Source organism: Capra hircus, chromosome 5, assembly GCF_001704415.2.
Source record: "Capra hircus breed San Clemente chromosome 5, ASM170441v1, whole genome shotgun sequence".
NCBI lineage: Eukaryota > Metazoa > Chordata > Mammalia > Artiodactyla > Bovidae > Capra > Capra hircus.
In genome coordinates, this window is record NC_030812.1 from 82,448,682 (window position 1) to 82,737,039 (window position 288,358).

General features: G+C 40.8%; 1 protein-coding gene across 1 annotated transcript; it reads right to left on the reverse strand.

Moving 5' to 3' along the window:
• Positions 10,364-144,622, reverse strand: RASSF8 (Ras association domain family member 8). The gene is made up of 6 exons (XM_018048384.1): positions 144,535-144,622; positions 101,873-101,969; positions 33,002-33,206; positions 18,088-18,977; positions 15,062-15,206; positions 10,364-14,448 (listed from the first exon to the last, which is right to left on the reverse strand). The coding sequence occupies exons 3-6, from the start codon at positions 33,102-33,104 to the stop codon at positions 14,327-14,329; spliced, it is 1,260 nt and encodes a 419-aa protein (XP_017903873.1). The 5' UTR covers positions 33,105-33,206; positions 101,873-101,969; positions 144,535-144,622; the 3' UTR covers positions 10,364-14,326.

Consider the following 288,358-nt stretch of genomic DNA (forward strand, 5'->3'; position numbering starts at 1 on the left):
AGAGAAGCCCGAATGATGTATAGGAGATAGATATCACATAATCAGACAAACCACTATCTAATTATAACTTCTGTGATTGGAAGTAAAGGATGCTATTAGCATATAAACCTAATTGATGGGGTGAGAAGAAAGGAAGTATGTTAGGTAGACTTCTTTATCTACAGCCAGGAAGGCAGGTATGAGGATTGGAGACTTGGAGACAGAGGGCCCTCTTCCTGCAGGGTCACTCTTTAAGCACAATGGACAGCCTGATATCCAAGGACACCCTGCAGTGAGAATTTGGGAATGGTAAAGTTTAGCCAGAGGAGGGTCTGTCCAACCACACTGAGTGGGGAGACGGGGTCCTCATCCTAGGTGTTAGGAGTTAATGACTGTTAACCTGTGAGAAACTGTTTCCAATAAAGTCTATCAGGAAAAAAAAAAAAGCAACTCTGGTGGCAATAGTGCGTGCTAAGTCACTTCAGTCTTGTCCAACTCTCTGTGACCCCATGGACTGTAGCCCACCAGGCTCCTCTGTCCATGGGATTCTCCAGGCAAGAATACTGGAGTGGGTTGCCATTTCCTTCCTCAGGGGATCTTCCTGACCCAAGGATCGTACCTGTTATTTCTTAGGTCTCCTGTATTTGCAGGCAGGTTCTTTACTATTAGCGCCACCTGGGAAGCCCCTGGTGGCATAGAGGGCAAATGAAATGAAACGGAATGAATTTCTTCGCAACACTAAAAGTTAAATAAACATCAGATTTGTTCTTTTTCATAATTATACGCTATATCGGTCAGTTTTTGGTATTTTCCTTCCCCTCCGCTGGATAGCACAAGGAGCCCTGGAGCTATGTAGTTGAAGGGAAGAGGTGAGGGGCCTGGTCCTTAGGCCGCACTGGGGGAGGGGCCCTGCAAGGCAGCGGACTGAACCCGCAGCTCTGCTCTCCCCACCTCCACGTGAGCCGCACGAGCCTCCTGCTTCAGCCATGCTCAGTCTGGCGCATCCCCTGCTCTGTGGAAGCCTATGTGGATGTCCCTAGAGCCCACAGCCCTCACGTCCTCTCCATCTTGGCTGATCCTGTTTTCCTCCAGGTGTTGGTTATTCCTCCCTATTCAACCCTCACTGCTCAGGCCCAATCCAGTCTATTGCCCTTTGTTATCCTGCTAGCTTTATTTATTTATTTTTTTAATGATTAAAAAATGCTTTATAAGGGATGCAGTAACTTGGAGTCCAAATCATGTTTTTTTTTTTTTCATGTATGAAATACTTCATTATTTTGAAGGTATTTTTAAAACTATTTCTTAATCTTTTCCAAATACTTGTCAGCATATCATGTATCTTAAAATGTCAAGCACCTCAGTTTTTTAATTTTTAATTTTTAAAAAAATTTTTAATTTTTAAGTGGAGGAAAATTGCATGCAAAACCAACCAATGTGTTGGTTTCTGTCATACAACGTAAATCAGTCATCACAGAGCACCAGGCGGAGCTCCCTGTGTTACTTAGCAACTTCCCAGTGGCTGTTTTACATGTGAGTTTACACATGATAGCAGCCAGTGCTACTCTCCATTCATCCCCCACCTCCCCTCGCTGTGTCCACAAGTGCATTCTCCACATCTGCATCTCCAGTCCTTCCTTGCACATAGGTTCAGCAGTGACACTTTTCTAGAGTCCATAGATATGCGTTAATATACAACATTTTTGTCTTTCTGACAAAACTTCTTTGTCTTACACCACTCTGTAATACAGGTTCTAGGTTCATCCGCCTCACTACAGCTGACTCAAATTCATTCTTGCTTATGGCTGAGTAATATTCCATTGTGTATATGTACCACGTCTTCTTTATCCATTCATCTGTCAATGGACATCTAGTTTGGCCTGTTAGCTTTAAATCATCAAGATTATTTGTAGGGCAGTTTACTCCCATCTCAAAATTCACTTCACCTACCCTAATTCAGAAGGTGATGAGATGAGAAGGCGAGAAGGTGATGGCACCCCACTCCAGTACTCTTGCCTGGAAAATCCCATGGGCAGAGGAGCCTGGTAGGCTGCAGTCCATGGGGTCGCTAAGAGTCGGACACGACTGAGCGACTTCACTTTCACTTTTCACTTGCATGCATTGGAGAAGGAAATGGCAACCCACTCCAGTGTTCTTGCCTGGAAAATCCCAGGGACGGGGGAGCCTGGTGGGCTGGCGTCTATGGGGTCGCACAGAGTTGGACAAGACTGAAGCGACTTAGCAGCAGCAGCACCCTAGTTCACCTGCATACAAAAAGCAATTTGCCAGCTTAAGAGGTAAGAAGGGCTCAGATATTTGGATACTTGGTGATATTTTCATCCCTTCTGAACATGCATTTTTGCCTGGAGAATCCTATGGACAGAGGAGCCTGGTGGGCTACAGTCCAGGGGGTTGCAAAGAGACTAACTGAGCATGGAGGCCAGAAGAGTAGAGAAAGAGGACATTGTTGTATTCTTTACAAAATCTGGAGTTGCTACAGACAAAAGACACTAAAAGCTAAAAGGCATTGGTTAAATTTATCCTCATAGTTGGGACTGACATATATGCACCATTGATACTATGTATAAAACAGATAACTAATGAGAACAGACTGTACGCTCCGAACTCTACTCAGCGCTCTGGGTGACCTAGATGGTAAGGAAATCCAAAAAAAAAAGAAAAGAGGATATATGTGGACGTATAACTGGTTCACTTTGCTGTACAGTAGAAACTAGCACAGCATTGGAAAGCAACTATACTCCAATAAAATTAATTTTAAAAATTTGTCCTCCTATCATCTTGTTACCCAGGTGCGTTCTAGCATCTGCCCTTAGACGATGACTTTTCTCTTGATGTTTTCAGCTTCTGATTCCTCCTCGTCTCTCTTTCAAGACTCTTGGGTCCATCAGCTTCATAAATGCAGATGGCTCCTCAACTCCTGCCCTTGGCCCTCTCCTGGGTGAATTCCAGGACTCCTCCAAGCTGAGCATACATGTGAATATCATGTTATTGGCATTAACATACAAATTCTAACTCACAAAGTCTGGAGTGTGGTTAGACTACATTTCTAGACAGTTCCTGGCTGTCCCCGAGACGGCTGGTCCTCTGACCATATTGAATAGCAAATATGTATACTTCTCCCTAAGAAGACTTACCTCTTCTTTCATTAAAAATATATTTGTACTTTTTTTTTTATGAGGGGGTGTTTTTTTGCATTTTCAACTGTTGTCTTGGTGTGGATAGTTTCTGTAAGTCCATCTTCAGCTTCGTTTCCTGCTCAAGCTTCAGACCTGCATATTCAAATGCTGACTGGATGTTGCTGTTCAGTCACTCAGTTGTGTCTGACTCTTTGTGACCCCATAAACTGCAGCATGCCAGGCTTCCCTGACCTTCACCATCTCCTGGAGTTTGCTCAAACTCATGTCCGTTGACTTGATGATGCCATCCAATCATCTCATCTTTTGTTGCCCCCTTCTCCCGCCCTCAGTCTTTCCCAGCATCAGGGTCTTTTTCAAAGAGTTGGCTCTTATCAGGTGGCCAAAGTATTGGAGCTTCAGCTTCAGCATCAGTCCTTCCAATGAATATTCAGGACTGATCTCCTTTAGGATTGACTGGTTTGATCTCCTTGCTATTCAAGGGACTCTCAAGAGTCTTCTCCAACACCACAGTTCAAAAGCATCAATTCTTCATCACTCAGCCTTCTTTATGGTCCAACTCTTACATCTCTACATGACTACTGGAAAAATCATAGCTTTGACTATACGGACATTTGCTGGCAAAGTAATGTCCCTGCTTTTTAATACGCTGTCTAGGTTTGTCATAGCTTTTCTTTCGAGGAGCAAGCATCTTTTAATTTCATGGCTGCAGTCACTGTCCACAGTGATTTGGATCCCAAGAACATAGTCTGTCACTGTTCCCAATTTTTCCCTATCTATTTGCCTTGATATGTCATGTCTGGATATGTCAATGCAGATTCTACCAGCATCTCAACAGGAAAAGTGCAAATCTAGACTCACTGTCCTCTCAGTAGCTCCTTGGCCAGTGGATCCCACCCCCATGACAGATATCTCAAAGTGGTAGAATTCCAGAATGATGTCCATCAGCATACAAGTGCCCTGAATGGACCTGAAGGGCATGCCAATGTTTGCTGATTTGGAAGAATCAAGGATATAATTTTGAGGCAAGAAAAAATGAAAAGCAGTGAAAATCTGGTTCAGAAGCATTCTCTCTTCACTCGTTTACATCATAAAGTAAGAAATAGTCAAGGAAAGAAGAGACTTATGGTTAGATATGAACTGGTATCTAGCAAACAGGTTTTTAAGAGTTTGCCTAAACGTCCTTTTGGTTGCTTGACCTGAAGTTTCATGAGTGTTTGCTTAAGGAGGACTGTGGAAAGTGTTGATCCACTGTTTTCTTTAAATCCTATACATTTATTTGATGCCAGAGTTCTTGGCAAGAGAACTATGGTCAAATAGCAATACTGATTCCAATGGTTTACTGGAGACTCATACTGGAGAGTTTGTACACAGTGGTATTCAGTAAGAAGAAAGGGTTTTATTTGGCTGATATTATCTGTATTGTAATCTAAATATACACTCTGATGGTTAATTTTATGGGTCAACCTGATCTTAAGCCAAAGGCCAGGTCCTGAAATTTTTGCTGTGCCACCATTTGGACAGTCTCTCCATAACTGTGTTTGCTCTGCAGAGTCTACAGATTTTTCATTTACGTCCAGCTGGGGTTTTTATCATGGGCTTTATTAGACATAATACATTTTCATTCCAATCCCAGAGAAAGGCAATGCCAAAGTATGTTCAAACTACTGCACAACTGCACTCACCTCATACACTACCAAAGTAATGCTCAAAATTTTCCAAGCAAGACTTCAACAGTATGTGAACCATGACCTTCCAGATGTTCAAGCTGGATTTAGAAAAGGCAGAGGAACCAGAGATTAAATTGCCAACATCTGTTGGATCATTGAAAAAGCAAGAGAGTTCCAGAAAAACATCTACTTCTGCTTTACTGTCTATGCCAAAGCCTTTTACTGTGTTGATCACAACAAACTGTGGAAAACTCTTAAAGAGATGGGAATACAGGACCACCTTACCTACCTCCTGAGAAATCTGTATGCAGGTCAAGAAGCAACAGTTAGAACTGGGCATGGAACAAGACTGGTCCCAAATAGGAAAAGGAGTACGTCAAGGCTATATATTGTCACCCTGCTTATTTAACTTATATGCAGAGTACATCATGTGAAATGCTGGGTGGATGAAGTACAAGCTGGAGTCAAGATTGCTGGGAGAAATCTCAATAACCTCAGATATGCAGATGACACCACCCTTATGGCAGAAAAGTGAAGAAGAAATAAAGAGCCTCTTGATGAAAGTGAAAGAGGAAAGTGAAAAAGCTGGCTTAAAACTCAACATTCAGAAGACTGAATGAAGAAGAGAAGACTTGAGAGTCCTTTGGACTGCAAGGAGATCAAACGAGTCAATCCTAAAGGAAATCAGTCCTGAGTATTCACTGGAAAGACTGATGCTGATGCTGAAACTCCAGTAGTTTGGCCATCTAATGTGAAGAACTGACTCATTGGAAAAGACCCTGATGCTGGGAAAGATTGAAGGCAGGAGGAGAAGGGGACGACAGAGGATCAGATGGTTGGATGGCATCACTGACTCGATGGACATGGGTTTGAGCAAGCTCCAGGAGTTGGTGAAGGTCAGGGAAGCCTGGCGTGCTGCAGTCCATGAAGTTGCGAAGAGTCGGACATGACTGAGTGACTGAACTGACATATGGAATCTAGAAAGATGGTACTGAAGAACCTATTTTAAGGCAGCAATGGAGATGCAGACATAAAGAAGAGACGTATGTACATGGAGGGTGTGGAGGGGGAGGAAGGAGAGGGTGGGGAGGTGGAAGGAGAGGGTGGGGAGGTGGAAGGAGAGGGTGGGACAAATGGAGACAGTGGCATGGAAACATGTATACTACCATATGTAAAATAGATAGCCAGCGGGAATTTGCTGTATGACTCAGGGAAGTAAAACTGGTGCTCTGTGACAACCTAGAGGGGTGGGATGGGGTGGGAAGTGGAAAGGAGGTTCAGGAGGGAGGGAACATATGTCTATGTAATATGTCTATATTAACTATGGTTAATTCACAATAAACTGTGGAAAATTCTAAAAGATGGAAATACCAGACCACCTGACCTGGCTCTTGAGAAACCTATATGCAGGTCAGGAAGCAACAGTTAGAACTGGACATGGAACAACAGACTGGTTCCAAATAGGGAAAGGACTATGTCAAGGCTGTATACTGTCACTCTGCTTATTTAATTTATATGCAGAGTATATCATGAGAAATGCTGGGCTGGAAGAAGCACAAGCTGGAATCAAGATTGCTGGGAGAAATATCAATCACCTTAGATATACAGATGACACCACCCTTATGGCAGAAAGTGAAGAGGAATTGAAAAGCCTCTTGATGAAAGTGAAAGTGGAGAGTGAAAAAGTTAGCTTAAAGCTCAACATTCAGAAAACGAAGATCATGGCATTTGGTCCCATCACTTCATGGGAAATAGATGGGGAAACAGTGGAAACAGTGTCAGACTTTATGTTGGGGGGCTCCAAAATCACTGCAGATGGTGACTGCAGCCATGAAATTAAAAGACCCTTACTCCTTGGAAGAAAAGTTATGACCAACCTAGATAGCATATTCAAAAGCAGAGACAGTACTTAGCCAACAAAGGTCCATCCAGTCAAGGCTATGGTTTTTCCAGTGGTCATGTATGGATGTGAGAGTTGTACTGTGAAGAAAGCTGAGTGCCGAAGAATCAATGTTTTTGAACTGTGGTGTTCGAGAAGACTCTTGAGAGTCCCTTGGACTGCAAGGAGATCCAACCAGTCCATTCTGAAGGAGATCAGCCCTGGGATTTCTTTGGAAGGAATGATGTTAAAGCTGAAACTCCAGTACTTTGGTCACCTCATGCGAAGAGTTGACTCATTGGAAAAGACTCTGATGCTGGGAGGGATTGGGGGCAGGAGGAGAAGGGGACGAAAGAGAATGAGATTGCTGGATGGCATCACGGACTCAATGGACGTGAGTCTGAGTGAACTCTGGGAGTTGGTAATGGACAGGGAGGCCTGGCGTGCTGCGATTCATGGTGTCGCAGAGTCGGACACGACTGCGCGACTGAACTGAACTGAATTCATGTTGATGTATGGCAGAAACAAACGCAATATTGTAAAACAATTAGCCTTCAAAAAAGAAAAAAACATGACTGATGCAAGCCTACTAGTTCTTCCAGAGCCTGTGCTCTCTCTTTGATGGAGCTTGTTCCTGCCTTCTGCTCACCTCTGATGTGCTCCAGCAGCACTCTGCCCTCCAATAAAGTAACCTTGTTATGAATTTGACTGAAGTCCACATATTCCTTCTGGGATTTATTACTTTCAGAGTGTTTAGGGATGATAAGTATTCTGATAAATTAAGATTCTGCACATGCTTCCCCAGATTCAATTCCACACACATACAAATCAGGAAAGACTTGGCTAGCAGCAGCAAATGTAAAAAAACCCAAAACCAGGATTTTAGCCAACTTTCAGCTCTATGATTCAATAATGAGACAAAGTTCACCAAAACGTAAGCACCCACCAAGTTGAGTTTTAGGCTGCGTAACAATGAATCAAGTTCCTCCATGTTGACCTGGTCAGATCACAGATGGAGTTTTGTGCTCAGTCCTCTTTGCCACATTCAAGTGTGGAGACTGGAAAATATACTATTTAAACTTTGGGAAAGAGAACACTTGAGGGCCTAAGAGATGCCTTTAAATATGTGTGTGTGCTCAGTTGCTCAGTCATGTCTGACTCTTTGCAAACCTATGACCTGCAGCCGGCCAGGCTCCTCTGTCCATAGGACAAGGATACTGGAGTGGGTCGACATTTCTTTCTCTGGGGATCTTCCTGACCTGGGAATCAGACCCACATCTCCTGTAGGTGATGGTGAGTTGGCAGGTGGATTCTCTACCACTCCTGCAAAGCCCTCAAATATCTGAAGAGCCGTCACATTGGTGAAAGATTGTTTCTTCTATCTGGGTCTTAGGGAAAGTTGGAAACGGCAAGGAAATCTATTTCGGCTCAATAAAAAGGAGACCTTTTTAACCTGTTGAGGTGGCCCGGGTGGGTCTAGTCCTTGGGGTTCTGATGCAAGCTGTTTGGTGGAGATAGTGTGGAAGCAGTCGGGCAGTGCTGTGACTGCCCCTCTGGGCGGAGTGGGGCATTCCTGGTATATACTACTCACCCCTGCTCTGCCCAGCCTCCTGTGTGCTGTTCGTGGCTGTACAGCATGTAGCTCATTGTGTTCTTTGCTTAAAGTGTCTATGATTTACTTTATTATTTAAAAGCAGCATTTATTACTAAGAATTCCAAGGAAAACAACAGAAAGGGTAAGATGAGAGATTTCTTCAAGAAAATTGGAAATATCAAAGGAACATTTCATCTAAAGACGGGCACAATAAAAAACAGAGATGGGTAAAGACCTAATATAAGAGATCAAGAAGAGATGGCAAGAATACACAGAAGAACTAGTACAAAAAAGATCTTAATGATGGATAACCATGGTGGTGTAGTCTCTCACTCAGAGCCAGACGTTTGGGAGTGTGAAGTCAAGTGGGCATTAGGAAGCATTCCTGTCAATAAAGCTAGTGGAGGTGATGGAATTCCAGCAGAGCTATTTCAAACCCTAAAAAATGATGATATTAAAGTGTTGCACTCAATATGTCAGCAAATTTGGAAAACACGGGATTGAAAAGGTCAGTCCTCATCCCAATTCCCAGGAAGGGTAGTACTTAAGAATGCTTGAAACACCAGACGATTGCACTTGTCTCCCATGTAAGGTTAGACTACTGCTACTGCTGCTGCTAAGTCGCTTCAGTCGTGTCCGACTCTGTACGACCCCACAGACGGCAGCCCACCAGGCTCCCTTGTCCCTGGGATTCTCCAGGCAAGAACACTGGAGTGGGGTGCCATTTCCTTCTCCAATGCATGAAAGTGAAGTCGCTCAGTCATGTCCGATTCTTAGCGACCCCATGGACTGCAACCTACCAGACTCCTCTGCCCATGGGATTTTCCAGGCAAGAGTACTGGAGTGGGGTCCCATTGCCTTCTCCGTAAGGTTAGACTAGAGATATCTTATAGTAAGGTTATATTCAAAATCCTCCAAGCTAGGCTTCAGTATTATGTGAATCAAGAACTTCCAGGTGTTCAAGCTGGATTTAGAAAAGGCAGAGGAACCAGAGATCAAATTGCCAACATCCACTGGATCATAAAGCAAAAGAATTCCAGAAAAACATCTACCTCTGTTTCATTGACTATGCTAAAGCCTTTGACTGTGTGGATCAAAACAAACTGTGGAAAACTCTTAAAGAAGTGGGAATACCAGACCATCTTGTCTCCTGAGAAACTTGTATGTAGGTCAAGAAGCAACAATTAGAACCCTGTGTGGAACAACTGACTGGTTCAGGATTGAGAAAGGAGTATGATAAGGCTGTTTACTGCCAGTCAACCTCTATATTTAACCTATACGCAGAGCACGTTATGCAAAATGCTGAGCTGGATGAACTACAAGCTGGAATCAAGATTGCCAGGAGAAATATCAACAACCTCAGATATGTGGATGATGCCACTCTAATGGCAGAAAGCAAAGAGGAACTAGAGAGCCTCTTGATGAGGGTGAAGGAGAGTGAAAAGCCAGCTTAAAACTCAATATTAAAAGAATTAAGATCATGGCATCTGGTCCCATCACTTCAGGGCAAATAGAAGGGGGAAAAGGTGGAAGCAGTGACATGACTGAGCAGGACGCATGGGTAGCCTAAGGTCCCCCATGCCGAGCAGTGCAGTAACAGAAAAAGGCGGTTAAAATGTAGAAGCTGGTTATTGTACAACTGATTATGCAGCTTTATCATGGGATTCAGGAAAGTACCTCGGTATCTGGAAGGACTAAATTCAACAGCCCTGTGAACTACTTATGAGTTACGTAAAGTTCCGGGATGGTGGAACACACCTCCCATTGTGCCTGGCAGGCCAGGCGGGAAGTCCTGAATTGTTCTTTCTCTTCCTTTCACTGGTGGTTTTAAAGAGATTTGGGAATACAGAGCTACAGTAATAAATTTTTCTTTTACTTTTGAAATAAAAGTGAGGCATATTAGTTTAATTCAGTTTCACTTAGATGAAGCAGCTATCTTGGCAGCAACAGGTAATGCCTTACCTATAATAATTAACATTACTTTTAAAAAATGTAACTCTGTGTCACTGCTAGGCAGACCTTTTCTCTTGGGCATTTTTTAAAAGGAAATAAAATTATATTTTAAAATATTAAAGAAACAAGCCAGCAATTGTAATGCCCCGGTGAATCCTGAAAATTTATTTGGGAGAATATCAGATACTGATCCTTTGTTTTACAGCTCATGATAACAATCAGAAAATATACATTTTGAAATGACAGTCAAAAGAAAAGAAATAATTACATATTATACAGATTACAGGTATTTTACTTGTACATAAGCAAAGCAGTACTAAAAGCATACTTATGGGTTCATAGTAGGTGAACATGGCAATTTTCTGTGTAAAGCTGCAGCAACTCAAATCCTCTTCGGGTCAATAAAGAAAGACAGATTGAGAAATACATTTAGGGCTTATCACTGTGTCTGGCTGTAAACCTATTTTTTTTAACCTTTCCCCTCCCCCCATATATATATGTATATACTTTATTGCCTTTATATTTCTGCTGGTTTAATATAATTAGTATACTAAATAGTTATCTGCATTTATTTGGTTTCTAAAAATATATAAAATGCATTGGAATAGAGCTCCTGCAGCTTTCAAGCAGTCACTGTCCTGGCATCGAAAGCTTATTCTGGAAATGTAAAGCAGCAATACTGAATAAATAGTGATTGTTTTGTCTTCTCCATACAGCTGATGGCCTTCAACCCAAACTGAAAAACACTGTAGCAAATAGCATAAACATGCAACTTAAAAAAAAAACAACTGACATAATATAAAAGTAAGACTTAATGAGCTAAATTTTAATACAATATGGACTAATAAAGACAACTTTAGGTAGAAGAGGGATGTGAACACAGCACTGTTATTTACATATAAATTAAGGCCCAATTTTTCAAAGGCAATGTACACAGGGAACCATCCATCTGCTCATGCCCTTTGCACACCTGAAGTCAAGAGTTTTTTTTTCCTTTTCCATGTTATTTCTTCAATCTGTTATTATAGTTCTAACTTGGAAAGGTGTTCACAGAAGTGGATTTAAATGAAGTTTCTTTTCTTGAAAGGCCACTTTGCTCTTATTCACAAAGAAAATATTCTTTTAGTGCAGGTACAAAATGTATTTATGTTCTGGAAGTGAGTGCTTTTTTGTTCTGCTTAAAGATTGTTAATATTCACATTTCACACCATAAGTTCTATGTTTTTACGGTCTTAGTCTTGTTTTAGCTCTCATCTACAGTTAATTTGAGACTAGCTCAGTGATGGCTGAGGGAATTAATTAATTGGGTAACTCCTATTAACACCAACTGAAATCTCACATATAAATTCCCCATGCATCAGGAAAAAAAAAAAAAAAAGCTAACCAAAATATTTCATCAGAAAAAAAAAGGACTGAGGCAACCCACTACAGATCATTCTCTGAGGATGACAAACACTCCAAAGGGTCAAATATACTAATACTATTTCAAATTATCCCTTGGTAAGGAAAAAAAAATCTTCTAATGTATTTAATACCTGTAGAAAATCACAATAAAACAACTTTCAGTGTAATAATTAAAAAAAACTTATAATCTAATTTAGTATTCAGAAACTGAATATTCCCCCAGATGCAAAATTTTCTATTTAGTATTTTTACATACCAGTGCCCACTTCCTCTCTCTGAAATATATCCAAAGATGTGGTACTGAATCTAACTCATTATATTTACAATAGATAAAAATGATCAGAAATAGACTAAGATATTTTTAAGATGTTCTAGGGAGATGAGTTTTCTTTCCTCCATTGTAAAAAAAGACTTAGAAAAGATTTCTTAGAGATGTACTTCCAGAAGTTATATAACTGATTAAAAAGTACAGTTGCTTGTTGTATTAATCAAATTCACATTTATATAATCTTCTTATCTAGGAAATAGTATTTCTATCTGTAATTAGGTCTGTGAAGATTATTTGGCAGCTTGAAAATTCAGATGAACTGTCAGGATCCCGCCAGCCTTTTGTTAAAGTTATTAGGTTAATGCTGATAATAATTGACAACAATTGAGTTGGATCCTGACTTTGTGTTTTTCATGGTATGCCCAGGCATCTTTGCAATGAAAAACTGCAAAGTCTAATATGTCTTCAGTTTAACATTTTGATTTAAATAGAATGTAATCAACTTATAAAAATTGTTTTTCTTTGTGAATAAGATCTCAATTCTCTGAACAACAATAACAAAATGACCCAGTATAGAATGGAACCTTTTAAAAATAAGGCATATATCAGGCATACATAAACCATTATTATCAGAAAATCTACAAATTATTTTGATTTTTTAATTCTAATTTTTAAATATATATAGATATGAAATAACTATTACAAACTGAGAGCAAATGTGTATAGGTTGTGGTTATTAGGTAAGAATCATTGATTTATCAAGTTTTTTTGCAAAACAGTATAATGGCAAGGTCAACTTGGTAATTCTAAGAACCCAAAGAAAATATCTTTAGTTGAGGTCTGCCATTTAGCTGGACTAGAAAAGGCAACTATGCATTATTACTTTCAGTTCAGAAGCTTCTATATATTGTCATAGCCATTCTTAAAAATTTTCACTGGAAACCTAAATATAGCAGCATTCTTAGCATTCATTAAACCAAAAAAAGTCAAATATGTTTAAAACATCCAAAGTTGCCCTCATGCATAGCGTATAACTTACATCTTTTTATTGTTACCATGGCATTAATATACTAACCCACTGTTATTCTGTTGCATGTCAATAATACAGACAATATGTTTTCCTCAGAATTAAAAACTATTTTTAATTTTAGAATAAAGTCTAAATTATATTGTACCAAATTCTGATCAGAGGGAATGTAAAAATGGCTAGGTGTCTGACCACATCCATCCAGATAATCTGGTGCATCTCAGTTAGGTCAGAGGTGTTGACTCATTTTTGGTTTTATAAATAAGAAAATATATGCACAAAGGGAGCTTCATGTCCTGTAAAAGTCGAACTGAAAATTAATGAAAACAAACATTGAATTTAACTTTATTTCCTTAGTAAAAAGTACCTAACTCCAATCTACTTTCTGTCTAAATGACTGGAGAAATTGCAACCGTTTATAATGTACACAGTAAATTATGTGCAAGCAATAACTTATCCAGGGTGCTTTCAGCAATAGACCATACATACAAAGTGGGTTATTTTAAAAATTATATCACTTAAAGCAACCTTCCTGAAAATATCCTCAGATTTCTCTAATTTGTCTATTATGGCAACTCTGAGGATCCATGAGACTAAAACAAAAGGCAGGGAAGAAACAAAACACATCATGTTGTGGGAAACCCCATGCCTGTTTGGATAGATATTCAGCAAGTATATTTTTATTCAACAGTGTCTGAAGCACTGCAAACATTTTAAACATATATATAAAATTTACTTCATGAAAATATTTCCATTTTTGTATGTGGTCATTCCTATGCTGGAAATACTGTAAAGGAAAGATTAAGCTTCAGATTAAAAAGAAAACCTGAATTCTCTCACCTAATTAAGCAGTGGCTAGGATGGGTTCACAATGGCAGAGCGTCCTATGACGCTCGTGGAGCTGTAAATCAGCAATGCGTGGAGTCTGGCGACATGCACACGAAGTCATTATCACACGGTATGTAATGTAATTCAGTCACAGGATAAGTATTAATAAAAAATATTAAAACATCAACATTCACTCATTAATTGATTACATGGAATAAATAAACTAAGTCAGTCACATATTTCTCTTCACTCTTAAGTCACGGTTTTATTTACGTATGCACACTGTATAATACTTTCCTAATGCTCTCAAAATGCTACAAATAAAAATGAAGGCTTGGCATTACAGCTGCTGGACAAAAACGTCAACACTGTGGATGTGTGAAGACACAGTTTCTTTGTTCTTTAGCATCAGTGCACAGGGTATGGCTCCAAGTGGTATGCAACTTAGGACAGAAAAAAGATGCGGTGGCTTGTGAAACAGATCCTCCGTTCACCATTGGCACAAAATCAAAGAAGGAATCTTCACCGTCCTTGGTACCTTTACTGGATCTCTACCCTGAAGACAGGTAATGTTATACATAGATGCCTTCAGGATTAAAACCAGATGAGATAGGATTCTGTAGAATACGCAGGTTACTGGGGAGCTGCCGAGAGGAGCCAGGCCGCTTCAGAGACCCGGACTGGAATGATGCCTCTAAACAAGAAACAGAGAACGTCATTTGATGTTTGCACCAGTGACCTGGATATGAGAAATCAGAACTTTCCCTGTTCTCAAGAACCAAGTGATACAGAGTAATGACTGCACCCCCATAGGTTCTGGGTGAGAGGACAGGCTGAGTCTGCTTGACACTCTCAGTTGATTAAATAGTTTCCAGTCATCTGAGGAGTTCATGATCTTTTGAAATAGGTGAGCACTGTGCCTCTCTTTCTGGGTTGTTCATATCATGAGCATAGGCAGATTTAGAACTGTCTTTTAAATACCAGCACAAATTAATAATGAAGACTTTTAGGAGAGGAAGAAGGGGCCTTAGGAACAAAGAGAAGTTACCACTCAATTTAATAGACCATGACTCATACATATTTCAGGACAAGTTTGCAAGGAAACAGTTTAGAATGAGTGATAGGATATTTACCCATCTAAGTAAATAAATAATGTAAACATTATTGATTCTTCCCAGAAAAAATTTATTTAAGTGACCCAAGAATCAGTTTTGAGTAGTAGGAGAATGTTGCAACCAAATGTAAGCAGTTTATTCAAAGTTAACAGTGAAAATCAAGGTTTTAAAAAGCGGTTTCTCAAAGCTTACCCCTTTCTGTGTCTGCATGCAAGGCCTCCACTCCAATGGGCTCTGCTGGCAGGACGGTGACTTTCGTCCCTGTCTGCTGGATAAACTGCTGGAGGTTGACTTGCCGCAGCTCTTTGGTCAACTGCTCCAATTCTTGTTCTCTGTCCTAGACGGAAGTTAAATTTTTTCTAAAATTTGAGGATTTCATTATTGGCCAGCTACAGACATCCTGGTCACTGTCCACCTGCTACAGGGTTAAAGGTGGGATGCTCACTTTCACAAGAGTGCTTGTAACAAACCCGGTTTATACTGACATACTGGGCTGAGGAGGTCAAGCTCACTCTGTGGCATGGGCCAAAAAATAAACAAATAAAAGACTACAGCTTCTTCAGTTTGTGCTTTTAAATGTCATGCCTTCCTCTGCTAGGAGTACACTATGTACCTGATGAAATAAATCTATGTCTACAGACTTTCATGAATAAAATACTGGATTCCATCTATCCCAGTGTTTACAGCAATCTTGGTAAGCTCTTCATAACTATACTTCCCCATATCTACTTCATAATAAGTGTTAGTCAACCAGTTGTATCCGACTCTTTGTGACCCCATGGTTTGTAGCCTATCAGGCTCCCCTGTCCATGGAATTCTCCAGGCAAGAATACTGGAATGGGCTGCCATTTCCTTCTCCAGGGGATCTTCCTGACCCAGGGACTGAGCCCAGGTATTGCCTGCACTGCAGGCAGACTCCTTACCAACTGAGCCACCAGGGAAGCCCACTACTTCACAATATGCAGCAAAATTAACAGTCATTTGGTTCATGAGATTCGGGCTCCTTGTTTTTTTTTTTAAACTATTTTTAAGTTTTCATGAAATGCTTTACTGAGATTTATGTTAGAGCACGAGGAAGGCAAGATTTCCACTATGGGGTTTTTAAATCCTTGACAAGCAGGTCTGTGAACTGAAGAGCTCTAAAGTAAGGAGACCAAGTTTGGATGGCCAGAAAGCTCCAAAAGCAAGGAGAGACATTCTGTTATTCAGATGGACTTTCTTCTCTTTTTCTCTTAGGGCACTGTAAGGAAAAGCAGGAGGGCCTTATCTAAGCTGGGTGAGTCTGAAGGATCTGGTAAGGATAGGGAAGAGAAAAGAGAAAGGAGTGGTTGTTTTTTGCTACTTTGAGTGTAGGGGGTACTTGGAGATATCTGAGTAATTTGATTCTCAGATACTTTTCACAGGAAGTGGAGTTTACTAATAACAATTTTCATAAATTAGTATGTAATATCAAGGCAATATCATTACCAAATGTACCCTTAAGTGTCTAAATAAAGGGTTGACAGAGGATGAGAAGGTTGTATGGCATCACCAACTCAATGGATGTGAGTTTGAGCAAACTCCGGGAGATGGTGAAGGACAGGGAAGCCTGGCACGCTACAGCCCATGGGGTTGCGAAAGAGTCGAACACGACTGAGCGACCGAACAGAACAGTACAATACTGACCAGTCATAGGTTAACAACCTTCTATTACTGAGAAATTCCTGATTTTCCAAATTTTTGTGGTAGTTCTGCCTCTTACCGTAAAGAGTGGCAGAGACAGGAAATCCTATCAGTTCTGAAACCTCAGCTTTCTCTGCTTGTGGAACTGTCCCTCCTTTAAAGCATCTCTTCTCAAACTCCAATGTGCACAGGTGCTATTTGGAGATGCTGTTACTACACACAGTCTGAATTTCTAACCATTGTGCCCTGAAGCCTCATGGTTCACTCTCTGATCCATGATTACAGAGCTTCTAAACCAGCACTGCCCAATACAGGAGCCCCTGAACAGATGTGCTACTAGAGCACTTGAAAAGAGGCCAAATATGACTAAAACAGAAATTTAACTTTATTTAATATTTTTAAACAGCTTTATTGAGTATTATTTAACTTCAGTTTAAACGTAAGTAGCCAGGGACTTCCCTGGCGCTGCAGCGGTTAAGTGTGGTTTCTGTTCCTGGTATGCCTCCTGACTGAAACACTAAAAATAAACAAATAACTAACTAAAACAGAAGCAATACTGTAACAAACTCAAAAAGGACTTTAAAAATGGTCCACATACCCCCCCCCCCCAATCTTTTAAAAAATGTTAAGTAAACATTTGATAATCAGTTGTGTCTCCTTCTCATTTCGGCTGTTAGATACCTCTTTGCAACTCCCATAACATTTACTACCACATTGTCTTTCCAAGAATAGGCATCCAAGAAATATAAGCTGAGTGATCATGGTCTGAGTGTGAAATAAAAATGTTCCTGTATGTGGTTTAGAGATGGGAAAAAGTCAGGGAGGAACCTGCCCCTCTGGAGAGGAGAGAAGATGTGGTTAGCAACAAAGGAGAGGCGATTAGACACACAGACAGCTAGCCACACAGCCTTTGTGAACCACTTCTCGGTGATCAGCTTTGGTTACCCTACCGTTAAAAGGAGGAGGTCAGATTCACGACCTCATCATTAGTGTCCACACCTGCTCGGAGGTTCTCATCTCTTGTCTCCAATTACCTAGTGCTGCTGCTGCTGCTGCTGCTAAGTTGCTTCAGTCATGTCCGACTCTGTGCGACCCCATAGACAGCAGCCCATCAGGCTCCCCCCGTCCCTGGGATTCTCCAGGCAAGAACACTGGAGTGGGTTGCCATTTCCTTCTCCAACGCATGAAAGTGAAAAGTGAAAGTGAAGTCGCTCAGTCTCGACCCCATGGACTGCAGCCCACCAGGCTCCTCCATCCATGGGATTTTCCAGGCAAGAGTACTGGAGTGGGGTGCCATTGCCTTCTCCTCCTAGTGCTGCTATTACCCCAGTTAAGAAAGCTGCTTTCATGGAAAAGGACCTGTGGCTCCAGCTCTCATCTTTGGTTTAGTCTCCTATTTAGCATTGTCATAAGTCACAGAAATTCTAAGGAACTTATAAACCAAGGTAGGTTTCTAACTCTAAATGTAAGGGAAAATGAATAATCATTAAAGAAGATGCCGAAAGATATTCTTTTAAACAGATTAAAAAAAATTCTTTTTATAAAAAGGTTCTTACCTGTAATCGTTTGGTGGCTTGGCCAAGAGATCTTTCCACAGCTTTAATACCATTTTCCAGCCTTAGACTCTGCTGGCCTTGAATGTCAATTTCCCCTCTGACCTTACCGATCTTGCCTTTAACCTCTTCTTCATTTACTTGTGCCTCTTGGACTTCCCGTTGCAATTTTTCTGCTTCAAGACCACTTTCCATAGTCTGAATCTGAGCCAAATAGTCCTTTAACTTGCTTTCACATTCTGTTATTTTCTGTCTTATTTCTTGAAGTTGATCTTTCAGCTGTTTTTCATTTTCCTGTTCAATCTGTAATTCATTTTCCCAAAACTCTTCCTCTTCAATTTCTACATCATTTCTTTTGATCTTTTGCTCCAGGCGGACAATCTCCTCTTCAAGGTTAGAATTATATTTTTGCTCCCAAAATCGTATTTCTATTTCATTTGATTCTAGCTCTTTCTCAATGGATTGGAGCTTCTCGGTCTGCAAACGGATCAGCTTCTTCAATTCATCTGCTGTTGTTTTGCAGTTATTCAGCACCTTTTGCTTAAATTCAGTTTCTTTACCTTTTCCAAAAATGTCCATTAATCCTTTGGCACCTCCTGTAAATGTTAATGATTTCCTTTTAGGTTCTCTCCTTTTGATTGTTTTGTCAATCTGAGGCCTCAGTTTAGCTAAGGGGGGCAAACTCTGCCTGTACAAAGTTCTTTCAGGAATTCGAGCCACACTATCCGACGTGGGTCGCTCACTGAGAGATGGCCCTGTGCGACGTAAGATCAGCTGTACATCACTAGCATACTGCCCCCACTTGTTTAAAGATATGATAGGATTTTCATGAGGTGCTAAGTGCCTTTCAGTATCTCTCCATTTTTCTATAAGCGTGTACCTTCCAGTTCGACCTAGATAAAAAAGACAAAAATAAATTTTCAAGATGGGATATGTAATAGCTAAAATAATGCCTCCAAACAGAGGACCTACTGGATAATTGGGTCTTCTCAATAAGCATCACATTCCAGTCTATGATGCCTTTAAAACTTCACTCGAAGATACTGAACTCCTTAAGATATGTAACACATAAAATAAGGGATGTGAATTGCATATACCCTTCAGACTTGCTCTAGAAAATCATCTTTATACTTTAAACCGCAATGAGAATCTTAACCTATCTTCCCGTCTGACTGCCCAGACCTTGTCTGGGGCAAGACCTCCTGCTGAAACTAAGGAGGTCACTAGAGAGTCCTGCTGGAAGCCAGGACCTGGTTCCAGGAACCAGGAAGAACTTCAGAACTCGAGCAAATGTCTACTTGGTGAATCCCGCTGATTTCCCTGCACATCAGGACTTGGGAAGCTTGGGGCCCCTGTTTCTCCTCCTGAAGGGAGACATGGAGCCAATGGAGGGCCTGCTACCCAGCTAACAGGCACAGGACAGGCCTTTCCTCTGCCCTCACCTTCCTGTATACCTGTGGCAGATAAAAAAAATCACCGCAATGAAAACAACCCTTCAAAACAACTTCATATGAAAAGCGGGACCTGAAGAGAAATCCTGTTCACTTTTGATAAATAGTAACTTCAAAGAGTCTTTAAAAAAAATGAACAGGGCAAAAAGTATACCATTAAAGAACAAAAATAGAATAAAATTATATTTATATTAAAATATACTGAATATAACAGTGATTATGGAAGATAAAGATTCAGAAGACTTTATGTCACTAGTTTGAATACACTTCCTAAATATTTCCATTTAAGATGTGTGGGTCAGATGGATATTAATTTGTGAACAATGTCTATTAGACATCTGAAACTAATGTTATGTATCAATGAAAGTGAAAGTCGCACAGTCGTGTCTGACTCTTTACGACCCCATGAACTGTAGCTTGCCAGGCTCCTCTGTCCATGGAATTCTCCAGGCCAGACTACTGGAGTGGGTAGCCATTCCCTTCTCCAGGGGTATCTTCCCAACCCAGGGTACAAACCCAGGTCTCCCCAAGCCACCAGGGAAGCCCCTATATATCAAGGATATCTCAATTTTAAAAAGTATCCATTAATAGTTAATATTATTACCAAAAAACCTCCCCCTGCCATCTAGCAATTATAATACTGGCATATACAGCTACAGATTTATTTTCTCTGTCTTCTTTTTTAATTTCATGAACTTCTGGACCAGTAGCAGTATTTCCTCAACTACTGGTCCAATAAATGGAAATCTGGATATGTATATATGAACACTCACATATGCAATTCAAAAGCTGAAAAGTGACACTGCTCTAAGTATATGTGTATGATCTTTAAGGAAACCCGAATTTTGGATGCAGCTGAAAACTTGGAAGATTTGAAAACAGACAGACTGGAGTTTTAATTTTGGGTAAATTACTGAATGGATGAGCAGCATTTCTTCACTTCTACAATGGGGAGGGCAGTAGCACCTCACAGGTTCTGACAGTCAGTGTGTTAGTCACTCAGTTGTGTCCAACTCTTTGCGACCCCATGGACTGTAGCCCGCCAGGTTCCTCTATCCATGGGGTTTTTCAGGCAAGAATACCAGAGCAGGTTGCATTTCCTACTCCAGGGGACCTTCGCAACCCAGGGATCGAACCCACGTCTCTTGTGCCTCCTGCATTGGCAGGCGGATTCTTTATCACTAGCACCATTAGTTGTTACTATTATCGAAATACCTGGGCAAACAAGGAGACTGAAATGTCTTTGCAACCTGGATTTGGCTTTCTGGAATAAAAATGTTCTTAAGATTTTCAGGTTAAAAATGACTGTAATTACCCGCAGAAAAACCACATGACCAATCTTCAAGGTTAAACCCGTTCCACATGTACACTCTGCTTCAAAGATCACAGCACTTTGTGTTTCTGGCTCTGGTGTCTGCCAGCGACTTTAAGGATCTCTCTCTTGCCACCTGGACCCCATGTCCTCACCAGTTTATATGAAGGGTTAGACAAGACCAGTAGAATGTTCTCTAATCCTACCAGGCCATGAAGTGTCTTTACAAAGAAAACTGAATAATTATACTGTATGAACAAAATAAAAATTCTTAAGGCCTGTAACTGAGTCATAATTATATATAAAGCTGATTCTTCCAATGCTTAATGGTACTGCTACTCCATGAGAATGCCTTGGTAGATTATTTAATATTGCTTTTACTGCCAGCTTTTCCTTTCTATTAAATAATGCATATTTAGTGCAATTAGGCAAAAAACACACACAAACATCCAGCAACATAAAAAAGCTTTTTAAGAGGTAAATGAATTAATACTTTGATTTTATTATAGAAATTGGGTTTTAGATAGTTTATGTAAGAGTTAAATGCCATAATCATTGTTTTTAAAACCTATACTTGGCAAGGTCTTACAGAATCTGAATACTTCATTTAGACAGATTCCAATTCTTCCTGCAGAACTCCTTTTAGTGCAGTTTATTAAATGGATACATTTAGTTTTACCTTGTATACTATCTCAATGTAGCCTAAGACAAATAAAAAGGAATATCTATCTATCTGTGGCATTTGTAGTTTAAAGCTTTTGGCTACCTGGGTCTGAATGCTATAATCTGTAATGATAAATACTGGCTACACTTTAGAAGAGTTGAAGCAATTGAGTATAATCCCAAGAATCATTAACTTCATATAATGAGGAAAATCACAAAGAGATTTTAGTGCATTAGGGGAATCTCACTGTATGAGTGACATCATTAAAAGGAGGTAACAGATGACTTTCACCTAATTTAAAGCGGAATACAAGACTATGAAGTAATATGAAGTTTTAGAAATATATACCCAAATATAAACTCAAATATTCAAATATGAGTCATCCAGAAGCATTATGCCCTTATTTCAACAATTTAAAAAGAGTGGCAACTATTGTTTTAGAAACAATTTTAAGAAATTTCTTAGAGACAAAAAGTAAAATCATCATTTAAAAGTGTCACATCTTGTTATTTATTCAACAAATATACACTGAACATACATTCATCAGAAATAGTGTCAGGCCATGAGAATATATTCAATTAAACACCCTGATTATAAATGCTCTGCAGAAATTTTAGTTTTAACTGACATTTGATTTTTTTCTCCAGTATCAAATTCTCCTTACTCCAAAGATGAATAATGTATGTTCTTGAAAAGAACATGACAGAGACCTAGTACTGATTTCTTATGAATTTAATGCTAATATATCCTATTTCTGGACATATTATTCAGTTAACATTGGACTTATTCTACATCTGTAGTGAAAAATCTATGCTGTCTGACTCAGTTTTTCTGACAATACTTTGCCCCTTGAGTTATAAACATTTTGAAATTAGTTAGTGAACCTAATTAATTCATTCCGTAACGGCTTAGAATTCTTACAATAAACATTGCTCTGTAACAGAACTTACACTGTATCATATATATAAACACACACACACAGACACAGATACACAGACACACACACACAGACAGACACACACAGACACACACACACAGACACAGACACACACACAGATACACACACACACAGACACACACAGAGACACACACAGACACACACAGACACAGAAACACACACACACATAGACAGACACACACACAGACACAGACACACACACACACTCTCTCTCTCTCTCTCTTTTCCCTGGTGGCTCAGGTGGTACAGGATCTGCCTGCAATGTAGGAAACCTGGGTTCAATCCTTGGGTTGGGAAGATCCTCTGGAGAAGGGAATGGCACTCCCATGGGATTTCCCAGGCAAGAAAACTGGAGTGGGTTGCTTCTCAGAAGGATCTTCCTGACCCAGGAATCTAACCTGAGTCTCCTGCACTGGAAGGCAGATTATATACATATCTATACATGTTTTATATATATATATATATATATATATATATATAAATTGCCTGGTGATATGCAAGTATTCTGCAAATTTGCCAGTCATTTTAGTTACAGGTCCTGCACGCGCTATTAAGATGACTTCCCACAGAGTACTCTTATGATGACAGTGACACAGTGCAGCCTGTCAGCTAGCTGTGTACTCAGCACATTCTTAAAGTATTCACAGTATGTTTTCCCAGTGTGTTGATGAGACTATCACACAATCACAGAATTACAGCATATTAACTTAGGACTTACTTAGGGTTTTATTACAAATTTACTACCATTAAAAGCAATGAACATTTATTGATTTCATAATGATTAACACTGAGTATGTCCCCTATATGCTAGGCTTTGTGCTGGTTATTTTACATAAATAGTATTAACCAAAATAACAGCTAACACATCAATATAAACCACTAAGTTTTGGGGGATTGTTTATTAATGCAGCATAATCTTACCCATCCTGACTGATGCATGTTGAGAATTACATGTGTTCACATTTGTTAATATCTTTTAGGGATGTGGAAAATATAGAAGATACTTAGAATTATGGCTGATACACTATACTATTGCTATAAATATAAAAACTGTAAAAGATGATCTTGGTTATAAAAAAGTCATACATTTTACTACTAAAGATTTTTAGTGAACACTTCAATGTAATTCAGTCGGTAACTATATTTTCTAACAGTTGTCCACTGGGATTATAGAGGATATAAATAATGCAGTATAACAGTAGTTAACAGTGGGGTTCTTGAACCAGGCTTCTGATTTGAATCCCAGGATGCTCCTTACCAGCTACAGGAGCTTGGGCAAGTCATTTAGCATCTCTGTGCCTTGCTCCATCACCTCCAAAACAGGGGTCATAACAGGGCTCTTCTCATAAGACTGTTCTGAGGATTAAATGATGTGGAAAATTTAATTCCCAATTCAGTAGTGAAAAGTGAGATTTTAACTATGAAGCTTTATGGAGAGTGAAATCTTTTTTTTTTAAAGCTCATCTGTAGGAACATAGAAAGCACTGCTTATAATGTTTACTTGTAGGAAGCAAGGTCATAAGCGATTCTTTTACCTTGCCTGTGTTTTGCTAAACTTCAAAACAGTCTACAATAGATAGTGCCACTTTGTAAGCAGATACAAAATTAACCAATTCATAATTTTCTAAAATTGATCATCTGCATATGAAATTAAGACTTAAATGTGATGATACATTCTTTTCTCTATCTTCTAAAGTATCATATAATCTTACAGATGAATAGGACATTAGGTGGTCACCAAGTTCAGTCTGTACTGTACAATTCAGCCTGCACCAATTTCAACCAAGTTCACAGAAACTTTAAAAAATTCATTCATTTATTCACAAGTGTGTGTGAGTGTCTGCTACATGCTAGACACGGTTTTAAGCTATGGCAATAAGGAATGAGCAAACAGTGGCAGGCAATACTCAGCACATGGATGAATGAATGTAGGTCTACTGCCCGTTATCCAACAGCTTTAAGGTCAGATATGCTAAAAATTAAGAATTTTTTGGATGACAGAAAGGTAGCAGAGTGCTATCCTGCAAGTCCACAGTCAAACATATTGAAAATTCTTAAGTAAAATATATCAATTTCATGCCAAATTGAATAAATATAGATTAAAAACAGCCTCAGCTTCATATCAAATCAGATCAGTTTTTACTCCCAAATGAGTTCAAGGTATACAGGTATGGCTAACAAACTATGATTAAACTTTAGGGTTTCAGAATTTTTTAGGTTTCAAAAATGTGGATAATGGACTGTGGCCTATAGGTAATGTATCGGGGTACAATAGGGAAAAATAGAGTATGGCAGATGGGGAGTATGCGCATGTGTGTGGATACGTATGTGCAGGTATGCATGGATGGACAATCAGGGAGGGGCTCTGGGATAAGACAGCATTAAAGAGACCTACTTAAAAGCTTTTGCACAGCAAATGAAACAGAAACAAAATGAAAAGCAACCCACAGATTGGGAGAATATATTTGCACATGATGTGACCAAGAAGGGATTAATTTCCAAAATTTACAAACAGCTCATGATGCTTAACAGCATCAAAACAAACTACCCAGTCAACAAGTGGGCAGAAGATCTAAACAGACATTTCTCCAATGAACATGTACAACAGGTACATGAAAGATGTTTCATATGGCTAATGATTAGAGAAATGCAAATCAAAACTACAAGGAGATATCATTTCACACCAGTCAGAATAACTATCATCAAAAAATCCACAAACAATAAATGATGGAGAGGGTATTGAAAGAAGGAAACCCTCCCACCCTGTTGGTGGGTATGTAAATTGGTACTGACACTATGGAGAACAGTATGGAGGTTCCTTAAAAAACCCAACATAGAGCTACCATATGACCTTGCAATCCCACTCCTGGGCATATATCTGGAGAAAAACATGATCTAAAAGGATACATGCACCCCAGTGTTCACTGCAGCACTGTTTACATTAGCCAAGACAAGGAAGCAACCTAAATGTCCACTGACAGAGGAATGGATAAGGAAATGTCGTACGTATATATAATGGAATATTACTCAGCCATTAAAATGAAATAATGCCACTTGCAGCAACATGGATATACTAGGGATTGTCATACTGAAAGAAGAAAGTCAGAGAAGGAGAAATATCCTATGACAACCCTTATATGTGGAATTTAAAAAGAAATTGTACACAATGTTATATTTAAAATGAATAACCAATAAGAACCTACTTACTGTATAGCATAGGGAACTCTGCTCAATGTTATGTGGCAGCCTGGATGGGAGGGGAGCTTGGGGGAGAATGGATACATGCATATGTTTGGCTGACTCCCTTTGCTGTTCACCTGAAACTACCACAACATTGTTAATCAGCTGTGAAAGTGAAAGTCGCTCAGTTGTGTCCGACTCTTTGCAATCCCATTGACTATACAGTCCATGGAATTCTCCAGGCCAGAATACTGGAGTGGGTAGCCTTTTCCTCTTCTAGGGGATCTTTCCAACCCAGGGATTGAACTGGAGTCTCCTGCATTGCAGGCGGATTCTTTACCAACTGAGCTATATTCCAATACAAACTAAAAAGTTAAAAGAAAAAGACCCAGTGCTAGCCAAAAATAAATAAGTAAGTAAAACTATTAAAAAATATTTTTAAAAAGATGACATTTAAGCAGTGAGCCAAGGAAGTGAATTTGGAAGATATCTGGGTGCACAGTATTCTCAGCAGAGAGAAGAACAGATACAAAGACTAAGGCAGAAATGTCTCACCAGTGTTTAAGAGGAAAGCAATCAACAGTGAGTGAGATTGTGGGTAAAGCAGGGATTCATCTAGGGTGCTGAAGACGAGTGCATAGACTTTAAAATTTTCTGAGTGAGTCTGGTTACTATTAAGGGATTTTGAGCAGAACACTGATGATAATGTGCATTTTCTAAGTATTACTTTAAAATCTGTTGAGAATAGGCTGGAGGGGATCAGAATGATACAGGGAAATGGGCTGGAAGGCCACCGCAAAAATCTCAGTGAGTCATGATGGAGGCTTATATCAAGCATTAGTGGCTATGGGGAGGGCAACACGATTCTGAATATACAGTGAAGGTAGTATGGGCAGCACTTGTTGATGGATTAGCTGTACGGTACTAGGGCAGGAAAATAATCAAAGATAATTCAAAGATTTTAGATCTAAGCAATTAACAGCAAGTGTTGCTGCTGCTGCTGCTAAGTCGCTTCAGTCGTGCCCGACTCTGTGTGACCCCATAGACGGCAGCCCACCAGGCTCCCCCGTCCCTGGGATTCTCCAGGCAAGAACACTGGAGTGGGTTGCCATTTCCTTCTCCAATGCATGAAAGTGAAAAGTGAAAGTGAAGTCGCTCAGCCGTGTCCGACTCTTAGCGACTCCCTGGACTGCAGCCTACCAGGCTCCTCCATCCATGGGATTTTCCAGGCAAGAGTACTGGAGTGGGGTGCTAGTGCCTTCTCCAAAAGCAAGTGTTACTTCGTCTGCAATTCTGGGCTCAGCCCCTTGTCTCTGAGGTGCAGGTGGGGTCATTTTGACCTCAGCAATATGTGAACTGAGAACTACCATTTGTTCAAGCTGGTTTTAGAAAAGGCAGAGGAACAAGAGATCAAATTGCCAACATTTGCTGGATCATCGAAAAAGCAAGAGAGTTCCAGAAAAACATCTAATTCTGCTTTATTGACTATGCCAAAGCCTTTGACTGTGTGGATCACAACAAACTGTGGAAAGTTCTGAAAGAGATGGGAATACCAGACCACCTGACCTGCCTCTTGAGAAACCTGTATGCAGGTCAGGAAGCAACAGTTAGAACTGGACATGGAACAACAGACTGGTTCCAAATAGGAAAAGGAGAACATCAAGGCTATATATTGTCACCCTGCTTATTTAACTTTTATGCAGAGTATATCATGAAAAATGTTGGGCTGGAAGAAGCACAAGCTGGAATCAAGATTGCCAGGAGAAATATCAATAACCTCAGATATGCAGATGATACCACCCTTATGGCAGAAAGTGAAGAAGAACTAAAGCGCCTCTTGATAAAAGTGAAAGAGGAGAGTGAAAAAGTTGGCTTAAAGCTCAACATTCAGAAAACTAAGATTACGGCATCTGGTCCCATCACTTCATGGCAAATAGATGGGGAAACAGTGGAAACAGTGTCAGACTTTATTTTGGGGGTCTCCAAAATCACTGCAGATGGTGACTGCAGCCATGAAATTAAAAGACGCTTACTTCTTGGAAGGAAAGTTATGACCAACCTAGATAGCATATTAAAAAGCAGAGACATTACTTTGTCAAAAAAGGTCCATCTAGTCAAGACTATGGTTTTTCCAGCAGTCATGTATGGATGTGAGAGTTGGACTATAAAGAAAGCTGAGTGCAGAAGAATTGATGCTTTTGAACTGTAGTGTTGGATAAGACTCTTGTGAGTCCCTTGGACTGCAAGGAGATCCAAACAGTCCATTCTAAAGGAGATCAGTCCTGGGTGTTCAATGGAAGGACTGATGTTGAAGCTGAAACTCCAGTACTTTGGCCACCTGATGCGAAAAGCTGACTCATTTGAAAAGACCCTGATGTTGGGAAAGAGGAGGAGGCGAAGGGGACGACAGAGGATGAGATGGATGGCGTCACTGACTCAATGGACATGGGTTTGGGTAGGCTCTGGGAGTTGGTGATGGACAGGGGGTCGCAGAGTCGGACACAAATGAGCGACTGAACTGAATTGAGGAGGCCCTTGGGCTCCTCTGGCCCCACCACAGTGAAGGCAGGACCTGCAAGGCGGGGAAAGAAGTGGAGGTCGTGAGGCAGGTCTGTGAGACCTTGCCCAGGGTTCTGCAGAGAGCCCCTTGCTGGCTTTTGGGGCTAGGCCTGCAGTCTGAGGTGGGAGGGGATGCAGGAGGGCCTGCTTGCTGATGCACATTTTATCTTTACTTCTTCCTGTTTTTCTTTCTTCCCCTTGCTCCTCCTTTAGCTCATCCTTTAATATTATAATTAAATTTTTTTATTTGAAAAAAAAAAAAAAAGGCAAGCATCCTCATTTGTGGAGATGAGAAGGAAGAAATCTGAGGATGGGCAATAGATGGGACACAAAGCTAGGGTTTTGATATTTTTAGTCTAGATAGCAATTAGTCACATTACTACAATAGCTAGCAGCCACGAGCCACATTTAAACTTTAATTAAACATTCAATTCCTCAGTTACACTAGCCACACTTCAAGGAGATAATAGCTACATGTGGCTCAAGGCTACCGCACTGGACCTGCAGGCACAGAACATCACCATCCTTGCAGAAAGGTCTATGGGGCACCACTGTTCTAGAAACTGTTTTATCAAGCAGCTGCTTCAGGAAAAGCAATGGTATAAGAAAAACAAGCAGGACCTCCACACTTTGAAGGAACTTTCAGAGAAGAGAAAGAAATATTAGCAAATAGTAAAACTAGAGTTCAGTATAAAATGTGTTTGTGTGAGAACTGATTCTGTTCGGGCAATCTCTAAGAAACGTGACTTCTTAGAACAGTCCATGCCACCTTGGGCCCCAAGCTCCAATCAATTTGTTTCTATTAAAAGTGCTAGCTCTGGCCCGTAAGAGCTTCCCTTGTGGCTCAGCTGGTAAAGAATCTGCCTGCAATGCGCGAGACCTGGGTTCAATCCCTGGGTTGGGAAGATCCCCTGGAGAAGGGAAAGGCTACCCACTCCAGTATTCTGGCCTGGAGAATCCCATGGACTGTATAGGCCACGGGGTCGCAAAGAGTCAGACATGGCTGAGCGACTTTCACTTTCACTGGCCCCAAATGAAAAAGATATGAGGACAAGAAGTGGGAACAGAGAAAAATTCTGAATCTTCAGTACTTTCACTGGCACCAGGCAACAAAGCAATATGAATCAGAAACCCTTTCCCTTAGTCTCATTGATTTCTTCCTCTTCTCTTCCTCTCTAATCTTTTGTAAGCTGTACTTTAAGTTCTAAGCTACTTGAGGGCAGAAGTATCTTCTTTTCATATTTTTTGTTTGTGATTTTACCAAGGCAAATGTATTTTCTCCACTATAACTTGAGACAGATGAGTTGTCAAAGGTTTTCTGTTTCATGTATAGTTTTGAGAAGCAGTTCAAACTGCATTTCTGGGATAGTATATGGGAAAACCAAGGTTGAATATTTATGATTGGGAATGTTTCAGAAAGCCCAGGGTGTACAGTGACCAACACAGTGCAACCCTGCTGGGCAGTTTAATCACTTCATACCAATTAAGTGTGTCGTTGTGGTTTCACTTTTAGTTACTGTCTTTTAATTTTAGAAAGTGTTCGATTTCTACCACCCAAATATAACCTGTCAAGTAGTCAAATATCAGAGCAGAAAGGATTTTCAGCTATACTAGAAGATAACACGTAAAATCTTTTATCAAGGGACTTCTCTGGTGGTCCAGTGGTTGGGAGTTTGCCTTCCAATGCAGGGGCCATGGGTTCGACCCTTGGTTGGGGAACTAGAAGGCCACGTGCTGCAGGGCAACTAAGCCCATGCATTCCAACTATTGAAGCCTCGCGCTTGGAGCCTGTGTGCTGCAAAGAAAGATCCTGCCTGCAGCAACCAAGACCCAATACAGCCAAATAAATATTAAAAAAAAACTTTTATCAAATTATGGTTTGTCTTAAGCTCTTTTCTAACTTAATTTGATTGATCACTATTAACAACATTGCATCAGAAACTGTTAGCTGTTATATATATTTGCAGATTTCCATTGTGTACATGTTTTTATATCCTGATGGTTTCCTGAAAGCAATTTTAGCTATCCAGAAAAACTCAATAATCCCTAATCATATGTATAGTGCCCCTGCCACTGCTAAGTCACGTCAGTCGTGTCCAGCTCTGTGCGACCCAGGCTCCCCACCAGGCTCCCCTGTCCCTGGGATTCTCCAGGCAAGAACACCGGAGTGGGTTGCCATGTCCTTCTCCAATGCATGAAAGTAAAAAGTGAAAGTGAAGTCACTCAGTCGTGTCCGATCCTCAGAGACCCCATGGACTGCAGCCCACCAGGCTCCTCCATCCATGGGATTTTCCAGGCAAGAGTACTGGAGTGGGGTGCCATTGCCTTCTCCAATAGTGCCCCTATATGAGGCAAATAAGTGGACTTAAACCCAAGAGGCTATTCTGTAGGTTGCTTCATTATAAATTTTTTAGAAACATCTGCAGTTTTGCTCAGTCCATATGCTGCTATTACTGTAATTAAACTTTTACTATGTGAAGCCACAGAAATTTCTCCAGGTGTTTGTTAGAGCAGAAATTTCCCTAAATAATAAGTCCTCTATTATTTTTTATGGTAGAAATAAGGTCAAAATACAGTAACATCTTCATCTAATGTTTAGACTTGGAGTATCAATAACTCTCATGACAAGGGAGATAAATATCTAAGTGTGTATCAGAAGCATACTGAACACGAGGTTGAGAAAATCTCATGGGACAACAGAAGCGGGGATCAACAGTTGAATCATCTCTCAGGTGAATTCTAAATTCAATGAAGTATTTATGAATCAGAAAAAGAGTTGCTTAGCCAGGTATGGAAAAATGTCATAAAGTCTATTGTACTCAAGTTGTCAACTTTTCAAAATAGTTCTGGACTGAGTTACTGAGAAAGCAAAATTGGGGGACAGGTTCAGTTAAAGCTTCTTTTTAGCTTGTCCACAAACAAGTATCCTCTTCAGTCCAAATGGATAAGTACACACACACCTGGTACATCTGGACAGCTTCCCCTTGAAATTCTGTGTAGAGAACATGGTTACCAATTGAACAAAGGCAGCTTACTATAGTCTCCAACTGCTCTGACTTTTCTAAAAACTGCTGTTGCTGCTGCTAAGTCACGTCAGTCGTGTCCGACTCTGTGCGACCCCATAGACAGCAGCCCACCAGGCTCCTGTCTCTGGGATTCTCCAGGCAAGAACACTGGAGTGGGTAGCCATTTCCCTCTCCAGTGCATGAAAGTGAAAAGTGAAAGTGAAGTCGCTCAGTCATGTCTGACTCTTCGCGACCACACGGATTGTAGCTACTAGGCTCCTCCGTCCATGGGACTTCCCAGGCAAGAGTACTGGAGTGGGCTGCCATTGCCTTCTCCATCTTGTTTTTTAACCACTGTCCATGGCTTGATTCTCAAATATAACAAAAGAAACTTAGATTTGATACTTGCTAATTCTAGTTTTCACTAAGAAAGATAATAAACCAACAATACTAAACATTTATTCCAAATAAATTATGTGAGGCTTTTAAAGGGGGCGAGGACTAAGTTGCAAAGAATATGAGATAAAATTAAATGCCTTAATTTCCTCCTCTCTATTAACTGAATTTATGTCTACAAACATAACAGCAGTGCCAAATGTAAGAAAACTTCACGGGATGTGAAAGCCTAGCACTCTCAGCATTGTTTTAATATATGAGTGTGCTATACAGTGCTTCAGGAAAAATCGAAAGGCGTCAACATTAAAGGAAAGCCTCTGTCTTTGCACAGGGACACTGACAACTTCGAACAGTGCACCTGCCACAAAGCTGGGCGACAGTCACCTCTACCAGATGCAAAGGTGCCACAGTAACAGTGACTTGTCTTCAGCCTGAGCTAGCTCGACATGCTTCCAATAAAATCCAGCATGACACCGAGCACAGCGCGCAATGCAGGGGTAGGGGCACCAACTCTTCACGCAGTTGAAAACCTGCAAGTAACTTACAGTCAGCTGGCCCCCTCTATCTGCAGATCCTCCACATTCATGGATTCAACTAACCTTGAACTGGGTAGTAGAGCAGGATTTAATACTGGGGAAAAAACCACATGTAAGTGGACCTCACAGTTAAAACCTGTGCTGTTCAAGGGCCAACTCTACATGTTTGCTAAGTGATGGATTTAAGATCCAAATACAAACTTTAGCCCACATCACTGGCTTTACTGGTACAGGTGTTTATGCGCTCATCATGTTCCAAAAAGAATTACAGCAACTAAAATATATGCATAAAATATGATAAAGATGAATTGAGAATAAGTAAGAAGAAAAGTTGCAGCATGGTAAGTGGATAAGATGGAGCCAGCAAGCATGGATTTGACAACTTCACCTTCACTGTGTAAAATTTAAAAAGTGCATGTTATCGTCCTGTACTTTTAACAGGAAGAAACATGTCATTTAATTTGCTGTTAATTTTCTTTTCTATAAGTATTCAGAATAATAAGTAAATTGCATTTTCCCTAATGAAGGGTCTGGGAACTTGAAATCCATGTTTTGGCTCAAGAAAACATTTTCAGTTCCAGAAATTGTTGTTTAGGATAAACATCAGGAGAAGAAAAGACAGGGCAGACTCTAGACTCAAGATGAGTGAAGTCCAGGAGAGGCAGAGAAAAGTGTCTTCACAGACTGACCTAAGCGGGCCACGGGGGCAGCAGTCAGTAAAAGCACGCCTGAGCGGTGCATCATGGAACCAAATGAACAAAACCCACACGACTCCTATCCTTGAAACAAACAAACAGAAACAAAAGCAGAGAGCGTAGGCATAAGTGTCTGTCTCAGACACACAGAGTTCACTTACCTATTGCTTGAGCTAAGGCTATGACAACCTCCTGGCAAGTTGTGACCTCGGTGACCCCGCAAACAATCCTCTGAACTCCGTCCACCCATACTTTGAGCTCCATGGTGCCCCAGCCAGTCACCCGAGGGCCCTGAGACTGGGCGTCAAGGTGTCAGGTCATGTCTCTGGCCACGAAAGCGCGGAAAAGGAGAGACTGCGTAGTCAGCTAGAAAGAGGAAAAAACACTGTTAAGAAAACAAATCTTAACTTTTCTTCTAATAAGTAAATGTTACCAAGACAAATTTTAATACAGCATAGTCCTACCACCATTCATGACCATGGGCTTACTGATTCACAGAACTGAACTGCACTGAGCAGTGTAGACACATGACATCTCATGGTACCACCATCTTCCCGATCAGAGTATTACTCATAACATCACTCTCCACTGACTATAAGAAGTCATATTTACTTGCCTGAGCCCTTTTGCTCAACTTGCAAACTATTAATTAAAAAAAAGTTTCATTAGGATAACTTCTGAGGTTAAAAAAAAGAAAAACGTTTTTTCTGGTCATTTTAGAAATCATAAATAATTGAACCAGCTTCTGCAGCCTTGCCAACATTTGTAAAGATATCTTCCTGAGGTTATGTAATCCTTCTTTGACTGAACCTTCCCGTGTATGAGCTACTTGTCCTCTTCCTATTTATTTAACAAGGAGTTAGATAATTGCCTTAAATTAAGGAGTTATTCCAATAATGTAAACCTCAATCTTTCTGTTTTACTTGTTGTGTTTCCCCAGTGTTTGATATTTTATTTAGCTGCATAAATAAAGTGAAACAGAAAATTTTACATTCTCATATGGTCAAATCAAATGCCTTGATTTCTTCTATTGATTATAAGTTATTACTACCCTACTAAAAATCAATCACATGCAATTCTTTTTCCTGTGGGTTTTTAAAAACTCAACTGTTCCTGTGTTTAATAAAAATCCTCAGTCAGTCTACAATTTGTTTGCCCATGGTCATCTTCCTATTTCTTTGCTGTTTTTAAAAAAGAATGTTAAAGTTTATGACATGTAATAAAGATTGATTTAATTAAAGAAAACATTTAGATTTGTTTGTTTACAATGGCACTGGCATTTCAGGATTAATTACTTATCAAAAAACTTATTTTAAAAACAATAAAACTTTTCCTACAAAATATTAACTTAGTCCTTGCGCATTTTCTTATAAGACCTAAGACAGTTCTAGGTCACCTGGTCACCTGGGCAGAGTCAGAACACATGTGAAATGAAGGAGAATAAACCTAATTACTTTTTCTAGAGAAGGTACAAAATATTTTCTGTTGTCCTGAAAACAAGGGGAAGAAAGACTTGAGGTTCCCAGTATGCTGCTTCAGCTCTCTGTCTCCACTGCAGCCAAGGTGGCTTCACAAAGCCTCTTTCTGCCCAGAGAAAGGGCCATTTGCCTACAACAAGCTGATTCCCATAACTGTGTTCCCTCATTTACAAAGTAATGTAAGATGTTAAAATCTCTGGGGAAATAGGGTTTCAAAGCCAAGGAAATGTAAGAATTCCAGTAGATAAAGCCTGAAAAGTTCCTTTGCAGCTAGATTTCCTGGAACATTATATAGGCTGGTGTACATACCAGATTTCAAACAAGAGGTTTATATGCTACTATTCCTAATCTAGGAGAAGGAAATGGCAACCCACTCCAGTGTTCTTGCCTAGAGAATCCCAGGGACGGGGGAGCGTGGTGGGCTGCTGTCTATGGGGTCGCACAGAGTCGGACACGAATGAAGCGACTTAGCAGCAGCAGTAGCATTCCTAATCTATTTATAGAAAGGAAACCTAAGAGTTCTGACTTAAATAAGATTGATTTCCTTTTCTGGTAGGCACTCTATTTCCTAAAAATAGAATAGGCATTATTTGTTTTGGGGATAAATTAAGATGAAAAGTAGTCAAACACTAATATATTGTATTACATTAATATATTTAAATTATTTTATTAAAAATAAAAAACAGCTGAATTTTTAAAGCTGAAATAAAATGTATTTAATACCTAGTCCCTTATGTTTCATTTAAAGATTAAACTTGGACCTAATTAAAAGCTTTTGCCCAGCAAAGGAAACCATTAACAAAACAAAGAGACAACTTACTGAATCAGAGAAAATGTTTGCAAATAATATGGCTGGTAAAAGATTAATATCTAACATATATAAATAGTTCATACAACTCAACATCAAAAAAACAAACACTTCAATTTAAAAAAATAGGCAGAAGAATTGAATAGACATTTTTCCAAAGAGGACATGCAGATGTCCAATAGGCACATGAATAGATGCTCAACATCACTGATCATCAGGAAAATGCTAATCAAAAATCACAAGAAGACTTCACCTCACACCTGTCTGAATGGCTATCATTAAAAAGAACACAAATGACAAATGTTGGCCAGGATGCAGAGAAAAGGGAACCCTCATGCACCGCTGGGGGGAATGTAAGCTGGTGCAGCTACTGTGGAAAAACAATACGGAGGTTTCTCAAAAAAACGGAACGTAGAACTAATGTATGACCCAGCAAGTCTACTTCTGGGTATATCTGAAGAAAAACAAAAATGCTAATTTGAAAAGATACATGCACCCCAATGTATCCAGCAGCATTATTTACAATAGCCAAGATACGGAAGCAACCTAAGTGTCTATCAACAGATAAATGGATAAAGAAGATGTGGTATATATATCCAATGGCAACTACTCAGCCACTAAAAATAATGAAATTCTGCTTTTTGCAGCAACACGGACAAGCTTGCTATGCTAAGTGATGTAAGTGAGAGAAAGACAAATACTGTATATTACTTACATGTGGACTCTAAGAACAAAAACACAACAAACTAGTGAGTATAAAAAGATAAGGAGACACAGAGGACACACTAGTGGTTACCAGATGTGGGGGATGATACAGAGCAGGGGAGTGGTTGGTACAAACTACTGGAAGTAAGATCGGCTCAAGGATGTATTGTACAACATTGGGAATATAGCCAATATTTTGCAACAACTGTAAATGGAAATAAAACTTTAAAGTATTAAAATTTTAAACATTATAAAAGTAAACAATTATTTTTAAAAAGATTAAACTTGGGAAAACTAACAAGAAAGATAGCAGATCTCATTAAAAGTCCTCCTCTCCCACCCCCGGAAGCCTGTTGTTTAAAAGAAACCTCTGAGGTTCATTATTAAGTTCCATAAAGGTTTTAGTATGCCATCATATATTTTCCTCTGTGCATTATTATCGTTTCACCTTGAATTTTTAATCATTAACTGAATACAAATGAATATAAGACATATACATCTGTTAAATATCACAGAGTATAGTAATGTTGTGGGAAAACACAGAGCATAAATAATACTGCTTAATTAATATAAACTTCAGAGTATTTATCCTCTTGATCAGAGACGTCCTACCACAGCCTCATCATTGCGAAGATCAGCATCTGCATTTTTAACACTGCTAATGATATCTTTCAGATTCTTAAGGAGGGTAGGAAACACCCTTATGGATGAGATCAAACAACCACATGGTCCAAAATTCTATTGCAGGAGGATCACTTGCTTTTGTCAAGTGTGCAGCTATATTGACAATCATTCCTTCCTTTCTTTATGATCAGGGTTACTCATGAGAGTCATTTGAAACACATCTTCTAAGCAGAAGCCCCAAGTACTCTCTTTTAAAAGCTGCAATCCTGTTCTTTCCTTTATACCCTCTGAGTCCAACTCTTAAGCTCTGCTCCCAGAACTAGACTAGAGGGGAAAATGGAAGTCCTACACTGTAGGTGCGTGTGGTGGATTGGTCATCATTGGAACTAAAAACTCAGGAAGCAGAAGGACCATAGCATCTTAATTGGAATTTGGAATACATTTTTTCCATGGAAACAGTGATGTAGGTAGAAGTAAGGTTCTACTGCAGAGTTGTTACTGTTTTCATTATGAGGTTTCTATATTCAAACCACTATTATTTTAATAATTTTTATAATGAAGAACTAGGTTTATTCAGTAACTTGCAACTGGGGAGCAAGTATTCTTTTAGCTAAGAAGCACTTATTATCTTAAAAGTTGATTGGACCCATGCACTTACAGTCAACTAATCTATGACAAAGAAGGCAAGAATATACAATGGAGAAGAGACAGTCTCTTCAACAAGTAGTGTTGGGAAAGCCAGACAGCTACATATAAATCAAATAAATTAGAACATTCCCTTATACCATATACAAAACTACATTCAAAATGGTTTAATTATAAATTTAAGACATGACACCATTAAATTCCTAGGAGAGAATATAAGCAAAACATTCTCTGGGACAAACTGTAGCAATGTTTTCTTAGATCAGTCTGCCAAGGCAAAAGAAATAAAAGCAAAAATAAGTGGGACCTAATCAAACTTAATGGGCTAGGTTGGTGGCTCACTCGTAAAGAACCTGCCTGCCAATGCAGGAGCCGTGGGTTTGATCCCTGGTCTGGGAAGATACCGCTGGAGAAGGAAATGGCAACAGCAACCCTACTCGAGTATTCTTGCCTGGAAAAACCCCATGGACACAGGAGCCTGGTAGGCTACAGTCCCTGGGGTGGTAAAGAATAGGATGTGACTTAGTGCCTGAACAACAATCAAACTTTAAAGTTTCTGCGCGGCAAAGGAAACCATCAACAAAACAAAAAGACAATCTACAGACTGGTAGAAAATACTTGCAAACGATGCAATAGACAACTTCCAAAATGTACAGATAGCTTGTACAACTCAATATAAAAAACATCAACCCAATCAGAAAATGGGCGGAAGACCTAAGCAGACATTTCTCCAAAGAAGACAAACAGCTGGCCAACAGGCAAGCAAAAAGATGCCCAACAATGCTGATTATTAGAGAAATGCAAATCAAAATCACAACAGGGTATCACCTCACACGGGTCAGAACAGCTATCATCAAACATTCTATAAAGAGTAAATGCTGGAGAGTGTGTGGAAAAAAGGGACCCCTCATACACTGTTGGTACAGTAGCTGTAGTGGCAGTGTTAGTCTCTCAGTTGCGTCCGACTCTTTGCGACCCCACGGACCATAGCCTGCCAGGCTTCTCTGTCTACGGAGTTCTCCAGGCAAGATTACTGGAGTGGGTAACCATTCTCTTCCCCTTGGGATCTTCCTGACCCAGGGCTCATACTGGGTCTCCTGCACTGCAGGCAGGTTCTTTACCATCTGAGCCACCAGGGAAGTCTAACACTGTTGGGAATGTAAATTGGTGCAGTTACTATGGAAAATAATAGAGATTCCATGGAAAACTAGAGCTAACACTCCACTCCTGGGTATATATCCGGAAAAAAATGAACACTCTAATTCGAAAAGATACATATGTTTTCTTTATATGTTCATACACCCAAATGTTCACAGCAGCAGTATTTATAATAACCTATAGATAGAAACTACCCAAATGCCCATCAATAGACAACTGGCTTAAGAAGATGTGATATACATATGTACAATAGCACATCACTCAGTCATAAACAAAAGAATGAAATATTGCCATTTGCAGCAACATAGATGGACCTAGAAAATATTATTCTTATGAAGTCAGACAAAGACAAATAATTGTATGGCATCACTTATATGTGAAATCTAAAAAATAATACAAATAAATCTACATACAAAATAGGAACTGACTTACAGACACAGAAAACAAACTTACGGTTACCAAAGAAGGGAGGGAGGGAGAAATTAGGAATATAGGATTAACAGATATAAACTGCTACAAATAAAGTAGATAAGCAACAAGGATTTACTGTACAGAACAAGGAATTATATTTACTATTTTGTGATGATCTATGTGTGTGTGCTAAGTCGTTTCAGTGTGACCCCATGGACTGTAGCCCACCAGGCTCCTCTGTCCATGGGATTCTCCAGGCAAAAATACTGGAGTGGGTTGCCATGCCCTCCTCCAGGGGATCTTCCCGACCCAGGGATCCAACTTGTGTCTCTTATGCCTCCTGCATTGGCAGGTAGGTTCTTTTCCACTAGCACCACCTAGACCTATAATGGAATATAATCTGAAAAAAAAAAAAAAAAAAAAACCCAACAAACAAAAAAAACCCCTGAATCACTTTGCTGTGCTCCTGAAACTAACACAGTATAGTACATCAACTATACTTCAATTTAAAAAATGTCTGTTGGAATTAAGCACCTAAATTTGTGGAGACATATTACCCCAAGACCAGTGCTTTTAATAAACAATTACATTTAATCCTCATTACTTGTGGATTCCTTATCTGTGAACTCACCCACTCACTAAAATTTATTTGTAACCCCAGATCCACACTTGTGGTGCTTGCATGGTCACTCACAGACACGTACAAAGAGGTGGAACCTTGGAGTTGCCTGGCTTAGTGTTCCCCGCTGGGGTTGGGCAAAATCAGCGCTGCCTTATTTCAGCTTCCATTCTGTCAACAAATGTCCTTTTCTCAGTCTATATATAGGGTCATATTTTGCATTTTCGTAGTTTCTTTTGGTGACTTCACTGTTTAAAAAAGTCCCCACGCACTGTGCTGAAGTGCTGTCTAGGGTTCCTAAGGGCAAGAAGGCTCTGATGTGACCTAGAGAAAAATACACATTGTTAGGTATGCTTTGCTCAGGCATGTACTATAGTGCTGTTGACTGTGAATTCAATGTTGGTGAATCAATGACATATATTAAACAAAGTGTCTTTAAACGGAAAAACACATAAAACAAGGTGATATACTATCAGATGATGACACTGTTGTGACCAAAGGCTCTTGCAAATGATGAGAACTGATGGCGTATCTCTAAAGGATATAACTTCCTTGTGAGAGCAACCATCAACCTGTTGAGCAAATCTCATCACTCCCTGGACACTGCATGCAACCACATGCTAGCTTACTGCCAACTTTAACATTTCTTTTGTTGCTAGCTTTCTTCAAGGTCTGACATTACTGTATCTCAAAGAATTCTGTGTGAAAATAGTATACAGATAAGCTGGGTTACAATAAAGTTCTCATGACCAAACTAGTTACTTTAGTTAAGTCAAACACTGCTGCTGGCCGCTAGCTCTTTCTGTGTCACAGAGAAAGAGATTCAGCACAACGAACACAATATATATTCTGAATAGGACTCATAAGAACTACTAATAACCAGATGCTAAAATTCTCCTTTGTGTAAAAAATTGGTAAAAAAATATAACTAAAAGGAGTTCATATTAGCTCGTTCCAAAACTAATTTGATGTGAGAATTCAATGAAACTGTATAGAATCATTGCTACCAATTAAAAAAGTAATAACTTAATGTTGAAATATTACTGATGTAAAAAGTGTCTATGGGTACCTGCTGTCTGCAGAAATGGGAAAAGAACTGAAGAGAAAAACAACCTGGAGAGCATGACAGGATGAAGCATAACGTGAGAGAAGAGAGAGACAGTGAAAACACACTAGAGGAAAGGTGATGAGAAGCCAGATTTGGCAGATAGCGGGAACAGTCTTTGGAAAGCTGCCTCAGACGCCAGTCAAAGGTTACTTTAATGAAACCCATTATTTCACTATAACGCAGTTCTGTAAATGGTATCACAGAAAGTGGGTTGTTATAAAAAGGTACACAAGGTCAAGAGTGGTGCTAAGGAAGATGACCTTAGTAAAACAAATAAGCGTCTCCAAAATGAATTCTGGATGAAGCACATGCTGGAATCAAGATTGCCGAGAGAAACATCAATAACCTCAGATACACAGATGACACCACTCTTAAGGCAGAAAGGAAAGAAGAACTAAAGAGCCTCTTCACAAAAGTGAAAGAAGAGAGTGAAAAAGTTGGCTTAAAACTCAACATTCAGAAAACTAAGATCATGGCATCTGGTTCCATTACTTCATGGCAAACAGATGGGGAAACAGTGACAGACTTTATTTTTGGGGGGCTCCAAAAACCATTGCAGATGGTGACTGCAGCCATGAAATTAAAAGACGCTTGCTCCTTGGAAGAAAAGCTATGACCACCCTAAATAGCATAATAAAAAGCAGAGTATGGCAAAACCACTACAATATTGTAAAGTAATTAGCCCCCAATTAAAAAAAAAAAAAACAGCAGAGACATTACTTAACCAACAAAGGTCCATCTAGTCAAAGCTATGGTTTTTCCAGTGGTCATGTATGGATATGACAGTTGGACTATGGAGGAAGCTGAGCGCCGAAGAATTGATGCTTTTGAACTGTGGTGATGGAGAAGACTCTTGAGAGTCCCTTGGACTGCAAGGAGATCCAACCAGTCAAATCCTAAAGGAAATCAGTCCTGGGTGTTCATTGGAAGGACTGATGTTGAAGCTGAAACTTCAATTCTTTGGCTACCTGATGCAAAGAACTTACTCACTGAAAAAGCCTTGATGCTGGGAAAGATTGAAGGCAGGAGAAGGGGATGACAGAGGATGAGATGGTTGGATGGCATCACCAATGTGATGGACATTTGAGTAGGAATTTGAGTTTGAGTTTTGAGTAGGCTCCAGGAATTGGTGATGGACAGGGAAGCCTGGTGTGCTGCGGTCCATGGGGTTGCAAAGAGCTGGACACGAATGAGCGACTGAATATGGCAGCCTACTCTAGTACTCTTGCCTGGAAAATCTCATGGATGGAGGAGCCTGGTGGGCTGCAGTCCATGGGTTCACTACGAGTCGGACACGACTGAGCGACTTCACTTTCACTTTCATGCACTGGAGAAGGAAATGGCAACCCACTCCAGCATTCTTGCCTGGAGAATTCCAGGGACGGGGGAGCCTGGTGGGCTGCCGTCTATGGGGTCGCACAGAGTCGGACACAAGTGAAGCGACTTAGCAACAGCAACATAGCGACTGAACTGAACTGAAAATTAATTCTTGAGAATGGCAGTCCTGAGAGAGGCACCGTGGGAAATAAAGTCTTCCAGTTCAGCAATTTTGGGAAACTTCTCATCACATGTCATCTCTGGGAGACAAAGGTTCTGATACCCCATGGTAGAGAAACTAGTCAAACTCTGTTAAACTTACTCAGTGACTTAGCATGGGCAGGGGGGTGGGGGGTGGGGTGGGGGGGGCGGGGGAGGTGAGCAGTGGAAGTGGCCACAGTGCCTGTAAAAAGTCTTTGTTTTATACTATAGGATGCAAACTACTAGCTTTTAGAAAATATGCCTATGTATAAGAATAAGATTTCTGCCCACTCTTTAATGTATTTGGAGGCACTTAGAAGTGGTGATGGATACAGTTCGAAGTTTTACTTGTAGGAACAATAAAGGACAAATGAGAAAATTAAATAGAACCCTTGCTTTCTCTTTTGCTTATTAAAAGAAAGTCTTCATTGCCACAACAAAGTCATCTCTTCTAAAGAAGGGCTTTATATCGTTTCTTTTCAGACATCTGTCTAAATCATAGAATTTTTCTTTAATAGTATGTTTTTAAACGTTTATAATGCTAAGTACTACGTGTGTATTAACTATTAAATCCAATAAACCCATACTCTTTCCTCTATTACTCATCACCCTCAGGTCATAGCATTCAAACACAGGCGATGATCTGATGCTTCCCAGACACGACGTGTGCGTGTGGCCACTCTGCAACCATGGCAAGGAGTGCTCGTACGAGTATTAACCATCTGCCAAGCCCGCGTGTCATGCCCCATTTATTCCTCACAGCACAGTTCACTGAGTTTGGTACCACTCATCTTCTTTTAAAGGTGAAAAAACTGAGTCTCAGAAAGCTTAAATAACTAATTCTCTAGAGGTCATGAACCTAGTAATTTGGGGGCATATATTCACAATTGGGGTGAATAAAGAAACCAAGAAATAAATAAGGCTAGTCTCTAAAAGGATTTACTGTACCCAAATAAATACTCTTAAAATGTCCTAAATTACACTAAGAAATCTCATCTGTCATCTCTTGGAAATTTACTTCTAGTAATAAACAACAATGGGACAGTAGGTACAAATCTCCATTCCAGGAGATAGAGGAGGCAAATTACCTATTAATAAACCGTGCTAAGAGACTACAGTTTTAGTTCAGAGAACCTATGATAAATGCGCATTTCAGCAAAATAAGTGTTTCATCACATTTATTTTTCAGTGCCAACAAATTATTCCTCCAGTTTTAGAAAATTATGCTGACGTTTATTTTACAGAGTCCCTAAATAAAATATGCTTGCCTGTTTGTGATGATTTTTAACTCTTGCTTTAAATATAAAGCAAAGCTTCTTAGATATTTCCGGCATTTCCTTAAATTCACACTATTAAAAACTACTTCCTGGAATAAGCCACTTTTTTCAAGGGAACATTGATCAGGGTGATAGCATTCTGAGATTCAAATTCTGAGTATATCACTTCAACCAAGATGCATAACTTCTCAAGTGACATTTGTGAGAAATAGAATGCCTTAAAAAAAATAAAGTCATTGATATGAAAATACTGATCCTTCTACTAAGAATTATCTTTTTTAAAAATTAAATTTTTAAAATAAACATTATCTAGTAACCTCAGTTTTTTCTTTAGCATGAAATTTGGAGTTTCAGATTGAAAGCTCATTTCCAGATATCTTATTGACAACTATATTTTTCTGAATCAAATATAAGGTTAAACTCATATCTATGACTTTGAAATGGAGACTTCTCCCACACCGAAAGGTGTAAACCAACAGGTCATAGAGCAGTTATTGAAAATCTTTTAGGAGTACAGTACTTTGCCAGGACAGTACTTATATATGAACTAACAATTTGGGTAGATTTTTGACCTGTGAATTGAAGCTCTGAATAAGAAATACAGGATTTCTATGTAATAATTATAATTCAAGAAAAAGCAAAATCTTTAATTATCCATTTTAGAGAACAGATGTTTTTCTAGTAACCAAAGTTCATCTCAAAACCAAGCTCTTCTAAATAACTCCTTTTATCAGTCTAATATACTGACATCACCAAAAAGTAATTTATTCCCTAATCCTCTCAAAATGGTTACCATTTGTAAAATCATTCTAATATCCCATGGAAACACAAAGACATGTTTATTAGCTTGAATTCTTTGACTTCTGGCTAACAGAATACTCATAAGGGAAGTGTTCTGCTTTGGAATTTAACCTGGAAATTCGCATCTTGAAAAAGGTCACAGGAGAACAAGACATGGAGAAGCCAGGGAGCTACGGGAGGCATGAGACAAAGGCCACTTGGATAGTCTGAAGGCATGTTATCAAAGTGATGGAAATGAACCAAGACCAACACACAAAAATGAACAATTCAGTCTTGGGGGCCTCCAAGACCCTCTACAGCTCTGACTGTAAGCCAATTCCTGATGGCTGAAATCTTCCAAGTGGTAGTATGCCTGACTCAACTTCATCTGGAATGCCACCATTCTACATGAATGCTACTAACCTCCACACATGCATTTTTCTTTTTTTCTGTTGTTCCAGCCTTGCCATATTTTCCCTTTTAAGTCACAAGCCTACCAATGTCACTCAAAAGTAATCTGGCTCTACAGGGTGAGGTCCCAAGGAAGCTGTGGATTCCTTACACCTAGACATGCCAGGGAGGGACTGCCACATGATAGTGCTTTCTCCAGACATATAAGAGCACTCACTCCAGAGAGTTCACTGAGACCAGATGCACAGTTATCTTGCTTTTCAGAGCTAGCAATCTGCTGTCCAGCAACTAGTATAATCAGTTCACTGAACACAGAAGGCTGAGGTCTGGCCAAACTTTATCATTTGATCAAGGTCACATGGATAGACATTAGCCAATCTCTGGAGTAATATCAATTTAGATTATTCTGAAAACTGAAATTAATTAAACTTAACACATATTGAGATAAATTAAGTGCCCAATATAGAAGATGTTGAGGGAGCTGCTCCTATTAGAACTCTAATGAAAACAGTTGGACCATAAAATGGGGGGTGCTACTGACATAAGAAAATTAGCATGAAAAAACTGTATGTTGCTTATTTTTGCCAATTTTCTTAAATGTTCATGGAAGGTGGGATAGTGTGTGACCTTACAACTTGATTTTGCTGGTTAAAAAATCTAAAAGTACAAAAATAATACACCATTGGGTTCCACTTTGTGCTGCTGTATTACTGAAAAAAAGGAAGATAAAGTCATCTGTTTCGAGATGGCTAATAAACACGTGAAAAGATGCTGAATACTGCTCATTAGAGAAATGCAAATCAAAAATACAATGAGGTATCATCTCACACCAGTCAGAATGGCCATCATCAAAAAGTCTATAAACAACAAATGCTGTAGAGGGTATAGAGAAAAGGGAACCCTCTTGCACTGTTGGTGGGAATGCAAATTGATACAGCCACTATGGAGAACAGTACGGAGATTCCTTTAAAAAAAACTAGGAATAAAACTACCATGCTGCTGCTGCTAAGTCGCTTCAGTCGTGTCCAACTCTGTGCGACCCCATAGACGGCAGCCTACCAGGCTCCCCCATCCCTGGGATTCTCCAGGCAAGAATACTGGAGTGGGTTGCCATGTCCTTCTCCAATGCATTAAAGTCAAAAGTGAAAGTGAAGTCGCTCAGTTGTGTCCGACTCTGTGCAACCCCATGGACTGCAGCCCACCAGGCTCCTCCACCCATGGGATTTTCCAGGGAAGAGTACTGGCATGGGGTGTCATCGTCTTCTCCGAAAACTACCATATGACCTAGCAATTCCACCACTGGGCATACACCCTCAGGAAACTATAATTGAAAAAGACAAATGTACCCACCCCAATGTTCATTGCAGTGCTACTTACAATAGCTAGGACTGGTGGCTCAGACAGTAAAGAATCAGTCTATTTAAACATATGCACCGCCCTATGTAAGAGAGACAGGCAGTGGGAATTTGCTGTATGACGCAGGGAACCCAGAGCCAGTGCTCCACGACAACTTAGAGGGGTGGGAGCGGGTGGGAGGTGGGGGGGAGGTTTAAGAGGGAAGGGACAACTGTATGCCTGTGGCTGCTTAACGTTGATGCACAGCAGAAACCGTCACAATACGGGAAATGATCCTCCAATTAAAAATAAAATAAAAAAATCAAAAAGTCATCTGTTTTATAGTTATACCTTCTGCAGATGTCCCAGTCTACCCTGTGACATTTTAGAGATAGCTTCAGGCATGTGTGTAGAGCCATCTTCTGTGATGGTTTAATTTCTGTTGGAGCTCTCAGGACCGGGAAAGATATCACACTCTCCAAGTCTTAATATGCTGCTGCTGCTGCTAAAGTCGCTTGAAAACCCTGAATTCTGGCATCAGTTAAACCATGCTTTTTATTACATATGCTATTTCATAGCTCTCCTTTAAGTTCATTAGAAAACCGGCAGTGAGCAATAATGGTATAATGTATTTCTACTAAAACAGTCACTGAAAACGTGGTGAGATTTTAAAAGATAGATTGAAGTACAAATAGATTTGTGCTGTGTGCTGTGCTTAGTCGCTCAGCCGTGTCCAACTTTTTGTGACCCCATGGACTGTAGCCTGCCAGGCTCCTCTGACAATGGGGATTCCCCAGGCAAGAATACTGGAGTGGGTTGCCATGCCCTTCCTCCAGGGGAACATCCCAACCCAGGAATCAAACTGGGGTCTCCTGCATTGCAGGCAGATTGTTTACCAGCTGAGCTAACAGGGAAGCCCAGATTCATGCTATTACTCCTTAAATAGATACCAAAGTGTATATATATATATCAAGGTACCTCAATTGTAAACCAAACACTTCAAATGAAAGCATGTCTTTGTTACTTAATCTAGCAACAACAACAATAAACAGGGAACACTTACTGAACTCTTACTATGTGAGAGATGCAAAGCTAAGTGTGCATATATTTACATGTATCATATATGTAATAAACATGTGTATATAAAATTTTATTTAATCCTTGTGATACTCATCTATGTGACATGAATTATTATGAAACAAATGAGGAAACTGAGGCATAGAGGAATCAGTAACTAGGCCAGAGTCACTAAACCAGCATGTGGCAGATCCTTATCTGATAATACTCTTAACTACTAAAAAATTTAATTATACTGGAGCGCCCTCACCTGGGCAGTTAAAGGCATGGCCAATCACTGCCGCTGCTGGAGGGGTGCAAGCTCAGAGGTCACCAGGAGATCCATCTGAGGAGGCTGTCAGGGCCCGGGAGGCACGGGGCTGTGTCTGTCACTGTGCCAGGGACGGTGCCCAGGGACCACTGCCCCTGCGCAGGCCCGAGAGCCATTTGCACGGAGACCCTGGATTCTGACTCCTCAGGATGCTGAACCCACCAGAACTGGAAGCGATCCTGAGCCAGGGGGTGAACAACAAACCTTTGGTTTGAAGGGGCCTTGGGGTTTCAGCATCCTGAAAGACTTCAGCTACCCATTTCTAAGTGTCAAGAGTATCTGCAGAGTTCCGGGGAGGAGGTGTCAGCCAGTTTCCCAGTGCGAGCCACCATTCACTTCTACAACAATGAGGACCAGGAGGAAGACACCCAGCCCTCCCACCCCCAGTGCGAAGAGGCCCAGGAGGAAAGAGCAGAGACCGGTCGATGAACCCAGGATGGCGATTTGGAGGCCGCAGTGGCACTCCCCGACCCTGTCCCTCCAGGGGGTGCTGCGTGCCCCTCATCCAAGTCAGAAGGTTTCTCCCACTCACACCCACCTCCCGTGCACCCTGGGGGACGGCTGTGGGGCACGGCTATGCCAGGACACGCTGTGTTCCCACGGGCTGTACAAGGACATAACTGTCTCCGGTCAGCTCCTGACCCATGGCAAGGACAGGGCCTTTCCTCATCCTTCTCCTGGCGAGTCCTTGTGCTTCATTCATACCTTTGAGAAAGGATTCCAGGACCATGAGGTTTGCACCCCAAGGGTGATTTATTGGGTGGGGCCAATTTTCAGAGCGCCTTCAGTAATGTCACTGTGCTGATCAAATGACAAATCATTCCATGTCGATTAGCAACCCACCCACACCTCTCACTTAACCTGAGACCCCTTACTGGGCTATTTCTGCTTCTATAAAAATGATTTAGATTCTGTCTGAGGTTGATTGTAGTATTCTGAACAAAAATTTACTTATGGAAAACACATAACACATGGAATAATTTCCATAAAAGTAACAAAATAAAAAGGTAAGGATAGGGAGGTGAGACCATTCTGGATGAAAGTGTGTATGATTCCTGTCTAAGGGCTGCTTATTATGAGTAGAAGAGCTTTAACTCTTAGTTGGGATCTGCTTTGGGTTTGTCACTGGAATAGAATATTGCTGTTTTCAAAGTATCGAATGCAATATCATTTTCAGCTTTTTATATTTTGATGACCAAATGAGTGTATTTGTCAAGGTTTTTTACTTAACTATTTTACATGTAATTGTCTTCCCAGTTTCTACTTGAAAGTAAGTAAGTATTTTATTCATACTGATGAAATAAAGTTACTAGTAAAGCTTGTCAGGACATTTGTAATCATCAGTTCTGGCTCAGAAGAGAAAGTAATCAGGTAGATAGGACCATAAATAAGTAAAGTCGCTCAGTCGTGTCCGACTCTTTGTGACCCCGTGGACTGCAGCCCACCAGGCTCCTCAGTCCATGGGATTCTCCAGGCAAGAATACTGGAGTGGGTTGCCATTTCCTTCTCCCGGGGATCTTCCTGACCCAGGGATCAAACCTGGGTCTCTTGCATTGGAGGCAGACGCTTTAACCTCTGAGCCACCAGGGAAGCCAGATGGACCATGGCGGCTATTAATTCTAATGCCACTAGGCTGAATGACTTGAGTGTATGTGTGCTAAGTCTATCTGTGATCTATGGACTGTAGCTTGGCAGGCTCTTCCGTCCATGAGATTCTCCAGGCAAGAAAACTGGCGTGGGTTGCCATTTTTTTCTCCAGGGGATCTTCCCGACCCAGAGGTCAAACCTGCATCTCTTACGTCTCGTGCACTGGCAAGCAAGCTCTTTACCACTAGCGCCACTAATACCGCTAAGGTGAGTAACATACTTAGCCTAATTACTGCCACAGAACTGAGAAGCATGGGGCTGATGTTCAATGATCCAATCAGACTTAGTAAGGAACACATGATCCTTGAGGTTCCTGCCAGTCACGCTCGTCTCAGTAAAGTAAGAACAGAGCTTCTGTCTGAATCCAAATGCTTTCAGACTTCTGGAGTCTATTTTCTTTCTACTACAATAAGCCAATGTGCAAGGCAGAATTATTTTTCTTCTCCTTACCCAAATAGATATGGGCTACTGCATTGTTGGTTTTCATCCATTTACATGATATTAAATCATGTTCCATACTTTATAGCCTCCATTCAGGTAAAGGGAATCTGTTTTCTGAATTTAGCATTAATGATATTCTGCAATGAAACCCATAGTTTTACTTACTATAAAAGTAAATGTATTTTTCATCTATAGATTTCTCACTCTTAATATCATAAACATCGAGTCCATTAATTCTAACAAACAAGCCCATTTTTACAGCTATGATGAATTAAGTGCATAAACTTTTCGACAAAACACTTTTTGACTAACAGTTGCAAAGTGAAGTCGCTCAGTGACCCCATGGCCTGTAGCCCACCAGGCTCCTCCGTCCATGGGGTTTTTCCAGGCAAGAATACTGGAGTGGGTTGTCATTTCCTTCTCCAGGGGATCTTCCCCACCCAGGGATCGAACCCAGGTCTCCTGCATTGCAGGCAGATGCTTTACCCTCTGAGCCACCAGGGAAGTCCTATACAGTTACAATGGTAACTTAAATAGCCAGATTTTATATACTGAACATGGGCTTCCCTTCTGGATCAGTGGTGAAGAATCCACCTGCAATGCAGGAGACAGGGGTTGGATCCCTGGGTCAGGAAGATCCCCTAGAAGGAAATGGCAACTCATTTCAATATTCTTGCCTGGGAATTCCCATAGACAGAGGAACCTGGTGGGCTACAGTCCATGGGGTTGCTAAAGTCAGACAACTTAGTGAATAAACTACCACCACTACCACTATATATCAAACATGCTCCTTTTCAGGTATGTATTTCAAAGCTAAATTAGTACATGAACATTTCAAGGCCAAGATAAGATAATCTGAGGAGGAAATAGTAATAAAATAAGTATATAAAATTAAGGAAAAGGTGAGCACCTTTCTTTGACTGACTGTCAAAGTGCTTATTAGACTATAAAACTTTACAACTTCAATTTTAAGATTTAATTAACACAGTAGAGCAAGGGTAACACTGTCTTTCTTAAATACAAATTTGACTTTACATTCCTGCTCAGATTCCGCCAATGGCTCCACTGCCATCAGGAACTGGCTTACAAGGAGGGGAGGGTGGTGGTAGCAGCTGTTGGAGGCCCTGGCCTAGACTGATGTGTTTGCTTCTGTGTGCTGGTCTCCGTTCCCGTCACTTTTAGGACACCCCTTCATACCAAACAAGTGGCCGCTGTCTCATGCTACCCATGGCTCCCTGACCTTTCCAGGCCTTCTTCTCCTGGGACCAGCTGATAAAAGCACAAACTGCTTTAAAAGTATGGAAAGCAGGTATTATATCTGGCAAAATTAAACAGGCGTGATCTCTAAGCATCTTTGTTAAACTAGAACTATATCAAATCACAGAAAGAAAATTTTAAAAGTATCCATTCAAACCATCAGAAAAGAGCTAAAAATTATTTTGCTTATTCTATGTATTTCCTGAAGAAAATATAAGTTGATTAAGTAATGAAATCCCTAGATGATGTGCAAAAATAGGTACATCTTTTGGTGATATTTAAAAGTACAGGCATAGTTTGGAGGTATTGAGGGTTTGGTTCCAGACCACTGCAATAAAATGATTATAGCAATAAAGTGAGGCTCACAAATTATTTTCTGCTTTCCCAGTGCATATAAAAGTTATGCCAAAGTCTATTAAGTATGTGATAGCATTCTGTCTAAAAAGACAATGTACATACATAGCTTCCTTAAAGAATACTTTAACCACCATCTGAGTCTTTTTGCAACAGCAACATCAAAAATCACTGACCACCATAACAAATACAATAATGGTATGAAAGTTTAAAATACTTTAAATACTGGTGAGAATTACCAAAATGTGACACAGATGCTGTTGGAAAAATAGTGCCAACAGACTTACTTGATGAAGGGTTGTCATAAATATTCAATTTGTAAGAAACACAAATTGAAGAATTCCTGGAGAATTCCATGGACAGAGGAGTCTGGCAGGCTATAGTCCATGGGGTCCCAGAGTCTGAAACAACTGGATAACTAACATTTTCACTTTCACTAGATAGAAGGGGGTTGGGAATGGTCCTGGAGTAATGTACGTGTCTAGCAGTTGAGAAAAGCTGATTTTTGAAGAAACATTTTAATTAAAGTAAAACATACTACAGAAAAATTCAGCAATTAAGTGTGATGGATTTTCACACAGCAAACACACTCATGTCTAGTCACTCTCAAGATCAAGAAGAAGCCTTCTCCTAATCCTGACCCCTCCCTGAAGGGGCCTCTCATCACAGACTAGTTTTGCCTGGTTTGGGATTCTGCATAAATGGGGTCTATCTTATGAAGTGGTGCCTGGTTTCTTTGGCAACAGCATGTCTGCTGGGCTTCATACCCATTGCTGCTCATAGCAGGCACTTCGTTCTTTCTCACTGCAGTAGGATTTCCCATTGTACCAATAAACCACCATTTATTCGTCTATCTTCTCTTGATGGACAGCGTGGTTGTTTACAATTTTTGGTTATTACAAATGAGGCCACCTGGCTTGGAGTGGAGTTGCTCCAGCCTATGATGGCCTGCCAACTGATCCCTCTGCCCTCCCTCCCATCTCTCTCTCTCCACATTCATTTTTTACATTATTGCTACAGAAAATCTTTCTTAAACACAAATTTGATTCTATATTCCTGCTCAGAGTCCTTTGATAGCTCTCCGCTGCCCTCTGGTCATTGATGGACCACCACTTAATTACGCTGCAACTCTCCCAGCTCCAAGATATTTCAGTTCTTTGAATGTATCATTCTCTCAAGCATCTTTACCCTGCATCCACTGCTCTCCTTCACTGGAAAACATTTCTGATTCCTGCACATCCTTCAAGTTCACTGCAGCCTCCTTCGGGGCATCGTTCCCCAGTCTTTTGGCCCCTGTTCCGATCTGGAGGTGGCTACTCTCCCCTGTGCTTCCAAAGAGCTGTTTTGGTTTTACCGCGGCAGCTCTCAAAGTGTTTACCTGCTAACTCCTCTGATTCTCATTCTACCTCCTGAACACTCCAGCACAGTGGCCGACACACACAGGAGGCACCGTGCATTTGCTGTGCTAACTGCACAAGAAAGAATTTACAGTTTACCATTAACTGAGGGGGAAAAAGCACAGAACTAGTGAGAAAGTGTCAGTGTGAACCCAGAGGTGACAAAATTGGCCTTCAAGTATTTTAAGGTCAGTAACACCTTGCATTATTGATTTAAACTCTGGAATAAATGTTAAATCTTATCATTAAAGATGCTACTGTGAATGCTGCACCATATTGTAAAGTTCTTAAATATATCCCAAGTCAATACCTAGAGAAGGAATACTATTATTTTAACCTACAACTTGTGGCTTCCATGTGATCTCAAATAAAACATATATATATTTTGGGGGGCAGGGGTGTGCCATGTGGCTTGCAGGATCTCAATTCCCTCACCATGGATTGAATCTGGTCCATGTAGTCAAAGCCCAGAATCTTAACCACTAGGCCACCAGGGAAATCCCAAGTAAAACATTTTATTTAAATAATTTTAGAAATATTAGTTTTAAAATAATTAGTGAAACAAAATGTGCAAGTAAATCACATTTATGAAAGAATAGATAGAAACATAACTGCAAAAAATGTCTAATGTTCAGAAATGGCAAAAAAAAAATCAATGTAGTATAACATTCTCCTGACACAGCTCTTTCTCAATACCTTATCACTTAAGCAAAGCCTTTCTTCTTTAAAAACAAATTAATCAAAATAGGCCAAATGTCACCACTCAAGAAGAAACACAAGCACCACCCTACAAACTAAGAGGGTTTTTAAGAACAAGAATGTAAGGAATCTAATGAAATCAAAACAAAGGAACTGATAAAGGTAAACAGCACAGACTTCTCAAGCCATTTTCAGATTCTGGTTTATGAACCATCAATTAAGATTATGGAGATAAATAAACCCATAGATAGGCTGTGGTTAATATTCATTCTATAGCCTGGAAATATACAGGATGAATACAACACATGCTCTTTACCCAACTGTTCCTTCAAATACATTATCTGTTTTCTCAGTCAGCAAGTTCTTAAATTTCTATGTTTAGCTTCTTTAGGTAGGGAAAAAATAAACAGACCTTTTTACTTATAATGTTTCAGGATAGAATTAACATATACCTCATCTCATTTTTAAAACTAGACTCTAAAAATGCCAAAACATCCACAATAACTAGCAATTCATTATCTTAGTGTGATTCTGCCATAAATGAAAAGTTAATTACGTTTTAGGTATTTTGAATTTGTAAGAGCAAAATATTTCTGTAGAGCATCCAACAAAATGGCAAATTTGTAGCTCATGCTGAGAAGACAGATCCAACACATCAAAGCATCGGAGAGGAGACATCAAGCTGTAAAACTCAGTCATGTATATGCTAATTATCCCTTAAACAGCTTCTCTTTAGAATTACTGTAAAATTTATATTGGGCTGTCCTATGCTTTCCCTTTAAGACTGACCTAGACAATTAGCATTTCAGATCTAGCAATTTCTAGTTTAACACATGTGTATGTGTATGATGGCTTCCCTGGTGGCTCACTTGGTAAAGCATCTGCCGGCAGTGCGGCAGATCTGGGATCGATCCCTGGGTCGGGAAGATCCCCTGGAGAAGGAAATGGCAACCCACTCCAGTATTCTTGCCTGGAGAATTCACACATGTGTATACACACATGTATGTATGTGTATATAATTATGTATTTATACATGTATCTATATTATACATATGCACATACATTCACACAAGTGCCCATGTACACATATACATACTCTCTTTGTTTATAGCTTAACTAGAAGTCAGGATGACATGACTGAGCTACTTCACTTTCACTGTTCACTTTCATGCATTGGAGAAGGAAATGACAACCCACTCCAGTGTTCTTGCCTGGAGAATCCCAGGGATGGGGGAGCCTGGTGGGCTGCCGTCTATGGGGTGGCACAGAGTCGGACACGACTGAAGCGACTTAGCAGCAGCAGCAGCAGCAGTCAGGATACCCCCTTCTTCAAAACTATATATCCTGTAAACAGACTGCATGCTCATTAATTAATGAATTACCCAGTAGATAACTGTTCAAATTATATAATCATCCAATGTCAAAGCCAGATTTATGCATTTCTGATTGCCTAAATTTCCACAAATCTATAATATTATTCTGAATTCCCAAAGAAAAGCAACTGTATGAACCTCTAAGGAATAAATTAAACAATGAAATACTCTAAAAGCTGTATATATGAAAACTAATGTAAAAAATCTCATGACTTGTGTTCAATGTGATGGATAACAATATATTCAGGAGAGAAGACAGATTATTAAATTTTAGACTATGAAAAAATCATACAGAATGAAACTATGCTAATCATGGTCTAAAAAATGAAATAGAATACACTTCTTAGTTCTATATATTCAGTGCTCAGAAAACAATAAAAAGTCAAAGCCCAATAAAGAGTCAGCAGTTACCTTATTAATGAAAGGGGAATCAAGGATTGGTTCAAGTCCTAAGGAGTTTACTCTCAGATGGCTGGGGTGGGGTCGGGGGAGGGGGGTGGGGATGGGACTAAGGATATTTCTGCATTGTAACACAGGACAGATGTTTTCACTGTCAAGAGGTGTCTATAGCATTAGTAGGTGCTGAAGCACTAGTAGAAGTCTAAATTTGGACTCCTTTTGAAAATTTAACCACTGTTCACAATTTACCTAATAGTGGCAAAATGATTAAGAGAATGAAGCTGCTAATTTTTTTTTTTGATTCAAATCCAATCATTTGTGCTTAGCTATTGAACCATAAATCTTACATTATGGAGAGAAACAATGTGCTAAATTCCTTTTTAAAAAGTAAGAATACTATTCACAAGTGGGGTTATTTGATATAAAAAAGAAGTACCATCTTTAAGTATTCCATCTACTTGTATAGACCCTAAGCTGGAGAGCTTTCCTTTCGGTCATTTCCCCTTTGCTTTCGTATGACCACATGTTTTTTGTACCAATCACTTAGGAAAGAAGTGAGCTCTCTCTTCATTGTTTTAAGAGTTTTGCTTGTCTATTTAGCGTTCCTTTTTGAGTCTCAAGATGTATGGAACATGGAGTATTACTCAGCCATTAAAAAGAATACATTTGAATCAGTTCTAATGAGGTGGATGAAACTAGAGCCGATTATACAGAGTGAAGTAAGCCAGAAAGAAAAACACCAATACAGTATACTAACACATATATATGGAATTTAGAAAGATGGTAACGATCACCCTGGATGTGAGACAGTCTACAGACTTTTGGACTCTGTGGGAGAGGGAGAGGGTGGGATAATTTGGGAGAATGGCATTGAAACATGTATAATATCATGTAAGAAACAAATCGCCAGTCTAGGTTCGATGCAGGATACAGGATGCTTGGGGCTGGTGCACTGGGATGACCCAGAGAGATGGTATGGGGAGGGAGGTGAGAGGGGGGTTAAAAAAAAAAAAAAGATGTATGAAACAATAAATGTCATTTAATGCTGAAAAAAAAGTAAAAATACTAATATGTTTAAAGTTGTTATTCAAAATTAACTAAAAACACAAAACCAATGTGACTATTACTAAAAACAAAACAAAAAGGCTACTGTTGAAATGAATCCAACACAAATCTGTGGAGCGAATAATCAAAGTCAAGGAATAAAATAATTTAAAATATACAGTGTGATTCCCATGCTCTTTGTTAATCATGGTACCATCGGGATCAGACATTCAGCAACATGTGATTATACAGAACAGACACCAATAACAAACATTCTTTTTCTTTTTATAGTTGCTCATTAAATCTAGGCAAATTAGTTGATTTCTCTAAATTAAGCCAGTAGTTATAATTTTTTCCCAGGTGGTTTAGTGGTAAAGAATCCACCTGCCAATGCAGGAGATGCAGGAGGCACGGATTCAATCCCTGGGTCAGGAAGATCTCCTGAAGGAGAGAAGGGAAACGGCAACCCACTCCAGTATTCTTGCCTGGAAAATCCCATGGACAGAGGAGCCTGGCGGGCCACAGTCTGTAGGGGCGCAAACAGACACGACTGAGCACGTACAATTTTTATCTAAATAAATCCACTCAAGAACTAAACAGCAAGTAAAAGCAAAAGGCACCCTTTCAACTCTCAGGTCACAGGAAGACTCCTTTGAAGGTAACAGGCCAAGAGCACTGACATGAAATCATACTATTAGAAAAATCTGGAGCAGATGACATGGAAATCATTAATTACTACTGCTGTTTACAGACCATGATGTTTTACATGACTGACCACAGTGTGGGAATCATTAAACCTCAAGATAATACTTTTTTCACCCTGAAAGATTCAAATAGTGTTGATAAGTGTCAGATCATTTATAAAGTTAGGCAAGGCAGTTATCACAATGATTTTATTAACACCCCTTCCTACCACCAAAAACAAAACAAAACACACCAAAACAGCGGGTTAACTAAACTGCTCAAGAGTTAATAAGAACTCAGGTTTCCAATCTTCAGTTCTCTAACTGCCAGCCCTAATAGAATGTACCATAAAACTCACCATTCAGACCCCTATCACCTCCCTCAATTTATCACAAGGGAACTATAAGCAGATGAATCAAAAGGCCGCTGTACATCTGCCTACAAAACCAAGCAACGGAGATTGACCGGTCTACTTAGCAAAGCTAGTTCTTCTGGAAAATGCTGTGAAAGTCCCCTTCCTGACCTCTGGAGCCTGATCCTGAGCAGTAGGCTCAATTTCACTGGCGGAGGAGCCTCACAGGTAACCCACAGCCTTGGATCCTGTTTCCAGCTCAGTCACGAGGAAATCCTAAGATGCTCCTCCCAGTCCTGTGATTCCAATACCTCAAACTGCAAGTGCCATTAACATAGTTTTTAAAAGAAAAGAACTCAAGACACACTTGAAGAATATAAATATTTTCTATGAAAAAAAGGTAGTTCTACAATCATATAGGAAGAATGAACATCTGTTACTGTTCCACAAATCTCCAAGTGGAAAAAACTGAGAGACCTGAGTGACAGGAAAGGGTTGTCTCTGAAAACAAAGGAGTAATTTATCAGGCCAATAAATTCATTGTGAAGACATTAAAGTCAAATTAAATAAAACCGACAAGAGACAAAGCAACGTCCAACTTTTGCGTGCTGGGAGCTGAGGCTTCACTGAGCACTAATTATATCTGCTTGGAAATGAAGCAAATTAAATATGTTCCCTTTTAAATGGGCTTAAAAAAAAAACCCAAAACTTTTGAAGAAGAAAGCATTTTGAATTATTTTCCCAAATTAATTTTGGGAATTAAAGAGTGGGTTATACAAGTAATTTTTTTTTTTCCAACATGCCCTGGGTAACAATGATGAAAGTGTATGCTGAAGACATATTTAAAAACCAAATATCTAGTTCTATAGTTTTGGGCTCTCCAACATGCCTCAGAAGCTGGAGTTCTAAACACAAAGTATAAAAAACACATAAGTAATTACGCAGGGTCTGGGGTGCTCAAAATTAATGGAGAATGTAAATGCTTTCAGGAAACTGTCAAAACCACATATTTTAGCTTATTTATCTTTGTGGTCTTCATTGCTTTTTAAAAAATGGTCTCTTTCCAAAAGGGCTTAGGAAGCTCTCCTTTGAGACTTTGATCCTGAAACAACACTTCACTCTAAAAGTAAATCAGTAGAGAAGACATTATTCAGAGAGCAAACTTTTATTATGTGGCATGAGTTCATCTCAAGCACATATATAATACTACGTATGGCTTGTTTACAGACAATCACAGGCTTGGTATGTTAAGTGACAGTGGAGACATGTAGGGTAGAAAGACAACATCCCAAAGAGAAAGTGAGATCGTAAGTATACACACATCACAGACACTCAAGTTCAGGTCAAGAATGGAGCTGGCCTTGGCTTAATTTACATTGAGGTTGGCTGGGCCATTACTTTCCTTTAGTCTCTGACTCTTGGGAAAGTGGTGGCCTTTAGAGGTAGCTTTCTGGACACGGCCACTCTTCTGAAGCTCTTTCCCTGCGTCCAGTTTCCTTCTCTCAATCTGTGTTCATGAACATGTCCGTGCACACCTCCCCCCTGCCTCCCACCCCCGCCAACCACAAGTTGTGAGAAGCCCACTGAGGTAGTCATGGAGGTCCACTGGCCATGCAAAGGCTGTCGATGCCATGAAACAGATTCGCTTTTGAAAATAATTACCTACATTTACTGTGCTAAACACATCTCAATGCTAACCTGACTGCTGGTTGTCTTAAAAAAAAATAAGACATTCATTAATCTTTGCTAAATAACTTTCTATTTATTCCCCAGTTATAATTTTCCACTTCAGAAAAGAGAAGTCCTTGTCAAAAGGTTTGAGATGAATCTATACAGTGAGTCATAGATTTCCCTAACATGCACTGCAATCATAGAGGTATGATTTACAAAGAATATTCAGATGGTTTCTATCAACAATGAACTAAAAATTCATTAAGCCAGTTGTTTCTAACTCTTGTCGAAATGTGGGTACAGAAACAAGAAGGAAGAAATATCATGGAAATCACAGAGACCTTGGAAGATACCTGACATAACCCAACAAATGCAGATAAACAAATCCACACCAACTTTCTGAACATTCTGGTCTTCTCCATATTAAATTGAGAGGCTGGAATGGTTTCTCACCTTTGTTTGCTTCCTATTTTTCCTTGCTGCCAATTAAAAGAAGAGAATTTAACAAACTCTGAGAAAAACAGGGGCTTCCCTGGTGGCTCAACAGTGCTAGGCTGCTGTTTTTCATTTATCTCCTAACTAGTCTGTTTTAATATGCTCTACTCCAGAGTGATATTCAGAACTCATTGAAACATACATGCTACATCATCAGGCACAATTGCTTCTCCACCTTTTGTTTTAGGGCAGTCTCCCACCTACCTTGGGCTTCCCAGGTGGCTCTGTGGTAAAGAATCCACCTGCTGAGTCAGGGCCGCAGTTTGATCCCTGGGTCGGGAAGATCCCTTGGAGAAGGAAGTGGCTACTCACTCCAGTATTCTTGCCTTGGAAATCTCATGGACAGAGGAGCCTGGTGGGCTACAGTCCAAGGGGTCACAAAGAGTGAGACCCACTGAGTACGCATGCATGCCCATCTCCTTTACTATGGCAGTTCTTTAGCAGCAATTACACACATTTAAAAGGATGTGGACCTCTTGCACTTGAAAGAACCTGGAGATCATCTGGGTCAGGGTTTCTCTGTTTTCCAGCTACGACACCACAAGGACAGGATACTCAGCTTCCACGAATACAGTGGCCAAGGGGTGAGCAGGGGGATGGGAGATGTGTCCACAGCGGCAGGAAGGAATAGCCCCATGCTTACCTAGGATTTTCATCACACTTACTACTTCAAAAAATAAAACTTTTGAGTGGGAATGATCAAACAATCTTCTTAGAAGATTACTCATGATCTTTTTCTGATAGGCTAAGTAACTCCAGGTCCTCCAGCATTTACTGTCTGCACTTCAAATTCAGAAAACTTTGCAAAACTTTCTGCAACTTTATTAAAAAGCAGAGGGGAAGGGGAGGTGAAGTCAAATAAGGGTGAGACATGGTCCAAATACAGCAAATTATTTATTACATCTTTTCTATGTAATATACCCATTAAAATTTGTGATACTGGATTAAGAACTGTTTCAAAAGTCCATCTGACTAAAAAACATACAGTAGATTCACCAAGAAGCTACAGAGTTGTTCTAACTGGTTTGTTGTAGACTGTTCTTATCTTTTCAGGTACCTTCTCTGTATTGAAGCAGTTTGGTTTTAATTTCTATGTGTATTAGTCGCTATGAACTTCATCCGATTTTTGAGATTAATGAAGATACCTCCAGCGTTTCCCAATAAACTTAAATGGGCATTTTCCCAAGTGTTCAATACCATTGATAAAAATTATTAACTCCCAGAGGTAAGGTTAATGACCTTCTCTAGGCTGTGCCAAAGCAATGACCCTTCCTGCTGGGCATGACTGTCTGCCAGTTTTACTCTTGCTTAGTAAGTTGTATGGTTTAATGACAGTCCACTCCTGTTTTCACAGTTGGCTAAGAATAAATCACCTGGGTTGAAAGAGAGCTTTTCTCATGCATTTAACATTTCTTTAACAATAACAAAAACAGAAACGTTCATTGAAGGGGGAAAAAATAGAAAATACTGAAAAGATGAATATATAAAGCCATCTATGCCTCATTCCTCTACTCATAAGTGTTCAAACTCAGCTTAACTAGCACACACTAGACTCCCCCGGTGGTCCAGTGGTTAAGACCATGTGCATACTACCCTGTGTTTGATCCCTGGTCAGGTAACTAAGACCCTGCAGCTGTGCAGCACAGCCAAATAAATAAAAAGCAGATACCATGACAACCTCTTCGTTTTTTAGCTTTTTCTCAGAAAAAATGTATCCAAAAGCAACCTAGTTCATTTCCTCAATGATTCCTTCATTCATTCACTCTTAATATATATCTAGGCCTCTTATGCTCAAATCCATGAATGTTCCTCACTGACGTTTAGGATAAAGTCCACGTTCCTACCAATGCCATGTCACTCCAGCCCCTTCCTCAACTACACTTTCCCTTTCTGAGGCAACCAAATCTCCGTGTCTCACCATGTGTAATATTCTCTGCTTGGAACATCTTCTTCCTTCCTATCTACCTCACCAGGTGAGCCCCAGGTGCCTTCTGGTCCTGCTTAATGAGGTGGTGGTAGGAAGGAGGCACAAGCAGATGCCAAGAGCTTCCTCTATGCCAGGACACTTGTGAACTCAGAAGCATGAAGGCAATGCTATTATCCTGCTCATTTTACAAGTAAGAATGTAGAGGCTTTGAAGGTTAATTCAGTTCAGTTCAGTCACTCAGTCATGTCCGACTCTTTGCAACCCCATGAACTGCAGCACGCCAGGACTCCTGTCCATCACCAACTCCCGGACTTCACCCAAACCCATGTCCATTGAGTTGGTGATGCCATCCAACCATCTCATCCTCTGTCGTCCCCTTCTCTTCCTGTCCTCAATCTTTCCCAGCATAAGGGTCTTTTCAAATGAGTCAGCTCTTCACATCAGGTGGCCAAAGGACTGGAGTTTCAGCTTCAACATCAGTCCTTCCAATGAACACCCAGGACTGATCTCCTTTAGGATGGACTGGCTGGATCTCCTTGCAGTCCAAGGGACTCTCAAGAATCTTCTCCAACACCACAGTTCAAAAGCATCATCAATTCTTCGGTGCTCAGCTTTCTTTATAGTCCAACTCTCACATCCATACATGACTGCTGGAAAAACCATAGCCTTGACTAGACAGACCTTTGTTGGCAAAGTAATGTCTCTGCTTTTTAATACGCTGTATAGGTTGGTCATAACTTTTCTTCTAAGAGTAAGCGTCTTTTAATTTCACGGCTGCAATCACCATCTGCAGTGATTTTGGAGACCCCCAAAATAAAGTCAGCCACTGTTTCCACTGTTTCATGGGACTGGATGCCGTGATCTTAGTTTTCTGACTGTTGAGCTTTAAGCCAACTTTTTCACTCTCCTCTCTCACTTTCATCAAGAGGCCCTTTAGTTCTTCTTCACTTTCTGCCGTAAGGGTGGTGTTATCTGCATATCTGAGGTTATTGATATTTCTCCCGGCAATCTTGATTCCAGCTTGTGCTTCTTCCAGCCCAGCATTTCTCATGATGTACTCTGCATAGAAGTTAAATAAGCAGCATGACATACTTCTTTTCCTATTTGGAACCAGTCTGTTATTCCAGGTCCAGTTCTAACTGTTGCTTCCTGACCTGCATACAGGTTTCTCAAGAGGCAGGTCAGGTGGCCTGGTATTCCCATCTGTTGAAGAATTGTCCACAGTTTATTGTGATCCACATAGTCAAAGGCTTTGGCATAGTCAATAAAGCAGAAATAGATGTTTTTTTGGATGATCCAGCGGATGTTGGCAATTTGATCTCTGGTTCCTCTGCCTTTTCTAAAACCAGCTTGAACATCTGGAAGTTCACGCTTCACGTATTGCTGAAGCCTGGCTTGGAGAATTTTGAGCATTACTTTACTAGTGTGTGAGATGAGTGCAATTGTTTGAGCGTTCTTTGGCATTGCCTTTCTTTGGGGTTGAAATGAAAACTGACCTTTTTTCAGTCCTGTGGCCACTGCTGAGGTTTCCAAATTTGCTGACATATTGAGTACAGCACTTTCACAGCATCATCTTTCAGGATTTGAAATAGCTCCACTGGAATTTCATCACCTCCACTAGCTTTGCTTCCTAAGGCTCACTTGACTTTACATTCCAGGATGTCTGGCTCTAGGTGAGTGATCATACCATCATGATTAACTGGGTCGTGAAGATCTGTTTTGTACAGTTCTTCTGTGTATTCTTGCCACCTTTTCTTAATATCTTCTGCTTCTGTCAGGTCCAGACCATTTCTGTCTTTTATTGAGCCCATTTTGCATGAAATGTTCCCTTGGTATCTCTAATTTTCTTGAAGAGAGCTCTAGTCTTTCTCATTCTATTGTTTTCCTCTGTTTCTTTCCATTGACCACTGAAGAAGGCTTTCTTGTATCTCCTTGCTATTCTTTAGAACTCTGCATTCCAAAAGGTTAATGAACTTGATACAATACAGCTAGTACTTGGAGCTGAGACAGGAACTGAGTATGACTCTAGTCCTTGAGGTTAATCTTTACCTGGAGGGTTGCAAACACCTCATGGGCCAGGAAGGTTTGCATATTAAAGGCAAAGAAACAGTTTTCACCTCCACAAAAAAATATGCTTAAACAAAAACAATACTTCCATTCAGTTCAGTTCAGTCGCTCAGTCGTGTCCGACTCTTTGTGACCCCATGAATGGCAGCATGCCAGGCCTCCCTGTCCATCACCATCTCCCGGAGTTCACTCAGACTCACATCCGTCGAGTCAGTGATGCCATCCAGCCATGTCATCCTCGGTCGTCCCCTTCTCCTCCTGCCCACAATCCCTGCCAGCATAGAGTCTTTTCCAATGAGTCAACTCTTCGCATGAGGTGGCCAAAGTACTGGAGTTTCAGCTTTAGCATCATTCCTTCCAAAGAAATCCCAGGGCTGATCTCCTTCAGAATGGACTGGTTGGATCTCCTTGCAGTCCAAGGGACTCTCAAGAGTCTTCTCCAACACCAGTTCAAAAGCATCAATTCTTCGGTGCTCAGCCTTCTTCACAGTCCAGCTCTCACATCCATACATGACCACAGGAGAAACCATCGCCTTGACTAGACGGACCTTAGTCGACAAAGTAATGTCTCTGCTTTTGAATATGCTATCTAGGTTGGTCATAATCTTAATGACTCTTTAAGTTTATTTCTGTAAGAATGGGAATATTTACTTTCATATTATATCTATCATAAGAAAACCAATAACCCTTCATGTTATTCATTTTCCCTCTAAAATAAGAATCTGGATAATGTGATTCTTCTAGAGAAACCACTTCTATTCTGGAAAATTTTAATATGCTTTAGGATGAAAGAGTGAGATAATAACTTACTAAAAGCACACCTTAGGAACATAGTGGAAAAAATATGGGAAAGCTCACGATTCTTGTTGTTTTATGTTGTAAAACCAAAAAATGATATAAATAATTTGTGGTTTTTCTGTTGCAACCCTAAAGATCACAAGTTTTACTTAGAGCTTCAGTATTTATGTAAGTAGATACCAAATGCTTTTGATCAAAGGAGTTCCAATAGGTTCTGTAGCCGCCTGGGAACTGAGCCACACAGTTTTAGTAAGAATTTGATCTCCAACTGATCCTGTCTGTCTCATTATGGAATATTTGGGGTTGAACTGAACTCTTCAGCAACGTTTAACCTGTTCTTATTTTTACCTTAGAGAAAAAGTCACATTTCAAGGGTGGCTGAAGCATCGGATACATTTAGTTCCTAACACATCTGCTTTAAAATAAGATCACACACAAAAATTGCTCTCTGTAGGACATCTGTGGGTACGAAGCTCTTTTGACTGACTAGGTTTAATATTTTAGTTTTGGTAGTAAAAGATTCCAGATGTTTACCCTAACAGCTTTTGTAGACACATGGGATTAATGTAGGCATATAATCCCTGGGTTTGGAATACAGCCAAAGTGTGTACATATGCCATTTAATTATGTGGACAATCTTGGCATTTCAAACATCATCAGAATTTCTCAGCTGATATTCCTATTACTAATCTTGTTTTCAATAATCAAAGAGTGATAAAGAAACTGGCCTTGCACATACTAATGAAATCTATGTAGCCCCTTTTAATAGATTTGGAGATTCCTATGGATTAAAAATTCATGTGTTTTATCAATTAAAAACACAGGTAAAACTGCCAGAAAATATTTTCAAAATTCTTTGCTTCATACCAGTGCAGCAATTTCCAAATTCTTTTTTGTTAATCGTTCTTCTTTCTAAAAATTCATCTATCCCAAGGGAACCTTTGACTAAGCCCTGATGATTTCTCATGAGTTCTTGAACTTGACTTTGGGATATACTTCTCTGTACAAACAGTGCCAGAAGTTTGTTTTGAATAAACATTCCAAAGTTCCTTACCTAGATGATTTTGAACAACCTGCTGTGAATCTAAACGCATACAGACACAGTAGAATTGTTACATATTAATGACTCAAATTTCTCCCACTTCCTTTTAGGAAAAATGCAGCAACAACAAGCAAAATATTTCCACACGTTTTCCCAAAAGACATTTAGAAGTTTTATATGTGAAAATAAATTAGTAAATCATCACCAAAAAAAATGGATGAAGTGAGCTAAAAGAAAGTGCTACAAACTATCTGAGAGGAAAGATATTTTCAGTGAAGCAAGCTCAGTGGAAAAATTCCTAATCCTAAAGTTTTCCAGATAGAAAATTTTCAAGTTTCCCAGGGCCATAATTTAGTTACTTGCTCTCCTGGGATACGGGAAGTTTCCTTATGTGCTGTAGGCTGCTGTATCATGCATATAAATTTAAATTAAACACACACAAATATATACTGCATTAAAATAGCATATGATGATGAGAAACAAGATATTTTGGTACATTTATCTGGAACATAATTATAAGTAAAGTACAGGTCATATCAAACCATTAAAGCATTTTTTTCATATTTGTTGAATATCTTTAAATGAGAAATATTTTTAATAATGATGAGGACAGCTGTAATTTTACATGTAAATTTTTACTGAAATCTCTATTAAACCCTCTTCTCTCAAGCTCTCCTACCCCAACTCTGATTATCCAGACTTAAAAAGCACCTTTAGAATCAGACATTTGTTTTCCAATACTTTATTTTGAAATTTCTCAATCAATTGATTGACATTTTCACTGCCAATAGTTCAAAACTTTTATTATCTCAGGCATTCATAACTTTATAACTGCTATGCCTTTCTGCTGTCCTGGCCCACTGCTACCAAACTATACCCTTCCCTCAGCCTGGCTCAAATCTGGTCTGTATCTCTATTAAGCTTCCCTTGTAGCTCAGTGGTAAAGAACCTGCCTGCCAATACAGGAGACAGGGTTTGATTCCTGAGTTGGGAAGATCCCCTGGAGAAGGAAATGGTCGCCAACTCCAGTATTCTTGCCCGGATAATCCCATGGACAGAGGAGCCTGGTGGGCTACAGCCCATAGGGTCACAAAGAGTCAGACACAACTTAGCACACACACACACGTCTGCAAAGCGCAATGACAGAGGCTTAAGAAAAGGTGGGTAGTCCAGCTCAAGAACTCTATATTAACTTCACAGCATCTTGATGAGGAAGCATGGATCCCAACTGTAACACAGAGCCAAAGCATACTCTGAAAGCTCGAGTAAGGGATACAACTGAAAAGGAAAAAACCTAACCAAATCTAGCACCCTGTAGTATTGACATTTTAAAGGTTTAGCAGTTGGTAAAACCAAAGTAACCCAGAAATCTGGCACAATGAAACTCCCCAAACCTACCGCTGAGGTAGGGAGATTATAATGCTGGCAAAATAGTATGAAAGTGGTCCTGCCATTGTCAAATGCTTCATTTACGGAGTGGCAAAATATCATAAACTTCCAAATACCTCAAAATATAGAAGGAAAAAATTCTGCAAGTAAATCCGCTGTTTGGGAAAGCCTACTGCACTGTTTTGCCAGGCATTATATCACTGTAAAGACGCTGAAAGCAGCAGCAGCCAAGCTGGTCAGAAGTCAGATACTTATGCTGCTTCAACTTGCTATCTCTATGATCATATTGGAAGGGATTATTAGTAAGCTATGTATGGCCTGCTGCTTGTTTCTGTAAATAAAGTTTTTTTGAAACAGAGTCACGTTCATTAATTTACCTATTACCATCTATGGCTGCCATCTGCTACAGTGTGGGAACTAGGTGGTTCTACCACATGGCCAGGAAAGCCTAAAATATTTACTGCCTGGCCCTCTACAGAAACAGTTTGTAGACCTCTGACTAGATGATAAAAGGGAAGATAAATAACTTTGATGATGTGAAGTGTAGCTGTAAGAGGTGTGGTAGCAAATAAACTACTTTCCCCCCTCTTTATATTTACATTATTTTCTATTAATGTTTCAACAGTCAGTACTTTTGATAAGGATAGGAAACAATAGTGATTAAAATATTATGCTTCATTTTAAAATTCTGTAAACATAGTAACTGGATGTATGTTTCTAAATATGCTATAGTATATTTATTTGTACTTTACAGATCATCTACATGGTACTGATACTCTGTAAAACATATTTGCAGATATTGAATAATTAGTACATTCTTTCTGTAACAGCTACACAGTCTCTATATTGCTTTATTACTATATGACATTGAAGTCCTGTTTCTCTAGAAACTAATATATTAAAATAGTGTATCATATGTATCTGAGAGATTAAGATGTCTTAGATTATCAATACAACTGAAAGTGAACATTGCTCAGTTGTGTCCAACTCTTCGCAACCTCATGGACTATACAGTCCATGGAATTTTCCAGGCCAGAAGTAAGTGGGTAGCCTTTCCCTTCTCCAGGGATCTTCCCAACCCCTGGATTGAACCCAGGTCTCTTGCACTCCGGGCAGATTCTTTACCAGCTGAGCCACCAGGGAAGCCCAAGAATACTGGAGTGGGTAGCCTATCCCTTCTACAGTGGATCTTCCCAACTCAGGAATTGAACCAGGGTCTCCTGCATTGCGGGTGGATTCTTTACCAACTGAGCTATCACGGAAGCCCAGATTATCAACAAAATAGTGGTTAATGGTTCAAGAAATGTAGTAATTAAGCACAGTCTGGCCTTTGACTTAATTGCTTTCTTTGCACCATAGTTTTGATATTTTATGATACACAATTGACCTTGAAAACCAGTTGTTGGTATACTATATGTTAAAAAAACTTTTTTTGAGTCTTAACTGTTTTAGATGTTACTTTGAAGTTGCTTATCTATAAAAATCCAATTCTGGGAAAAGACCAGAAATTCAAAGATACCTACTTGATGTTAAATATTATCCACTAGAATACACTTTTCTACTATATTTAGAGTAACATGGGAATTACTGTATCATACCAAGTGTTAGTTGCTCAGTTGGGTCTAACTTTTTGCCAGGATCCTCTGTCCATGGAATTCTCCAGGCAAGATTACTGGAGTGGGTTGCCATTTCCTCTTCCAGGGGATCTTCCTGACCCAGGAATCAAACCCAGGTCTCCCACATTGCAGTCAGATTCTTTACTGTCTGAGCCACCAGGGAAGCCCCATACACCTCGGCAAAAATGCCTGTGGGGTGAGTAACAGTTCTGCTGAACGTAACAGGCTGATAATTCTGTGTGTGATAGAGAAAAATTAAATACTGGATTATAAAATCCATCTTCTCTAGACAAGAGGCTTTAAAAAGTCATCCTACAGAGCCTCGCCTCACAGAAAGTTCTTTCAAAGCAGGCATAATTATGTGGAATGGATTCACTTCTGCTTCTTAAAATCCCACTACTCAGGATTATAAGGCATGAGGAACAATGTAGGTCTAAATTCTGAAAACCATGACTCCTGAACAAAACTGCCTTTTATTTTCTTGTGTAAAGCATTCTTTTGATCATGGGGAAAAACTACCAAGAATTATTTTATCATTAACTGTAACTATATTGATCACTATAACATTTATCAACTGCTTATTAAAAAACAAATGAATTAAAATCAGTTTTGAGAAAATTTAGGGATACAATAGTACAATCTGTACTCTAAGAGAAAGATACCTGTATCTCTTTTGCCACATTTTTACTTTAAAAAAATTTTTATATTTTTTAGTAACATGCCTTTGATGCCCTAAATCCTCCCCGCCTTTTTCCCTTTTTTAAACAAAGTGAGGCAAAATAACCAAACCAATGAAAACCACCTGAAAACAAAACTGACATTCTGGTTGCCATTTACTGATGGACTAAACAAGTTAAGGATAAGTATCTCTGAGGAAGCAACCCAATTAAACATTGGATAGAAAGTTGATTCAAAGATAAATAAAGCTAGGAGTATAAATCATACAGCCTAATTTCAGGTGGATAGTTTCTTTAACCATTAGGTAAAAATGTTTTTCTATTAGAATGATCACTAACAATTAAGAACTTAAAACGAACAGAAAAGTTTTAGGTTTTAATTACATAAGAGATTATCAAGAAGACAGTCTTGTTAAGAAACATTCCGTTAAGGAAGTATTTTGGATCTTGAATTAAGGCCAAGCATGAATAAAGAACATAGGTGATGAGTAACATAAGAGGCAGCATTTAAACATGGTGGCAAAGACACTGGTTTACTTGGAATGAGTACATGGGACATTGCACACACACACACACACACACACACACACACACACACAAAGACAAAACATGAACATATGCACACAATTTCAGCAGAAATGATTTACCTCAAGCTCTGTATCTCTTGAATTGGGGCTTATTGCTTCAGCCACCAGATGTCACCCTTCCCCAGAGAGATTTAAAAAATCAAAGAGAAAAAAGCACTTGTGTATTTGTTATAAGGATACAATTTTTAAAAATACACGTTTGCAACATTCTTCTCTCCCTAGCCAAACCATATGAGGATGGACTCCCCTGCCCCCTGCCACCACCTTGCTCCTTAATGCAGAAACGCAGGTACTGGACAACAGAAGTGAAAACAGCCTGAGGCTGACATGATAAACAGAGCTAAGCAGTGACGGATGGACACCGGGACGCAGTTTCTTGGCATAAGATTTGTCGGATGGCTACCATGCTAGTGAGGGAGAATGGAGAGAACTGGATGAGAGAGACTTCAAGACTTTCTACTCGGTATTATAAAAAGAACCACTCCTGGGCATTTTCAACTAAAGGCTGCCATAAAGATTTATATTGCTTTTTAAATCTAGTTTTTCATGTCAAAGCCACATTTTATCTACCAAATCTAGCTTTCAGAAAAAAGGAAATTAGCCAGGGCTCCTTCAGGGTCTCTCTCTATATATACATATATATTTACAAACAAATTGGAGAGGAAAAGACCCTGACTTCATCACAGTGTCTTGCACTAAACACATGGTAGGTAAACACTTTCCCGCTCACCACACCTAAAAGTTTCAATCTCTTTTTTTCAATCCCATTAGGTAAGTGAGAGCCCTATTCTCTCTATTTGCTATCACTCTACTACAGCTGCAAAGGGTGAAGTTGCTCAGTCATGTCCGACTCTTTGCGACCCCATGGACTGTAGCCTACCAGGCTCCTCTGTCCATGGGATTTTCTAGGCAATAGTACTGGAGTGGATTGCCATTTCCTTCTCCAGGGGATCTTCCTGACCCAGGGTTCAAACCCAGGTCTCCTGCATTGTAGACAGACGCTTTACCGTCTGAGCCACCAGGGAAGTCCAAGGAGACTAGAAGGAGAAGTAAAATTCAAGGGTTAGAATAGGTTAATAATTCCATGTGTGTGGATTATAGAAGCCAAAAGACAACTCAGCAGAGACCCTTATGATTACCCAAGCCTTCAGAACTTTCCAAAACACAATTTTTCTTATTCCATGTAAAATTAAAGGAATTCCACAGAAAAGGGTCTTTTGTAGCCCAGAAATTTTTAGCAATTTGTGAAATACTTGTTTAGAAAACATTTTTTTGTATTCCAACATATTGATAGATAAGGCTATTGCAAATTGTTGTATCTTTTGGAAAGATTCTGGATACATTATATCTTTTAGACACTTTCTTTCTCAACTACAAAGGCAATATATGTTCATTATAGAAAATTCTAAAAACCGAAGGAAGGCTCCAGATAATAAAATCACCTATAATCCCACAGAATATGGGAAAAGAGAATGAAGTTATGATTGAAACATATTTTCAAATATGCACAATATTAAATTTATACATGGTTCAAGTTTTTACAATTATAATTCATTTCTATTCATCTCACAGAATTCATTATAACTTGTCCTCCATTTACCAATGAAATATTCCCAACAAGTTTCCCAAGAATCTCATGCTCGGTGGCCCATATCTTCATCCTCAAGTTACTCTTGTATCTTCTTTGGTGGTTCTACAGCATTGATGCTGCTGACCATTCTTTTGTAAACACTCTTGCCTGATTTTTTATATCCTACTTTTCATAGCTTCTTCTATCCATCTGGTCATTCTCCACTAGTCATCACTGTGGGCTGTTCTTTTTCAGGCTGCTGTTAATTAGTGAATTTCTGGCTCTATCCTCTCTGCCACTCATTTATACCCTCTCCTTGAGTGACCAGAGTCACTGTCATGGTATCGATGACTAGCTACATATTGACAGGTCAAACACACAATAGATGCTTAATATGTTTAATTTTATTAATGAGTTAACAACTTGCAAACCCAGTCTCCAGGAAGTTCTCAGCTCCAAGGCCAGAGCTTCATAGCAGAAGTCTCTTACTACTATAACTGAGAATGGTAATTGGCTGGTTAATTGTAAATGTGGGTTAGGCAGTAAATAATAAAACATGACAAGTATTTTACATATTTGACATTAATCAAATACATGTCCAAACATCTGCCAATATTTTTAGAGTCAGTGTCATGAGATAATGATAATGGGTAAAATTCCCCAGGAAGACACAACAATTATAAATATACATGCACTCAAAATCATAATATCTAAATATATGAAGCAAACACTGACAGAACTGAAGGGAAACACAGATAGCAATACAATAATAGGGAACAGCCATACCCCACTTTAAACAATGGATGGATCATTCAGAACAGATTAGGAAACAAAGGATTTGGACAACACCATAGACCAAATGGACCTAAAGACATATACACACACAGAACATTCCACCCAACAACAGTAGAATATATATTCCTCTCAAGTGTACATAAGACACTCTCCAGGATAGATCAAATATTGAATAACCAAAAAATTTTATCAAATTTAAGGTTGAAATCATAACATGTATCTTTTCTAACCACAATGTAATGAAATTAGAGATCAAAGGTAGAAGCAAAACAGGAAAATCCAGAAATATGCAGAAGTTAAACGGAATGTTCTTGAACAATCAGTGGGTCAAAAAGTAAAAGAGAAATTAGAAAATATCTTGAGACAAAATAGAAAACACAATAAATCAAAATTTATGGACCAACAAACTCAGTACTAAGGGGATTGTTTATGGCAATAAACATCTATATTAAAAGAAAAAAAACCCTCAAATAAACAACCTAACTCTATGGGTTAAGGAACCAGAAAAAGAAAAGTAAACTACGTGCAAATTTAGCAGAAGGAGGGAACTAATAACTATGACAGCAGAAATTTTTAAAAACTGAATTAATGCCACTCCTTCTCAAAGTCTTCTTCTCAGACTCCTTAAAAACTGAAGAGGAGGGAACATATCCAAACTTATTTTGAGGCCAGAATTACTCTGATACCAAAGCCAGACAAGCATAGTATAAGAAAATTATAGGTCAATATCCTGAAGAATATCGATGCAAAAATCCTAAATAATACACAGGCAATCCAAATTAAAAAACACATTAAAAGGATCATATACTATGACCAAGTGCAATCTACCCCTGGGATACAAGGATGATTCAAAATACAAAAACCAATTAATATGACATCCCACATATCCGAGTGAAGGATAAAAATCACATGATCTCATCCATGTGAAAAAGCATCTGACAAAATTCAATGCCTTTTCATAATAAATACTCTCAACAGACTAGTACAGAAAATTAACTCAACTTATAAAAGCCACATATGAAAAGCCACCATCTATCATCATCCTCAAAACTGAAAAGTTGAAAGCTTTTGTTCTAAGACTGAGAATAAGGCAAGAATTCTCACTCCTGCCACTTCTATTCAACATAGTACTGGAATTCCTAGCCAGAGCAATTAGGCAAGAAAAAGAAATAAAAGGTCTCCAAATAAGGAAGAAAGAAGTAAAATTATCTGTTTGCAGATGTTACTATCTTATATGTAGAAAACAAGCATCCACACACAAAAAATGTTACAACTAACGAATTCAGTGAAGCAGGATACAAAACCAACACACAAAAATCAGATATCTATACACCAATGACAAAACAGCCGTTAAAAGAAATTAAGAAAACAATCCCATTTACAATTGCATTAAAGAATGAAATACTTAGGAATTAAGTTAACCAAGCAGGTGGAAGACTTGTAGACTGAAAGCAAGACTTGGAGGAAAGAAACTACAGAGTATACAAACAGAAGAGACACTCCACGCTCAGGTGCAGATGGTTTAGTACTGTTAAAACGTCCAATCTATCAAAAGTGATCTATAGGTTCAATGCAATCCCTATCAAAATCTCAATGACATGTTTTACAGAAATGGAGAAAACAATTTAAAAATTCATATGGAGCTGCAAATAACCACAAGTAGTCCCCCCCACACACAAAAAAAATCTTGAGAAAGAATAATAAACTGGGGGCATCACACTTTGTGGTTTAAAAACATATAATAATATATCCACAAGTAAATAAAAGAAATTGGACTCTGATCTCACAAAATACACAAAAATCAACTCAAAATGGATTAAAGACTTAAATGTAAGACCTGAAACTGTAAAATTCTCAGAGGGTAACATACTGGAAGCTTCATGACATTAGGCTTGGCAATAATTTCTTGGATATGGCACCAAAATCACAGGCAACAAAAGCAAAAATAGACAAGTGGGAGGACATAAAACTAAAAAGCTCTGTACAATAAAGGAAGAAGTTAACAAAGTGAAAAGGCAACCTACAAAACGGGAAAACATTTGCAATACTTGCAAAACATATGTGATTACATTTTAATGTCCATAATTTACAAGGAGCTCTTACAACTCAGCAAAAATGAGCAAACAAGAACAGAAACAACCAAATAACCTAAGTTAAAACTGGGCAAAAAAATTTGAATAGATAATATTTTTCCAAAGGTGACAAACATGCCATCCACAGATGCTCATCACTAATCATCAAGGAAACAAATATCAAAAACACAGTACGACATCAGCTCACACCTGTTAGGGCAGTGATTACTAAAACAAAACCAGAAAGAGCTGGTGAGGATGTGGAGAAACTGCAACCTTTGTATTCTGTTGGCAGGCGCACAATCATGAAATGGTGCAGGCTCTTTGAAACAGTATGGAACTTCCTTCAAAAATTAAAAATAGAACTACCATATGAACTAGCAATCCCACTTCTGAATATTTATCCAATATAACTGGAAATCAGGATCCCAAAGATATATTTATACACTTACGTCAACTGCAACATTATTCACAGTAGTTAAGAGTTGAAAATAATCTAAATGTCCATCAATGGATGGATGCATAAAGAAAATGTAGTATATACATGCAACCAAATATTTTATCACAAAAAGAAAAGAAAGAAATCCTGTCATAGCTACAACATAGATGAAGCTGGAGCATATTATTAAGTGAAATGAGGCAGTCACAGAAGGACAAATTCTGCAAGATTCTCCTTATATGAGGAATGCAAAGCAGTCAGATAGAGGCAGAAAGTAGCATAGTGGCTGCCAGGGGATGGCATGTGGGACAATGGGGAGTTGCTGTTTCACAGGTATAAAATTTCAGTCAAGCAACATGAAAAAGATCTAGCGATGCAATATATAGCTGTGTACAGTTAGCAATACTGTACTGTATACTTAAGTTTGTTGAGTATAAATCCCATGTTACTATTTTTTTTAAAAAAGAACTTCCTTTAGGATTACTTGCAAGGTGAATCTGTAAACAAAAATTCTCTTGAATTTTGTTAATTTGGAAATGTCATTTTGATTTTATTTCTGAAAGACAGTTTTATAGGACAGAAGACTGTTAATTTTTTTTATCATCCTTCTGATCCCCATTGTTTCTGATGAGAAGTCAGCTATTAATTTTATTGGGATTCCATTCTAAGTGACTGGTTGTTTTTTCTTTTTGCTGCTTTTATAATAGATTTTCTCTTTGTTTTTCTGCATTTCATAATGATGTGCCTGAGTATGAATCTTTTTGTTTATCCTTGTTGGAGTTCATCAAGCTCTCTGGATGTATAGATTAATGTTTCTCATCAAATTTGGGATATTTTCAGCTATTATTTATTCCATTTTTTTCCTTGCTCTTTTCTCTTTCTTTTCTCCTCCTAGTACTCCCATTACACCTATGTCAGTAGCCCTAGTGGTACCATTCTCTGAGGCGCTGTCCATTTTTCTTCACTTTTTATTTTTTTATTTTTGTATTGCATGGCCTCCTGTCAATCCATCTTTGAGTTCATTAGTTTCTTTAGCCAGTGCAAACCAACTGCTGAGCCCCTCTAGTGAATTTTTCATTTTGGTTACTGTACTTTTTATTGTACTTTAGAATTTCTATGTGGCTCTCTTTTACAGTTTCTATATTGATAATTTCTTTATTCCCTCAATGTGATGAGAAGCTGTCATCATGGCTTCCTTAAGCATAGTTTCCTTTGGTTATCTGAACATCTTTACAACAGCTGCTTTGAGGTCTTTTTCTGTTAAATTCAATATCTGAGTCCTTTCACAGTTTCTGTTACCAGTTACCTGCACCTCCACCCTACCCCTACTTAAGGCATCTGCCTAGGTTTTGGGCTTAAAGAATTGCTGACTTATTGCTCTATTGTTGCAAACAATGCTACGAGGCATAAACTGTTTCATCAGTTCAGTTCAGCCGCTCAGTTGTGTCCAACTCTTTGCGATCCCATGAATCGCAGCATGCCAGGCCTCCCTGTCCATCACCAACTCCCAGAGTTCACTCAAACTCACGTCCATCGAGTCAGTGATGCCATCCAGCCATCTAATCCTCTGTTGTCCCCTTCTCCTCCTGCCCCCAATCCCTCCCAGCATCAGGGTCTTCTCCAATGAGTCAACTCTTCGCCTGAGGTGGCCAAAGTATTGGAGTTTCAACTTCACCATCAGTGCTTCCAATGAACACCCAGGACTGATCTCCTTTACGATGGACTAGTTGGATCTCCTTGCAGTCCAAATTGTTTCATAGTCTGATGCAATTCAGTGTGGGCAGTGGCAGTTTTCCCAACTAATCTTTGAGGTTTGTTCTGACTTCAGGAAGGCTTTTCTTAGCTCTTTCCTAGGTTCTCTTTTGTGAAACTGGCCTATGGTTTAGCATTTTGTTTACGAAGAGGTTCTACCAGCCTTCTTTCATTTGCTTACTTTAGAGATTTCCATTGTTTTTGAGAGTATCCTGAAACTTGAACTTCCCCACACTCTTGTTTCAAATAAAATCAGTTCCTGTGGAAAGAGCTTTGAAGCTCTCTGTTCTTATGGACTGTGTCTTCCCCTAGGCAAGATCTCTGAGCTACTGCTCCAAGAGCTCAGTGCAGGCAGTAGCTCTGGTCTCCTTGGCTTTTCTCTCCCAGTGTGGAACTTCTGGCCATCAAGCAAGATGGAGTGAGGGCCCCTGGGGCCCTAGTATTCTAGGCCTGCACACCTGCAATGGCGTCTTCATTCTATCAGTAGGGGCTGCGTGAAGGAAGGGAGCTCCTGACCTCTTGGCTGCACTTACCAGGAATCCAGCCTCTGTAACTTGACATTGGAGGAGGTGAGAAATACTGGCAGCCTACCCTCCTGGTAAGACATGGTATCCCTTCATGGGAGATGAAAGGAGAGGAAGCCTGTCTTCTTAGCCACACCAGTTAAGAGTGGATATATTGTAATGCTGAGTTGAGGGCAACAGGGTAGGAGTAGGTCATAATTCAGCTGCCATATTGGTTGTCCTTACCATGTGTGAGTAGATTTTCTTGAATAAATCTTTCTTCATTTGGTACATACCTGTGGGGCAATACCCAGTGACTGTTTTATTTTTTAATAGTTTCTATCAGTTATGTTTCTATTCTGCTGTGGGGCAGGTCTGCTATTGTGGAAGTGGAGCCTTTCTTCAGTATCTGTGTTTCAAATGTAGGAAGAAGGAAATGAATTTTGAAGTCATCAGGTAAAGAACTCTCCTAGATTATAAATTTTTTAAAACACTACATTGCACACTTAAAGAGTATGCTAGTCATTGTTTTGAGCACTGAGAAAATACCACATTTAGTCCTCTATAAGGTGCATAGGTTGTTTTATCATGCTTTTTGTAGATGGAAACAGAAGCCCAGAAATCTGCAGTACTTTGCCCAGACTGCACAGCTAAGAATTGGAAAAGGAAGGATTAAAAAAAAGACAGATTTGCTCCATATGTTGCTTTTTACTTCATATTTCTTTTCCTATGGAATAGATTAACTAATACTTAAATTTGGTTCATAATGTAAAAAAAAAAATTGTTTTTACTTAGGATTATGTGGTAGTCACATTTTGACCTTAAACACTCTTTGAAAACAGTTTCTAATAGCTCTATAATCTTGCTCCATTTTGAAGTGTATTAAATGCTTGTCTTATTATCTCCTCACTATCACTAAATACAATACTCTCTTTTAAAAAGTAACTGTCATTCTCAAAAAAAAAAGTTGTCATTCTCTTCGTAAAATATTTTCTCCTATGATTTACCTTATATCTACATTTTATTATTGTATTTGTACCATTACTGAGTATCTTAGTTCAGGCTGCTGGAACAAAATATATAGACTTGATAACTTAAACAACAGTTATCCCTCACAGATCTGGAGGCTGAGAGGTTCAAGATCAAGATGCCAGCAGATCTGCTGTATAATGAGAACCCACTTTCTGGCTTTTAGACAGCCACCTCCTTGTTGTATCCTCCTATGATGGAGAGAAAGAGAACTAGCTCTCTGGTCTCTTCTTATACAGGCATGAAATCCATCATAGGAGCTCTATCCTCATGACCTCATGACCTCATCTAAGCCTGATTACTTCCTGAAGGTCTCACCTTCAAATACCATCACAATGGGGTAAGACCACAACACATGAATTTTAGGGGAAAACAAACAGTCAGTCCATGCACAAAGTGATAAAGAATTTTCTCTTACAGTTCTAGGGATCAGAAGTCCAAAATCAGTTTTGATTTTGAACCAAAATCAAAATATCAGCAGAGCCAGGTCCCTACCAAGGTACTAAGAGAAGTTCTAAGAATCCTTCTTCAAACCTCCAGTGGCTCAGGCATTCCTTGGCTTATGACTACATCACTATTGTTTCTGCCTCCCACTGACTCACCATCTTTGGCTTCAAAAATTCCCTCTGCCTCTCTCTTGCAAGGATAGATACGACTGCACGAGGGCTCATCTAGATAATCCAGGATAAGGATTTGAGATCCTTAACTTATTTCTTTTCCATATAAAGTAATATTCAGTCTTTTACCACACGAATATATTTGTGATATATACCAAATGATATTTATTTTTATACTTTTCCTATTATATCTTAGACAAATGCCATAAAGTTATAACTTTTAAACTATAACCCCTAGAGACACAATTTAAAAATCACTATCAAACAATGGATATCCAGAAAATTAAATTCCCTTTCATGAGAGAATTATCTAAAAGATCACAATTTAAAATGTGGTATTACAAGCTAAGTAGTGCATTTTAAAAACTAATCCAAACATTTCTTTAAAATATTAATAACTCAGTGTCCTGCAAAATGATAAATTAAGAAAAAAATCCAATTACAACTACATCAAATAAAATAGAAATAAATTTTGCCAAGGCAGTAATATGACATTGGTGAAATATGAAGAAGACACACTAAATGAAAAGATATTCTGTGCTCCTGGGTTGGAAGAATTAGTACTGTTAAAATTTCCATACTACTAGTGATTTATAGATTCAATGCAATCCTTATCAAAATCTCAATGGTATTTTTCAGAGAAATAGAATTACACAATCCTAAAATTTGTATGGAATCACGGAACACTCTAAATAGTCAAAGCATTCTTGAGAAAGAATAAAGCTGGAGGTGTCACACTTCCTGATTTCAAACTATACTATAAAGCTATAGTAATCAAAACAGTGTGTTACTAGACTAAAAACGGATACATAGGTCAATGAAACAGAAGGGAAAGCCCAGAAATAAACCCTTGCATATATGGTCAATTCATTTATGATGAAGGAGCCAAGAAGATATAATGGAAATAGGATAGGCTCTTCAAAAAACAGTTTTGGGAAAACTGGATCGACACATGCAAAAGAATAAAACTAGGTTACTATTTTACACTATACACAAAAATTAACTAAAAGTGGATTAAAGACTTGAATGGAAGACCTGAAGACAAAAAATTCGTAGAAGAAAAGACAGGCAGTAAGTTCCCTGATAGTTTTAATAAGATTTTTTGAATCTGACTCCAAAAACCAGAAGCAATAATAGCAAAAATAAACAAGTGTGAGATTACATCAAACTAAAAAGTTACTGCACAGCAAATGAAACTCAAGAAAATTAAAAGGCAACATGTTGAATGTGAGAAAGTATTTGCAAACTCTACGTTCAATTAGGTGTTGATAACCAAAATATATAAAGAACTCACACAACTCAATATCAAAAATAAACAAAAAAAACCCCCAAAGCCAAGCAACCAGATTAAAAAATAGGCAGAGGACCTGAATAAGCATTTTGCCAAAGAAAATACGCAGATGGCCAACAGGCACGTGAAAAGATGCTCAACAGCACTAATCATTAGGAAAATACAAATGGAAATCACAATGAGGTACCACCTGACACTTGTCAGAATGAATATTATAAAAGGACAACAAATAACAAGTGTTGGAGAGGACATGGAGAAAAAGGAACTCTGGTGCACTGTAGGTGGAAATGTGAACTTGGTGGAGAACAGAGGTCCCTTAGAAAATTAAAAATATAAGTGTATACAATTCAGCAATCCCACTTTTGGATATTTATCCAAAAAAGAAAAAGCATGCTAACTTAAAAGTATATATCTTAGATAGTCAGTAGAAATTTGCTGTATGATGCAGAGACTCAAATCTGATGCTCTGAGACAACCTAGATGGGTGGGATGGAGTGGGAGGGAGGTTCAAGAGGGAGGGAACATATGTATACTTATGGCTAGTTCATGTTGATGTATGGCAGAAACCAATACAATATGGTAAAGCAATTATCCTGCAATAAAATAAATAAATTTTTAAAATTGTCAGTAATTTCTGGCAATGAGAAAATTCTTTTTGGGAGTAAAAACTCATGTATTTTTGTAAGTATGTAACAAATGTGAAAACAGTAGTTTCTTAGATTAATGTGAAACAATTTTATATATGCTGGAAAATATTCTGTTATAGATATATGAGGATAAACTTGGACAATCTAACAGTTTTTATTCCAGATATTTTAAATTTAGAAAATGCTTTAAAATAATTAAAGGGTTTGTAAAACAGGTATATCAAGAGTATGCATTAAATAAACTCACCTGCTATTTTCTCTCATTCTCAAGACAGGTTCAACATCATATTCATTTATTACTTTAACAAAATAAACAAATACTCAAATTGATTTGTATGTATAATATACATGTATTAAATACTATCATTCTCAAAAGAAAGTCATACACACACCCTTATGTTCATTGTAGCATTACTTACAATAGCCAAGAAATGGAAACAACCTTAACGACCATTATGGATAACGAAAGAATATGTGGCATATATATACACACACACAAATATTATTCCAGGAAATCTTGCTATCTGCAACAACATGGGAGGATCTTGAAGCATTATACTACATGAAATAAGGGAGAAGAAGATATATCATGTGATCTCACTTGTAGGTGGAATCTAAAACAACAACAACAAAACCCCAAGTGTACAGCTACAGAGTGGTGGTTGCCAGAGGCAGGAGGTGATGGAGGGGCTGGGCAAATTGGCTTACGGGAGTCAAAGGTACAAGCTTTCAGTTATAAAATAAATAAGCATGGGAATATAATTGGTAGCTCAGATGGCAAACAATCTGCCTGCAATGCAGGAGACCCAGGTTCGATCCCTGGATAGGGAAGATCCTCTGGAGAAGGTCATAGCAACCCAATCCAGTGTTCTTGCCTGGAGAAGCCCATGGACAGAGGAGCCTGGAGGGCTACAATTCATGGGGTCACAAAGAATCAGACACAACTGAGTGACTAATAAACACACACACGGTGACTATAGTTAGTAATACTGTATTTGAAAGTTGCTAAGGGAAATCATAAAAACTCTCATTTCAAGGGGGGAAAAAAAAACCCTACACACACAAAGAAAAAGTCCTCATTTTAAGAAAAAACACATCTTGTAAGGGGATGGTGTTAACTTACTGCAGTGACTGTTTCACAATATCAAACCCATATGTTGTACACCCAAAACGAATATGTCACTTCTACCTCGATGAAATATTAATACATTAAAAAAGCCCTGAGCCACTTGGTACTCCTGTGTGTTTGAACTGGTCCCCATGTTCTACTCTGCAGCCTCTGGACTCTGAAGACTGATGAGACACATTTGCAATCCAGTCACATAAGTGTAATAAAGAAGTATTTGTCCTGATGGAAGAAGAGCAAGACTTACCAGTGAAAATACCAAGATACAGAAATCAGGAGAGCAAACTTTAAGTCAGGTAAGCAACTCTAAAGTCAATGATCAGAAATCCCAAACTTCAAGCCTTGCTTCAGACCTGACCATGCCAGGGAAGGAGGTTCCATTCTCAATGTACCGTGTAAGATCGGTGATGCCAATCTTCTAAAATTGGTGTTCACTGATCGCCTTGTTTGTTTCAGAATACCCAGAATCCTTCCGCTGCCTTGTGCACGTTCATCCCTGTGCTCCCCTCTAAGTCTTACTGACATACCAGCTAAGGAAAAAAATCACACAGAATCCACTCCGCAGGGTGTGGTGATTGTGTTTTTGAGGTTGGATATTCTTCTAAAGGTAATAAATAGTGCTTTACTTAAAAAAAAAAAGTCCTCCTTTGTCTCTACCCACCCACCCTGCGCCACCCATCAAACCCCAAATTGTGATTGCAAAATAGGCAACAAGAATATGCAGATTAATTAAAGTAATGTTACATGAAAAATCCTGGACACACAAGCTATGGTCCAAGGTTATTGAGAGATGTTAAAATTAGTGAGAAGCTAATTCTTTATCTAAAGGAACACTATAAATCAAGCAAGGAAAAAGCACTGGTTAGACATCAGAAAAAGTGTCACAAAATCCAAAAACAAAACAAAAAATACCAATCAAACAACCAACCAAACCCCTAAATAGCCTGTAATAACTTCCAGATTTTAAGAGTTTAAAACAAAAGAAAATGAATGAATTTCCCATGTGTTTCAAGGGTAAATAGGCTCTTCCTGTCTCTAGTTAAACAAACTCTTTAGTTGAAGGTTTTGACTCTACAATTTTGGACAGTATGACTGCCTGACAGGCAAAATACAGGATAAAAATAAAGATAATAGTAATTTGGTAACAAATTATAAACTTCAACTGGCCACCAGCACTTCAAAGTAACCATTAGAGTTAGTGGGGTCTGTGGTCACAGTCTTACAGAGAAGTATTATCTTCTGTTTTAAAAGTATGAATAGCTAGAACCTTATCAATAAAGAAGAAATAGAAATGGTATTACTGAGAACAAGCAGAGTGACTGAAGAAATACTACTAACCAGTTATTTCATTTCTTTGCAAATTGAGATAAATAACTTAAAGTACTTAAAGTTACTTAGGTTAAAAGATACCCACAAAAGACAAGCAATTTTCCATGACCTTACACAGCCTTCCAGGGGAATCTTCTTAACCCAGGGACCAAACCCAGGTCTCCCGCATTGCAGGTGGATACTTTACCATCTGAGCTATCAGGTAAGCCCAAGAATACTGGAGTGGGTTGCCATGATCTTCTTCAGGGGAGCTTCCCGACCCAGGAATCAAACCAGGGTCTCCTGCATTGCTGGCGGATTCTTTACCAGCTGAGCTAGGGGAAGCCCCATATTACACATTAATTTGGATTAAATCTCACCCTCAATCTCTTTGTTGATTGAATTGCTTTCCTATAAAAACATATTTTGATATGTTTTCTGTTTTCTATTTCTCAGTTTATATCTCAGATTTCAGAGGAGAAAAGAATGAATTTTCTAGAAATTTGAACACTAAGCAGCAGGAATGACAATTGAATATTGTAGGTGTTACTGATCTTTGGCTCAAGAATTCTGACACTGAATCCTGTGCCAAGATGCTCTTCAATAATCCTGCAGTGGGAGCAGCCCCTTTATAAATCAAGGAGTCAGAAGAGGGGCTTTCCAGGTGCTCCAGTGGTTAAGAATCCACCTGCCAATGCGGGGACCATGGGATTGATCCCTGGATCAGGAAGATCCCACATGCCTTGGAGCAACTAAGCCCGTGTGCCACAGCTACTGAGCCCACTGAGTCTGTGTTCTAGAGTCTGTGAACTGCAACTACTGAAGCCTGTGTGCCTGGAACAGAGCTCTGCATCAAGAGAAGCCATGACAATGAGAAGCCTGCCCACCACAACTAAAGAACAACCCCAGCTCACTACAGCTAGAGAAAGCCTGTGTGCAGCAATGAAGACCCAGCAGCCTCCCCCCAAAATTAATTAATTAATTTTAAAAAACTTAAAAAGGGGAGAGGGGCAGGAGAGACACTGGAATGTCTATCTGATCATTTGTGGAATTAAGAAAAAAAAAAACACTATCTTCAGTCGAAGTAGTAGCTACGGTCAAAAGGAAAAAGGACTGACTAACTAAAAGCTATAATCCTAATAATTTCCACAGTTTTAACCGTAACACAATTTTAGATTCAATTCTTATAGGATTAGTATTTTGATCTTTGATTAAAATTTAATAGGGATTCCACAGCCAGTTTCTGTTGATTGTTAAAAAGAAAAAATTTAATTTCATTAAAAACTCCATGAGCGTTATCAAAATTTGTTCTTTTATTTCAAATATCTATGAGAAAAATTTCAAATATATATACATAAATCAGTAATCAACTTAAGTTTTTTTTGACATGGAGATAATTTTATATTATTTAAAGTGGAATTTAACCTGTATTAAATTTAATTGTTGAAGAGGAACTGAAGAGCTTCTTGATGAAAATGAGAGGAGAGTTAAAAAGCTGGCGTGAAGCTCAACATTCAAGAAACTAAGATCATGGCATCCTGTGCCACCACTTCATGGCAAATAGATGGGGAAACAGTGGAAATAGTGACAGACTTTAATTTTTTGGGCTCCAAAATCACTGCAGATGGTGACTGCAGCCATGAAATTAAAAGACACTTGCTCCTTGGAAGAAAAGCTATGACCAACCTAGGCAGCATATTAAAAAGAAGAGACATTATTTTGCCAACAAAGGTCCATCTAGTCAAAGCTATGGCTTTTCCAGTGGTCATGTATGGATGTGAAAGCTGAGCACTGAAGAATTGATGCTTTTGAACTGTGGTGTTGGAGAAGACTCTTGAGAGTCCCTTGGACTGCAAAGAGATCTAACCAGTCAATTGTAAAGGAAATCAGTCCTGAATATTCACTGAAGGACTGACGCTGAAGCTGAAGCTCCAATACTTTAGCCATCTGATTCGAAGAACTGATTCATTAGAAAAGACCCTGATACTGGGAAAGATTGAAGGCAGGAGGAGAAGGTGATGACAGAGGATGCGATGGTTGGATGGCATCACCAACTCAATGGACATGAGTGTGAGCAGGCTCCGGGAATTGGTGATGGACAGGGAGGCCTGGTGTGCTGCAATCCATGGTGTCACAAAGAGTCAGACACGACTGAGCGACTGAACTGAAATTTAATTGTCTACTTCAACCAAGACGTCTATAGAAAAATACTGCATGTTTGTTCTTCTGATAAAATACAGCAATTATTTACTATATTACTTCCCCGAAGCAAATCAGCCCAATTTCAACACACCCATTGGTGTGTTGAATTCCATGGAGAGGAGCCTGGTGGGTTACAGTCCATGGGGCCACAAAGAGTAGGACATGACTGAGCACACACACGGACAGGCAGCATATACATGCGATATATTTCACCATCCCTCCTATGGAAGCTGCTAGTTAGGGACACATTTTAGTGCTCAGACAGCCCTGGGTTCAAATGCTGACCTCTCCACTCATTAGGTATATTACCTTAGACAAATTACTAGCTTCCTTGGCTCTAAAATGGGAATTGTTGTTGTTTCGTCACTAAGTCGTGCCTGACTCTTTTGTGACCAAATGGACTATAGCCCACCAGGTTCCTCTGTCCATGGGATTTTCCAGGCAAGAACGCTGGAGTAGGTTGCCATTTCCTTCTCCAAAATGGGAATAAGAATCTTTACATTTGTCAGAGCTTAGTTACAATAACTATGAAGACTTAAATACAACCTGGCATGTAGTAATGACTTTAAAAATAGCTGCTATTAGTATTACTGAAGGAGTTTGAGTCTTTCAGAGCTCATTAGTGACTGATCAGTGAATGTGATCTTGGACTAGGCAGGCCTCTGCCCAAATCTGCTGCAGTGGTGACTAAGCTCACACTCAGCAAGTCACTGGACCTATGGCACTGGCAGCTGTGGCTGCATCTGCTGAGCAGAGGCATTGGCAGCTCCTGCCAGGCACACCAACACAACTCCACGAAGCAGCAAACGGCCAGGGCCTCCCTCTTATATACCTCAAACCAACACCACGGGTCTGTGGTTTGTCCACGCAATACAGAAATGTGCCTTTTACTCAGAATGAAGCTTAGGAAAATAATGGTTACAAAAATAGAACCATTTCACCCTTCCTGGGACCACTCACCTACCTACCAGTATAGGATAAGAACTTGTAATTACACTTTTCTAAGAATTTCAGAGTCTTAATCTAGGCCTGCTCAATACCAGCTACAGTGAAAGAGAAAACTTCAGTCAACATGAAACCCACTTTAAAGACAAAGAGTATATATCTATATACATAGATATATACATAAAATGAAAAAAGGACTTTTAAAAATTTAAAGCTGGCTAGAAAATTCTTATGTTATATGTGAATGAACAATATTGCTAAAAGGAAACTAGGTCCTTTTATTATAAAAAGCAGCTTTCAACAGTTAAAAAAAGTATCAAATATAATAGCATTACCTGAAATTCTAACCCCATGATTATGATTTCTAATTAATAGGATTGGCTTTGACACCTGTGACTATAACATGATTTTACTGAGCCTGAGTGAATTTGACTAGACATCAGGAAAATGGAAGGGCAGAGGATTTAAAGAGTCAGCAGACCTGGGGGCTCACTGCTTATTTTACTGTCTAACCCTGAACACCTTTAAACCCATGGATTCTTATTTCTCCTTCTGTAGAATACTGATAAGACTATTTCTCTCCTTTGTTTGCTGTGAGTGTCAAACTAGACTCATCTACTTAGAAGTGTTGTATGAACACTGAAGAGCTGTCGCACCAGGTGGCTATTGCTCGAGAAGCCACATCTTACCATGGATTTATTAAACAGACTTGGGTTGTTGGGAACAAATCTGGAAGCTGGGAGGGTAGTCCCTGGGCACACCACACAAGGAGAACTCTGCCCTCATTACTGGGCAGAACTGCCAAGCTCCCTGAGAACGAGTCCATGCCAACACAGACCCAGTGGATAACAGGGTACTGGCTGCATGGAAATCTCATCTTTTTTTAAATTCTGGAAATACAGTTTCCTTTATTTTGATTCTATAAATTTGGGTGGAGGGACAAGGCAGGAAGATGGATAAACTCACATGACATTAAAGATCATGGATACTGAAGGCCTAAGAAAAAAATAAATCAAGATATTAATCACAATCTCCCCCAGTTTTTAAAAATCCAACTCAGTCTCATATGAGCACAGTTACGTTTAGGTGTCAAAGGTGATATACAGACATGAGGCCAGATGGGAAGATGACTTCTATTCCTTCATCTTCAGAAATACAAGAAGCCGTTTACAGCCACTGGAAGAAGACTCAATAACTACAGTTCACACAGCCAACACTCAAGCCTTCATTGCCAGTTATAATGCTATTTGGGGAAGAAGTGGAGATTTGGTTTTCTCACTTTAAAAATATTAAATGCCTGACAGCTTTTGTTAAAGTATTAACATTTATTAAATATTTACCATATGCCAGACACTATTCTAAGTGCTCTGGATGTAAAAACTTAATTCTCATAATAATCTTAAGAGACTAGTACTATTATTATCCCTACTTTTTAGATAAGGAAACCATGGCACAGAGAAGTTATAAAACTTTCCCAAGATCACATACCTCAATAGGGGAAAAGCCAAGACCTGAATCCAGGCAGCCTGCAACCAGAGATCAAACCCTGAACTAATAAATACTCTACTGCCTAATAAAATGATAAATAATTAAGTAGAATATATACTTAAAAAAAAAGCATCTCCTAAAGGCCTACTATTCTTACACATATGAAACAAAAGATTTAAAGACACTAGATTTAAATGGAAGTTCATGGGCCAGTCTCCATTTATTAGTTAATTAATCATGTCATCACATTTATTTGACTTGGGTGCTTGAGGGATAGGAGGTGAGGAGGAAGCAAGGGCTGAGAAAAGTAACTACCACTATTAAAAATAATATTGCTCATCTGGAAAACACCTGACTAATCTAGTCTTCATAAACAGGTTTGATCCTAACCAGTCTCCCTTCTACTCCCAGTTCCCCATACCCTCTCCCTGTAGGGATCCAACAGTTCCTCATGTTGCCCTTTGTTTGTCCAAAAGCCCTGATCAATCATCTCCTGCTGTGCCATCACAATAGAATTTTGCAGCCCAGAGCACTCTTCTTCATCAAGTCCTCTTCAAGTTGGCTCCAGTGGCTGAAGTCAACCAGATATGAAGGCAGAAAGGGTATATCAGACTAACTAAAGCACTAAAGCTTCCCAGGTGGCCCAGTGTAAAGAATCTGCCCTGCAAATAGGCTCATCAGTACCATCTTATTCCACATATATGTGTTAATATACAATATTTGTTTTTCTCTTTCTGACTTACTTCACTCTGTGTAATAGGCTCTAGGTTCATCCACTTCATTAGTACTGACTCAAATGTGTTCCTTTTTACGGCTGAGTAATATTCCATTGTGTATGTGTGCACGCACGCACATATATACCATAGCTTTTTTATCCATTCATCTGTCAATGGATATTGAGGTTGCTTCCATGTCTTGGCTATTATAAACAGTGCTGCAGTGAACACTCGGGGACACATGTTCAAAAGGAACTCTTGATTTTACCTCCCTAATCTGTTGCACCCACCCTCTTTCACCTCAGTTCAAACCATCCAGAATGCATCCTTTTAGGTGCTTAGGCCAAAATGCCTACAGTTAACACTGACTCCTCTCTCTCATCACCCATTACCCAATCTGTCAGAAGGCCCTATTGGCTCTGATTCCATCCACCCTACCATACTCTCCACCTGAATTACTCCAGCTGCCTCCTAATGAGTCTCACTGCTTCTCCCTGCACGTCCTTCACCTTCAGACTGATAATTCTCAACACAGAAACCAGAAAGAAGAGAAATAAAAGAAAAAAAATATGAGACATGAACTTAAATTCGTAAATAACCAGACACATGAAGTACAGCTGACCCTTGAATAACCCGAGTTTGAACTGTGTGGGTCCACTTACAGATGGATTTTTATTCAATAAATACTACAGTACTACCTGATCCATGGCTGGTTGAATCTGTGGATGCGGAGACACAGCCATGGGACTTCAGCAACCTCAGATTTTGGTATCTGTGGTGGGCCCTGGAACCAACCCTCCGCGGGTACTGGAGGATGGCTATAACTAACTGTAACACTTACACCTATATCATGACTACAGCCATGATGAAGTACAGGCTATTAACAGGTACGCTGATAGGAAACTCAGATACTGTAAAAGGCACTGCTGTCTGTGACACAGGTTTTTTAAGACTGGGACAATACTTTTTCAAATTTTAATTAAATATGTTTTCCCTTAATTGGGGCTTCTCTAGTGGCTCAGATGTTAAAGAAATACTACTACTAGGTTAATAGTAAAAGTCACTATTTATATTTCTACCTCTTGATATAATGAAAAGATTGCGAGTACACATTCAAATGACCCTTGGAAGCAAAATGGAATAGAAATGCAGTTAAAATCAGCCTATTTTTCTGAAAGGCATTATTTACTGTCTTAAAAAAAAAAGCAATATTTAATAATTTCATCCCTCACAGTCCTCATTCTGACAAGGCAAAATTTGCAAAGAATCTGCACAGTAACATACTCCAGTGGCAAGAGCAGCTCACAGGAGAAAGTATTAAAGTCAATGGAACATTAAATCAACTGGCTAGAAATAGTATAGCTTTCAGTGTTATCTGTTTATACCTATTTTTTAAAGTGAGAATATTTTGAAGTAGCAATCTCCTTCTGAAGAACAAACGTATGTTAAATATTTAATTTCTTGAGATTATAATGAAATCATCAAGAATGAAAAGCGTCAACAAATTTTTTTCCTTACAGAGATATGTGAAGTCTAGGTTACTCCAAACCATCAATATTTCTACTTATCTTCCAACTAGAACTTTATTTACTTATATATCATTTATCCATTCAATTACCATAAAGCCCAGAGCCCCTAAAAGGAAAGCTTGTTTCTATCAAACTAGAAAAAGAATACTGTTTTAAAAAATCAGTCATCTGCTTCTCATCCATATTCATCTTCAGACCAAGATGTACTTGTTTATCCCCAAACACATCATGCTCTGTATGTGCCTTTCCAGGTTCTGTATCTGCTATTTCCCAGGCTATTCGAGAACGTCTTCTGCCTCCCTGCAGACCAACTCACCTTTAAACAGTCGGCTCAGATGACCTCCACAAGCAGCCCCCTTAACCTCTGCAGCTGCAGTGCCCCCCATGGGCTCCCACAGCACCTCCTGCATTCCTTTATTTTCCTTTTTAAAGTCTCTTTATATTGGGGTATGTTCAGTGGCTCAGATGGTAAAGAATTTGCCTGCAATGCAGGAGACCTGCGTTTGATCCATGGGTTGGGAGGATCCCCTGGAGAAGGAAATGGCCGCCCACTCCTGTATTCTTGCCTGGAGAATTCCATGAACAGAGAAGCCTGGTGGGCTACAGTCCATGGGGTCACAAAGAGTCAGACACAACTGAGTGACTAACACTATTACTATCACGGTTGATTAATAATGTCGTGACAGTTTCATGAGAACAGCTAAGGGACTCAGCTATACATATACATGTATCCATTCTCCCTTTCATTTTACTAATGGGTAATTTATAACATGACCATAACCACTCACTTATTTAGCCCCTAGTAAACTCTCTGGGAGTCAAAAGACTGGGCCATACCATGTCCAACAGAACTGCTGATGAAGAGAACAGCTATGGAAGATAATGGTAAAAGGCTCTGATCATTTTACAAAAGAGCCAAACTTGGAGGTCTTCTATTTCCTACAGTTTTGTGCTGGGACTTCCCTGGTGATTCAGTGATTAAGAATTCACTACCAATGAAGGGAACACAAGTTTGATCGCTGGTGGGGGAACTGAGATCCCACATACCAAGGGGCGACTCAGCCCTTTCACTGCAATCAGAGAAGCCCGTGTGCCGCGACTAGAGAAGTCAGCACATCACAACAGAGACGCCGCGTGCCACAGCTAGGACCCGGCACAGCCTCGACCCGGCACAGCCTCATACACAGATAAACACTGAACAAAAGAAAACCAGATCTGCTATATATGCTACCAATTATCCTACCAATCTAAGGCTCAGCCAGTAGATTTTTTCCCCAGGGAAGAAATACATCTCCACAACTGACATTTAAAACAACTGCCTTTGATTCACACGAAGTCTATTAAATGCATATAAACATTCACACTTATCAGATATTAACCAGAAAAAAAAATCCCCTATTTAGATTATGATTCATCCAAAAAAATAGTAAGCACACACACAAAAAAGCATACCACAGACACTTCACAGGGAACGTGGGTGTGGTTACTGAATACTATAACTCATGCCTTTCAGGGTCAAAAAGTGCTTGAACTTGGGCAAACTCCAAGAGATAGAGAGGGACAGGGAGGCCTGGCGTGCTGCAGTCCAGTGGGTCACAAAGAGTAGGACACGACTTGGCAACTGAACAACAAGATGACTAAACTCCCACTGCAGAACCATGTGTGTAGTTACGATTACCACCTACAATGTCTGGTCAAAAGATAGAGAAAGGAAGTATGAGAGGTGAGTACATAGCACAGCAGAAACACCCATGCACAAAACTTAGCCACCAGAGCCACTAAAGTAATCTACAGAGATGGACAGGGGATTCAAGAGGTATGCAATTACCATATGTACACTCATGCTTGATAAGATCACGGTTTCATTTCATTTTTACAGTCACCATGTAAGACAGTTATTGTTAACCTCGATTTAATGGTTTAATGATTTCTGATAAGCCCGGAAAGATAAAAGCAACCTCACTTGTCCCATGTGCCTCCATTTCCCTCAATGGACAATGGCCCAAGTTCTCTGAGCCTGCACCACAAATCAGGTACTAGGGACGGATATACACTTGGGGTGACCACTCATCCGGGTTTGCCTGGAATAGCCAGTTTCATTGGTATCCCAGCATAATTATCAATAGCACCATGGTTCAGAGAGTAAAGAATGTGCCTACAATGCAAGAGACTGGAGTTCGATCCCTGGGTCAGGAAGAAACCCTGGAGAAGGGAATGGCTACCCACTCTAGTATTCTTGCCTGGAGAATTCCATGGACAGAGGAGTCCAGCAGGTTAGAGTCTGTGGATCACAAAGAGTCAGATACGATTGAATGACTAACACTTTCACTTTACTTTCACTCTCTAAAGTGTCAGGTTTGAACAATTATATAGTTTCCTTAAGCATAAAAGAAAAAAACATCTACTTACATAAAAACATATCTAGCCTTTGTCTGAAATGAGACTGAAGCATTTGGGGAGAGCATCACTATTTTGATAAAAATGATGACTGTTATCATTCAATGAATTTTTCACATACAAAGTCCCTTACACATGTAACTTACTCTTCAGTTTAGTTCACTTGCTCAGTCGTGTCTGACTTTTTGCGACCTCATGAACCACAGCACGCCAGGCCTCCCTGTCCATCACCAACTCCCGGAGTTCACCCAAACTCATCTCCATCGAGTCGGTGATGCCATCCAGCCATCTCATCCTCTGGCGTCCCCTTCTCCTCCTGTCCCCAATCCCTCCCAGCATCAGAGTCTTTTCCAGTGAGTCAGCTCTTCACATGAGGTGGCCACAGTATTGGAGTTTCAGCTTTAGCATCAGTGCTTCCAATGAAAACACAGGACTGGTCTCCTTTAGGATGGACTGGTTGGATCTCCCTGCAGTCCAAGGGACTCTCAAGAGTCTTCTCCAACACCATAGTTCAATTCTATGAAACATCAATTCTTCGGCGTTCAGCTTTCTTCACAGTCCAGCTCTCACATCCATACATGACCGCTGGAAAAACCATAGCCTTGACTAGACGGACTTTTGTTGGCAAGTAATGTTTCTGCTTTTCAATATGCTATCTAGGTTGGTCATAACTTTCCTTCCAAGGAGTAAGCGTCTTTTAATTTCATGGCTACATCACCACCTGCAGTGATTTTGGAGCCCCCAAAAATAAAGTCTGACACTGTTTCCACTGTTTCCCCATCTGTTTGCCATGAAGTGATGGGACCGATGCCACGATCTTAGTTTTCTGAATGTTGAGCTTTAAGCCAACTTTTTCACTCTCCTCTTTCACTTTCATCAAGAGGCTTTTTAGTTCCTCTTCACTTTCTGCCATAAGGGTGGTGTCATCTGCATATCTGAGGTTATTGATATTTCTCCCGGCAATCTTGAAACACAATCCAGCTTGTGTTTCTTCCAGTCCAGCGTTTCTCATGATGTACTCTGCATATAAGTTAAATAAGCAGGGTGACAATATACAGCCTTGACATACTCCTTTTCCTATTGGGAACCAGTCTGTTGTTCCATGTCCAGTTCTAACTGTTGCTTCCTGACCTGCATATAGGTTTCTCAAGAGGCAGGTCAGGTGGTCTGATATTCCCATCTGTTGAAGAATTTTCCACAGTTAATTGTGATCCACACAGTCAAAGGTTTGGCATAGTCAATAAAGCAGAAATAGATGTTTTTCTGGAACTCTCTTGCTTTTTCCATGATCCAGTGGATGTTGGCAATTTGATCTCTGATTCCTCTGCCTTTTCTAAAACCAGCTTGAACATCTGGGAATTCACGGTTCATGTATTGTTGAAGCCTGGCTCGGAGAATTTTTGAGCATTACTTTACTAGCATGCGAGGTGAGTGCAATTGTGTGGTAGTTTGAGCATTCTTTGGCATTGCCGTTCTTTGGGACTGGGATGAAAACTGACCTTCTCCAGTCCTGTGGCCACTGCTGAGTTTTTCAAATTTGCTGGCATATTGAGTGCAGCACTTTCACAGTATCATCTTTCAGGATTTGAAATAGCTCAACTGGAATTCCATCACCTCCACTAGCTTTGTTCATAGTGGTGCTTTCTAAGTAAAGCCACTTGACTACACATTCCAGGATGTCTGGCTCTAGGTGAGTGATCACACCATGGTGATTATCTTGGTCGTGAAGCTCTTTTTTGTACAGTTCTTCTGTGTATTCTTGCCACCTTTTCTTAGTATCTTCTGCTTCTCTTAGGTCCATACCATTTCTGTCCTTTATTGAGGCCATCTTTGCATGAAATGTTCCCTTGGTATCTCTAATTTTCTTGAAGAGATCTCTAGTCTTTTCCATTCTGTTGTTTCCCTCTATTTCTTTGCACTGATCACTGAGGAAGGCTTTCTTATCTCTCCTTGCTATTCTTTGGAACTCTGCTTTCAGATGCTTATATCCTTCCTTTTCTCCTTTGCTTTTCGCTTCTCTTCTTTTCACAGCTATTTGTAAGGCCTCCTCAGACAGCCATTTTGCTTTTTTGCATTTCTTTTCCATGGGGATGGTCTTGATCCCTGTCTCCTGTACAATGTCACGAACTTCCGTCCATAGTTCATCAGGCACTCTGTCTATCAGAGCTAGTCCCTTAAATCTATTTCTCACATCCACTGTATAATCATAAGGGATTTGATTTAGGTCATACCTGAATGGTCTAGTGGTTTTCCCTACTTTCTTCAATTTAAGTCTGAATTTGGCAATAAGGAGTTCATGATCTGAGCCACAGTCAGCTCCTGGTCTTGTTTTTGTTGACTGTATAGAGCTTCTCCATCTTTGGCTGCAAAGAATATAATCAATCTGATTTCGGTGTTGACCATCTGGTGATGTCCATGTGCAGAGTCTTCTCTGTGTGTTTGCTATGACCAGTGCAAAGTCTGAGTTTTTGGCAAAACTCTATTAGCCTTTGTCCTGCTTCACTCTGTACTCCAAGGCCAAATTTGCCTGTTACTCCAGGTGTTTCTTGACTTTCTACTTTTGCATTCCAGTCTCCTATAATGAAAAGGACATCTTTTTTGGGTGTTAGTTCTAAAAGGTCTTGTAGGTCTTCATAGAACCGTTCAACTTCAGCTTCTTCAGCATTACTGGTTGGGGCATAGGCTTGGGTTACTGTGATACTGAATGGTTTTCCTTGGAAACGAACAGAGATCATTCTGTCGTTTTTGAGATTGCATCCAAGTACTGCATTTTGGACTCTTGTGTTGACCATGATGGCTACTCCATTTCTTCTGAGGGATTCCTGCCCACAGTAGTAGATATAACTTACTCTTACCCAACATCAAATGAGAAAACTGCAATAGAGGATTCCAATCACACAGTGAACTGAATGGTACCTAGACTGAATGGTCCATTCAGGTAGATGGAGAGACTCTCAATTCACTGGGACAGAAACCAGGTCACAGACAACGACTCTACTAAGACGAAAGTCACTGGTGCATTCAGGAGGAGATGCAGACAATCTCACATAATTACCCACTAATCTCATCTTCACAAACTCAGCCAAACGGAAGAATGCAAACCAGCAATAAATAGTCATTGTAATATTCAATGTGTAATCTGATAATCATATTTGCCTTTAAGATTATTCTGGTGATAAAAGGAGTCAACTTGTAAAGTTGATACACACACATACACGTGTGCGTGCGCACAGATGCAGCAACTATTATATAATTTAAAAAAAGATACAAATACATATTCCTTGCATACAAAGATACCCAAGAAGCTGTTAACAGTGGTACTTTTAGTTAAAAGATGAAAAATGAAAGGAGGTAATCTTATTTTGCATTTTATCCCTTTCTATACATTTTGTACTTACTGAATTACTTTAAGTTAGCGATTTCTTTCAATATAGAAGTTAATCCTTAGTCACAAAGGGGCTCTGGTGCCCTCAAATCTATAAGCATTACTAGAAAATATTAAGAGTCATATTCAGAAAAATAGCACAAGTAAATTAACAAGGTAATACTATAGCACTGAGAGGTGCAGCATCTCTGTGAAAAGAAGGAACCAGGGACAGAAGGGAGACTGGTTAGGACAATATTGTTTATGAAGACTAGATTAGAATAGGTATATTTCCTAAAATTCCTTAAATTTCTTGCTCAGGTATAATCACTGTAAACAAAGTGGAGTCAATGGGGAAATAGGGCAGAAATAAATCATAAATCAAAGTATGAAATTAAAATAAACATCCTAATTGTCTCATTCAATCTATGAAGATTTTATTAAGTTTGATTCAGTGTCACTGGCAATCAATCCTGGAACACTTAGACTGCCATGACACTGGATATCACAGGCACGGGGAAAGGGAGAAGATTTAAACATAGGGAGCCACTGCTCTTTATCATTCCCAGGGATGCTGGGCCCCAGTTTGGGAAAGCACAATCCCAGATACACAGGTACCTGCCACAGTCTAATATGAATGGCAACCTGGGAATGCAGACTGTCCAGCCCTGCCCAGAGACTGATGATCCCTTCAACACTTGATTCCATGTATAGTCCATCTCAAGAAATATGTCTTTATAGTAACATTTTCAATAAGGCATAGGATGAATCTCAGACACGGTCACAGTCATGGTCAAACTTTAAAAAAAAAAATCTATTTTCAAATTTCTAAATACAAATATATTTGTTTTAGAGAACCTGTAATGAACTATCTACAGATAAACAGGTAGACAAAAAGATTATAGTACTGGCCACAGAGCAGTCTACCTTCTAGTTGCATTGCATGAGCAGTTTGATCTTTCTTGTTTCTCCCAGTGCCAACATCAGGAATTACATATGTCTGCTTATGTTACATTCTGCATGCAGGTCACTCATACCACATGATATAAAAGTTGAACAAACCTTCAGGTCTACACCTGTTTGCATTTTTGTTTAAACTGTCCACTAGGAACTATTTAATACAATTTAAGTTTTCTTTAAGTTGTTACAGAATACTGAGCAGAGTTATACAAGAGGTTCTTGTTGGTTATCTATTTTAAATATAGTAATGTGTACATGTCAATCTCAAACTCCAAAGATATACAGGGGGCCAAGAGGCACAAGATGCCAAGAAAAGATGCTCAACATTGCTGATTATTAGAGAAATGCAAATCAAAACTACAATGAGATATTACCTCACACCAGTCTGTATGGCCATCATCAGAAAGTCTACAGTAAATGCTTGAGAGGATGTGGAGAAAAGGGAACCCTCCTGCCCTGTTTGTGGGAATGTACACTGTATAATGACTATGGAGAACAGTATGGAGGTTCCTTAAAAAACTAAAAACAGCTACAAACTAATTTTTTCAAAAATATTTATTTACTTATTTTTGGCTGCGCTGGGTCCTCATTTTGGCGCATGAACTCTTGGCTGCAGTACTGGGCTCAGCAGCTGTGGTGCACAGCCATAGCTGCCCAGTGGGCTGCGGGATCTTAGTTCCCAGACCAGGGATCGAACCCAAACACACGTCCCCTGCACTGGCAGGCGAATTCCTAACTACTGGACCACCAGGGAAGTTCCTATGAACTAATTTTTAACTGGGCATTTATTTTCTTCCTGACTTGAAGGAGTTCTTTACATACGGGTATTAACTCTAAAAATATATATGTAATAATATTCACACACATACACACACACAAACATATAGAGAGAATACTTTTTATGCGTTGACATATGCAAATTTTAATTTTTTTAATGTAACTACATATATAAATCATTCTCTTTTTAAATCTTTACATCTGTATTTTACTTTATCTTTCCCTGAAAACCCCAAGTCAGTTATTTCTGAACATTCTCTTCTAGTATATTTATTACTACATTTTTATATTTGTTAGTTGTTATTTTTAATCAATATAACATTCTTCTGGGCTGTCTATTCTGTTTCAAGTATTGTTCTACTTTATGCTATTTTTGACATCATGCTATTTTTGAATCACTATTTATTAAAAAGCAGAGACATTACTTTGTCCACAAAGGTCCGTCTAGCCAAGGGTATGGTTTATCCAGTAGTCATGTATGGATGAGAGAGTTGGACTGTAAAGAAAGTTGAGTGCAGAAGAATTGATGGTTTTGAACTGTGGTGTTGGAGAAGACTCTTGAGAGTCCCTTGAACTGCAAGGAGATCCAACCACTCCATCCTAAAGGAGATCAGTCCTGAGTGCTCATTGGAAGGAGTGACGCTGAAGCTGAAACTCCAACACTTTGGCCACCTGATGTGAAGAGCTGACTCATTTGAAAAGACTCTGATGCTGGGAAAGATTGAGGGCAGGAGGAGAAGTGGACGACAGAGGATGAGATGGTTGGATGGCATCATCGACTCAATCGACATGAGTTTGGGTAGACTCTTGGCAGTTGGTGATGGACAGGGAGGCCTGGTGTGCTGCGGTTCATGGTGTCGCAAGGAGTCAGACACGACTGAGTGACTGAATTGAACTGAGTTCACCTTTATTATTCTTTATATAAATATTTCTTGGCTCTTATTTATTTTATAAATACGAAATTCAGAATCACTGACCTGTAAAAAATTCCTGCTGATATTTTGATTAGATTATATTAAACTTATAAATCGATGTAAAGAGATGGAAAATAATTAATGAATTGTCTTCCATAGGGAGTCTCTGCATCCTGAAAGAAGGTTAATGCTTTCCTTCCTACATGCCACTTGCAGTTCTCACAAAGTTTAATCCTCAGCACAATTTTTGTTGCTACTATGAATGGGTTCCTTTTTCTCACATTTTGGAACAGGTTATTATTATTATATAGATCATGATATTGCCATTATTTGCATTGGAACTTTACTACAGTCTATCAGTTTTAGTTGATTGTGATTTTTTTTCATTAGCTACAAATAATTTTATCCTCCTTTCCAACCGTTTTCTCTCTTGCACTTTTTTCTTAATATACTGATTAGGTATTTCAAAGATATTTTGGGCAGTAGCGTTGACAGCTAGTTTGTTGCTTATTCTAATAAGAGAAAAAAATCCTGTGTTTCACCATTATTGGTATTTTGGCTATTAACAGCTTGATTCCAATTTTGTTTATACAATTATAGCTACTTCCTAGACAATAGAAAGAGCTGAAATATCTCTCAACAGTGAGACAGAGGATGATTTTATTTTGCTTCACATTTTCCCAGTAAATTATCGACTAGGTTTTCTCAATCTACCTTTCTATATTTTAAAATTCCAATTTTACTGATTTATGTTTTTTAAAAAATCATCCATTTGATTAAGATTCTCAAACATATGTAGAGAAGTATATACAAAAGCATTACCACTTTTCATTTAGATAACTACAGTTACATCCCATAACTGCTCGTTGTGTCTATATTTGTGAAATGAGACTAGCCATAAACTCTTCCAATTTATTTTCCATGTTTCCTAAATTGAATGGACACACACATCCTTACCTCACTATTTCTAAAATTTCTTGCTTCAGGAGAACACTTTTAACTCCAAATAATCTTGGTTAGCAATGAGTATCTTGCAGAAGGCAAGAAAGAAGCAAACCCTAAAAAAACCTTTCTCTTTAGAAATATTGTACTGTTCCTTGTAAAAGACAACAAATCTAAACATAATATCTAGATACAAATTTCTCAAAGCAAACCTATTCTGCTAATAAAAATGACCTTCTTCTTCTTTTTAAAAATATATTCATGCTTAAGACCACAGTCCAAGATGCCATAAAATATTAACAATCTGATATTAGGAAACTCATAACATCCCCTAATCACAGCTTCATGAAAACCAGATTCTAATACTGTTTAAGACTTGCACATTAATAAATGTGTGCAGCAATCTCTTCAAATCTTCAGCAAATCCTGTTTCTTTATTTCATTAGGTAACCATTATACAGAATCTGTCTTGCCATCTGAAATAGCTTGAGATCATTATCAGAACAGTATCAACTTCTAATACAAACAGCTACATTTTTCATTTTTACCCTACCAGGAAAATTTCAAAGTGCTAAAAAATGCAAACTGCTAACCATTTCCTAAAAACAGAAATGAAATAATTAGGTCACAATAGATGGCTCCTTTCTCCTAGAAAAAAAAGATAATGATGAATGCAACTGGAATGTTTATTGTCACTGAAATTCTTCAGGCCTGGATTCCAGGCCTTGATGCAGGTTACTATGACAACTTAAATTACAGAAAATATTCCTCCTTCTTTCTCCACAAGACCATTTCAAGCCTCCTGAAGCCTGTTTGGACCAATCTATAACAACAAAAAACACCTCTTTACAAGTTTTAACAAAAATGCCCCCATCTAAACCCTTAAAACCAAGAACAAGCATATAAAAATAAATTCCATTAAATCTACAGGGGATAGAACACCTAACCTGAAAATGTACATACAAAGCTTCAAATATAAAATGCTGAGAGTACTCTGAAACTGCTCCCCATTAGCAGAGGCACAGGGTGTATTACCACCATATGCTTCATTACAGAAACTATGGGAAATTACTTGCAAGGCAGTTTTGAAAGAAGATTATAGAGCTAAGCCGTGTTTACCATTATTTTCCCCTCACTAATGCTTTTTACAGGAAAGCACCAGAAAAGGAGGGTGGGGGAATACTACAGTGCTATTTAGAACAGAAAGAAGCATAAATAAGCAATCTGTAAAATCTAAAGTTGGTTTTACCTCATCTTTTACACAAAACATGGGCTTCATTTTATAGTTAGCTCTCACACAGCCTCAACTTTATAAGACGCCTTTTGATAAATAACACTGTGAATTATTCTCTATCCTCATTCTCTAAGAGAATAACAGCTTAGGAGAAACTGCATTGTGATGGAGAAAGGTGACGCAGCAGAGTTATTCTGATCTTTAAGTCAGTAAAAATTTAAAGTAGCTGCATTAAAAAAAAAAAAGAGGTAGTTTTACAATAAAGCAATACTAAGAATTTCAAAGTTGGTTTTGCTGCTCATCAAAGTTAACATGACTAAAACGATATGCTTCATTTGAGAAGGCTAGGGAACTCACATATGCTGTTCCTGTGAGTAAGCTGGCTCAGTATTTGGCATGGGCAAAAAAGTTTAGTTAGTTCAAACAAAGTTTTATTTAAAAAAGAAAAACAGAGCAGTATGCTTAATGCTAAAGGGGTCTCTTTGCTCTTGAAGTCAAGACTCAAAGACTGTTACCGAGCATTTGAGAAGAAACAGTGAAAAATGAAAACTCTTCAGCAGTAAACTCCAAGCAACTCAGATATCGCTGTCCTATTTGTATCAGTAAATAAGTACTAGTGTTCCAAGAGAAACAAAATAATTGAAGCATTCAAATCCAAATGTATACCATCCTTAAATGTTAAACCTGAAGCACAGTTCCTTCATGGGGTAACTTAAACATCAATCCTCCTGCATAGAAAATAATGAATGTGTAAGAGAAAGACCTGTAGAACAGTTCCGTCAATAATAGGAGCTAAAACTAAAACTTAAGTGATGATACAACCATGGAGAGAACTTTAGTCAATGGAGCTACATAATACAATACAATTCTTCCTTATGCTTTTTTTGTTTGTTTGTTTGTTTGATCATGCCCACTGCATATACTTTATTTTTATTTTTTTAAATTTTAATTGCAGGCTGATGACTTTACAATATTGTGGTGGTTTCGCCATACATTCACATGAATCAGCCATGGGTGTACATGTGTTCCCCATCCTGACCCTCCCTCCCACCTCCCTCCCCATCCCATCCCTCAGGGTCATCCCAGTATACCTGTCCTGAGCACCGTCTCATGCATCTAACTGGGACTGGCAATCTATTTCACACATGATAATATACATGTTTCAATGCTATTCTCTCAAATCATCCCACCCTTGCCTTCTCCCACAGAGTCCAAAAGACTGTTCTTCACATCTGTGTCTCTTGGTTTTTTTCTTTAGACTATATTACAAATTGCAGGGCTCAACTAGGATTTTTCAGTGCTCACATAATATAATGAATTTACCTTATTACAACCAGACTATCCTTCATTCTCAACACTTGGAGCCTTCTAGTCATAGTTTTTGCTAATGCCAGAGCAATGCAGTAGAGTCCACAAGAGAACTGAACTGATGTGGATGTGAACTTGTGGTTCTAGGAATCCACTCCTTCCACAGCCTAGCAATTACTAGAAGGCTCTAAGGGGAAATTAATTTATAGGAGACCTTCAAAACTTATCATCTAGGCAAAAATGCAAGCACATAACTTTTGTAAATGAGGGACTAAGGAATTTATATGACAGCTTGCTGGTTGGTGCCCTTAAAGAGTTTATTCACCTGTAAAATGTGAGCAGTTTATTCGTAAGTGATTCACTGACTACAAACAAGGTCAAATTACTTCCCCTCTTGAGACCAATAAGTCACCTTAATGTTCAAGAGACAAGAGACCATACACATTGAGCATACAAAAATCAAGGGGAAAATAGTTGTGTATTCCCACCTCAGGGGCTTTTGTGCCCCATTATTTAATGAAGCCAATTATTACATTCAGATGGAAACTCAAACTGTAGGATATATTTCAGACTTACCAAGATCTTCTAATCTTCAACTGTTAGAAATTACTTCTCTGTTTTAAAAGAAATTGCCAAGTTTAAAGCATTAATAGAATAGTGCTCTGGAAGCCCAAGGATGGTGATACACCAGTTTGCCAAATTTTGCCTCAGACTCCAAGTTTGAATCTAGAATTTCTAAGGCAGTGAGACAAAAGATACTATTGCGAACCACGCTTCGTACTTATTTAAATGAACTGTTTACAAATGATTTGCCAGTGAACACAAGCTCTGACAGTCTCTCAAAACTTTGAAAATTATTCTTTAAAAAGCCACTGGAAGTGGTAGTCTTCTAGGATGCAGGAATGGAGTACAAACTTGCTGACTCACCTTCTCGGGCTGGAGTCCCCAACTGGGAGCAGTGTGAGGTAGTCTTGAGGAAGGGTGGAGCACCAGACAGGTATTCTAGGAGGAGCTACGCAGGCACCTGAAAAGGTCCACAGTGTTCTTAGAATCCCGGCTAACTTTTATCTTAGACATGCTAAATCATTCCCATTTTAACTTTTAATGAAAGAGAAAAATACACAAGCTTTTAGCTTCAAATGGTTTTTCCAAAAAGAATTTTTCCTCCCCTCATGGGCCCTCTCCTCTGGTCATCTGACTGCAATGCCTGTGGGGTAGATTGGTTTGGTTTCAATTAGTGTGCCTTTGAAAGAGGAATTTTCGTTGTTTCTCTAAAAGGTCATTTGATGGGCCCATGGTGTTCTAGGAAAGATGTTGTGCCTTCTTTTTCTCCTGACCAAAGTTCTCTGAAATACCACAATAATTTCTTGAAAGCAGTTTAGCAGTTAGACATTTGGAAAACTGCCTAACACCAGGGTCTAAAAATGAAGCTGAAGGGGAGAACTTGGGGTTTTCAGTCTTTAAAAAATAAAAACAAAACCATGCCACATTCTTCCTTGGTGAGTACAAACGACAACCACTGGCTAACCTAAGAAACAGGGTAACGGCACCAGTTCTTTTGACCATTCACTTGCCTAATACTGTGAGAATGTGAAACTCTGCCATGACATTAGTTATAAAGAAAGCCAAAGAAAGAAATCTTGGCCACAAGATGGGAATTGACGCAATTCTTATGTCTGCCACATTCAGACTATGCCTTTTGCAGATGTTTCTGGGTTTATTTATAGAAAGGTTGACTTTAGTAACAAGACCATGTTCCATTAATGACACTTTTTAAAAATATACCAAAACACCCAACTACTTTTATTGTGAATAGGAAATACCACCCCCCAAAAGTTGATAGTCCTTAAAGTCTTAGCTATGACATAAAACACAGGATCAAATTAGAAACAGTATAGAACTATCTGCTGCCGCTGCTAAGTCACTTCAGTCGTGTCCGACTCTGTGCGACCCCATAAACGGCAGCCCACCAGGCTCCCCCGTCCCTGGGATTCTCCAGGCAAGAACACCGGAGTGGGTTGCCATTTCCTTCTCCAATGCGTGAAAGTGAAAAGTGAAAGTGAAGTCACTCAGTCGTATCCAACTCTCAGCGACCCCATGGACTGCATCCTACCAGGCTACTCCATCCATGGGATCCTCCAGGCAAGAGTACCAGAGTGGGGTGCCATTGCCTTCTCCAACTATCTGGTGGACCCCAAATCTGAGGCAAGCTATCAGAAAATATATACATTTCAAACACAACCGAGGAAGAGAAAATTAGACCAAACCTCCCTCTTCCAGAGAGCACTGGGTTCTCCCTGTTCAGCTTCTACACCCCTGTGTGGAGACACTGCTTCCAAATCTGGTTACTAGTCAAGTACTTCATAGAAGTCAATAGCTGTTGTAAAAGTGCCCTTCATTTTCAGGTTACTTTTTCCATGGTGTTACAGCTCCAAGCGCAGAGGTACATTAGTGCATGCTTCTAAGTTTTAAAGAAAAGAGTAGCACTCACATTAAAATATTTTCTAATGACAATGAACAGGCTTTAAGCCAACTAGATACCATAGAATTCCTGTATCATCATCTTCTATCAGATGGGTTAGAGCCTTCTGGCTTCAACAAGACCTACCTACTTCCTCAAGAAGCTACAAGACAGACACAGATTTGCAGCTAACACCCCTTTGGTAAAAGAGCATGTCCACGGATTATGACATTGTCCAAAAAGCAAGAGGGGTCCACCCTGCTGGGAGAGAGGGCTTGCAGAGAACTGGGTGGTGAATTCAGAGCCACGTGAGAAGAGGCAAAATAGACCAATCACCCTGATTTCTACCTTGGACTTAGAAGCTAGCTGTATGTAGTTTGGCTGGCAAAGGGATTCTTATTTATCTAATTCAGAAATTCTTTCCCCATCCATCTTCTTTTCTTTAAAGCCTCATCACTCTTTTTAGCTTTGCTTTTAAGAAAGTTTTGGAATTAAAGTAGTTTTTAAAATTGACATTTGTTGTTGTTTAGTCGCAAAGTAGTGTCCGACTCTGTGACCCCATGGACTGCAGCACGCCAGGCTTCCCTGTCCTTCACTGTCTCCCAGAGTTTGCTCAGATTCATGTCCATTGAGTCCAGATGCTATCTAACCATCTCACCCTCTGCTGCTCCCTTCTCCTTTTGCCTTCTGTCTCTCCCAGCATGAGGGTCTTTTCCAATGAGTCAGCTCTTCACATCAGGTGGCCAAAGTATTGAAGCTTCAACTTCTGTATCAGTCCTTCCAATGAACATTCAGGGTTGATTTCCTTTAGGACTGACTGGTTTGGTCTCCTTGCTGTCCAAGGGACTCTCAAGAGTCTTCTCTAGCACCAGAGTTCGAAAGCATCAGTTCTTCTGTGCTCAGCCTTCTTTATGGTCCAACTCTCACATCTGTACATGACTGGCTTCCTGCCAAAAAACCAGATCAAGTTTGCCAGGCTTGTAAGGAAACCACCTTGGCAGCAGATCTTCTAGTTCCAGTCAAGCCTTCCTGTGGACCACTTACAGCACAGGAAGAAATCTGGGCTGCAACCTCATGAAACATCCTGAGCCCCAGCTGCCCCCCTAGGACCTTCCTGACTTCCTAATACAAAGAAACTAGGTGAGATAAAATGCTTAAGTCCCTAAGTTTCTGGCAACTTGTTATGCAGCAATAGATATAATCGCCCAAACAGCCTTTATTTAAATTAGCTCCTAAGAATGCAAACAGAAGTTATTGATGTAAATGAACACAGTATCAGGATATTATGGGCTTTCCAGGTGGTTTAGGGTAAAGAATCTGCCTGTCAATGCAGAAGTCACATGAGATGCAACCCCTGGATAAGGAAGATTGCCTGGAGTAGTAAATGGCAAGCCACTCCAGTACTCTTGCCAGGATAATGCCACGGACAGAGGAGACTGGTGGGCTACAGTCCATGGGGTCGCAAAGAGTCAGACATGATTAACTGACTGTGCATGCACGCATAGGATATTGCAATTCCTATATACTGAGTCCAAGCAAAACAGGATGATTAAGGATAACTCAAGAGCAAAGTAAATCCCAGTTTCTAAGAGGTGTTGCCTTTTTTTCCCATTAGAATGCAGAGAATGCAAAAAAAAAAAAAAAATTTTTTTTTTTTCCAAGAAGGCAGGCCCTTCCTTTGCTTGTATTAATAGATGTCTCTGCACAACTGCTGATTAATTGTTGGATATATTCTCTTTCCCCAAACTAGGTCCACCAGGATGGATAATAAATGGACAGCAGGGGCATTTTTATTACTGTAGAAATCAGAAAAGAGCTTATCACTGCCTATTCAAGTCTCACAGGTGATATAAGAAAAAGCCTAAAGGAAGCTACTCTCTGCTCTCCAAGATGCTGGAAAGTTCAAAAAGCACATTCCTTCTTATTGAAAAAAGAAAGCCATCTAACATTCAAATGTAAATATTCAACTGTAAATAAAATGTGATGGCACATTTTCATAAGTGCTATCCCTTTGTTTTCACAAAATAAAACCACAAATATAAAAATCAGAAATTCTCCTAAATTTCTAATTTTTTCTAATAAAAGAAAGGTAGGAACATTCAGTTTTTTTTCCCTCTTTGTTTGATACCAAAGCTCACAGATGTCCCACATCTTTGAATCATCAGCTCTGCTAAGAGCAACATGCAAAGGTAGTAAGGAAAGTATCTTGGGTTCTATATATTCCATATGAAATATTAAAACAATAACATGACTACAGAAACAGTAACGGAGACTTTCTATGGAAATGAATCCATTATGAGGCTATCAGCTGTATTAGTTTGTAAAGCAGAGAGCAATGGTAGTAACAATAAAAATAATTATTCAATTTTAATAAACATTTACTAACTCCTTACTATATTTAAAATACAGTAGAAATTTAAGGGGCTTTCCTGGTGGCTCAGATGGTAAAGAATCTGCCTATAATGCAGGAGACCGGGGTTCAGTCCCTGCATCGGGAAGATCCCCTAGAGAAGGGAATAGCAACCCACTCCAGTACTCTTGGGGCTTCCCTGGTGGCTCAGATGGTTAAAAAAAAAAAACAGATAGTAAAGAAATTATGAAGGTAAAGTAACAAATGAATTTCATTCTATCAACTGTGCAGCTTTGTGAGATGTAACTAATATTGTGTTGGCCAACCCAATATGTAGTAATAATACCACCAAATAAATGTTTTGGAAGGATTAAAGAGACTTGTAAAAAAAGCCTACAGTAGAGTTCATATCCTGGGAGATGATCACGGAGTTTTTGTGAAATAAGTCTTTCTACTTGTATTATGGCTGTAAATTTTCTTAGCTTTTTCATATTAAGATGTTTGAAGTCCCTAGATGACAAAGATGAGGTTCACAAAGATTAGACAATTCGATTTGAACCCAGTTAATACTTTTTAAATGGTTGAACCCATGTATCCTGTGGCTCCTGCATTGGCAGGTGGATTCTTTACCACTTGAGCCACCTGGAAGCCCAAGTAATAGTTCAGTTTGCTCAGTTGTATCCGACTCTTTGTGACCCCATGGGCTGTAGCACGCCAGGCTTCCCTGTCCATCACCAACTCCCGAAACTTGCTCAAACTCATGTCCATTGAGTCTTTGATGCCATCCAACCATCTCTTCCTCTGTTGTCTGCTTCTCCTCCTGCCTTCAATCTTCCCCAGCATTGGGGGCCTTTCCAATGAATCAGTTCTTTGCATCAGGTGGCCAAAATGTTTAAGTTTCAGCTTCATCCTCAGTCTTTCCAATGAATATTCAGGACTGATTTCTTTTATGATTGACTGGTTTGATCTCCTTGCAGTCCAAGGGACTCTCAAGAGTCTTCTCCAACACCACAGTTCAAAGCATCAATTCTTCGGCACTTAGCTTTCTTTACAGTCTAACTCTCACATCCATACATGACTACTGGAAAAACCATAGCTTTGACTAGATGGACCTTTGTTGGCAAAGTAATGTCTCTGCTTTTTAATATGCTGTCTAGGTTGGTTGTAACTTTTCTTCCAAGGAGCAAGCATCTTTTAATTTCATGGGTGTAGTCACCGTCTGCAGTGATTTTGGAGCCCAAAAATAAAGTTGCTCACTGTATCCATTGTTCCCCCATTATTTGCCATGAAGTGATGAGACCAAATGCAATAAGCTTTGTTTTCTTAATGTTGAGTCGTAAGCCAACTTTTTCACTCTCTTCTTTCACTGTCATCAAGAGGCTCTTTAGTTCTTCTTTGCTTTCTGTCATGAGGGTGGTGTCATCTGTGTGTCTGAGGTTATTGATATTTCTCCCAGCAATCTTGATTCTAGCTTGTGCTTCATCCAGCCTGGCATTTCTTATGATGTACTCTACATATAAGTTAAACAAGCAGGGTGACAATATACAGCCTTGATATACTCCTTCCCCAATTTGGAAGCAGTCTATTGTTCCATGTCCAGTTCTAACTGTTGCTTCTTGACCTGTATACAGATTTCTCAGGAGGCAGGTAAGGTGGTCTGGTATTCCCATCTCTTGAAGAATTTTCCACAGTTTGTTGAGATCCACACAAAGGCTTTGGTGAAGTAAATAAAGCAAAAATAGATGTTTTTCTGGAACTCTCTTGCTTTTTTGATGATCCATGGGGTCACAAAGAGCCAGATAGGACTGAATGACTAAGGCACACCCACAAGGGATGTTGGCAATTTAATCTCTGGCTCCTCCGCCTTTTCTAAATTCAGGTTGAACATCTGGAAGTTCGCAGCTCGTGTACTGTTGAAGATTTATTTTCAGAAGATCAACTGCAGAGTTTGTAGAAAGTAGCCTCAAATCATCTAGGTGTCTTTACTGAAGATCCTTTACTCTAGCTTGAGTTGGCCCCAAACCAAGAACACTGTTAAATGCATCCAGATGAAAGGACAAACATAACCACGCTAATAGAAGCTACGCTTCCCTATAGAACACCTACCAGAGAAATGTGACACTGGGACACATGAGAGAACTACATCCAGCAGCTCTGGGAAAAGGGCCGCAGGATGACCGCTGTGGCCCAGTGATCAGGGCTGAACACGTGGCTGGATTAACGACTACATCCAGCGAGCACTGGGGAAAGGACCGTAGGATGACTGGTGTGGCCCAGCAATCAGGCGGAACACGTGGCTGGATTAACGACTACATCCAGCGAGCACTGGGAAAAGGGCCGCAGGATGACTGCTGTGGCCCAGTGATCAGGGCGGAACACGTGGCTGGATTAACGTTTTAAGAGGAAACCAGTGGGAGAGAAATGTTAGGTAGGAAAAAGACCTGAATAATAGAAAAGGAAGCAGAAACAGGCTTCTTCGGCAAGGGACATCATAAGGCTGTCTTTGCCACTTCTCAGAAAGTGCAAGGCTCTGGGAAGACACAGTGATTTTCAGAAGAATTTAGGTGGAATTGCTATACCCTTCTGAACCCCTATACTCCTCCAAGACTGGCACAAACTCAAAAGAAATTAACTGGCCTTTAATTTAAATGAAGTAAACTACAAAGGTTAAAAAAAAAAAAAAAACCAACACCTGATAAAGTTGTGAATTATTATCAGCAGATAACAATTTCTCTGAATACAATGAAAAGATTCTTCGGCAGCTTCCAGTCTGTTGTGTTATTTGTCAGACCCACGCCCCTCCTGCATCATGGAATTCTGTCTTGTTTCTTCTTTATAGTCCCAGCGCCTAGCACCAAATCTAGCACACTCAATAAACGAGGATGAAGGGCAGGCCAGGAGGAGGGTCTAGATAAAGCAGGAATTTGACATGCTATTTCCTGAGGTGGCAATGCAGGCAGCCAGCTGACAAATTTCTCTTTTCCTTTTCTCCCTACAAGGACGGACTGGTGGGGGAGACTGGAGGAGGGTAATTTTTTTAACCGAAAGAAAACAATTTTTAACTAACAAACTTGTGGCTTTATTTTTGCATTAATATAAGTGAAAGCTCAAATACTGATTTCAACTGACACTCCCCAATCCCCCTGGAAATTTTCCTAAAAACTACAGATTGATCTAGTTAACCTCTTCCTAGCTTATCAGATTTCATTATTCAGCTGGATTGTTATCAATTAACCATCTGTTCAATACTGCTATCAGGCAACAGGAAAAATCCCAAGGTTGTTTTTAAATACCTGACAGTTCTGACTAGAAGGTTGTTTGCATGGGTGTTTTAAACTTTCTCCCATTTTCTCCCCTAATGGTTTCAAGAGAACTAATTTTTAAAAGCCCCTACCCTAGGTGGTTCAGTGGTAAAGAATTTGCCTGCCAATGCAGGAGCCACAATAGATGTGGGTTTGATAAGATCTCCTGGAAGAGAAAATGGCAACCCCATACCAGTGTTCTTGCCTGGAGAATCCCATGAACAGAGAAGCCTGGTGGGCTACAGTCTATGGGGTTGGAAAGAGTCGGACATGACTTAGTGACTAAACATGAGGGATTTCTTTTTTAAATAATGTGAATTAATTTCAAGTGACAATGATTTTCATTCTTCATTTAAAATAAGGGACGGTAGAAAATGTTTAGCCTGTGTCTAAAAAAAAAAAAATAATGAAGAGCAAAGAATATTCTACAACTAAAATTGAAAATTACTATAGTATGTTGGCATGTTCAAGTACATGTTAAACAATTACCTAATTTCCTAAATTACACTGTTTCAAAATTACGTTAATCTTGAATAAATGTCATTTCAATACAAAGAAAAGTATAAGCAATAAGGCTACCTTAAGCTGAAGAAAAGAGTATCTTTTAAAAGAGTATGTTCAAACAATACTTATGCCAGGCACTTGTGTGGATTACACTTCACCTATTTCTGAAACCTTATCGTTTCTTGCCTGAATGTCTTAAAGAAGGGACATCCTTAGATCGTTTTCGGAATTACCATCTCCCACAGTTTGTGGTCCACTTCTGATGTACTCTCTCCCCTTGCTGACAGCACATGGTATTGACTACAATGCTGTGTTAATAATGCCCACATTGGCTCCAGGCTAATCAGAAGAAAGCTGAGAGGGGAGACTGCACAGATCACAGCACCTATGATGGATTCAACTCAGACCTTGTTCCAGTTCATACCAGCTCGCTGTGTAGTGATGAACTCCCAGGTGTGGGAAAACGGCAGAAACACACAAGGGCTACAAGAGGGGAAAGAGGATAAAGAAGGGGAAATTATTAAAGCCAACAGAAGCAGCAGCAAGTCACAGAGAACTTCACCAGAGTTGTGAGACGCCAATGACCACAGGTCAGACACGAGGGGAACTCAGAGAATAAGCCAATGGATATCTCATCTCCCACACACTTTGGAAAGAATCTGGGTTAGGAGGGCAGAAGGGCTCCCCTAAAAGGCAAGCTGCCCTGGCGTACTATGCACAGTTTGCATCTCAGAAGTCCCCAAAGGGCACATGGAATCCAGAAGCCCCGATGGCCCCTGCTGACCCAAGAAGCGCAATGTCACATGCACTGTATGAATTCAGGGCTCCAAAGAGCAAACTCGCCTAGTCCTCTGCACGTCCTAGAGGCAGAACAGCCCGCACCCTCCCCCAGCTCTGCTGAAGTAACTTGGGAACAGTCAGAACCTCCCTGGGCCTCAGGGTCTCATCTGCAGGGTCAGCTCTGGGAAATGAGTGCAGCTGAGTGTCTGTTCACTGGTAACATCCCTCTGGCACTGGAAGGCCACAAGATCCTGGAGGAGGAGGACCTGATGCATGTCAATCATCAAGGCCACGCCCACCTTCCTGGTGCAGGGAGAACCCAGATTGGGATGCTGGGGAAACCAGACTAGATGCAAATATTTCAGCCCTTTCAGACTGAGGGCAGGCTCGCTACACGCCAGAGACCAGAACTGTCTGCTTCTTCTGGTGTTTCTCTCAACACTGTAGTTTACAGCCTTTTCTGTGTCAAGCCACTGGGTCTCCCGCATTGGAGGCAGACGCTTTAACCTCTGAGCCACCAGGGAAGCCCGTTCTAAGTACTTTATGCATATTATTTCATTTACTTTCATTAATTCATAAGAATCTCTCATTTTCTTTTAGCCACAGACTTTACTGTTTGAATATTTGCAATTACTATTCTATACACAAATTTTAATTTCTTACAAAGCTCTATATTCTGTATTGCTAGGTCACTTCACTGTCCATTTTATGCCACATTCCATCCAGAACTATTTCCCCAAATCACAATCTGGCTGATTGTATGCTGTTGTTCAGTTGCTAAGTTGTGTCCAGCTCTTTGCGATGCCATGGACTGTAGCCCACCAGGCTCCTCTGTCCATGGGATTCTCCAGACAAGAATACTGGAGTGGGTTGCCATTTCCTTTCCTAATTCCTGATTTTCTGATGAGGTAAGAGACATGGGGTGGTTAGACAGTTTACAACCCAGCCCCCTGCTGCCGTGCACAACACCCTCCCCCACCCCCCACTAGCAAACAGCAGTCCGCACACACGCCCAGTCCTGCTACCGCGTCCATGCTCTGAAGCTCCCCTGGCACGGAACCCAGCAGCTGGCTCTCCTGACGAGAAGGCCTTCTCTCCCACAAATGACTGATTTCAGCCATCCCTCCCTAACTTCCACATCAGTAAGATGGGGTAAGACCACCACTTTCTCCCCATTGAAACAGAATGTTTTTATGTGAAAATGACTAACCAATATATGAAAAGATGCTCTACACCAGGGGTCCCCAACCCCTAGACTGGTACCAGTTCATCGTCTGTTAGGAACTGATTCGCACAACAGGAGGTAAGTGGTGGGTAGAAAGTGAAGAAGAATCAAAGAACCTCTTGATGAAAGTGAAAGGAGAGTGAAAAAGTTGGGTTAAAGTTCAACATTCAGAAAATTAAGATCATAGCATCTGGTCCCATCACTTCATGGCAAATAGATGGGGAAACAGTGGAAAAAGTGTCAGACTTTATTTTGGGGGGCTCCAAAATCACTGCAGATGGTGACTGCAACCATCAAATTAAAAGACTCTTGTTCCTTGGAAGAAAAGTTATATGCTAGACAGCATATTAAGAAGCAGAGACATTACTTTACCAACAAAGGTCCATCTAGCCAAGGCTATGGTTTTTCCTGTGGTCATGTATGGATGTGAGAGTTGGACTGTGAAGAAAGCTGAGCGCCAAAGAATTGATGCTTTTGAACTGTGGTGTTGGAGAAGACTCTTGAGAGTCCCTTGGACTGCAAGGAGATCCAACCAGTCCATCCTAAAGGAGATCAGTCCTGGGTGTTCATTGGAAGGACTGATGCTAAACCTGAAACTCCAATACTCTGGCCACCTGATGCGAAGAGTTGACTCATTCGAAAAGACTCTGATACTGGAAGGGATTGGGGGCAGGAGGAGAAGGGGATGACAGAGGATGAGATGGCTGGATGGCATCACCGACTTGATGGACCTCAGTTTGAGTAAACTCCGGGAGTTGGTGATGGACAGGGAGGCCTGGCGTGCTGCGATTCATGGGGTCACAAAGAGTCGGACATGACTGAGCGACTGAACTGAACTGAACTGATGCGAAGAACTGACTCATTGGAAATGACTCTGATGCCGGGAAAGATTGAAGGTAGGAGGAGAAGGGGACAACAGAGGATGAGATGGTTAGATGGCATCACTGACTCGATGGACGTGAGTTTGAGTAGGCTCTGGGAGTTGGTGATGAACAGGGAAGCCTGGCATGCTGCAGTCCATGGAGTTGCAAAGAGTCGGACACAACTGAGTGACTGAACTGAACTGAGCAAGCAAAGCTTCATCTGTATTTATAGCCAATCCCCATCACATGCATTACTACCTGAGCTCTGCCTCCTATGGTTCTCCATGGCATTACATTCTCATAGGAGCTCGAATCTTACTGTGAACTCTGCATGTGAGGGATCTAGGTTGCCCATTCCTTATGAGAATCATCTTGAAACCATACCCCCGATGCCTGTCCCAGTCTGTGGAAAAACTATCTTCCACAAAACCAGTCCCTGGTGCCAAAAAGGTTGGAGACGTCTGCTCTACACTGTATGTCATCAGGGAAATGCAAATGAACACAATGAGATCCACTATACGCCTATTAGAATGGCCCAGATCTGGAACAGACACCACCAGATGCTGGTGAGACTGTGGAGCAACAGGAACTCATTCACTGCTGGTGGGAATGCAAGACAACGCGGTCACTTCGGAAGGCAGTTCGGTGGTTTTCTTATAAAACTAAACATACTCTTACCATACAGTCTTGCAACTGTGCTCCCTGGTACTGACCCAAAGGAGTTAAAAACTATGTGCACACAACACCTGCACATGGGTATTTGCAGCAGCTTTATTCATAACTGCCAAAACTCGAAAGTACCCAAGACGTCCTCCAACAGATGCATGGATAAATAAACTGTGCCACATCCAGACAGCGGAATATTACTTAGCATTAAAAAGAAACGAGCTAACAAGCCCTGCAAAGACACAGAGGAAACATAAATGCCTGTTACTAAGTGAAAGAGCCAATCTGAAGAGGCTGCATACTATAATCCAATGATACAACATTTAGGAATAGGTAAAAGCTTGGAGACAGTAAAAAGACTAGGGGTTGCCAGTGGTTAGGAGAGAGGGTGAGATGAATGGGCAGAGCACAGAGGATTTTCAGGGTAGTGAAAATACTCAGCATGAGGTTATGATGGTGGATACATATCATTATTTGTATGTCATTAGGATACATCTGTCCAAACACACAGAATGTACCATACCAAAAGCTAACAGTAATGTAAACTATGGGCTTTCTACCACAAGGACGTGTTACTGTAGGCTAGTCAGCTGTAACAAACGTGCCACTCTGGTAGAGGGATGTTGATGATGGGGTAAGCTATGTGTATGAGGGGGTGGGGGTAAACAAGAAATCTCTGTACCTCCCCCTTGATCTTACTGTAAATCTAAAACTGCTTTAAAAAAATGAAGTCTTCAAAGTCATGCCCAACAACAGCTGGCACACTGCAGATACCCAATAACTGCTAATTCACTCCTTCACCTCATGTAATCACTACTCAGATGGAGGCCACCCTCTGCCCAGCCCTCCATGTTTACATCTAGCTGAGGCCCTGGTCATACTGGCTCCCTGCACAGCCAAAGAGCAATCACAGGATGGAGAATGCCTTTCCCCCCAAAAGCACCAGTGTGTGTGCCCCCGTGACAGACACAACCTGAATCTAGGGATGCCCGGGGAGCTATGGACAGCAGAGGACTTGTCTGAAGCCAGCAACAAAAGATCCCCCGTTTCCAGGCTGTTGGCCGGTATACTACTGCAACATACCACAGGCCCACAGTTACAGCATTTGACAGAGAAAAAAGAAAAAAAAAAACCAAACCTTTAGCAAACCACAGAACAACTGTGGGATGTTTTTTAGAACATCTTTCTGTACAGTGCAGCAAAGGCACATTACCCTCAGAGTTTACCTGAAAGTTCGCTCCTACTACTACCAGCCAACAGATCGTGGAAAATCAAAACCCCACACTCAGAATCCACGTGACCTGCATGTGAAAAATGAAAGGCTCACAAGCAGGCTGTATCACCACCCTGGATGTTTTCCTCTGGACACATTCCAGCTTGTTAATGTTCAGAAAACTTGGCTCCCAGATGGCCTGATTTGCACGGAAGATTTATTACCTGTGCTGATCCTTCCTTGGCTTTTTCGGGTTAAACTATTTTCATTAAATGTTAAATAGGTACAAAACATGAAGAATGAGATGGTTAGATAGCATCACTGACTAAATGGACATGAATCTGAGCAAACTTCAGGAGACAGTGAGGACAGGGACGCCTGGTATGCTGCAGTCCATGGGGTCAGAGTCAAACATGACTCAGCAACTGAACAACAAAGAATTTCAAGGGAGCAAACATTTGTGTACCCACAACCAATTTTACAAAGAAAAAGTAAATTACTAAAACCTCTGAAGCTCCTTTTGACTCTTCCTTATACACTCCCTTTATCCTCCACTAGCAGGCAATAACTCTCCTAAATCCTGTGTTTATTCTTGCCTTTTAAAAATAGTCAAATCACACTTCTGTATCCCTAAACTACTGTATCCATAAAATCTGTTTAGTGTGCTTAAATCTCTGAACTTCATCTAAGTAGAATTAGACCACATATGATCTTTGCAATCTGCTTTTTCCACTCAACATTATGTTGATATATGAATCAGTGATCCATTCATTTTCAAAGCCGGGGAAAGGGCCGACACGCACAGGTGTGGGCTGAGGCTCGCTGTTTCTGGGCAGCATCCCTTCTGACTGAGTGCTGCCACGCTGTACTGGCTGTTCATCATTTCCAGTATTACTCCATTCTACAGTAGTTCACTGTATAAACTATACCACAGTTATGTTTTATACAATCGATGTTTTGTTTTCTTCCAGGTGTTCTGTGGTGGGCCACGTAAAGTGCTGTGAACAGTGGTGGCCATAACAATATCCGTTTTCAACTTTATTAAAATCAGTTTTCCTGAAAACTGTGGTAATAACCACTGGGGTTCGTAAAATTTCCTAGATAAAATCCAACTTTTTTTTTTTTATGAAAAAGTGCAAATTAGAAAGGAAAACAGCAAAGAACACTACCCTTAGGAGGATATGATCAGTTTCTCAAAACACTGGTTTAAATTATACACATGTATCTGTATGTCTACCCGTGTCAGTAAGTGAGTGCCTTACTATGGGTGACAGTCAAAAGGCTCAGAATCGCCTTCTAGTTAACTCTCTTTGCCTATGTCAAATTTAACTCTCTTTGCCTTTGTCAAATTTACCAGATTTACCATTTACCGTTTTGATTTTTAAGTTCCAATCACGTATTTACTTAATTTCTCAAAGCTCTATCTAGTTCTCAGACCTCCTCTGTCATGGTTACATTCATTCGCTATTCACTCACATTTTTAACCTTCTCATTGCTTCAGTACAAAGCTGTTTCACATTCTCTGTCTGACAGCTGTATCTGGAATCACTGCATGTCTAATTCTGTTCCTACTATTTTGTCTGGTTCTATTGGTGACACTTTGCTTTACTTCTCTGTTTTATAGTTTTTGACTGTGAGTTAAGTTTTCTTGTGGTTACATTTTTTTGAACTCTTTGAAGCCTAGATTGAACAAAGATTCCTCCAGAAAGACCCTGTGCCTGCTTCTGCCTTGAGCTACTATGCCGGAACCACTGTTTACAACTGTATACATTTCCCCCTTTGGGGGCTCACCTGGATAGATCCAACTTAGGGCTGTAAACCTGCATGGATACTGGTTACTGGTTATAAAATATTAGATAGGCAGTTTTCCTTCGAGTTGCTAAGGGGCTGGGAGGAGGTCAGAGGGAAAGCTGTGTTTCTTGTTCAACACTGCACTATGCAAGTAGCCTTCAGGGAGGTGGTCCCAGAGTTCTGTGGAGACATCTTATATCAAACATTTTCCCCTAGCACAGACTCTGGGCTTTGTCTCCTGTCTCCAAAGCAACAGGAACCCGAGGAAATCAAAGCATACATTTGCTGGATTTGGCAAGCGCTCTCACGCTGGATGTCCACTCACCTCTCTGGGTTCTCACTTTCACTTTCAATCCAATGTTTCTTTCTCAACAATTTTATAGCCATATTTATAAAATTTATCTAGCATTTTTACTTTTAGTTTGTGGTGGAAAAACAGAGTATACAGTCTCAAATACCACCAGAAATGAAAGTTTGGGCTAACTTCTTAAACAACCAGTATTTCCTATTAGCTTGTACTAAACTTGTTCCACTAAAACCATTAGGTGTTTTTCATATGAGCTGTGTTGTTTCCTCATTCCTGTACTTGCATAACTGTTATTATTTTGAATCTAAATGCAGAAATTCATATTCTGACCCATTAAATTTAGTCTTTTAGTGTTTCCTTGTTTTAGGTCATTAAAATCATTCTGAATTCTCCATCGGTCATTTTTAGATTTTTATCTACATCCTCAGACTTCTCCATTCACAAACTTGATTAACATACCCCTATAGATCAATCCCAAGTTGAAAAAGATGTGGACTCTCATATTATTCAGCATATAATTCACTATAAAAATAATTTCTGAAAACAACTGATACATCTAGAAAGTAGCACCCAATATCTCCAATATTATACAAGCTGTTTGCCTAGAAATGTGCTCTTCTATCAATAAAATCAGTGTTTTATTATCTTTACCTCAGTGCCATTTAAGGATGATTATAAAGAAGTTTTAATATAGACCCTTGACATGGGGATTGCTATGCTTCCATCACACACCACAAGTCAAATTTGATACCGACGTGAAAGCAGGAGAGCAGGTTCAAGTTAACAAGAAGGATGCCTTTGAAAACTATACGGCAGAAATCATCAGTCACCCTCTGAGTGGTGCAGACAAGTAAAATCCTGACAGTAACAGCAAGATCCTTCAGGAAAGGCTGAGAGTCACTCTGAGGTGAACACGCCTTTGTTTCAATGATTGATTTTACAAGAAGCAGCACGGCCATCCAGCACGCCTGCCTCGTTCCACCTCTATGGGAAAGAGATCAGCAACTAAAAAACACATTAATGTTATGTAGGGTGACCATATAATTTATCATTAGGACAAAAGTTCATCTTCTATGCCAAAATAAGACAAGTGAAGCAGGCCTGACCCAGCAGATCAGGAGAGAATTCACCCTAACAATATATGTCTTTCTTTTTTAAATAAAACCATTGCCTCAGTATTTCCTTATACTGCCTATAAACCCTAAAAGCACTCATCCATTGCTTATTTTCTACTGGACAAAATCTAAATTTACAGGATAATATGCTAATAATGTCCTTTAACACTCCTCAATATTATATTTAATATATTGTTTGTTAAGGGTGGCAGTTTGATATACTTCATTCTTAAGATGAAAGTTTTAAAGGAATTTATCTTTAAAAAAATCACTAAATTAAAATCTCATTCCATGAATTAAAAACAAAAACTAGCTTGATTTTAATTATTCTTGAAATGAGACTATCCCGACAGTCCAAAATTTCCATCCCCTGGCAGAGGATACTCAGGTAACCAAGAAGTCCTCTCCCACAAACCTAGGACTTTAGCGCTGCCCCGACCCCACTCCCACTAGCTAACATGGGGACACTGTTAAAGTTTTCAGAGCACAAACCCACCTTCTGTTATCTGGGATTTTGTTCTGTTTGACCAAAGTAAGTGGTTTTCTTTTTTTTTAAGGATGGAAGTTACCCCAAAATTCCAAACATATGACTTCTCTGAAAAAAAAAAAACTTGAAGATTTGTCAAACCCTGGTCCACCCATGTGTCCTAAGGGCAGTGATCCGCTGGAGCTGAGCAGGGACTGCCCCCTCTTCCCCCGCCTTAGGTAATTCTGCGCTCTCTAATTTGCCACAGTCCTCACCACTCATCTTTACACCAAAGCCACTTTTCCCTTCATGCCATCTCCCTGCCTGCTGCAATGAGTGCAAACTCTGCCATAAAGGGCTTGTAAATAAACACGCACTCCTACACACGAGAAGGCTCACTCATGCAAGACCAGGGCACTGTGCGCCCAGAGCCCCCAGCACCACCCCAGGCAGCCTTCTTTGCTCAGTGCAGGCTCCTCCTCAGCTCTGCAGCTTCTCCATATGCCAGCCTCATTCTAGCAGACCAGCTTCCCCAGAGGGCACTTAACTTTCTGTCCTTTAAGAAATCTCTCCAAGGCTATTTTCTCATTTGTTAAATGAGTAAATTTACCTCGCAGAATTGTGAAGATAAACGAAAATGTGAGTGAAGAACCTACCACAGCCCTGAACACATGATAACCACTTAGTTCATGGTTCTTACTATTATTTAGGTCAATAAACCCTCAAGCAAAACAAAGAGTGAGCCACTGGAATAAAACAACTTTTGGATAAGTAAAAAAAATACAAAAAACAAACAAACCCCAAAAAACCCTGTTTTATGGAATTTATTGGGTTTCAAAAAGTCATAATTTGCTTGCTTTTAAAGACTAGATAACAAAACTGTTACATAAATAAGAAACAATAAATTCAGCTGCATCACATAACCACATAGTAGAGAGCAGGCACCTGTGGCCCAGAGGGACATTCACTCAGAGAGATTTCCAGAACTGTTTTGTGCTAATTTCCCCATTCTCCTCAACAAGGCAACAATTTTATTTCTTATAAGGTGCTTTTAGTGAAAGCACAGAAATGATTACAGAAGAAGAGTAAAGACTCCACAGAAAGCATAATGGTTACTCCATCTTTTTAACCAAAAAAACTGACCACTTCACTGCATATACGTATGTGCTTTTTTCTTAAAATAGAACATGCGAGGGAAGTCTTTGGTTTTTCTTTCTCTAGAGAGAAAGTCACATGTAATTACGAGTAATAGAGCACACCGACGCACCTAGCCAAAACAAACAGCAACAAAATGTCCACATTTGTGGGTTCAGAACCTCCTTAGGACAAACTCTGCAGGCTTTTAAAGACATGGCATGTTTGCGTGAATCAATCTTTAACCATGAGAGAAGGGTACTTAGAAAACTTGATAAAAACATAAGAAGCAGACCTAAGTATGAAATCCAGTTTCTCACATGTCATGTTTTAAATCAGCACTCTGAGGTTTGCCACCGTGAGCCTCAGGGCACACAGGATCTTCTCCAAGGGGCCTTCCCTGATTCTCCTCTCCCACCTCCCACAACGAAAGCCGGCCCCTGCCTCCCTGAGTCCTAACTCCACCTCAGCAGCAGGAACTACCTGTGCTGTTGAACCATCCTCAAGCCTTGTGGGATTTCAAGGCGCTGGCTCTGTGTCACCACCACTCAACTCAGGACAAAGAATACATGAGTACCAGCCTCTCTCGTCCACAGTGAACCTTCAGGATGAAATGGCAGCTGAAGTCCACAGTGGTGGAGCCATGCCTGAGTTATAACCTGAGCCCTTCTGCCCTACTCTTCCACCCCTGTGAGTTTGGGCAAATTATTCTGTGCATCAGTTTTTGCATAGATTAAAAGGTGAGGAAAAAAGCAGAGACTCTCTGAGGTGGTTGTGAGATTTAAATGAATTAATGCATATAAAGAGCTTAGGATCTGGCACATTACAAGTGCTCAGATACATTATACACCAAATGACTCTCATCATTTAAAAATCGACCTACATTTCCTCAGACTCCTCAATTCAGCGCTACCTCACTCTTCTGGAGACGATCACAAAGGCTCTCCTCATCGCCAGAAGTCAAGTTCTTACCCTACTTGGCTTCCATCTTCAGCCTCAACGCAGCTGGCTAGCTCTTCATTTATGAGGCCGTCTCCTTCACGTTTGGGAGGGCGCTTCTTCTCAGTCTTTCTCTCTAATTCACCTTCCTGCCGGGGCCAGTGAGTGCTCCCCACAGCTGACTCTCTTCTTCACCAGCTTCCAGCTCAAGCTTATCTAGTCATTGTTCTTCATCTACTACCAACTGTGGTTAACTACTGCCACATGTGAGTAAGTAGAGTGGAAAATTCAATATATTTTTCCTTTGGGGGACAGCAATAGAATATAGTGACATATAGGTTAAATTTATATTAAGACTTAGAAAAAATATATATATGCATGCCATTGACTCACATCTATTCTACAGGTAATGTATCCAACCTCTCTCCCCAAATCATGTATATCAAGTTTAACTACCAAACTGCATCTACCACATACTCAAATATGTAAATATTTGCACACTGCATTCACCAGGCTGTAGCTTGTCTAAAGTGTTTGTACGTATGCGTGGGTGTCAAAACCTTAGCTTTACCTCAGCTAGAAATGTTTAAATCTTTAGCCCATATTTTTTCTCAGAAAATTACACCTGAGACTCACTCAGTCTTTAGGCTGTCTAAAGTTGGTATAATGCAAACAGACATTAAGCAGATAATATACACATGTACTACCCATGCTACCATAGTTTGGGCAAAACCCACTTTCCACATTTTGTTGAGACTATTCACTAATCAAACTAATGTGACCGCTAATAAGCACACCTCTCTTTTTTTATTAAATAGACTACACAAATAATAATGTAACCTTCCAAGATATTGCAACAGCCGAGATGAGTTTCAACATCTGTAATATACTCTTGGAAGATTTTCAGCAGAAACAGCCTGTGCTAGTCTGTGACAGTGCTGAGGCTGATGGGGGAAGGAATGCATTGCCCAAAGGTGTTGGGGGGGCCACACTTGAGAGGGTGTTACAACAGACAAATGCTTTGGGGACACTTAGCTCATTACCTACTGGGTGGATTTTCTTTGGTGGAATCAGCAGCTTGCTAATTAGCATGATGAGTGTTAGAAACAGGATCACATTGGTGAAATTAGATAATTCTAGTAAGTGAGCTTGCTAAAGTGTTTCAGAGACACTTCTACCCTTGAATGAACAGGGTAAGATCATCTCAGTTCAGTTCAGTTCAGTTCAGTTGCTCAGTTGTGTCTGACTCTTTGCGACCCCATGAATCACAGCACACCAGGCCTCCCTGTCTATCACCAACTCCCAGAGTTCACTCAGACTCATGCCCATTGAGTCGGTGATGCCATCCAGCCATCTCATCCTCTGTCGTCCCCTTCTCCTCCTGCCCCAATCCCTCCCAGAATCAGGGTCTTTTCCATTGAGTCAACTCTTCACATGAGGTGGCCAAAGTATTGGTTTCAGCTTTAGCATCAGTCCTTCCAATGAACACCCAGGACTGATCTCCTTTAGAATGGACTGGTTGGATCTTCTTGCAGTCCAAGGGACTCTCAAGAGTCTTCTCCAACACCACAGTTCAAAAGCATCAATTCCTTGGCGCTCAGCTTTCTTCACTGTCCAAGTCTCACATCCATACATGACAACTGGAAAAACCATAGCCTTGACTAGACGGACCTTTGTTGGCAAAGTATTATCTCTGCTTTTCAATATGCTATCTAGGCTGGTCGTAACTTTCCTTCCAAGGAGTAAGTGTCTTTTAATTTCATGGCTGCAATCACCATCTGCAGTGATTTTGGAGCCCCCCAAAATAAAGTCTGACACTGTTTCCACTGTTTCCCCATCTATTTTCCATGAAGTGATGGGACCAGATGCCATGATCTTCAGAATGTTGAGCTTTAAGCCAACTTTTTCACTCTCCTCTTTCACTTTCATCAAGAGGCTTTTTAGTTCCTCTTCACTTTCTGCCATAAGAGTGGTGTCATCTGCATATCTGAAGTTATTGATATTTCTCTTGGCAATCTTGATTCCAGCTTGTGCGTCTTCCAGCCCAGCATTTCTCATGATGTACTCTGCATATAAGTTAAATAAGCAGGGTGACAATATACAGCCCTGACGTACTCTTTTTCCTATTTGGAACCAGTCTGTTGTTCCATGCCCAGTTCTAACTGTTGCCTCCTGACCTGCATATAGGTTTCTCAAGAGGCAGATCTTACTAGTAAAGCCTAAATCTCTAATGGTAACTTAGAGACCAAGAACCTTCTCTGCCATGCTGTTTTTTGTTTTCAGTAAGCATTTCTTGAAAGGTGTACCAGAACACCTAAAGACACAGAGCTCAAAGCTTACAAGTCAACTGCATGTGTAGTAGTTGAGTTGAAACTTGCTTTTAACCTGATTGTGAGGTTGTAAGAGAACAGAGAAGCCCTGCTGCTTCAGGCTTCTTTCGCAGACATCCTCATGTACTGACTCTCTCAAAAAGACACCTAGAAGTTGGCCAAGACCAATGTGACTGTGGAAGAATGTTCTGGATACCTGTTATATTAGATGATGTAGTCTTTCTATGATTGAACTTGACATGCAGAATGTGAGTGATGTTTAAGCCTACCATTCACAGACATTTGCTGTGATAATAAAATAATTTAAAAGATGTGAGATTGACCTGAAAACTGTAAGGCGCCACCATTATGTGTAATACTCTCATAACTTTATTGACTATACCTTGAAACTGAAAGACGCTGGCCTAGCTGTTGCCCTGCCTCTTTCCTGAATATGAATTTTTTCCATGTGCCTGTTTTTTAAGGTTCTCATCCCATGGCTTTCGAATTGGCTCCCCACCAAAATACACGCACACATGCAGGTTTCTGTCTAAAATCTAAAACATTCTGGACTGCAAGTGAAACAATATTTATTATCTATTAACACAATTAATATCATTATTAACAAATTATATACATAGTAGTGTATAATTAATGTAATATTAAATAAATAAAGATAGGAATGAGGGAGCTTAGAGGTTTTAAGACTGCCACTGCAGGTATTCTTGCTAAACAGGAGAGGCTGGCCAGTCTGGCTTCCAGATATATATGGGTATTATATTTAGGCATTGCCCCAGTCATTGAAGAGCTTAAAAATAACTTGATTTGACCTTAGAATTTTACAAAGTGTTCCAGATCGGCTCTCTCTATTGGAAGCTCAGAAGCCTCTGCATACTTGATTAGAGTCTATTTTATTTTTTAAAATAGTATGTTGGAGGAGTTCCATCTTCATTTCCGAGACAGGCCTAAAACTTATTGTCATTAATATAATGCCATCAAATTACATTCACTCAGCGCTGATAAACAAGTACTTACTTTTATCTATTCTCTCTTGGGTGCCTTTGTTATCAGATGAGGAAATGCCTCCATCTCCCACACTTCCTTCAGAGACAAGAAGGGCCAGGTTGGGTGGGGGAGTGAGGCCTGGCCCTACTGGTAACAGAGAGCGCTTGAGGATTTGAACAGAGAAGTGTGGCAAATTTGAGTCCCTCATCAACCACTATGTGACCTCTCACTTCTATTCTCCAGGGGCTGCTCTTCTAAAAGAGAATATGGTAAAACAGCCTCCCAAGCCTCTCCCAGGGTCAACACCACCACACCTCTATAGGAATCCTACAGGTTAGAACTCGATGTCCATGGTTCTTAATTATAAAAACCAGTATCTTCTCCCTTATTTATAGCTGCCTCACAACCTAGTTGTTCTCAGTAGTGACTTTCAAAGGGCCAACTCTGTTGCTCTGGACAAAATCAAAGAACATATTTAAAGAGCAAGTTTTTCAGTTTTTTTTCCTTACAAGTATTTTAAGTTGTGTACTTAACTGGACAAGTCCTATTGCTTAAAAATGATTCACAAAGGTAGTACACACTTAACTGTCTTAACTTGCTAAATATCTGAAAGACAGAAAAAAAAATTTCCTGCTAAATGTATGAGGTTAAGAATAAAAATTCCAATGATTTGCGTTGATTATTTCCAGAAAAAAAATTATCAGCTGAATGACAAATGCTTGCTACGAAGTTAGGCTGTTCCTTAGAGAGAGAAAAAAAAAAAAAGATGGCTATGGGCAAACTCCCATATAAGCCAGTCAATTTCTGTCTGTGTGATGATTATGGATGTAACCCATAATCTCAGCCATTTCAAAATACTTAAGTCACACCCAACGGGGAGGAACCCATGCAAACATCTTGTCGACGTCATAACAGGGCAGGCATGCATTTATCAGCAGTCAGAATCAGTGGAATGGAAGGCCATGGCATAAGGACTTCATGGAAGGAACCCTGGACCAAAGAGGGTCCTGACGTTGCTATTTCTAATCCGTCCTCAAATTCTCCTAGCTGAACCATCTTGGGCTACTCATTTAGGCTTTTGGAAGGGACTTATCTGACTGTAAATTACCTGATCTATTTCCAGTAACTGTTAACAGTCAATATGAACACAAAAATGGTTGAAAAACCGAACTGTGGGACTTCCCTGGTGGTACAGTGGATAAGAATCCGCTGCCAGTGCAGGAGACACAGCATCAATCCCTGGTCCGGGAAGATTCCACATGCCGTGGAACAACGAAGCCTGTGCACCACAACCACAGAGCCTTGCCTAGTGCCCCAGATCAGCCACTGCAATGAGAAGCCCACACACCACAACGAAGAGGAGCCTCTGCTTGCAGCAACTAGAGAAAGCCTGCGCCGAAACGAAGACCCAGCGCAGCCAAGAATAAATAAATAAATTTTTTATTTAAAAGAGAGGAAAACAGGCCACACTCACAGGGGAGATGCAGATCACATCCCCCAAGAGACACATGACTGCCAGATCCAAGACCCTTAAAGGGACTGACAAGTGTGTCATGGGTGAGAAAAACAGAAAAACTGAATTGTGTTCTGAAAAAAATCTAAAGTGAGGAGAATCAACACTGAGGGATTAAGCTTCAACCAGGGAAACATCCTTCAGATTCTAACCAAAAATCACAACTTTCCTGGTAATCTGTGCAAAACCAGGACAGTCCCTGTCATGTAGTGTCAGGATAAGGTGAACTGGGTTTTCTTTTTCTTTTTCTCTTTTGGCCATAGCCTGCAGCATGTGGGATCTTAGTTCCCTCACCAGTGATTGAATCCATGTCCCCTGTAGTGGGGGGCTTCCCTGGTGGCTCAGACAGTAAAGAATATGCCTATGATATGGGAGACCTGGGTTCGATCCCTGGGTTGGGAAGATCCCTTGGAGGAGGGCTTGGCAATCCATTCCAGTATTCTTGCCTGGAAAATCCCATGGATAGAGGAGCCTGGCAGAAAGTCGACACAGCTTAGCGGCTAACACTTTCACTTCTCTTTCCTCTGTAGCGGAAGCCCCGGGAGTCTTAACCACTGGACCATCAGGGAAATCCCAAGGTGTACTGTTTTCAACACAGCAGATAGGAGACTAGAGACAGTGGTGGCCTGGGATGGAGAGAAGACCCATACAAAACTTGTTCAAAAAGCTTGCAATAAAGTCCAAATTCCTCAGTGCAGCAGGTAAGATACTGTCGGGGCTCAGCCACATTTTCAGCCTTGTTTCTCTTTACTCCCAACAACACCCCCAGACTGAGTGACTCCAGACACTGTGCTACGTCTCTAGGGTATACTCTACATACCTACGATCCTGGGCTGGCCTCCACCAAGCTCCTCTTTCCAGCCCTGGGCCCACCTTCACACCACTGTACACCTGTCACATTTCTTTTGGTCCTTCAGTCCACGATCAGAGCGAACTGTCTTCTAAATAGATTTCTCTGCTTTCCATGGTTGTAAGGAACAAGCCCTTCCTCTTTGCTTTTGCTATTATCTTTATTTCCATAAGGAGGCTTTTGAAAGTTCAAGTTTGCTTTGTTAACTGTAAGCTTCCTGAAAGGCAGAAGCCATTTCCTGCCTCTGTATTACCATCCACAGCAAAGAGAATTCCTTGGACTTCACATATGCTTCATGAATGTTTGTCGGCTGAATAAAAGGTGACCTCAGTACACTGAACTTGAAGGCACAGAATCCTGGCTAATTCTGAAACAATCTCAACATTTCCCAATGTAAAATCGGAAGAGGCAGAACTCTTAATGCAGGACAGAGTTGGAAAAATTGTGTTTCTCATAACTAACACTGTCATCAACAAAAAACTAAACAAACTTCAGGGCAAGGTGATATCCCTTCCCCCGGGGAGGATGGATGACTCCTATGCTGAGCTCCTGCCATTCCCCACTCCACGATGCCCATCTAACCTTAGTGACACCACAACTAGCTGCAGTTCTCCAGTAGGCCACGATCTCCCTCCCACACTGTCCCTTTGTGCCTGCTATTTTATCTGTATGGAAGACACACGGGAGAAAGAGCCTTTTCATCCTCAAGTCTCAGTTCACTCAGAGAGTGAACTTTCCTTTTAAACCTCCCCCTGAGTTCCTCAGACAGACTAAGGACCACCTTTCCAGCAGTACTCACTTCCAACCCCTCCCCCAGGATCCCACATCTCCACTTGATTATTATCACATTCCAAAAATGACTTCTTCAAAGGCTCAGCCCAGATAAAGAGGAGCTCAAAGATAAGACTGGTTCTTTTTCACTTCTGCATATCCAGCCCACAGGCCCTCAACAGATGCTGTCTGAAGGGATCAACAATGAGTAAAGGTGCTTTACAAACTACCAACCTTGCTTATATTCACTGTAAGGACTGATGCTGAAGCTGAAACTGCAATACTTTGGCCACCTGATGCAAAAAACTGACTCATTTGAAAAGACCCTGATGCTGGGAAAGATTGAAGGCGGGAGGAGAAGGGGATGACAGAGGATGCGATGGTTGGATGGCATTACCGACTCAATGGACATGAGTTTGAGTAGACTCTGGGAGTTGGTGATGGACAGGGAGGCCTGGCATGCTGCAGTCCATGGGGTCGCAAAGCGTCGGACACAAATGAGTGACTGAACTGAATTGAACTAAACCTTGTTTACCTACAAATAGCTAATCTTCCCTGTTTACTAGGTGGGACAGTGGCAAAGAATCTGCCTGCCAAAATGGGAGACCTGGGTTTGATCCCTGGGTTGGGAAGATGCCCTGGAGAAGGAAATGGCAGCCCACTCCATTATTCTTGCCTGGGAAATGACATGGACAGGGGCACATGGCAAACTATAGTCTGTAGGGTCGCAAACAGACAGGACTGAATGACTGAGTGTGTGTGCACGCATGCAAGCATGTACACACACAGACACAGACACACACACAGACACACACACACCCCCCTAAGCTCTACAATGCGTTCAGGGTGATCTGCTCAGCCACTGCTTTCCTTGGAAGAGGCTGACAAGCTAGATTGCATCCCTAGCAGTTTTTACCAGACCCGAGTACCACTCCTATAGAAATCCCAGGTGGTGCTTATGGTAAAGAACCCGCCTGACAATGCAGGAGATGTCAGAGGTGCAGGTTCCATCCCTGGGTCGTAAGATCCCCTAAAGGAGGGCATGGCAACCCACTTCAGTATTCTTGCCTGGAGAATCGCATGGACAGAGGAGCCTGGCGAGCTACTGTCCATAGTGTTGCAAAGAATCGGATACGACTGAAGTGACTTAGCACGTGCCCACAGAAACAATACTACCCGTGAACAGGGTTCCAGGCTGGCCTTTGAAGCCCTATTCTATTTGAAAAGATCTCAAATAATTAAAATCGTTAGTAATTTGAGGACTCTCAGAGCTAGAAAGGAGAAGGCAATGGCAACCCACTCTAGTACTCTTGTCTGGAAAATCCCACGGATAGGAGCATGGTAGGCTGCAGTCCATGGGGTGGCTAATAGTTGGACATGACTGAGAGACTTCACTTTCACCCATTGGAGAAGGCATTGCAACCCACTCTAGTGTTCTTGCCTGGAGAATCCCAGGGACGGGGGAGCCTGGTGGGCTGCCGTCTATGGGGTCGCACAGAGTCGGACATGATGGAAGCGACTTAGCAGCAGCAGCAGAGCTGGAAAACATAATACGGCACACTTCATCTTCTTGCCCTTCGCTTCACTGAGCTACAGAGATAGTGCATTTTTCACAAATTGAAGTCATGGGGCAATCCTGTGTTGAGTAAGCCTATGGGCACCATTTTTCCAACAGCATTTTCCACAGAATTGTTTCTATGTCATTTTTATGTATTTCTCACAATATTTCAAACATTTTCACCATTATACTTGCCACAGTGATCTATGACTAGTGATCTCTGATGTTACTACTTAGTGGCACCGTGAACCCTGCTCTTAGGAGAACCTAACCGCTAAATGTGTGTGTTCTGACTGCTCCACCCACTGGCCTTTCCCGTTTTTCTCTCTCTCCTTGAGTGCGTGCTAAGTTGCTCAGTCGTGTCTGACTTTGTGCGACGCTATGGACTGTAGCCCTCCAGGCTCCTCTCTCAATGGGGATTCTCCAGGCAAGAATACTGGGGTGGGCTGCCATGCCCTCCTCCTCTCTCTCCCTGGCCCTCCCTATTTCCTGAGACACAACAATATTAAAATCAAGCCAGTTAATAACTATACAGTGGCCCTGAAGTGTTTATAGGAAAGGAAGAACTGCATGTCTCTCACTTTAAATCCAAAGTTGGAAATGATTAAGCTCAGTAAAGAAGGCATGTTGAAAGCAGAGGCAGGTCAAAAACTAGGCCTCTTGGGCCAAAGAGTAAGCCAAGTTGTGAATGCAAAGGAAAAGTTCTTGAACGAAATTAAACGTGCTACTCCAGTGAACAGAGAAATAAGAAAGTGAAACAGCCTTATTGCCGATATGAAGTTTTAACAGTCTGCTTAGAAGATCAAACCAGCCACAACATTCCCTTAAATCAAAGCCTATTCCAGGTGAAGGCCCTCACTCGCTTCAATTCAGTAAAGGCCGACAGAGGTGAGGAATCTGTAGAAGAAAAGTTTGAAGCTAGGAGAGGTTGGTTCATGAGGTTTAAGGAAAGAAGGTGTCTCTGTAACATGAAAGGACAAGGTGAAGCAGCAAGCGCTGATGCAGAAGCTGCAGCAAGTAATCCAGAAGATCTAGCTCAGATAATTCATGAAAATGAGTACACTAAACAGCAGATTTTCAGTGTGGCTGAAGCAGCCTTCTGTTAGAGACAGATACTACCTAGGAATTTCATAGCTAGAGAGGAGAAGTCAATGCCTGGCTTCAAAGCTTTGAAGGACAAGCTGACTATTTTGTTAGGGGCTAATGCAGCTGGTGACTTTATACTGAAGCCAGTGCTCTTTAGCGTTGTGAAAATCCTAGGACCCTTCAGAATTAACACTAAATCCACTCTGCCTATGTTCTATAAAGGGAACAACAAAGCTTGGACGATAGCACATCTGTTTACAACATGGTGTGCTAAATATTTTCAGCCTATTCTTGAGCTCGGGGGGCAGAGAAGATTACTTTAAAAATATTAGTATTCACTGATAGTGCACATGGTCACCGAAGACCTCTGATGAAGATGTGTAATGAGAGTAATGTTATTTTCAAGACTGCTAACACAACATCCATTCTGCAGCCCATGGATCAAAGACTAATTCTGGTTTTCAAGTCCTATGATTTAAGAAATACATTTCATATGGTTATGGCACCCACAGGTAGTGATTTCTCTGGTGAAACTGGGAAAAATAAACTGAAAACCTTCTGGAAAGGAATCACAATTCTCGATGCCATTACGAACATTCATGATTCCTGGGAAGAGGTCAAAACATCCATTCAAAACAGGAGTCTGGAAGCAGTTGGTTCCAATCCTCATAAATGACTGAGGGATTCAAAATTCCAGTGGAGGAAATAACTGCAGATGTGGTAGAAACAGCAAGAGAACTAAAATTAGAAGTGGAGCCCAAAGAAAGTGAAGCCACTCAGTCGTGTCCGACTCTTTGCGACCCCATGGACTGGAGTCTACCAGGCTCCTCTGTCCATAGGATTTTCCAGGCAACAGTCCTGGAGTGGATTGCCATTTCCTTCTCCAGGGGATCTTCCCAACCCAGGGCTCGAACCCGGGTCTCCCGCACTGTAGACAGACACTTTACCGTCTGAGCCATCAGGGAATCAACCCAAGCTGTAACTGAACTGTTGCAATCTCATGACCAAACTTGAATGGGTGAGAAGTTGCTCCTTAAGGACAAGCAAAGGAAGTGGCTTCTTGAAATTAAATCTCAATCTACTCCTGGGGAAGACTGCTGAAATGACAACAAAGGATTTAGATTAGTATATCAACTTGGTTGACAAAGCAGTGGCAGGGTTTGAGAGGAATGACCCCAGTTGTGAAAGCTCTGCTGTGGGTAAAATGCTAGCAAACAGCACTGCATGTTACAGGAAATTCATTTGTGAAAGGAACAGTCAATGAATGAAGCAAACTCTACTGTCGTCTTATTTTAAGAAATTGCCACAGCCACCTTAACCTCAATAATCATCACACTGATCAGTCAGCAGCCATCAACAATGAAGTTAGACCCTCTACTAGCAAACAGACAAGACTTGTTGAGGGTGCATGTGATTCTTAACGTTTTAGCAATAAAATATTTTAAAATTATGTACATTTGTCACTTTAGACATATGCTATTGCATACTTATAGACTATGGTATAGTGTAAACACAACCTTAAATGCACTGGAAAACCAAAAAATTCATATGACTTTGCTTTACTGCAGTGGTCTGGAACTAAACCCGCAATATTCCTGAGGCACACCCATATTAATAGAAGTTCCCTGCCTGTGTCGTGGGCGAGACTAAAATCCTAGCTTTCCCTTTTAATGCAAATACCATGGAGAAAGATAACCTGCAGTCCGAACCACTGTGGTCTTTATGGGATTCACATCATAATCAGACAGTGCTCTCTTTGTGGATTGGTCATGGCCCCTCTTATGTGCCAGGTGGCTTTCTCCCGCCTTCCCTTTTCTACCTCCACCACGTGTATGGTCAGGAAGAATTGGTTGAATATTAGGTCAAGTAAAACATAAATGGAGCTTCTAGAAGAAAAACTCATACACTGCCTGCACATTTATGCTCCCACCATAGCTGGGCTCTCAACAAGGCTGAACCCTCCCTCTACTTTCCCTGGAATGCCCAGCTCACTGAGGACTTGCACTGCCCACCCCAAAGCTTCTCTGCTGTGCTCAGACCCCCACCTCAAAGCTATGTACTTTCACTTGCGAATAACCCCCACCTCACTTCATAGAGAAAACGAATGGCAACTGGACAGGAGTTCCCTCCCCAAGCATCTGCCCTTTCTAACTCCAAATTTCACCCATTTATTTTTAATGTTTATGTGTTTATCGGGCTGCACTGAGTCTTAGTTGTGGCATGCAGAATCTTTAGCTGCGGCATATGGGATCCAATTCCCTGACCAGGGGTTGAACCTGGGGCCCCTGCATTGGGCACACAAAGTCTGTGGCTAACTCCAAATTTTAAATGAAGGACCTCACCATCTGGCAGACCACTTCACAGACTCATCATTGTTATCTCAGTTTAATCCCCATGCCAGGTTTCTAAGGAAGATATCATCACACCCAGATGACTGATAGATGAGCAAACTGAGGGTTAAAGGAATTAAGGAATTCAAGGATGTGTCCACAGTCCCATGATCACTAAATGACAAAACAGAATCTGGGTCTCCTAACGCTGAGTTCACATTGTACTGTTCCACATGTTTCAGGACAGCCCCTGTTCTCTGCCCCTACCTTCTCGACTCTCCTTCACACGTCCCGTGGTTTAAACTAATTGACCAACTGAGTCTACACAAGCGCTTTACAAATAAATTGCCTTTGCTCTTTAAAACAAAAAAAATGCTTTTTCTGATTGTAAGATACATGCGGATTATAGAAAATTCTGGAAAACACAGAAAAAAGATGAAAGCATAAGATTAAGTCATCCCTAAAGTACTTCCCTGGTGGTACCGTGGGTAAGAATCTGCCTGCTAACGCAGGGGACACGGGCTCTATCCCTGAGCCGGGAAGGTCCCCCGTGCTATGGAGCAACTACTGAACCTGAGCTCCAGAGCCTGCAAGTGGAAGCCACTGAAGCCCCGGCATTAGAGCCCGTGCCCTGCAACAAGAGAGGCAGCCCCTGTTCTCTGCCCCTACTGGAAGCCCACACGCAGCAGTGGCCCGTGCTCTGCAGCAGGAGAGGCAGCCCCTGTTCTCTGCCCCTACTGGAAGCCCACACGCAGCAGTGGCCCGTGCTCTGCAGCAGGAGAGGCAGCCCCTGTTCTCTGCCCCTACTGGAAGCCCACATGCAGCAGTGGCCCGTGCTCTGCAGCAAAAGAAGCAGCCCCTGTTCTCTGCCCCTACTGAAAGCCCGCACGCAGCAGTGAGGACCAGCAAAACCAAAAGTAAATGAATAAATAATTTTAGACAGTCATCCCTAATAATAAGAATAAACAATTTACAATCATACACAATGTGGTTGAATCACACAACGCTGAGTGTGAGAAACCAGACACTAAAGAGTACATGTTGTCCGATTCCATTTATAAAAGGAACAAAAAATACTCAGAGCTACAGAATGCCATTAGGAGTCAGGAGCACACGGGGGTTTGTGGGAATGAGGGTAACATCCTAGTTCTTCATCTGGGCACTTGTTGCATGAGTATGTTCATGTGTGAACATTCAATGAAGCTTAATTTATGATATGCATGCATATGTATACACAACTGTACATGTACAAACATACATACATGCATGTAATATGCTTGAAGTCAGACAAAGTGTTTATATTCTGGTGTTTTCTTCCTGGTGCTTCTTTTTCCACTGTTAAATTATGATCACACTGTATATAAAACTTTATCTTCTGTCATTTCAGTAACAAAAAGCATATGCACTTACCCCAGTTACTAGAAATGCTTCATCAACACTTTTAATAACTGTGTGACAGTCTCTCTGGTGCCTGCATCAGTGCCCTGCGATCAACCACTGAGATGTTTCCAATGTTGATTATTACAGATACTGCTGTAGTGAATGCCTTTACCCTTTCAGTCACTTAGGCACTCTCCTGCTCTCCTTTATATATTTATAATATTTATCTTACAGCATATTCTGCCACATGTAATCCCTTATCATACCCTCATTGTTCATAATAAGCTTCCCCAAACTACAGACCCACATTACCCTTCCTTGCAACCTCCACAGAACCTTCCTTCTAAACACAGTAAGTGCTTATTATTTGTTTAAATGTTTCCAGAAGCCAAAGAAAACCTTTCCTACAAACCTAGATTTCAGTTATCATCTCAGTCATCCATATAAAATGAATGATTCAGTCAGCTATATTCCAACTCTTCGTTTAGTCTGCACAGCTAAATACTTAAGAGGCAGTTTATCATGGTTCCTCTTGAGGGGATAAATGTTAGCTAGAATTCATCCAACAACTAACAGTGTTGTTGTTAGTAGTTAGTGTGTTGATCCAAGTCCTAAGGATCTAGTGAGAATCAAACAAGTTCCTCCTATCAAAGTTTACAGTTGGTGGAGCATTACATAAATACAGATCTTGCATTCAGGAAACCATAGTCTAGTAGGAAAGGTAACATGAAACAAACCCCAATTCCTCCTGAGCTTTCAAATCACAACTGTACAGATGGGAACAAATACTGGCCCCAGAGCCAAGCTCTGAAGACTTGGCCTGGGTGGGTGCCTTCATGTCTGTTGTCTGTGAACAAAGATGTTTGCTGTCTTTAAAATATACTTTAAGTAATTTTACAAACACTACTAATCCCATCATATCTGATAATGTAAAAAGTACAACACGTTTAAAGTGCTAATAAAAAATAGATGCAAATACGACAAACATAAAAGGAGAGCTAATAAAAATAGCTTAAGTAGCGTAAAAAATATTTGGGAAGAAGCCTGAAGAGCAAAGGATGAATGGGGCGAAAGTGAAAAAGGTTAACTTATACCTATTATAACCTAGCAGTCATAAGTAACCAAAGAACTTCAGAAGCTTCTCCATCCTGAACACAACAGGATGATCAGAACCAAAGGTGGAAAGTTGGCCCAATGTTAGTTCAGGAGGCCAGGAAATTGCCCTAGAACAAAAAGGCTGAGCACACAGGGCTGAGCCCATTGAGGCTCTTGCAAACCAGGGGGTGATGAGTGACCCTGTACTCCAAGGGCTACTAAGGGGCTCCCCAGGGCTCCAAAGAGACAGTGGAGGAGCCACCTGCCTCAAGAGATTTTTAATATGGACAAAGCCGCTCCACTTCAGAAAGCGATGCCACACAGAACATCCAGCAGCAAGGGCAGAGCGGGCTATAAAGCTTCAAAGAGCCAACTTACACTCCTTGAACCGGATCAGGAGACTGCAAGCTTAGAGTCTTCTTAGTCACTTTGAACCTGTGAACAAATGAGCTTAAGAAGAGCCCCTCAGAAGCTCAGCTGTTTGAAGTAGAGAGCCTCTGAAATTACAATGCAAAGGAAGGAGAGAAATATACACGCATGTGGTGGAGAAGGAAGGCAAGACGGACTCCTGAGGGAACGAGCACCTCCTTCAGGAGCAGAGGTCGGCCAGGTTGAAGGGTATTTTGGTAGGGAAGGGAAAGGTTGAACCATTTTTTTCATGAGATCAAATAGCACGTTTAGATGTTTCAGCATCAGTGCATGAAACAGCGTGTTAATTCAGTTCTGCTGGAGCCTGGCTTGTCCAGATGACAGGGGAAAGCTGGAGGGCAGCCAAGCTGGGAGGCAGGGCAGCCACAGGGTGGGAGGCCAGCGGCAGATTTCACAGATCCTGTGGGCTGCAGAAGAGTCTGAACTCAAGCCTGCAGGCAGTGACGGAGTGGAGTTTTCAGCAAGTCAGTGAGATCCATGTATCCAAAAGCTCTGGTGATATGCAGAAAATGGGTCTCAGACAGGGAGACCAGTGACGTGGCAGCAATCCAAATGAGAGATGCTAAATTAGGGTAGTGAATGATGGAGAAATGGAAACGATTTCCTGAGCTATCCAGAAGGGTGCTCAGGACTAGATGAATTAGTCAAGATGAGGCGGTACAGGAAAGGCAAGATTAGGAACAAGGTGGATGAGGGTGCCACAAAGCCAGGTCAAGCATCAAGGAAGAAGTCCCTGATCCCGAGGGACTGCTGTGTGTTTTGTGGAGAGGGGTCTGCAAGTCACAGTACAGAAACAAACAGAATTTTGAAAAAAATATTCCAGGTGGCTCAGAGGCCCCCTGCTGTCCACATATAACTGAATTTTAAGACATCATAGATGTGGGAGGTAGGAAGGAGGTCTCAAGCAGCCTTTCTCAACCAGGAGGCTACTAACAAAATACAAGGGACATGTCTTCACCATGTGGCCCAGGTTCTGCCCGCTACACGGTGAAAATACCTGTAACCTAGACTCTGTGACAACCAAAAGATACCCCATGTATCTCCAAATGGTACCTGTGTTTGGGAGCTTCTGGTCAAAAAGGAGAGGAAAAAGCAAAGAACATTTAGTCTGAAAGATCAGAGATGGAAGGAAAAGTAAATCTCAGCCTCCCCTCTAGCCAACAGGTCAACCCCATGTCCAAACACACCACTGTGTGACCCTTCTCTCCATTTACACCACTAGCACCTTACTACTCCATCCCTGGTGTGAATTACTATGGTCATTTCCTCACTGCTCTTCCTGCTTCCATTCTTTTTCTCTCCTTTTTATTAAGTCACCATGCTGTACATGACTTCCCTCGGGACTTATAACTGTTTTTCTACTGTGTGACTCCCTCACCCATTTCATGCCCCCCCATTCCTAGCCCTTATTTGTGCAATTGTAAAAGCCTGCACACGTAAGTGAGATCGAGATCATATAGTATTTGTCTCACTCTAACTTATTTCACTTAGCATAATGTCCTCAAGGTCCATCCATGTTGTGGCAAATGATGGAGTCTCCTTCTTTTTCCTGGCAGAATAATATTTCACTGAATATGGACACCACATTTCCTTTATCCATTCATCTACTGATGAGCACTCAGGCTGTTTCCACATTTTGGCTTCCCGCTTCTACTCTTTTTTAAAGACTATCTATCTACTCATTCATTTGGCTGTGTGGGATCTTTTGTTGCAGTTTACAGACTCTCTAGTTGTGTCCTGCTTCTGTTCTTAATTTCCCTTTTCACAAGACAGCAAAGTGAACCTTTTCAACATTACTATTTTATTTAACAAGTACTTTTGTAATGTTTGGGGCTTCCCTGGTGACTCAGATGGTAAATAATCTGCCTGCAATGCAAGAGACCTGGGGGTTCAATCCCTGGCTTGGGACGATGCCCTGAAGAAGGGAACGGCTACCTACTCCAGTATGCTTGTCCGGAGAAATCCATGGACAGAGGATACAATCCACGGGGTCACAAAGAGTCAGACATGACTGAGCGACTAACCCTTTACAGTGTTTACGATCTGCCATCCTCTGCTCTATAAGCATGAACTCACTGAATACTCAGAACACTGGGAGATAGGTGTCATTCTTAATCCAACTCTACCAGTGAGGCGCAGAAGTTACCGGACTACTCCAAGGGCGCAGAGCCAGTATGTGCAGGGCTGGGATTTCAACCCAGCCAGCCAGCCCCAGAGTTCATGCTCTTGCCGACTACTCCATGTTACTCTCCAATTCATACATTCCTCTGTTCAAGACTGTCAACTGTCTTCTTATCGAAGAGTAAAACCCAAAATCCATGTCACAGCCAATAAAGCCCTAGTACAGGGGTCCCCACTACCTCTTTTCCTTCATCTCCTACAAGGGAAGTCATGTACAGCATGGTGACTTAATAAAAAGGAGAGAAAAAGAATGGAAGCAGGACTGGTCTGGCTACTCTGATGGGCACACCCCTATGTGCCTGTTCCAGGGTCTCTGCACTCACTGTTCCCTCCACCTGGAGAGTGTCCTCCTCCAGACAGCTACAGGGTTGGCACCTTCACTTCATTACTGTCTCTACTCAAAGGTGCTCTCCTCAGTAAGGACTTCCTGCCTGTCCAATACCAGATTACATTTCTGCTCCCACCCTAGTATTCTCAATTCCTCCACTCTCCTATATTTTTTCCTCCAAAACACTCATCATTGTAAAATGAGTGCACAATTACTCATGCATTCATTATCTAACTCCCCCTGGTAGAGTACACTTTTCATGAGAACTGGAGTCCGTGTGTTTTGTGCTCTATCACAGCCCCACGCATGGAAGGGCATGCAGTTTATTTTTGAATGAATGAACAAAGAGCGGTGACAAGGAAGCCAAGGAGAAGTTCTGAAGCAAAGAGAGAGAGGTCAATAGTGTAAACACGCTGCAGAGAACTTTGGTCGTATTGGGGTTTTCATATTGAAAAGCTCCCATTGATTCCGGCAACTAGGATATTGGTGCCTGTGGCAAAAAAATGTTTCTAAGAAATGGCATCTTTGGAGAGTGAGTTGGCAGGTGATGTAGCAGAAGTAGTAAGCACAGACAACTCCTGTAAGAAGTAGGCTGTGAAAGGAGACAGAAGGAGCAGGACAGTCAAGAGAGACTTGGGCATGTTCTTTCCAGGCTGAGGATAAGGAGCTGAGGAAAAGTGAGAAAGAAATTTAACGAGGGACTTCCCTGGTGGTCCAGTGGCTAAGACTCTGCGCTCCCAATACAGGGGCCGGAGTTCAATCCCAGGTCAGGGAACTAGATCCCACATGCCACAACTAAGACCTGGCACAGACAAATAAATAAATGTTTTTTTAAAAAAAAAGAAAGAAAAGAAAAAGACATTCAACGAGTGGAAGTGTTATCAATGGAGAAGGCTGTGGGGATGGCTGCCTCCAGACTGTGGGGGTGGGGAGGGCCGCCCACGTCAACTGGCAAACTTTCACCTCCCACCCTGGACGACTGACACTTTCTCTAACTCAGGTGTTCCCTGACCATCGATCTGGACAGGCTGCAGACGACTTAGAACTAGGTCTCTCCGAAGAGCCCCGAGGCCTGTCCAGACCTCCAGTTCAGACAGAGTTCAGCGGAGCTGGGTGAGGGGAAAGGCACCAACTCCTCACTGAGACACTTCACACACTTTCATTTCCACATACACGCAGACATCTCTCTTATTCCAAACCAGCCCTGAGTGGCAAATCAGTAGCCCCATTTGAAGACTGGGGGGCATGAGGCTGGGCCAGTATCATAACTTTTCTAGGGCTACCCAGGTCCAGCCTGGCTTTTAACTGAAGCGGTACTCTTTCCAGTATGCACTGCATGTCATTACTCAGGAGAATATAACACGAGAAGCTGCCCTATGGCATCTTACTTAGCTCCCCGACCACGGATCAAACCCTTATGTATTGGAAGGTGCACTAACCACGCCCATCAGGGAAGTCCCCCTAACTTTTTCAATGTATAAACTTATATCTAGAAGAATAATGTAATCTTATTTTCGATTTTCCAATGTGAAAATTACTATTATTAAAAGATGAACATGATTTAGCACTCAGAAGCCAATGATGGTAAATAAGAGTGACAAAATACATTGCCCACATAAATAAAACCTCGTGGAAAACTATCAAAACTCTCTTGTTAAAACCTGTATTTTTATCTGATTTCTTATCAAAACAAAGAATAAAACATATACTTCTGAATGAGAAAATGCCTTTCTTCATGCATAAAACTTGGACAGCACTGGAGTTAAATGTACCGAGATCTGTGATATATCTGAATGTGACCAAAAAAAAATAAATAAATAAAATTGCCAAAAATAAGTCTTCTAAATCCTATAGCAAAGCTGTGAAATAAATAGGTAATAAATGCTATTGGTGCTAAAACGCTTTTGGCAACTTCAAGGTCATGTAGTTCAGTTCAGTTCAGTTCAGTCCAGTCACTCAGTCGTGTCCAACTCTTTGAGACCCCGTAAACCGCAGCACGCCAGGCCTCCCTGTACATCACCAACTCCTGGAGTCTACCCAAACCCATGCCCATTGAGTCGGTGATGCCATCCAGCCATCTCATCCTCTGTCGGCCCCTTCTCCTCCTGCCCCCAGTCCCTCCCAGCATCAGGGTCTTTTCCAATGAGTCAACTCTTTGCATGAGGTGGCCAAAGTACTGGAGTTTCAGCTTCAACATTAGTCCTTCCAATGAACACCCAGGACTGATCTCCTTCAGAATGGACTGGTTGGATCTCCTTGCAGTCCAAGGGACTCTCAAGAGTCTTCTCCAACACCACACTTCAAAAGCATCAATTCTTCAGCACTCAGCTTTCTTCACAGTCCAACTCTCACATCCATACCTGACCACTGCAAAAACACAGCCTTGACTAGATGGACCTTTGTTGGCAAAGTAATCTCTCTGCTTTTTAATATGCTGTCTAGGTTGGTCATAACTTTCCTTCCAAGGAGTAAGCGTCTTTTAATTTCATTGCTGCAGTCACCATCTGCAGTGATTTTGGAGCCCAGAAAAATAAAGTCATGTTTACTGGCTACTCTGCATGACCTTTTCTGGGCTCCAAGGTCATGCAGAGTAGCCAGTAAACATGTATACACAAGGGCTTCAACAGTAACTTTCTTCTCCAGCACAGGGTGGCTGGAGGTCAGTTGGTGTGAATGGTAAAGAATCTTCTGCTAATGCAGGATTCACAGGTTCGATCCCTGAGTCAGGAAGATCCCCTGAGGAAGGGAATGCCAACCCCCTCCGGTATTCTTGCCTGAAAAATCTCATGGACAGAGGAGCCTGGCAGGCTACCAACCCATGGGGTCGCAAAGACTCAGACATGATTGAGTGTGTGCACACAACACACATACACACACCCCCAGGGTGCGAGCATCCTGGGGCACAGAGCCTTCCCACAAAGGCATGTCACACCGTGCACCCCTCTTCAGTCCCCCTCCCAGTATTTTTACACAAGGAAAAGCAGGTTTAAATAAGGATCAAGGTGAGGAAGAGGGTCTGGCTAGAGAGGGCATTTCTACTTGTCATGGCTTCCTGACTAGAAAATAAAAGATGGGAAAATGAGGGAATGACAAGAACAATCTCCTTGAGTGAAGCCCATGTATGAAAAGCTGAAGATATCTTTTCATGATGTTAACCAGGTAAACTACCCACTTCTCTTCCATAAGAGCACCTAGCCCAGAGCTTGGCACATAACAAGAGGCTCAAAATGCTTTCATCTCCCTTGTTCTACTCTCGCCACCTGAAGCCATCCAACTTTTAGGTGGCAAAAACTCAGGGTCAAAGATACAGGACATTTAAGGGAAAACTAGAGGTTGAGTGCAAAGAAATAAATCCTACAATCAACTTCTAAGTTCCCTGTACACTTGGTGACCTACCAGATACAACATTGGGAAAGAACTGGAATTACTGCACGCTGAGGGTGTGAGGGGTAAGTTCTAAAAGGAAATCAAAGTCCTAAAAAACTAAAGTCAAAAGAACATGTGGATGATTATGCAAGAAGTAGAGGCCAGAAACATTAATAAAGACATACATACTTCAGAGTCATAGTGCATCAAGTGAATATTTTGTAAAGAGCAACCACATGACAAAAACACTCAAAGCTTTAAGCCTTCCTTGGCCTTGGAAAGTCATGAGTCTTTTTTGGCTAGAATAAGGAATGTTTCAGAGAGAGGGGAAAAAGAACTTCCATACCTCTAGGTGGCTCCCATTTTTAAGCAACTACCTCTCTACCTTAACTAAATGGCCAAGCGATACCTAGTTATTTATACAAGTTACAGCAACACCTGGACAGTATTGGGCATCTTCAGGTCTATAACTCTCCTTTTTCTACCAATTTGTCCTTCCTTCCTTTGAATTCAATCACTGTGTAATCCACAGCTGCTGACTAACATGTTATCACATGACATGCAAAGTAATATGACATGGTAAGGTTTTTTTCATCAGCACAGGATTACTGAAAGAAAAAAAACCCCTAATCCCTTTAATGACGTACTTAGAAAAAAGGATTATCTACAAAAAATCACAAGAGTAACACTAATTAAAAGGTGTCTCAGTTTATTTGTGAATTTTCCATAGAGCCTCAATGTATTCATTTTACCTGATATGTGCAAAGGTTATTTCATGGTATACATAAAACCAGCAAAGAAGGAATGTAGGAGATAACCAAGCCTGGCTTTTGTGTTAGAAGCAGGTTTAACACTGATAAAGAAGGCAGTCAATATACAAATCACAACTTGTATTACTATCTTACTCATTACAATAATAGTTATTAAACATTTACTATACACATAAGAAGCACTGGTATCTATAGACTAGTGAATAAACCAGGCATTATTTCTGCTCTCAAAGGCATGAGAGAAACATGAGACACATAATAATTATAAATTGTGGTAAGCATTAAGAAGGAAAAGCTAACTCTATGAGGGAGACAATAAAGGGGTTCTAAGTTGCATGACTTTAAGAGTGGCCTTCTCAGAGAAGACCTTTATAGAGGATATCAGAACCAGCATAGAGGATGAGAAATTCCTCGAGGGGGTGATCCTAAAACAGACCACCAGCAGTAGCCCTAGCTGACTGAGCTGGCTATAGAGTTGGATCCTGTGGCTGACCACAGATGATGATGGGGGACGCTGCCAAACCACACAGGACCTTGTAGATTTTATATTTCATCCCAAGAAGAAGAGCTCTGAAGACTTTAAACAGCAAGTGACTTCTTTTTTCCCTTTCTGGCTGCTGGTGGGAAGAAGGGCTGGAAGGAGGGCAGAGCGTGAGCAGCAAGTCTCTGCAGTGGGGAATGAGGATGGTGGCTTGAACTAAGATGGGAGCCCAGTGGAGACTGAAATCAGGTTTCAAAGAGATTATGCCAGAAAAAGTAGACAGGACTTTGTGACAAACTGGCTAGGTGGGGGTGACAGAACAAAAGACCTAGTGGAAGACGACTCCAGCCTGAGCCACTCATTAGGTAGACGAGATGAAAAACAGAGGAGGAACAGAGGAGGAAAAGTGGATTAATCCTGAGCTTGGTTTTTGAGAAGTTGCAGATGCTGCCATTTATTGGCTAAGATGTGTAGGGCATCACTTTTACTAATGATATCCCCACTTTACAGAAAGCAAACTGTAGCTCACAGATGTGGAACCAGCTCCACCAAGCTCATTCAGCTGGAGTAACAAAGTTACACTTACCACCTGAGTCTGGCTGGCTGGCTATGGGATAAGCATTCTTTCCACTATAGAGAGCTCTTGGAAACTACCTCTGCACTCTGAATTTTGAAGTCTATTTAGGGCTGGAGCAAGCTAGCATACAAAGAAAGTAAACAGGTGATACGTTAGTTTTAAAATCCATATCCTAAGAGTTATGCTGCACAATGCTTTCCTGTCTCACTCTCATCCTCGCTCCATTTCCACCTGCAAAAGATTTTTGCAATGTTTTAAACACTAGCAAGATATCTGGGACCTTAATGCCGTACAATAAACAAGCAAAGTCATTATTCCAGGAATCAACCATAATGAAAAGAGCAGTAATGTTCAATGACGAACAATATTTTTACTCTCAAGTCATTACCTATATCAACATAAGATAGACCAATTAATGAGTAAGAAATTCTCAAACCCTTATCACAGCTCAAAATGGCCAAGGCATTCAAGTCAAAAATTAACACAAGCCACCCAGTAGAGGCTACAAAGGCCAAGCATTGAGATTCACATTAAAAATGGAAACCTTAATAAAAATAAAATTTTAGGCAAAAAGAAATGATACCACAACCTTATAGTCTAAAATCTGCAATTTACAAATGCCAAATTCAGGAAACACGCACCCTAAAAGCAATCTAAACATTCTCCCTTCTTTTTAACTGCTTTTCCCTGCAGCATGCTGACACTTCAGCAAACTAAAATGCCTTTCCTCCCTGCACAGTCTCACGATTTCCTCCCTCTCAGATGTCCCCTTTAGCTACTGAAGCCCCCAAATTAGGCATCATCGATGAACCTGGAAAGAATTCAAGGCATTACTGCCAACTGTGTCTCTTATTGAGAGCACCACTTTGAGACTCTTAAAAGGAGAGAAAATGAGGAAGGGGAGATTTTTGGAAGGTTTTTACCATCTATATTACAAATTTTATTTTTGTTGGGTTTGATCCTTCAAAAGAATGACCATCAAATCATATTTGGTCTTCTTTAAATGGGGGATGGTCATAGGTAATGTTTATGGTTTGGGGACAGTTCCCCATGGGGATAAACAGGATTAAAAGTCCAATTAATATGCCGGAGAGAAGATAACATCTCACATAGACCACCCTCCAAAACTACAGAGCTCTTCTCTGTCCTGCCTCTCGATTTCCGGGTCCATTGAGAGCTTCCCCGCAGAGGGCTTGCTGGCATTCACTGCTGCCTCACCCAAGCAAAGGTTGGGATGCTGAAAATCCATCAAGAAAGCTTCCCATTTTTCTGTTCCTTCACAACATGACTGCCAACTCCTGGCAGACCAGACATGAAAGACTTAAGAAAAAAGAAAATAAAAAGCAAAAATAAAAGACTACCTGGGGTCTCCTACCAGAATGGGTGGTTAACCCAATCGACACAAAATTAGAGATCTATACACATTTAAAGGGGCTTCCTGCGGACAAAACAGATCTAACGAAGAACTGCTGAGCCACATTATACTAGAAAACTCATAAATGTTCGTCCTCGCTGTCACCAGGCTGGAGGATTAAAACCAAAAACAAAAAATGCAATGCGTCCATGTATTGACTGCGCTAACCTGACGGGTTTAAGTCAGCTATGAAACGTGCCCTGCATCTACTTCCCGTCTGAATGCCTAAAGCTCAGTGGACAATCACATCCGACGCTTGCACTGCTCAAGATGCCGTTTGATGCTGAGAAAGTAGTGGTCTAGCAACCCCAGGCGGCTCTAGGATGCTAAAATAACAACGCAACACTCGATTAGAAGTCCAGGTACTCGGGTTGTAAGACACTGTGCCACCCGTGGACCTCACATTCAAAGCTCACGTCCCTTCAGGTTCAATCTTACTAAGCTTTCCGCGACGAATCCTCTCAAAGTTTCTAGTTGAAAAACGGAATTACTTTGAAAGTCCCCTCATCTGGACTCCCCTCCCCAGACGGATTGGCGGCAAGCGGGAATAGGAACAGGATGGTTAATTGTTCAAACAACATTTAAAAACCTGTAAACCAATCATCGTTTCAGAGGAAAGAAATAAGCTTTCACCAAGCCGACGCTGGGCAAGCGAGCATCCGATTTCCATTCAGAGAGAAAAATATTAAAGAAGCCAGTCATACGTTTCCCTTCCCAACAAAAGTGGCCTCTAAACTCCCCGGCCAAGGACACTGGGAGGAAACAGAGAGGCTGGGAACAACCTCGATGTCTTGGTCAAGGCGCGGGTCTGCGGCGGGGTGAACGCGCAAAGGGGGAGACAGCAGGCAAAAGGTGAACCGGAGGAAGCCGGAGCCCGCGGCGGCGGCGGGGCTGGAGCTGACCGGGCGAGGAAACCCGAGGTGCAGAGAGAGGGGCGGGGAAGGGAGAGCCCAAAGGCTCCGGGAGGAGGAGGGAGGGGTCCCCGGACGCTGCCCAGAGATCGCGGCCGCCCAGTAAAGTTAATACTTACTCAGTTTCGCAACTGCGCCGCCCCCGCAGGCCGCCCCGCGGGCCCGGCTGGGGCGCTGGGGACGCGGCGGCGGCCGGAGCCCAGCGGCCGCCCAGCGCCGGTCCCCGGCGGCGCAGCCCCGCGCGCCTCGGTCCCCGGCGCTCCGCCGGCCGCGCGCCCCGCACCGGCGGGAGGCCCCGGCTCCGCGGCGCGCCCTGTCCGCGCACCTCCGGGCCGGCGCTAGGTGAGCGCGGACGCCCCGGGCGGGGGTGCCGGGGTGTGCGAGCGCGCGGGCAGCCGCGGCGCCGCCGGCGGGAGCTGCTCCCAGCGCCGCGCAGATGGCCGCGAGCGGGCGGGCCGGTGAGGATCGGCGAGCAGCTGGGCGCCGGGCGCGGTGAGGGGTGCCGGACGAGCGCTGGCGGCGGACTCGGCGGCCGGCTCGCTCCCGCGGCCGGTGCCTCTGGGCGGGGGGCCGGGCTGGGGGCCGGGCCGGGCCGAGCGGCAGGCGGCTCCGCCCCTTAGCCGGGCCGCGGGCTGAGCCCGCGAGAGCGGCGGCGCGGGGGTGCCCCCCTCGGCCGGGCGCTCGGGTTACAGCCGCCGCTCCCCGGCTCCCCCTCCCGCGCCTCGCCGGTTCGCCGGCGCCGGGAGAGACATTGTAACGGAACTGGGACGCCAGCGCTGCATTGTGGGATCTTTTAAAGCGGCGGGGAGCGCGGCCCGGCCGCTCGGGCCCCCGCCCCCTTCGCCGGCGCGGCCCCGGAGCCACCCGGCCCGCGACGCACCCCCGCCCACCGAGGCCCGGTGGACCCGAGAGCCAGACACGGTGCCTCGCTGACTCTCACGGAGCAAAATCTTCCATCGCCCGGGGGTGAGACTTGTAAAACTGCCCTCCTCGGTCACCCCGGAAAGTAGGAGGCTTTTTCTGCAGACTCTGTTAAAAAAAAAAAAAAGAAAGAAAAAAAGGGCCCTTCCATCCCCCCAGGACTGACGGTCTGAATTGCTTTTCATCTGGAGTGGCAGTGATTCAGCGACCCCCTTCTCAGCAGCAGGCAATGACAGAGACAGGAGACGAAAAACACAGCGAATGAATCAGACGTGAGTAACCAAGTTTAGAAAGAGCTGGGCTCAGATTCAGAAAACCGCTCCCCCACCCAACTCCAGCCCCTACACACATCTACCTTAGAATAGAGCACATCGTCGAGGAAGGAGAGCGGTGTTTTTATTTGGAAACGCACATGTATGTGTCGTTTTCACTGTTCCACCTCTTTTCTATGGCATGCGGTTACTCTAGTCACCGGACAAAATTCGGTCTTCGGTTCAGACTTGTGGTGACACAAGCTCACAGCTCAGGAAGGGCTTTCAGTTTGGAGGGAGATGGTATGAGGATAGATGATGAATGAGACGCAAGGAAGCATCTCGAAGATAAAGTGTCCCTTTTGATTCTCCAGACACTCGTCTTTTTGTTGGTTTTTTAATAACTGAAACCGGCATGATTACATCTGAAGCACAGCTTGTGACCGCTCACCTTACTTAGGCTTGACTGTTTGGAGTTTGAGTTGGTAGACTTTTTGTTTCTTCCTCTTGTTTTTTTGACCTTTAGCTCTTGCACAGCTCATTAATTCCTCTGCTTCGGAGGTGAACTGAGGAGAGAGGTGGTAAGACTCAAATTTGGCTAATCAACAGTTGGAGGATTTGGGGACAGGAAGAGTTCTCTCTATGATTCAAGTGTAAAACCCAGGGGAACTTTTTGAAAGATGGAGGGCATTGGATCCTCTTCTCAGAGGAGTTTTCCAGCCTTAATGTTAACATTTCTTAAGCTTTCATTCCCTGTCAACCTTTCACTCCGCTGAATAACATCAGTCACTGCCTGATTGCCAAATGTGATGGAAAAATTCAGCCCCCATGTGACATTTGCCACTGTTGACCCCTTCTTCTCTTGTAGAACCTGCCTCCCTTGTTTTGCTGGAATAGTCATCCTTCTTTTATGGAGGTCCTGAAGCAGGGATGAGTGATAACAGTATGGGGTGTGATTATTGTTGAACCTGGGCTCCAGCTCTTACCAAGCAGAAGAACCTTAATCTTGTTTCTGTTGATCACCAGGAGGGTGCTGACCTCGGTTTTATCATTTGTCCAGAGGTGAACAAGTTGACTGACTCATGACAATCACCTTTCATACGACCAGCATGTAAATCAAGATGAAATTTATTATGATTGAGTAACTGTGTCCACTGTTTAAGAGAAGCACTTGCTAGGATCCAGGAACCTGTTGAGGTGTCCTCATGCCCATGTGTTGTCCTCTTGGTGGCTACAGATGCCAGTGAACTTACCATTGTCCAGCCTGGATAAACCGAGACAAGTCTTTTCCCTACCTTAGCCCCATGTGGTTAATTCATTCTTTGTTCAGCATATAGTATAATTTGTTTTGAGCTTTCTTAGCTGTAAATCACATCCCTGTTAAGCCTTCCTGAGATCACACCAAATGTCCTTGGCAGGATTTGTAAACAACCTTTATTTCTGGTCTCTAATTATATTCCCTGAAAGTAACCTAACTTGAATAAGTGAGTATTCATGCACTTAAAGCCCTGTGACACAGTCAGATTTTATATGCAAGAGAAGAATCTTAGAGGGTGGATTCAGAAAATAGGAGAATCCCAAGGGAGAGAGACATATGTCTCCTCTTTCCTGAATCAGTGTGAATGAACTAGTCAAAAGCACCTAGAGTTATGTTGTATGTTTTATTAGTTTCCTGCTGCTAATTGTAAACAAGTTACTGCAAACTTAGAGGCTATAAGAATGTGTTATTGCAGCACCAGAGATCAGAAATCCCAAAATCAAAATGTGGGCTGTTGTTTGTCTTGGAGGCTCTAGGGGAAAATCCACTTAGTTGCTTCTTCTAGTTTCTCCATCTCTTGGCTTATGGTCTCTTTCTGCATCTTCAAGGCCACAGAATGGAATCTTCAAATCTCTCTTTTATGACTTCTGCTTCGTGGTTAGGAAGACACCTCTTTTTCTGGGCTAGGAAAAGAAAGTAGAAATTGATGAAGATACATTTCTAGCCATATATGTCATGAACTGAATTGAGTTATTTGCAGAAAGAAAAGATACTGTCTTCATTACTAGTGAAATTATCTGAATAGCTTTTTGACTGTGTGATTGCTAAAATGATGCCTCATTAGTCCAATAAAACCTCTTTCCTTTTGGTGACCTATATAACTGAAACCCAAGGTGTTAACACACCAAGTTCACATGTGTAGTTCATGGAAATAAATTCCTTTCTCTGGAAATCCCTGGCAACTCTTTTTGTTGTGTCTATGGAATCATATGGCTAAGCTGGAGAAATATGTATCTAGGCCAGCATTTCCCAAACTGGTCCACCAGAACACCACCTTGTAAGATGGGATGCTGGGAAGACAGTTGTACTGTGCTCAGATAAGGCCCATGAAACACAGTCGTGTCTATGGCTTAGGCCAGAAGAAGCTTGTCAGTGGGTCAGATCCATTAAGAGCCACGTGTGTTGGGAGGAAGTCCCAAGAGAGAAACAAACATTTTTGTCTCGAAGAAGGTATGTGTGCTAGAAGGAGTGAATCGTGGACTTTAACTTAGACATCCCATTATTATCTAACTCCACTGTTTTTCCTTCTTTCCCCCTCCTTCGTCACACTCTGTGTTTTACCCAGAGTACTTTAATCTCAACCAGTGGCTCAGGACCACTCCTAGGTTCTCTTACCATGTGACCCTGAAATTGCTCCCCAACCTCGCTCTTCAATCCCCTTCGTACAGCCAGGGGCTATCTTGTATTTGCCTGTGTATCCCCCGTGCATGACACAGGCCTGGCTCAGACTGGGAGCTCAATTAATATGAGTTGAAATAACAGTGAAATGAATGAACGACAGTATAAATGCAGTAAACTCATGTCACCTGCTCATGTTATATTTGCCTTGGATCATCTTTCTAATGCATAACGAGCAGAGAGTTCCATTTCCTTAAATAATAAACATAGCAGAAACATAATAAATATGGTATTGTGCTAGGTTCTGAGCTTAACGCAAATTGACATGACATAATCTCAGCCTTCTGTGAGCTCCCAGTCCATCTGAGAAAAGTGGTGCTAAAGAGGAAAAAAAAAAAGTGAAGTTGCTCAGTCGTGTCCGACTCTTTGCGACCCCATGGACTGTGGCCTACCAGGCTCCTCCATCCATGGGATTCTCCAGGCAAGAGTACTGGAGTGGATTGCCATTGCCTTCTCCAGGGGATCTTCCCAACCCAGGGATCGAACCCAGGTCTCCCGCATTGTAGGCAGACACTTTATCATCTGAGCTGCCAGGGAAGCCCAAAAGAGGAAAAAAGGCAAATAATGCTAGTTGCCTATCCCATTCTCTTTCTCCACTTCTTTCTTAGAAATGGAAACCTGATTTTGTGCTCAATGAGAAGTTCTCTCTCACAGCCTTCCTTGCAGATAGGGGCTACTAAGTTTTGGCCCTGTGGACGGAAGGTGTTGTATGGGCCTTCCAGGAAAACTCATTTGTGTGTCCTCATTTATGAGCACGGCTGACTCAAGCACTATTCTTGCCTAAAACACAGATGTAATAGCTGGAGTTACAACTCCAGTCTTGTGACATCAAGGCTACCTAGAAGCCTGAGGTCATCTACTAAAATTTGTACAAATGGGATCATTTAGAGTTTTTCAGAAACTTACCAAGCCTGCATTTAGTCAGTTACAAGTTTAGAAGGAAAAAAAAAAATCTCTCTTCAGTATGTGTGTAGAAAGCAATTAAATATGGTGTTTTTTTTATCCTTCCTAATGAAAATCTTGTACACATACTGAAACACAGCAAAGATCTATAATTATTGTGATTTACTTGACCAACATAAAGGGCCTTTTTAGAAACAACCAACAATTCTCAGATCTATAAGAATTTTTAATTTAATGATAGTTTCTTGTTTAAAAAAATAATAAAACATTTAGATACCAAATCATAAACAGCTCCTTAAAAGACCCTCTAATAACGTGATGGGGCAGGAGGATGACGATCAATATATTTTATTAAACAGTGAAAAGCAGTATGAAAAGAAAAAGCATAAACTATAAAAGGAAATTATAACAGGGTATATCAAAAGGAATAAATGCAAGTATATTTAGAAATAGGATTTAAAATGTGATTGGCTTCTTATTTAGGTAGAAGTTTTTGAGAGGCTAATACCATGAAAGTTTTCTTATTTTTTTAATTATAGTCTAGAAGAATAGATTTAGTCAGCTGAGACTAGCTCAGCAAGAGCCTGTACTGGGATTAGAATATTGGGGAAAAACAGTGAATGTGGTGCTTGATGTTATGAAGTTGTACCTTTGTAAATATGTGCAGTAAAATCTGAACTGTCTGACATTCTTTCAGCCTGAAAGCCACTCACCAACTCCCTCCATGTTTCAGTGCTATAATTGGGGTTTATGATGATGATCCCATATGACTCTGAATTATAGCAGCAAGATTAAATTATCTCCTGCTTTGCCTTCATGTATTCAATTATATATTTTTATTAATTGCAAACTGGAAATCTGATCTGTTTATAACACTGCTGGTTTAACCAGAGCCTCCTTATCAAGGACCCAGTCATGGACAATAATAGAGTTTATAGTTCCTGGAAAGGAAACAGCCCAACAACGAATTTAAAATGTGAGATTTATATGATCATAGTAAGAATAATTAGTATAAAATAATTTAGAATCATTCAGCAACATTTGAAAGAACTGTAACATATATTGATTAATAATAAATGCTGCACATCCAATTCTTTTAACAAGTATAATAATTCATATTCTGTAAGAAGAGAGAAATTAGAGTATGAACAAAGTAAATCTTCATTTCAAATTTGGTAGAAGGTGGACTGTTAATGTTAGCAGAAGGGCAGATATTAGGTGTAGGGCCAGGAATAGGGAGCAGCAGAGGATGAGATGGTTGGATGGCATCACTGACTCAATGGCCATGAATTTGAGCAAACTCTGGGAGATAATGGAGGACAGAGGAGCCTGGCATGCCGCACTCCATGGGGTGGCAAAGAGTCAGACACGGCTTAGTAACTGACCATCGACAACTGGAATATTATACACTGAGTGGGATTATATGTCCCCATTTGGTTAGGGTCTTGTCAAGCTGTTCCTCTTCTCACTCTTGGTTTCCCCAGAGATGTATTGCTATGGTGACAATAAAGGACCTCTAGTAAACATGAGATGAGCCTGTATCTTAGATCAGGTTCTCTGGAAGTGGAGCCTGAGGCAGGGATTCTGTGCTTCAGAAAAAGGGGGAGGGGAAGTGCTTCCTATGGGAAATCCAGAGCAGGAACTGGGCTGCAGAGTTGGTCCCTTGGCGCAAAGAGACTGGCCTTTTACACCCCTCTTATGGGTCACTCATTGGCTGTGGGTTGGTGGTAACACCAAAGGCATGGCACCTCCTATTCCCCAGGGGCAAAGAGGATTCTCTGAGAGGGAGGCACCTGCATTTAGTAACCGACACAGCCCGAGAAAGGGATCTGAGAAGGGTACCAGCAGTACCCACTAACAAATCAGAGCCCCATACCAACCCTTACTGATCCTGTAACAACTGAAGCATACTACTAAAAAGTTGCTCAGAGGCCAAGTACCACGTGTGACCATGTTTCTAAAGGAAGGTATGTTCAGAGCACAACTTGGCGTTGTGAGGAGCCAACTCCCTCCCTCCTCACCTGCACGTCACGCTAAGCAGGGGTGGATGGTGGAGGCTGAAGGGACTGAGGTGCAGTGCCCAGCAAGGAAGGAGCAAAGGATGTTAGGGAAATGTAGGATAGCTCCAGACAGGCTGGGATGGGACAAGAGGACCTTGGGTTAAGGCTTATGTCTGAGGCCCACTTGCCAAGCTCCCCCTTTCTTCCACTGCCCCCAGAAACGGTACTTGCCTATTTATCTTTCTTCCATCAATCCCTGAGCTGCACATCAGGGTTTCTATCTTCCCTGGCCACTGGAGCTGCACTTGCCTTTCTTCAAACAGCTTTTCCACTGCTCTCTTTTTTTTTTTTTTTTTAATTGATTTGCAGTCTTATGTTAGTTTTGGGTATACAGCCAAGTGATTCAGTTATACGTTCCTTTTCAGATTCTTATCCCTTTTCCCCACCACTCTAGATATAATAAACATTCAACTTCAGCTTCTCTGACATCCTATAATACTTTGACAGCTAAATATGATAGTGGACATGGGGGGATTTTTAATTTGTCAGTCACTAAGTCGTGTCCCACTCTTTGTGACCCCATGGACTGCGGCATGGCAGGCTTCTCTGTCCTTCCCTGTCTCCCAAAGTTTGCTCACACTCATGTCCATTGAGTCGGTGATGTCATCCAACCATCTCATCCTCTGTCATCCCCTTCTCCTCCTGCCCTCAATCTTTCCCAGCAAAAGGGTCTTTTCCAGTGAGTCAGCTCTTCACATCAGGTGACCAAAGTATTGGAGCTTCAGCTTCAGTATCAGTCCTTCCAGTGAATATTCAGGATTGATTTCCTTTAGGTCTGACTGATTTAATCTCCACGCAGTCCAAGGGACTCTCAAGAGTCTTCTCAGCACCACAGTTTGAAAGCATCCGTTCTTCAGCATTAAGCCTTCTTTATGGTCTAACTCTCACACCTGTACATGACTACTGGAAAAAACTGTAGCTTTGACTAGATGGACTTCCGTTGGCAAAGAGATGTCTCTACTTTTTAATACACTGTCTAGATTTGTCATAACTTTTCTTCCAAGGAGGAAGTGTTTTAATTTCAGGGCTGCAGTCACTGTCAACAGTGATTTTGGAGCCCAAGAAAATAGTCTCTCACTGTTTACACTGTTTCCCCATCTATTTGCCATGAAGTGATGGGACTGGATGCCATGATCTTTGTTTTTTGAATGTTGAGTTTGAAGCCAGCTTTTTCACTCTCCGCTTTCACCTTTATAAAAAAAAACTCTTTAGTTCCTCTTCACTTTCTGCCATTAGGGTGGTTCAGTTCAGTTCAGTTCAGTTCAGTCACTCAGTTATGTCCAACTCTTTGCGACCCCATGAATCGCAGCACGCCAGGCCTCCCTGTCCATCACCATCTCCCAGAGTTCACTCAGACTCACGTCCATCGAGTCCGTGATGCCATCCAGCCATCCCATCCTCGGTCGTCCCCTTCTCCTACTGACCCCCAATCCCTCCCACCATCAGAGTCTTTTCCAATGAGTCAGCTCTTCCCACGAGGTGGCCAAAGTACTGGAGTTTCAGCTTTAGCATCATTCCCTCCAAAGAAATCCCAGGGTTGATCTCCTTCAGAATGGACTGGTTGGATCTCCTTGCAGTCCAAGGGACTCTCAAGAGTCTTCTCCAACACCACAGTTCAGAAGCATTAATTCTTCAGTGCTCAGCCTTCTTCACAGTCCAACTCTCACATCCGTACATGATCACAGGAAAAGCCATAGCCTTGACTAGACGGACCTTAGTCGGCAAAGTTATGTCCCTGCTTTTGAATATGCTATCTAGGTTGGTCATAACTTTTCTTCCAAGGAGTAAGCATCTTTTAATTTCATGGCTGCAGTCACCATCTGCGGTGATTTTGGAGCCCCAAAAAATAAAGTCTGACGCTGTTTCCACTGTTTCCCCGTCTATTTCCCATGAAGTGATGGGACCGGATGCCATGATCTTCGTTTTCTGAATGTTGAGCTTTAAGCCAACTTTTTCACTCTCCTCTTTCACTTTCATCAAGAGGCTCTTTAGCTCCTCTTCACTTTCTGCCATAAGGGTGGTGTCATCTGCATATCTGAGGTTATTGATATTTCTCCCAGCAATCTTGATTCCAGCTTGTGTTTCTTCCAGTCCAGCATTCTCATGATGTACTCTGCATATAAGTTAAATAAGCAGGATGACAATATACAGCCTTGACGTACACCTTTCCCAATTTGGAACCAGTCTGTTGTTCCATGTCCAGTTCTAACTGTTGCTTCCTGACCTGCATATAGATTTCTCAAGAGGCAGGTCAGGTGGTCTGGTATTCCCATCTCTTTCGGAATTTTCCACAGTTTATTGTGATCCACACAGTCAAAGGCTTTGGTGTAGTCAATAAAGCAGAAATAGATGTTTTTCTGGAACTCTCTTGGTTTTTTCATGATCCAGCGGATGTTGGCAATTTCATCTCCTGTTCCTCTGCCTTTTCTAAAACCATCTTGAACATGAGGAAGTTCACGGTTCATGTATTGCTGAAGCCTGGCTTGGAGAATTTTGAGCATTACTTTACTAGCATATGAGATGAGTGCAATTGTGCGGTAGTTTGAGCATTCTTTGGCATTGCCTTTCTTTGGGATTGGAATGAAAACTGACCTTTTCCAGTCCTGTGGCCACTGCTGAGTTTTCCATATTTGTTGGCATATTGAGTGCAGCGCTTTCACAGCATCATCTTTCAAGATTTGAAATAGCTCAACTGGAATTCTATCACCTCCACTAGCTTTGTTCGTAGTGATGCTTTCTAAGGCCCACTTGACTCTGCATATCTAAGGTTGTTGATATTTCTTCTTGCACTCTTGATTCAGCTTGTGCTTCATCCAGCCTAGCATTTCTTATGATGTGCTCTGCATATAAGTTAAATAAGCAGGGTGACAATATACAGCCTTGACATGCTCCTTCCCAGTTTGGAACCAGTCTGTTGTTCCATGTCCATTTCTAACTGTTGATTCTTGACCTGCATCCAGATTTCTCAGGAGGCAGGTCAGGTGATCTGGTATTCCCATCTCTTGAAGAATCTTCCACAGTCTGTTATGATCCACACAGTGAAAGCTTTAGCATAGTCAATGAAGCAGAAGTAGATATTTTTATGAAATTCTCTTGCTTTTTCTATGATTCAACGGATGTTGCCAATTTGATCTCTGGTTCCTCTGCCTTTTCTAAATCCAGCTTGTACATCTGGAGGTTCTCGGTTCACATGCTGTTGAAGCCTAACTTGAAAGATTTTGAGCATTACCTTGCTAGCATGTGAAATGAGCACAATTGTAAGATAGTTTGAATATTCATCCATCCCAGGCTGTTTCCCTTTCTAAGTTTAGCTCCATGAGCCAAGCCCAGTGTGGGTACTATGGTTGGTCTTTGAGAAAAACAGAGGCTGTGCTGTAAGGCTGCATTTCAGGGGAACACCCCAAGGCTATCCTGGGAGGTGCTGAGGAAAGGCTCTGTGGTCTTGTGGGGGAGTGAGAGAGGCAGATGGAGAGCCCCCCGGGAGACACAGGTGTGGGCAGGTGTACAGGAGAGGTTACAAGGCAGTTAACGGTGTTCCTCTAGCAAACTCAGAGACTTCCCTTCTCTTCCTCCCCTGGCCCTTCAGCCCCAAGCCTTCCACTGAAGGCACCATTTTAGACTAATGGATGGTACATTTTTGACATGAATGAATAGATGAGTATGGGGCAAGAGTGTAAGATACTGGCCATTATAGGCTCTGAAGGAAGGGAGGAAGACCATAATTTTTTCCCTAATCAGGGAATGAAAGAGATGTTCCCTTTACCCTACAGGCTGGGATAGAAATAAATGACTCCAAGAACTACTGACATTGAGATTACGAATAGTACCACCCTGGCTGGAACCAGAATATTTCCCGATATGGTTCTCAAATAAGTGAGGGGTTGGGGTGCCCTTAGCAGTATAGCCCACATAGGTGCCGTGTGACACAACGGGGTGGCTGGTTAAGACAGTAATGGTGTCATCGTCTTATTCCTCACACTTTCCAGGAGAGGCCCTTCCCTTCCTGCTGCTGCTCATCACCCTGGGTGGGGATCCCAGTCTTCCTGACCTGCATGGGAGGTAATTCAGTCTGTTGAAATAAAAGAGCTTGAAGAGAACTCTAAAGCTCTTTTCTCAGAAAGATTGGGAGGATGTCAAGACAGATCTTGGTTCAAGTCCTGACTCTGCTTCTTACTATTTGAGACCTTAGCTTTCTTATCTGCAAAAAAAGTACGGGGTAGGGGAGAAGAGGATAATATTGGTAACATGTAAAGAGTTACAGTGATTAACTGGAATAATGTGTGTAAAGCATTTACATGGAAGTGTTGTTGTTGCTATTATTGTTATTACCTGCAGGCTTATAGGTGAGAATATACTTTCAGTTCAGTTCAGTCACTCAGTCGTGTTCGACTCTTAGCGACCCCATGGACTGCAGCATGCCAGGCCTCCTTGTCCATTGCCAGCTCCTAGAGTTTGCTCAGACTCCTGTCCATTGAGTGGGTGTGGCATCCAGGCATCTCATCCTCTGTTGTTCCCTTCTCCTCCTGTTCTCCATCTTTCCCAGCATCAGGGTCTTTTCAAATGAGTCAGTTCTTTGCATCAGGTGGCCAAAGTTTTGGAGCTTCAGCTTCAGCATCAGTCCATCCAATGAATATTCAGGGTTGATTTCCTTTAGGATTGACTGGTTTGATCTCTTCGCAGTCCAGGGGACTCCAAGAGTCTCCTCCAGAAACACAGTTCAAAAGCATCAGTTCTTCGGCACTCAGTCTTCTTTATGGTCCAGCTTTCACATTCATACATGAGTAGTGGAAAAGCCATTGCTTTGAGTAGATGGAACTTTGTCAACAAAGTGATGTCTTGGCTTTTTAATACTGTTCTAAATACCTCTAACATAATAAATTTAAAAATATAGCAACCCGTATCATATATACTATTATAATACCCATTTTGTAGATTAGGAAGCCAAATCATAGTCCATCATTAGATGTGGCACAGCTGAGATTCAGATCCAGGAAGTCTGTTTCAAAATCTACACTTTTTCCTAGTATGATATCTGGTTAATGAGTGAGGCAAACTTAAAAAGAGTTGAGAGAATGAAGCATACAGTTGGCATGGGTTCAGGTTGCAGAGATTAGACTGGAATTGTAAATTGAGGTCTGGGTTAAGCAGATCCCTTTCACCTGGTCCTCCAAGTGTGCTGCGGCTGAGGGGTAGAGAGTGAGGACTGGGCAGTCCCAGCAGCATCAAAGCTTCCTCACCATGGACTGCTCACCCAGCAAAAAAAGAAATAAACCTACTATTTTAGAATGATTGATAAGTTTCCAAGTCAATTTACAAGCAAATCAGGCATATAGCTCACAAGTGAACTATGGCTAAGACAATGATGTGCATTTTCAAGGACATTCCTGGTCTTACATGTCTTTTACCAGATAAGAGACCATCCTGGTAAATAACCCACTGAGTGCTAGTTCTTCTGCTTAATTAGCTTTGTGACCCTGGGCATGTCCATTTGCCTTCTTGCACCTCTGTGTGGTGGAAGCGTGGCCTGACAGAGGTTCTTTGACCTCACCATTGACTGATAGAGCTGGCTGCCTGATGGGAATCCCCTTTCCTCTTCCAGTGTTCTCTGAATACCCTCCATCTGTGTTTATTCCAAGTGGACCAAATATACAGGTGGGTCTGCATTCCTTTCACAGCAAGGGCTTATAGAATCATCTTAAATGTCACATCTAGCTCTAACATTCTGAGCATATGAATCAGAAATTAAAATGATTAGTGCCATTGAAAGAGAAGAGACATAGAAGGCTTGCTTCAGCTTCTAATAATGACCCAAAGAGCAGTTCAGAAATCCAATTAAGAAATATAGAAAAAAAAAATGAGTTAGGCTTCATTTGCACCAGGAACATAATACTCAGTGAACATAACTCTGTTATTTATTTATTTTTTAACCTTATTCTGTGACTTCACTCCTAGCATTCAATTTGTGTATTGATTTCTGAGCATTGATTTCCAAAACAGTCATCATCCTGTAAGGAATACAGGCCACCAGGGCTTTATAACAAATAAGTGGACAAAGACTGGATACTTTATGAAGAAATAGCCTCGTGTTTCTTGCTGCCCTCAAAACTGTGACGTCCATGTACTAATAGGGGTCGTGACAGCATGTCAAGCTGCAGGAAAAACTGCATAATACTCTAGTGATTCTAGACGGAAGTAGATGATCAATTCAGCCCTGGACCGCTTCAGGGAGTAAGTAAAAAAGAGATCTTTTTATTTCCCTCAGGGCAGAGATGTTTTTTGGTTCTGTGTTTTAATTTTAGCACCTGCTGTTTCCTACGGAAGTGTTGGTTAAAACAAAAACTCTGTTTATTAGATCCAAGTGTCAGGAATTAATCAGAGATGAATAGCATGTCAATTTCCCTTCTCCTGTAATATAAAAAAAGAATAATCATGACTGTAACTCTGGGGGTCTGAGTAGGTAAGGAGTCTAGTCCTCTCTGGCCATTTTATGTAGCCACAAATAAAGGAATATAAAGGAGTTATTAGGAACAAGTTAAGTTTTAAAAAGCAAGACAGAATGAAACATGGGAGCTAAAATTCCAGGCCTTGGCAATCAATCCCTAGACCTTGGTGCTATGCAGAAAAAGGAAACTGATAGAGACTCCATGGCAAGTCATTTTAACTTCTGCCTTTCCAGTAGTCTGGAGTTGGAAAAGGGAGATAGTGATCTGGGGTAGGAACTGCTTTACATGTAATAAATAGTTTACTGTGAGCGCTCAAAGGACATCCTTAGGATATATTTTAGAGACAGTGAAGAATTCACATGAATAAGTAAAATTCAAGTTTCTAAAACTGAGAGAAAGTACACTATGGTGATACCCTAATTTCTTAGTATGGGCAGAAAGTAACATGGGCAGAAGAGAAGATGCATTGGGAAGTAACATAGGTTTAAAGGAGGTTTGAAAGGTTTCTAAGACCAGAATATAATCCTCCCAGGGTGTGGATAGTATCTTGGAGTGTTCTCTTCTTTCAAACCGGCTCTCCAGCAGCCAATTCAGTAGTCACTATGCACAGAAGAGGTGCTTGCATGAGTCTTTTTGTTAGATAAATGAAAAGCAAATTAGCGCGCTTTTCAGAACTCCCTTCAGAGTCCTGAGCCTGAGCAAGGACAATTAGCAAAAGCCATAGACTATTTGAGAATGAAGTATATTGAAGTCTTCTAATGCTGGTAGTCAGTTTTTAACCCTTCTTCATCCTCCTGCTTACTCTTGCCCCACTCTTGAGAACAGAGCCCTGTAGATGCCTCCAGGCAACCCGGAAGTGAATGGATTAGCATCTAGAATAGGGCTAATAGGGCTGACTTCAGGCTGTTTATCTGTCTGGGGCTCCATCTCTGCGTGTATAAACAGAGATGATGATAATGAATATTTACCAAATAATGTGATCTGACCTAGGGCGGGCCCCAGTTCAAGGTAGCCTTTATCCTTCCTCTTACTATAGACATCAGAAGTTTCAGGTCGAAGGCCTGATGTTTTAGTGAGATGCTTTCCCTTCTATCTCATGGTGGGACAGTGAGTCAAGTGTGAGATCAGAAACCCAGCGTCTTCGTTAGGAACAGGGAGAGGAATGCCCTGGTGATGATTCAGAAGCGAGCACCAATATCAGTTGGGCAAGTATGAGACAGACAGTTTCTTCACATAGTTGTTTGTTTTTTTGTGTCCATTCTGCTGATAAACATCCTCACTCAGAAGTTATTACTTCAAATGAAAAATACTGATAAGTCAGGTGATTTGGCTGAACCGATTGCTGAATCTCCCTGTAAAGCAGTCAAGTCCATTGTAACGGACAAACTGAAGCTGAGAAAACTTGAATTACTGCCTGTCAGTTGAGCTGGATGGGGTCTTAGGCTCATCTCATCCAATGTCTTCGATTACTGGTTGAGGAGTCAGAGCCAGAGATGTCTGGGGACTGCTCAAAATCATGCAGTGAATTAGACTCAGAGTTAAGACTCAAGACTGGATGCAGACAAACATTTGTATTTATTAAGCTACACACCATTTCTATTCCTTGTGTCAATAACTTGTATCTCTCTGCAAAACAGTCAATGCAGCAATAAACCGGGATAAGTGAAATTTGTGAGTGAAATTGTGCTGACAGGTTTGGGGTTGCTTAATAGTCTCTGAAACCACAAAGAGCATTTGATTCAATAGTTTGCAGCCAATTTGAGAATTTATATTTATTTTCAAAAGGTGCTTTCATTTTCAGAAGCTCAAGAAATCTCTGTTTGATGTTCAGTCTTCAAAAAGGCTGGGTGGGCTGGTGATATCCGTGGTGATGGTTCTTTGTGGCCAGTTCCACCATTAGACCAAGTACTGCTCAGAAAGCAATTTGATGCAATTTTGGAGGAGCCCAGTGTCATGTCTTTCTGATTATAGTACGTGCGGTTGTCAAGCGAGAGAAACCACATCCCTTGGTGAGTTCTGCAATCAATGGGCTGTGAGCAGTCAGCCATGCTCGTGGGGAACAGCTTTCCACTGTATTTAAGACACAAGACTTAACCCTGGATCAAGCTGCTCAAAATTGCCTTTTTACTCAAGATCAAGCATCTTCAGAAGTCCTCTTGTATTAAGGAACTATTAAGTTGCATTGAAATAAAACAGCTAGAAAGAAAAAAAAATATGTGTACCTGAAAGATGTAAAGAATTACCTTCATAGGGGTCTTTTCTGCTATCAAGATTCTTCTAGTTGACTTTTTTTTGGCTGTGCTGGGTCTTCGTTGGGGCTCAAGGCCCTCTTCTTTCTGGCACAGGGGCTTAGTTGTGTCATGTGAATTCTTTGTTGTAGCATGTGGGATTTTCAGAGAAGGCAATGGCACCCCACTCCAGTACTCTTGCCTGGAAAATCCCATGGATGGAGGAGCCTGGTAGGCTGCAGTCCATGGGGTCACTAAGAGTCGGACACGACTGAGCGACTTCACTTTCACTTTTCACTTTCATGCATTGGAGAAGGAAATGGCAACCCACTCCAGTGTTCTTGCCTGGAGAATCCCAGGGACAGCGAAGCCTGGTGGGCTGCCATCTATGGGGTCACACAGAGTCGGACACGACTGAAGTGACTTAGCAGCAGCAGCAGTGGGATTTTAGTTCCCCGACCAGGGATCGAACCCACATCCCCTGCACTGGAAGGCAGATTCTCAACCACTGAACCACCAGGGGGGTCCTCTAATTTGCATTTTGATGTTTTCCTTTTCTTAATTTTAAACCACAAATTTTCCTTGTGCCAATTAGAGTGAAATGAAATAGAAGTCAGTCACTTCCTAAATTCCTCTTAGATCGTGAACATTCTTTCTCTCCCTGTGGTCATGTGCATGCTGCCTCTACCAGTCTGAGACCCTCATGGCAGGCAGTAATCAATGTCCTGGAGATGGGATCAGGGAAAACTCAAGCCTCATTGTTCCCATCCTTCCCCCTAGATGGATGCCTGTGTCCGTCTTGGTTCCTTTCCTCCACACTCAGCTGTGTCTTTCCTTCTGCTCATCTCTTTATTCACACCTTGTACACTAGAAGCTTGAGCACAGGAGATTTTTCCTCCCTTCTGTTCTCTTTCCTGGTTACCTTTAGACCCCTTTCCTTGTACACCCCTGTTCATTATATTCTCCCTCCCATGTTATTCCAAAAATCTACCTGTAATGCATGGCTGGTAAGCATATTCATTTTGCTTTCGATTAACCTCGAAAGAGGACTGCACATTTTGGTGTGTTTTTAAATTAAAGAACCACCAGAATACTTCTGAGAGTTCACTTTGACTTTATATTAAAAGTATTAATATTCATTTCCCACTCCCCCCACCATATCCTTCTCTAATTAAACTTAAATTCCTTACTGAAAATATTTGAAAAAATTATTTCTGGCTCACATCTTGAGTGCTGCAGTACAGTATTGTGTTCCAGTACCTTTCATTGCAGATGTACCACAGGAGGTAAATGAGCCCTTTTGAAATAATTTTGGAACCTGGCCATTTTTAGAACATTGTTTCTATGAGAAAACAAATTCCCAGCTTTTAGAACATGATTTATTTTAAGTGGGGTATTTCCTTTTTGTGTTTGGTACAAAAAAAAAATCTTTTTGATGTGGTGACATAAAATCAAAGAGACCTGCCTTAGTTTTTACCTTGTTTAATATTTTCATAGTAGAAAAAATGGAACCTGTTGATTTCTTACATTTTATTGTTCTAGGGGGCATTCTAGAGACCTTTGCAATGCATGTGGTTGGTAATTTGTGAATTTTTCATAATTAGAGTATGTGGAGACTGCAGTTGTCCACTATTTCTGTTTTTCCCCTCTTCCTTCCAGGCCACATAGAGAGACTGCCATGATTTTCCAGTCTGCGGAGCCAGGTGTGGCAGTGGGACTGGATGCTTGCCAATGGAATGTGAGTACAAGCGGTTTGAAGAACTTTTGCCTTACCTGCTTAAGTGGATCTCCCTGGCGGGAGACTCCCTCTCTTTCCCCTACTTGACCAGCTAGACCTGAACAGCCCTGCACACCAGCTGTTGAGGGCAGAACTGTTGCCAGCCTGGGTCTCCAGTGACTGACGCAGAGCTGCCCACCAAGCTGAGGCACTTATCTTGCCCCGTTAGCTGGGAGACAAATAAACTTCATTGTCCTTGGAGCCACGTACTTTGGGGCTCTTTTCTTAATGGCAGTTTAGTCTACTCCATAAAATTACTACAAAAATTTTTTACAAGATGTCCTATTGTATTTAACCTCAGTATACTGAATAATCAAACTATATAAACACAGAGTCATTTTCCACAGAAAACAAAACTCTGTAGACATTCGTCTTTGTTTCTCCTAGGAGTTTTCTCTATGCATTAAGAAATGGCTAAGGCTAATTTAATCTTCCATTCAAACATAAAAATCTGTTTGCCAAAGCCAGACATATTTTCCAAAGAGTAAGGCTCATTTAATCTTCCATTTGAACATAAAAATCTGTTTACCAAGGCCAGACATATTTTCCAAAGAGTTGTTATTTGAAAAGGGTAATATGTTCTGGCCTTCATTATATCTATTAAAGGAAAATAGGTAAAAGAATACCCACCGAAAATAGGTAAAAGAATACCTACCTCAGAAGCACATTTCTTTGATATAGTATCCCATGATAATCCTATTTTAATTAGGGCCAAATTCTGCTTATGATCAAATGCGGTCTCAAGAAACAAAATTCTTCAGGAGTCACTTTATAACACAATAATGAAAGAGGCATAAAGCAAAGTTAACATCATTGAATTTCAAACAAGAAAAATTATAAATTGGAATGAGGGCAGAATCACACACATATTCATGGTTTGTTTTTATACCACAGTTGGTGTCATATCTAATGGTACTTCTTTGCTGAATATTTTTGTTTATATAATTTGTTGATTTGCTTTGTTTTCCTCACAAAGTAAAATAACATTTATAATTAAGGCTTTTTGTATGCTTCTTCCATATTATCCATTAGAATAGATACTGATAAAATAATATAAAATATGAAAGTTAAAATAAATAGTGCCAAATTGGCCCATGGCTAAAGAGATAACATGTAGGCTTTGAATGAAATAGGGATGAATTCATTCCTCAAAATCTAAAAATTGAAGAAGTAGGAAATGGGGTTACAGAAGAATCTATGAGATTAATGTTGCTGTTGTTTAGTTGCTAAGTCACCTCCAACTCTTCTGCAACCCCATGGACTGTATAGCTCACCAGGCTCCTCTGTCCATGGAATTCTCCAGGCAAGAGTACTGGAATGGGTTGCAATTTCCCTCTCCAGGGGATCTTCCCAACCCAGGGATCAAACCCATGTCTCCTACATTGGTGGGTAGATTCTTTTCCACCAAGCCACGAGGGAAACACTAGTGGATATTACTGTATTCTTCATGGAACTCAAAACTCTGGGTAAATTCTGAGACAGAACTTTTAAGAGGATAATATAGGCGTTCAGTTCAGTTCAGTCACTCAGTCGTGTCTGACTCTTTGCGATCCCATGGACTGCAGCATCCAGGCTTCCCTGCCCATCACCAACTCCCAGAGCCTACTCAAACTCATGTTATCAAGTTGGTGATGCCATCCAACTATCTCATCCTCTGTTGTCCCCTTTTCCTCCTGTCTTCAGTCTTTCCCAGCATCAGGGTCTTTTCCAGTGAGTCAGTTCTTTGCATCAGGTGGCCAGAGTATTGGAGCTTCAGCTTCAGCATCAGTCCTTCCAATGAACATTCAGGGTTGATTTCCTTGAGAATTGTCTGGTTTGATCTCCTTGCAGTCCAAGGGACTCTCAAAAGTCTCCTCTAACACCACAGTTCAAAAGCATCAATGTTTCAGCACTCAGCTTTCTTTATGGTCCTACTCTCACATCCATACATGACTACTGGAAAAACCATAGCTTTGACTAGATGGACCTTTGTTGGCAAAGTAATGTCTCTGTTTTTTAATATGCTGTTTAGGTTGGTCATAACTTTTCTTCCAAGGAGCAAGCATCTTTTAGTTTCATGACTGCAGTCACCAATTGCAGTGATTTTGGAGCCCAAGAAAATTAAGTCTGTCACTTTTTCCATTGTTTCTCTATCTGTCTGCCATGAAGTGATGGGACTGGATGCCTTGATCTTTGTTTTTTGAATGTTGAGTTTTTTAATCCGCCTTTTCACTCTCCTCTTTCACTTTCATCAAAAAACTCTTTAGTTCCTTTTTGCTTTCTGCCGTAAGGGTGGTGTCATCTGCATATCTGAGATTATTGATATTTCTCCCAGCAATCTTGATTCCAGCTTGTGTTTCATCTAGCCCAGCATTTTGCATTATGTACTCTGCATAGAAGTTAAATAAACAGAGTGACAATATACAGCCTTGACTTACTCCTTTCCCAATTTGGAACCAGTCCGTTGTTCCATGTCTGGTTCTAACTGTTGCTTCCTGACCTGCATACAGATTTCTCAGGAGGCACGTAAGGTGCTTCAGGAAAATATTTCATTTTCTCCTGACATATTTTAACTAGTAGTAAATTCATCTTAAAAAGAATACAATCCATTAAGTCCCCTACATATGAATGAATTTCATTCTGAGAGTATGTTTGTAAGGCCAATTTGTAAGTCCAGCAGTTAGCCTCTGTTCAGTTCAGTTGCTCAGTCATGTCCGACTCTTTGCAACCCCATGAATCGCAGCACGCCAGGCCTCCCCATCCATCACCAACTCCCGGAGTTCACTCAGACTCATGTCCATCGAGTCAGTGATGCCATCCAGCCATCTCATCCTCTGTCGTCCCCTTCTCCTCCTGCCCCCAATCCCTCCCAGCATCAAAGTCCTTTCAAAGTACTGGAGTTTCAACGTTAGCATCATTCCTTCCAAAGAAATCCCAGGGTTGATCTCCTTCAGAATGGACTGGTTGGATCTCCTTGCAGTCCAAGGGACTCTCAAGAGTCTTCTCCAACACCACAGTTCAAAAGCATCAATTCTTCGGCCTAGTACCCAACTAATACAAATGGCTACTTGGTATTGTACTGTAATAGGTTTATAATACTTTTCACACAAATAATAGGAAAGAAGCACAAAAAATCAAACTTTTTTAGTCTTACACTACAGTACCTTGAAAAGTGTAGTAGTCCAGTATTACAGCTGCCATTCAAGGCTTGGCATCAAGTGAAAAGGCAAGAAGAGTTACTGACTGGAGGAGAGAGGAGGTGGGACATCTCCTCTTAGAGCTGAAGGATCATAAGCAATAGGAGATGGAGGGCCAGCTGCAACTTTCCTCAGGCCTGATGTTGATGGCACAGGTTTTGGTTTCTTGCTGAACTAGACGTATATTCTCATCTTGAAAGTTGTAATGTTCTCGTGTTGGGGACTTACTCTACTGGACTTTAACTCTGTCTGCCAGTAAAAGATTATGATAGCGATTATCTAGATCTTCTTGACTCATATGAAGCTTTTTACTTCAACTTTATACCAACATCTGTAGATCTTTGCTATAGTAAACATTGCTTCCCTTCTTCCACCAATCCCTGGCTGCCTGACTAAACCAAGTGGAAGCATCGTAACCGGCCATCGACCGATGAGAGAACATGCTTATATCAGGGGGAGCCAGTATAATACGGATCATAGGTCTGAAAAGAACCTTGATTAAATTTTGTGTCTTGGTTTCTGTGCTTAAAAATATAACGTATATATTATAAGCCACTTTATAGTAATTGACTGCAGTGTGACGGTTCTTCTGGAGTCTTAGTGCAAAGAATCTTCAAATGCTGGCTTTAGTGCTACTCAACTCTTTGATAGATCCAAACTGGGCCTCAACTTCCTTATCTGCAAATGGGAAGACTGTATTAATATTTTTTTTTTTCCTAAACCCCATCTAGAGGAAGTCTCTACCTGCAGGAAATAACGTGGCACACAACTCTTCATTTAAAACAAACATAAAGACAGCTTTTAAGAGGAAACAGTATCACAATGGGGAGGGAGGAATAAAGGGCTGAGGAGCATGTGACTATGGTGAGGGCCCTGAAATGGGTCAGCCAACCAGAGGACCAAGTCCAGCCTGCTGCCTGTTTTGTTAAGAGCTAAGAATGACTTTTCCATTTTTATTTTTAAAAAAATAATACTAATATTAACATTAATATTCTTCAAGGTGGATAATTTATTTATTGTTTTTTATTTTGGACCATATTTGAAATGGTTTTGGAGTCTTTCCCAAAAGTTTGGTAGCTTAGGTGTAAGAGATGGAGTTGAAAGGATCAGAGACTGAAATTAACATGAAAGATTCAAGAAAAGGAGTGGAATGAGTGTTCAAGAGGGCAGTGTTGAAGTCACTTGTCTGGAGTCCAGATTGATTGGTAAAGCAAGGGGAACCAGAAGGAGCTTGATCAGCTAGGATTAGAAAGAAGACTTAAGAAAGAAATGAGACCAAGATGTCATTTCTATAGGGTAAAGCAAGGAGAAAAGATAGAAATCAACGAAGATGAAATCAGAAAGAAGGACTTCTCTCCTTCACCATAACCAATTTAAGGATCTTGAAATATTGAGACTAAGGTGTAAGATCTGGCTATTATGGGGACTGTGGGAATGTCAGAATAAATCTGAAGATGCAATTCTAGGAACGTCTGCTTTATCCTGGAAGACATTTGTTCCACAAGTTTTTCTGTCCATGGATAAGTGATGTCTGAGCTGTTGCTAGTGGGACTAGGTCACAGAGAACAGCCTTAGCCAGAGAATCTTAACTTGAACCTTAGGGGTTTGGTTGAAACTAAATAGTCCTTTGGAATGGAGCTGAACAATAACTCAACTCATGGACTTTGGCTCACTGGGCAGCCTTTCCCTCCCTCCTAGGGAAACTAAGATTGAATGAATAATAGCTGTGAAATACTCCCTTGAGAACAAGACTCCTACACACTAATAAATACTAAATGCTTTTTCATTACAATTTAAGTGAATGACTTGGTTCCTTTCGAAATGCCTCATAAATGAATGGCATGAGAAAGAATATTTCTACAAAATGTTGCTCATTAACACTAATTTATTTTAACCCATGAATGCTACAGATTTTGTTGATTGAAAATTAATTTGCATAAATATTTGAGGAATGGTAGGAAGGAACTTAATAAATATCTGAACCATTTAATTATTTGAAGTACCTAGACTTAACTAAAATTTACTAAAGGATAATTTTAAAGCTGATTCATTAAATAGTGATATTTGGGCCTCATTTGAAATTTTTAAAAATCTTTTATTTTTTTTCTCTTCAGCTCCTGTTTTATCTCTTCTCCCCTTACGCTTGGTCCCAATCCCCATCCCATCCCCCTTGCCCCCAGATATTCTTTCAGAAATTCAGCAGTAATAGGAAGGCAAATATTCACATATTCCAGAAAGCAAATAATTTCTTGGTCTTCGTGACATAAGAATACTAGCTCTCCCACAGAGAAGCAAATTGGATGACAATTTTAGGATAATTGAATTGTTTGGTGCTTTTCAGGTTGTTGGGAAACTGGTGCTGTGAAAACCAGTTTATTTTTCAGTGCTACCTGTAGTTTTCTCTAGCAGGAGACTTTTTATTTACACATTAAAAACAAAACACAGAGCAAAGACTTGCAGATTTGTGAGTAGGTTTATGTTATCCAGTGGCTTTGAAAATGGATACTTGGTAAACTAAATTAAAACAAATTGAGTTGCCCAAATTTTCAGTGAGTTCCATATAATAATTTGGAGTGTGGATACTAATTTTAAACCATCTTTTTTACCCCTTTTGGGATGGAGATGAGGGGTTGGTAATTAGGGCTTTCAGGTATGAAATAATTGATAATGATACCAAACAAAATGGTTGGTAATCACAAAGAGACTAAGGCACAAAAAGAAAAGTATCTGGGCAGAGACAGATCATGGAACTGAACAGAAGCTGAATGACTTAGGCCTTTGTTTCTCAACATTGACCATGCATCAGAATTACCTGGAGGGCTTATAAAAACACAAATCTCTAGGTCCCACCCCAGGAGTTTCTGACTCAGTTGATCTGGGATGAGGCCTGAGAGTTTCCTTTCTACCAAATTTTCCAAAGATATGAATGCTGCTCATTCACTTTAAGAACCACATTTTGGTTGGTTTAGGCAGTGTCTAGAGACAGAAAGGTTTAATAAGAAAGCATTGAAGGACTTCACTGGTGGTCAAGTGGTTAACAATCTGCCTACCAGTATAGGGTGGTAGTGGTTTAGTTGCTAAGTCATGTCCAACTCATACGACCCCGTGGACTGTTGCCTGCAAGACTCCTCTGTCCATGGGATTCTCCAGGCAAGAATACTGGAGTGGGTTGCCATTTCCTCTCCAGAGGATCTTCCCGACCCAGGGATTGAACTTGAGTCTCCTGCATTGCAGGCAGATTCTTTACCAACTGAGCTGATGTGTAGGTTCTGTCCCTGGTCTGGGAAGATCCTGCATGCCACAGAGCAACTGTGCCTGCATGCCACGACTGTGGCAGCCTGCACACCTAGCGCCTGTATTCCACAACAGGAGATACCATGGCATGAGAAGCCCATGTTCTGCAACTACAGTAGCCCCCACTTGCCTCGCTTGATCTAGAGAAAGCCCACGTGCAGCAATGAAGACCCTTTGCAGCCAAACATTTATTAAAAACCAATATTAATTTTAAAAAGTGTTGATGACTATGATAAGAGATAAGCTAATTTATGGAGGAAATTAAAGGGAAGACGGAATTAAGACAATGGGGTGATGACTAAAGTAAAATTAAAATAAAAGTAAAGTAAACTTTAATTAAATGACAAGCTCTGTGCTAGACTGTTTACCTTCACATTTCTGCCAGGTAGTCAAAATAATAACGTTACGAAGAGGCACAAGATGTTCACATGAGTGGATAAGAATGACTATAGTAAAATAGCTTTGCAAGGTCAACACAGTTAAAAAGTGGTCCTGAGTTCAAAGCCACTTAAGAGATAGACAAGGAGAAAGACAGATGGAGATCAGAATACCATACTTATTACTGATTAAGGCTGGGAGGGATAATGTGGGGTTAGAAGTGCAGCATGCTTCTTAATGCTATAGCTCAGAAATAGGCAGACCAATCTACTGGGCCAGGCCAGATGGACACGTCTCCTCCCGGGGGGGCCTCCCCTTGTAAAACTTCCAACATGGAGGACAAGATGTGCGTATATGTGCATTACTGGAGCCGTTCCCAAGGAAGGAGAGCTTGACAGTGGCTGAGCTTTTGCAGGCCCTATTTACTTTTCTCAAATTTATCATTCAGTAATTTGCTGTTCATTCTCTGAGACACATTGTTAAGAGAGTAAGGAGGCTAGAAATGTTACAAGAACTGAGGTCTCTCTAGATGCAAGGAAAAACATGAGGAGCCTAGAATAATAATCCTCCCCCTGTAGGTAGGAGAACCTAGGACAAAAGCTGACTCTTTCCCTCTAAAGCCTGCTCTGTTTCAGTGATTCTATTGCCTTCTAGAAAGAAAGCACAGCAAAGGCTGGGGAGTCAGGAATGATATTTTAAAAGCTAGGATTCCCGGGACTTCTCTGGCAGTCCAGTGGTTAAGACTTTGCCTTCCAATGCAGGGGGTGCAAGTTCGATTCCTGGTCAGGGAGCTAAGATCCCACATGCTTCATGGCCCAAAAATGCGAAATATTAAACAGAAGCAATATGTTAACATATTTAATAAGGACTTTAAAAATGATCTATATAAAAAAATAAAAACTTTAAGGAAAATAAAAGCTAGGATTCTTAGTAAAGAATCCTAGGAAGATGCAAGATGAAGGAACCAATTCTGTATTTTGGTAGCATGATAACCTGAATTACTGCTGCCCAACCACTGGCAATTGCCTGCAAGGCTGAACACTGAAATACGCCTGACTGGTGGCTGAGTCAGCATCCTGAGGCTGATTGATCTAAATTTCATGCACATCTTCCTAATCTGCTCCTCTCTGATTGTGGCCATTTTGACTAGTTTTTGTTTTCAATATACCGATGGCTGTTATTTTGCTCCTTAGGAAAATGGCTTAAATTGACATTTGGACACATTGGGAAGGAAAAAAGGAACTAAAGAGCAGACCTATTCTACTCAAACAATGTGCAATCAGGCTACTATTCCCAGCAGTGCCATCTGCCACAAGTCTCAGCTCATCACAGCTTCAGAGGTGTGTGCCCTGTTGCCTGGAGAAGTGGAGGGCCTCTTCTGTTCCCCTTCGTCTGTGCCCTCACTGCAGTGTCAGCCTGCTCTCCAGACGTCCTTGCAGTGGTGCACATGTCCACATCCAATGGATGAGGGCAGGCTGACCCTCAGAGAGGTCCCTCACCACCTGACTTTTCCTGCTCAGTAGAGCACTTCCTGGGCACAGTGAAAGTTAAGTTGGACTTTGTTGAAATGTGCCTCTGAAGGCACATTTTAAAGCTGATATATTAATTGTATGCCAATAACTACCGCTGCTTCTGTGTATCTAATTGAGTACCTTATGTAGTTCTAGGGCTTCCCTGGTGGCTCAGAGGTTAAAGCATCTGCCTCTGATGTGGGATACCCGGGTTAAATCCCTGGGTCGGGAAGATCCCCTGGAGAAGGAAATGGTAACCCACTCTAGTATTCTTGCCTGGAGAATCCCATGGGCAGAGGAGCCTGGCAGGCTACAGTCCACGGGGTCACAAAGAGTTGGACACGACTGAGCGACTTCACTTGACTTATGTAGTTCTAAGACCCTTAAGGATTTTACCCCAATAGTGAAGTTTTATGTATTCAGTGGGTTTTTGTTGTTGCTGTTTCAGGGTAAATGTTTGAATTTTGACAGTTCTTGCTAGGAACACAAAAGAGAAATCAGAAGCTGTGCACAAACTCAGTATTTGAATGGCTGAAGATGGATGTAGGGAAAAACAGTGGGAAACTGGTATCTGAAATGACTGAAGTACAGAAAGGCCTAGAACCTGCACACATTTTTAAAAAAGTTCTCTAAGATGTCTAGATTTATTTGATAAGCCAGAAGGTTTGTATTAGTTTATTATCGTTTAGTGGGGATAAGAGAATTTAAACCTGAACTTGAAGTTAGACCTATAGTTTTATCAAAATTTTAGTTAAAAACAAAAGAAAACTTTTAATATCTCTTCTAGAAGTTTTAAGCATCTATATAAAAAATTCTCAACACTTGGAAAAATTGTAAATTTGCAAGTATTGTTGTTGTTCAGTTGCTAAGTCGTGTCTGACTCTCTGCGACTTCGTGGACTGCAGCACGCCAGGCTTCCCTGTCCTTCACTATCTCTCGGAGTTTGCTCAAACTCATGTCTGTAGAGTTGGTGATGCCATCCTACCATCTCATCCTCTGTTGGCCCCTTCTCCTCCTGCCCCCAATCTCTCCCAGCATCAGGGTTTTTTTCCAACGAGTTGGCTCTTCACATCAGGTGGCCGAAGTAGTGGAGCTTCAGCTTCAGCATGTGTCCTTCCAATGAATATTCAGGGTTGATTTTGTTTAGGATTGACTAGTTTGATCTCCTTGTTGTCCAAGGAACTCTCAAGAGTCTTCTCTAGAACCACAGTTTGAAAGTGTCAATTCTTTAGTGCTCAGCCTTCTTTATAGCTCACATCCATACGTGACTACTGAAAAAACCCTTAATTACCATAAATGTGTCTTTCTGATTATTTTCTTAATATTAGTAAAATGACTTCAAAATTTCTTCTCCTAAATATCACTGAGGTTAGCGCAGGTGTTCACTGTAGTTTATAAATACTCATTTAAAAACAGAGATAGGAAGAAAATGAAGAGAGCAAGCTTCTAGTCTACATTCTGCCATAAGCCAGTGGTATGATCTAGGGGCTGGTTAGTTTTCTTGTGATTATAATACCTATTGTAGTGTTCAGAGATATATCATAAAGATAAAATGAGAACACATATACAATGCACTGAAAAAAATTTGACGTGTTACATGACTTTTAAAGTAATTTTAGGGACTTCCTTGGTGGTCCCTATAAGAGTGGCTAAGATTCTGTTTTCACTGCATAGGGTCTCAGATTCGATCCCTAGTCATGGAACTAAGATCCTGAATGCCACTTATGGCGTGGCAAAAAAAAAAAAAAAAAAAAAAAAGGAAAAAGAAAGTAATTTTATTATCCTCATCATCATTTTAAATAGATGAATAGCATAAACTAAAGATGTTTGGCTTAGGGAAGTTAAGATTGAAGTGGTAAAGCAAAGTGTCTTCTGAGATTTGAGGGCTGCTCAGTTGATCTGAAGGACAGACTTTAAAAGCTGGTGGGAATACAGTCCAGTAGTTTTCAGCATAACATAATAAAACAGCTATCTGCAGCCATGAGCAGATGGCCTTATGAGCAAGTGATCCAACTGTCCATGATGGTGTGCATGCCGAGGTCCTATACCGATTGTCAGGGACGCCTTTTGTGACGTTTGCTGCTGTAATTTATCATTGGCCCAAGAGTCCTCTACAATCCTTGACAACTTTCAGAGCCTTTGTTCCTGTGTCCATCCAGATAATGAATCAATGGATTTTGTGGTCATTTGACTCTGTTGACTATGTTTATATGACAGGATAGAATCAGGTGGGAAAATATATTCACTTAGGCATACAGTAATGATCATATGTGTTCTCCAACACAACAGTGGTATTTGCAGAGCATGGGAGGGCAGAGTGCTTAGTAGGGAGGCCTTAACCCTTCCAGAAGTGCCTTCGTGAAGCAGCAGTGCTTGAGACTACCAGTCCCAACCTTTTTGGTACCAGGGACCAGTTTCATGGGAGGCACTTTTTCCATGGATGTGGAGGTGTGGGAGGAGGCTGATGGTTTGGGGATGACTCAAGTGCATTACATTTATTGTGCACTTTATTTCTATTGTTATTATATTGTGGCATATAATGAGCTCAGGCAATAATGTGAGTGATGAGGAGCAGCTGGAAATACAGGTGACTCTTCTCTTGCTCACTTCCTGCTGTGCAGATGGGTACCAGTCTGTGGCCTGGGATTTGGGGACCCCTGCTTTAGACAGTCATTTGATGTTAGCAATAAAAATCCAGTTGAAGATATTATATACTATATTACATTATATAGCATCATTTGCTCCATATGAGGGCTATCTTTCTGATTTGAAATCAAGGAAAGCCTTCCCTTTTTTGAGGAATTAGAGTATTTCCTTATTCCAATAACAAAGCTTTATAATTTCGTCTGTCCATTGTCCTCGCTTTGAGGAAACACATCGCAGATTTGAAACAATCATGACAACTCTGATGGTTCTCAGAGTTGGCTTGTTTACATTATCTTTTCCCCACTTGGTTTGAATTTCCTTTCTCTTTTATACTGTTTTAAACGGTTAAAAGCAAATTTTAAAAGGATGATCATACTTTTAAAATAGTCACTTAGATACCTTCAGTTGATTTTGCTAAAAAGTCTTTTATGCTTTCTTTAGCAAACAACCTTTGCTGTTTTCCACAAAGACACAGATGTGAGTGTGTGAGTGCACACATAAATGCACACACAAAGTGTACTCTTCTTTTCAAAATATGCAAGAAATTAATAAAGCACAGTAAATTATTTGCAGCTCTGAAGGGTTTGACAACCAAATAAATCTGATTACGTCCTTCTTTCAGGTGATACCATATTTGCCTAAAGATCAGGATGATCCATTGTTTCTTGGTCTTCTCCGGTTGCAGAATCTGTGACATATATTACTTCACAGTCCCCACGAGGTTTTGGACAGTGAAGAATTTGGGACTCTTTTGATGCTTATGGCAGATGTTAATTTGAAGTTCAGAGATGCATAGTCTATGCCAGTTTTTCTTGCCATTTATTTATTCAAATTGTATTCCTGTAGCCTGACCCTCATTCCTGATGATAGCACTTAACCCTTTCATAAAGAAGCTTCCTTTTGTCTTCGTAAGCTCCCTTGAAGTCAGCTATTACAGTGGATATTTGGCTTTCAATTCCATGGACATTCTTTTGCTTTTTCAGAAAACTCTGGAAAGCAGGCACCTTCATCTTCACGTCTGAACCTGCCACAGATCTAACATGGAAAGTTTTTGTATTTCATTTTGAACACAGATTCTGCATGCCTTCTATTGTAAGCAGCTAAATTTTTTTGAAAGGAAGTTATCTTTTTAAAAATACTGAAATATAGTTGATTTAAGATGTTGTGTTAGTTTCAGGTATATTATATTGTTACTTGGCATTTGCATGTATATTACAAAATGAACTCCACAATAAGTCTAGTAACCCTGTGTCCCAATTCAGAGTTACTACAATATCGTTGATCATATTCCTTATGTTGTATGTTAATATCCCTGTGGGTTATAAATTTCATAACTAGAGGTCTGTGCCTTTTAATTTCCTATACCTATTTCACCCGACCTTCTATGCTCCTCTGTTCTAGCAACCATATATTTGTTCTCAGTATTTATGAGCCTGTTTTCATTTCATTTTGTTTGTTTTGTTTTTTAGAATCTACATATAAGTGAGGTCGTACAGTATTTGTCTTTGCCTGTCTGATTGATTTCAATGAGCTAAATGCCCTCTAGATTCATTTATGTTGTTGTACATGGCAAGATTTCATTTTTAATGGTTGGGTAATATTCCATTATGCATATGTGTGTGTCTTTGTATATGTAAATCACATCTTCATTCATCCATCAACGAAAACTTAAGTTACTTCCATATTTTGGCTATTTTAAATAATTCTGCCATGAACATTGAGGTGCATATATCTTTTGGAATAAATGTTTTTGTTTTGTAAAAAATACCCAGAAGTGAAATTCTTTGATCAAATGGTAGTTCTCTTTTCAATTTTTTAAAGAAGAACCATACTGTTTTTATAGTGTCTGAGTCAATTTTCAGTCCCACCAACAATGCACAGGGTTCCTTTTTCACCATATCCTCACCAACACTTCCTTGTTATCTCTTTGATGATAGCAATTCTTACAGGTGTAAGGTGGTATCTCGCTGTGGTCTTCATCTGCATTCCTCTGATTCAGAAAACGGAGATCATGGCATCCAGTCCCATCACTTCATGGGAAATAGATGGGGAAACAGTGGAAACAGTGTCAGACTTTAGTTTTGGGGGCTCCAAAATCACTGCAGATGGTGACTGCAGCCATGAAATTAAAAGACGCTTACTCCTTAGAAGAAAAGCTATGACCAACCTAGATAGCATATTCAAAAGCAGAGACATTACTTTGCCGACTAAGGTCCATCTAGTCAAGGCTATGGTTTTTCCAGTGGTCATGTATGGATGTGAGAATTGGACTGTGAAGAAGGCAGAGTGCCAAAGAATTGATGCTTTTGAACTGTGGTGTTGGAGAAGACTCTTGAGAGTCTCTTGGACTGCAGGGAGATCCAACCAGTTCATTCTGAAGGAGATCAGCCTTGGGATTTCTTTGGAAGGAATGATGCTAAAGCTGAAACTCCAGTACTTTGGCCACCTCATGCGAAGAGTTGACTCATTGGAAAAGACTCTGATGCTGGGAGGGATTGGGGGCAGGAGGAGAAGGGGACGACGGAGGATGAGATGGCTGGATGGCATCAGTGACTCGATGGACATGAGTCTGAGTGGACTCTGGGAGTTGGTGATGGACAGGGAGGCCTGACGTGCTGCGATTCATGGGGTCGCAAAGAGTCGGACACGACTGTGCGACTGAACTGATAATTTGAGATACTGAGTATCTTTTCATATGTTTGTTGACCACCTGCATGTACTTTTTGGGAAAATGTCTGTTCAGATCCTCTGCCCATTTTTGAATCAAGTTGTAGGTTTGTTTGATGTTGAATTATGTAAGTTCTTTGTATATTCCAGATATTACCCATCATCACATATGTCACTTGCAAATATCTTCTTCTACTCAGTAGGATGCATTTTAATTTTATTGACAGTTTCTTTCACTATGCAAAAGGTTTTAGTTTGATGTTATCTCATTTATTTACTTTTGCTTTTATTTTGCTTGCCTGAGGAGACAAATCAGTGTGTAATCAAGGATTGTGATGCCTCCAGCATCATTCTTGATCTCAAGGTTGCTTTGGCCATTAGAGATCTTTTGTGTTTCCACACAAATTTTAGGATTATTCATCCTAGTTCTGTGAAAAATGCCATTGGGATTATATTGACTCTGTAGGTTACCTTGGGTAGTACAGTAATTTTAACAATATTAATTCCTCCAGTCCATGAACACAGAGTGTCTCTTCATTTGTATTCTCATCACTTTCATCAGTGTCTAATAGTTTTCAGAGTACAAGTCTTTTACCTCCTTGGTTAGATTTATTGCTAGGTATATTTATTCCTAAGTGTATTTCTTTTCAATGAAATTGTGAATAAATGAAATTATTTTCTTTTTTATAATTCTATTTATTTTTGTATGTGCTGGGTCTTCACTGCTTTGTGGGCTTTGCTCTAGTTGTGATGAGTGGGGGCCACTCTCTGCTTGTGGTGTGTGGGCTTCTCATTATGGTGGCTTCATTAATTGCAGAGCATGGGCCATAGGGAGAAGGAAATGGCAGCCCATCCCAGTATTTTTGCCTGGAGGATTCCATAGACGCAGGAGTTTGATGGGATGACAAAGAGTTGGACACTGAATGACTAAAACACATGGGCCCTAGGGCATATGGACTTCAGTAGTTGCAGCATGTAGGCCCAATAATTGCAGCTCCCAGGCTATACAGCGCCAAGTCAATAGTTGTGGCAAATGGGCTTAGTTACTCCGTGGCATGTGGAATCTTGCTGGATCAGGGATTGAACCTGTGTCTCCTGTATTGGCAGGCAGATTCTTTACCACTGAGCGACTTTGGAAGCCTGAGATTGATTTCTTAATTTCTCTTTTCAATAGTTCATTATCATTATATAGAAACACTGAATATTAATTTTATATCCTGCAGCTTTACTGAATTCTAGTTTTTTTGGTGACATCTTGAGAATTTTCTGTATATAGTATCATGTCATCTGTAAACAGTGACAGTTTTACTTCTTCCTTTCCAATTTGGATTCCCTTTACATCTTTTTCTTGTATAATTGCTTTGGCTAGGACTTCCGATGTTATGTTGAATAAACTTGGCGAGAGTGAGCATCTCTGTCTTGTTCTCGATCTTAGAGGAAGTGCTTTCAGCGTTTCATCTTTGAATGTGGTGGTAGGCTTGTCATAGATGACCTATATTATGTTGAGGTGTGTTCCTTCTGTGCCCATGTTGTTGAGAGTCTTTAATCATAAAGTGGTTATTAAACCTTCTCCAAAGCCTTTTCTTCATCTGTTGAGATAATCATGGGTGTCCCTGATGGCTCCATGATAGAGAATCTGCCTGCAATGCAAGAGATGCACGTTCAATCCATGAGTCAGGAAGATCCCCTGGAGAAGACAATGGCAACCCACTCCAGGATTCTTGCTAAGAAAATCCCATGGGTGGCGGAGCCTGGAAGGCTACAGTCCATGGGGTTGCAAAGAGTCAGACATAACTGAAGTGATTGAGCATGCATACATTGAGATAATCATATGATTTTTATAGATTGATTTGTGGGATATTGTACATCCTAGTACCCCTGGGATAAATCCCACTTGATCATGGTATATGATCATTTTAAGGTACTGCTGAATTCTCTTTGCTAGTGTTTTGTTGAGGATTTTTGCTTCTATGATCATCAGTGACACTGGCTTATAGTTTTCTTTCTTTCTTTCCTTCTTTCCTTTCTGTGATGTCTTTGTCTTATTTTGGTCTCAGCGTAACACTGGCCTCCAGAGAAGGCAATGGCACCCCACTCCAGTGCTCTTGCCTGGAGAATCCCAGGGACAGAGGAGCCTAGTGGGCTGCCGCCTGTGGGATCGCACAGTCGGACACGACTGAAGCGACTTAGCAGCAGCAGCAACACTGGCCTCACAGAATAAGTTTGGAAATAATCCTGTATCTTCAGTTTCTTTTGGAATAGTTTGAGAAGGAAAGCCATGAATTCATCTTTAAATGCTTGGTAAACTCATCTGCAAAACCATCTGGCCCCGAACTTTACGTTTTGGGTGGAGTTTTTTTTTGTTTTTATTTTTTAATCACTGATTCAGTTTTGTTGCTGGTAATTGGTCTTTTCATATTTTCTATTTTTTTCCTAAGTCAGTCTTGGAAGATTGTATGTTTTCTAGGAATTTATCCATTTCTTCTAGGTTGTCCAGTATATTGTGTGTAATTGTTTATAATAATCTCTATGAGTCTTTATATTTCTCTGGTGTCAGCTGTAAGTTCTCTTTCATTTCTGATTTGATCTATTTGGGCCCTCTGACTTTTTTTTCTAATTGAGTCTGACTAAAATTTTATTAATTTTGGTTATTTTCCCAAGAACCAGGTCTTAGTTTCATTGATTTTTTATATATATTTTTCAGTCTCTTATTTCATTTATTTCTGCTCTGATATTTATGATTTCTTTCCTTCTACTAAATTTGGGGTTTGTTTGTTGTTCTTTTTCTAATTCCTTTAGGTTAGATTGTCTATATAAGATTTTTTCTTGTTTCCTGAAGTAGGCTTGTATCATTGTAAACTTTCCTCTTAAAAGTGTTTTTGCCCCATCCCATAGCGGCTTGTACGGTTACAAATCTGCCTACAGTGCAGGAGATCTGGGTTTGATCCCTGGGTCAGGAAGATCCCCTGGAGAAGGAAATGGCTACCTACTCCAGTGTTCTTGCCTGGAGAATCCCATGGACAAGGAGCCTGGTGGGCCACAGTCCACAGGGCTGCAAAGAGCTGGGTGTGGCTAAGCAACTAATGCACACACACAGATTTTTGTGTCCATTTTCATTTTTCTCCACGTATTTTTTGTTTCCTCTTGATTTTGTCAGTCACTTATTGGCTGTTTAGTAAGCATATTGTTTACACTCCATGTGTTTATGTTTTTTGCAGCTCTTTTCCTTATAGTTGATTTTTAGTTTCATGCCTTTGTGGTAGAAAAGGTGCTTGATATGATTGCAGTCTTACAGTTCTTGAAACTTTTTTTGTTGCTACCATGTCATCTATTCTGAGGAATGTTCAGTGTACTCTAAAAAAATGTGTATTCTACTGTTTTGGGGTGGAATATTCTGTAGATATTAATTTTATCCCAGTCTGAAATGTCATTTAAGATACGTTTTTGTTTTTGAACCTTCGTTGACTTGCTATCTTTACTATATATTTACCTTTACTGGTGAGATTTTTTTTCCTTTCATAATTTCCATATTTCTAGTTGTAGCCTTTTCTTTTCTGCTTAGAAAAGTCCTTTTAAACATTTCATGTAAGAACAGTTTAGTGATGAACTCTTTTATCTTTTGCTTGTCTATAAAATTCTTTAGTTCTGTTTTAGTTCTGAATAATAACCTTGCCAGGTAAAATATTCTTGGTTTTAGGTTTTTCCTTTCATTGCTTTGAAGCTATCCTGCCACTCTCTCTGGCTTGCAGTTTCTGTTGAAAAATCAGCCAATAGTGATATGGGAATTTCCTTATATATAACTGATTTCTTTTCTCTTGCTTCTTTTAAGATTCTCTATATTTAATTTTTGTCATTTTAATTTTAATGTGCCTTGGATTAGACCTCTTTGGATTTATCTTGTTGGAGACTCTCTCCTTCTTGAACCTGAATATCTGTTTCCAAGTTAGGGAAGTTTTCATCTATTATTTATTCAGGTATGTTTTCTGCCTCACTGGTGCTTAGTCACTCAACCATGTCTGATTGTTTGTGACCCCATGGACTATAGCCTCCCATGTTCTGTCTGCGGAAATTTCCAGACAAGAATACTGGAATGAGTTGCCATTTCCTATTCTAGGGCATCTTCCCAGGCCAGGGATTGAACCCGTGTCTCTTGCGTCTCCTGCATTGGCAGGCGGATTCTTTACCACCGCACCCCCTTCTGGGACCCCTGTAATGTGAATGTTAGTATGCTTGAGGTTGTTCCAGCGGTCTCTTAAATGGGGCTCACCTGGGTGGTTTCCGCTATTCTGTGTGTGTGTTGGCCCATTCTTCTGTATCATGTATCTACTGTTGCTTCCTTCTAGTGTATTTTTTTATTTCAGTTATTGTACTCTTCAGCTCTGTTCGGTCTACTTTATGGTTCCTAACTCTTTGTTTAAATTCTCACACTACGTTCATCCATTCTTCTCCTGACTTTGGTGAGCACCTTTAATCACGACCATCATTAATCAAGCAGATAGATTTCTTATCTCCACTTTGTGTAGTTCTTTTTCTGATGTTTTTGTCTTATTCCTTCATTTGGAACATATTCTTCTGTCTCCTCATTTTATCTAATCCTTGGTGTTTATTCTTTTGTGTTTATTTCTAGGCGGGTGGTTATGTCTCCTAATACTGGAGGAGTGGCTTTACGTAGGAGATGTCCTGTGGGGCCCATTTGTGTGCTGTCCTGTGGTTGCCATAACGATAAGCTTTCAGGGGTGTCCTCTATGTGAGCTGCAAGGGCTTATCTATTGTGTGGGGTCAATTTCTGTGAGCATGCTGGTCAGTGGGTTTGCCTTTGGCTCAGTTAGCTATGAGGTTCTGTCCCTTGCTGTGGCTGTGGGCTCACTGGTAGACAGAGTTGGTTTCCCAGGCTGCTGGCTGCTTGGCTTCTGTGGGCCCACTGGTTGGCAGGGTAAGCTGCAATGCTAATTAGATCAGAGGGAAAATTCCAAAATGGTGCCTCCCGGTGCAGGTGTCATCGAGATAGATCGGACTCCAGAATTGGCTGCCGTCAGGATTTCTGTCCTTAGCAGGCATCCCAGTTGCCTTCTCCCTCTCTGGCAGGCTCTCCAAGATCAGCAAGTGGGTCTAACCCCAGCTACTTTCAAACTCCTGCCTCTTTGCTTGTACTTTGAGCATGTGAAACTTTTTTGGGTCTTTTAAAATGGAGCCTGTTTCCTAAAGGCCCCACTGATCTTCAGAGCCAGTTGTTCTGGGGGCTCATCTTCCTGGTGCAAGACCCCTGGGCCTGGGAGCCCAACATGGGGCTCAGACTCTTCACTCTCTGGGGAAGACCTCTGCAGTTGTGGTGTTCTTTCATTTAGGGTCGCTAGGGGTGTTTGTTGTTCCTGAGCATGTCGCGCCTTGGCCATGCCTGCCGGTCTCATTGTAGCTCCTTCTTTTTGTCTTCAGCTGTGGGAAGTCTTCTGCTAGTCTTTAGGTCACTCTCATAGACTGTTTCTCTGTAAGCAGTTGTGATTTTGGTGTGCCATGAAAGGAGGTGGGCTCAAGGGTCTTCCTACTCTGCCATCTTGGCCACACCTCAAACATGTTATCTTATAAATAATCAAACAAACAAATTAATAAGTCACCTTATCTTCTTCTGTTTATACAGCTGTTGACATATGATTGAATTTTTAATTCTGAGGCTAGATATCCTGGTTTGTGGGCTTCCCTGATGTCTCAGCAGTAAAGAATCTGCTTGCAATGCAAGAGCCACGAGTTGATCCCTAGGTAGGAAAGATCCCCTGGAGGAGGGCATGGCAACCCACTCCAGGATTCTTGTCTGGAGAACCCCATGGAAGAGGAGCCTGGCAGAGTATAGTCCATAGGCGGCAAAGAGTTGATCATGACTAAAGCAACTTAGCACAGCACATCATCATGGTTTGCGCCTACTCATTACTTGATTTAAATTGTTCTGACTCCAGAACATGTGTAATTAAGACATTATTGTTTTTTTTAACAATCAAAATCATTTAGCTGGGCAATAAACTTGGCTTTTTTGTTATATAGTCTGTTTAAGAATAGAATAACTAGGGGAATTCCCTGGCTGTTCAGTAGTTAGGACTTGGTGCTTTCACTGCTGGTGCCTGGGTTGAAGTTCTAGCTTGGGAACTAAGATCCCATAAGCCGCAGTGCATAGCCAAAAAAAAAAAAAAAAAGAAAAGAAACCCCCAAATATCTAATGTTATAGTAATTTCCTAGTTTTTGACCTGTCACTATGAAGTTTTGTACCATTGTAATTATTTTTGTTTTAAAAATTACATGAAATGTTTTAAAAGAGTCAGTGCAAGGTTTATAAAAGATATCTGATACTACTTAAAATTATATCATTTTGAAGAATGACAATAACAAATATAGCTATAAAAATGGCAGTGTAATTTCATATATTATTTTTCTCACTTATATCCTTATTAAGTTTGCTAATTAGTTCTGTAAATAATATTTTTGATTGCTCTTGTTGTTGCCATCTTCCTTGGGATGTGAAGGCTTTCTGCCTCTTATATCTTATAAAGATTTTGTAAAAAGAATTCAGATGACACTGATAGTGATTCGTAAACCACAGTTAGGCGAAGTTAATTTTCCTTCATCAGATTTGGGGTAGAGGGGTAGTTTTAATCTCTCAGTGATGTTTAAAAACTCAAAGGCAACAAGACTGCATAATTAATTCTGGTTTACCTTGGTAATTTTTTCAGTTGTAAGTTTAAAAATGATCCTTCTAAACTAGATATCTATATAGTTTTTGCAATTTATATATGGGAAGACATTTTGAAAATAGGTAAATAGTGCCATTTCTCATAAAACTTTTACCCAGCTAGCTTTAGTATCCATTGATGCTGCAATTCATGGGGTCGCAAAGAGCTGGACACGACTGAGAGACTGAACTGAACTGATGATCTTTTGTCTCCATTATTGTTTTCCTTTATTAATTGATATTCTGCTATAAGGAAGCATGATCCCTTCTTATTTATTTCACTGGATATGGACTCATAGATTCTTATTTTATTAAATAGGTTATAATCTATCACTATCTTCATGCCTTCTGATGCTCAGATTCTGCTAGATTTGCCTGGGGGAACCTCCAGTAATTATTTAGTGTCACTTTTATGTACCCCATTATTTTTTATTTATTTGCTTATTTGTGGCTGTGCTGGGTCTTTGTTACTGTGCATGGGCTCTCTCTAGTTGTGGAGGACAGGGGCCACTTCCCAGCTCTGGTATATGGGTTTCTCACTGTGGTTGCTTCTCTTATTGCAGAGCATGGTCTCCAGGTATATGCGCTTTAGTAATTGCAGTACACAGGCTCAGTAGTTGTGGCACAGGGGCTCGTTCGTTGTGGGTCTCAGGTCCTAGAGTGTGGGCTCTGTAGTTACGGTACACAGGCTTAGTTGCACCACAGCGTGTGGAATCTTTATGGACCAGAGATTGAACTGTTGTCCACTGCATTGCAAGGCAGATTCTTATCCACTGTACCACCAGGGAAGCTTTATACCCCGTTATTTTTTGAATAATCCTCTACTTTTTGTGAAATAAGATGTTCTGAGCTCATCTTACGCTTACTCTGCCTCAGTTGTGAAACCAACCATTTCTCCAGGCAGCTATATTTCCTTTTAAAAGAGAATGACACCAAGATCTGAGTGTTAAATGTGCTTATTGCTACTGGTATGCTGTTATTTCCAGGCCATTTCAGAGGGAAAAAGATAGGTAGATATGTAATTTTAAACTCTATAGTTGCCATGTTTAAAAAAGTGCAAAAAGAAGCAATTGAAATCTATTTTAGTAATATATCTATTTAACACAATGTATCCATTTCAACATACAATCAGTATAAAAAGTTATTAGTGAGATATTGTATTTTGTCCTTCTTTTAGTAAGTCTTCCTAAGTGAGTGTGTATTTGATACTTACAGCATGTCCTCAATTTGGTCTAGCCTCATGTCAGGGGTTCAGAAGCCATATGTGGGTAATCCCTGCTCTGTTGCACAGCTGAGTTCTAATTTCCTTACTTTCTGTATTGTTTATCCTATTCCTCGATAACGAGAAACCTGGCTCCCATTATTTCCAAAAGCCTAGCATTTTGCTCAAGCCTAGAATATGCGGGGACAAGTCTCAGAATGGCTAATTTATGCCACTGGGAAAAAAAAGCTGATTAATGTTTAAGTTTTTAGATCAGAAGCATACAGTGAAAGCCATAAACCTCACATATGAAATTCAACGAATTTTAACCACTGTCTACACCTGTGTAACTTACATCTCTAGCTTTTCCGTCACCTGAGAAATGACCCCTGCGCTCCTTCCTAGTCTGTCGTCTGCCCCTTCCAGAGGCAACAGTTTTTCTGACCTTTTCCATAACGGAATAGATTTTCCTCTTCTAGGAATTACATAAATAGAATCACATAGTTGTTTTTAGTGTGTGGGTCTGGCTTCTTTCTCTTAGTATAACGTCTATGAAATTCATCTAGTAGTTGCATGTATCAGTAGTTGTTTCTTTAGCCACTGAAAATTGTTGAATTGTATAGGTGTACACTCTGTTTCTTTTTTTTGTTTGTTTTGTTTTATTTTATTTATTTATTTTTACTTTATAATATTGTATTGGTTTTGCCATATATCAACATGGATCCACCACGGCTGTACACGTGTTCCCCATCCTGAACCCCCCTCCCACCTCCCTCCCCATACCATCCCTCTGGGTCATCCCAGTGCACCAGCCCCAAGCATCCTGTATCCTGCATCGAACCTAGACTGGTGATTCGTTTCTTATATGATATTTTACAAGTTTCAATGCCATTCTCCCAAATCATCCCACCCCCTCCCTCTCCCACAGAGTACAAAAAACTGTTCTATTTATCTGTGTCTCTTTTGCTGTCTCGCATACAGGGTTATCATTACCATCTTCCTAAATTCCATATATATGTGTTAGTATACTGTGTTGGTGTTTTTCTTTCTGGCTTACTTCACTCTGTTTAAGAGGTTCCAGTTTCATCCACCTTGTTAGAACTGATTCAAATGTATTCTTTTGAATGGCTGAGTAATACTCCATTGTGTATATGTACCACAGCTTTCTTATCTATTCATCTGCTGATGGACATCTAGGTTGCTTCCATGTCCTGGCTATTATAAACACTACTGCACCAGAAAGTTACTAGAACTAATCAATGAATATACTAAAGTTGCAGGATATAAAATCAACACACAGAAATCCCTTGCATTCCTATACACTCTGTTTCTATATACAATTTACACACTCTGTTTTGGGGGCTTCCCAGGTGGCTCAGTGGGTAAAGAATCTGCCTGCAATGCAAGAGACACAAGAGATGTGGTTTCAGCCCCTGGGCCAGTAAGATCCCCTGGAGAAGGGCATGACAACCCACTCCAGTATTCTTATTCTTGCCTGGAGACTGCCATGGACAGAGGAGGCTGGTGGCCTAAAGTCCATGGGGTAGCAAAGAGCTGGACACGACTGAAACAACAGACCTTAGGAGAGCCTGTGGAGCCAAGGCAGGTCAAGGGTGAGAGCAGGACCCACAGGCATGGGGATCTCTAGTAGCACTGAGCACCTTCCCTGGGATGTTCTTCCTAACGAGAAACACAGAGCTCTGACTTCAGCCACAGCAATAGATACCAACACAATCTTACAATCTACAGTTTAGGTCCCTTGGCCAGATTTTTCAGTAACCGTGGTGACACATTGATCTATTGTTTCCAGGGCTGGATTATACTCCAGGGGAAAGAGATAGATGCACAACAGCATTTACAGACATACATGTGTAGACAATAATATCATTGTCAGTCACTGTCAAACAAAACAAACTTTATGGTTGTTTTCTTCCCCAGCCATTTGTTCTAGGTGATTTTCAGGTTTCACTTTAAAATCTGGGATTGCATAGTGTTCAGAATTACTTCGTTGCTATTGAGATTGAAATGGAGTTCTGGCTTTTAAGAGTTGCAGAATGGGACCAAACCAAACAAAGCAACAACAACAACAATAAAGCCAAATGGTAGACATGAGGTCAAAGCTCCTGGTCAGTTCACAATCCATCATCAAGTTTTTGTTTAATTTTTAGACTGCAGAAGGGTTGATTAAGGCACATTAGTGAGGATGTCACTAATAGTGAGCCCAGTATTCTTGGGATCAACCCAGAATGTATTTATTTTCCCTCAGAGCAGCAGCAGCACACAGAGTAGGGACAGATGGCAAGACTTTTTTTTAATTCTGTCTTGGACACGTTGATAATAAGTAAGTACGAGTTTTGATTATAGGACTGTCTTTTTTATCTTGTTTTTCTTTCCTTCTTGCGTGATAAAACCTCAGTCTTTAGCCTTCCATTTTTGTTCTTTTTTCCTTTTGCTTTGCTTCATACTTTTTCTGGTTTTGACCAAGCTTCCCAAGTCATTTTGATTAAAAAATAGAATCTTGATTTTATCTCTTGGTCATATTTTGTGATTATAAAACATGAAAAAATCTTATATCCAAAAACTTTTAGCATTAGTGTAATCAATCCTGTCCATTACTGAGACCAGATAGTGTCATGCTGCTGCTGCTAAGTTGCTTCAGTCGTGTCTGACTCTGTGCAACCCCATAGATGGCAGCCCACCAGGCTCCCCGTTCCTGGGATTCTCCAGGCAAGAACACTGGAGTGGGTTGCCATTTCCTTCTCCAATGCAGGAAAGTGAAAAGTGAGAGTGAAGTCGCTCAGTCGTGTCTGACTCTTCGCGACCCCATGGACTGCAGCCCACCAGGCTCCTCCATCCATGGGATTCTCCAGGCAAGAGTACTGGAGTGGGTCGCCATTGCCAGTGCTAATTCAAAAAGGCAAATTATATTGGTGACCTGTAGCAGCCTCACAGATTAATTTGCCTATTAAAAAAATCAATTACTACAAAAGTATTAATAGAAGCATGACATCTTTGTAGTTCTTTTCAACACATTTTGCAGATAGTGAACTATGCTAGTTTAACCTCCATAAATACACTTGGAGATGTGTTTGTGTTAATAAACACACAGTAATATAGATAGCACTTTTATAAATGAATAAAGTCCTGTGCTTTCTGAATAAAGAGAGAAAAAATTAAGCTCAGAAGTTACCCTTTCCATTTGTGCTCACAGAAGCAACTTATTAATCAGGGCTGGTCTAGTTTTCCTTCTTACAGGCTGTCTTAGAAGGGGAATTGTGAGTTAGGAAACACTGAGGGGACCACCCTAAGGATTACAGGCCCCAGCTTTGTGTATAATCGGATGAAGGACATCCTCAAGGTTTTTAAATTGCCTGTTTAAACATTTCCCTTGTTTGTTGGTGATTTGCTCCAGTTGCCATAAAAAGGGTATATTTTATAGGGCCTGGCTTCCACGAAAATCAATCATGACTTTCCTCAAATTCTGAGGCGTTTTTATGAATTAGTTTGTTCGTCATTGTATGAGATGTCTATCTGGAGACTTTATACAAAGAGGATATAGAAAGGAGATCCTATATGTTTAAACTGTTTTTCCACATGTACAGATATATTAACAAATACTATCACATAACCTTTATAGTCAACAAAACTGTCGACATGCAGTACTTGGGTGCAGGCTCAAAAATGATAGAATGATCTGGGTTCATTTCCAAGGCAAACAATTTAGTATCGCAGTAATCCAAGTTTATGCCCCAACCACTAGTGCCAAAGAAGCTGAAGTTGAATGCTTCAGTGAACACCTACAAGACCTTCTATAACTCACACCAAAAAAGATGTCCTTTTCATCATAGGGAACTGGAATGCAAAAGTAGAAAGTCAAGAGATACCTGGAGTAACAGGCACTTGGCTACAAAATGAAGCAGGACACAGGCTAAGACAGAATTTTGTGAAGAGAATGGGCTGGTCATAGCAAACAGCTTCTTCCAACAACACAAGAGATGACTGTATACATGGACATCACCAGATGGTCAGTACCGAAACAAGATTGATTTTATTCTTTGCAGCCAAAGATGGAGAAGCAAGATGGTGGAAGAGGAAAGTGAAAAAGCTGACTTCAAACTCAACATTCAAAAAATGAAGATCATGGCATCCAGTCCCAGCACTTCATGACAAATAAATGGGGAAACAGTGGAAACAGTGACAGGTTTAATTTTCTTGAGCTCCAAAAGCACCATGGACAGTGAATGAAGCCATGAAATTAAAAGATGCTTGCTCCTTGAAAGAAAAGCAATGACAAACCTAGACAGTATATTAAAAAGTAGAGACATTACTTTGCCTACAAGGGTCCATCTAGTCAAAGCTGTGGTTTTCCAGTAGTCATGTATGGATGTGAGAGCTGGACAATAAGAAGAAACTGAGCGCTGAAGAACTGATGACTTAAAACTGTGGTGTTGGAGAAGACTCTTGAGAGCCCCTTGGACAGCAAGAAGACCAAACCAGTCAATCCTAAAGGAAATCAGTTCTAAATATTCAATGGAAGGGCAGATGCTAAAGCTGAAGTTCCAATACTTTGGCCACCTGATGTGAAGACCAAGTTCACTGGAAAATACCCTGATGCTGGGAAAGACTGAAGGCAGAAGAAGGTGATGACAGAGGGTGAGATGGTTGGATGGCGTCACTGACTTAATGGACATGAGTTTGAGCAAGCTCTGGGAGATGGTGAAGGATAGGCATGCTGCAGTCCAATGGGGTTGCAAAGAGTCAGACATGACTGGTTGACTGCGCAACAACTGTTCATTTGAGATTAATTGAAATTTTTTCCTAGTATATTCAGTATATTTTCTTTTATAAAGAAGTAGCTCAATTTATGTTTTTATAAAGATATTTTATGGACAGATATTTCAGTATGTATCTGTAAAAATAATAAGTTTTTTAAAATTAAAAAAACCCACTCTCCTTGCTATAATTCTCACATCTGTAACATGAATGTAAGTTTTGAAAAGTTGGGAAATAGTTTGGGCTGTACTGGTTGTAATTGTAAATAATAAATTGATATTATCTGGAAGTTAGGGGAATTGCCAGTCACAGGTGTGAGTATAATCATTGATGAAGAAGGACAATATTCTCTGTTGTGACTCTGAGTACTGACCTTAGTCATAGCAATGGAAACCAACACAATCTTACAATCTATAGTTTAGGTTCCTTGGCCAGATTTTTCAGTATCCATGGTGAGACACTGATCTAATATTTCCAGGGCTGGATTTAACTCCAGGTGTAAGAGATTCCCAACAGTATTAACAGACTGATAGTATTCTCTGTTGTGACTCTGGTATCAAATAGAATATATAATTCACATGAATCATTTGATCTCTGTACTAAGAAATGAAAGGTAAAAATGGGAAGATAATTTTGGAAGAATTTAGAATTGTGGAATTATGTCCAAGGAGGGTCTTATTAACTATTGAAAGTCCTGTTTACTTTGATCTTATCAACCCTGTTAATTCTCAAGTTTGAGAAAAACCCCGTTATGCATTTTTAGTGCCCTATTTCTCAGTTAATGAATATTTCTTGAGAAATTTATTCTGTGCATTATTTAATCTTTTCCAGACCCTTACTGTACTTTGGTAGTCTTTTAATTGATCCACATTTGATTTCCTGTGACATTTACGTAGATGATAAGAAGTCAGACACATCTAGATGAGCCCCATGGAGACTAGAGAAGGTGAGAGGGAGGGGCATAAAGCTGGTTGGGGGGACACATTTCAGGGATCAAATGGCACTAGGAAGTCATCAACATAACTAGAGAGTGAGATAAGTCACACCTTCAAATTCAGGATCAGATAGCAAGCAGGAATTGCACAATGCATCAATTACAAAGTTACCTGAAAAATTCCCAAATATCCTCAGATGACATATTCTCAATCTATGGGTAAAAGAAGAAATCACAAGAAAGTTTAGAAAATATTTTGAACAGAGAGAAAATGAACATACAACATATAAAACCTTGTGGGATGCAGTCAAGGTAGTTTTAGAAACAAATTTATGACATTTAATGCTCAGACATGAAGAAAGGTCTCTGCGGCTTCTGTTTATCTCAGAAGAAAGAAAAGAAAAACTAGAAAAAGAGAAGCAAATTTAACTCAAAATAAGCAGAAGGATGGGAATAATGGAGATCAGTAGAAATCAGCGAAAAAGTAAACAGAAAGAAAATAGAGAAAATCAATTAAATTAAAAACTGGTTAATTGAAAAGATTAATAAACTTGAAAAACTTTATCTAGACTTTCTCAGTTCAGCAGTTCAGTTCAGTCGCTCAGTCGTGTCCGACTCTTTGCGACCCCATGAATCGCAACATGCCAGGCCTCCCTGTCCATGACCAACTCCGTCTTTTCAGGTTTCTGAAGTCTAGATAAGATGTTTTCAAGTTTATACAATAGATTGGGAAAGACTAGAGATCTCTTCAAGAAAATCAGAGCAACAAGGGAACATTTCTTGCAAAGATGGGCAAAATGAAGGACAGAAATGGTATGGACCTAACAGAAGCAGAAGATATTGAGAAGATGTGGTAACCATACATAGAAGTGAAGTGAAGTGAAGTGGCTCAGTTGTGTCTGACTCTTTGCGACCCCGTGGACTGTAGCCTGCTAGGCTTCTCTGTCCATGGGATTCTCCAGGCAAGAATACTGGAGTGGGTTACCATTTCCTTCTCCAGGGGATCTTCCCGACCCAGGGATTAAACCCAGGGCTCCCACATTGGAGGCAGACACTTTAACCTCTGAGCCACCAGGGAAGCCCATAGAAGAACTATACAGAAAAGATCTTCATGACCAGATAACCAGGATGGTGTGATCAGTCACCTGGAACCAGACATCCTGGAATGCAGAGTCAAGTGGGCCTTAGGAAACATCACAACAAACAAAGTTAGTGGAGGTGATGGATTTCCAGTTGAGCTATTTTAAAACCTAAAAGATAATGCTGTGAAAGTACTGCACTCAATATGCCAGCAAATTTGGAAAACTCAGCAGTGGCCATAGGACTGGAAAAGGTCAGTTTTCATTCCAATCCCAAAGAAAGGCAATGCCAAAGAATGCGCAAACTACTGCACAATTGCACTAATCTCACACGCTAGTAAAGTAATGCTCAAATCCTCCAAGCCAGGCTTCAGCAATATGTGAACCATTAACTTCCAGATGTTCAAGCTGGATTTAGGAAAGGCAGAGGAAATTGCCAACATCTGCTGGATCATCGAAAAAGCAAGAGAATTACAGAAAAACCTCTACTTCTGCTTCATTGACTATGCCAAAGCCTTTGACTGTGTGGATCACAACAAACTCTGGAAAATTCTGAAAGAGATGGGAATACCAGACCACCTGACCTACCTCTTGAGAAATCTGTATGCAGGTCAAGAAGCAACAGTTAGAACTAGACATGGAACAACAGACTGGTTCCAAATCGAGAAAGGAGTACATCAAGGATGTATATTGTCACCCTGTTTATTTAACTTATATGCAGAGTACATCATGCAAAATGCCAGGCTGGATGAAGCACAAACTGGAATCAAGATTGTCAAGAGAAATATCAATAACCTCAGATACGCAGATGAAATCACCCTTATGGCAGAAAGCGAAGAAGAACTAAAGAGCCTCTTGATGAAAGTGAAGGAGGAGAGTGAAAAATTTGGCTTAAAACTCAACATTCAGAAAACTAAGATCATGGCATCTGGTCCCATCACTTCATGACAAATAGGTGGGAAAACAATGGAAACAGTGACAGACTTTATTTTGGGAGGCTCCGAAGAAACACAAGCTGGAATCAAGATTGCCGGGAGAAATATCAATAACCTCAGATATGCAAATGACACCACCCTTATGGCAGAAAGTGAAGAGGAACTAAAAAGCCTCTTGATGAAAGTGAAAGAGGAGAGTGAAAAAGTTGGCTTAAAGCTCAACATTCAGAAAACGAAGATCATGGCATCCGGTCCCATCACTTCATGGGAAATAGATGGGGAAACAGTGGAAACAGTGCCAGACTTTATTCTTTGGGCTCCAAAATCACTGCAGATGGTGATTGCAGCCATGAAATGAAAAGACACTTCCTCCTTGGAAGAAAAGTTATGACCAACCTAGATAGCCTATTGAAAAGCAGAGACATTACTTTGCCAACAAAGGTCCGTCTAGTCAAGGCTATGGTTTTTCCAGTGGTCACGTATGGATGTGAGAGTTGGACTGTGAAGAAAGTTGAGTGTCGAAGAATTGATGCTTTTGAACTGTGGCATTGGAGAAGACTCTTGAGAGTCCCTTGGACTGCAAGGAGATCCAACCAGTCCATTCTGAAGGAGATCAGCCCTGGGATTTCTTTGGAGGGAATGATGCTAAAGCTGAAACTCCAGTACTTTGGCCACCTCATTCAAAGAGTTGACTCATTGGAAAAGACTTTGATGCTGGGAGGGGTTGGGGGCAGGAGGAGAAGGGGACGACCGAGGATGAGATGGCTGGATGGCATCACCAACTTGATGGACGTGAGTCTGAGTGAACTCCGGGAGTTGGTGATGGACAGGGAGGCCTGGCATGCTGCGATACATGGGGTTGTGGAGAGTCGGACACGACTGAATGACTGAACTGAACAAACTGAAAATCACTGCAGATGATGACTGAAGCCATGAAATTAAAAGTCGCTTGCTCCTTGGAAGAAAAGCTATGACCAACCTAGATAGCATATTAAAAAACAGAGACATTACTTTGTCAACAAAGATCCGTCTAGTCAAAGCTATGGTTTTTCCAGTGGTCATGTATGGATGTGAGAATTGGACTATAAAGAAAGCTGAGAGCTGAAGAATTGATGCTTTTGAACTGTGGTGTTGGGTGTTGAGGCCCTTGGCAGTCTCTTGGACTCCAAGGAGATCCAACCAGTCAATCCTAAAGGAGATCAGTCCTGGGTGTTCATTGGAAGGACTGATGCGGAAGCTGAAACTCCAATACTTTGGCCACCTGATGCAAAGAACTGACTCATTGGAAAAGACCCTGATGCCCAGAAAGATTGAAGGCGGGAGGAGAAGGGGACGACAGAGGATGAGATGGTTGGATGGCATCACCAACTCAATGGACATGAGTTTGAGTAGGTTCTGGGAGTTGGTGATGGACAGGGAAGCTGATGTGCTTCTGTCCACAGGGTTGCAAAGAGCCAGACATGATTCAATCATGATGTCAATCACATCAGTGATTGAACTGAACTGAACTGAAACTTGAGAAAAAGAAGAAAGAAAACACTAATGACCAATATCACAAGTGAAGAAGGGAACCTTACTACAAATTCAACAAATTATGTTGTGTTCTTACACACTCATTGAGTCTGTCCTTAATTTGTTTTTTATCAGCCCCCAACATTTAACGGATGATAACGGTATATTATGAGCAACACATGAAATTGACAAAGTCCTAAAAAGGTGCAAACCAGCAAAGCTCACTCAAGAAGGAACAGAGTATATGAATTGTCCTGTATCTGTTCAGTTCAGTTCAGTCACTCAGACGTGTCTGACTGTTTATGACCCTATGAACCGCAGCACACCAGGCCTCCCTCTCCATCACCAACTCCTGGAGTCCACCCAAACCCATGTCCATCTAGTTGGTGCTGCCATCCAACCATCTCATCTTCTGTCATCCCCTTGTCCTCCTGCCCTAAGTCTTTCCCAGCATCAGGACCTTTTCAAATGAGTCAGCTCTTCCCATCGGCTAGCCAAAGTATTGGGGTTTCAGTTTCAACATCAGTCCTTCCAGTGAACACCCAGGACTGATCTCCTTTAGAATGGACTGGTTGGATCTCCTTACAGTCCAAGGGACTCTCAAGAGTCTTCTCCAACACCACACTTCAAAAGCATCTATTCTTTGGCACTCAGTGTTCTTTATAGTCCAGCTCTCACATCCGTACATGACCACTGGAAAAACCATAGCCTTGACTAGATGGACCTTTGTTGGCAAAGTAACATCTCTGCTTTTTAATATGCTATCTAAGTTGGTTATAACTTTCCTTCCAAGGAGTAAAACTCTTTTAATTTCATGGCTGCAGTCACCATCTGCAGTGATTTTGGAGCCTAGAAAAATAAAGTCAGCCACTGTTTCCACTGTTTCTGTATCTGTAGACATAATGAAATTTATGTTCATTTAGCTGGATTTGTTTGACTCGAGAGCCACTGTGAAATAGGTGGTTAAGGTTGTTCAACAAAAACTCCTGCTATTCTGCCTGTCCTCACAAAATTTCTCTATGAGCCCATCCAATCAATTTTCTATTCCTCTTGAGTCTAAGAATAAAGTGTTTCTAGTCACTAACTCTCAAATGTACTTGGTTTTGCTCATGCAAACAGGATGAATTAATTTTCAAATAAGAATAGGATGAATCATGGAAGACTTCACAGGGGAAATAAAATTTAATTTGGGTGTTAAAGTGTGAGGATTAGTGGACATGGGAAAAAGGTAAGAAAAGTTTTCTCAAATTGTAGTGCCAGGCTAGGACATTCTTGATGAATTTCCAAAGTGGCCTCTATTCATTGGAAGGGTTACTGAAATTGAAACTACAGTTTCATTTCTGTACCTGGAATACAGTTGGAAACCAAGATTAAGTAAGAGATTGATTAAATGCCAAGAAACATAATTTGTTACAAGAATGATTTATTTTCCTCTAAGAAGACAACAGGCATTTTGGTCAGGGCAAAGCTTTTCGAGGAGATTTTTAAGTTATTAACTGATTGAAGAACAAATTCTGTCATGGATAAATGACTAACTTGGAGACCTAAAACAAAAGCATAAGTATTTTCTAAATAAAATAGCTTACCTGGGATCAGTACTAGAATTGAGTTTAAAATTTTTATAAATGAATGAAAACTTCAGATTCACAAATGATATGATATTTTTCTAAGTGGAAAGATGCCAACTGCAAAGGGAAAATCTAAAACAATATCTGAGGCTGAGTTAATGGACTGCTGCTGCTAAGTTGCTTCAGTCGTGTCTGACTCTGTGCGACCCCATAGACAGCAGCCCACCAGGCTCCCCCGTCCCTGGGATTCTCCAGGTGAGCACACTGGAGTGGGTTGCCATTTCCTTCTCCAGTACATGAAAGTGAAAAGTGAAAGTGAAGTCGCTCAGTCGTGTCCGACTCTTGACCCCATGGACTGCAGCCTACCAGGCTCCTCTATCCATGGGATTTTCTAGGCAAGAGTACTGGAGTGGAGTGCCATTGCCTTCTCCGGAGTTAATGGACAGGAAAGTGGCAAATGAGTTTCTTTCTGACAAATGTGGATTATCATTCATTTACATAACAATGTTTCAAACTATATTTATCAAACAATGAGCTTCAATATGTAGCCACACTTCTAAAAAGGAATTCCGCAGTTACTGTAAACTATTCCTATTTCCCTGATTTTAAAAGGAAAATTAAATAAATAGAAAAAGGAAGAAAAAATGGGTGTGTTTGTGAAAATATTTTAATGTCATTAAAAATATTTAAGTTCTAACCAATGTCACCAGGCATCCTAAATTGCCTAGAAATGGCTTGCATGTACGCTCAGCCACTTCAGTCGTGTCTAGCTCTTTGCAACCCCAGGGACTGTAGTCCACCAGGCTCCTCTGTCCATGGGATTCTCCAGGCAAGAATACTGGAGTGGGTGGCCATGCCTTTTTCTCCAAGAAATGGCATGGTGTTACGTTATAGTCAAAATTTCATTAAACTCCAGAAAACAAAGGAGTCGTCGTTTTTAGAAATCCAGCAGAGTGTCTTTGAGTAGATGGCAGTGAGGAGCACAGGTTGTAATTTGTAATTACATCTCTGTGTATAGTCACATGTTTACTTCTTCTTCGTGTCAGTCAGCATGAAATAATTATGTGTTCCAGATTGGCGTGCATTCAAAGTTCTGTTTTAAAAGTTCATGCAGATATCCCACTTTGCTTTAAGAAAAATCTGCTCCTGGTGTCATGCTCCCCTCTGGCATTCCATAAATGGGCACCCTAGCGATCAGAATAGCTAATAAGTAGGACAACTTAAGAATAGCTTCTCGCAAATCAAACTAGAACAAATGTGAGATCCACCTAGCAGTAACCAATATATGCTTTCCTAAATCATATACACACATTTCAGCTCTGAGTATATCCTATTAACAAATTTAAGTTTGAGCCTCCCTTTAGGTTGGGCTCTAATAACGCAGTTTAAGAAGTGAGAAAGGCTTTACTTGTTCAAGAAAACTGAAGTAGAATATTAAACAAAGAATATTTAACCACATTTTCCTTGTGGTGTGTGACAGCATCGTTTTTCTTCGGTTTAGCCCTTATACACCTCAGTGCACCATTTAGGTGAACATAATGGTCTTCATTTCAGCCCTTTGTTCCCAGCAGCCTCCACTTATGAGGTTATTTAAAAAAACACTTGAACAATGCTGTTATGGCTGCTTCCTCAGTTACATCTGTGCTTAGGTCAGGCAGTAAAAATAGTGAATGTTCAGGGGGTTAGGTAGGGCCCAAGGAGATTGAATCATGAAAGCAATTACAGATGATAAAAGTCTTCCATTTTCCTACTCAGAATTCTAAGAGGATCTTTATTCAGTTGCCCTACCCCTTCCTCTGAATCCCTTCATTTCTATGTACTGGAGAAGTCTGTATGCCACTCAGTTCCAAAAAGCTCTTGAGGAAAGGGTCTGAGTGGTTCTGGTCTCGTGGAAAACAAAGGGTGAATTTATTAAGTACAAGAGCACAAAATTTCCGCACGTCCACACTAAGTGTGCTCTATTAATAGTTCAGTGGCTTAAATCAGATAGTCACCGAAGAATCACAGATTTGGTCCTTCACACACATTTTGTTTTATTTTTTTTAGTTAAGAATTAAATGTTTTTACAAAAAAATTTTTTTATGCTGCTGTGTTTGTTTATTACTTATGCATATATTTTTGGCTGCACTAGGTCGTCGTTGCTACAGGGGGCTTTTCTCTGGTTGTGGTGAGTGGGGGCTGCTCTCTAGGTGTGGTGCACAGGCTTCTCATTGTGGTGGCTTTTCTTGTAGAGCACGGGCTGTAGGCACGTGGGCTTCAGTAGTTGCAGCCCACGGGCTCAGTAGTTGTGGCACACGGGCTTAATTGTTCTGCAGCATGTGGAATCTTCCTGAACAGGGATCGAACCTGTGTCCCCTGCATTGACGGGCAGATTCTTACCCACTGTGCCACGAGGGAAGCCCCAAACACACTTTAGATCCTGAATATCCTTACTCTGGGCAGAGAGAGAATCTTCTGTAATGAAGTAAGCGGTTCGTGTTTCTGACTCCACTTTTAACCTTCATTCTCAATTGTTTGTGATGTAGGAGCTCAGCAGAGAGCATGAAACTGTCTAGGATCAGCGTCTTTGAATAGGGGTGTGTTTCCAGGGCTTGGAGTGACAACTCCACGTGAGTCCTGGCTCAGACGAGTGGCAGGAGTTCTCTAAACCAACCTAAGTCTCTTGGTTTGTAGGTAGTAGTAGTAATAATAACAACAACAAGGCTACTTTTTCCCCTCACATGTGTTTGATTCAATTTAATATAGTTTTACTTGGAGCTGACTGATACGCTGTATTTAGTCCAGTGTCCTAAGTTTATGTGGTCCTCACAGAACAGCAGCAAGGCTACTTGTCTGGTGCTTTTCCACCCTGAAGATGGAAAGAGTTGTGTTTGAAAATACTTTGTAATCTGTAAAGCATCCTGCTAATGTTCATTATTGCTATTGTTCCTTGTATTTGATAACAACACTTCTACCATTGTTATTTCTTAAGCCAGTTTTCAGCTAGCCTCTGCGTGGATTCTGAATTGTTTGAAGTGGACAATGACTGGCAATTGATTATTGCCCTCTGCTTGCTATGCACGCGTAGTCCAGAGGCACACAGTGCACAGCCCTTGGCAGGTGTCCCACCATTGTTTCAAAAGCCAGAGTGGGTTTTGCTTCTGCTTGCTGCAGCATCAATGTAAACTCAGATTCCCCTTGGACTCTATGGCTCCATCTTCAGTTGCATCACTTAAGATACACATGGTGGTTAAGTATTTAAATATTTGTCTGGTTTTTGCTTGATCTTCAGAACTTCATAAAACATTTTAAAAAATCTGTGTGACCTCGAACAAGTCATGTAATCTTTCCAAGCTTTCTTTTCGTTTATAAAAGAGGTTAAACTACATTATCTTCCGCAGTCTTCTCCAACTTAGAGTTTTTGTGATGCTACTGTAATGTTTCCCTAAATGGTTAGAAACTGTCACCAAACAAGGATGCCATGTGTAATAGGGTTTTCCTATTTTTTGAATGGATTAACATTTTTAGAAACTCTTTGGCTAAAGAACTTTCTGTGAACTCAGTGTCTTACTCACCAACCTGTTGACTTCAGGGTATTTCTGTTGCTGCTAAGTCGCTTCAATCGTGTCCGACTCTGTGCGACCCCATAGACGGCAGCCCACCAGGCTCCCCCGTCCCTGGGATTCTCCAGGCAAGAACACTGGAGTGGGTTGCCATTTCCTTCTCCAATGCATGAAAGTGAAAAGTGAAAGAGAAGTCGCTCTGTCATGTCTGACTCTTAGCGACCCCATGGACTGCAGCCCACCAGGCTCCTCCGTCCATGGGATTTTCCAGGGAAGAGTACTAGAGTCGGGTGCCATTGCCTTCTCCGAGGGTATTTCTAAGTGAATTTAATATTAAGAAAGATTAAATTTTGACACCCACAGGCATCATCATCTCTGTTTCAATCTTTTCATGAATATAACATGTCAGAGTTACTACCGTGCAAATCAAAAGGGTTATTAACCATCACAATTCCAGGTACCAACTAAGCAGAAAAACCCTTTGTCTCCACGGTACATCTCCAGATGTGGGTGAGAGCTGTTCAGGCCAAGACCGAGGGTGCTGTCCTGAGGGTGCTGTCCTCTAATGGATTCTTTATTCACTGGAGAAAAGCCTTCTCAAAGTGAGGGATCAGAGCCTGGCGGGACACTGTGGACCCCTGGAGAGCTTGATGGAGCTGTGCTTTTTTCCTTTCTGTTTCTCTGCCCAGGGCCATTACAATCTCAGATTCTCTCTCTGTGGTATCCAAAGCATAAAACTAGTAGAGTTTTGAACTTCTCTGGTGGTTCAGTGGTTAAGAATCTGCTCTCCAAGCTGGGGTCGCAGGTTCAATCTCTGGTCAGGGAACTAAGATCCAGATGCTGAGGGCCAGCTAAGCCCCAGCGCTTCAACTACTGAGTCCACACGCTGCGATGAAGACCCAGGGCAGCCAAAATAAAACTAAAAACAAGCAAACAAAAACCCCCCACATAAGCAGAGTTTTAGGTAGTTTGATGCTTACACATACTCTGCATATAAACGTGTATTTACGTATCCATAAACATGTATAAAGGTATGAATGTGTATATTAGTATCAGTCTTTAAATACATTATCTTTGCTCTCAAGAAATTTATTGTCTTGAAGGATGGAGACAGAAATGTGCAAGTGCTTTGGTAACCTAGGTGTTCCTAAATAGAGGTATACACATGGATTATCCAAATATTCTATGGCAGCTAGCAGTTACTGAATATATTCCGTGTTCCAGGACCAACTTAAGCTCTTTACACATGTTGGCTCAGCTAATCCTTCTAAACAACTTTGTAAGGTAGGTGCTATTTGATGTATGTATGTTTGTATGTATGTATATCTTATGTACTTTTTCAGTCACTAAGTCATGTCTGACTCTTTGTGACCCCCTTGGACTGTAGCACGCCAGGCTTCCCTGTCCTTCATCTCCTGAAGCTTGCTCAAACTCATGTCCATTGAGTCAGTGATGCCATCCAACCATCTCATCCTCTGTCGCCCCCTTCTCTTCCTGCCCTCAATCTTTCCCATCATCAGGATCTTTTCCAATGAGTTGGCTCTTCGAATCAGGTGGCCAAAGTATTGGAGTTTTAGCTTCAGCATCAGTCCTTCCAATGAGTATTCAGGACTGATTTCCTTTAGGACTGACTGGTTGGATCTCCTTGCAGTCCAAGGGACTCTCAAGAGTCTTCTCCAGCACCACAGTTAGTTATGTATAACATAAATATATATATGTGAGGTAGATACTATTATATATTCAATTTATAGGTACTATTATATATTTAAATCACACAAAGATTAAGGAATTTGGTCAAGGTCATACAACCAAGCAAGTGGCAAAGAGGTAGGACCCTACCCAGGCATTTGGCTCTAGAACCCAGGTGCTTATCTCCTCCCCTAGGCTGTGTGTCTGGTAAATGCAGTTTCCAGCCAGCCTGTGGTGGGCAGGTACTCTAAGCATGCCTCTCTGCACTTTCCTGGGTTCTCACTGAGTGGCTGGGCACAGGATTAGTGGCTTGTCAGGAGCCTCGCCAGCAGGGTGGTCCTACCAGATTCTATCCTTCACTGTCAAAGGCCGTTTGTAGACAAATTTGTAGACTATAGACCATTTGTAGGCCGTTTGTAGGCTGATCTTACTTAGGGTCTGAGATGGAGATTTGCATGCAGGCAGTTATGTAGTTGGTGAGAGCTCTGAGGAGCCCCTGTGAGGGGCTGAGGGAACAGGGAAGAGTCAACACCCTTGAGAGGGACAGACCTGGGCTGTGATGCAGTTGTCACCGAAGCCTCAGCAGATCTCCAGTAAAGTTCAGGAACTGAAGTCCTCTTTCTGAATTGAGGTGATGGTGCTGGGCCTTTGCATATACCCCTCCCTCAAGTAGTCCCTGGATGCAGGCTGCCCAGGGAGAGCAGGACAGCCCTCTTTGACTGAGAGCAGTTCCTGGGGAGGAGGTCAACTATGAGGCATCAGCAGATAGCAGTCCCAGCAGCAGAGGGAATGAGGGTGCAGCCTGCAGGGGCATCTGCAGCCACTCTGATGCTATGAGTCATGGCAAAATGGCAGATGTTCACTGTAGTACTTGAAGAAAGGAGTTCTCTGCTGTTCCTCTTCAGTGTTCCTCTGTCTTCAGAAGGCAGATCATGTTCTGGAGAATGATGTGTGTCTGTGATGGGGATTGGTGAGCAGGAATGAGGGGGATGATGCTATCTCCCACTGCCACTTCTTTCCACACTGGGCTGGATTACCAAAGCTCTTGGAAAAAGAGGTCGGGTAGACTCAGACTTTGTCTGTCTCTCCTGAAGGGGATGACTGATGGGCAATGTCTCCCACTCCTTTCCCTTGAAGAAAATTTCTTGCCCCTTCTCTGGGAAATTAAAGTAATATATCCATCTAAGTGGAAGCTGACTCAGTATAAAAGCCATAGCTCAGGTAAGTTTTATATTAAACCTGATATGCTGAAATGATAAAGTAACAAAAATATGTTTCAATAGGCTTCTCCTTTCGCAACAGCATAGAATTATTGCCCTCTTCTCTCCCTATCCTTGGGGTGTATGTGCATGTGTGTGTGTTGGGGAAAACATGGAGGTTTGTTGTATATTTATAGCAATGTTTATCATGTATTGAAAGGCGCCTATATGCCATATACGTTGAGAATTAAGGGCTTCCCTGGGGCTCAGCTGGTAAAGAATCTGCCTGCAATGTGGGAGACCTGGGTTCAGTCCCTGGGTTGGGAATATCCCCTGGAGAAAGGAAAGGCTACCCACTCCAGTATTCTGGCCTGGAGGACACTCCATGGACTGTATAGTCCATGTGGTCGCAAAGAGTCGGACACACCTGAGTGACTTTCACTTTGTGTATTCATATATTATTGCTAACTAGGGCTTCCCAAGTGGTTCAGTGTTAAAGAATCCGCCTGCAGTGCAAGGCATCATAGATTCAACCCCTGGGTCAGTAAGATCTCCCGGAGGAGGAAATGGCAACCCATTCCATTATTCTGACCTGAAAAATCGCATGGACAGAGGATCCCAGTGGCCTGCAATCCAAAGGGTCACTCAGAGTTGGATGCAACTGAGCACACGCACACACACATTGCTAACTATCCCAATAACCCTACGCAGTAGGTATTAATCACACTGTTTCCACAATAAGAAATTGTTGCCCAAAGAGTTTATGTGAATTGCTCATGATACATAGCCATTAAGGGATAGAAGCATGTTGTGCAAATCCTGAACTCACATCAACTCTCCTTGTGTCTCATCTGGGGTGTCTTGGGTCAGTAGTTAGCAAGATGAAAGGCAAGACAATAAGTTTCGGTGTGAATGACTAGGACTGTACTTAAGCTCCTGCCCACCTTCTCCCATCTACTCTTTGTATCCTGTGTGTGATGGCAGGAGCTAATTGCTTACCCATCCCCAGTAACTCAAAGTCTTTATTTACCCAGAAAACTTTAATAACTGGTTTTTGCCTTGCTAGTAACAGCCTCTAATCTTCCTAGTAGAAGGTGGTGAATTTTCCTCTCACAGCTGGTCCAGGCTTCCATTACAATAGAATAGTTAACTGTTCATCTGTGGCAGGAACTTGAATAGGAATACACAGTATACAATTGTATAATGTTGTAATCCAAACTCAAAAGAATTTGCCTTTAAATGTTGTTTACAGCATTTTTCCATGCTATTTAACATTGAAGCTGGTAAACTTATCCGAGGACTTAAGACCCTTCTTGCCAGACATCTGCAGAGAATTGTTGTTATTGTGTCCAGCTCTTTTGTGACCCCATGGACTATAGCCTGCCAGGCTTCTCTTCCATGGGATTTCCCAGGCAAAAATACTGTAGTAGGATGCCATTTCCTTCTCCATGGCATCTTTCTGACTCAGGGATCCAACCCATGTCTCCTGTATTGCAGGTGGATTCTTTACTGCTGAGTCACTCGGGAAGGCTTCTGAAGAGAATGCCATTGCCTAAGTGATTACTCCTCGTGGTGAAAATGATTGGCTTTAGTGCCTTTCAGTTAGAGAGAAGGACCCTAATCTTTGCCACTTGCTCCCAGGTCAGGAACCACGCCCCCCCCCAAAAAAAAAAACGAGATAAAGTCACTGTGATGGCTCTTTGGTCCTTACCTTGGACTCAGAATGGGTACAAAGCTGTGATCTCCCATCTCCCAAGAGCCTTCCCAAAGATGCCTCTTCCACAGGAGTCTGGTCTCCTACATGCCCAGCCCTTAACCCATGATACTTTTTCCTTAAACAGTACCACGTTTTAGAGAAAGAAGTAAGGTTGTCAAATTAGAGCAGGTTAAGTGTTTGTGCAGGTTAAGGTCTTTACTCAACGCATTGAGTTACTGAAAGATTAGCCCTTATGCTGAAATACTCAATGGCTGCAGAAGAAATCTGAGAAATACCATTTAATATTATTAAAAACTTGAAGGGACAGGAACTGAGTCATGAGAAAAGAAAGAATTGAGGAGCAGGGTCTAAGGGTTTCTAAGTCTTTCTGACTGAAGACTTAGAAACGTGTTAGGATCTGTACTGGAGGGAAAAGGAGGAAGTAGAGCTCTTATCAGCTTTTACTGTAGTCAGCTTCAGTACTGTCTTACATCAGTGGCACACAGATGGTTAAATATTGCCTACAGGTAACTTGAATGACTTAAAAGCAGTGTAGCTTTCTGAATTGTGACCATGAGAAAGATGAGTGCATTCGGCTTATGATATTGTTTGGTAAAAGATTACAGCAAAATCTTGAGTGACAGCATGATATATTAGCCAGCACAGCATAACAGGACAGAAACACAGTAAGACACACACGCTGAGCAAGGATACCATAGGCAGTTCCCACCATGTCAGGCAAGACCCCATAAAGTCCACCCTGAAGAGTAATTTTGTTCAGCACAGACCCTATAGGCCTTAGCAGACAACTTTAGGACATAAGTTGGGCTATGAAAAAAATTCTTTTGGACTCTGCTGGGTCTTCACTGTGGCCTGGGGGCTCTTTGTTGAGGCACACAGTCTTCTTGCACACAGGCTTAGTTGCCCTGCAACCTGTGGGGTCTTAGTTCCCTGACCTGGAATTGAACCCACATGCCCGGCATTGAAAGGTGGATTCTTTACCACTGGACCACCAGGGAAGTCCCAGGACTGTGAAATATTAATTGCATGCTGCTGCTGCTGCTGCTAAGTTGCTTCAGTCATGTCTGACTCTGCGTGACCCCATAGATGGCAGCCCACCAGGCTCCCCTGTCCCAGGGATTCTCCAGGCAAGAACATTGGAATGGGTTGCCGTTTCCTTCTCCAGTGCATGAAAGTAAAAAGTGAAAGGGAAGTTGCTCAGTCGTGTCTGACTCTTAGTGACCCCATGGACTGTGGCCCACCAGGCTCCTCCACCCATGGGATTTTCCAGGCAAGAGTACTGGAGTGGGGTGCCATTGCCTTCTCTGATTAATTGCCTATAAAGCTGTTAATTTTGTAGCAAATTTTGAAGAAAGGTTAGTGTAGTACAGTGATAAAAATCCTGTGGCACTGACAGTGTTATATGGAGTTCACCCCACAACTTCTAAGCATGTTATAAATGTATGGTTTTGCAAGAGGGAACACTCCAGAACAGATAGGCTGGCTGTTTTATCTGAGGGCTCCCAGCAGAATGAATATAGCCAGACTATGGTCCTTAGTACCTCCTGAAATTATGCTTCTTATTTCCCTTCCCTGGTAGCTCAGCCGATAAAGAATCTGCCTGCAATGCAGGAGACTGTGGTTCAATTCCTGGGTCCGGAAGACCCACTGGAGAAGGTATATTCTACCCACTCCAGTATTCTTGGGCTTCCCTGGTGGCTCAGCTGGTAAAGAATCTTCCTGTAGCATGGGAGACCTGGTTCGATTCCTTGATTGGAAGATCCCCTGGAGAAGGGAATGGTTACCCACTCCAGTATTCTGGCCTGGAGAATTTATGGACTGTATAGCCAAGAGTTGGACACGACTGAGCGACTTTCACTTTCTGATCCATTGCTCATGATTTTCCTTCCTGCCTAAGAAGAAACGGTGTGACTGTATCCCATCACCCCCACCTTCTCCTTTCTTTCAAGTACAATCACCTAATCATCTTCTTTCTCAGTCACTGTATTCCACTCACCCCCTCTGCTGTCTTTGATAATGCACAGTGCTTATTGCCTACAGTTTTTAGTGTGTTTGAAAAATATAGTTTGCCATGAAGTTCATCTTGATTTTTAAGATCTGTCTTCCCTTAAATAGAAGAAATAGGGAATTTATTTGCACTCTAAAACTATTCTTATACTTTTTATGTTTTTACCCAAACTTCTTAAATAATGCTAAACTCAGAACAAGCAGTCAGCAAACATGGTAGAAAACGAATGAACGAAGCAGTTGTGTCTGTTAGGAAGTGCCAAATCACTAGCAGCAATTATGTGACAATAATGACTTTTAAAAGACAAATATTTATTTTTCTTATCAAAAAAAAAAAAGTCTGCAAGCAGGAAGTCTAGGGCTATATAGTAATTATTCAATATTGTCAGTGCCCTCAGGCTCTTGCTGGGTTTCTGTTCCATTATCTTTAGCATGTAGAGACTTTTTAAAGGTTTCCTCATGGTGTTAAAATTGCTGCTGAAGTTCCAGTCATTATATATCTCAGTCATGAAGAGGAAAAAGGGAGAAAGGACAAAAGGAAACAAACCATCCAGATGAGTTCACCTCCATTTAAGAGTATTTCTGGGACTCCTCCCCAGATGACTACTGCACATCTCTCATTGGTGACCTCTATTTGTAAGGGAATCTGAGAAGTGTAATCTTTGGTGCTGCACATTGTCATCCTGAAAAGAATTAGATTCTATTAATATTAGGAAGGAAGACGGATATGAGATTAGCAGTTACTAATCTCTAAGTAATAATCAAAGTTGCCTCCCGATTAGGGCTTAATCTCTTAGTATGTCTACAAGATGAGATGTTCTCTCAGTGTATCTGGGGGTGGGGGAGAGTAAGAGTGCTTTGGGATTTAGACAAGGAAATATGTAAAGAGGTTTTATATCAGTTATCCTAGATGGAAATGGTGAGTCAGGGATTTGAAGATGTCAGGTTGAGACTGTAAGGAACTGGAGATTTTGATGAAGTTGAAAAAATAAGTATCATGGGAATGACAGGCATATAGGAGCTAGAAAGAGAGGCAGCTGTGGTCTGCATGTGGAACATAGGATTTAAGATTCTAGAGGCTTAGCTGTTCCAGCAAGTGGGGGAAAAGCTTCAGGCCCTGGTTTTCGAAATACAGAGCTGAAGGTCTTCAGAGTGCAAAAGATTTATAGGCTCCCACGGAATAGAATCATATCTATTGAATGAAAAGCAAAAGCGAGCGAAAAGTGAAAAAAGCAAAATTTGCTCAGTTGTGTCTGACTTTTTGCAACCTCATGGACTATACAGTCCATGGAATTCTCCAGGCCAGAATACTGGAGTAGGTAGCCTTTCCCTTCTCTAAGGGATCTTCCCAACCCAGGGATCGAACCTAGGTCTCCTGTATTGCAGGTGGATTCTTTACCAGCTGAGCCACAAAGGAAGCCCAAGAACACTGGAGTGCGTAACCTATCCCTTCTCCAGCGGTTCTTCTCTCGACCTAGGAAACAAACCAGAGTCTCCTGCATTACAGGTGGATTCTTTACCAACTGAACTATCGGGAAAGCCCATTCTATTCTATTGAATGTGCTTTACATATTTCTTAGCTGTGCCAAGCACAAATGGATTTTCTTTTGTGCTGAAAAAATAATTACATATTAGAAAATAGAGGGGGAGAATCTTCACATTTCCACTGTCTACACAACTCATGTTTCAGTTCCATGTGGTTTACATAGTTGCAACTATAGCTTACAGATGATTGCCTATCCTTTTAATTCAACATGATAATGTAAGCATTTTCCATGTTGTAACATAGTTATTAGAATTAATTGGTGGGTTCTAAATAAGTATTTCAAATTACAATTTGGGGATACTCCAGATCCTCCATCAATGTCACTTTCTTGTGAAACCAAAAAAAAAAGAAGAAGAATTGTGGAATTTCAAACAAATTATCAGAAGTAAAGAGGGACATGACTCATTTTTGTCTTGCTGAAACTCATGGGTTTCTGGTTTCTCTTATCTTGATGTTACAAATATCACTCTTTCACCAACTGCATTCCTCAACCATTTGAAGTTAGAGATGTTATAAATGTGTGGGGTACAAATCAAGATATGTATGCAGTGGATGTAATAATTTCATTAGATGGATCTTCCTGCATCCCAGCCCCACCCCAAGGCTTTCCTTTAGAAGGCACTAAGAAGATAAGCTTGGACCTCCCTGATGGTCCAGTGGTTGAGCATCTGCCTGCCAGCAGGAGACGTGGGTTCGATCCCTGGTCTAGCAAGATCTCACACAAGAGAGGTGAGCCCGTGTACCATGACTGCTGATCCCATATGCCTAGAGCCCATGTTGTAGAATAAGAGAAGCCACCACCGTGAGAAGCCTGCACACGGCAACGAAGAGTAGCCTCCGCCCACTGCAACTGGCGAAATCTCATGCGCAGCAATGAAGACCCAGAGCAGTGGAAAAAAAAAATTTTTTTAAGTGAAAAGCAAAAAAAAAGATGAGTTCTATATTCTTTTTCCTGGTACAAGTAAGAAAGTTATAAAATTTCACTGGGTTCTTATTTCTTTACCTGGGACCAAAGAGCATCTTTTGTTTTCTCCTGAGTTGCAAAAAATTTACTTTAAATTTGCTAAAAAAGGATAACTTAGTGGAGCAATAATTCATTTTACACTATCGCTGCGTTGGCTATTGAATTCAAAGAATACTCAGTTTCTCCTGTTTTGACATCCTTCTTTATGCAATTTAAATTCAACTGTTTACTCACTAGGACACTCAAATCTCTTGATGTTGCTTCCTCCTGCCTGATGTGTCCAGCAGACTCCCCACCAGGGTTCAGTTCACTGACTCGTTTGGGTCACCTTAAGTTGCTATAGAAACTCTTCTATATGCAAAAAAAAAAAAAAAGACTCCTTCTTTATGCAATTTAGATTCAACTCACTAGGACTCTCAAATCTCTTGATGTTGCTTCCTCCTGGCTGATGTGTCCAGCAGATTCCCCACCAGGGTTCAGTTCACCCTCTCTTTTGGGTCACCTTATGTTGCTATAGAAACTCATGTGGCCCTGTGGATAGAACTCCTGCAAAAGTAAGTTTTCCATTGTAGACCAGGCTCAGTGCCACTTAGTAAACTTTATACTTGTCCCTGGTCTTTTCTCCCCCCATTTCCCCCACAAAAGCTGATGCAAACATTCCCACATCAACCTCTTGCACGTGGATTCTTCAGGGTTCTGCCCTGAGTCCTTTCTCTTCTCTCTTTGTTCATTCCCCTGCTGTAACTACCATTTGTTGAAGATCTATCTCTGAACTCCACCCTGATCCCACACTGGATGCATGCACATTGCACCCAGTACTTGGATATTTGTGCTCTTTGGATATCACATAGGCATCTCAGAATTAAGCTCATTATATTTTATAAATGTTAAAACTTTCTTGTTGCAGATTCTACACCTCTTCAGCCACCAATTCAGAAATCTTGAATGATTGTTTACTGTTTCTTCTCCCTGACCCCACATAAGTATTCTCATGGTGATAGCTTATGGTGAATGGTGTCAGATTTGTGACCTCTGAAGAAGAAAATTTAGCTTCGGGACCAGAGATGAGGCTTGATTCCTTAGAGCTTTTGTGTAGCATAGTTCTATTACAGTGAAAAAGGAACAGAGAAAGCTTCTGACATAGACATCAGAAGGGGACAGAGAGTGCCCCACTTGCTAGTCTTATCAAGGCCTTATATAATTTTTAAGTTGGTTACTAACAATAGAAAGGTCTTACCAGACTGGCTCCCACAACATCTTAAGATAACGAGATTAGTCTGAAGGTTGCTGTAAAAAAGGAGAAATATGTCCTCAGTTCAGTTCAGTTCAGTCTCTCAGTCATGTCCAAATCTTTGAGACCCCATGGACTGCACAGCATGCGAGGCTTCCCTGTCCATCACCAAGTCCTGGAGCTTGCTCAAGCTCATGTCCATTGAGTCAGTGATACCATCCAAACCTCTCATCCTCTGTTGTCCCCTTCTCTTCCCGCCTTCATTCTTTCCCAGCATCAGGATCTTTTCCAATGAGTCAGTTCTTTGCATCAGGTGGTCAAAGAATTGGGAGTTTTAGCTTCAGCATCAGTCCTTCCAATGAATATTCAGGACTGATTTCCTTTAGGACGGACTGGTTTGATCTCCTTGCTGTCCAAGGCACTCTCAAGAGTCTTCTCCAGCATCAATTCTCCATTATTGCTTAGAAAAAGTTCAAATTCTTCAACACAGCGAAGCCCTCGGTAATGGGAACTCACTCTTACCTTCCTAGTGTCATCTCTTGCCTCCACCATTCTCCTGCAGTCAGCCACACCAAACATTCATTTCAGCAAATGTACCCCTCTTTCACATTGTACCATGCTATCCCTTCCTTCCCCAGGTGGCACAGCGGCAAAGAATCTTCCTGCTATTGCAGGAGATGCAAGAGACGTGGATTCAATCCCTGGGTTTGGAAGATCCCCTAGGGGAGAAAATGGCAGACCATTCCAGTATTCTTGCCTGGGAAATACATGGTCAGAGGACTCTGGCAGGCTGTGGCCCATAGGGTCACAAAAGAGTTGAACATGACTGAGCATGCACTCATGCTTGCTGCCCCATGGATGTTCTATTTTCTGCTGATCATCTGCTGGGCTTCAGCTGATTCACCTACTTCCTGACCTCTAAGCAAAGTCAGGGGCTTTCCCTTCCCTCTTCCCCTCGTTCTTCAGTCATACTTCTATCACCACTGTCATCACATTTTACTGTGGCTGTTGATGTTTCTGTCTCCTGCACTAGATTATGAGTCCCTTGAAGGCAGGGATTAGATCTCAAGATAAAATATCTTCCTAGTGTCTGACAGATATTAGTTATCTGGGAAATGTTTAAAAAAAAAAGTAGCAACCTTCTTACACTGGGTCCTCTGTAGCTCCCATCTTGCACTCATTTCCCTTCATCCTTCTTGAATGAATTCTCAACACCATGTAACTATCCCCACCTTTTACTTCCCATTCACCTTTCCAACTTGGGATACTCAATTCAATTCTACCATCTCTGCTTCCAACAGGCACTCTTGGAAAAGTCAGTGTTACTGGCATACTGCCAGACTCCATACACACTTTGCAGTACTTGACTTACCTGATTTACCCCATGCCTTTGACACTGGAGCTACTCTCTTTATTGCAAACCAAGCGTTCTCTCCCTCTCTCTCTGACACTGGGCACTCCTCTGCCATCTCTACTTCTTTGTCCTCCTTTGTAAACTCTTATCTGCTTGCCTTTCTCCAAGATTTGATCCTTAGTCCACCTCTATCCTTTTTTTCCCATGCTCGGTGTAGAAAATGTCCACGGTGATATTTCAGCTCTGCAGGGTTTTTGTGTTTTTTTTTTTGCCATGTGGGATTTTAGTTCCTCAAGGGATCAAACCCTCACCCCCTTCATCGGAAGCTCAGAGGCTTAATCACTTTTGCTAAGTTGCTTCAGTTGTGTCTGACTTTTTGAGACCCTGTGGACTCTAGCCCACCAGGCTCCTCTGTCCATGGGATTCTCCAGGCAAGAATACTGGAGTGGGATGCCATTTCCTCTTCCAGAGGCTCTTCCCAGGGATCCAACCTATGTCTCATGCCTCCTGCATTGGCAGGTAGGTTTTTTACCACCAGTACCACCTGGGAAGCCCAAGGAAGTCCCCTCGCTCTGCAGTTTTCACTACACTGACTTTCTAATATGTCTCTCAACTGTATCCAGCCCCCACCTCTCATCTGCACTTCAGACTTGAATATCCACCTGAAATAGGAGGGAAGCAGGGTAGCAGCCATACACAACCTTTAAAAGAATGACATAGCCCAAGGACACAACATAAGCTGATTAGAACCAAATAGGTCCAAGATGGCAGACAAGTCAACTTCTACTAGACCTTGAGCCTCAGTATATGCTGGCTTATTGCTTACTGTAACACATCAGCAAGCTAAATGACACACCCACAGGCTTCATGACAGTTCCAAAACCAAGCATCAGAGGCCAAAAGGTGGGTGGTGGCCCAATTCCTGGAAGTCCCCTAGCCCTTGCCCAGAATAGCTGGAATATTCCTCCCACTCAGCCTATGAAATTACCCAGCCATATAAAAACTGACAACCCAACACCATGGTGCTGGTCTCGCCTTCTGAGATGGCCCCCACTCAGTCTGTAGAGTGTGTTTCTTGCTAAATGAATCTACTTCTTATCTGATACTTTGTCTCACTGAATTCTTTCTGCAGTGAGACATCAAGAACCTGAGTGGTGGTGGTGTTCAGTCACTCGGTTGTGTGCAACTCTCTGCAACCCCACGGATTGCAGCATGTCAGGCTTCCCTGTCCTTCAGCATCTCCTGGAGGTTGCTCAAACTCATGTCCATTGAGTCGGTGATGCCATCCAACCATCTCATCTTCTGTCACCCACTTCTCCTCCTGCCCTCAGTCTTGCCCAGCATCAGGCTCTTTTCCAATGAGTCAGCTCTTCACATCAGATGGCCAAAATATTGGAACTTTAGCTTCAGAACCAGTCCTTCCAATGAATATCCAAAATTGGTTTCCTTTAGGTTTGACTGGTTTGATCTCCTTGCTGTCCAAGAGGCTCTCAAGAGTCTTCTCCAGCACACAGTTTGAAAACATCAGTTCTTCAGTGCTCATCCTTCTTTATGTTCCAGCTCTTATATCTATACATGATTACTAGAAAAACCATAGTTTTGACTAAACAAATCTTTGTCAGCAAAGTGATGTCTCTGCTTTTTAATATGTTGTCTAGGTAGGTTTTCTTCAAAGGAGCAAGCATCTTAATTTCATGGCTGCAGTCACTATCCACAGTGATTTTGGAGCCCAAGAAGATAAAACCTATCACTGTTTCCACTTTTCCCCCATCTATTTGCCATGAAGTGATGGGGCCAGATGCCATGATTTTAGTTTTTTGAATGTTGAGTTTTAAGCCAGCTTTTTCACTTTCCTCTTTCGCCTTCATCAAGAGACTCTTTAGTTCTTCAGTTTCTGCCATAAGGGTGGTGTCATCTGCATTTCTGAGGTTATTGATATTTCTCCCTGCAATCTTGATTGATTCCAGCTTGTGCTTCATCCAGCCTGACATTTCCCATGATGTACTCTGCATATAAGTTAAATAAGCAGGGTGACAGTATACAGCCTGATGTACTCCTTTTTCAATTCTGAACCAGTCTTTTGTTCCATGTCTGCTTCTAACTGTTGCTTCTTGACCTTCATATAGGTTTCTCAAGAGGCAGGTAATGTGGTCTGATATTCCCATCTCTTTATGAATTTTCTACAGTTTGTTGTGATCTACACAGTCAAAGGCTTTAGTGTAGTCAATGAGCAGAGGTAGATGTTTTTCTGGAATTTTATTGCTTTCTCTATGATCCAACAGATATTGGCAATTTGATCTCTGGTTCCTCTGCCTTTTCTAAGTCCAACTTGTACATGTGGAATTTCTTGGTTCATGTAGTGCTGAATCCTAGCCTGAAGGATTTTGAGCAGTACCTTGCTAGCATGAGAAATGAACACAGTTGTACTGTAGTTTGGACATTCTTTGGCATTGCCCTTCTTTGGGATTGGAATGCAGACTGACCTTTTTCTAGTCCTGTGGCCACTGCTGAGTTTTCCAAATTTGCTGACATACTGAGTGCGGCACTTTAACAGCATCATCTTTTAGGATTTGAAATAAAGAAAGTGAAGTCTCTCAGTTGTGTCTGACTCTTTGCAACCCCATGGGCTGTAGCCTACCAGGCTCTTCTGTCCATGAGATTTTCCAGGCAAGAATACTGGAGTGGGTTGCCATTTCCTTCTCCAGGGCATCTTCCTGACCCAGGGATTAAACCCAGGTCTCCTGCATGGTAGGCAGACACTTTACCGTCTGAGCCACCGGGGAAGTCCAAAAAAAAGAAATAACATGAGTTCAAGATGCAATCTACTTTTCTAAGTTGCATGATTTCACAACTGCCCACGGGACATATATATATGTTGCATAACTCCCTTAATCACCAGTGCTAACCTGCATGAAACATCTGCCCTCTAGCCTTCCTCATCACTGTGCACCCCTCCCCCTCCACACCAAAGGCTCCTTCTGGATTCATCCTGTGAGTCAGCAGAACCACCAAGCAATCAGTCAGCTTCCAGCCATCTGTGCTTTCTCTCGCCTCCCTCCTCCGCAGCTAATTCTTGAGTTCTCAGTATGGCATGCACCCTAAGCCCTCCCCTTGCAGGAGCACAGATGTTGTGCTCCCCTACGTTGTGAAGCACAGATCCCACCTTGTCCTTCCTTATTTTAAGCTGTTGAATGGTTTTCTGTCCTCTAGGCTTAAGCAGACATTCTTGAGCAGAGCTCAGCAGGCTTACCTTGACCTGGCCCCAGCTCCTTCTCCATTTCCCCTCCAGGCACTCTCTGCTTTGCTTGTTTATGCTCTAGTAACCTTGAACTGCTTGTAGTTCCACCTTACCTCTTTGTTTTGTTTGTGGTAGTCTGTCTGCCTAGAAAGCTCTTTAACTCTTATTTGCCCTGATGATCTTAATCATAACTCAAATCTTCTTTCAGGACGTTTTCTCCACCTCTCCAGGCTGGACCCCTTTTCTCCTGCACACTCTTGCCTGACATTCTTCTTCAGCTTGTATCACTTTATACCAGAGATTGTCTTCCTCTGTTACCATTCAGCTCTCATCACTTCATCCTGAGATTGTCTTTCTGTGTTACTGTTTCCCTCGGGGAAAGACTAGGGACTCTGGAATTATTCTGCTTGGGCTCAAACCCTGTGCCACACCGTGTTATTAACAGCTGAGTGACCTTGGAAAAGTTTACTAAACTCCTCCAATTTTGAGTCTCCTCAACTAGCAAAATAGAAATCAAAATAGAAACTAATTTACAAAGTTGTTAGAAAATTAAACACAGATGCACAGAGCCTGCCTCAAGGCAAACGCTCAGTAAATGTTTTATAACATGATTATCATTCTTCTGCACTTTGCCTTATCTGTTCTTATCACCAGATCTCAGCAGTGCTTGGCATATTGCAGGTACTCACCCTATAGTTTTTGAATTGAATGAAGTTAAATGAATTAATGAATGAACTGGAGAGTATTTATGCATGGCGTCACACTAAGAATGTACAAACGGGCCAGACAGAACAAATCTGTTAATAAGTGCCAATTTATCAGTTTTGCAGGTTAAGTACCAACATTCTATGGTAGAAAGAGGCTGATATTTAGGTATTTGGTGCTCTGGTGGAGAACTGCTCCATCGACCCTTCAGGGTGGGAGCATTCACTCCTCCATGGCTGGGAATGTAATGCTGACTTCTCACAGCTGAGTGAGTAGCTCTTTCTGGTCACTGCTCTGGGCCAGAAACAGCCACTTTATTCAAGATGCTGCCCCTGTCTACATCTAAATACTGGTTGGCAAGAGGGACCTTGCTTCAACTCGGCAGGGCCATCCCAGCTGTAGGACGGGGTGAGGCTCTGTTGGGACTTCATTACAGCTCAACTGTTCCCTCTGCCCGATCCTCCTTCCTTAACATTTGTACAAATATTAACCCCAAGAACACACCTTGTAACACCCAATGCATAGTCTTCTGTTTTAGGGTCTATTTCCAGGAGAATTTAATCTGCAACATTTTGTGAACCATAAGAGTTTGGTGAATTACTTGTGTTGTTTTTGTTGATTATACTGCAAGATTTGCAGGATCTTAGTTCCCTGATCAGGGATTGAACTGGGGCCCATGGCATTGAAAGTGCCTGCATCCTAACCATTGGACTGCCAAGGAAGTCCTGCTTTTAGACACAATGTATATGACAAGTATAGGAAGTGACTCACAGCATGGCTGACACGAAAATGGAAGATATGACGATGATGACTTTTTTGGGGTGTTAGAATTTAGATCGGGGTGCCAAGATAGAAGTGATTGGTCGTGCCAGTTCTAATCCCAGCTCTTGCTGTACTTTGGGTAAAATAGGTTGTAAGTCCTTTAGGCTCTGTGCCCTCCTGAATGTATTTTTTGTCACTTGTATTCTACTGGGAAATGCAAGCGTGGAAAGTAAAAACAGAAGTCCCTGAGGTTCCTGCCCATGGCATGCTCTTGGGGAAACTGGTAAACCCAGTGTTGTGATCTTGTAGCCCCTGGCAGGCAGTGATTGTGTCAGGTGGCGTGCTGCATTTTTATTCCTTAAAAAAGGGGTGGTGACATTAGGAACAATGTGTTACCTGTCCATATTATGTTAGAATTTTACTTTAAAAGTATTTGTGGTAGAAAAAAAACTCACTACATAACTAAATCAAAGAGGTTTTAGTTATTAAGCTTACCACAAGGGTCTTGCTCAGCATAAGATAATTCTTAGCATGCATGACCAGGGCGGGCTGGTTTTTGTTTTTGTTTTTTTAATTATAAAGTATATGATAGTTTTTTGTATGAATTACAAGGGAAACAGGTGTACATTTGACTGTACATAATACACACACGCACAAAATTAAATAGTACAGAATTATACAAAGTAAAAGGCTTCTCAGGTGGCACAGAGGTAAAGAATACGCCTCCCAATGAAGGAGATGCAAGAGACGTGGGTTCAGTTTCTGGGTCAGGAAGATTTTCTGAAGTAGGAAATGGTAACCCACTGCAGTATTCTTGCCTGAGAAATCCTATGGACAGAGGAGCCTGGCAGGCAACAGTCCATGGGGTTGCAAAGAGTCTGACACAACTGAGCTACTGAGCAAGGCACGGCATACGAATTAAGAAGTGGAAGTCCTCCCCCAACCAACTCAACACTATATCACTCCTCAGAAGTAGTCACCATGAAGAGTATGATGTACATCTGGGAGAATGTATCTCTTGTATATTTATAATATATAATAAAGTATCTCTCATATATTTATATATTTATAATTTCTAATAAGAAATATATTTATATTTATGGTGAAAATACATAACCATGGATAATGAATCTAAAAGTTAAATTTCTTAAGCTAATAAAGGTAGATAGGAAAACTTCTACTCTCTCCATCATCCTTCCGTTCAGTTGAATCTCCTGAGTATATAACATTGCTAGAATATTGCCTTTTTTCTTTTTCCTTCTTTCCCAAAACGTCCCATGAGAACACTGGTGGGCCCGTGTGTTTCTTGGGAAGTTCAGCTTCTTTTGAAAATGGTGATATTATCTCATCACACTGCAAGCTTGTTAGGAGGACTCCTTCTTTGTCCTGCTTTTTATTTCTCGAGTCCACATGTTCCTGCTGCACTAAGAGAGATTTGCTGCTTTCATCAGTTCATATCACTTTCGGCTCAATAGCAACAGAAAGCTAGAAAGTTTCTGCTTCTTACCACGTTGCTAGTATTTCTCTTTCAGATGGTGGGTACCTCCGACTTGTTCTTTCTCCTGTCCCCAAAACCAACTGTGTTTCCAGCAAAAGGCCTCGGTCTTTCCTGCAGAAATCATTAAGAGAGAACTCCAAGTCTTCAGGCCCATAAGCCATGAAATGCACTCCCATTGAAAATGATACCAATTTCCTTGGAAAGTTCTAAGACAAAAAGTTTGAACATAAAAGATTAGAAATCATCCAGTTTCATTTCACTGAAGATGTATTTTTAACAGCACAGCAGAATGATCTAATATGCAAACATTAAATATGTCAGAACTATGAGTGACTTAGAACCAAGTGCATTTAGAGACCAGAATATGGACAGATACGTTTGGATAAATAGATTCAAAGATTTGATGAAAGACCTGGACCAAGTCCTTTGTTTTAAGAGAGAAGATGTTACTGCTGCTTTTGAACATTTGCAGCAAACTGGGCAGAAACTAACTGATCTAAAATTGTGCCGGTTAAGTGAAGACATTTTTTTAAAAAGGGGGTGTTAGCCAAAGTTGGAATTTTTAATAAAGGAGTTATAAATCTAGATTTTTCAGGTTTAAATGAAAACATGTGGTCCTTAATTATAGACAGCTACTGTTTCTCTTAAATAAACAAAGGACTAATTTATATTTGTGTTTTCTTTATCATAAAAAGTAGATAGAAATAGACACCAAATTGCTATCTCTGCAGCCCTAACTGCAAATAGGATATGTTTTTTAGATTCTTACCGGCCATTTGCAAGTCTTTAAATCCTTGCTTTGGAATTAGCCTTGTCATTAAAACTCCTCCTTTAGAATGAATGGGACTTCCCTTCAAAGAAGAGCCTTCTGTGGAGTGATGAAAGGCCTGTGCTATGTAATGTCCACCAGCAACGAAGGGATGCAATTATGATAAGAATTTAAATGTGAAATGAATCTGTGAAATGAAATTGTGAAAAACATAAACATACTGAAAACTTAATGTACATTATGGTAGAATTCTTTAGAGGGAAAAATTAAAAGCTGCAATGTGTCAGAGAATCAGTCACGAAATCATTTCTCTGAGACAGTAGAACTGATAGACATGGAAACCATCTTTTACATTATCCGTTTTATAGGCCTAGAACTTTGATCTTAATGTGGTCATCCTTCCTAGAACAAAAGAGATGGTCCAGGAGGTGGGTAGTGATCTTCAGAATACAGAGAGACTACAGATCTTTCAATTGCCATCGTGGTTTTGTACCAGACACCATTTAAATTTTTTTCTCAGTCTGTTGTAATAAGCATACCTGAGGCAGTCAAGCACAGACCTTCATACGATAAATGATTTGAAGGCAGTGGCTATTAGACACACCTTGGCTGTTATTTACTCAGACCTAATGCAGTTCACCACGCCTAGGTAAATAGAAGACGTTGCCCCTGCAACTATCAGCACAGCTGGTGCCCAGGACAACATACAACAAATCCTATTGCAAGGATCTAAGCCTGAGATTGGTGATTTTACACTGAGAGTCTCTTGAATCTTCCTGGCATTCATGAGGTTAAATCCTAGAACATCTAAGAAGAAAGAAAGTAAGTACTTCTAACACAATGCTGGAAAGGGGCTAATAAATTCTTCAACATTAACACCATAGTCTGATGCAAATGAATTTAATCTCCTTTAATCTCCTTGATATTCAGGGAGAAATGCAAGCTAGTGGATTAAATATGCAAGTCTTCTTTTGTTGCCAGTATTGCAAATATGACAATAATCTTGTATCATCAACATTACTGGAAAGCTACTTCTTAGCTATATTGAACATATTTCCCTATTGAACATTTGTACACTTAGAATTTTGATAATGAGCACATTAATTAATTTTCAAGATCCTGAATGTTTTCTTTCATAAAATTTTGATTTTTGGAAATAGACAAAGAGGTTTTCTGTGTCTGTTACTACACCAATATCTTTTGAAATAGATAAGCTGTTTTACTTTTGCCATAAGTGTATTGAAAGCTTTTTTGTGTGCTATCTTAAAAAGATCTGCTAACCATAAGGTTTTTGTGAGAAAGCAAGAGATTAGGAATTTTTAGACTTTCTATCTAATACCAAAGTATTCACAAGATGACGAGAAATATGTTCTCACAGTAAATATTTTCTGTTATACTTTTATAGCCAAATGTTTCAATAAGATATTTCAAACTCTGGAATCACTCCCACTCATATGAAGTTTAAATATGTATTTCTCAAGTCATTAATTCATTATCACATTGGTGGAAGTGTGTTTATATAGCTCAGTGCATTACACTTTCTGCTGACAGTAAGAAAAGAATTCAGGAAAGGATGAGCTGATTTTGTAAACTGGTTGTCTTGACAAGTTATGGATTTGTACTTAGTCTAGGGCTCTTTCTCTGAATTGGGGAGGAGGTTAATTCTGGGTTTGCAATGGGCTTCCCTGGCGGCTCAGACTGTAAAGAATCTGCCTGCCAGTGCAGGAGACCTGAGATCTGTCCCTGGGTCGGGAAGATCCTCTGGAGAAGGGAATCGCCATTCTTGCCTGGAGAATCCCATGGACAGAGGAGCCTGCTGGGCTACAGTCCATGGGGTCACAAAGGTTGGACACAACTAAACAACACACACACACACACACACACACACACACACATTGGTGCTTGAAGTGAAAGCAGAATGCCTCTTTTCTACCACCATATTAAAAAAAACAATCAGTATCTTTCAGAGATTATATTATCTGGAAAGGTCAATGGAAAGCAAGAAAACTAAGATAATGACATCCGGTCCCATCACTTCAGGACAAATAGATGGGAAAACAATGGAAACTGTGACAGACTTTATCTTTGGGGGCTCCAAAATCACTGCAGATGGTGAGTGCAGCCATGAAATTAAAAGACACTTACTCCTTGGAAGGAAAGCTATGACCAACCTAGACAGCATATTAAAAAGCAGCGAAATTACTTTGCTGACAAAGGTCCTTCTAGACAAAGCTAGAGTTTTTCCAGTAGTCATGTATGGATGTGAGAGATGGACTATAAAGAAAGCTGAGCTCCAAAGAATTGAAGCTTTTGAACTGTGGTGTTGGAGAAGACTCTTGAGAGTTCCTTGGACTGCAAGGAGATCAAACCAGTCAATCCTAAAGGAAATCAGTACTGAATATTGGAAGGACTGCTGCTGATGCTGAAGCTCCAATACTTCGGTCACCTGATGCAAAGAACTAACTCATTGGAAAAGACCCCGATGCTGGGAAAGATTGAAGGCAGGAGGAAAAGGGGACAACAGAGGATGAGATGGTTGGATGGCATCACTGACTCAATGGACATGAGTTTGAGCAAGCTTCGGAAGTTGGTGATGGATGGGGAAGCCTGGTGTGCTGCAGTTCATGGGGTCACAAACAGTCGGACACGACTGAATGAACTGAACTGAAATTAGGAGGTACCCCCAGACTTCTTCAGATAAAGCGTGTGTGTGTGTGTGTGTAAAGAAGGGATTAGAGAATGTACTTCAATGCTTAAACAAAACAACTCTTCCAAAGGCCCTTAACTCTGAAAATCCTCCAAACTTTATAAGTCATTCATTCTTCATTAGAACAATAGAAAGCTTCTAAGAAATTTAAGAGGCACACTCACATTTTCTTCTCTTTTTAGTCTGTGATTTTGAGATAAAGTTAATTGATAAGGACTTTGGTTAGCCATTCGAGACAAAAACTACTTCCTTCAGAGTCTTTTTCTTCATTTCATACAGGAAGGGCATATTGGTGGGTTTGTTCCACTCTTTTCTGGATAGAAATATGGCTTCAGTCATTAGTCATTTATTTCTTTGACCAGAAATTTAACAAATATTTAGTGAGCATCTACAGTATACATAGCTAGGCACTGTGGAGGATAGAAAGATGAAAGAGGCGCAGTCTGCCTGTGTTTAACCAAAATAATAGCAACACCAAGAAGAATGTGACCAGTGTCTCAAGAGATGGTCACTAAAACTGTGATGTTACTGATTGATGTGCTTTGTCTGCTACTTTTGGTAATTATGCCTAGAAACATCCAGAAAATACTTCCATGTATCCATACTTTTAAGTCATAGTGATCTGTAGGTCCAGACAGAGCAAACTATAAATTAAAACCACATGACCTGTCAGAAGAATTTGTGATGAGAGAGATGAAATTCAGTCAACACTATTGCCATCTAAGTTATAAGAACAACTAACTCTCTTTGGTAACTTGTTAGATATGCTCATGTTATAAGAGTAGAAAATGCCTGCTTTTAAAAAATAAATATAATGTGAAGATAATGTTCAATGTTTTTTTTTAAAAATCTAAATGACAATAAAAAGTTTAAAAATATTTTTAAAATTTAAAAATATTTTAACTGGTTTAAAGTTAGGTAGAAAACAACCAAGCAAATAAAAAGCAGAGATTCTTTCTTGCTTTAGCTCCGAAATCAAAGAGTCTAATGTTTATGGGAGATGATAAGTTATATTGTCACAGGATTTAAAAATTTCATTATCAGTGCAAAATAAGTCAAACCTATAGTCAACTTCTTAATGTCACAAGCATATATCAACATTTGAATATGAAACAAGTCTATATTTCCTTTTCTGAATTATTCATTTTTGTATCAGAGATAATGTTTATGCAAACCAATGAAAATTTGTTGGCTATAAGTACATTCTTTGGTGGTTTACTGTTAACCCTCCAGAGATAGGAGCTGTAATTTTTATTTCTCAATTTTCATTTTAATTCACATAGTTAAAAAAAGCCCCTAGATTTTTAAAGGCAGTTAAGCATGTTCGACTGGAAGATCTATTGATTCATCCTTTTGAACACTCACCGTGGAGATAGGTAGTATTAAATCACAGCTGAGTTTAGGTACTATATTTCACACAGCATTTGCATTTTTAAGTAATGATGGTTGTGAAAAAAAGCCTGTTTTCGTTCATCAGAGATAATTTCTTTGACTGACTCGTTCAATAACAGATCTGACAAGGCCTTTGGTGACTGAGTTCTCTCAAGGCTCAAGCCAATGTCAACTTACCCGGCCTCTTCCCACCTCATTATGTTGATAGTCTATTTAGAAATTGCAGACTAACTCTGTAACAGCAAATAACCTGGTTCAGCATGATCAAAACCTCATGTCTCCTGTCTACCCAAACCCGTTCCTTAAAGAAGAGGGTAAATTTGTCCAGCCCTGAGTGAAAGAAGTTTGTAAATGAATAAAGATATATTTGGAAAATCTCAATCCTCCATTCATTTAGTTATAGAGCTTAATGAGCAGTATTATTGTACTCAGCGTGCACATATAAATGCTTCTAATGTCACCTCATTGATGTTTTATGCGTTTTGGCTCCTGCTCTTCTTCAGATCCTCTGTAGCAAGTGTCTGAATAAGTGCAAGTGCATCTTAAATATACCTCCCAAGTTCATTGCTGGAGTTAATTTTGTTTTCATTTGGCTTTGAGTTGCTCAGGAGAGGGGCTGCCTCAGCTGTTTCCTTTACAGTTTTCCTGATAGCCAAGATGTGCGTGCTTGCCACTGGGACTCAATGGGCATCAACACTTGCTTGCCATCAGAGCTTTATTAATAAGCAGAGAACTGAAAAATATGGTTGGAAGCATGTGATAAAGCCAGATGGAAGGAAGGCCTTATCTGCCAGGCAGATTTGGACTCGATAATGTGTAAGTGTGAGCAGGGTGAGCGGAGCCACAGGAGCTGCACCAGAGGCAGCCAAGCTCAGCAGGTGGACAGAGTGGTGGGTTTGGGGGAGAGGATGGACTAGGCAGTGTGCAGCCTAGAGTTTAGGCGATACATATAGAGTGTAAATGTATATCACAGTGAAGGAAAGCCCTGATCATTAAAGTCTGAAGGAAGCGGTGAGATTCAGAGTTGGAAGAAAATAATTGCGTGAAAAAGGGAAAGAGAGACTATTCTAGTGTGCTACAGGCATTAATGGAATTAATGAAATTTCAACAATAAAATTATTTTTGACAAAAATTCATGTCTTCCTCACCAGGTTAAATAGTTTTTTCCTCCCTCCTTTCCTTCCTTGTGTCTCCTCCTTCTCCTCTTCCTTCTTCAGTAAACACTGTCAACAAATCCTACATTTTATTCCACCCCCAACCCACTTTGATTTTGTTGATTGGAAACTGCCTTCCTTTGAACTATTCATTTCTGCAAAATAAGTTATCAGACCTTGAAATGAATGACACAAAAAAGTTTAAGAATAAATCCTCTGGAGATTTTTTTTTTCTCAGATAAGTACGCAGAGTGTTATGGACATGGGTTTTTGAAGAGTCCTTTGGGTTCCACAGTTTCCTTGGACTCTCTTGGCAGAGGTCTGGAAAGTCTCTCCGGTTCCTCTAAGATTTGCATGTCTGCTCAGCCGCTTGAGTCGTGTTGGACTCTTTGCAACCCCATGGACTGTAGCCTGCCGAGCTCCCCTGTCCATGGGATTCTCCAGGCAAGAATACTGGAGTAGGTTGCCACGTCCTCCTCCAGGCGATCTTCCCGACCCAGGGATTGAACCTGCATCTCCTGGATTGCAGGTAGACTCTTCACCCGCCAAGCCACCTGGGAAGCCCATCTAAGATTTATGTCTGTTAAATGAGGCCTGACTCTCCAGGAATGTGACCTGGAGGGAAGTACATGTTGCTTGCTTCCATCGGCATAGCCTGCTTTTCTTGTCAGACCCTCCTCCCCTGCTGTGTGTGTATGTGTGTGTGTGATAGCGAGAGAGAAGGAGAGAGAGGGGGGAGAGATAGCAGGCAAGTGAAGTGTCTTTTATCAAAGGTATTAGCATATAGGACCAGAGGACTGAGCACACTCTTGTGTGTTCGAATCTAAATTGAATCACCAAGCAAAAGACTCCATTCAGAGAAAAGAGAATTGGGACTTCCCTGGTGCTGCCAATCCAGGGGCCCAGGTTCCATTCTTGGTCAGGGAACTAGATCCCCCATGCTGCAACTAAGAGTGTGAATGCTGCAACTGAAAGATTCCACATGCCCCAGTGAAGATTGAAGATCCCATGGACCACAACTAAAACCTGGGTTTTTGTTGTTGTTGTTGTTGGTCACTCAGTCATGTCTGACTCTTTGCGACCCCATATACCCCATAGAATTCTCCAGGCCCAGAATACTTTGAGTGGGTAGCTTTTCCCTTCGCTAGGGGATCTTCCCAACCCAGGGATCGAACCCAGGTTTCCCGCATTGCAGGTGGATTCTTTACCAGCTGAGTCACAAGGGAAGCCTTGGGCAGCCAAATAAATAAATATTTTTTTAAAAGAGAAAGCAGAGTGGAACTCTAAGTATAGTCGATGCTGATCTGAGAAGTTCCAGAACTGTAATGCCAATATTGGAGTCACTCTTTAGGAGGGACCAGTGTGACTCCGTAAGGCGCTGCATGCATGCATGCTGGGTCGCTTCAGTCGTGTCCGACTCTGTGCGACCCCATGGACAGCAGCCCACCAGGCTCCTCTGTCCAAGGGATTCTCTAGGCAAGAGTCCTGGAGTGGGTTGCCATTGCCTTCTCCAATGAGAAGGTGCTAAATTTACGTAAAAGATTGGAATGGACGGAGTTGTCTTTCCTGGTCCCAAGTCACCAAAGTAATGAAGCTTAGGAACAGCATCTCTCCAAAATACTTTGTTTTTCATTTACAAAAAGGAAGAACAAAAGGCTCCTTGTTTTGTAAGTCATCAACTGCTCTAAATCTATAATCAGCTTTATTCCAGGAAAGAGGGAACTGATTCAAGTGAATGATTTTCAGAGATAGTAAGCGTGTATGTATGCATGTTCAGTCATGCCCAGCTCTTTGCGACTCCATGGACTGTAGTCTGTGAAGCTCCTCTGTCCAGGGAATTTTCCTGGCAAGAATACTGGAATGGGTTGCCATTTTCTGCTCCACAAAGACAGTATATTTTTGGTAAATTGAAGATATATAGCTTTATAGTTTAAAGTTCAGTCTCTAGAGTCAAACAAACCTGGGTTTAAATCTTTGTCTGATATTTTATTAGCTTTATGAATTTGGGCAAGTTGCTTAAACTCTGTAACCCTCTGTTTAATAATCTATAAAAGAAGGATAACAATAGAACTTATCTCTTAGGATTTGGGGGAGGATTTAATGAAGTTAAAAACATAAAGTTCTTGGAACCATGCCTGACATAGAGTAAATGCTCAATAATGTTAGTGATTTTTACCGTTATGATTATTTTCAATCTAAGTTTTCCTTCTCCCAGATTAATATTGAATTGCTATTCTTTTTTTTAAATTTATTTTTGGCTGCACTGAGTCTTTATTGCTGTTTTAGGCTTCTCTATTTGCTACAAGCAGGGGCTGCTCTCTAGTTGCTGCTCACAGGCTTTGGAGCGTGGACTTAGTTGCTCCGCTGCATGTGGGATCTTCCCGGACCAGGGATCAAACCCGTGTCACCTGTATTGACAGGCGGATTCTTAACCACTGGAAACCAAGGAAGTCTTGAATTGCTGTTCTTAGCTGATTGTGTTTATTCCTGTCTCCAAAATATCAATGTACTGGAGTCAGCTATTAATAATTTAGCAACATTTTAATTATTTATCAGGTATAAATGACTTTAGCAGATGCCGTATGAGAGATGAGAAAGACATGAAAAGTTGAGTATTGGTCATGAGACTCCTGTTGCCAGGTTAAAGAGACAGAAGATAAATACACAGAAAAAAGAGAAGAAAATGTGCGAGTGAGTTCTTTAATAAATTAATTAATTTGCTATTAACAGAATTAATAAAAGAAAAGTGCTGTAGTTTTTATTATTAACATTTTAACAGTTTTTTGGTTAAATTATTCATACTCATGGGGAAAATGTAGACAGAACACAAAAGTATACACTTTCAAGTATATTTCAAGATTCCTTTTATTTTTATTATTTACTTTCTGTTTCAGGAACTTCCTTTAGGCATTCTTTTAGAGTAAATCTGTTGATGACAAATTCTCTTTGTTTTATAATGTGTTGATTTCCTCTTCATTACCAAAGGATACTTTCACTGGATATAGAATTCTAGGATGCTGGATGTTTACTTTCAGCGCCTGAAAAATGTTGTGTCACTTTCTACAAGCCTTCATGGCTTCTGATGAGAAATTCTCTGTCTTTTAATTGTTTTTCCCCTCTAGGTAAGACATCACTTGTGTCTTGCTGCTCTTAAGAATTTTTTCTTTGCCTTTGGTTTTCAGAAGTTTGACTATGATGTGTGTTATTGTAGAATTCTTTTGAGTTTCTATTTGGAGTTCCCTGGTGGCTCAGAGGTTAAAGCATCTGCCTGCAATGTGGGAGACCTTGGTTCAATCCCTGGGTCAGGAAGATCCCCTGGAGAAGGAATCAGCAACCCTCTCCAGTGTTCTTGCCTGGAGAATCCCATGGACGGGGGAGCCTGGTGGGCTACAGTCCACGGGGCTGCAAAAAGTCGAACACGACTGAGCGACTTCATTTCACTTCACTTCACTTCACTTACTTCACTTAGTGTCTTCAATATGTATGCATTGTTCCAAATTTGGGAAATTTTCAACCATTATCTAAAAATGTTTTTTCAGCCCTGCTTCTTTCTGCTGTCCTTCTGGAACTCCAGTGACACAAATGTTAGGCCTTTTGTTATATAGACTCTGTCCCCACCCCCCCCACCCCCCACCCCATTTTTTTTTCCTAGTCCATTTTCTCTCTGTTTTGATTGGGTTATTTCTATTGTTCTGTCTTCAAGTTTACTGATTATTTTTTCTGTCCTCCCCATTCTCTTATTGAGCATATCCATTAAGTTTTTTTCTTCTTTTTTTGATTATTGTATTCCTCAATCCTGAAATTTCTATTTGTTTCTAATTTATATCATCCTTATAAAAACTACAGCTTTCTATTGTTTTAATTTGTTTCAAGCAGGTTCACAATTGTTAAAGTGTTTTTATGATGGCTGCCAGAAAGTCTCTGTCAGATAATCCAACATCTGTATTATTTCAGTTAGCATCTAAACAGATGAATATTGATTTTTCTCCTTCAAGTTGCGATTTTGCTGCTTCTTGTATGATGAGTGATATTCATTTGTATACTAGACATTTACAGTGCCATGTTATGAAACTCTGGATCTCATTTAAATCTTCTGGTTTAGGAGAATTTCTCTGACACTTTTCCAGAGGGGATGTTAGTGGGAGGCTGCCTCCTCAATGCCAGGTGGTGGTAGAAGTCTGGGTGCCCACTTGGTCTCTGTTGACAGCTGAGGGACAGAGTGGGCAGGAGCGGTCCTATAGCTGATAAGCAGGCAGAGGAGTCAGGCTCCCCACTAGGCTGGCAGCGACATGACCCTGGCCAGGGGGAGACGGTGCCTCCTTGCTGCTCCCTATCTGGTCTCCACCGATGCAGCTTTGAAGGCGGAGTGCCTTGCTACCACTGAGTGAGGGTGGCGGTCCACATCTAACACATATGGGGAGATACAGGGATGCTTCGTTACCACCAGCTGAGGTTCAAACTTCAGGCTCCCCCTGTGATCTCTACTGACATTGGGAGTGAGAAGCAATGTTACTGTCAGGCTAGAATGAAATTCCTGACTCCACTAAGGGAGAGGGTGGCCTGCTATGGGCCAGCAAGATCTCTAACCCCCTCTCGGCCTTTGCTGACAGTGCTGTGAGTGGGCTGTACGTTTTTCTCTCACCTTTGGGGTGGTGTCAGTGGAGACATTTGGAAGCCAAGCCCCGCTTAGCACCAATGGTGGAGACCACGTGGGGAGCAGGAATGAGGTACCTCTCGCCCTTAGGCTAACAGTGGATTGGGGTAGGGGCAGTTATTATCTAAGCGTTCTCTATCTTCCTTGGTTACTCCTTTCCTTCCTTGGTTACTCCTTTCTGAGTCCTTTGGTTCGAGAGAATTGACTTGCCTTGGGGCTGTTTTTCCCCTGTCTGTGCCCATTGGCTGTTACAGGTGACTGCTTCTCCAGCAAAAAGAAAATCCAGGGAGACACTTCAGTATCTTTCCCCAGGTCCTGAGCTCTCTACCTTCTCTCTACCTGTCAAAGTCTTCTCTCTCTCTCTTTTTAAAATTGTTTATTTATTTTTGGCTGCACTGGGTCTTCATTGCTGTGCATGGACTGCAGAGAGTGGGGGCTACTCTCTTTTGGTGGAGCATGTGCTTTAGGGTGTGCAGGCTCAGTAGTCGTGGCCTGAGGGCTCTGGAGTATGGGTTCAGTATTGGTGGCTCATGGACTTAGTTGTTCCATGGCATCTGTGGTCTTCCCTGACCAGTGATCGAACTGCGTTGGCAGGTGAATTCTTAACCACTGCACCACCAGGGAAGCCCCCAGAATCTTCTTACATTTATTTTACATATAATGTCAGGAGTTTTAGTTGACCTCCTTTTTGTTCCTGTCTTTGAGCCATAACTCATAACTGGTGAACATGTAAATTTATTCTGTCCTTTGTATTATAAATAATTTTCCAGTGAACATCTTTATGACTAGAAACTTAGGATAGATGAACAGGAAAGGAAATAACCAACCTGAAGTATGTGAACATATTTAAAATTTTTGATATCTTTACCAAATTATTTTCTAGAAGGAACATACCCACATGTACTTTTACTAGCAATGTGTAAAAATACTCATTTCAAAAGATACCCTAGACAACTGTAAAATTTTCCTAATTTTAAAGATGCAAATTGGTACGAGAGTTAAATATCTACCATGCTTTTAAATAATATGAAGGATTAGCATCATTTATCGGAGAAGGCAATGGCGCCCCACTCCAGCACTCTTGCCTGGAAAATCCCACGGACGGAGGAGCCTGGAAGGCTGCAGTCCATGGGGTCGCTGAAGGTCGGACATGACTGAGTGACTTCACTTTCACTTGTCACTTTCATACATTGGAGAAGGAAATGGCAACCCACTCCAATGTTCTTGCCTGGAGAATCTCAGGGACGAGGGAGCCTGGTGGGCTGCCATCTCTGGGGTCACACAGAGTCAGACACGACTGAAGTGACTTAGCAGCAGCATTATTTATTATAAAATAATCCACCAAAAAAAAAGGTGTAACAATCGTAACATCACCTTTTTGAATGCTTAAACAGTGTCATGCATGCTGCTGAACCTTTAACATTTTATTCTCATACCAACTTAATGAGGTAAGTATTATGATCTTCATTTTATGAGACTTGGCGAGTAGAGACAATTTGCCTAGGTCACATAATTAATAAGTGGTAGAACTGAAATTTAATCCAGTGTCCTCCAGCTCCAGATCTCTCTTGTGGATTCACTGTGGGCAGTAATAGTGAGCTGATTTGTTTAAATGATTCACAGGCTCATTCACTGTCAGAAATGGAGGGCAGCATTAGAACATTTCCTCACTGAGTATCAGCAGATGGCACAAGAAAAAAACCTTATTCAATCTACTGATTCCAATTTCAATATACAACTATTAATAAGTGGTGATGGAGAAAATCAATCAAAGATGCCAGATCTTCACCTTAATTGCAGACTATTCAGTTTAGTTCAGTTCAGTCACTCAGTTGTGTCTGACTCTTTACGACCCCATGAATCCCAGCACGCCAGGCCTCTCTGTCCATCACCAACTCCCGGAGTTCACTCAGACTCACGGCCGTCGAGTCAGTGATACCATCCAGCCATCTCATTCTCTGTCGTCCCCTTCTCCTCCTGCCCACAATCCCTCCCAGCATCAGAGTCTTTTCCAATGAGTCAACTCTTCACGTGAGGTGGCCAAAGTACTGGAGTTTCAGTTTTAGCATCATTCCTTCCAAAGAAATCCCAGGGCTGATCTCCTTCAGAATGGACTGGTTGGATCTCCTTGCAGTCCAAGGGACTAAGAGTCTTCTCCAACACCACAGTTCAAAAGCATCAATTCTTCGGCACTCAGCCTTCTTCACAGTCCAACTCTCACATCCATACATGACCACAGGAAAAACCATAGCCTTGACTAGACGGACCTTAGTTGGCAAAGTAATGTCTCTGCTTTTGAATATGCAGACTATTAAAAACCTTCAAATCAACATCTAGTTTTAAATTATGTGAATGATTTATTTTATGAGAACTAATGATCAAATCTGGAAGAAAACACAAGCTGACTTCTATCAAATTGGGGTTGGGTGGGATTAGATGTGACTAAGGCATCAATATGCTAAGGGATGGAAAAAGATATCTTTTGCTTTTAAAAAATTTTCACTCAAGCCCTTTAGAGATGAACTTTGATTACCATTAACGCTCTGCTATGATGACAGTGCTTTGAAATACTCAGAGGAATGAGCCAACAAGATACTTCCTTTCCAATCTCATCTAATGTAGCAATTATAATTTGAATCAGAGCCAAGGGAATTATAACAATTGCACAGAGTCAAATGGCAGGAAAACCAAGGTTTATTCCTCACATTTAGACCATCATTAGTGAAACCCTATGGACAGTCTGGAGACTACGAAAAATGTCATAAATTGGTGCAGGTGATTTTTATGCAGAGTGGACAGAGGTACAGAATTATTGTAAAAAGAATTTTTATCTAATAATTTGGAAGTCTAGAGAATGTGCCTGTATACAGAGATAAGTTAGGCCCCAAAGTTCCAGTTCAGCTATTTACCACAGCTGATTAAACTGACCCTACGTAGGGAGAGATCAATTGTTCCCTGTTGCTGTGGTATGGTATCATTTGAACAGCCCAGATTTTCCCTTCGTGTCACTTGTTAAAATGGGTGGTGTGTGGAAATGATAAGACATAAATCAAAGTATGATAAAAATACTGAAATCCACATTTAATGCCTGTAGTTGCTTGCAATGGGATTCTGATAAAACAAAAAGCCTATTATATATAAAGTTTAAATATTATGTTAATCAGAAGGCCTGATACTGTTGACATCTGTTTTTATATTTAATTTTTGTTAATTAACTGTGTTTATTTAGAGAGAAGACAATACCTTATTAAATAGCTTTTCATACAAATACAAATGAAAGATTATTTGACAACCAATATGCAAACAGCATGTATTCATTTGAGAAAATGTTTGAGGGAAATCTTTTGCCTGCAAAATTTATTAATATATTATATTTATATATATATGTGTTTATCATTCTTTTGCTTATTTATTCATTTATTTATATAAATCCTTGTTATTTATATCAGTTCAGTTCAGTTCAGTTGCTCAGTTGTGTCCGACTCTTTGCGACCCCATGAATCGCAGCATGCCAGGCCTCCCTGTCCATCACCAACTCCAGGAGTTCACTCAGACTCATGTCCATTGAGTCAGTGATGCCATCCAGCCATCTCATCCTCTGTTGTCCCCTTCTCCTCCTGCCCACAATCCCTCCCAGCATCAGAGTCTTTTCCAATGAGTCAACTCTTCGCATGAGGTGGCCAAAGTACTAGAGTTTCAGCTTTAGCATCATTCCTTCCAAAGAAATCCCAGGGTTGATCTCCTTCAGAATGGACTGGTTGGATCTCCTTGCAGTCCAAGGGACTCTCAAGAGTCTTCTCCAACACCACAGTTCAAAAGCATCAATTCTTCGACACTCAGCTTTCTTCACAGTCCAACTCTCACATCCATACATGACCACAGGAAAAACCATAGCCTTGACTAGATGGACCTTAGTTGGCAAAGTAATGTCTCTGCTTTTGAATATGCTATCTAGGTTGGTTATAACTTTTCTTCCAAGGAGTAAGCATCTTTTAATTTCATGGTTGCAATCACCATCTGCAGTGATTTTGTTATTTGTATGCATGCTTGTTTTTCTGTTTCTCTGGAGATCATTAAACATTTTCTCCAGGTGAGGAAACCCTCCATTTCTTTATAAATTACTGAGAAAATTGATTAGTAACACTTCAGTTGTCAACTCTATGCTAGGATGACATACAATGCAATCCATTGTGACATAAAGCTGAAGTTAACTCAACCCTGATGAAATTTGTTGAAGATAAAATTAGGAGATGTAGTCAAAGCATGAAAAATGCAAAAGAATCTGATTAAGTTTTGCTTCCTCTAATGAGATGAGATTTTATATGTAGAAGCTAGAGTGATTTACATTTAATACATATGTGTTTGTTGCACTAAAAATTCAAAAAAACATGTATTTATTTTTATAAAAACAAGAATTAATATGAAATTTGGAGAAATAATGTATATAAATAAAATAACTCAAAACATATTCAGTAGAAGACCATACCTGTCCATAGTTCATAGTACTTGTATACGGTTGGATATATATGAAAAGAGTCAGTCACTCAGTCGTGTCCAACTCTTTGCAACCTACTAGGATCGTCTGTCCAAGGAATTCTCTAGGAGTGGGTAGCCATTCCCTCTCTAGGAGATCTTCCTGATCCAGAAATTGAACCTGGATCTCCTGCATTGCAAGCAGATTCTTTACCATCTGAGCCACTAGGAAGCTCTTTGGATATATATAAAGAGTATATGTGTGTGTGTGTGTGTGTATATATATAATTTAAGTATTTTTTTATGTTGAGTTCAGTTCAGTCGCTCAGTCATCTCCAACTCTTTGGAACCCCATGGACTGCAGCATGCCAGGCTTCCCTGTCCATCACCAACTCCTGGAGCATGTTCAAACTCATGTCTGTCAAGTCAGTGATGCCATCCAACCATCTCATCCTCAGTTGTCCCCTTCTCCTCCTGCCTTCAATCTTTCCCAGCATCAGGGTCTTTTCCAGTGAGTCAATTCCTTGCATCAGGTGGCCAAAGTATTGGAGTTTCAGCTTCAGCATCAGTCCTTCCAATGAATATTCAAGGCCGATTTCCTTTAGGATTGACTGATTTGATCTCCTTGCAGTCCAAGGCAGTCTCAAGAGTCTTCTCCAACACCACACTTCAAAAGCATCAATTCTTCAGTGCTCAGCTTTCCTTATAGTCCAACTCTCACATCCATACATGACCACTGGAAAAACCATAGCTTTGACTAGACAGACCTTTGTTGGTAAAGTAATGTCTTTGCTTTTTAATATACTGTCTAGGTTGGTCATAACTTTTCTTCCAAGGAGCAAACATCTTTTAATGTCATGGGTGCAGTCACCATCTGCTGTGATTTTGGAGCCCCAAAAATAAAGTCTGTCACTCTTTCCATTGTTTCCCCATCTATTTGCTGTGAAGTCATAGGACCGGATGCCATGATCTTAGTTTTCTGAATGTTGAGTTATAAGCCAACTTTGTCACTCTCCTCTTTCAGTTTCATCAAGAGACGCTTTAGTTCTTCGCTTTCTGCCATAAGTGTGGTGTCATCTGCATATATGAGGTTATTGATATTTCTCCCGGCAATCTTGATTCCAGCTTGTAGTCTTGATTCCAGCTGGATTCATGTAGTCTGGCATTTTGCATGATGTACTCTGCATGTAAGTTAAACAAACAGGGTGACAATATACAGCCTTGATGGACTCCTTTCTTGATTTGAAACCAGTCTGTTGTTCCATGTCCAGTTCTAACTGTTGCTTCTTAACCTGCATACAGATTTCTCAGGAGGCTGGTCTGGTATTCCCATCAGTCTCAGAATTTTCCACAGTTTATTGTGATCCACACAGTCAAAGGCTTTGACATAGTCAATGAAGCAGAAGGAGCTGCTTTTCTGGAATTCTCTTGCTTTTTCTATGATCCAGTAGTTGTTGGCAATTTGATCTCTGGTTCCTCTGCCTTTTCTAAATCCAGCTTGAACATCTGGAAGTTCAAGGGGACTGTTGAAGCCTGACTTGGAGAAGTTTGAGCATTACTTTGCTAACATGTGAGATGAGTACAATTGTGTGGTAGTTTGAACATTCTTTTGCATTGTTTTTCTTTGGGATTGGGATGAAAACTGACCTTTTCCCGTCCTGTGGCCACTGCTGAGTTTTCCAAATTTGCTGGCATATTGAGTGTGACACTTTCACAGCATCATCTTTTAGAATTTGATATAGCTCAACTGGATTTCCATCACCTCCACTAGCTTTGTTCATAGTGAGCACTTGACTTCACATTCCAGGATGTTTGGCTCTAGGTGGGTGATCACAACATATATATTTTACATATATATAACTTTGGGAGATAAGAAAGTTTAACAGTATGTTTTGTTATATATGTTTTAACTGCTTTTGAGAATCAAAGTATTGTTGGTTATAGCTGTAGGAAATAAGAATTATATCCATGCTGCTGCTGCTGCTGCTGCTGCTAACTCGCATCAGTCATGTCCAACTCTGTGCGATCCCAGAGACGTCAGCCTACCAGATTCCCTCGTCCCTGGGATTCTCCAGGCAAGAACACTGGAGTGGGTTGACATTTCTTTCTCCAGTCCATGAAAGTGAAAAGTGAAAGTGAATTGCTCAGTTATGTCTGACCCTCAGCAACTCCATGGACCGCAGCTTTCCAGGCTCCTCCTTCCATGGGATTCTCCAGACAGGAGTACTGGAGTGGGGTGCCATTGCCTTCTCCTTGCTGCTTGGAAACAAATGAATGTATTTACAACTTACATTATATATAAGACTGATATAAAAGAATACTTACACATTAATAAGAGAAAAAATAACCCAGTTGAAAATTTGGCAAAATATGAGAGAACCTGAAAAAAATTGAACCTCAACTGTGATCAACTATAATGAATGAGATATGATATATTGCTCACTGAATTGACCAAGAAAGGGCAAATATTCAGAGTTGGTTGGTGATGGTGTAGGGACATGGGTGCTGTTGATAGAAGTATAAAGTAGTATATATTTTTAGAAAACTTTTTGACAGTATATTAAAAATGTAGACATGTAGCTGATTAATTCCATTGTACAGCAAAAGCATCTATGAATGAATGAATGAATTCGCTTAGTCGTGTCTGACTCTTTGCGACCCCATGGACTGTAGCCTACCAGGCTCCTCTGTCCATGGGATTTTCCAGGCAATGATACTGGAGTGGATTGCCGTTTCCTTCTCCAGTGGATCTTCCCAACCCAGGGTTTGAACCTGGGTCTCCCGCATTGTAGACAGATGGTTTGCCGTCTGAGCCACCAGGGAAGTCTATACCTTAATTTAAAAAAATAAATGTATATGTTGTTTAATCTCACAATTGGACTTAAACAATCTGTCATATAGAAATATTCATATACCTGCACTAAGGTATCTGTGTTTGAGTGTTCACTGCAACCTTGTTCATAATACCATAAAGAGTGATATTTAAATGTTCATTTATAGGGTAGTAATGACAAAAATTATGGTTTTCTGGACTGCTATGAATTCATTAACCAGGGAACTTTATATTAGGACCATACAATTTATCATCCAAATTAGGCTATTTTTGACAGTGAAAAAGGGCACTATTAATAGTTAATCCAGGACAGTGGGATAAACCTAGACATGTGATTGCTGAACTCAGTATGCACTGATGTGGAAAAAAGCCCAAAACACATTGTTAGGTAAAGAAAGCATTTGAAAAAAAGAAAGAGAGAAAGAAAAAGAAGAGAGGGAGGAAGGGAGGAAAGAGAGAGAGGGAATTAAAGATATATATATATATTTGAATGTTTCAAAACTAAAACTGTGGATGTGAATATTTGTATAAATGCCTAGAAAGAAGCATAGAAAAATACACACTAGACTGCTAATATGTATTAACTTCTGGGGCGGGCTGTGGAATTAAGGAGAAGGGTAAAGATAAACTTATTCTTTTAAACTCTTATCTACATGTATGTATGTATATATGTGTATATATGTGTGTGTGTGTGTGTGTATATATATATATACAGTGACAGTCATTTATGATTAAAAAATGAAAGAGCAATGAGAACCTTCCAGAAATTAAGATCATTAAAGAATGGTCTTAATTTAGTCCAGTCCAATAATTTAGTTTTGTTAATTGTGATGATTGCTTCAGCTGATTTGGTCACCTCCAAGTGAAGACACTTTTCATACTGTTCGTGGGGTTCTCAAGGCAGGAATACTGAAGTGGTTTGCCATTCCCTTCTCCAGTGGACCACATTTTGAAAAACAACTATTTCTGCTTTATTGATTATGCCAAAGCCTTTGACTGTGTGGATCACGATAAACTGTGGAAAATTCTGAAAGAGATGGGAATACCAGACCACCTGACCTGCCTCTTGAGAAATCTGTATGCAGGTCAGGAAGCAACAGTTAGAACTGGACATGGAACAACAGACTGGTTCCAAATCGGGAAAAGAGTACAGCAAGGCTGTATATTGTCACCCTGTTTATTTAACTTATATGCAGAGTACATCATGAGAAACGCTGGGCTAGGAGAAGCACAAGCTGGAATCAAGATTGCTTAGAGAAATGGCAGTAACCTCAGATATGCAGATGACACCACCCTTATGGCAGAAAGTGAAGAAAAACTAATGAGCTTCTTGATGAAAGTGAAAGTGGAAAGTAAAAAGTTGGCTTAAAGCTCAACATTCAGAAAACAAAGATCATGGCTTCTGGTCCCATCACTTCATGGCAAATAGATGGGGAAACAGTGGAAACAGTGACAGGCTTTCTTTGAGGGGGCTCCAAAATCACTGCAGATGGTGACTGCAGCTATGAAATAAAAAGATGCTTACTCCTTGGAAGGAAAGTTATGACTAACCTAGACAGCATATTCAAAAGCAGAGACATTACTCTGCCAACAAAGGTCTGTCTAGTCAAGGCTATGGTTTTTCCAGTAGTCATGTATGGATATGAGAATTGGACTGTAAAGAAAGCTGAGCACCAAAGAACATGCTTTTGAAATGTGGTGTTGGAGAAGACTCTTGAGAGTCCCTTGGACTGCAGGGAGATCTAACCAGTCCATCCTAAAGGAAATCAGTCCTGAGTATTCATTGGAAGGACTGATGTTGAAGCTGAAACTCCAATACTTTGGCCACCTGATGTGAAAAGCCGACTCATTGGACAAGACCCTGATGCTGGGAAAGGTTGAAGGCAGGAGGAGAAGGATGACAGAGGATGAGATAGTTCGATGGCATCACCAACTTAATGGATATGAGTTTGAGTAAACTCCAGGAGTTTACTCAGAATGGACAGGGAGGCCTGGAGTGGTGCAGTCCATGGGGTCACAAAGAGTCAGACACAACTGAGTGACTGAACTGAGCTGAACTGAAGACCCTAAGATGTCTAACTACAAGGCTGAAGGCAATGAAATGATTTTCAACAAAAACCCTTTCTCAGTATTAATGAGTAATGAGTGTTTTGTTGTTATCAGATAGAATAGAAAGGTACAATCATGAATAAGTGCAAATTTTATATTAAAGAATTTAACAGAGTTTCATATGTTAAATTCTTTAATATAACAGTTTCATATTAAATTCTTTAATATGAATATATTAAATTCATATCTTTAGTATGAATATATTAAATTCTTTAATATAACATAGTTTCATAGTCATTAAATGTCAAGTGAAAACTGTGTATAATTATTTTTAAAAGTTTGTTTTTATTTGAAGGATAATTGCTTTGGAATATTATGTTGGTTTCCACTGTACAACAATTTGAATCAGCCTATAAACTGATTATTAATGTTGTGATCGAAGTCCTAATTATACTGCCTTATACCAACTTCTGTGTTGATGGAAACAGTTCAGACTGTATCTGACTTTGCTAGTGACTTCCTGATGGAAAAAACAATAGCTGCAGGGTTCTTTCCGTGGTAAAGATTTTGCTGGTCAGTCTTTTAGGTCTTCAGAACACCATGGTTGACAGTCATGCTGGACCAGCAGTTTATTCATTCAGTTTTTACCATGTGCCGGGTACTGTTCTAAGCACTGGAGAGACAGGAAAACATTAAAAATCCTTGCCCACAAGGAACCAACTTTCTAGTTGTGGCTAAGTGGAAGATAGACATTAAGTGATAAGTAAAAAAAAATATTAGATTGTGTTGAGTATTATCATAAAGGTAGATTGAACAGTGTTTAGTGAGACTAGCTTAGTGAACAGGAGGGATACTTTATTATTAAATAAAGTGGTAAAGAAAGGAAAAGACCTGAAGGAGTTGAGGGAGCAAGCCAGGAGGATAACTGGAAAACAAGAGAAGCAAGTGCTCAATTTGCTAGTGTGTCTGAAGACCTAGGAACAGTGAGGAGGCCAGCTTCACTGCCCCAGAATGAGGGGAGTAAAAGGACTTGAAGAATTGAAGTCGGAGAGTTGGGAACCTGCTCTTGTAGGGCCTGTGGGTCATCATAAAGACTTACTTTAGTAAGATAGAAAGACACTGAAAGATCTTAAGTGAGGGTGAGTTGATTTAACTTACATTTTAATAGGATTACTGTTTAAGCTCTTTCTTCTATCAGCTGCTTTCATCCATTTAAGAAGCTAACTCACTAGGGTTCTGATTGACTATTGAATTCCTTTATGGCATGTACTTCCGGGGAAGGGTTGATAGAAGGTATCTCTAGAAATGTACTTTTATTTAGATCTTAACCTCAAATAACCTCAAATAATCTCAAATAATTGTCTGAAAATAACAGACCATTTTTATCCAGTCCATGGAAGAAGAAAGCCGAAATGTTTTTTTCAAGTATACTTAGATTCTAAGGAGAAATTCAAAACAATTGGAATCTTGTGTCTCAAGAGAGATCAAATCTCTTAAGTACATCTTTATTTTTTTCATCTCTGCTGCCCTAGACTTGACTCAGGACAACATCATTTCTTCCCTGGAGGACTGTGATCATCTCCTAACGGGTTAGCGGACTTTGAACTAAACTTCCCTTCTGTCAATGCCATAGTACAGATATTCCTTTTCGAAAAGGACGACAGCGGCTTTCCCTAACCTGTCTTTCTGCCTGCATCCCTGCTCTGCCTTCAGGATGCTTTCAGCTGTGTCACCACAGAACTTCTTCTTTCATGGAAATGTTATTCTCAACTAAAATTTTTAGATAGCTATGTAGAGGACTCAGGTTAAACCTTTTAGGATGGCAGAGAGGCTTAATAATCTTATCTAGTCCTGCGTACCTCCATCTAGTCTCACACTCTCAATGTTATCTTTAAAGAACTACCAAAAGCTTCCTGAATGTGCTATGGTTTACCTTTATCCCATACCTTTTCACAGGCTGCTTCCTTGGTTCACTTCTACTTGTAACTTAAGACTCAGTCCATGTACTGTCTCTTTTTGGGAAGGCGGGGTTACCTGCCTTTCCTGTAGGCAACCACAGTTCAATTCAGTTCAGTTGCTCAGTAGTGTCTGACTCTTTGTGACCCCATGAACCACAGCATGCCAGTCCTCCCTGTTCATCATCAACTCCCAGAGTCTACCCAAACCCATGTCCATTGAGTCGGTGATGCCATCCAACCATCTCATCTTCTGTCATCCCTTTCTCCTCTTGACCGCAATCTTTCCCAGCTTCAGGCTCTTTTTAAATGCATCAGCTCTTTGAATCAGGTGGCCAAAGTATTGGAGTTTCAGCTTCAACATCAGTCCATCCAGTGAACACCCAGGACTGATCTCCTTTAGGATGGACTGGTTGGATCTCCTTGCAGTGCAAGGAACTCTCAAGAGTCTTCTCCAACACCACAGTTCAAAAGCATCAATTCTTCGGCGCTCAGCTTTCTTTATAGTCCAACTCTAACCAGAGTACATTTTGTAATTATATAACTGCTGATCTTTCTGCCGTAAGGGTGGTGTCATCTGCATATCTGAGGTTATTGATATTTCTCCTGGCAATATTGATTCCAGCTTGTGCTTCTTCCAGCCCAGCACTTCTCATGATGTACTCTGCATATATAAGCAGGGTGACAATATACAGCCTTGATGTACTCCTTTTCCTATTTGGAACCAGTCTGTTGTTCCATGTCCAGGTCTAACTGTTGCTTTCTGACCTGCATATAGGTTTCTCAAGAGGCAGGTCAGGCGGTCTGATATTCCCATCTCTTTCAGAATTTTCCACAGTTAATTGTGATCCACACAGTCAAAGGCTTTGGCATAGTCAATAAAGCAGAAATAGATGTTTTTCTGGAACTCTCTTGCTTTTCCGATGATCCAGCGGATGTTGGCAATTTCATCTCTGGTTCCTCTGCCTTTTCTAAAACCAGCTTGAACATCTGGAAGTTCACGGTTCATGTACTGCTGAAGCCTGGCTTGGAGAATTTTGAGTATTACTTTACTAACGTGTGAGATGAGTGCAGTTGTTTGGTCGTTTGAGCATTCTTTGGCATTGCCTTTCTTTGGGATTGGAATGAAAACTGACCTTTTCCAGTCCTGTGGCCACTGTCCTGTTTCCACAGTCCTGTGGCAGAAAGTGAAGAGGAACTAAAAACCCTTTTGATGAAAGTGAAAGAGGAGAGTGAAAAAGTTGGCTTAAAGCTCAACATTCAGAAAATGAAGATCATGGCATCTGGCCCCATCACTTCATGGGAAATAGATGGGGAAACAGTGGAAACAGTGTCAAACTTTATTTTTTTGGGCTCCAAAATCACTGCAGATGGTGATTGCAGCCATAAATTAAAAGATGCTTACTCCTTGGAAGGAAAGTTATGACCAACCTAGATAGCATATTAAAAAGCAGAGATATTACTTTGCCAACAAAGGTCTGTCTAGTCAAGGCTATGGTTTTTCCTGTGGTCATGTATGGATGTGAGAGTTGGACTGTGAAGAAAGCTGAGCGCTGAAGAATTGATGCTTTTGAACTGTGGTGTTGGAGAAGACTCTTGAGAGTCCCTTGGACTGCAGGGAGATCCAACCAGTCCATCCTAAAGGAGATCAGTCCTGGGTTTTTATTGGAAGGACTAATGCTAAAGCTGAAACTCCAATACTTTGGCCACCTCATGTGAAGAGTTGACTCATTGGAAAAGACCTTGATGCTGGGAGGGATTGGAGGTGGGAAGAGAAGGGGATGACAGTGGATAAGATGGCTGGATGGCATCACCAATTTGATGGACATGAGTTTGAGTGAACTCTGGAAGTTGGTGATGGACAGGGAGGCCTGGCGTGCTGTGATTCATGGGATCACAAAGAGCTGGACACAACTCAGTGACCTAACTGAACTGAACTGCTGATCTACTCCATTGGTTTATGTACTATTTAGAGGGAGAGTCTTAAGTTTTATTTCCCTTTGTATTTTCAAGACCTAACATACAGCAAATGATAAATAAATAATCGCTGAAGGAGATAATGAAATTACCTTGAAGAAAGTAAAGAGGGAAAATTGGTATGTAATTTATAAATGACTCCTGTCCTGAATTATAAAGAGAAATGGAATAGAGATGCCAATAACTGACTGAAATTATGTGAGGCAAAAGAAACTGGGTAAGCACTCTCCCTTGCCCAGAGTTCATTAGCTACTTAAAATAAATCAGAATATTGAAGCAGAACTTGCAGGTTATGTCTGCTTTTACTATTAATATCATTATCATTAGTGTCTCAAATGAACATTTTTGTAATTCATACATAAATCTGTTAATCTACATTTGAATGTAATTTTTTTTTCTTTAAAATTCCAAAGAATATGAAGGTATCATAGTGGCCTCTTAATAGATTGGACTAGAGGAAGAATTGCTCCTCTAACAGCTATTGCTACATTGATTGAAGCTGTTTCAGTAGATTTGCAAAGGAGATGTGGGAAAGTACTTCTTGTGATAAAGTCTGTGACAGTTAAATGGACTTAGGTACAGATAACAGAATGCATTTATTTAATTTAACAAAGATTTGACCAGCTATGATGGGCTAGGTACTGGCGATAAAATTTTAAACTAAAAACCATGCTACCCTAAAACCCATACTACTTGCATTAGAATGTCTTTTCTAATTTCCATTCTGTAAATGAGCATGGGGGAGAAATGGTGTGAGACCAAAAGATTCAACAGGTCTAGTTTGGCCTTGAAAATGAGGGAAGTGGAAGAAATCTGAAAACTTAGCTTTCTGTCATACCCCTGGCAATTCTGTAGAGTCAGAACTGAACTAAAGGAAACTTTGTTCGTACCACCTTCCCGATGGGTAAGTTTCTCTCATGGAACAGACATGTGTTTACTTTCAACACAACATTTTGCAATTCTGATTGGCCTTAATTCCTTTTCCCATGTATGTTTTTTGTATCTGTATTGGAATTTCCAAAAATTCTTATCTTTCATTTTTTATAATTTTTCATCTTCATGAACTAGGACACTCCATATTTGTATTAAATTTTTTAATTTATTCATTTTCTTTTTGACTGCATGGGCTTTCTCTAGTTGCAGCATTCAGACTCAGTAGTTGTGTCGTGCGGGTTTAGTTGCCCCAAAGCATGTGGGATCTTAGTTCCCCAATCAGGGACTGAACCTGCATCCCCTATATTGGAAGGTAAATTCTTAACCACTGGACCAGCAGGGAAGTCCCTGTGTTAAAATATTTGAAAAGAGAATATTACTACTTCCAGATAGTAGAGTGACATATTGGGGATACAGTAAACTTCCTTAATGCTAAACAATGAATAACTTTTGCAGCTAAGTTGTAGGGTAAATGCATAGTGTGTTATAGCAATAAAAAATCATTTGTCATGTTTTCTCAATTATTCCTTTGGCATTCATAAATATTCAGTGTACAAATCCAGCTAAAGTAGGTGATTGCTAGGTAATCATCATAGCAGCAACTGGAAGTTACAGATCATATGTTAAATTAGTGAATTGATACAAAGATTTGGTCAACTCAGTTGGAGGTGACTTTTTATTTTAGTATTTATCTTATTCCCAAGGAGAATCTGGTGGGATATTGACCAAAAGAAAAAAAAAAAAAAACCTAGGAGAAGGCAATGGCACCCCACTCCAGTACTCTTGCCTGGAAACTCCCATGGACAGAGGAGCCTGGTAGGCTGCAGTCCATGGGGTCGCACAGAGTCGGACACGACTGAGCGACTTCACGTTCACTTTTCACTTTCATCCACTGGAGAAGAAAATGGCAACCCACTCCAGTGTTCTTGCCTGGAGAATCCCAGGGACGACGGAGCCTGGTGGGCTGCCGTCTATGAGGTTGCACAGAGTCGGACACGACTGAAGCGACTTAGCAGCAGCAGCAGCAGGAAAGAACACGAGGGTCATAAATAGCAAAGTGTTCTGGAGCTGACCTGCTAGCCCTGAAAAACAACTTTATGCTGCATTACAATGTATTTTTTCTATTACTCTATTATTATTATTCTGTTTCTATCACTAATGTTTGTCTTTCCGTATATATATGTGTGTATGTGTGCTAAGTTGCTTCAGTCATGTCTGACTCTTTGTGACCCTGTAGACTGTAGCCCACCAGGCACCTCTGTCCATGGGATTCTCTAGGCAAGACTACTAGAATGGGTTGCCGTGCACCCCTCTAAGGGATCTTCCTGATCCTAGGATTGAGCCCATATCTCTTGAGTCTCCTGCACTGGCAGGCAGGTTCTTTACCACTAGTATGACCTGGAAAACCCTTATAGGTTATTAGAAAATATTTAATGTAATTCCCTGTACTATGCAGTAAATCCTTGTTGTTTATCTATTTTATATGTAGTAGTACATCATGAGAAACACTGGGCTGAAGAAAGCACAAGCTGGAATCAAGAAATATCAATAACCTTAGATATGCAGATGACACCACCCTTATGGCAGAAAGTGAAGAGGAACTAAAACGCCTCTTGATGAAAGTGAAAGAGGAGACTGAAAAAGTTGGCTTAACGCTCAACATTCAGAAAACGAAGATCATGGCATCTGGTCCCATCACTTCATGGCAAATAGATGGGGAAACAGTGGAAACAGTGTCAGGCTTTATTTTTGGGGGCTCTAAAATCACTGCAGATGGCGATTGGAGCCATGAAATTAAAAGATGCTTACTCCTTGGAAGGAAAGTTAGGACCATCCTAGATAGCATATTGAAAAACAGAGACATTACTTTGCCAACATCTAGTCAAGGCTGTGGTCAAAGGTCCATCTAGTCAAGGCTGTGGTCTTTCCTGTGGTCATGTATGGATGTGAGAGTTGGACTGTGAAAAAAGCTGAGCGCCAAAGAATTGATGCTTTTGAACTGTGGTGTTGGAGAAGACTCTTGAGAGTCCCTTGAACTGCAAGGAGATCCAACCAGTCCATTCTAAATGATATCAGCCCTGGGTGTTCTTTGGAAGGAATGATGCTAAAGCTGAAACTCCAGTACTTTGGCCACCTCATGAGAAGAGTTGACTCATTGGAAAAGACTCTGATTCTGGGAGGGATTGTGGGCAGGAGGAAAAGGGGACGACAGAGGATGAGATGGCTGGATGGCATTACGGACTCGATGGACGTGAGTTTGAGTGAACTCCAGGAGTTGGTGATGGACGGGGAGGCCTGGCGTGCTGTGATTCATGGGGTTGCAAAGAGTCGGACATGACTGAGCGAGTGAACTGAACTGAACTGAGTATGTATCTGTTAACTCTCAATTCCCAATTTATCCCTCCTTTCCCTTCCCTTTGGTAACCATAATTTTGTTTTCTACATTTGTGAGTCTATTTCTGTTTTGTAAATAAGTTCTTTTTTTTTTTTTTACATTCCACATGTAAGTGATGGCTCAGATGATAAAGAATCTGCCTGCAGTGTGGAAAATCTGGGTTTGATCCCTGGATTGGGAAGATCCCCTGGAGAAGGAACTGGCAATCCACTCCAGTATTCTTGCCTGGAGAACCCCATGGACAGAGAAGCCTGGCATACCACTGTGGTCTGACCACAACCACGTGATGTGATGATGATATAAGTGATATCATAATACTTGTCCTTCTCTATCTGACTACTTCACATAGCGTGATCATCTCTAGGTCTATCCATGTTGCAGCAAATGGCAAGATTTCATTCTTCTTTATGCCAAGCCATATTCCATTGTGTATGGATATCACATCTTCTTTATCCATTCATCTGTTAATGAATGCTTAGGTTGCTTCTATGTCTTAGCTATTATGAAGAGTGCTGCCATGAACATTGTGGAATATGTATCTTTTTAAACTAGAATTTTTCTGGATATATACCCAGGAATGAGATTGCTGGATCATATGGTAGCTCTATTTTTAGTTTTCTGAGATAACCTTCATACTGTATTCCATAGCTGCTACACCAATCTACATTCCCACCAACAGTGTTAGCAGGCTCCCTTTCCTCCATACGCTCTGCAGTGGTTATTACTCATGACTTTTTGATGATGACCATCCTGACCAGTGTGAGGTGGTACTGGTCTATAGTTTTGATTTTATGTTCATTTTGGTAATGTTGAGCAGCTTTTCCTGTGCCTGTTGGGCCATCTGTATGTTCCCATATCTTTTGTAACAGATTTTTATGTAATACTTAGCAATTAAAATTATAAATACTATAGCCATACAGTAATAAATTATGATAGAATTTAATAAGTTAAATTTTAACAAGTCAACCCTTGGGTGCTAAATATGTATCTGTTGGAAAAATTAATGAGTTAGTTAACAAAGCTGGCAAGTTAGCAAATCATTCATCATAGGAAAAAAAAAAAGATTCCAGCAAAAGAAGTGGGAAACACTTTTAGGGACTGAATTTTTAGGCAGAAAACTAGTGCAGCAAAAGTCATGTTTCCATTGTTTCTTTTTCACTGGAGTAGGACGTGGGAAAGATAGAGGGATCTCTGGGAGGAGAACTGCTGACAGTACAATTAGTGTTGATAAAATGGGCTTAGATACCTGGGCCATGATTAATATCCTGGAAAGATAGGCTCATGATGCTGAAGCTGAAGCTCCAGCACTTCGGCCACCTCATGAGAAGAGCTGACTCATTGGAAAAGACTCTGAGGCTGGGAGGGATTGGGGGCAGGAGGAGAAGGGGACGACCGAGGATGAGATGGCTGGATGGTGTCACTGACTCGATGGACGTTGAGTCTGAGTGAACTCCGGGAGATGGTGATGGACAGGGAGGCCTGGCGTGCTGCGATTCATGGGGTCGCAAAGAGTCGGACACGAGTGAGCTGAACTGGCTAGCGTGAGGTGCATATTGCAAAATGGGGAAGAAGAAACATGTTTTCCCAGAGGTTAGCTGACCTGTTCAAGAGGGCTCTGTGTTGAAAATATAGAGAAAGCAGAATAAACTCCCAGATGAAACCCTGGTACTGATTTCTTTGTAGGAAAAAAGATAGTATACAGAAAGAAAAACAGGACTGAAAGAGTTTCTCAGTGATTCACATGGGAAAATAGTGAGAGGAGATTGGAAATATTACTTAGAAATTCAAATACCAAAGCGTATGTAAAGCATATAGGTTGTAAATGAAATAAATGCACCATTGCAAAATGTATACACATATATAAGCTAATGAGAAGTACTAAGACTTGTTGGAAGCATTTTTATGAAACAGTTCATCTCATGCACCAAATAAATAATTACTAAAAATCTGAAAGGAGGGAAAGTATGATAGTACAGTATGTCAAGAAGATGGAATTTTAAGGAAATCCATAAAATACATACCTTTAAATGGATAAAAGGGACAGAAATGATGTTGAACTGACTTTAGAGAGGAAACAGATGATGTATTCTTGATATATTTGACACAACTAGCAGAGAATCAAGATATACAGTAGTAATGGGAATATGAACTTCCAGATGTTCAAGCTGATTTTAGAAAAGGCAGAGGAACCAGAGATCAAATTGTCAACATCTGCTGGATCATGGAAAAAGCAAGAGAGTTCCAGAAAAACATCTATTTCTGCTTTATTGACTATGCCAAAGCCTTTGACTGTGTGGATCACAATAAACTGTGGAAAATTCTAAAAGAGATGGGAATACCAGACCACCTGATTTGCCTCTTGAGAAACCTGTGTGCAGGTCAGGAAGCAACAGTTAGAACTGGACATGGAACAACAGACTGGTTCCAAATAGCAAGGCAATGGCACCCCACTCCAGTACTCCTGCCTGGAAAATCCCATGGACAGAGGAGCCTGGTAGGCTGCATTCCATGGGGTCGCTGATGGTCGGACACTACTGAACGACTTCCCTTTCATTTTTCACTTTCATGCATTGGAGAAGGAAATGGCAACCCACTCCAGTGTTCTTGCCTGGAGAATTCCAGGGATGGGGAAGCCTGGTGGGCTGCCGTCTATGGGGTCGCACAGAGTCGGACACGATTGAAGTGACTTAGCAGCAGCAGTAAGGCTTATTTAACTTCTCTGCAGAGTACATCATGAGAAACGCTGGGCTGGAAGAAGCACAAGCTGGAATCAATATTGCTGGGAGAAATATCAATAACCTCCCATATGCAGATGACACCACCCTTATGGCAGAAAGTGAAGAGGAACTAAAAAGCCTCTTGATGAAAGTGAAAGAGGAGAGTGAAAAAGTTGGCTTAAGCTCAACATTCAGGAAATGAAGATCATGGCATCCAGTCCCATCACTTCATGGGATATAGATGGGGAAACGGTGGAAACAGTGTCAGACTTTATATTTGGGGGACTCCAAAATCACTGCAGATGGTGATTGCAACCATGAAATTAAAAAATGCTTTCTCCTTGGAAGGAAAGTTATGACCAACCTAGATAGCATATTCAAAAGCAGAGACATTACTTTGCCAACAAAGGTCCCTCTAGTCAAGGCTATGGTTTTTCCAGTGGTCATGTATGGATGTGAGAGTTGGACTATGAAGAAAGCTGAGTGTCGACGAATTGATGCTTTTGAACTGTGGTGTTTGAGAAGACTCTTGAGAGTCCCTTGGACTGCAAGGAGATCCAACCAGTCCATCCTAAAGGAGATCAGTCCTGGATGTTCATTGGAAGGACTGATGCTAAAGCTGAAACTCCAGTACTTTGGCCACCTCATGCAAAGAGTTGAATCATTGGAAAAGACTCTGATGCTGGGAGGGATTGGGGGCAGGAGGAGAAGGGGATGACAGAGGATGAGATGGCTGGATGGCATCACTGACTCAATGGACATGAGTTTGTGTGAACTCCAGGAGCTGGTGATGGACAGGGAGGCCTGGCGTGCTGGGATTCATGGGGTCGCAAAGAGTCGGACACGACTGAGCGACTGAACTGAACTGAACTGAATGGGAATATAATCTGGCCATCCGCTGGAAGCCTTTGTCTACTGAATACAGAGCATCTGACACGTTCTTGACCTGCTTGATGGAAATTCTGACTCCCAGAGGCTGAAGCAAAATATCAAAACTCATCCCGGAAGTGGCGGAACTAATATGCTAGCATTCTGTATTTTTATAAAAAAGAAAAGAAACTGCACATGATTGTGTGTTGGATGCATTTTTATACTTATTTTCAAAACCTCTGTGAGGACACAGGAGGGTCTGGTGGCATCCTCTCCTCCGTTTCCTGGAGGTTGGTGACTGAGGTAAAGGGATAGCTCAGATAATTTCCACTGTTTGTTTTATGTTAGAAACTGTGAAGTGCTTATTTCAAAGGTAAGTTAAAATAATAAAAGACATCCCTGAAAACAAAAAAAATATAAACTATCATTTATGCTTGGTAACAGGGAAGGATTCTTTTAAGGTAAAACAACATTTTGCATAAGACTTTGTTAAATCATTTATATTGTATTGCAATAATGTAATATAAGGAGGCCTCTTAAGCAGTTTACCAGATTAACCAGAGAATTTCCTGCTGTCTGTAAAATACACTGTTAGATGCTGCAGACTGTCTGGATGCTCCCAGCTGGGAGTCCTCTTTCTTTCCTCATGTCTTTGGCTCCCTCCGTGTGGGTTGTGCACTTACCAAGACTCAGTTGCGTGTGTATTCAAATCTGATTATGTCCATTGTACTTGATATTTTAAGACATGTAATTTAATTAAATACTAAACTGATGAGATATTAAGTGTGGAGTGAAAGTTAGTATTTCTTGTTAACATCTGAATGCTTTGGAAAGACTATAAAAATAAGACGCTAAAACAAGTGCTGTTAGAACAGATATGAGCAAGAGAGCTGTAAGAGACTAGGGGGAAGAATCACAAACTCTACATGGTTTTAAGACTCCAATACTTATACAGTATGGTTATATTTTTACTCTATTTTAAATAAGCTGAAACTAGCAATGATAGACTATGTGTTATGGCTGTACAGGAAAGACAATGCAAAATTCCATTCAGCAATTACACAAACGGACTTGATGCTCTATCTTAAAGTTTGATGAATGAATGTATATTTTAAAGGTCTAAGTTATAATTATGCACTTCATTTTTTTATGTGTTGTGATTTTTATGTGTTGTGATTGATAGTTTCTGTCTAACGAACTGACCACAGACCTTATCCTTTGTTGGCTTAAATATCTGACTTTTTCGTAGAAAAATCTTAGAAGAGGAGCCATGTCTTGTTCATCTTTGTAACCCCTGTACATCATGTGGATCTAAGAACACAGTATATGGTCAGTTAATGTTTAATTGATGAATGTTAATTGTTAAATGTTAATAAATGAATAATTACTATGCCAAAAGAGTTGAAAGTGGCATACATATATATTTTTTAAATTAATTAATTTATGTTTGACTGCACTGGGTCTTCGTTGCTGCGCGCAGGCTTTCTCTAGTTGCAGTAAGTGGGGACTACCCTTAACTGTGGTGCACAGACTTCTCGTTGCAGTGGTTTCTCTTGTGGAGCATGGGCTCAGCAGTTGTGGCACATGGACTTAGTTGCTCTGCATCATGTGGAATCTTCCAGGACCAGCAACTGAACCCATGTCCCCTGCATTGGCTGGAAAGGCAGTGACAACCCACTCCAGTACTCTTGCCTGGAGAATCCCACGGGCGGAGGAGCCTGGTAGGCTGCAGTCTATGGGGTCGCAAAGAGTCGGACACGACTGAGCAACTTCACTTTCACTTTTCACTTTCATGCATTGGAGAAGGAAATGGCAACCCACTCTAGTGTTCTTGCCTGGAGAATCCCAGGGACGGGGGAGCCTGGTGGGCTGCCGTCTATGGGGTCGCACAGAGTCAGACACGACTGAAGCAACTTAGCAGCTGCAGCAGCAGCAGCCCCTGCATTGGCAAAAAGTGGCATATATTTTGGCTTAGTCCTGATATTGAGGAATCACCAGACCTGTCAAAAAAACTTAAGAAAGATGAAGTGAAAATGGCCCTAGGGGGAAACTGAATTCAGGAGCTGAATTAAGAAAAGAATAACCAGGTTAATATAAGGAGCTGGAAAATCTCATCTTTAGTCAGTCTAAGAACTAAAATACGAGTTTAGAGTCAGGGCCAGTAGAAAATGACAGAGAAACCAGAGAGGGGGGAAAATCAACATATTAGGAGTTGCATAGCAAGAATAAATTCATTTGAAATTTTATGGCCATGTCCTTTTCAACATTCTTCTACTGACTTTCAAACAAGATACTTAGAATGAGCTTTCAATAGATGAAATTCTGGAAATTGCTAATCGCTGCTGCTGCTGCTGCTGCTGCTGCTGCTGCTGCTGCTGCTGCTGCTGCTGCTAAGTCGCCTCAGTCATGTCCGACTCTGTGCGACCCTATAGACAGCAGCCCATCAGGCTCCCCTATCCCTGAAATTCTCCGGGCAAGAACACTGGAGTGGGTCGCCATTTCCTTCTCCAAAGCATGAAAGTGAAAAGTGAAAGCGAAGTCGCTCATTCGTGTCCGACTCTTAGCGACCCCATAGACTGCAGCCTACCAGGCTCCTCCATCCATGGGATTTTCCAGGCAAGAGTACTGGAGTGGGGTGCCATTGCCTTCTCCTAGACCTAATTCTATAGGAGTTTGTTGGTAAGAGGAAATGAAAGTTTTCTTGGAAGAAAACTCAATCATTTTAGAGTGTGTGATAACCAGGGAGGGGGAAACTTTTCTTAAATGTACATAGTAGACCAGAATTTCCCAAAGCATGTTCCGTGGAACCTGAGATTGCAATATGCTGCATTCTCTGGACTACACAGAGTACATTTTGATTTCTTTCTTTTTAAATTAGAGTATAATTGCTCTACAATGTTGTGTTAGTCTCTGCTGTACAATGAAGTGAATCAGATGTATGTATACATATACCCCCTCCCTCTTGAATCTCCCTCCCACTTCCCGCCACCCTCTTCCCACCCCTCTAGGTCATCACAGAGCACCAAGGTGAGCTCCTTGTGGTATGCAGCAGCTACCCACCATGTTTTACACATGATGGTATGTGTATGTCAATCGCAGTCTCCCAGTTCATCCCAACCCTCGGCCCCCTGCCATGTCCACAGGTTCTTTGCATCTGTGTCTCTCCTCCTGCCCTGGAAATAGGTTAATCATTTTCTTAGTTATTTGTTCTCTATTCTCTGTTTCTCCTTCTGGAATGTAATCATCACAAGAGAACTGGCTCTTCTGGCCTGTCTTGCTTACTGCCACAGGTCCACAGTCTTAAATAGTACCTGGCATGTATGAAGTGCCTCAGGAGTATTTATTAAATGAAGGGCCAGGGAACAGTGTGGAGGAGCAAGAACCCAGTTAGCCCCAGAAACAGCAGGGACAGAGGTTCACAAAGAGGATCGCAGGTGAAAGTCATTATGAACCCAAACCCCCACCACCAAATGGGCTATTTTATTTATAAATTGAAAAATAAACAGAGCTCCTTTTTTTTTTTTTTTCGCCCACTACAAGGCATCATAGTAGAGATGCAAGGTTCCAGGCATGAATCGGAGAAGGCAATAGCAACCCACTCCAGTACTCTTGCCTGGGAAATCCCATGGATGGCGGAGCCTGATAGGCCACAGTCCATGGGGTTGTGAAGAGTCAGACAGGACTGAGCAAATTCACTTTCATTTTTCACTTTCATGCATTGGAGAAGGAAATGGCAACCCACTCCAGTATTCTTGCCTGGAGAATCCCAGGGACGGGGGAGCCCGGTGGGCTGCCATCTATGGGGTCGCACAGAGTTGGACACAACTGACATGACTTAGCAGCAGTAGCAGGCGTGAATACCCAGGAGCCTGGTGGTAATATTGTTAGAAATAGAGAAGACATATCTCTATGGAAGGTGAAAAGGCTCGTTAATTACTTTTATGGAAATTCTTATCTACTTGGTTTATGGGGAAAAAAAAGTTCATTGGCTGGTGAACATAGTTTCAGTAATTTAAAAATACAATTTATGAGACTGTTTCATAGTAACTGTAGGAGCTACTGTATCATTTCTCTCTAAATCACTCAAATGAAAAGACAGATTGATTATGTAGTCATCTTAATTAAAGAGATCATGTTCGTATCATAATCTTTTTAAAAAATGACTAAGCTGGGAAACTTCAGAACAAAAGAAAGAGAGAAAAGTGCTTCCTGCCTTTGCATATATCATTCCACAGGGAGTCGTAGCTCTCAACACTGGTAGAATCACCTGAGAACTTCAGGGAACAAACAGATGGCAATGGCTTGTCATCCCAGAATTTCTGAAGGTGGGGCCTCCGCATCAGAATTTTTAACATGCTCTCAGGGTGAGTCCTATGTGCAGCGGGCTGAGGACAAGGAAACGAAGCCTGCTATGAAGGGAAGTACTGGAGGCTGTCTTTTATGAGAGTAAGTCTGGACTGTAGTGGGAGCTGAAACAAATTCATGTCCGCAGTTTCGAATCTGAATGCTCTAAATATGTATTATACGGAACCTCTTTAACGTCTCATATTACTATACATTTTTTTTCCCACTGAGGATTCAGTTCAGTGATCTGGAAGTCGACTCTTCAAAAAAGATAGAACTGGAAAGGATAAGATCAGACCCACTGGAAATGGTCCCTATTTTTATGTCTGACTCTTTGCAACACTTTGGACTGTAGCCTGCCAGGCTCTTTTGTCCATGGAATTCTCCAGGCAAGAATACTGGAGTGGGTTGCCATTCCTTTCTCCAGGGGATCTTCCTGACCCAGGGATTGAACCCAGATTTCCTGCGCTGCAGGCAGATTCTTTACTGTCTGAGCCATTGGGGAAACCCCATCAAGGTCACTGTATACCCAATCTGATTTTTTAAAATATCTTTTTGAGGTAAAGATTGTGACCCACTGAAATAATTTGTCAAGAGACGTTGTGAAGATAATTTCTTTATAAATACTTGAAATTAAACTCGTGTTATATATTTTGAGGTCTTTGAATTGAGCTTTGCCTAGCGAAAGAGAGACAGACCAGATGATTTAGGGAAATTATTTTCCAACCAGAAAGCTTACTTATTTTATGTTTTAATCTATGGTTAAATTTTGCTGAAGGACTCTGGAAGTCGGTTCGGTGGTGTCTGGTACTGCGACCACATATTCCATTTTTAGGAAGATGGCTAACAGGCTGCCCAGTGTGGGTGTGGACACATCCCTGACGATTGTGACAGTGTGGCTTACTCCAGTAAAGGGACACTCCGTTTCCTTATTCTGCTCCTCCCCTCCACTGTCAGTCAGCTTTCCCAACATCACAGTCAGTCCTCTGGGCCACTACTCTAGACTGAATACTTAACTCTTTACAACTCCATGGACTGTAGCCCGCCAGGCTCCTCTGTCCTTGGGATTTTCTAGGAAGAATACTGGAGTGGTAGCCATTCCCTTTTTCAGGGGATTTTCCCAACCCAGGGATCAAATCCGGGTCTCCTGCATTGCAGGCAGCTTCTTTACCATCTGAGCCATCTGCCTACCAACAGTTATGCTCCAGGGTATCACAGTACTGCTCCAAGATATTGATAGATGCTGTTAATATCTCAGCTTTCTTGATGAGGAAAGAGGGGCATGGAAATGTAAGGCAACTTTCCTAATCACCCAGCTAGTGAGTCTTAAAGCCATCCTTGGGGCTGAGGTTGGTCTGGCCCTGCTGTCCATCTCAAAAGCATTATGTTAGTATTTGCTGCTTCATCATTTCACTGTGGATGGATCCCCAGATCACACTCTGGGCTGCTGCCCACTGGAGTCAGATCCTGTCTATCCAGCCTGTAACATGGAACACTTCTGCTGTTTCTTACTCTTCGCTACGTGGGTTGGTCATCCTGACCCTGGATACCACACCCAGGACATGTGGCATCTAGGAAAATCGCACCAAAGGGTGAAACTAGGGATAGGCTGGAAAAATCAAAGTATTGCCCTGCTGCCCACAGCCTGTGGTTTTGCTCAAAGAGTAGTCCAATGGTACTTTAGTCTCCCCCTCAACCATTTCCTCCTGTTCCCCTTGGCTAGAGGGTCATGGTTGCTTTCCGGCTATTACCTTTAGACTTTCCCTCTTGCAATGGAGCTGAACACTTCTGCTAGGATTTTCCTCTTTAGAAGACCCCAGGAGGCTTATCCATAATCAGTAGATCAGGTCTCCTTACAGTCTTTATAACCAAATATTTTTTTAAACTATGTATTTAAAAGCAAGTGGTGGCTATCATTGCTGCCCTAAAAGTATTACAGTTCCCTTAAAAGCAGGTGACTGAATTTATCCAGCACTATAGATATTTCAAATCAGAATCATTGACTTATTGAATGCCTTTGCATAATTTATTCCAAGAAGCAAAAAGTCATCCACTCAGAACCTGGTTAACTGCCAGGAGAAATCAGTGTCATGCTCTTTAGAAAAATAAGGGGGAAAAAGTGTTAATTGTTGTTTATGATGAAAAAACTAGTGAATTAGTCCCCTAACAACATAAAGGTATCCAGTATTGCTTAATCAACGCAAAACTATTTGGAGGCTCAGAATAACTGGCTCTGTGAGTCATATTAGACACTAGCCTATCCTCATTTGCATCTGAAATGATACTGTTCACCTCAAGTGCAGTAGATCTTATCTGAGGAGACCCACTTAGGTGAAGAGTTCTCCAAAGCAAGAGAACTTATAGTACAAATATTTTGGGTAAATCATGAGGATGATCAATTATATACAATTAAAATGCCTAGGAAAGTATGACTTTGAGTCGGGTGCTAATTTTGTTTTTCTTATTGATAGTGTCAAATATTTTAAAAGGAAATTTACGTAGAAGGTCCAGTTGCCCCAGATCAGTTTGTAAAGAAATGCAAAGCACATTAGATTCTACCTGCTGAGTCTTGAGCCTTATAAGAGGCTCTTTAGTTGATAATAATGTAAAGATTTTTTATAAGTATATAGATACTATGGCAGCCCGCTCCAGTATTCTTGCCTGGATAATTCCATGGACAGCAGAGCCTGGTGGGCTACAGTCCATGGGGTCTCAAAGAGTCAGGCATGACTGACTGAGCCCACACACAGATGCTGTCAGTGGATTCCGGGAAGATCCTTGAAGAGAATATGGTAACAAGGGTATTAAATAGTTTTTGTCCTTTGAAAAGGTTAGTAATAAAGCAAGTTGAGAATGAGTAGAAAATTTACTGGGCCTCAAATCTTAGAACCTGGAAAGTGAACAAGAGAATAACATTTGCTGATCTATTTATTATCATATTAAATTCTCTACTTGTTTTCTTAATGTTCCATCACTGCATGTGGTATGTTATACTATGGAAAATATCAGGTCAGTGCCATAAAGTAAATGTTTTGGACTCTACTGCATTAACAGCTGCACAAATAGATTGAATGTGGAATGTATTGTTTAGAGACTCAGGCTGATGGAATGCTATCAGGAGTCAGCACAGTAGACACCTGGTGGTTTGGCTTGCTCGGTACTACTTCTCCTTAAGTATAACACACCTGTCCTTTTGGGGGTCACCTCTCCTCTCCGGGTCCACATGGTTTCAATCAGGTGACTATATATTTGTACAGATGTGAGAGCTGGACCATAAAGAAGGCCAAGTGCCAAAGAACTGATGCTTTTGAATTATGGTGCTGGAGGATGTTCCTGGACAGCAAGGAGATCCATCCTGTCAATCCTAAAGGAAATCAACCCTTAATATTCATTGGAATGACTGATGCTGAAGCTGAAGTTCCAATACTTTGGCCACCTGATGCAAAAAGCTGACTCATTGGAAAAGACCTTGATGCTGAGAAAGACTGAAAGCAGAAGGAGAAGTGGGCAGCAGAAGATGAAATGGTTAGATGGCATCACTAACTCAGTGGACATGAATATGAGCAGACTCGGGGAGATGGTGAAGGACAGAGGAACCTGGCGTGCTGCAGTCCATGGGGTCAGGAAGAGTTGGACCCTGAACAACAAAAACAGCAACAATATATTTGACATCAGGGATGGAGTACATGATCCAGATCTGGTGAATGAGAATACAAATCCTCCTGACCACTGGGAATGGTTCTTGTTGACCATGTAACCCAACTCAGGACAGTTAGAGTCCATCCTAGGGCTTCAGGAGCTGACAGGAAAGAACACACTTTTTCAAGAGTAGAGTTGCTGAGTTCACAGGATGTAAAGATAAGTGAAACTAATAATCATTGTTAATGTTGCACATGAAATAAATGCAAACCAAAGAACAAAGAAAATTGATCCAAAAACAAAGAAGAGCTTAGATGTGGAGAGAGGTCAATACCTAAAGATGTTTGAACACTTGAATCATATTCTACCCAAAACCCTTGAATATCCCAGGTATGTGAATCATCATCTTTGCTTTTGCTCAAACCAAATAATACTATGTTCTGTTCCTTACAAATAAGCTATCTTATTAACATACCTAATTCAGACAATGGTAATAGTAAGTAGCTATTTTAATAGTGTCAGAGAAATGTAATAACTAGGCAGAAATTTTAGAAGAAAAAGAATCTATGCGCATCAAATAGCACCCAAAGTGAGAATATATTTTATTAGACCATTTCAAGTTTTAGATAGGTTTATAGAATGTTAGGACTATCAAGATTACTTCTTTCAACTTTCTAATTGTTAAATTTGTAAGAAAACTGAGGTCCAGAAGGAAACATCTAAAATATTCAATAAAGATTATTGACAAGTGCTTCCCTGTGATTAAAAAATGGAATGAACACTGTGTTGCTGAAGGAGTCCTGTTTATGTGACCCCATGAACTGTTCTGTCTCCTCCACTATTCCCTGAGTTTGTTCAGGCTTGTGTCTATTGAGTCAGTGATACCATCCAATCATCTCATCCTCTGTTGCCCCCTTCTCTTCCTGCCCTCAATCTTTCCATTCATCAGGGTGTTTTCCAATGAGTGGGCTCTTCGCATCCAGTGGCCAGAGTATTGGTCTTAAAAGATTTCTGTTTCTCAAGGGCAACTTTGGCTATTAGGAACCAAGTCAATACTATTTTTCATGCAATCTAATCTGGCCAAAAGGAACTTTAGGAGTGAAATAGAATGTGTCTACTTTATGTAAGTGACAGTGAAAGTGAAGTCGCTCAGTCGTGTCCGACTCTCTGCGACCCGTGGACTATAGCCCACCAAGCTCCTCCATCCATGGGATTCTCCAAAACTCAGTTAATTCCTTTTCCTTAAAAGCGACTTCACTCTTCCTTCAGCTAGGAAATGTAGATAAAATTCACAGACAGGTATGCATCCAAAAACATGAGTCGCTTTATGTAATGTTACAATATTTAGTTTGTTTACTCTTTAAAGGAATAATAAGTGCTAACCCTATTGAAGTCAACCTTTGGCTAAAAGTACACTTAATTAGAAATTAACTTTAATTTTTAAGCAACGATCAGTATTTTCCCATCACCAAAGTTGATCTAGTCATTGGGGAAAAGTGGGGCTCATGGCGCCGAAACAGATGGCTGACTTAGATAGTGTTCACTCTTTCGCAGGTTGACTGCCGTGGTATGCTGGCCTGGCAGAGGATTTGAGGACCCTGAATTTGTCCTTAAAAATTACACTTGGGAGCAATAAAACCCAGATGATTGGTACTTTGAAATATGTTTTAAAATTTATTTTAGTCACTAACTGATTTATAATTGTGAATCTGAATGTAGAATTATGGGTTCGGCTTTTTTGGGAAGATTTGAAAGGTTTCAAAACAGAAAAGGAACTATTCCTCCCACCTTTGAAAAAAAACAACAGAACACAGTGGAAATATTTCACATCACATGACGATAATATATAAATAGCAGGAGGATTGTGTCAACTCATTATTAGTATCAACACCGGGCACACTTTCTACTCATCTATCTTTTGTGAAAAGTATACATACTAAAACAAAGCTAAGCCCATTGTTAGCTTTGAATACAAAAGGTAACGGGTTATAGCAAGTAAGCTCTCCTGGAAAATATAAGGTTATCCAGTTTCCTTGAAATAATCGTTGAAATTTCAAAAACTGAAGAAACACAGCAGAGATATGAACACTGATCAAAAGAACATATAGATAGACATTGAGTGAAAAAGGCTGCAGTCACCCAATTCATGTTGGAAACTCCATGATTAACAGCATTGTTGGTTCATAGACCAGTGACTTGAGCTACTGTAACAATTTGGCAAATGATTGACCACATTCCATGTTGTTAGAAAGTCATTAAAATTTTACTTAGCTGATTACATAGTAATTATACAGAAACTGTGGTCTGGAAGAGCTATTACTAATAAGCACTGAGAATATAATAGGAAACAATACAAGTAGAAGCAAATATGATTATTTATATACTAAAAGTGCTGGTAGCATTTCCTCTGTTTCAGTTCAGTTCAGTCGCTCAGTCGTGTCCAACTCTTTGCAGCCCCATGAATCACAGCATACCAGGCCTCTCTGTCCATCACCAACTTCCGGAGTTCACTCAGACTCACGTCCATTGAGTCAGTGATGCCATCCAGCCATCTCACCCTCTGTTGTCCCCTTCTCCTCCTGCCCCCAATCCCTCCCAGCATCAGAGTCTTTTCCAATGAGTCAACTCTTCACATGAGGTGGCCAAAGTACTGGAGTTTCAGCTTTAGCATCATTCCTTCCAAAGAAATCCCAGGGCTGATCTCCTTCAGAATGGACTTGTTGGATCTCCTTGCAGTCCAAGGGACTAAGGGGGTTAAATGAAAATCTTCAGAAATTATGTGAAACTCATCAAGAAAACCAAGTCAAATATTAACATGTTGCTAGTCTGAAGGCAAAAGGAGAAGGGTGTGGCAGAGGATGAGATGGTTAGATAGCATCACTGACTCAATAAGCATGAATTTGAGCTAACTCCAGGAAATAGTGGAGGACAGAGGAGCCTGATGTGCTACATTCCATGGGGTTGCAAAGAGTCGGACATGAGTTAGTGACTGGACAGGCACACACAGTCTGTAAGGGGCTCCAGGTTAGAGCAGATTGTTTACTGCTGTTGTCATGCCCACTGTTCCCTTAGGTAGAGGCTTCAATAAACAGCTGGCTTCAGGTCACATCCTTCTTTTAAAAAAATAACGTAGAAGTGAACAGGTTAAGATGAAAATACCCCATTATGCATGTGTGATTATTCTCAAAGACTTTTCTATATACATGTGAACATATCAGGGCCAGGACTAGGCTAGGCAAGTGAGGCATCTAGGGTGTATAATTTACATAGATACAAAGAGTCATGTGCCGTAGGCATCTCAGTCACTTCCTCCTGGTCCTGAATATATGTATTCCATCCTCCTGCAAATATATGTATGCAATTTTGTACAAATTTACAAGTAACATACTTAAAATGGGATCATAGTGTATGTGCATAACTTGCTTGATTCACTCAACAATATATGCCGAGCACCCTTCCTTGTGAATAAATATAGACCTGTATCATTCATTCAAATATCTGCATAATATGTTGTAATTTGAATGTACTACAATGTATTCAATTCCCCCTCTGTTGATGGATGCTTGTATCACTTCCAGTTTTGGAGTACTGCTCATCATATTGCAATTTTATATATACACGCAGTTTTGTGTATTTGTATACTTCGACTGAACAGATCATTGTCAGCAATACAGTTGTACTTTCGACTAATGTTCACATTTTAAAGGTTGATGAGTACTGACAGCTTTCCCTCTAAACTGCAGCAATGTCAAATCAAACTTTCGAAGATGGTGGAAATGTTCTCTACATAGTCCAAATATGGTAGCCACTAGCTACATGAGGTCACTGGGCACTTGGAATATTGCTAATGATACTGAAGAACTGAATTGTAATTTTATTCCAATTTAAATCTAAAATTTTTAGTTGACTGTCTGGCTTTCTTGGCTTGTGATCATTGGTTAGGGCGTCTGTAAAAACATTGAAGATAGCTGTGAACAAGCTGACTTTTCATGTTCTGAGCTTTAATTAGAATCCTTCATGTGCCTCACCATGTTGTGACATTTGTTGTTGGTTTCTGTTAGATGGTTTTCATCAGAGTAACAGAGACAGCTAGTGTGCTAATCCCAAAGAGATTCTGTGACCTCTTACTATGGATGCTGGAAGAGCCAGTTACTTCCTCTGTTAAGGGGAAGTCTATGGACATGTTAAGAGAGAGAACATTTGAATCCTCTTAAGCAGGGATCCCCAGCCCCTGGTCTATGGCCTGTTAGGAAGAGGGCTGCATGGCAGAAGGTAAGTGGGAGGCGAGTGTGAAGTGTCATCTTTTGCTCCCCATAGCTCACATTACCGTCTGAACCATCCCCCACCCTCACAATCCACTGAAAAATTGTCTTCCATGAAACCAGTCCCTGATGCCTAAAAGGTTGGAGACCACTGCTCTTAACAGTTAGGTGTCAGTGCATATGTGAGTGCAGAGTTAGTTAACAATTCTCCTTTCCCTGCATCCAATCTTAAATCTGTGGCAGCCTTTCTGATAATAAGCAACCAGCATGAAATGAAGAACTGATAGCTAAGCATGGTCAGAATACAAGGATGGAAGGAGATGAGTCCCAGGTTATAGTTTTTACTCACTAACTCAGTTCTGAGACTGCCTGCTTATGAAATTCGTATAAAATAAATCCAAAAAATTATTATAGCTTAAACCGCCATGGGGCTTCCCTTGTGGCTCACCTGGTAAAGAATCTGCCCACAATTCCGGAGACCTGGGTTCAATCCCTCGGTTGGGAAGATCCCCTGGAGAAGGGAAAGGCTACCCACTCCAGTATTCTGGCCTGGAGAATTCCATGGACTGCACAGTCCTAATAGAGTTTTGCCAAGAGACCACACTGGTCATAGCAAACCCTCTTCCAACAACACAAGAGAAGACTGCACATGGACATCACCAGATGGCCAACACTGAAATCAGATTGATTATATTCTTTGCAGCCAAAGATAGAGAAGCTCTATGTAGTCAGCAAAAACAAGACTGGGAGCTGACTGTGGCTCAGATCATGAGCTCCTTATTGCCAAATTCAGACTTAAATTGAAGAAAGGGAAAACCACTAGACCATTCAGGTATGACTTAAATCAAATCCCTTATGATTATACACTGGAAGTGAGAAATAGATTTAAGGGACTAGATCTGATAGATAGAGTGCCTGATGAACTATGGATGAAGTTCGTGACATTGTACAGGAGACAGGGATCAAAACCATCCCCATGGGAAAGAAATGCAAAAAAGTAAAATTGCTGTCTGAGGAGGCCTTACAAATAGCTGTGAAAAGAAGAGAAGGGAAAAGCAAAAGGAGACAAGGAAAGACATAAGCATCTGAATGCAGAGTTCCAAAGAATAGCAAGGAGAGATAAGAAAGCCTTCCTCAGTGATCAATGCAAAGAAAGAGAGGGAAACAACAGAATGGGAAAGACTAGAGATAAGGCAATGGTACCCCACTCCCGTACTCTTGCCTAGAAAATCCCATGGATGGAGGAGCCTGGTAGGCTGCAGTCCATAGCATTGCTAAGAGTTGGAAATGACTGAGCAATTCACTTTCACTTTTCACTTTCATGCATCGGAGAAGGAAATGGCAACCCACTCCAGTGTTCTTGCCTGGAGAATCTCAGGGACGGGGGCTGCCATCTATGGGGTCACACAGAGTTGGACATGACTGAAGTGACTTAGCAGCAGCAGCAGCAGAGATCTCTTTAGAAAATTAGAGATACCAAGGCAACATTTCATGCAAAGATGAGCTCGATAAAGAACAGAAATGGTGTGTACCTAACAGAAGCAGAAGATATTAAGAAGAGGTGGCAAGAATACACAGAAGAACTGTACAAAAAAGATCTTCATGACCAAGATAATCAGGATGGTGTGATCACTCACCCAGAGCCAGACATCCTAGAATGTGAAGTCAAGTAGGCCTTAGGAAGCATCACTACGAACAAAGCTAGTGGAAGTGATGGAATTCCAGTTAAGCTATTTCAAATCGTGAAAGAAGATGCTGTGAAAGTGTTGCGCTCAATATGCTAGCAAATTTGGAAACCTCAGCAGTGGCCACAGGACTGGAAAAGGTCAGTTTTCATTCCAGTCCCAAAGAAAGGCAACGCCAAAGAATGCTCAAACTACCGCACAATTGCACTCATCTTACACTCTAGTAAAGTAATGCTCAAAATTCTCCAAGCCACGCTTCAGCAATATGTGAACAATGAACTTCCAGATGTTCAAGCTGATTTTCGAAAAGGCAGAGGAACCAGAGGTCAAATTGCCAACATCTGCTTGATCATCGAAAAAGCAAGAGAGTTCCAGAAAAACATCTATTTCTGCTTTGTTGACTATGCCAAAGCCTTTGTGTGGATCACAATAAACTGTGGAAAGTTCTGAAAGAGAGGGGAATACCAGACCACCTGACCTGCCTCTTGAGAAATCTGTATGCAAGTCAGGAAGCAACAAGTAGAACGGGTCATGCAACTATATATGTATATATAGACTGATTCCAAATTGGGAAAGGAGTATTTCAAGGCTGTATAGTGTCACCCTGTTTATTTAACTTTTATCATGAGAAATGCTGGGCTGGATGAAAAGATTTCCAGGAGAAATATCAATAACTGCAGATATGCAGATGACACCACCCTTATGGCTTAAAGTGAAGAAGAACTAAAGAGCCTCTTGATGAAAGTGAAAGAGGAGAGTGAAAAAGTTGGTTTAAAATTCAACATTCGGAAAACGAAGATCATGGCATCTGGTCCCATCACTTCATGGCAAATTGATGGGGAAACAGTGGCTGACTTTACTTTGGGGGGCTCCAAAATCACTGTGGATGGTGACTACACCCATGAAACTAAAAGAGGCTTACTCCTTGGAAGAAAAGTTATGACCAACCCAGACAGCAAATTAAAAAGCAGAGACATTACTTTGCCAACAATCCATCTATTCAAAGCTATGGTTATTCCAGTGGTCATGTATGGATGTGAGAGTTGGACTGTAAAAAAAGCTGAGCACTGAAGAATTGATGCTTTTGAAGTGTGGTGTTGGAGAAAACTCTTGAGAGTCCCTTGGATTGCAGGGAGATCCAACTAGTCTATCCTAAAGGAAATCAGTCCTGGGTGTTCATTGGAAGGACTGATGTTGAAGCTGAAACTCCAGTACTTTGGCTACCTGATGTGAAGAGCTGACTCATTTGAAAAGACCCTGATGCTGGGAAAGATTGAGGGCAGGAGGAGAAGGGGACGACAGAGGATGAGATGGTTGGATGGCATCACCGACTCGATGGACATGAGTTTGGGTAAGCTCTGGGAGTTGTGATGGACAGGGAGGCCTGGCGTGCTGTGGTTCATGGGGTCACAATGAGTCAGACACAACTGAGTGACTCAACTGACTGATTGGAGCCATCATCCATAGTGTTTTCTGTTCCTTTCCACTAGAGTATTCTTTTTTAAAAAATATTTGTTTTGGCTGCCTCAGGTCTTACTTGCAGCACAAGGGCTCAGTAGTTGACCCGCATGGGCTTTAGCTGCCCTGCAGCATATGAGATCTTTGTTCCCCAACCAGGGAAGTCCCTGGAGCATTCTTAACCAAGACTTCAAGTTAAGAACACCTTTTTTTTTTTTTTTCAATCCCTAATTTTATAAGTATTATTAAAACCAGAAATGAGGGGACTTCCCTGGTGGTCCAGTGGCTAAGACTCCGCTCCCAATGCAGGGGCCCCAGGTTTGATCCATAGTGACTGCATCAATTTTCATTCCTAACAGCAGTGCGTGAGAGGTGTGTGAGAGGTGCGTTTCCTCTCCATCTTTCACCAACACTTGTTGTTTCTTGTCTTCAATAGCCACCATGATAGGTGTGAGGTGGTATCTCATTTTGATTTTCATTTCCCTAATGTTTAGTGACACTGAGTACATTTTCATGTGTCTTTTGGCCATTGGTATATTTTCTTTGGAAAAATGTCTCTTCAAATCCTGTGCTCATTTTTTTGTGACTCTGTTGGATCTTAGTTGTGGCACACACACTGTCTAGCTGTGACCTGTGGGCTTAGTTGCCCTGCAGCATGTGGGATCTTAGTTACCTGACCAGGGATTGAACCCATGTCCCCTGCATTGGAAGATGGATTCCCAACCACTGGATCACCAGGAAAGTCCCTGTGACCATTTAAAAATCAGATTTTTTTTTTCTTTCAATATTGAGGTGTATGAGCCCTCTGTATATTTTGGATATCAGTCCCTTAGTGGATACATCATTTGCAAATATTCTCTTGTTTGGTAGATTGCCTTTTATTTTGTTGCTTGTTTCTTTCCTGATGTGAAAGGTTTTAGTTTGATGTAGTCTCATTTTCTTAATTTTGCTTTTGTTTCCCTTGCCTGCAGAGACCTAAAAAAATTAAAAAATTGCTAAGTCCAGTGTCAGAAAGATTACTACCTACATTTGCTAGAAGTTTTGTGATTTCAGGTCTAACATTTCACTCTTATATCTGTTTTGAGTTTATTTTGTATGTGGTGTAAAAATGAAATCCAGTTTCATTTTTTTGCACCTAGCTGTCCAGTTTTCTCAATATCATTTGTTGAAGAGACTGTCTTTTTTCCCAGTGGGTATTCTTAGCTCCTTTGTCACAAATGAATTGACCATATAAGTGTGGATTCATTCCTGAGCTCTCTGTTCTGTTCCATTGATCCGTGTGTCTGTTTTTGTGCTGGTATCATAATGTTTTGATGATGGTAACTTTGTATTATAGTTCATGCTGCCTAACCAAATGTTAACTTAATTCTCAGCATGGTGAGGAATTTACCTGGTGTGCTAGTTTAGAAAGATGATGTTAGTGTATATTTGTGATAATATTAAAATTACTATAGATCAAGAAAAACTACATTGATTTTATTTAAAAATTTTAAATTTTATGTTGGCATATAGTTGATTAACAATGTTGTGTTAGTTTCAAGTGTAAAGCAAAGTGATTCAGTTATACACATACATGTATCTATTCTTTTTCAAATTCTTTTCCCATCTAGGTTATCACAGAATATTGAACAGAGTTCCCTGTGCTATATGGCAAGTCCCTGTTGATTATTTTGAAAATAGCAGTGTGTACATGTCAACCCCAAACTCTTAATCTATCCCTCTTGCCCACCCTTCATTCCTGGTAACCACAAGTTCATTCTCTAAGTCTGTGAGTCTATTTCTGTTTTGTAAATAAGTTCATTTGCATCATTGTTTTTTAGATTCTACATTAAGTGAGATCATATGATATTTGTCTTTCTCTCTCTGACGTATTTCACTTAGTATGATAATCTCCAGGTTCATCTATATTGCCGCAAATGGCCTTGTTTTACTCTTTTTAATGGCTGAGTAGCAGTCCATTATATGTACCACGTCTTCTTTATCCATGTATCTGTTGATGGACATTCAGGTTGCTTCCATGTCATGGCTACTATAAACAGTGCTACAGTGAACACTGGGATGTATGTGTCCTTTAGAAGCATGGTTTTTCCTGGATGTTGCCCAGGAGTGGGATTGCTGGATCATGTGGTAGCTCTATTTTTTGTTTCTTTAGGAACCTCCATGGAGAAGGCAATGGCACCCCACTCCAGTACTCTTGCCTGGAAAACCCCATGGACGGAGGAGCCTGGAAGGCTGCAGTCCATGGGGTCGCTGAGGGTTGGACATGACTGAGTGCCTTCACTTTCACTTTTCACTTTCATGCACTGGAGAAGGAAATGGCAACCCACTCCAGTATTCTTGCCTGGAGAATCCCAGGGAGGGGGAGCCTGGTGGGCTGCTACCTATGGGGTCACACAGAGTCGGACACGAATGAAGTGACTTAGCAGTAGCAGAAGGAACTTCCATAGTGTTCTTCATAGTGGTTGTACCAACTTATATTCCCACCAACAGTGAAGGAGGGAGGATAAACTGCATTTTGAGACACCTCTTGCTTGTAACAGCATAGAAACCAATCAGTATGATCTTGTGATTCCAGCAAAAATAGGTTTAGAGTATCATAAAGTCATGAGGATGCAGGATGCAAAGAGCTGGGGCAGGCAGGGGTGAAGGTGATGCCTCCAGGACCTTTCTCAGCTATCTAGATCCCACCAATATTTGAAAACGAGAGGAGATCAGTGAAGAAAGTGATGATTTACAGGGTAATGGAATTATACCGTCATCGTTCTTCAGATCAAGTTCATAAAGCAAATGCAGGCAGGCATAATTTCTGTGGTTGCTACCACTTGATATGAAAGACATTTATTAAGAGAGTTGTTTTGCCATAGAAAGAGCAAGAGATAATTTCTTAAAGGTTAAGACCGTATTTCTCCCTAATACAAATTGTATACCATAGTCTTTTACAACTGCAGTTGTTACTCATGAAAAAGTTACTTTAGAAAGATGGTGAGTTGCTTAGATTTATTTTTGCTTCTAAAGTTACAGTGATGCATTAACTTTAATTAAAAGGGAACTTCAAACGTATTCTTTTATTCTATCTTATCTCCCTTGTCTGTAGATCTATAATATACTCAGTCTTCATGTATAGTCTGTACTAGTTCAGACTCAAGATAGATTGCTCCCGCTGTACTCCTTAGAATATTCTGTGTCAGAGACAGCAGATTAATGTGCATGTCATTTTCTTCACTTCGTCTGTATTTAAAGTCTCATCAAATTTTTGTCTTCATCTTAGCTATATTTAATAAAAACATGATCAAACAAAGGCAGGCACTAAATCCCTAATGGTTGCTGTTTGCTTTTTATTTTTTAACAGAAGTAGTCACAATCAAATCAGAATCAGAACATGAATCTGTCTCCCATAGATGTCTTAGCAGTATCTATAGCTTTTCAAACTATATATATCAAAGTAAATAGTCTTGGAATTTTTTTTTTTTAACATATCCAAGGAATCTGAAGAATTTCTTTACCTTAAGCAATTGGAACAAATGGGAGTTTGTAGGCTTTTTGGCTGGGATTTTCTCAGTGGCCTCAAGGAAGATCTTTCTCATCCATCCTTCTGTAATTAAATGTCAGGCATTTAGAGAGATGAGGAGCAGGCTGTCCACTCAGAAGCACCATCTCACCAATCAGGAAGAGCTCCCAAGTTAAGGATCTCCGAGATTCCATACCAACAACAATAGAAAAGAAGTTGGTGCTGCAGGGGGATCTGGATGTAGTCAGAAAGGCAGGAAGATGCCCACAAATGGAAAGTAAGTCTGTAATTTCTAACACTGCTCTTGCATATCTTCTTTGAAGGATTTTAAATGCTATTCGAGTTCCCTCAACTGCTTTCCTCCTCCAAGGTTGAATCACTGCTAACATTTACTAAAGGAAAGTGGATTCTTTCTCTTGGTCTTAAGAACAATTGTTAAGTTTTTGCTCAGTCTCAGTGAAAATGGTAATCATCCTAGTGGAGGAATTAGATGATTTAAATAATTTGGGGGAAGTTGAGCTTTGTTTTGTGGTTCTGCTCTCTTCCACTTACTATTTGATCTCAATCACTTTTTAAGTCTCTGTCCACCCGTTTCCTGATCTACAAAAGTGAGATAATAATAGTACCCCAAAGTATGGGAGAATTGTTCCATATTGACATAAGCATTGTTAAATACATATGCTGGAGTAGCCTTTCTACCTGGTGACTTTCAAGTATAAAATCTTTGTCTGATAGGTGAAGGACAGTGACATCAACATTGGGCGTTACTTCTGCACATGGGATTTGAGTTGGCAATTAAGAAAAATGAGAATATGGTCCTGACCTTACACATTAAATTTTATCTATGTGCATAAAATATGCAAAGTTGTTTTCAGCTTTGAAAATTTGTTGCGGCATGTACTTTGTGTACTTTTAATGCATGTTATCTATCAATAAAAAGTTAGAACAAAATAAACAATTACTATGGTGATCCTACAATGTGGAGTATGAAAAAATGAAGACATTTATAGCCCAGCTGAAATTAGAATTAATATCTTCCCTTTTTTGGAACCACCATACTAAAAATAAAGTAAAAATCATCATAAATCACTACGAACCTGGTACCCTTTATAAAATCGGGACTGGTTCCCAAACTGGATGAAAAGATGAGCCTATTTATAGGACAACCAAAAGAAATGACTTACACTGTGTCTATACTATTTGAACATGACCTCCTAGAAAGTTTCAAGAAAACAAGTCTTCAGAGGAGTTTGCTAAATTAATCTGTGACCCACCAAAAGCAGGAGAGAGTTTTTCTTCTCACTCTAGCAGAAGAGTTCTGGGACAGAATGGATGACTGTGCTTATCAGATGTCTCTCTCTGAACTGGGCATTGAGTTTAGGGGGGTGAAGCTGTTACCTGGCTTTTGACGTCACGGGGAGTGAGAGCACTGTGACCCACAGTCCCCAAGGCAGCATGTTTTGGGAAGACGGTTTCCTGGAAAGAAGTGAAGATAAGCAGACAGCGTCTACTTTTCTTTAGGTAGCATGTAGAGAAGTTTAGACAGTCTCCTGCCTGATCACAGTTTCAAAGTGGAGACCTGAAGAAACCCAGGAACTGATTTAAAGCTAATAGTTGCAATTTAGGCAGGACCAGTGAGGACAACGGCTAAGGGCAAGAGATGTGATAGGACCTGATATCAGGATGTAGTGTCTACAGAAATGACTGACTCGTTGACTGGAGAGGACCTATGAACTACAGGGAAGATCCAGAGTCTGCACCTGATACAGAGACAAGAAGAGAAGTCAGCTGAGGCAGAAGAAAATGATGAGTTCAGTTTTGGACATGATGAGCCATAGAAAAGAATAGTAAGTTGGGAAAACATGAGTAAACCATACAATAAAAATTTTTTTAAAAACCTAGATTCATTTGACAAATCCAAGATTTACTTCATTGAAAACATTTACAAAAGGAAAAGAAAGAATTCAGTAACTGAGTTTCTTCTGGCAAGACAAGTTCATTGTGCAGCCTGCTTTATTTGGGTAACTGAAGCAACTTCAGTTTCTATTGAGAATATCTTTGTTCCGCTACATTTTATTATTACTAAGAACACTGCTTTAAAGAATATAATTTTTCTCATTTCAAAGTAGTTCATACCTTTTAGGGGCAATTTGAAAAAAGTAAGATAAAACAATAAATCATATGCACTAATAAATATCTTGACACAGTCCCATGTTTTTAGTTATAAATAACTTTTGTCATTATAAGAAACAGTATTGCAATACTGAAAAAGATCACTAAAGAGCATTTTTTCCTTGCATTTCAATGCCTTGAGATAGCCACTGATAGTATTTGTGACTATGTTTTTATGCCGTTCACACACACACACACATATACACATATAGATGCAAATTTATTTAAATAAGGTCCTATCACTTATCCTTTTTAAAATCATCTCTGTATTTTTAAAAACTGTTTTATTATTTACGTATATTTTTTCCATGTCTTCCTTCTTCTCTTATCATTTCTTTATTCTCTCTCCCAAACAACTTATATTAATTATATATATACACTTAGTAAATCATGTATTGAATATTTTATAAATGTGTATGTTTATATGTGTGTTTATAATGTATGATATCAAAATTTGGAGGAATCAGTCATTGCTTTGACATTGTTTTTAAAATCTAGGGTCATATTATAGACACTTTTTTTTTTCAATTAAGGAGCTTTTCCCCATAAAAATACATCGTGAAAATCCCCCCCAAGTTAGTTGCTTTAGGTATCATGTAAGTGTGTTTTAGCTATTTGTTTTTTGTAAGATCTTATATCTCATAGCAAATAGCAGGGACTTGAGAATGAATATGTTGATATTATCAATAGTTTGAAGCCAAGCTCTTGAGAACAAAAATATCTGGGCTGAGTAATTGGTCAAAGCTCACTTATGTGAAGCATGGAGTGACTGGACTCAACACTTCATGAGGTTGATAATACTTTTACTCCCATTTCACACATGAAGAAAATAAGGCACACAGACTAAAACATAACTTTTCCAAGAACACAGAACCTGTGCACTGGCAAGCCTCTACATGCCAGTCTCACAGATGCCAACCAAATGGTTGTTTTGTAAAGTAAATGGTAACCATGATAAAATCAACAGGCCCTTCTTGTAATGGGGTAATTTATCTTGAGGACTCACACCACAGTCTGTGCCTGGAGCTCTTCATGCTTTTGCCGGGGTCTTCTGTGATGAGTAGTGGACATCTGCTTTCACATTCCATCTGCAGAGGACAAGGATGAGACACAATGAGGGTAAGTTATTTGATCCAATGACATACAAGAAGTCAGCAAAGGAAAGAGACCAAAGAAACAGTTCTGTTGATCCCCAGGCTAGAATTCTGCCTCCCAGTAAAATCTGAATTCTGGATTTCAGAATTCACACAGCTTAAGTTTTCTTATAAATGTGAGTCTCAGTACTTCTTTAATTTATGGCTTTTAAGGGGTGCTTGGTCTGGAGCTGGTGCATAGCTGGGAAGGCAGAGCCAGGCTGCATCTCTCCTGAGCTGGGTGTGCGGTGGTGATCGCCCGCATCGGTCTCGCAAAAAGCCTGTTGAAAGGCAGAGCCTGGGTCCACCCCCCTGAATCAGAAATCTGGCTGAGGGAGCCTGGAATTTGCGGGATGGACTCTGTGGTATACACTTTTAATAAACATGCCAGAAACTTTCATATATACAAATATTTGAGAAAAACTGTCCTTCGAATGTCCGTTTGGGGCATCTTGGCTCGGTGGGAAAGGCAGCCATTTACTGCCACTACTGGCTCTTGGGGAATTACTTAAATTCCCATAACAATAAGGTAGGGATAACAGCGCTTATTAACACACAGGATTATTGTTAAAAGTAATGTATGTAAAGATTCTGGCCCCCAGGGATTAAATGGCATTCAGCCTAAATTAATCATAGTAAGAGCAAAAGCTTGTTGAAGGTATTCTAGAAACCATCAGTTCAGTTCAGTTGCTCAGCCATGTCTGACTCTGCAACTGCATGGACCACAGCACATCAGGCCTCCCTGTCCATCACCAACTCTCGGAGTTTACTCAAACTCATGTCCATTGAGTTGGTGATGCCATCCAACCATCTCATCCTCTGTCATCCCCTTCTCCTCCTGCCCCTAATCCCTCCCAGCATCAGGGTCTTTTCAAGTGAGTCAGTTCTTCGCATCAGGTGGCCAAAGTATTGGAGTTTCAGCTTCAGCATCAGTCCTTCCAATGAATCTTCAGGACTGATTTCCTTTAGGATGGACTGGTTGGATCTCCTTGCAGTCGAAGGAACTATGACTCTTCTCCAGCACCACAGTTCAAAAGCATCGATTCTTCAGCACTCAGCTTTCTTTATAGTCCAACTCTTATATTCGTACATGACTACTAGAAAAACCATAGCTTTGACTAGACAGACCTTTGTTGACAAAGTAATGTCTCTGCTTTTTAATATGCTGTCTAGGTTGCTGATAACTTTTCTTCCAAGGAGTAAGCATCTTTTAATTTTATGCAATCACCATCTGCAGTGATTTTGGAGCCCAGAAAAATAAAGTCAGCCACTGTTTCCCCATCTATTTGTCATGAAGTGATGGGACCAGATGCCATGATCTTAGTTTTCTGAATGTTGAGTTTTAAGCCAACTTTTCACTCTCCTCTTTCACTTTCATCAAGAGGCTCTTTAGTTCTTCTTCACTTTCTGCCATAAGGGTGGTGTCATCTGAATATCTGAGGTTATTGATATTTCCCCCGACAACTTGATTCCAAGTTGTTTTCCATCCAGTCCAGCATTTCATGTGGTTTTCAGTTGGGAAAGAAATTTTTTTAAAATCAGTTTTATATTTATGTATTTATTCGGCTGTATGAGTTCTTAGGTGTGGCGTGTGAACTCTTAGTTGTGGTCCTTGGGATCTAGTTCCCTAAACAGGAATCAAACCTAGGCCCCCTGCATTGGGAGTGCTGAGTTTTAGCCACTGGACCGCCAGGGAAGCCCCCAGAAAAGAATTTTGAAGAAAGAAAGTTAGGAACCCAATGATACGCAGTGACTAACCCCTAAAGAAGGTCAGGATTCTCAAACCCCGAGTGAAGCAGCATCACCCCCTCATTCTTTAGGAGCAGATGGATGGGTAATACATCGGGAGGCTGAGCCAGGCAGAGGAGGGCAGTTGTGAAGCATATGCAGATGGGGCGGCACTGTTCAGATAATGGTGATAAAACTATATGGAAGTTAGTGCCAAAAGGTGAAGCAGTGATGCCAAGACAAACTGGAAAACAGCAGAACACATGCAGGCCTCTTGGGAAAAGATTAGGCTGTGCCAAATTAGGAAAAGCAAAACAAACCGCAGAATCTTCATGAATTATAGCTTTGTAAGTGCATGTGATAGGAAAAAAAAAATCCATATGTTTTCTCAAAAAGAAGCAAACAAACAAAAAATGAAATTTAAAAGCAATTCTGATGAAAAATGTGAAAATTTTATCAGGAGAGCTTAAGTAGGAGTAAAAGACCTCTCTCTTTGCTTTAGAGATCTTAACTCTGGAAAGAATAAGTAATTGTTTCTTAAGGCCTGTTTCAGTCAGAAGCTGCCCCAGTTCCATAATAACATGATAAAATGGTGGCTTTCATCTAACTTTGTCTAAGTCCTATCTGAATTAGGAATTTTAACAAAAGATCGTTTCCTTTGGTAGTTTCCCTTTGTTATGCAGCTTGCTTTATGTTCTCTTATGCATTGTTCCTTTCTGAAAAAACCAAGTTAATCAAATCCTGGAATGAAGATATGAACAGTTATCATTTCTGAGTGCTTGGGCTTAAACTGAACCTAAGCTTAGTTAACTTAGGCTGGGCACTTGAAGTGAAGTGAAGTTGTGCAGTCGTGTCTGACTCTTTGCAACCCCGTGGACTGTAGCCCACCAGGCTCCTCCATCCATGGGATTCTCCAGGCAAGAATACTGGAGTGGGTTGCCATTTCCTTCTCCAGGGGATCTTCCCAACCCAGGGATCGAACCCGGGTCTCCCGCATTGCAGGCAGACGCTTTAACCTTAGGCTGGGCACTTAGTTAAGTCCTAATGGTAAATGTTTTTATGATGCCCATTTTAGTTACAAGGAAATAAAGTAGCTGGCAAAATTTTTAACCAAGCTGGTAGGGTCTGAGGGGGGATTGGACCCATGCCTCAGACTATGTACTAATTATAATTTGGAGAGAGAGAAGGATCGTGCTTGTTGTTTGATGTAAAGAATTTGGGAGGGAAGGTCTTGATTCCTTCAGTAAATGGAGAAACACTGCTTGTGTTAGATTCTGTTATATGTCCACTCTAGTATTTGCCCTGCTTTCTATTCCTGAAATCATCCCCTCAGAGGCCCAAAGGGTAGCATTACAGCAATGAATGAACCATCTGTCACTGAATGTTTTGGCTACAAAGCTTTATTTTGGATCCAGTAGGTGAGAGAAAGATCTGACAGGGCTTCTGCAGGGTGAAGTCCAGGGCAAAGGTCTGGTAATGACTGCTGGTGAATGAAACCCTTCACTTCCACCCCCCGAAGGGCTTCCACCTGCCTGCTCTCCAAGTTTATTTTGATGATCTTGGAAATATTAGCAGGAAATGATTCTGGCTACTGTCATACTGCTTCACTTTTGTTATCTGGAATGAAGGAGAACTTCCCTGGTGATGTAGATGGAAAAGAAACAAAACATTTTAATGATTTTCAAGATGAAAAGCATTTAAATCATAAGATGATTTTCAGCCTGTGGCCAAGAATACTTTGAATATTCTTTATTTTTTTAAATTAAAAGATCATGCTTTCATGTAGATTCCCAAAATTCATTTGTGAAGCAAAGTTTTCTGCTTTGGCAAAGATGCCACATTAAACAAAAAAGCATGAACTTTCAGAAGCCCGTATTTCAGTTTAGGAAATCAAGATAGGTAACAGTTTTAAAAAATTGAATGCAGGAAGAAAAACTTTATTATACTTGCATGAATATAGCAGTTACTATTCAAAACCTGTTTTTTTTACTAACCAGGGGAAAAAAAAAGACACTTCCTGATAACTGGCCTCAGAAATGGGCTTGAATCTACAGGAACAAGGGACTGTACTTACCAGGAAACTAGCTACAAACAACTTTTGTTCCAGTCATACAGAAAAAGGCACCTCAGAATTGTTCTATTAACTTCTCAGCTTCTAACAGCGTGGCTGGCAATTGACCAATCATAAACCTGAGCTCATCTTTAATAACCTCATAGGTTTGGGCATTTGGGCAACATATAGGCATTAAATTGGTTTAGTAGAACACCTCAATACTATGATCACCATCATCCCTGGGCAAGTAATTAATAAGGCACTTTAACACTGGTTGGTACCTTGTTGACCACCTGCAAGGGTGCAGAATCCAGCAGAGATAAGATTGACCCAAACATAAAGAGACACAAGTTGTTTTAACTAAGCATTTGAGTAAAATAAATAATGTGATTGATTTTTATGATGTGTCAGTGGAAGAACAATGTACATAGCTTGGTTTCTTTCAGATACTTCCTTGGAGTGTTAACAGTATGCCACTTAAACTTTGAAAAATTTCATGTCTAGAAATATAGACATGGTTCTCAATATTATTTCTAACTGCTTCTTCCTGTGCTTACAATATGTTTATCTTTCAAGAATATGATAAACCTAACAATATTTTTATTAATTCTACTTGCTAAGTGTGGCCACTCTAGTGGCTCAGATGGTAAAGAATCTGTCTCCAATGCAGGAGACCTGGGTTTGATCCCGAGGTTGGGAAGATCTCCTAGAGAAGGGAATGGCAATTTACGCCAGTATTCTTGCCTAGAGAAATCCGTGGATAGAGGAACCTAGGGGGCTACAGTCCACGGGGTCGCAGAATCAGACATGACTGAACAACTAACACTTTCACTTTCAAGTGTGGTAGACAGAAGCTTAAAGTGGTCCCCCAAGATTCCATGCGCCCCCAGCCTGTGAGAGTGGTGTATTGTATGGCAGAGTTAACCTTTAGAAAGAGAGATTATTCAGGTAGATCTAATCTAATTGCAGGAACCCTTAAAAGCGGAGAGTTTTGTCTTGCTGATGGCAGAAGAGGAAAACAATTTCAAGGCAGGAGAAGGATTTCATGTACTAATGTTGGCTCCACAATGAAGGAGTCATGTGATGAGGAATGCAGGCAGTCTCTAGAAGCTGACAGCAGCTAGGGCTAAACAGCCAGCCATGAGATGGAGGCCTCCGCCCTTGGTAACAAGGAGCTGGGTTTTACCCATGGTCTGAGTGTATTTGTGAACAGAGTCCTCGCTCGAGCATCTGGATAAGAGCTGCACCCAGCTGACACTTTGACTTTGACCTTGTGGGACTCTAAGAAGAGAACCCAGCCAAAACCTTGAGACTTTCACCTTACAGAACTGCATGCTAATAAAAGAATGTTGCTTTGCTTTGCTGCTGCTGCTAAGTACTTCAGTCGTGTCTGACTCTGTGCGACCCCACAGATGCCCCGTCCCTGGGATTCTCCAGGCAAGAACACTGGAGTGGGTTGCCATTGCCTTCTCCAATGCATAAAAGTGAAAAGTGAAAGTGGAGTCGCTCAGTCGTGTCCGACTCTTAGTGACCCCATGGACTGCAGCCCACCAGGCTCCTCTGTCCATAGGATTTTCCAGGCAAGAGTACTGGAGTGGGGTGCCATTACTTTGCTAGTTTGTGGCAATTTGTCACCCAGCAGTAGATAAATGTGTTATCTGTTACGTCTAGACAAATGGGACTCCTGGCTGAGTGATGTAATAAATGAACCTCATCTAAGCTTTCATTCTAAATTTCCATGATCCTGTGGCTTCATCCTCCCTGACATTTCTTCATTAGCATTCATTCTACTTAGTTGGGCACAGGAGTATGATTCGGCTTCGGTGTGCAGCTCTCTGACAGCCTGGAATGAATGAGGCTGCACTTAATTGTGAATGAGCTGATGTAGGATTTAGCTGCTGAAGTCAGGTTCACCTGCTCCCCTGTGCAGGGAAATCACCCAGATGGTAAAAATTTGCCTCAACTGTCACTCACTCCTATAAACTTTGATTTTGTTGTGGTTGTGGTTCAGTCGCTCAGTCATATCTGGCTGTTTGCGACCCCATGGACTGCAGAACACTAGGCTTCCCTGTCCTTCACCATCTCCCAGAGCTTGCTCAAACTCATGTCCATTGAGTCAGTGATGCTATCCAACTATTTTGTCTTCTATCATCCCTTTCTCCTCCTACATTCAGTCTTTCCCAGCATCAGGGTCTTTTCTAATACCAGGATAAAATGTTTAAATTAAAAAAAAAAAGCAGATTAATTACAGGTTGTTAAGATTGGGATGCTGCAGATGGGAAAAAAAACAAAAACAAAAACAAAAACAAAAAACACCTCTCAGTCTTAAAATCATGCAGATTCTCAAAAGGTACCTGAGGTGCAGCACTCACTGCTGTTCCTCTTGGACAGATGTTCTAGAGAGCTTGTGCTGCTTATATATTCATAAGGGAGCTGCCATGGGGTACAAGGGGAGGCAAATCCAGCTAATTCTGGAAGGATGTCCCACCTTCCCTTCAGAACTGGCACTGTAAAGCCTTTTAAAAACATGAACAGAAGCAAAATGACCTGCTTTATGTTTTATCTTCCTTCTCTCCTCGTCCTGAGTATGAAAAGAGGCAAGAGTCCAAGCAACTATCTTCGGGCCTGATAAGCTAATGTCAGTGTTACCCTTAAGTGTGCGTGGAAGAACACAACCCCCATCTACTGGCTAAGAACCAAGGTGGAGCAATGAGTTCCAGTCCCTTATTTTATCAGAAAATTAGAATCTTCTCATCTCAAAAATAGGGAACCCAATACTTATCTCCTAGGGCTGTTATGAGAGTTAAGGGTAAAGTGTGTGGAAAGACTTCAGCACTCTGCCAGGCAGTTGTAAAGCCTCCCCATGGAGCAGCTTTTGTTGTTATTTTCACTTCCTGCTTCTCTGGAAAAGGCACAGCAGTGTGTGCCTGGAGCACATTGTTAATTCCTGGGATGGCTCTTGCAGCTTAACATTTAATTTTTAGCTTCCAGTTAGCAATGGCCAGGCAGCACAAGAATTATAGGGCCCTCTGATGCTGGATGGTGATTAACTTAGTTAAAATGTGCCAAGCACTTTCAAATATAGCACTGATTTAGGAGCTGCGTTTAGAAGTGATCCTGATAGATGTACGACATTCTGTGCACATAGTTATATCTTTGGGCATACACACCTAGCTGATAATCATCAATTGTAGTATATGTCTTTATAGAGCGTATAGAGACTTATAGCAGGATTTTGAAGGTAGCTAATGTCTGTTGTCAGATTTTATAGTTTGTAAATTGTTCTGTGAGATGAGTGCAATTGTGCGGTAGTTTGAGCATTCTTTGGCATTGCCTTTCTTTGGGATTGGAATGAAAACTGACCTTTTCCAATCCTGAGGCCACTGCTGAGTTTTCCAAATTTGCTGGCATATTGAGTGCAGCACTTTCACAGCATCATCTTTTAGTATTTTAAATAGCTCAACAGATGTTTAAGCTGGTTTTAGAAAAGGCAGAGGAACCAGAGATCAAATTGTCAGCATCTGCTGGATAATGGAAAAAGCAAGAGAGTTCCAGAAAAACATCTATTTCTGCTTTATTGACTATGCCAAAGCCTTTGTAGGGATCACAAGAAACTGTGGAAAATTCTGAAAGAGATGGGAATATCAGACCACCTGACCTGCCTCTTGAGAAACCTATATGCAGGTCAGGAGGCAACAGTTAGAACTGGACATGGAACAACAGACTAGTTCCAAATAGGAAAAGGCTGTAATATTGTCACCCTGCTTATTTAACTTCTATGCAGAGTACATCATGAGAAACGCTGGGCTGGGTGAAGCACAAGCTGGAATCAAGATTGCTGGGAGAAATATCAATCACCTCCAATATGCAGATGACACCACCCTTACGGCAGAAAGTGAGGACGAACTCAAAAGCCTCTTGATGAAAGTGAAAGAGGAGAGTGAAAAAGTTGGCTTAAAGCTCAACATTCAGAAAACAAAGTTTGATCATGGCATCTGGTCCCATCACTTCATGGGAAATAGATGGGGAAACAGTGTCAGACTTTATTTTTCTGGGCTCCAAAATCACTGCAGATGGTGATTGCAGCCATGAAATTAAAAGATGCTTACTCCTTGGAAGGAAAGTTATGACCAACCTACATAGCATAATCAAAAGCAAAGACATTACTTTGCTGACAAAGGTCTGTCTAGTCAAGGCTATGGAAGGACTGATGCTGAAGCTGAAACTCCACTACTTTGGCCACCTCATGTGAAGAGTTGACTCATTGGAAAAGACTCTGATGCTGGGAGGGATTGGGGGCAGGAGGAAAAGGGGACAACAGAGGATGAGATGGCTGGATGGCATCCCTGACTCGATGGACGTGAGTCTGAATGAACTCCAGGAGTTGGTGATGGGCAGGGAGGCCTGGTGTGCTGCAATTCATGGGGTCGCAAAGAGTCGGACACGGCTGAGCGACTGAACTGAACTGAACTGAAAGTGTTCTGTGCAGTTATTATAATAGTCCTTGAGGTTGCAATAAAGTATCATCATTGTCATTGTTATCTCCATTATACAAATGATGACATTAAGACTGAGGAAGGCAAAGTGACCCACCCAAAGTTGTTCTTTAAATTCCTAGGGAATAAGATTGTTATTTTCTCTGTGAATGTCTTTGTGAAGGGCAACTTACTCCAAGAAGTTATTGATACACTCAATTATGGAAAGACAGATTAACTATTTTATGCCACCAGGAAAACAAATTAGAGATTATCTCTGCATAACACAATGATTTATAACATTCTCAATTGGCTATCAAGAAATTAAAGTTGGAAACCTTCAGTGTATTCGTACCTAAGAATAGAGTTGAAGAATGGGGTGATATTGTATTTGTGATATTTAAAAAGATGGTAGAACCATGCACTACATTTGCTAGGCAGTTCTATTTCTCCCTTTACTTGTTCACAACATAATTTTTGAGAAAAGAAAGATATGTTTTGTCATTTGCTTTCATTTCTAATTGTATATCTGTGGTCATGGAAAAGTAAACTTCTTGCCTGTAAATTCAGAGATTCAAAAAAAATTCTGGAGTTGTAGCCACTTAGAAGCTCATTTATCGCCGCTCTCTAACCTCAGCCTTGTGAAGTCACTTCATACAGATCTGTCTCTGCATCTGCTTTCTTTCCTCTGTCTACATTTTGGAACAGGTGGAATCTTGGTAATAAAACCACTAAAGTCAATGTTACTGTAAACATTGCAGGAAAAGAAGTCACAGACTGACCCTCTGGAGAGTGTGTTTGAGGAACGGGTAATAGCACCCCACTCCAGTACTCTTGCCTGGAAAATCCCATGGACGGAGGAGCCTGGTAGGCTGCAGTCCATGGGGTCGCTAAGAGTCGGACACGACCGAGCGACTTCACTTTCACTTTTCACTTTCATGCACTGGAGAAGGCAATGGCAACCCACTCCAGTGTTCTTGCCTGGAGAATCCCAGGGACGGGGGAGCCTGGTGGGCTGCCGTCTACGGAGTTGCACAGAATCGGACACGACTGAAGCGATTTAGCAGCAGCAGCAGCAACCTTACCCCATTTCCTTGATGATACTGTTAGGAATGACAGATTGCTTATGTGATCAAGATGTTTGTATTTTGCCCCCCACCAACTAGCCAGCTGTTTCTTTTTTCCCAATAGCTACCCAAGCCTCAGTGCTTAATGTGGTTCCCAAAACACAGGGCCTTGGGCAGTTGCCTGCAATTTGCCGTAGGTTGCTTGGCATTAACACATACATTCTTATTTCTATGACAACAGTATTTCTACATGTATAACTCTGGTGCAGTTTAGAATGATGCTGCAATTTCTAGGGACCTCTGCCTTGAGATGTAGATCATCTGACAGTAAAATCAAAAGGAATCTATCCCCTGGGGAAAAGCATATGCCTTTTAGATAAGCATGGAAGTAACCATCAGCTGGGCTTCCTTGCTGGCTCAGTGGTAAAGAATCCACCTGCAACACAGAAGACACAAATTGGATGGGTCAGAGAGATGCCCCCCCCACCCCCGGGGAGGGCATGGCAACCCACTCCAGTATTCTTGCGTGGAAAATCCCACAGACAGAGGAGCCTGGCGGGCTGCAGTCCATAGGGTCACAAAGAGTTGGACACGACTGAAGTGACTTAGCACGAGCACAACCATCAGTGGGGAGAATCCTTTCCCTTGAGGTTGGGGAAGGATGGGGAATAGTTTCAGAGTATTCTGATTTGCAGGATAAAATGGGTCCACAGAGGAGGCTCTCTCTGGGGTAGGGGAGCTGGGATACATGCAGTGGGGGAGGGTCCTCAGGAAAATAAACTGAGAAGCTGAGCTGTCCGCAGACATTTGGCTCCTTGGTCTCTCCCTCTCACTCAGTTTGTTGTATATTTTGATGATATCAGAGCATGTGAGTTAATGAGGAGTTTTGTTCCCTGTGATGACGTAGAGAAATGTATTGTGTACCAGGTATTAGTCTGGGGCTGATGAGGATCAGGGAATCACCTGACCACTGCCAAATATCAGTCAGGAGGAGCAAGTGGCCAGGACTCTCTCTTAAGTGGATGGAAGGGCAGTGGGGTGGGGGGTGGGCTGCCTCAGTGGCTGGTCCAGATCAGTCCACATGGAGCAGAGTATGAAGTGGGATTTTTCCTGTTGCATCACTGGGGGATTAAAGGCACCAAGTACTTCACATTCTGCATTTACAGTGACAGCAGCAGGAGGGCCAGCTACCACCTCCAGGGTGGAGTGAGAGGAGGCAGGGCTGAGAAGCAGCCAGTAACCAACCACTTTCCCTACTCTCTCCCACCCCCAGCTAAGGCCCCCAAGTTAACATGGTGGGGGGGTGGACGGGTAGATAAAATGCTGTCTTTAAAAAGGTGCTATGCTTGTGCAGAAAAGTTATTCTTTCTGCATATATGCATTATCACCTCTCGAGAGCAGACAGGGAAGGGAAATCCCAAGATCATTGCCAAGAAAGTTTGCAGAGGTGGGCATAGGGGTAGGTGGAATGAGGGTGGGGGTGGATGGGGTGAGGGTGGGGGTGAGTGGAGTGGGGGTGGGGTGGGTGGAGTCGGGGTAGAGAGGGGAGGGGAAGAGGTACCTGAATTCTTCGGCTCTCTCCAACACCCCCTCCACCCTCCCACCCCGCCTCTCAGGGAGGAGTAAGAGTAAGGATCTCTCCTTTGAAATTTGAGACCCTTTGGGCCTGCTGAGCTTAGAGCTCCTGGGACCTGGAGAAAGGTCAGCAGAGAGAGGCTGGGACGGCAGGTCTCCCAGACATACTGGCGCTCCCACCATCTGGGGTGAGGAGATGTGAGTTGAGTCAGATGCGGCTGGGTTGTTTTCTGAAAGAGGAGTTCTCTGAAGCAAGAGGCTGGGGCGCTGATGACCCGTGGAGGGAGCTGAGAGTGAGTGAGTGGTCTCCTTCCAAATCTAGAAAACCTACCATGGAAGGGTTGGCCTTGCAGAAAACCCGTGTGTTTCCAGATCAGTGTTTGACTCCCTGACACACAGATGACACCAAAACCAATCATTCTGGGCCAGAGGAAGAGCAGCGACAACAGTCTCACTCAGTCAGGGGTCAAGTACGGAGGCCCATTTCTTCATTTTCTCGGGACTCTGACGCTGGGGGAGATAGTGTGGAGAAGAGGAGAGCAGGGAGTCCTGTTCAGCTGATCGACTCCCACGTCCCTGAGACCCACCACCATCCCCACCATGCACATTCCTGTACAGAGAGCCCAGCGGGAGCTAAGGAGGCAAAAGGAACAATGCTTGAATCCAGCAATGCTGAGTTTTCCAACAAGTAGTACTGCGTCTTTCTTTCTTTCATTATTTCCTTTTCCCCCCTTGCTTTTCTTTCTTCCTTTCTTTCTTCTCTGGGTCTTCGTTGCTGTGCGCGGCCTTTCTCTAATTGTGGTGAGTGGGGCTGCTCTCTAGTTATGGTACACAAGCTTCTCGCTGCGATGGCTTCTCTTGTTGAGGAGCTTGGGCTCTAGAGCCTGCAGGCTTCAGTAGTTGCAATGCACGAATTACGGCATGTGGAATCTTTCCAAACCAGGGATCAAACCCCTGTCCCCTGTCTTGGCCGGTGGACTTCTAACCACTGGACCACCAGGGCAGTCCAATACTGCATCCTAAATACTGGAATTAGACTATTCTAATAAGTAAAATAGCTGAAAACGTTTTTAAGCGAGTTGGTAAGCAAGGGGGAAAGGAGAGTATTGACAGAAATGTTTGGAGGCCATTGCTTATTGGAAGAAATTCTTTGCTTACACACAGAGCAAATGGAGGTTCTTCAGTAAACTGGAGCTGATCTGACTGGGCAGACTCTGGAGCTTAAAGAATACATGCATCAGGCAAAGTGAGTGCTTCCAACAAGGGAGGGAGAGAAAGAAAAGAAATAGATGGAGGGAGGAAGGCAGGCAGTATAGCTTTCTTGGCTTCTCCCAAGTGAAGGGCTGTTGAAACTTTAATGAATTTGAGAAGCTACCCTCAATGGCGTCTGAGTGAAAAGGGTGTTCTTCAATCTGTTGTGCTACGTCTAATCCTTGCCTGATAACCAAAACCAGTGGCTGCTCCCTTTCATAATTGTCATTTAAGTGTCTTTCCTTTGAATTGAACATGCATAGTTTGATGCATAGATTGAACATGCCTAGTTCCTTTCATCAGCAAAATCTTTCATTTTTACTCCCCTTCCCTTGCTCTTAGAAATGTCTTCCCTTTGACTTTTTAAAAAAAGTATTTTAACAGGCATTATTTTCTAAGTCTTTCATTTCCCTTCATGCACATAAGTTATCTGTTGATTTCATGCCCTGGATGTCAGAAGCAGTGGCTAAATCAATACTCCTGAATACATTTGCAAGAGAAAAGAATTTTTAAACAAGTTTTCCTAGGCATGAAAATAGATGAACTGGTGGGATAGATTATTCCTCTCATTTCTAGAAAACAGAATAGTTATAGATTCTTTTCACTAAAGCAGAAAGAGTTTATTTCTTGCCATTCTTTATACTGTTTGATGCCAAAAGACTAAGGCAATGTCTGTAGTTATTTGGACAAACTGTTGCCACTGAGATTGCCTACTTTTTTGATTAAAAAAAAGAAAATACTTTTCCTCTTTTCTTGATCAAGGAAATTTTATCCCACCTCTTACTTTCAACCTGGCTAAATGTAATCATCAAGTTGCCAAAATAAGTGACCTTTAAATTGAGAGTTTTATTGAAATAATCAACATAGACGGCTGCTGCCATCCCTGTATGAAGGGTCACAAATACATCACCTTGAATGCTCGAAGGAGCTTTCTGGAACGGTATAAATTTTACTCCCACATGCTTTTGATTTTAAAAGAGACCATAACTTCTGGAATTCCTAATAAAGAAGAAAAAGGGTTATTTTTAGTGGATGCTTTTAGAAGAAACAATTCGACATATTCTGCCAGCAGCCTTAGAGGCTGTGCAGGTGCCTTGTAAATACCCAGGTTTAGCTGATGTCAGGAACACATTTATTGCTTTGATACTGTTAATAATACAGACATTTACTATCCGGTATGACTCCATAGGAGAGCTCGCATCAAGCACACTTAGATCACAGGATCTAAGAAAAGCTGACTTTGGGGTATACTTGAAAAAACAAAACCATGAGATACACACTGCAGACTGTGGATTAATGACTGTTTATAGATATTAAAGGTTTTTATTTTTTCTGTTCAAGATCTTCTTAAGCAAAATGAAACAAGTCAGTTTATTTGTTTATGGCTGCCCGGGGTCCTTGTTACTGTGTGCAGGCTTTCTTCAGCTAAGAAGAAGGTGGTGCGTGGACTCTAGGGTGCACTGGCTCAGCAGTTGTGGAGCACAGGCTTAGCTGCTCTGTGGCATGTGGAATCTTCCTGGACCAGGGATTGAACCCGTGTTCTTTGCATTAGCAAGTGGATTCTTAACCACTAGACCATCAGGAAAGTCCAACAAGTCAGTTTTTGACTTTTATATATGTGTATATATATATATACACACATATATATAATCATTTGCAAAGAAGTTCACCATGTTTTAAAACTATTGCTTTCTAGATTCCTTTTCCATAGACTTCCCCCTACCCCCACTCACACTGCTCCCCCCCCGCCGCCCCCCCGCCTCCTCCCCCCCCCCCCACACACACCAGAGCTTCCCTAGTGGCTCAGATGGTAAAAAACCTGCCTGCAATGCAGGAGACCTAGGTTCAATCCTTGGGTCAGGAAGATCTTTTGGAGAAGGGAATGGCAGCCCATTCCAGTATTCTTGCCTGGAGAATTCCACGGACAGAAGAGCCTGGCAGGTTATAGTCCATGGAGTTGCAAAGAGTCGGACACGACTGCAACTAATGCTTTCACTTTTCAGTGAAGGTATTTTGCTAAACAACAACTTTAATGAAACATTTGCAGTGAGTCACTAAACTGTTGAAAGGGATTCTTTTTTCTCTTCTTTACTTTTGGGTATTCTGTAAGGGTTTGCTTACTGCTGTCTAATCCTCCTCCAGAAATGTTCACTCTCCAGCCTAATGGTAAGGACTGTGAGAGTAACCTCAGGCCGCAGTGCCAGACTTCTTTGCTCCTGACTAAAGAAATTAAAAAACAAAACAAACAAACAAAAAACTATGTACCTTTCAGTCATTTTATAACTGAGATCTATACATTTTACAATTATGTTTAATATTTTTTTGTTACTAGGAGATAGAAAGTATTGAACATCTTATAAAACAAAATGAGGATTGACTGTAATTGGGTAAATATTTCACAATATAGTTTGATGAAATATATTTTAATATTTTAATTACCTTATGAAATAAAGCACACTGAACAGCAAAGAAGACATGTAAAATTTATAGCCATGGGGGTTTTTCAAAGTATCTTGAAATTTTTGGTAGTCCTGCGAAGCACTCCAATTACGATAAAAAGAATCGGTGTCTCTGACACATTTTCTCAATTGTTCTGAATTCAGAAAAATTGTGGGCTAAAATACCATCTTTTAAAGACAAGTTTCTTTTCATTTTCTTATTTTTAATTGAAGTATAGTTGATTTACAATGTTGTGTTTATTTTTTAAATTTTTGGCCACACCCTGTGGCATTCGGGATCTTAGTTCCCCGACCAGGAATTGAACTTAATTGTGTATACAAACTTTTAAGAATTTGCAAAGTCCAGTATAAAAACCAATTATCTAGGCATTATCTTCCGTTGTCTCTTACAAGTCTCTCACGATTTTACAGGGCACCAAGGATATGACTCTCGATCTCTTGGGTCCTTGGTTTCCTTATTGAAGTCAGGCTGACTAATAAATAAAACATGTGAATAGTGACAATGTCAGGATTCAATGGCATGCTGGTAAATGTTTAACAACTGGCTCTTGAGGGGAAAAGGAAGCCTGATTTACAGCTTTTGCCCATTTCTGTGACGTAAATACTCCCACCATGGTCTGTTTCAAGCTACAGCATGAAGTCATCTGCCTTGCAAAATTCCTGAAATTAACAGTCAGCACTCAGGCTCTCCTGAGCTGGTCCAAGCCAGTTGTAGCACATCAGCGTGTCATGATTTATTCACTATTCTGTTCTGATCAGTCAGCTTGAAGGTCAGTAGGTTTGTGGTCCCTCGGTATTTTTCAGTATCGTTGTTGTTCAATCACTAAGTCGTGTCTGACTCTGTGACTCCGTGGACTGCAGCATGTCAAGCTTCCCTGTCCTTTAGCATTTCCAGAATTTGCTCAAACTCATGTCCATTGGATCAGTGATGCCATCCAGCCATCTCACCCTCTGTCTCCCCCTTCTCCTGTCCTCAATCTTTCCTAGCATCAAGGTCTTTTCCAATAAGTCAGCTCTTTGAATCAGGTGGCCAAGGAATTGGAGCTTCAGCTTCAGCTTCAGCATCAGTCTTTCCAATGAATATTCAGGGTTGATTTTCCTTAGGATTGACTGGTTTGATCTCCTTGCAGTCCAAGGGACTTTCAAGAGTGTTCTCCAGCACTGTAATTCAAAGAATTAATTCTTTGGCGCTCAGCCTTCTTTATGGTCCAACTCTTGCATCTGTATATGACTACTGGAAAAACCATAACTTGGATTATACAGACCTTTGTCAGCAAAGGATTGTCTCTGCTTTTTAATATTTTATCTAGGTTTTTCATAGCTTTTCTCCCAGGGAGCAACAGTCTTTTAATTTCATGGCTATACTCACCATCCACAGTGATTTTGGAGCCCAAGAAAATAAAAACTGTCACTGTTTCCACTTTTTCCCCATGTATTTGCCATGAAGTGATGGGACCAGAGGCCACAATCTCAGTTTTTTGAATGTTGAGTTTTAAGTTTTTCAGTATGCATACTATTCCATTTACATGAGAAAGCAGCACCTTTCTTCTGGCTTCCTTCTGACACCTCTCTCTCCATCTGTACCATTCTCTGGCCTTGCATATAGACTGATGAGTGACCTGTCCTTCCTTGGTGACAGCCTACTGTGGTTTCCTCCAAGTGTGTGAAGACTGCATTATGCTTCTGGGACCAAAATTAGGCAATTGAACAAATGTCTATTTGCTAATATGTTTTAAAAAACAGTTGTTGTCAGAATGGCCTGTTTTACTCATTTCTTTATCTTTGCAATTTTGATTGTATATTTTGTGTATTTATAAAATACTTGAAGATATCATCTAGAAGATATCATTATACTTACTGAGTCATGTCCTCCTGATTTGATCTCTTGGAAGCAGACCCTGAGATAAGTATTTGAGTGCAGTTTGTGAGGTGCAGGAAACACCACTAGGGGAGCAGAGAAATGATGCAGGGAAAGTAAAGCATCCCATCAAAGGTATATTATTGAGTCAGCCACTGAGTGAATGACTACTGCTTACTTCTCTTGGTAAACCCTAGTGAGTAGCGTAAACACATGCTTCAGAATTACCCTGTCCGAGAGGCAGGGAGCTGGGACATGGTTGAGGGCTGCTTTGGAGGTTGTTCATTTCTGGTCCTTCCATTCTGCTAGGGACATGGGCCAGAGATGCAGATATTGGCAGTTGGAAAAGGCCCAAGCACGTTGAGAAGTCAAAGAGTAAAGGCAGGCAAGGACAATGTCTGCTGTGTTTAGAAGCTTTTACCAATTATGGTGGAGAAGGAAATAGCAACCCACTCCAGTATTCTTGCCTGAAGAATCCCATGGACAGAGGAGCCTGGTGGGCTACAGTCCACGGAGTCGCAAAGAGTCAGACACAAGTGAACACATAGCGTACACACACCAATTATGGGCGTGCTTTATAAGTATTATTATTTTACATAATATATAAAATAGATTTTATATATTATAAAATATATAAAGGATCTCCAGTTTCTTATACAGCATGTGCATGGCACCTAAAGAGACCAAAATCAAATCAATCTGTTGATCAAGGCTTCTTAGACTAGTTGGACATTTCTGTGAGAATCTCATAGAGAAAAACAGTTCCAAACACAAAAGCCAGAAAGTGAAGTTGCTCAGTCGTGTCCGACTCTTTGCAACCCCATGGACTATAACATGACAGGCTCCTCCTTCCATGGGATTTTCCAGGCAAGAATACTGAAGTGGGTTGCCATTTCCTTCTCCAGGAGATCTTCCCAACTCAGGGACTGAACCTGGGTCTCCCACATTGTAGGCAAACGCTTTACCATCTGAGCCACCAGGGAAGTTCCCAAACAAAAGCCGGAGACACCACTTACTCTGGTTTTTTTTTTTTTGTCACGCCTTGCAGGATGTGGGATCTTAGTTCCCCAACCAGGGATGCAACCATAGTCCCCTGCATTGGAAAGAGGCTTCTTAACCAGTGGGCCACCAGGGAAGTCCCAGCCCCACTTATTCTTTAATGCATCAAAATTTGAAAGTCTGTAGAAGCTGATTCCCAAATGCTGGAAGAGGACAGTTTGTTATGGAACAACCATCTGGGGTTCTATAGATCCAGAGTTGCCCTCTAGACCCCCTTTCTCTAGAGCTATGGCCATCTCAGAGAGGATGGAAGCTTGGTGCCCTTTCCCACTTACCTTGTCCTACTCACCTCTCCCATCTGGCTATCCCTGAATATTATCCTTTTATAGTAAACTCATAAACAGAAGGAAAAAAAAATTTTTTTTTTAAATGTGTGAGCAACTTCAGCAAATTAAACCCCTGGAGGGGGTGAAGGAAACCTATAATCTATATATATTTGGTCAGTTGAATCACAAGTGACAACTTGAACTAGAAATTCGCATGTTAAGCATGTGGGATAGGATGGGTGGAGCTGTCTTGTGGGACTTTAACATGTAGAATCTGATGGGCTACCTCCAGGTAGATAGTGTCAGAACTGAGTGGAGTTGTAGGGACACCTGGCTTGTGTCATAGAATTGCTTGGTGCAAGGAAAAAACTCCACACATTGGATTTTTTTTCCAGAGTCTTAGAAGCAGGCCTGTGGATATTCATCAACTCTGCTTAAGCATTTTATTATTATTATTATTATTTTTATTTTTATTTGGCCTTGCTGTGTGGCCTGTGGGATCTTAGTTCCCCATGTAGGATTGAACCTGCAGTCCCTGTATTGGAAGCATGGCGTATTAACCCCTGGATCACCGAGGAAGTCCCTCTGCTTAAGCATTTTAGAGAGGAAATCTTCCCCTTTGGTCACACAGTTGAATAACATCTTGCCTCCCCCTTATTCGCATCCTCCAGTATTTGTCTTCCTAGATTTTCTGTGATAAACACTGAGTATTTTTAAGTTTTCTTTTATACAGACTATTTTCTTACAACTTAAATTAGAAACTGTGCTAGGTACAGCAGCTCTTCCAGGAAGTCTTGCCTGGTTCCACGTCTCTCCGGCCCCCTGTCCTCCAGTAGAGGCTTATATGGAAATGGTGTGCTTTGTGTTGGTAGTTCCTGCAGGACTGCAGTCTCCACCAGGTGTGGGCCTGGTTTCCTCATCTTTGTCTTCTCATCATTGAACACAGTATCTGGTAAATAGCAGGTATTAAAAAGTAACCACTACGCCAAACCACATTGCTCTTTAGGAGCATATGAAGGAAACCCAGGAAGATAAACATTCTTTGTGAAACAAAAACATTTATGAGCCCTTTTGAAGGTGAATGTTCTTCTTATAAACTATAAAAACTGATAGGCTTTCATAAATGAGCATTTGTACTTAATTTCTAAAAGGATTGATTTGCTTAGTGTTCCTGCAGTAAAAATATTCCAGTGATTCATGACCTTGGACCAATCACCTATGTGTGTCTGTGTGTGCCTTTTGTTGTTCATCAGATAATGAATATGGATGCCTTTTACAGGACATTGTAGACAGCAGTGTTACCTGTGATGATCAAGATTATCATAAAGGCAGTTTGGTTTATTAATCCCTTAACTCAAAATTTTTTTAGTAGAGAATGTCACCCCTTTCCAGTATTCTTGCCTGGAAAATCCATGGACAGAGGAGTATGGTGGGCTATAGTCCATGGGGTCACAAAGAGTCAGACATAACTTAGCAACCAAACAGCAGCAAACAGCAACACGTCATTTGTTAAAAGGCACTAAAGGCAAAAGAAAATAAGAAAGAGGTTAAAAAAAGATGGTGAACTAATTAAAAATTTCCTGCTAACAACTTGTACTATTATGCAAAAAATAAAATGTTAGTCTGATGATGCGAGAAATTCCCTTTGTGAAATATGGCGAAGAAATGAAAGTTTTTCAATGGTTTATGGAAATACGTTTTGTTTCGTTACTCTAGGGTCACACCCTGTATAGTCAAAGCTACGGAAGAAATTATTGGGAGGTGTTACAAAATTTATTTTCTTGGAGAATCGTAAGGTGAGGTTTAAAACCCCTCTGCCTGATAGATTCCACCAGTGGTCTGGCTTAGACTAGAGAACCCCTTGAGTTTTCTTCAGTTCTCCGAATCTATACCAGTGCCTAAATAGGTCAGACTGGGTTAGAATAAATTGATT

Excerpts from the sequence above, each read along its gene's own strand:
- RASSF8 (XM_018048384.1), bottom strand. The coding sequence starts at position 33,104 with ATGGAGCTCAAAGTATGGGTGGACGGAGTTCAGAGGATTGTTTGCGGG. Across the intron at positions 18,978-33,001 it reads AGCCTTAGCTCAAGCAATAG|GTCGAACTGGAAGGTACACG; the intron begins GTAAGTGAACTC and ends TTTTTTATCTAG. Across the intron at positions 15,207-18,087 it reads AAGCCACCAAACGATTACAG|GACAGAGAACAAGAATTGGA; the intron begins GTAAGAACCTTT and ends ACTTCCGTCTAG.